This window comes from Polistes fuscatus, unplaced genomic scaffold (genome assembly GCF_010416935.1).
Source record: "Polistes fuscatus isolate 324 unplaced genomic scaffold, CU_Pfus_HIC Scaffold2, whole genome shotgun sequence".
NCBI classification, from domain to species: domain Eukaryota; kingdom Metazoa; phylum Arthropoda; class Insecta; order Hymenoptera; family Vespidae; genus Polistes; species Polistes fuscatus.
The window spans coordinates 16164113-16405626 of NW_025113096.1; the positions used below are offsets into that span (position 1 = coordinate 16164113).

Below are 241514 nucleotides of genomic sequence, written 5' to 3' on the forward strand. Positions count from 1 at the left end.
GGAGCCATCGTAGAACTTCTTATGCCGTGAGTTAAAATTTAAAGTCCCTCCGGTGCTCAATCATGTCGAGGATGAAAGGTCCTAATCGGCACGAGTTACTGGTTGTAATTATTAATAAATTAGTGACGAGCACATGAGTAATTCCTTTCTAGGAGTTACTCATGAAAATTGTATATTATATTGTATATTGTATTGTATATTTTATATTAGTTCAGGATAGGTTTTCTTGTCTCACCGGTTAAATTCATTTAATTAATAATGCAATTAATAAATGCACTTTCTTTTTATTACGTGTTTTGTTCGTGGTTAGTAGTGGTGAAATCGAGCATTTATTTACTCGTTTTTGTCCAGAAAAGCATGTAATAAATGTCTTACATGCATTGCTTCGTACTTAGTTTATCTAATCGCGATTAATTTTAATATATCGATACTTCGATATTATAAATAAATGAGCAAGAAGACAAACTCATTCGCGACGGATAGATTCTAGCAGTTAAGTGGTGGCTCAAAGCCCAGTTCTTTTATTAGAACAGCCAACTTAATGAAAGGAGTCGTCCGAGGTTGTTTATATATATTTATTTTTCTCTTTTAAAATTCTTAAATATTAAAAATTAAATTTAACAATTTTTGCATAATCAAAAAGTCAAATCCAAATGACTTGTAAAGTCTTAGCCCGCTTAAATGAAATAAAATGTTTTGATATATGTTATAAAATAAAATGTTTTTATGTGTTCATATATATATATATATATATATATATATATTTTAATCATGTTTTTTAGATCAGGATTTTCAGCTTCTAATATACTAATCTCCCGTTTCTCCCCCCTGTACTTTCTGCGTTCTCATCTATGCGTGTGCCCAGGTGTTACTCGTATGGGTGAGAAACGGTTAGTATAGGTTTAGTTTTAAGTTTTTCCCCTATTGGCGGCTGTCATTGTGCTAGTGATTGCACGATGTACTTTACACCTGTGTGTGCGTATTAGGTAAAGTGTTTTGTACATCGTTTCGCGATATTTTTTAATTAATACATCATTTAATACTGAGAACACTACTTCTACATATCACGTGTGATATGACAAATACGAGTGTTTCTATATTTTTATATTAATATTAAATTTTTCTACTTTTTTTTTGTAATAAAATCGTTTTGAATAGTAGAGTTACCGCATTTATTTGTGGAAACTATGATATACTCGTATATAACTAGTATGCAATATATACTAGTGTATACTTGTATTTTTGCATTAGTCATTTTTGCAATAATCACTAGCCTTACAGACGATTACAGCATTGGTACGTACTCCCATAATTTTAGAAAACACGCGTTTGAACTAGGGTGTCGGAGGTGCCCCGGGGCATGCTCTCTAGTTTAGGCTTTTGCACCCTGGTGGTATGTGAGAGAATCGTGGAGTGAGTGGGTGGGTATGTACGTATGTTTGATCTTTTTAGATATTACCAATATACAGGCAGGTAGCATACTTAGGTGTGAATGTTTATTTAATTTGTAAGTAGGTAGAGACCGGAGAAGTCGCGCGATTGTAATTTTCACTCAGGAGTGGAAAATTTCTTCTCCGGATATTATACAAAGTTTCAGCAACCTTTAGATTCATTTATCATTTAAATATTTCTTTTATTTTTTCCATATATTGCTGATACTCTGTACCACGAGATATAAATCAGTATCGAACGATTCAAAAGTCTTTGCGTTTTCTTAAAAATTAATTTTTTTTCGAATAAGTGAAGATAGCTGAATACGTTGGATACTTACTTAATATTAAGTATTAATTCTTTGCTCTTTAGTAATTCCTACTGAAAATACTTCATTTGTTATATATGTATAATAAATACAAAGTAGAATAAAGATAAAAGATAAAAGTGGTCGAGTAAAAATGCAAGACCATAAGATGTGTGACAAAGTTTCTGCTTTTGTTTGATATTATTTAATCTTTTAAATGCAAAGTGTTAATAATAGTTTCATCGATTAGATCAAATATCTGTTGAGGCATTCGAGTAAATGTAATTGTACGATTTGTGGATTTCTGTAAGCTGCGATTGTTCAGCAAATGCATTATAAAATGTACTTAGAAAAAGCCTCACAGCAGCGTTTAGGGCATGAAGAAAGAAGAGGCATTATGCCTCCATACCATACTTTTTGGAGCGAATGTAAAAATTTTAATTTTAAGTAGGTAGGATCCAGGAATGGCTCTAGGCTCGCGTCCACTCCGGAGTGGAAATTCCGCCTCCTGGTTTATACAGAATTGTTACAAATTATATCATTTCATTCTATTATGCTTGCTTTGTAAACTTATTTGTAAACTCTTCTGTAATCTTCATTATGTATCATGATTCAAAGGGATTTGCAACGATTTGAAAGATTCATTTCTATTTCGATTCTATCTCGAACAAGATAGAGTCGAACAAATTCGCAAATACTTTGATGAATTTGTTACTTAGTTTTAAGTATTATAACAAACACTTCGCACAATCGCGATTCTCTCCATTAGAAATATTTTCTATAATTCAATATAACGAATGAAATGAAAATATTGCAAGGAAATGCATAACATTTATTGCATTATTTATTTCAATTCTATTTTATTTTTTGACATTACAAGTGCGACGTGTCATTAGGTCATCGATAATTATCTGCTTGGACATCCGTTTAATTGTGCTCGTGTATATGTCAATGAACTCTAAGTTCATTGATACTTCACGAGCTTTACTATAATGAAGAGAGAATATAAATTAATTTTGTAATAATTGAGAATTAGAATCGTAACATAATACGGATTAATTTGCAAAAATAGTATGAAATATCTCTTATTGCTGGCACGTAGAAAATGTCCAATGCAGTTTTCAGGGAATGAAGAAAGAAGAGGCTAAATGCCGAAGAGGCTAATGCCGAAGAGGCCCCCACTTAATTGTGGCTGAAGAGGGCAACTACATAGACTATTGAGTTATTTTCAAAGGTTCAACAGCAAGTTCGAACTTTTCGAAAATAGCTCTCTAGTCATATTTTATATTTTATTATATATATTTTCTTGCTCGTCATTAATTTGTAGTTGTAGTTGGAGATGATGGACCATTCCATTTCCTTGGGACACCAAATTTGTGTCCATCAAAATCGTCAAAAGATGCATATGTGTTTAGTTAGAGTCAGAAATATTAAAATTTTCATAGTATTAAATTCGAAGCTTAAATAACGTTCGGTAAATATAACAGTAATTTCTCTTTTCTTGTTTCGTCTTTAAAATTTTCACTTTGATCGTATTTTATTAAATTTGTAATTTTTCTTTTCTTTATAATGCAGTTTAAAAGTATTTCATAATAATTAATAGATATTATTTTTTTTAGTAACTTAGTATTCTTATTTTTCATATTTCTTTATTTTTATTTATTTTATATAAATGTAAAATCACGCGTTTAAATTTAATTTTATTGGAACACGGTAATTAGAAATTTTATAAAAATAAATAGAGAATTCAATTGAAAAGTGCATCTGCGAATTGGACGATTTATATATCAGGCCATTGTATCACTTGATTGTATGATTAGTATAGTTTTCTTTTTGTTACAGGTGATCATCGTTTGATTTAACAACAAACCTCTGGGATTTTTTTCTATTTGAACGCCTTAAATGACTACTTTTTTAAATAAATGCATTTCTGAAGGCACACACGTGTTTATACATTAAAAATAAAATATAATTATTGAAAATTCTCTTACATTATAACTATACTATATATAATACCAAAGAATACAGTATTCTTTGATAGTATTGTGTTAAGTATCGCGTTAAGTATCTAGTTTCGCCTATTAGTGGTCCCGGTAATGACTAAGATGAATTTTGGTAGATAAAAAAGGGTGCTTATGACCTGTTACGTACCAACGTATTCTTTGGCAAATATATATATAAATTGTTACCTACCTACAATGGCAAGGAGACCTATTTTAAATATGGCTTACCTTCCGAATTTATGAGAAAATATTTTATAAAATTATTTACTTACCGAGTCTCTGCATGTATGCAATCACAAATTTTTTGTTACACACTGTAGATAGTTGCTTATCATCAGAGGCATTATTATTTTGTTCGAAAGAGTGAAAGTAAACAAACAAAGTTATAAACAAACGACCGATGTAATTGTGTTTACATCCAGTCACTGGAATGACATCATTTTTAATTTAAGAGAAGAAGAATATAACACACTGGACATTTAAAAAATAAATTAATTTGATGTTGTAATGTTCGTAATTATTTTATTCGTAGGTTGGTGAATTTTGAGAAATTCGTGAAAACATTGATATCGTACCGCTAAAGTGTCATACGGTCATACACCTCTCGGTCTCATTGATCGGCAGTATAAAGTATTAATGACTTGCTTTTATTTTTCTTCTCACTTCTCTTATTCTTTCTTTCTTTCTCATAGCTATTTACTTTAACAATAATGATAAAAAATAATATAACAATTATGAAATATAAGGGACATGCACTGTCTTCTTTACACGCCGTAGGTACAATTATTATTCTTTGGTACTCGTATTCTCTATTCGCGTACAAAAAATCCTACCTTAAATATTATTTGCAGAATTATCAATTAATTAATTATTCTTACTCTTTTACAGTTTAACAAACGTTTCGTTAGATAGGATTTGGCTAAATAAATTTTATCTGTTTCTCTTTTTGGTTTTTTTTCTTTTCAATCTTTCGAGTCGTATTTTGTATGCTTTGTTTTAATTTCGTGTCAACAAAATTTGTTTTTTAATTAAAAATAAAAAAAACTATAAGAATCAATTCCAACGTGAATTTTTTAATTTTCTTTGTAACTTTCGCTAACAGTATTCGTTTCGAAGACTTTAACGATTTCGTTAGACTAAACCCTTTAATTATCAAGATTCTGTTTCTTTATTTTACTTTCTATTTCTTTATTTTCTATCTATCACTTTTTCTCTCTCTCTCTCTCTTTCTCGCTCTTTCATCTAACCTTTCAAACTTTTAATTCGTCGAATAACAAAGTAAAACAAGAGCTAAAAATCTGCACAATATCCACAACGTGATTTAAACATTTTTCTCTTTTCATAAATCTCGCAAAAGTTTCGTAATTGGAATTACTCCTAAAATACACTATGATATGGTCTAATTAACGGGACGCCTATTTTTTTTTCTTGTTTTTCTTTTCTTTTTTCTTTTAAAGGCGCAATAATATCGTCAATGAGCGATTTTAATCAAATTATTTTTCTTATTTCTTTTTTTTTTTTCTTTTTTTTTATCTAAAACTTTCCTCGCGACAAATAGTGTCCTTTATGATCGACGTAATAATAAAAATTAAATATAATAATAATAATATTATAATAATAATAATAATCTTAATTATATAATAATAGCAATCATGTAATCGTAATATTAATATATTAATTATTATAATAATAATAGTAATTATCATCATCATCAACATCATCATCATCATCATCATCATCATCATCATCATTATAATAATAAGAGGAAGAAGAGAACGCCTAAGGCGTATTTATTTTAAATTAACGATCGGTAATCGTCGTTAAACGAATACACACGATCAACAATTCGAATTCATCTATCGTACATTCGAATCGTGAAATCTGATTTCACTTTTTTCCCCTTCTAAGTTTTTCTTTTTTCTACATTTCATCGAAACTTTCTGATGAGAAAAAAAAATAGCAACGATTCGCGTTTATCTAAAATTTCTACCCACTGAAAAAGAAATAAATTTTCCATGAAAATGAGAACGCTTTTAAAGGGGAAATAACATTCGAATATACGTGTGAAAATAAAGAAACTGACGATTTTTTTCTTTCTAACGGATCATATGGATACGTTATCATGAAAAAAATGTCGAATTTCCATTCGTCTACAATATACAGTACAATATACAGTACTTCTTTCTTTTGTGGTAATTTTTTTTTGTTCTTTTCTTACAACATGCCATCGCTGTTACAGACTCTGGCAGTTGGCTCAGAGAGGCAGCTTTTTATTTTATATTTTTTTGTTTTTTTTTTTGTATAAATGTTTAGCGTTTTCGAAAGACTTCGTGGTCCAGTAGCCATAGCCCAGCATCCACAATAAACGGGGTGGTGGTAGTGGTGTTGGTAGTGGTGGTAGTTGTGGTTTTTTGGTATTTTTTGTTTTATTTGTTAGGATCCAGAGGTCGCAAGGGATAATCATGGCGTACATACACACGGACATCTTTTTCCTTTTTTTTTTCCTTCTTTTTTCTTTCTTTCCTTCCTCAATCCTTTCTTCTTTGCTTTTCTTTGTTTTGCTTGCTCACTTTCTTTCGTTCGTTTCAATTCATTCGCATAACTCTTGCTCGTAATGTCCGTCATATATAAAATACGCTGATAAAAAACGATAGTGACCTCGCATTTGAGATGATTAATTCGTAAACCGGATTTATTCGCGGCCATCGAACACATTCAACTTCTGATGCAGCAGCCGCGTTGTTTCGGTAATCATGCTGCTAAAAGATTTTTTATATTTTTCGGTGTGTTCTCCTCGTTCAAATGTTTCGTCGTGTAACGCAACGCATTCAAAAGACCCTCACTTTTGTATGGCGGTTGATCCTTCAATAATTTTACACAACCCTTTACCTGTAATTTTAAACAAAACGTTTGTTAACACGATTATCGTTCACCGTCAAATGTATCAATGAATTTATTGAATAATTATCGATCAATTATAAAAATTCATTTGTTTTACGTTATTTTATTTCAATATTCTTATCAATAGAATAATTGTCAATCGTCATCGATATCCATCCATATGTGTAATTTCATTTAAACAATTTTTTATAAACTAATTATCAATCATTTTTCAAAAACATACGTCTACGTAATTTTGTGTAAAGAATTGTATTAAATAGAAAAATTAATCAATCATAAAATTATAAAATTTATTTTAGTAAATATATAATTATATTGAAATATAGTACTCACGTCAACGTTCGAACCTTTGACGAAAGCACCCTGTGGATGAACATGATCGTAAAGTATAACCAATCCTACCATAACTCTTAATACGAATAGTTGAGTCTCTTCTCGTTGAAACTGGGCCAACAGATTGCTAAGAAATAAATTAATGTTATATACATGTTCGGCAGAAAAAGAAAATAAGAGAAAGAGAAAGAGTATTATATAATATGTATATGATAAAAGTTTAAAAATGTTTTACAAAGTTATTTCACTTACGGATTTTCCAACATTCTCAAACAGACTTTAGCCATCGTCCCAAGAGTTTCAGTTATATTTTCCCTCGGTATATCTTGGTTCTAAAATTACAAACAAACAAATTTCTATCATTTTAAACGATTCATACAAAATTAAACAAATTTTCTTAACAATCTTACAACAGGATCGCATAAATCAGTTAATTGTATAGCTAAATTAAAAAATCGTATTCTTAACATATCAACAATAAAAAAAAAAACTAAAACAGAAAGAAAAAGATCTTATGAATTTGATTAACTAACGTAAATTTGTTTTTTTATTCAGAATGTAATAATTGTTGAGGATTTTGGAGTATTTTAAAATGATAAGTACGGTCCTGAGTTTAGATGAAATTGAATGTTTAGCAGGAATATCGTTCTTGGTAGACAGTGTATCGATTTTTGCCTGAAACTATATACCTAACGTTTACCTAACTGTCGCTACCTTCCATTATTCCGTATAATGGTTCAAAGTGAGTTCGTGTAATCTGAATTCCAACGTCCGATGCCTGTCAATTTTCTGCTCCACCAGAGCAAACAGTAGGATCGACCACTTTTAATTCTAGTTTTCTCTTTATCCTTTTATATTACAATAATCCTCCTACAATTCCTTTTATTAAACTCAAGCATAGTATCGTGTAAAAATACACAAATACATCGATATTAAAAATTATGTTCGTAATAATTTGAAAAAAATCAAAATGTCAATTAACGAGTTGCGAGTAAGAAGAAAAAGAAGTTCATTGTTTCCCCGATTGATAATGTTTTAATGGAATATCTAATAGCTGGAATTAACGTCTATAAAAATGAGAAAAAAGATATAAGATTTATAAAGAATCGAATATAAATTCACAAATATGGTCGTACAACAAACTGTAGTTTAATAGTAATTTTGAAAAAATCGAAATGTCATTTAATTTGTTGCAAATATAAAGAAGCCCGTTGTTCCTTGATCGTTGATGTTTGAATGGAAAGACTAATGGCCGGAAATAACGTCAATAAAAAAAGATAAAAACGAAAAGAAAGTATCTTCGATTTGGTAAAATGGAACAAAGTAAATAAGTTAGACCACTTAGATTCATCAAGAAAGTAATACTCGCGTGACTCAGCTATTATATACCCAACACACATAGATACATACACACACACACAAATTTTTAGTATATAAATTGGTATATATACGAATTTGTATGTGTGTGTACACATGATATATATAGGATAAATTTATGTACAACATAGGGACCCATATTTATGTACATGTATCGTGCAGATCATTATTCGTTCGTCTTTAATAAAGAGAAAATTGTTCTTGGTCTTGCATTACTTTGTTAATTATGTCTCTGTGATAGGCATTACTAACGAAAATTCATTACCAACAGGATTATCTTGCGTAAGTAGAAAGAATTAGTGCCTCGCATCATTACTTTCTCGCTAACTTTATTTCTCAACTTTCGATTTTATTTTATTTTATGGTTTGCACTTAGAAATAGAAGAGAGTAATATATAGAGAGAATAATTTATGTAAATTTATACGATGATTTTATATTAATATTTTACGTCATATTCAAAGAGAAATATTTTCATAAGAGCTTTAATTCTTAATTGGGATTATCAAATATTATTTTTTTCAAGATCTACACTACTACTCAAGTATACCTATTAAATTTATACTAATTAAAAAAAAAGTATATAATTTATTTAGATTTATATGATATTTTAACGTTTACTATTTTACAACATATTCCAAGAGAAATATTTTCGTAATAACTTTAATTCTTAATTGGGATTTTCAAATATTATTTTTTTTTAGATCTACACTACTTCTACTCGCTTACTTAATTTATACTAATTTAAAAAAAAGGGTTTCCAACGTATTCCAAGAATAATTTAAAATAATTTCAATCGCGTGTTAGAACATTTGCATAAGAATAACCTACTACTGTACTATAATAACTATAATAATCTATGTATTTAGGTCTATAGTTATATGTAGGAATGTCCTAGATATCGATAAAATCAAAGAGAAAAAAAAAGTAAAGGGGAGAGTTGAAGAAAGCACTTACGTCCATCAAGAAGGTAATGGTCGCGTTACTAAGAACACGTAGCATAGGGGTTGCGTGGGCGTAAAACAAGGACATTCGGTTAGCCAACTCATTCCCAACAATGAGGTCCTTCTCCGCATTGTCTTGTCGTGTCAACGATGCCCTCGTTAACGTTCTACGGTAATAACTAAAGTCATTTTGGATTGCTGGAGTTTTCATTTTGTGCTCGTCAAACTTCAATACAAATTCGAGGATCTCGGCGAGTTGTTTGACCAATGCTTGTTGGGTTTCCAAGTGTTGCGTTGGTGTTAAGTTACCGGAACATAATTGTCCCAATATTTTTGGTACCACGCTTTCTAAAAAAAAATTAAGTCAAAAATAAATTTGTGAAAATATTTTTAACTATTTATATTAAAAATACATTTAATCGTAATATTTTTTTCGAATACCATTTGGTGTATATCTTGTATTGTAACATGGAAAAAAATGAAAAGAGGAATAGAGAAACTACTTTTGATATCACGCTTTCAAAACAAAACCAATGCAAAATACATTTTTTTATATTAAAATATATTCTATAGACACACTTTTTAAAAGCAACTTTGATGGAATAAAAACATTTCTTTTAGATCTAATTATAGTGTCAAATTTATTTCATTTGAAAAAAAATATGGTAATTGACGAGGAAAAAAAATATTTCTACCTTTTTTAAAATAAAAAATAAAAAAAAAGAAAATACCTGACGTCAGGATATTTTTTTCCAACGACATTAAGGGTATTTTACTTTGTCGCAACGTGGAAGGAAATAAAAAATAAAAAAAAAATAAAAAAGAAAAAAGAAAAAAGAATTTAAGTAAAAAACGTACGTACCTAATTCCAAAGAAAATTCGTAGAATCTCTTGAGCTTTGCAACGAGGGGTGCTACGGTCAAATAAGCTTTTCGTTGGCACTCTTCCGTAGGGGCCGATATTGCTTCTCTTATTTCTTTTCCGGCTCCTTTGTAACATTGAATCTCTTCTAAAATAGATTCGGAATTTTTCAGGACCCTTTGAACGGCATCGAATGTCTTGCGCTCGATAACCGATGGTTGTGCGTCTAAACCATAAATTAACAAATAAATTTTACATATTATTTATATATACATATAAAATCAATTTTTAATTATTTATATTTAAAACGTAGCCAATTATTTTTTAAAATCTTGTTAAAATTGTCTTGTAAAACGTTACAAGTTCAAGAAAAAAGAAAAGATAAGAAGTATGAAAGAAGAAATACATTTTTTTGATATCAAACAGCAAAATAAACAAACAAATAAAAGCACAAAAAAAAGAAATTCCAACTTACTCTCGAAATCCAAAAAGACGTCGTACTTTTGAGGTGTGCAACAGGTAGACTCGTCCCGAGCCAGAAGACTCAAAAGCTTTCCCATCCTGAATCCCCAGTACTTTTTGGTCAGGATCGACTTACAACAGAAAGGGCATCTAAAATGATACAAATTAACAACTAGTTTATCCAATAATCTGTATTAGAAAAAAAAAAAAAGAAAAAAAAATAAACAAGAGAAAAATTACAAAAATCCTACAAAATAAATTTCAACGACCTAAACGAGTACTCGCGATATAAGTTAAAAATAGCAATAAGTATACTTTAAAATACACAATAAATCCAAAGAATTATTAAAGATTCAAGAACTTATACCAGACAGGAAAGAAAGTATAAAAAGCTCTTTTCTCGATAGACAGCTTGGCAGTTATGAAACGTTAATCTTGCATAGAGGCGATACGAACTGGCGCGTTACCTTCGAAAGGGGTGGGAGGGAAGGAGGAGAAAAAAGAAGAGGAGGAAGAGGAATAGAAGTAGGAGGGGGAGGAGGAGGAGGACAATGTATAAAAAAAGAAAAGAAAAAAGGAAAAAGAAGGAGAGGTTCTAGTTATCTGTATCGAAACGGCTGAATAAATGGATTCTGCGAACTCGTCGATGAGGGATGAACCTTCCGGTAATTCCGACAAATGAAACTCGTTGCTGACCTCACCTGAATGTAGTCTGATAATGGAAGGAAGAGGAAGAGGATTAAGTGTAGTCGGAGAAGGAGGTAAAGGAGAATGAGGAGGAGGGAAAAGGAGGGGGTGGTGATGGTACCTTCAAACGATCTTTCACGAACCTATTAGCTACGAAATAATCGACAAAAGGGGAGAAGAACCGATCCCCAAAGATAATTGCTAAATTTATGGTGGCACGTGAATCGATTAAAATTACAATCAATCCTGGTCTACCACACAGCCTATGAATTGCCGACACGTATCATTTCCATCTAAGTACTTATAGTTGAAATTGGTATACACGCGCATTGACATACACACATACACACACTTGAACGCGTACATGGACTTAATATATTCGTGTTAAAATTTGTTCAACGATTGACACGACACGATTTAACGTGTGGAGAATAATTAGATAATAATTATAATCTCTAGTAAATTTGAAAGTTTTATTTTAATCGATTGGATAAATGCTAAGCCACGTTTTTCCAGTTTTATTAGTGTTGTTATTATTATTACTGGAGAAATTGATGCAACCATCTGTCTTCTGTAACCATTTGCGTAGTCTCGCAGGTGTTATTATTACCATACGTTAATATCCACTCTAAAGAAAATTGTATTTACGTGCTGCTGCTGTACAGCATTTTGCTTTTATAAAATACTCGATCGATAATACTTTACGTGACTTTCTTATCTGAAAGTTCCCAGTCACGGTTAAATCTTCTCTCTTTCTCTCTCTCTCTTTTTCTTTTTCTTTCTTTCTTTCTTTCTTTCATACGCATGGTGAAAATAATTACATATGACACAACATAAAAGGGAACGAATTACGGTAGTTCTAACGGTGAATGATTTAAATACAGGATGTCCCAAAAGTCGCTTTACCCAAATAAGACTTAACAAAAGGGTAAATAATTAATTGCTTTAGTTTTTATTCATTTCATTATAAGATATTTAGCGTACTCGTTTCGAGATACGCGGTGTGTGTAAGAATAGATTATTTTTATTAAATAATTATAAATAATTATAGTTCATCTCCAAAATATGAATCTTTTAGTTACAATCTTTCTAAAAAAAAAAGTATGGCAATACTACAAATATTTGCTTAATAAAAAACGTCTAAGTTTTTAGGTTCGGTAAAATAAATTTTAGAACACACTACGCAGTAACAAAATATTTCATATTTTTTATATTATGCTATTCCAACAAGAATCTCTCCTAATATCTATTACAACGAAGAATTTTGCTCTCATAAGATAGAAAGAGAGAAAGAAAGAAAAAAGGAAAGAAATAAGTTCGTAGCTCGCAGGAGATCTAAAATTATACTCAGTGAAAATCTCGCCGAGAGAAATTTCGTCCTCCTCTCAATACTTATTTACACGTACACAAACACGTACACGTACATACCTCTATACACATATGCATGCATTTATGCATACACCGCGAGTGATTTCACAAGTGTATTGAATTATGCTTACTACGAGAAACGTAAGCACGTAAACAACGTTTGTTTACTAGACCTTTCATTCATAAATGTCTCTATAAATTTATTTAATTAATTAATTAATATAATAATACAAATTTAAAATAATATCTTAAATAATTTAATAAGTAAATAAATTAATTAACAGTATTCAAGAAAATATTGGAAGGGTATATGTATGGATTATTGGTAATTAGATTTCTATCGTGTTGTAGTTACGTTAGAACGAACTAAACTCCATCAACGTTTTCTTGATTAATCGCACGTTTATCGTACTCGAGATGCTCGATGCAAGTCTACTACTCGAAGGAATCGTGTTTGAAATTCTATCGACGATCGGTTATCGATCTTCCACGATTTATACGAACTCTCTTTCTATTTCTATGTACGTGTACGTGTGTGTGTGTTGTGAATAGCAACTTCAATTCGTTATCGAGATTAAGATTAATGGACCGATACGTAGGATTTTCGATCTGTCTTATTATCGATAATAACAACCAATCCGATAAAAAAAAATATATTAGAAAAGTATCAGAAGTCAACTAATAGTAACTTTTTTAACAATTATTTGTACGTTTAAGAATAAACTTTCAAAATTATTTTTTACATAAATGTATAGTTAAACACAACCGAAGTTAAAAATTGATCTCTTTGAAATAAGCAACCCATTATCGAATACTTCTAATCAATTTACACAAAGTGAGACTATCAATGGAATTAAAATAGGATAAATCGATGGAACTAGTACGTTGCTCTTTACGAACTGGTCTTCCAGGAACAATGAACTTTAGCGGTTATTTTCCGATCACATATGTCACTATCTGTGTCATCCGAAATTGAATTAAATTCAAATAAAAATGATATATTCAAATTTAGCAGCACCGAAAAAAAACAACAAGAATGATGAAAAAAAAAGAAATGCTTTTGGCAAATAACATATCAACATAGAATATAACTTTGATAGTAACAATAAATAAAACCAACAAAAAAGTATACGACGATTATGTACCCACCGTTTAATCGTCCTAAATATATTTACAAATATAAAAACAAACTCTACTATCCAATCGTAGTAGTAGTAAAAAAAAATATAACGACAATCCTCGAACAATAAATTAGATAAAAATAAAAATAAATGAAACAGAAACGACGTTTGTTTAACGAACTAACGAGACTCACCGTTGCGGAATCGCGTCGTAATTTGTAACGACGACGCATGATATTTATTGAATGAAAAATAATTTAAAAAAAAAAAAGAAATATTTCGTAGATAAAAATGTTGTTTCACCGGTCGAGAAAATAAATAGAATAAATATCACTAAGGAAGAAAAAATAAGGGAAGGTGGTACGCGTCGTTAGAAGTAAGAGCAACAACTGTCAGTCGATGCAAGCGGCCATGTTGCAGAACACAGCGTCGCGACGCCGGGGCCTTTGTAGTGGCGCGGGGTTCGAGTCCTCTTCCTTATTTGGTAAACGGCGCCGGTGGCGGTACGTTCGCGCGAAAAATCAATCGCGGGGGGTTGTTTCCCTTATTCAACGAGAAGATGGCGTACCATTTCCCTTAGCCCTTTCTCTCTCTCTCTCTCTTTCTCTCTCTCTCTGTCTACATATCCAACTATATGAACGCGCCCGAATTTCGAATTCCATTCCATTCCATTCCCGGTGGTGGATCAGTGTTCTTACCAACTCAATGTTTAAATTTAGTTTCTTGCTATCCAGGTCCTCTCTAACTCTCTCTCTTTCTCTTTCTCTCTTTCTATGTGACCTCGAGTGATCTCAAACAGGCCTGCTACCTCTCTCTTCTAGATTTAACAAAGTATTTTAGATATTTTTTAGGGAAAACTATTTGTCTACCCCTCTTTGGTCTTCAATTTTCTTTTTTCTTTTTCCTTCTCGTGTTAGTATGTTTTTTTGTTTTTTTTTTCTTTTTTCTTTTTTCTTTTTTTTCGTTAAACGGTTTCGAAGTTAATTCGGTGTTGCTTACTTTTAAGACTTTAACCGGTGTAAAAGAGAGTTTTTCGGATTGATTGGTGATATATTTTTAGTCTCGAGATGTTTATTTCCTTTTCTTTTTTTTGTTGAATAGTTTTTAAATCAATTTCGGTCTGGTGTAAAAGAATTTTTCAGATTTATTGAAGATATTTTTGTAGATGGTTTTAGGGAGTTAATATTTTTAGGCCTAATGTTTGTTTTTATTGTTAAATAGTTTTGAAATTAAATGTGGTTGCTTTTAACGCTTTAACTGTTCGGAGAGTTTTCGGCTAATTTATATAGTTTAAGATAATTTTAGGAAACTATGCGAATTAGTTTGATTTTACTTTATGTTTTAATTAGTTTAGGTAAAATCAATTTATTGGCTTTTAAAATGTCCTAGTAATTTTATATAAATCTTGTATTCTGTATTTTTTTTTTCTTTTATTTAAATAAAAATATAAAAAGAAAGTTTTCGAAATAGATGTCTGATCATCGACAAATTCTTGCGGCATCCAACTAGTTCCGAACCGATTGTTATTCGTTTTAACATAATAATGAGAAATTCGTATGCAATTATTGCATTTCTGTCAGAAAATATTTTTCAAAGTTACGACAAAATGTTGAACAATGATGGATAAATTTCCATGACTATTATTACATACGAACAAACATTCCTGTTGACCGAATCGTCGTGCCGAAAGAAAAAAAAATCGAGATAATCGATTAGTTCCATCAAAAACATTGCACTTATCGTTCGCTTTCCACGTCAACGATTATGCGCTATTGAAATGCAAAATTCAGTTTTGATAAGAGATAGATAATACCCAAACATTATTCATATATTCGATGATAATATAAACACTCGTAAAAATTTGCCTGATAACAATCCTGCAAATGAAAGGTGCTCACATTTTTTTTATTTCCTTTAATGTAAAAGAAAAAAGGAATTAAAAAAGGATCGTTGAAACGTCACACGTCAGATTTTTGCATACACCCAACAAACAATGTTACCATTAAAATATGTAAATGATTTTTCAAAATACTGAAAATCGCGAACAGAAAATTTATATTGAAAAAAAAATATTCATTGCAAATATTAAATTATAATAAAGCATTGAAATTACTAAACAAAATTAAATAATAATCATTCAAATGTAAAATATCGAATTTTTGCATTAATTTCTGTGCTAACTAGTTCTAGAAAAGTATTTGTTCGATATATAGAAAAGATAGAAACAAAAGGTGGTACAGAAAATAAGAAAAGAAAGGGAAAGAGAAGACGACGCAACGGATTCACTTTCACGACAGGTGGATCGAGGTGACCTTACTTACTTACGAGGTCTACACAACCACAAAAGAGCATGTCGATGTGAAGTGACGTAGATTGAGTCATGCTTCGTTGAAGTTCTATGTCACTGCGGAATGTCTTTTCCATACTGTTAATCCATACTTTTTATTCCAAACCTCTTCTTCCCACTGTCTTTTTCTCCGTCGTCCTATTTTATAAATAAATAAATAAATAAATAAATAAATAGATAAATTCACTCGATACGTTTATCTCTCGTAAGTAAGTCTAATATAAGATGAAGTAAATTATCTCGTAGATAGAAATAAATATTCAAAACGTATCGGTTATACGACAAATTTATTTATCTTCTATCCGCCTTTGCTATCTCACCCCACGCCCCTTTTTTTTTACTTAAGTAATTCATGCTACATTCTCGAAACCAGTTAATATACGAACATACGATTTATCGCCTAACTATCCAAATTATCTCTGAAAACCGTTAGATCCCGATTATCTTATCCTTGTTGGTTTTGATATAAAACAGTGTTCAGGCACCGTGAAATTTATTAAAGATCTATCCGTACTGACGTCATTCTTCTTCCATCTCTTTCTATCCCTATTCCTGCACGAGTTTTTTATTTTCTTTTTTTATTTTTGACGTCAATCACACACGTTGCCCCATAACACAAAGATAGATATTTTTACTAACTAATCCGAAGGAGCAGACCCTTTGACTACTAGGATTACGCAATCGAGCGTACAATACAAGTTCTCGTCCTACTTGAAGGAATATCGATGGTGTCTCGTTTACGTGTATGTTTATTATTTTATTTATAGACCTTCTGAAACATATTTTAAGGATCGTAGAACGATAATAGATTAAACGTAATTTTTTTTCTGGGTTTCTATTTTGAGTATATAATTATCATCGACTTTTTTTTTCCTTCTTTCTTCTTACTTTTTTTTAGTTCATCGTGAAACTTAAGAACACTTTTATCGGACTATTTGTATTTTCGTTTTGTTCTTTTCCTATCGATTTTCGGATAAAAAGCCGATGGATATCTCTTGCGTTCCATTTTATCGTCGAAACGGACCGCAGAGAATCGACCAATGAGAAAGAGAAAGAAATGTGTCGAGGTGCATCGCGCATATACGCGATCCATATACAAAAGCGATGCCCTAATTAATCCTTCATTAGGTACCAACCACTCCCTGACCGAAACCCTTTTTATCGATCTCGCAAAATCGCGTTTTGAACGATCCACGTTCCATTAGCACTCGTTACTTACAGAAATTTCCTTTTGCCATTAACATGACCGACTTTTCATCGTGTCATCAACATTATTACTTTATTACATTATTATGTCGCATATGTCTACTTTTATTAGAAAAAAGTTAATATATATAATAGTAAGAATAATTAATAATAATTACAGAAATATATGTATTATTATATATTCATAATAATAATAATAATAATAATAATAATAATGATGATGATAATAATTATTATTATTACATATTTTTATCATATGCTATAATAATAATAATTATTTAAAAATTCTATTTTTTAGAACGATCCAAGTTCCATTAACGTTCGTCAGATTAATAAAATTTCCTTTCACCATTAACACTACTGACTTTTCATCATGATACTAACAAACATATAAAATATTATGACTTTATTCCATTATCATTTTCGAATATCACGATATTCATTGTTTATGATTCGTCAGATTTATATGCTGTGAAAAAAATTCAACGAAAGAACCAATGAATGAAATCATAAAAAGAATAAGAACAAAGAGAAAATAGAAACGAAAATATTGAATTTTATTTTTTTGCCAATTGGTGGATCGAAGAAGGAAAAATTTGTTCCAGTCAAATCAAATCGAATCAAATCAAATCGAATCAAATTAAATCAAATCAAATCAAATCAAATCAGATCAGATCAAATCAAATGAAAATTCGTGAAATTTGTCCGTGCGTAAAATCATTTTCAATATCAAATCGAAAAGATTTTTGCAACGTTCTTTGAACGTTCGTAAAAAAAAAAAAGAAAACAAACTAGAAAAAAGAAAACAAAAAGAAATAGAGGAACAATTAATTGATTCCGATCGGTTGAATAAAAAAAATATTATGTAGAATTAGTTCAAATCAAATCAAATGTAGTTCGGCTTTGTGAAATCAACTAGAGGAACGAACAAAATCTTTTTAAATATCAACGATATTGTGATGAACAAATTTTTGCACCTCTCTTTGAACGTTTAGGATTGGATAATGGTCGGAAACCGTGGGCGAGGATAATTGACACCTATTAAAGGCCTTTTTGTGCATCAATTCCAGCAAATCAATTGAATCCTTCTCTCTCACTCTCACTCTCTCACTCTCTCTTTCTCTCTCTCTCATACTTTTTATCTATCTCTTTATTACCCTCTTCAAAGCGTTACAACGCAGATACTAAGTGGGATCGATCCAATTCAATTCTCTTCTCTTGTAGTACTCTATCAATATTCTCTTATTTCCCAATTAAAATATCAAATAAAGTACATAATTAACAATGATTAATAAACAAAAAAAAATTGTTTTTAGATTAAATAACATAGAAAAAAAATTTGGCTTACATTAGCTAATTAGAAAAAGTTTAAATTGGAATAAAAACATAATACACGCACATTAAATATCACACACAATATTCTCTTATTTTTTAATTTAATTATTTTATCTTTCAACTGTAATATCATATAAAGTACATTATTAAAAATGATTAAATAACAAAACTTATAAAGAAAAATAAATAAAAAAGAAAAAGGAATTTGATTTATCGAATTAGAAAAATCAAAATTCACACATACTATCAATATTCTCCTATTTTCTATTACCTTATTTTTCAACTATAATAATAGAAAATATATAATTAACAAGGACACGAAAATATTGTAAAAATATAAAATGAGCGAAAGAAAAATTTCATTTAACAAACAGGCGATAAAAATTCGTGTCAGAGTACAAGAAACAAAAAATATACGCTCACACATTTTTCAACTTTACTCTGTTTCAAAAAAAGAAAAAAGAAAAAGAGAAAAAGAGAGAATATGTCTATACTTTTTGCTCATCTCTCTATTTCCAGAGAAGCGAACCCGAACTCGTCCCATTGACTTTTCTCATCAACGTGTTCCGCGATAGAAACGTCGAAAGAAAGAAAAGCAACGAAGAAGCAGCATAAGTTTTTCGTGTGCAACACACCTGCCTTGTTTTCTTCCTCCTTTTTACTTCTTCTTCTTTTCCTTTTCCTTTTCCTTTTCCTTTTTGGACGAGACACGTCGTTAACAACCCTACGCTTGCTGTTATCCACAAAACATAACAAAATACACACGTCATGAGCTATAATATAACTACACATACCCACACATACATATAAGTGCATTCATCCAAAAATCATTCATCATCCATATACATAAATAACTATGCTCACATATGATAAGCAAATAATTATATATACCCCTACATATAAATACATTTACACATACATCCATACATTCATTCGTATAACAAACAAATAATTATAGAAATAAATACATTTATACACTTATACATACATTCATACACATGTCCATACATATATGACAAGCAAATAATAAAGTACATAAATAAATTCATACAAAATACATTCATACATATATATATTATGACAGACAAATAACTAAACCCATAAATATATTCATACATACATAGATACATACATTCATAGATATGTTAAGCAAATAACTATACATATCCATACACACACATACACATACATACATTCATACATTAATACATACATCCATCGATATGATAAGCAAATAACTATACATATCCATACACACACACACACACACACACACACACACACACACACACATTACACATACATACAAATATGGAACTTATATAATCAAATAAATTGAAAGAGCTGTGTATATTATAATATGTAGTAGGAATATAGTATATGTAAAACGTCTGGCAGTGTCACTTTAAAAAATACGAGCACCTCTCGTCAACGCCTCGCGAGTCTTACACGGGCAGGCAACGTGCGTGCTTAATAAGGCGAGCATATATGCGACTTAAATGTCACCGAAGCACGTAACCCGCTCATACTCTCTTCTGCGAGCTCGTTCGTTCGCTCCAGCACGCGCGATACGCTAACTCGCTCCTTTGTTGGACGATTTAAACGTGTCAATTCTTTTCCTCCTATGGCCCTGTCCTCTTTAACAACCGGGCAAATTAATTAACACGGATACGTAGAAAGAGAAAGAGAGAGAGAGAAAAAGGAAATCGTCAAAGTCACGTTTACGGTCGTTGAAAACGAACAAACTCGTTTATTCCTGTCTATCTTCCAAATTTTTAACATAGCATTCATTTCGATCAGACTTTGTATAATTTATAGTAGTATGTATGTTAGTGGGAATGTTTCGAGTTATACGACTTTATGTAGTATTTTAATAAGTTTTGTTTTAATTTACTTGGAATGATGATATGTTCAAAATTTCACACATTCATTTATTTGGAGCGTATTTTTTTAAACGTGTAGATATTTACGTGTACGTAATAATGATATTTTACATAATATAAATTTACGTCACATCTTATTGTAAGTTGGTTTATTGTAATATATGTGAAATGGTGCTGTTATGCTTAATATTTCGCACGTTCATTCATGTGGAAAATATTTTTGAAACATTTTATGCGTACGTTATAGTGATGTTTTGAGTAGTCAAATTCATGTCGCATTTTAGTAGGTTCATTGTAATATGTATGGAATAATGTTATGTTCAAAATTTCCCACGTTTATTCATTAAGACCATATTTTTGAAACGTCTCAGTAATTACTTGCATGTAGTAGTGATATTTAAATCATATCTTAGTCATTTGTTTTAATAAATATATTTTTCGTTAGCCGAAAAAATATTACCATTAATGCATAAGAAATGGATTTTACAAAAATACGAAAACTTGTATTATAAAAATTGTTCAAAGGTTTGATTAATTATCAATAGATTCTAAGAATCATTTAAATTGTGTTATTATTCTCTCGTAAAAATAAATAAATAATTTCTTAATATCAGAAATCGTTTTAAAATTTCAACAATATAATCATTGCTTTGCAAATCGTTGAAATATTGCAACTCGAAATTGCCCACGTTTAAATAAAAATAAACAATGAAATATAAAAAGGGAAATAGTATGCAGTAGCATAACAGAAGTCAAGTTCATCGATATCCAATTTTTGAGAATACCCAAAAGATTCATTCCATAACTCTCTCTTTTTCTCTTTCTAAACTATTTCAGCAACAAAACAGTTTCTTTATCCTCCGATCAAACGTTTGGAAAATGACTATTGGAATACCAGAAGCTACATACGTACTGTATTCTACTTTTCACCGAAAAGAACCTCGAAGAGAGTGCCGTTCTTTAGTTGCTTTGTTGTAAAAAAGAAATAGAGATAATAAAAGAGAGAGAGAGAGAGAGAGAGAGAGAGAAAAATAGAAAATCACGAAAAGGAGAAAAACATTCTTTTCGAGATAAGAACTACTCGTTACTCCTTCGATTTTCTTGATAAGTTTCTTGACGATAAAGAAAACGAAAATACGCTTAGTTCGGTGGTTATAAGGGATGTGGGGGATAAGGGATGAAGAGGTGAATTCGACGTAAAAAAAAAAGGGTAGAAAAAGGTTGCTCCCATTTTCTCATCGGACGAATCTCATTCGCCAATACCCATACTTCGAGCTTTCTATGAAAACATAGAAATAAACACACACATACACACACATTTATAATACGTAGAATATAAGAAGACCTTTCCAGAGAAGATTTGGTGATGGTTGGTTGCTTTTTTACCCGACATTTCTCAAGCGATCAATTTAACGAGCCTTCCTCCCTCTTTTCAACATAAAACTCTCCTAGACACATTAAACTCTCGAGTTACACTCCAAGGGGACCCCCCGAGTTCTTCTACTCTAGACAAGAAAAGTCTCTTTCTTTCTTACTTTCTTTTTTTCTATCTTTTCTTCTTTCTTTTTTCCTTTTTTTTACACAGCACACAGTTGCACAGTTACGTTGGACGGATAATCGCAAGGTAACACACGCTATTGTGCAACTTCCTCGTGAAGAATAAAATCTTACACGATTATATCTCGGGCTCGTTCATTTCTTTTTTTCTTTCTTTTTCTTTTTTTAATTGCATTTAATTGCATGGAATACGATATTGCAATCTTACTTCCGATCGTTTTATGGTCGTTTTCAATTAATTAAAATTGTCGTCACTTTATTTAAAATAGCTGTTATGTTTTTTTTTCTTTTATTGCTGTCGTTGATTTTTCTTGTTTTTGTTCGTTTTAAATGTCGGTGTATAAATTCGAAAGGATAAAAATAAAAATGAAAAGAAAATGGTAGGTACACGGATTCGAATGATCGATAAGACATCGTAAGAGAAAGTTGACTTTTTTTTCCTCATTGCCTACGCCACTGACCCAAGCAGGGGGGATATCGTCATATCCCGGACGAAGACAGGAAACCTCCGAGCAGAAGCCCCCTCTGCTTCATACGCACGTATATACGCGCTTTGTCGAACCTTCTTCTAGATTATACGTGTATTTATATGAATCTGTGTGTGTGTGTGTGTGTGTGTGGTGTGTGTGTGTGGGTGTGTGTGTGTGTGTGTGTGTGTGGTGTGTGTGTGTGTGTGTATAAGTATTTGTATACGATGTGTGTATATTCGATAACAAATTATAAAATAATAAGTATGTAAGAAAATAATTATTCAATATGATAAATATCTTGGGAAACATTTTTCACTAATTTAACTAATCGTGGTAATAGAATTTATACGTTTCGATATGGTATACCAAAAAATTATTTAAATATTTAAAATAAATTTGTTGTAAAAATGTAATAATATTACTAATGAAAAAGTATTACAATTATGTATTAATTAGGAAGAATATTTTTTAATAATTTGTTGTTGGCTATTTTTATTGATGGTAGTAATAAGAAAGAATTTCGATTAATTAATTATTTAAATTATTACAATTTTTGCTCATTCATTGACTTACTTAAATAGGAATGTAAAACAAATCTTTAACGAGGAAATCAATTTTATAGAATATTCTTTCATTTATCGTTATATACAAATACTTGAAAATCATGCTCTTACATACCGATTACATCTAACGTATATACCTACATCTCGATTAGGTTAAATCGTCGTTAGTCTGCAAAATAGAGCTACAAATGCACGCACTCTCGACCACAACATACATACACACATACACAAAGTCCTTGCAACTTAATTTCCCGGTCTCATAGAGCTCTTTAAAGTCGAGATTCCGTGACGTAAATACGTTATAGGAAAAAAAAAGAAAAGAAAAAGAAACAGGTAGTAATTTGAGATATACGTCAATGGTTTGTTCGAGCAAAATTGGATATGAACGATTACCACCTAAATATGACAAAAATATTTCTTAACGTAATATTGGTGAAGTACTCGGTTGACTCGTTAGTTACATCCAGCCATTTTATGAGATATAAGTTCCGGTTGACCTTGAACCACCGTACCGTAAGTCGTCACTTAAATTAGGCCAAACCCGCAACAAGGCACTACTACTATGCATAGTTACTTTCCTCTTCTTCTTCTTCTTCTACGCTTACATATTTGTCAACCGCATGAAATAAAGGAGATAACGTGTCCCCTTTTAATTTGACATAAGTGAGATTAAAATAATAAGTTTAAAATCTTGAAAAACACATTCAAATACAAAGAACATTATTTTTAATTTATTTTTGCTTTCTATCTTCACGTAATAAAACATACGAGTTGACATTTTTTTTATCTCGCGTATTAAACTACATACACGTAAATATTTTTGGATTGGGTTAAGAGAGGGCTGGAAAGAGTTTCGGACCCCTTTTTCTAAAACCTTTTCAAAGTATCCACATATTACACGTAATACTCGTACGTAGTGTGTCTCTTGTGGTTCACTTCGCAAAGAGAAAACTTTCGTGGAAACATTATCGTGAGAGAATTCCCTGAAGTCAATTATTTGTATACTTTACTTGGTAAACTTTGAAAGTGAGAAAGGTAAAATATAAGATAAAGTTATAAGAATAATCTTTGTTTGTTTGCAATAATGTGCATCCTTTTGTTTATCGTATGATTATAAACAAAATATAATTTTGTTTACCGATCAATAATTTAAACAATTTTTAATAGGTTTACAATTTAATATATTTGTTATTCAAAATTTTAATTCATATTTTTTATCTCAATAAATAAAAGTAAGTGTAATATGAAAGTGTAAAAAAAAAAAAATACAAAAATTATTTATTAATCAAATCCATCTTAGTTCGTGTTAGAAATCCAGATAAAGATAAGGTCATTAATTTATAATTAGAAAAGATAAATAAATATATACATATATTTTATGTAACGGTGAAAGAAAATCACTCCTCTATAGAATTTTATAGAAAAGGGCAAAACATATACATTGCGTGACTCTATAGAAACTTCTTCCTCTTGTATAGAATACATATATCGTTACTCTCGCATGAAACTCACGCAATCGGATTCGGAATTCGATGGAATTCGATTGGGACGGCTCGAATGGATGACCTACTTGTTAATCATAAAGCCACGAATATGTAGAATCCAGTGTGCTCTGATTGCAGAATATTATGCTCTAATAATTAAATCATTAAACAACAATCAGAAAAATTATACTTGTATTAAAAAAAAAAAAAGAAACAAATTAATTATTATCTTTTATATCGAAACAGGAACTTCGAAAACAACTTTGTTATTTTATTATTTAATAATTTAATTGCCTATTAAATTAATACAATTTGTTCTTTTCAAGGAACGTCCTTGGTAAGGTCTTGTCCTCGTTAGAAGGACTATCGAACTATCTACTAAGCCTCTGAGCTATTTCGATTCGAGAAACTGTCAAACTTTTAATAAAAGGATTTCAGTTTCTTAAGAATACATTTAATACCTTAGGAAACTACTTTCAAAAAGTAATTCGTACTTGTCTAATTCTTGAAGTATAGTTTTCCTTTCATTAGTAATAATTTAAAAACAGATCTTGAAGTATTTCTGCATTTATTTTTATCAGTTTTATCGTTATGATTAATCATTATTATTAATGATATAGGTGAATCAAAGTATCTGAAATCAAAGTTAAATAGAAAATAGATAATTCAATAATTAAAACACGATAAGACATATTTTTTTGTTCAGTAATATCAAGAAATAAAATAATAATAATAAGATATAATTGATGATAAAAATCTTCAAATATATTGAATTGTTTTTGCTAATCAAATTAATTCAAATTCAAGTAAAAAATAAAAAATATATAAATACTTACAATTCTAATTAAAACAAAAAAATATTGCGATTATGATTCCACGAGATATGAGACACCTAAAATAGATACCAAAAAAAAGATAGACAATAGTTTATCACGGTAGTCATATTCGCCGCGGTTACTTTCGCTTCCAGGACGCAAATTAATCGTTTAACAATAAAAGGAAAATTGACACTAGATTTAAAACCATGGGGTAACGTACCGACACATAAAATCCAACGCGGATGAAATCGAGCCGCAGCAATGGAAGAATTTTTGCGTTGCCTCGAGTTTCGCGGTTTCCTTTGTTGACCAATAATAATAATAATCAACGAAAAATATAAAAAAAAAAAAAGGAAAGAAATTATAGGAAAAGATAAAGAAAAAGTTTACCAATGTGAAAGTGATATCAGCATTTACCGTGCAATCTTCTCTTCTCTCGTCTTCAACGAGTCGATTATTCGGTTAAGTATACTTAAGTACTATGAGTACAATAAGTGAGAACGTTTTGAAAGTTGATCTCGAACGGTACTTACTCCCGTCAAATAATAAAACGTTCGTTTTAAATTGTCATGACAGGTGGAAGAGAGAGAAAAATAGACGAGTGATGAGAAAACCCATTTCATTTTATAGATTCCTTTTTTTTCTTTCTATTTTTATAATTGGATTCGTTCGATAAAATAAGATCGAGTACCAATGAAATGTTAGAAAGAGTAATTTGAAATATCCGATAGAAATGTTGTCAGAAAGTGTTCAAATATACTAATTGAAATGTCTTATAATAATTCGATGCTTTTAATGAAAGAAAATAATTCAATGAAGGAAAGAAAATTATTATAATAAAAAGTTTCTCCTTGCTTTATTTTATTCGTGATTCGCATTGAAATTATTAGTAAAAAAATGTTTGAATAAAATTGAAGCGTAGAGATAAAATAATTTAAATGATAAATCACGTTTTCCGCGTCAAATAATTTCCTCGTTTCTATCTTCATTTCTTACAATTTAAGTATCTTTCGCGTAGATTGTGAGAATGATTTACTATGAATTATTAATACAAAAATTTGTATAAAAATAAAATTAAGAAACAAATATTTTCTTATTTATATAAATTTTTTCTTAACAAAACAAAAAAAAACAAATTAATTTATCAATGCCTTCTGATTAATTAATATAATAAATTATTTTCCGTTAAAATAAAAAGAAAAGATTATAAAAAGAATGACTTCCTCGATGATAAAAATCGTTCGTTTAAAAAACTTTTAACGTATTTTAACTGACAGTGAAAGAAAGAAAAAGAGAGGGGAATGAAAATGAGAACGTTATCTCGATCTCCGAGTAAAGTAATCGGGCGTTCTGTAGAAAAACATTGAAAAACGTGAGAGATCGTGAGATAACATGGCACGGGATCGCATTAACGTGCAAGTTCCGCAAGGTGAGCGTCCCTGCGGAAACAACCAACGAGGAGGAGTCTTTCGTTCCGTATAGAAAAGACTTTTCGTTCTAATCGATTCGTGTCGTTGCACTCGGCTTTGTTTTTACCCTATATATATATATACGAATATCTATTAATCTGAACAATTTCCACGAGGATTTTTTTTCCGCGAGATCTCTTAAAAATCATTTTCTCGATCTTTTTTTTATGTCTTTGAAAAACAAAAGATAAAAAAAAAGGTACTTTCTTTCAATATTTTACATCGTTAAAACGATCCCCCAAGTCTTGTTTTTTTTTTTACACGAATAATATAAAGGAAATAATTATAATAAGATAGAAATAAGAATATTTTGTAGACAATTTTTGTTGTTGTAATTTTGCTTATATTTTCGAATAATCATATGACGTATTATTTATCAGGACTATTGGATTACTGTAAGAAGAATACTAATTGTAAGGAATATCAATTTGTTCTTTCATTTGAAGAAAAAAGTAAATACAATTGCAATATAATACCTGTTTGTATTCATTTCTTTTTCTTCTTATTCTTTTCCTTCATAACGATTGCATGTTACCTCTCATAATAGTTCATTGTATAATAACGATAATGTTCTCGGTATTATAACTATCACGACGATAATCGTGTGACAAATATTTACGAAACGAAGTCTTGACCATCGTAAAATAGCGGATATATGCAATGACGTAGGCATCGATGAAAGAAATCATTTAGAAATAGATCAAATATTATCTACGATATTTGTTGTCTAGTTTTTACATTTTCTTTTTTTATTAAACATCAGAAATACACGGTGTCGCAAAAAAATATTATCACACAATGTTTTAAGCGATTATTAGTGTTTTTTCAATGTTTCAAAGTGTTGCAAGGATTTTAAATTTTCAAAGTGTTATAACATTTTTTTGCGACACTCTGTTAAGATGAATCGTCGATATCATTGAAGAAAAAAAAAATAAAATAAATTACCGTAATTAAAAATCTCGGAATAAAAATCTTAATCGTTCGCCGAGTAATTACAGAACATCAATTATTATCGAACTAAGTAATAGTATTATTTTAAAATAAAAACAATAGAAAAGATAGGATTCCAATCCTGTATACGTGTTTACAGTATAACATGTTTATTTACCTTGTATCGAATCAAGAAGTCTCTCGGCATGATTCACAACGGTTCGGAAGATGAAATGTCGACTTGGAAGCGTAACTTTCAAAGAAACTCCTTCGACAAATCGTTTCAAGATAAATCGTTTGAAAACACTTTTGAAAGAAATACGAAACTACAATAACTCTTTAAACCAGAACAAAAATCGATATCCCGTAACAATTCAAATCAATATATCTCAAAAACCAAAAAACCAAAAAACACCTCTAAATCTAATCTTTTAAATATATTATACACAATACTAAATATAAACTTTTCTCTCTCGAACAATAACAAATTAACAATTTATAATAGAATTTCAATAAATAATCTCTGTTAAATATATTATTAAATAATATTAATAAATAAATATAGAAAAAAAATTAATAAAGTTCTGTCGGTTGTTTATCAAAATTCCATCAAATCTTTTTACACACTTTACACTTTGCATAAGTTGAATAAAAACGCGAACCCCTTTTTGAATGTAAGAAAAAAAGGAAAAAAAGTGACAAATTTTGGCGGGCTTTGTCAAACAAAATTTTCGAATCGAATCGAACCGATAGTACGTGTAATCCACGAAAGCTCAACGTTCTTCCACCGTCAAAGGCAAACTGCCTGAAACAGTTTCGCTCTGCGTCGTTCCCCTTCTGACAGTCAGCTGGCCCGTTCCTCCTCTCCCCCCTGTCCCTCCCTCTTCCTCGTCGACCTCTTCATCCTTCTCTTTCTATTTCACTCCCTCTCCTGATCCTCTCAAGCTCTACCCTTTCTCCGACAAACATGAACCTCTCTCTAGCTTCTTCCTCTGCTTTTCCTCGGCACGATTTTTCGATCCTCTTCGGGTGTCTGTCAGTATTTTTGATCTCTCTCTTCGCGAAAGAGAGCTTTCAACGTCAATCTCGCGATTCTCCTATCCAAAAGAGAAAAAGAGAGAGAGAGAGAGAGTTCGGGGTAAAAAGCGTTAGAAAAAAAGTATGGGGGAAAAATAAAAATAGGCGAAAAATAAAAAAAGTACAGGAAATCCTCTTTGAAAGGAACCTTGTCGATATTCCGGCAATCTACCAGTCTGACGCTGCTTTCGCGATTTATTTCTACTCTTTTTTTGTCCCTCCTTGTTTTTTATATATTTTTTCTTTTTTGTAGACGAGATTGAACCATTATCACGTTCGAAATATTCCCGTTTGGGATTCGGATTTGAGTGAAGGAAGGTGGAAGGCAAGGAGGGAGGGACTGAACGAGTGAGTGAGTTCTTCTCCTGTGTTTTTTCCTTTCTTTTCTTTTTCTTTTTTTCCTGGTTTTGTTTTTAAGGAAGATAGATTGCAGGTTTTTTGAAAGAAAAATATTAACTGAAGTTCGTGGATATATTGTTTCATTCATTTTAATTGTGATGATAATTTTATTCTGAACAATTGTTCTAATTTTGTATCGTCGATTAAGCAAGGATTTTGAAAATTGCAAATAATTTATGTGTGTGTGTGTTACGTGTGTATGTGCAGTGTTATTAATAAATTTTAGTATAAAGAATGTTTTAATTTTGTATTCGTCGATAATACGAAAAAAGAACTGTAAAAATTGCAAATATTTTTTATTTTTCCTACACGTATCATAATAAATTATAAATATAAATATTTAATATTTTTGTTATTTATGTGTGAATTATTTTAAAAAAGGAAAAGAAAAATGCACGCGTCTACGTATACATTTGATTAGTAATTTACAGCTGTCGCGATCATTGTTACAGAGAGACAGAGAAAGAAAAAGAGAGAAAGAAAAGATAGCAAGCGTATGATTCACCTGCCTTTCTGAATGATTTATCCTTCTCTTTGTGCTTACCTAGTCGTTTAAAAGTAAATGTGCTAATAAGTATGATGTTACATGTACTTATCCGATGAACGTGTAAGAGATGATTATTCTCCTGATCAAAAAACACGATATTATCCCCACTGTAATTTAAATAGAAAATTACATCAATTAGTATTGTAGATTCTAATCTGTATTACTAGTAACACACGAGCTCGTAAAACAAAATATTCAGATATCCATAAATAATTATTTGAAAACGAAACAGAAACACTTTTTCAAGTATAAAAAGTTCAGAATATATAAAAATATACTATCGTTAAAATAATTTTCTATGTATTTAATTTCCTATGTTCCTAATTTCTTCTCAAATCTTACATAATTAATTTCTTATAAGAATACTAACGAGTAAAAATTGGATAGAACATTCCTTTGAAATAACTTTCTATCAAATGATAGAAAAATTGTAATATGGTCAAATAATTTTAACTGGTAATGTATAAATGCATGCATCAGTTTGTTATAAAATGAGAGAAATTCGATCGATCGTATCGAGATATTGCTGAGTTGGAATAGAGTGGTAGGGATATCTGATTCGTTATCGAAAGAAACAACTCTCTCTCTTTCTTTCCCTTTTTTACTCATAAATGTATATATATATATATTATATATATATATATTTAAACATCTGCACAAAGAACTTTATCCACTTTTAATCACTTCGGCTTACTGGGCAGTTGAACAGCAACGTATCACATGACTCGTAAAGCCGAATAAACGTTTGTAGAAGAAGAAGAAGGAAAAAAAAGATCGATTTGAAATAATAATCGTTGCATTCGTTAGAAGCATGACGAGAAAATGATTCGTAATAACATATACATAAACATTTCTTCGAATAAACCGCATTATTCGAAGAAATTAACTACTTTTATCATAAGAGAAATGAGATCGAAGAAATAACGATAAATAAAAGAAATATTAATGTCATCGTAAAGATTATGAAAGTAATGATTTGCTTTCTATAAAGAATTACACATGATTCACAATTTGTTATCCATGTAATTGTCATTTCTTGTGTTAGTGATTTAAACACAAAGCGAGAGAAAGTTCGATGATTTGAATTTTAAACACATAACTTGCACGATGAATGTAAAATTATTTCTTCTTTTGTTTCTTAATTAGTAAAAAAACATGTGTTAAATTATAAATAAATTTAATTTTAGATCTATGAAATATATTGTGCACATAGTAAATATTTTAAATTCTGTATGAAATATTAAATAAGGAAAAATGAATATAAATATTAAGTACGTGTATATTATAGTCTAGCTAAAGATTACTCTCGGTTGACAAGGAAAACTAATTAGTCCGTGCACGAAGGCCTACGTATTGTCCTACGCTGTTGATTCGTCTCGTACGACAATGGATTCCAACGACAATGGCCACGATAATCGATTTAGACTGCATTCAAAGGTACGAACGGAAGTTAGCAAGACGCGCGTGAATCGCGGATTCGTGAACGAGTAGTGAACGATAAAAAAAAAGGAAAGGAGAGAATGAAAGAGAGAGATGGAAAATGTAAAAGAGAGATTAGAAAACGCTGATTCTCAAATATGCCTGGGGGCGACAACCATGAAGATCTCGATTTTACACAAAAAATTCGTTTCGAGTACCGCGTTATGTAAAAAGGGAATAAAAGAAAAAGTATCGGTATGTGTGTATATGCGTGTGTGAAAGAGGGAGAGAAAAAGAGAGAGAGGATCAATGAAAAGACGAATTTCATTAGACATCCCTCTTTCTCTCTCCCTCTCTCTCTTTCTCTTTCTCTATTTATCTATCTATCTACCTCTCTGTCTCTGTCTGTCCTTTTTTTTTAATTCTTTTTTTTTCCGAGCCCTTCCTCGATATGCATCAGCGACCTGTCTTAATGTAGCGTGCATATGTAATAACGATTAGCCTATGCCGGATACAATGACTGGATGAACAGCAAACAGCATGCACGTTCAACTTATATGTATCTACGTGTTTTTCATGTATGCATTGGTCAATGACCCGTTACTTGAAAATTCAAGTTTAATGATGATTATAATTATAACATTTTAAAAAACGTTGTAATATTTAAAGAATATCAAGTCGACATTACAATTTTTATGAATTATTTGTATACTATTTATCGTTTAATTATTTAATTTTATATCTTGTAAAAGTAAATCGAATAAGATTGAGGATTATTATGCTATTTGTGTTTCTGCATAGAAATATAATATTAATTATTTTTAAACATCTTTTATTTTAATATATTGAAATTAAAGTATCATTACTTATTCATATCTTTCATAACCACGTGGTTTCTTAGCGGTAAATAATAGACCAATCAAATCACACCTTCCACGACATTTTTATAATTCGCGGGACAAATCAGAGTACAGTTCTACTACGTGTAAGAATTTCGTATTAAAACGAGAAAGCTAAACTCAGTCGGTCAAGTCACTGCACTGTAATTTTTTTCAAAACTTCCTTCGATTTTAATATATATTAACTTGAAATTATTTTCTATAATTTTATGAAGAATATAGTCTTATTCTTTAACTTAATAATAAGTATTTTAAGTGTATTGGAGTTATTAGACTATATTATATACCGTGTTATTTTATTTGTTTACTTTTACTGAAAATGTACATACCAGCAGTTCCGTTATAAGCCAAACTAACTTATCTACAAAGCAGCCATTTAAGAGTTTTCAGTGTCTGCTGGTGTTGCTGAAATTAACCCCACCAAGCGTAGCTTGGGCGGAATTCGTATCGTAATACATTACAGTTTATAATGCATTTTCTAATACGGTGTACTATTAATATTTACATTATTCTTTTGAGAGTGTAATTCTAATTACAAAGGAGAAAGAAAATGTTGAGATTTCTTTCAAGACGACGGGGTCGTAGTGTTACTGGGCAAAACAACTCGTCCCAGATTAAAAATCAGAGGTTACTTAGCAATAAAAATGTTGTGCAATGTAGAGTTGTTTTATTAGATGGTACTGACTTGCCTATCGAATTATCGGTACTTTATTTATTTATATTTATATTTATATTTTTATATTTTTATATTTTTATATTTAAATAATTGAAATTATATTTACGTCTATATATATATACGTTTACATTTATTTGTACAGAAAAAAGCACTGGCAAGCGATTTGTACGAACAGGTTTTTTATAGTTTAGATTTGATTGAAAAAGATTACTTTGGATTACAATACACCGATAGCAATAATGTTCAACATTGGTTGGATCCAACTAAACCAATAAAAAAACAAGTCAAAAGTGAGTGCTGTTATTTGAAATTCTTTGATACATATTTTTATCAAATTGTATTATTGTCAACTGTATATTCTTTTTTGTTGTACAGTTGGACCACCATATACACTACGACTTAAAGTGAAGTTTTATTCCTCAGAGCCTAACACATTGCGTGAAGAATTAACTCGGTATCAATTCTTTTTACAATTAAAACAGGATGTATTGGAAGGTAAACTTCATTGTCCACATCAAGTAGCCATTCAATTAGCTGCTTTGGCTCTTCAATGTAAGAATTTCTAATGTAAAATTTGTAACATTTTGTAGTAGGAATATGCTTGCGTCTGATGGTAGACACATTTATTTTAGCTGAATTAGGTGATTATGATCCAACAATGCATAGCGCAGCAACCGTATCAGAATTCAGATTTGTCCCAGGGCAAACAGAACAAATGGAATTAGAAATACTAGAAGAATATGCCAAATGTTCAGGTCTCAGTCCAGCGCAAGCAGAATCAGCTTATCTCAGTAAAGCAAAGTGGTTGGACATGTATGGAGTTGACATGCACACGGTTCTTGGAAAAGATGCTTGTGAATATTCGTTAGGCTTAACACCAACTGGTATACTAGTTTTCGAAGGCATGCAGAAAATAGGTTTATTTTTTTGGCCTAAAATAGGTCGTTTGGATTTCAAAAAGAAAAAGTTAACTTTGGTAGTGGTAGAGGAAGATGACGAAGGAAGGGAACAGGAGCATACATTTGTTTTTAGACTAGTCAATGAGAAGGCATGTAAACATTTATGGAAATGTGCAGTTGAACATCATGCCTTTTTTCGTTTACGTGCTCCAGTCAAAGGTACAAGTGGGCGTCAAAATTTTTTTCGCATGGGTTCACGTTTCCGTTATAGTGGAAAAACAGAATTCCAAACTACTCAATTGAATCGTGCTCGTCGTACTGTTCAGTTTGAACGCCGACCGAGCCAAAGATATGCACGTCGACAAAGTCATGTTCTACGAGAACGTCAACGCCAACAAGTTGATCAGATACAGCCACCGCCTACTAGTCAGTAATTTTTTTTATTTATTATTATTGTTGAACTCTAGAATAGATAGTAATGATAAATTACAATTTGGTAGCCGAAGAAGAGCCTCTGCAACGTCAACCAAGTCACGCTAGTACAAAATCATCAGAGTCCAGTGTTCAAGGGGCGTCGTCACCTTTGGTAGATTCTTTATTAAAATCTCTTGCTAAGGATCAGCAACCTCTTGAACCAAGGAATCAAACGACAGTTGTTAATACTGAAAAAGAATCAGAACCTATGAAACCTATATTGCCTGTTGAAAATCAAATAGCTAATCAAGTGCAATTAGTGCCTAATAATCAGGTCGGTGGTACTCTATCGTTACCACCTCGTACTCCTATACCGCCAGAATCACTTAAATGTAACATATTAAAAGCAAAAGCCCTCGAACAGGGGAAAAATTCTAATTTAATATCTATCACATCTGTGGATGCATCTGCAATTACAGTCAAAAACAGTCAACATTCCGATGCAGCTACTATCGTTTCAGTGGTAAGCTATTTTTATTTTGCTATAAGATTTATCTTGCTTATGTATTTAACTGTATTGTGAATTTGTTTACTTATATTAAAAATTAAGTTTGCAAGTAAATACATAAATCAGTAAAGTACATATATATAACAATAAGTATACAAAAAAGTGATCAAGTCCTTCAAAATCATGTCCTACGTATTGTTTCGCATAATCAGCTTTCAGCTATAAAGTTGTTTGCTTTCTTCTGCTCTTCTTGACTATAGGGTGGAGACAAATTAACGCTTTCTGTAAGCGGAGCTGAAGTAAGCCCAGCAGCAGATTCCACTGTAACTGTAACACATTTCTCATTGGACAATTGGGGCCAAATAGAACAAACAACAACACCATTAAGTCCAAAATCAAATCAATCACAAAATCCATTCAATCCGTTTACCATCGATAGTAAGAATGAAGTAATGACTAATGAAGGCTCTGAAACTACTACTGACACAGTCAGTACAGAAGATGAAAGCAAAAAGAATACGAATCCTTTCATAGATTCTAATCCATTTTTGGGCTTATTAAACCCTTTTAAAGAATTACAACCAACAGTGGAAAAGAAAAATGAGCCAGATGCTACTATTACTACTACTCCTATTACTCCTACTTCTCCTACGACTACGACTACAACTACGACTACCGATAATAAAACAGCTCAAGCAAGAGTTGTTAAAACCGAAGAGATTCAAACAATAAGAACAACGATTACACACAAGGTTAGTTCAATCCCTCTGGTGCTTGCAAATATTACATTTAAGACTTATAATGCTAGCTGTGCGTTCGCTTCATTTTATACATTACGCAATATATACGCATAAATTTTTGTAATACTGTTTCTATGAAAAAGAAAATATGTTTTGACATCATACGATCTATTATTCTGTTTATTGTAAAGGATGATAGTCCAGCTGTTTCGGATATCAGTCCATGGTTAGTAGCAGATCCGTCGCAAGTTGCAACAATGGAACAATCACCAGGCAAACAAACAGTCATAACTAGAAAGACGGTAATAACAACACAACTATAAATCAATGATCATATTATTTTTGTTATCTTTTTATATTTTAACTCGCAACATTCCTATCATATATTCGATGCAACAACAGCAGCTAACTAATATGACTTTTATTTTCAGTCTATTTATTATCTTTTTTTACATGTCTTTTATTTTTTTATTATTATTTTTTCCCTATAAATAGATGACATAAATTTATAATCTTTGAATAAATAAAAAGACATATTTGTGATAAAGTATTCGACGGGAAAAAAACTATAAAAATTATTTTTTTATAGTAATAAGTATTCGTAGGTCGAACGACTTTAAATTAAAGTTTTGCATTTAAATATTATTATTATTTTTTTTAACAAATAAATGCATAACTGATTTACATTGCATATTACTTTAAATATGCTTTACGTTTCGTAAATATTACGATACTAAACTCTTACAGATCTTAAATAATATATTACGAATAAGTGTCCTTAAGGTTCAGTAATATGCGTTCAATATGCATTTATACCAGATATAAAAGCATGGTGCTTGTGTTCGATACAAAGACTATAAAGAACAAGAAGACAAATAAAGAAAAAAGCTTCAAGCATTTATATATAAGCATTTATATATATCGATGTGCCTTTGAATTAAAAAAAGTACATTTATTCTGGAGTATATATAATATATACTAGATTGATATAAGTAAATATGTACCTTCAAATATATATTTCCAAAAGAAAAAAATAATAATTTAGAGCCATATATACTGTTACTTATTAGAACACAACATATTTACTATACGTAACAGCCGTTTCATATATATATATTATATATATAAATATTATTTTACTATTAATTTAAGATATTGCCATCGTGTTATTGCATATTATATAAGGAAGAAAAGTTCTTACAGACAATATTTTTACAACTACGAACAATAATGATTCTAATCAGCCAAGATTTGAATGAAAAGACTCATCGTAGATTGTGCAATATTATAAACATAATCATTTTCAAGTATAATTAAATAATACTTGATTACAATGTCATAATGACACAGACCAATATAATAAAAATCGATTTAAAGTATATAAATATATAAAGTAAATTTTAACAAATCTGTATATCTTTTAAAAATATTTGGAATTATAAGTAAGACTGATAATTAAATTTTAAGAAGCTTTTATATACAAACATTTTTATATAAAATATTTATAAACAAATGTAATATAAGCAAATAATCATTAACCCTTTCGATACACTTCCATCATACAGATACATGCATCATAAATAAGATTCTACTATGCAGGCCAGTTACAATTTGAATGTACATTTGTTCACAAAGTAAATAAAAAATGGATTATTACAATGTAATGCATTTTAAAATATTCAGATTTTAAAAATTGTAAACCGAAGTATATCATTGAATTGCTATAATCAATAATAGTATTAAAAGGGTTAATAGTATTATAAATGAATTGAAATTCTAATACATTCTTTGTGACTTCGATCAGATTAATAAATTAAATAAATCAAATTGTAATATTATATAAGTAATACGTAAACATTTGAAAGATAATATTGCACAATCTGATTTATTAAATAAGTGCAGCTTAACAGTATTGCTTAATATTTTAAATTGTACACAATAAAATTGGAAAGGCTGTATTATATTCTTCGTATATTATATTAAAAATGTTTTGTAAAAAAGAGAATATAAATTATCGAAGAATATATATATATATATATTACTATGTTTTAAAAAAAACATCGACCAACGAGAATGGAAAGTAATACATTGTTTTGTTAATACAATGTATACTGCATTTATATATAGAGATTATAGTAATATAAATATATAGTATATATGTATAAATCTGTTAATTTTGAGATTTAACATATTCGCTACTGGTGTCACATATCTGCGACACATTGATTTTCATCGAGAGCCCAGCGTTATACATATGTCATTTTAATCAACATGAAAAATAAATTCTGGGCTATTGTTGGAAACACTTCTTCATTGTACGATAGCGAACATGTTAACAACTAAAGTAAATAATTTTTCAAATTATTATGCACTTTAATTTTATAAACAATAATCAATAGATCAAATTTATAAACCAGCACTCGTCACTATAGTTCATTGATAAAACTAAGAAATGATTTTTATTTTGAAATGAGAGAAAAAATAACGTTTTTATTTCCATAAAAATTAACTTATATAATTGATTATTCATACTATTAATTATTTAACTAAATTTTAAATATTTTAGCTTAAATTACATTTTCTTTTATTTTATTTTTCTTTATTAACAAATCATTTTTCTATCAGAAAACTTTGTATGTATGGACGGAAATGGCCAGAAAATATTTAAATTCAACTGATCAACTATAACAATATGTTTTATATTAATGAATATTAATGGAAGAAAGTTTTTGACCTTTCTATCAAATATACAGGATCAATACAAATAATATATGACACATGTATACACATATGACATATAGTTAATTCCTCTCTACTTTCTAATATAATTCCTTAGAACAATACGTACTTAATTTAATTTTAAAATCGAATAAAAATTAATTGAATGTATAAATATTTATTCTAACGGAACATGACGAATGACATTGTTTTAAAAATAAGAAAAAAAAAGATCTAATTATTTTATATATTTTACTGAGATGTACTTATTATATTAAATGTCAATAATTGCATATAAAGCATAACATAGAACTTTAAAATACACGATAAATAAATGTAAGTAATTGTTTATCATATATGTTATTATTATTATTATTAATAATATTATTATTGTAAAAGCTTATTTTTTTCACCAGTTATTTTCTATTTTTTTTATATATATTCTATAAATTTTACTTATTGTTATGCTTCTATATAACTATTGACAAACATTCATTAGATCATATTTACATATTATGCTTGTCATATAGTATACACAATGCAGAAAATTATTTTTACTATTTCTTTGCATTATATTTTATATTTTTTCATTTTAATTAATAATGCCATAAAGCAGGGATCCTCATACTTTTTTGCTTGGCAATCACCGCGTCGAACAAGTATTTGCTGACCCGAACAAATATTTTCTTTTACCATCTTTTCTTTCACTATCATAAACTCGCAGACATACTGCACGTATAGTGTGGTCAAACTGGCTTTGAATTAATTTTCAGTCGTTGCGCGTCCAGGTATTTTTTAGTTTTCCTCAAATTTCTGCGTCCCCAAAATTAATTAATCGCGACCCACATTTTTTGGAATCCTGCCATAAAGCATAATATGTAAATGTAAGCATTTTAAACGACACTATACACTTCATTAGAGTACCAATATATATATATATATATATATATAGATCTATCCATAACATTAATACAGGCAATTTATTAATTTTATTTTTGCTTATGTTTTTAGTCATCCATAATTTGTGTTATATATTTTGATATAAATATACATATGTGTATGTATGTGTGTACATTATATATACAACACATACATACATTCATATTTGTCATGTATTTATACACAATATTATTATTATTACTATTATTAATATTATTAATATTGATACCCTGATACAATCCGTCCTAATGTGTGTCATATGCTGTGTATTAAGTAATGTATCTACAAATTTTCTGCTTTTTAAATAAACACTGTATCATTGAAGTAAAGCATTGAATTTAGTTTGAAAAAAAATGTCTATAACATATGTGTAATCAATTAAAATTATTTATTAGTTTGCAGGCTTACACGTAACAAAAATAATTTGTAGTTGGTAAAAAATGTAATATCTTTTTTTCATTTCACTTTTACTTAATTATTATTTATTTAAAAAAGTTTTTTTTATTTATTTATTATTTTTTTATTTATTTATTATTTTTTTTAATCTAATCGTTAAACATAATAATTCGATAATTTAACATTACGCCTCAACATACAAACAAAACATACAAAAATCGCTAAAAACAGCGTTACAACAATTATTATTAATAGATATGCAAAAATAATCACTCGAAAAATGTCTTAGAAAATCCTTAATTTTTAAATCAGCGCATATTCAATTATATAGGCCAACGATCATATAGGTCTACGATCATTCATTTAAATATTAACTATACGATACTAAATATTAATTACATTAAAATAATAACGAACGATAGCATATTGTGACAATTGTTTAAGTAATTATTTTAGTTATATTATAAATGATCATTAAGTAGGCATCTTAGTTTTATTAAAATGATATATATATATATTTATAAAAAGGATTGCTTTTAAAAATTGAAATACTAATATTTAAATATCAATTCCGTATATGCGAAGCTAGCTATTATATACTGCACAGTAGGTCACTTCATTATAATCAAGGTTATTAGTTAATTAACAACACTTATTTTTTCTATGATATATAAATAATGAAACGATTAATTTAGTTTCTATGTCTAGTTATAAAAAGATTCATACACATTGGAACAGTTTGTTTTTGTAGTTTATCAGATATTTACACTATTAATTCTTTCAAACTTGATATTCAAATGAATGCTGCAATGGAAACGTTTACAATTAATATCTGATTAATTATTTCTATTTATAAACGTGCACGTGCGGAAAAGTATTTTTTATATTTATAATAGTCATATTATATTAATAGACTATTAAATATCAAGATTTTAAAATTTATAAATCTGGTCAATTCAAACTTGTAAAACTAACTAGGTTTAAGTAGATATTCCTTTTTTATTTTATTTTTTGTTTAAATCACTCGATCTGATTCTCTTCGAGGACATAAAACTAATCAAAGTAGAGCTTCATAAGAGAGGATTACCCATGATAAAAGTTTATGGAAATATTTTAGTTATCTATCAAAATTTATTATTCTTATCCTGTCTTAATTCATTCTACTTTAACGTATTTTATTAATCTATATCGTTAATTATCTGTTTCATAGGTAATCGTTCGCCACCATGCGATAGACCTTTATTCGAATCAGCTGAAATATCGCTAGTGTTATCTGGACTGAATTCATTTCTAAAGACACTGTCAGATTGAGAATGCGTTGGTGTTGATAATTCTGATACCAAAGGTGTAGATTCGTCGTCACTGTCGGCAGCTGTAGATGTCGTCGAAGTTGTTCCAATTAGACGGTCTTTTAATTTAGATAATTTTTCCAAACTAGAATGCGGAACAGAAATTGACACTGCTGGTGAACCACATATTGTTAGTATTGTATCGTCGCAAAGCGTTGATACAGAACGTCTTTTCTTTGTTGAAGAAGCTATAGAAGATGTTGGTTTTAAAGGTATAGTATTTCCCGTGTAGTATTCATCTGTGGATTTAGATCTAAAGGCAGGTAGAGGTGAAGGGGGAGGAGAAACGAAAAGAGAAGATGGTCTGCTTTTGGAATGACTTCCATTTCTTCTTAGACTTCTACTACGATTGTGAGAACAAGTCGATCTTGTACTTCGTTGGGAAGCTATGCTATGTTGAGAATTAGCACGATGTAGATGTATCGTTGAGTCGCACGAACTATCATCAGAACTTTCCTTTTCATTAACCGGTACCCAATGAAAAAGTGGATTGGTTTGTAGTAGAACGTAATCCATATCCGGAGTTGAAGAAGCAACTAGTCCTAAAAACAATAATCTAATGTCATGTCTTCTTCATTTTTCTCATGTGTTATTTTTACTTAAAAATAAGTATCGCTTTATAATTAATTATAATTTGTTGTTGATATTAACAAAAAACAAACAAAAAGCATATGAACACAAATAAACGTACAACAAATGGTGATAATACACAATATACAGTGATGCATATGTATAATAATACAACAATAGAACAAATTCCTATACAAGGAAACGAAAAGAAATCTTCCTGTTTTCTCTCTTTATTAGGTAAACATTTAATTTATTTTAATTATTGTACACAGCTTATTTTTAATTAAAGACACATCAGTCTTTTGTCTTACAAATGTAAGCTGCAATGAAGGTATATATATATATATATATTGTAATATTTCTAAGGACATAAGTTTATTGTTATAATTCTTATACATATAACACATTGCGTTTAAAGAAAGCGTACAAATTTAACACAAATGGATTATGCAACATGTATTAATTGTTTTTCATTTTATATGATATTTTACTTGTTTTAAAAGTTTATTTCTACAGATATATATTTTTCATAATAAATTAAAAAATTTCACTTCATAATAACTTTATACATATTATTTTTTACATATTTATAAATATATCAAATATTAACTGCCCCTTACTTACCACAATAGAAAATAAATTTTTTGAAAATATTTTTTAAATAATAATAAATAAGAATTGAATGATCTACAATTATTTACACCAACAATCACACTTTACGTAGAAAACTTGTTCATTTAAAATAGAATTAATATATGTTGCATGAAATATATTATTTTTGTACTTTATTTTTATTCCATTTTGTACTTGGAAGTTATTGAGTTATTTTTTTTCTTTTTCATATCATAACTATTACCAAGTAGATGAAATCACTGGTGAAAGATTAATAGTACAAATAAAAGTTCTTTTCATTTAATATTTTGTATGAAGTATTGTCAATAAAACGCAAAGTGATTTTCTTCACTACTCACTAAAAAACAACAATTAATGTAACATCGACAATCACAAGTTATACTTAAACATTTTCAAACGTAATAAGAGTAAACATTATATATCTACAGAAGTAATGTATTGCTAAGGCATTTGGAAGCATGAATGATTAATTAACAATATAATATGAGAAAATATAAAATTTTTCTTTGGAAATAAAACATATAACACAATTCTTTCAAATAATTTAACTTAACTATCTACATTACTTAATTATATATCAAATTTATGTATTTTAAATCTAACAAATGACGTACAGATAAAAATATTTTCATTGCATTTATAATAATTATTAAAGGAGTGATATATATTTTCTTTCATTTTCTCTTTTCTTTATCTTCTATTGATATGCATAATCACTCATTTATATTGCAAAATTACATGGCACATTTGTTTGAAATATATAAGAAAATAATAATTTCTAAATTAATTTATCATTTTCCTAAATACAAATCTATTTTTTTTTGCAGTAAATATTTATTATAGATTACATGTTTATTGTCTCTTTGTATCTATCGCACAAAAATAAGATCTGCTATACTGTCACGTTGTTATATATTTCTTCGAAAAAAATAACAAAACAAAACAAATTAAACCTCAAAAATAAATTCTATTATATTCTAAGTAACAATGTGCAGCGCATATACGTTTATGGATATGCGTTTATTTGTATCTTTAATGGAACTATAAGTTTCCATTATAATTGCTGACAGTATCGCAGTATCAGCAAGGTTGCTGTGGCTCTTGAATTACAACCAGGGGCAGTGAAAGTGGTAGAGTAGAGGGCTCACCTGAAAGTGAGTCTGTTGGTGCCGTTGCTGGATTTGGAATATCCAATACATCTTCGCACGCTTCTTCATTCAAGGTTTGTAAAGCACCACATATCATTTGTTCTTCCAAAGTTACCTGTAGTAAATCAATATTTGGTATTTTTGCTTTTTCAAAATGTATATAAATTTTCTTTAATAATTTCAAGTAAAAAACAAACTCTAAATTGTAAATTAAAATATTTCATAAATAAGAATATAAATATTAATATTAAAATCTCACCTGATACTAAAGCCAAGATACAAATGTAACGGACAATATTATAAAGTAATATATTAGTTGATTTATTTTTTTTTTCAAAAATGTATTTTTAAAGATATTTAAATAATTTCTTTACCTGTTTTTCCATAATTGATTGTTTAGCTTGATCTCGTCGAGGTGGTGCATCTGTTCTGGATATTCCCTTTTCTTTTTCAGTATGGACAGATACGCGAGCGGAACTAGTTTGTAAAGTGTGTTCTACAATAAAAAATAATTGTATAAATATTAAATTATTATATCTGATAAGATGATTCATAGGATGAAATATTATATTTACCTTTCCGTGCAATGGGCTCGAGTCCTACAGTAAATCGTACACTTCGTGAAGTTTCATCTTGATTGGTGAATGATGTTAGTTCTAATTCTCTTAGCGATACGATTATCATACGAAATAATTCCCAATCGCCAAACGACATTTTTAGAACCTAACAAAATATTTTATTTTTATTTTAGCTGCACTACTATTTAAAGAATTGTATATTAATTTGTATGCAAAATATATATATATATATATATATATATATATATATACATCATACCTTTTTTAGTTCTTGCAAATCGCAATGAAGCAAAACTCTTCCATTAATATTATTGTCCCTCATTACAATCTTATATTGGGGTGAATGATTAATATTAAAACCTTCGATTCGATCAAGAAGATCACAGACATCGCTCACACTCATAACGGACAATTTCATTTCAAGAATTTCTGGCTGTGTGAGAAAAAAAGAAACAGAAAATTTTTAATTTGAAAGTATAAAATTTACAAAAAGAAATAATTGCATTTCAATCAGATATAAAAACATACTGGTAATGTAGTAATTGCAGAAAGTGATCTTGGCGCAGGTTCAGCAGGTGGCATATGTGCCCAAGGTGAAACAGGCCAATCGAAACTTGGTTGAAAAGCCCACGATGGTCCAGGTTGAATACACTGTTGTCCCTGTAAGCTTGATGTTTTGTTAAGTTTAGCACTACGATTAGTAGCTACAGTTTTGTTTATATTGCTTGAATTGTAAATATTGCTTTGTTGAGACCACGGTGTGACTTGTTTATGATGAGACATATTCATCTCTTCATCTAATCCTTGTTGTTCTTCTTTTATTTTCTTCTTTATATAAGGATCAAGATTGATAGTAAATGGTAAAAATATTTTCATGTCGCTGATGTGTAAACTAGACCTGTGGAAAGTTAGAAAAACGTCTAGCTTGCGTTCATCTCTGTCCATCTCGAGAAGTGGTTGAGCATCCTTTAGCACCGGTATTTGTGGACGCACTCTAAAAATAAAATTATAAATTTTAATGAATATATAAAAAAAATATAAATATTATAAACTGTTTTATAGTTTTCACATACTTATCATAAAGACTTTTCAAAGACATGGAATCGTCCAAAGAATCCTCACACATATCATAATGTAATATTAACCAAGATGTTCTAAAAGGCCATTGCTCTGTAATGTTGATCCAACTGGCTAGATGATACCAATTAAAATCAATCTGGAATGCTTTCAATAACCTCCCAGTGACATAAACAACGTTCATTAATCTTCTCATACTGCGTGGATTTACATCGCTGAAGTAATCATCAGTGAGAAGCATTTTATTGAGATCTTGTGCGCCACCTAATCGATTTAGATTACTACCAATACTGCTAGCAATGGATTCGCTCATCCGTAATTTTCTGTTACCCTTCCTACTCTGTGGTTTTAATTTTTCATTGCTATTCATAACAGCAGATTCAGTACTTAATCTTCTATTGGAAACAGAGTGATGCATTGTACTGCTAGCAGCATAATTAACACTTTCCTCAGCTTCCGACCAAGTTGTCTTTTTAGTATGCATTGCTGTTTGTTGGGCAATATTAACTTTACGTAACCCGCTGTTTTGTAAATAAAATGGAAGATGAACCATATTTCTTAAATAATCGTGCCCACCGATATTGGACTCGGTAAATAATCTTCTACTGTTTACTTCGACTGCCTTTAAAAATGAAAAAAAATAAAATAGATATAAATAAATATTTGCATAATCATACAATAAATTTGATAACAAATCTAAAAAAATAATCTCACCTTAGAAATAATATGTGGATCAATGGCTAAGATCACCACAAATGGGTATCCATTATCGCTAAACAGAGCCTGTATAGCATCTAGAACAAGTAGAACTTTATCTTGTTCACAACTATCTAGGCCATCTACTATTAAAACTAGCCTACTTTGTTGAGACATGAAGCTATCTAAGCATTTTACCTATTTTTAATATTTTAAAAATATATGAATTATTAGAAAAGAAAATAAATTCATTGTATATAAATTATATATTTGCGTATACGCATACCATTTCAGTCATTAGATTAACTTCACTTCTTAATGTTTGTATAAAACCTTCGCTTTTTAATGTTTCTAATTTGGATATACTATGTTGCAGATGTCTTCTCTGCGAGAACACGAGCGCTTTTAATGTCTGACTCCATGTGTATAAATTTGCTATAATACTGATAGTTAATACTAAGCCAACAGTTATCATAATGATGTGCGCTGTAAACTTCTCAATAGTTGGTCTACAATAACAGTAATAATAATAATAATAATAATAATAATAATAATAATAATAATAATAATATATTTATTTAATAATATATTAATTATTAACTCTTTTGTTACGGCACACCATATAAATTTATTCGTACATACGTATCGTTGCATGCACATGACCTCTATATAAGTTGCTAGTAACGAAAGAATTAATATATTATAAATGAAAATTCTAATATTATATTAAATACTTACACATCACTAGATATATCTATGAGGTAGACTGTAAGTACTGATATACCAATAAGTAAACTGCAGAAGCAGAATTCAAATATAACAACGTATGGTAAACAACAAAGATGTCTCCATTTCCAAGTAGTGGTAGACTTATCGAATTTAGGTCTAAAAGCTCGGTATAATCTCGTAGACAAAGAACCAAAATCACTTTCTATCGAATCATAAAGAGATCCAACCATTTGCACAACCGCATTCTCACCAGCAGCCGTTGTACCGACTCTAGTTTGATCAGTGAAGTAAAATTTAATGGGCTGTACGGTAATATCGTCGTGAACACTTCCGCCAGGTGGATGACAAAATATTATTTGCAACAGTAGCTTCAACGAGTTTAATTTTGTTGTAAGTGCTATTGTAAAATTCGATGGCCAATACCAATCATATCTACAATGACGATAATAATAAAAATAGTGTAAATAAAGTAATTAGACCATAATAATTACAATTTTACATTGTTTGTAATAAATTACCTTTGATTGGCATACCAAACGAGCACCAAGAAAAGATAAACAATAAAAATAAGACTAATTCCACACGCAAGACCAATAATCCACGATTGTACAAGAAGACCAGTTGTAACACCAACTAATAATGACACGTGAGTAACTACTATGAACAATAAAGTAGAAAATTGGAATACTGGATCGATCCACTGTCGTGCAAAATTTTTCATTTCCTCTGTAAGAAAAATATTAATATTAGATAAACATAAAAACTTGTAAAATTTTAGATATACGAAGCATTATATCTCTACCTCTTAATTTATTTAATAAAAATGATTTCCCGGAACCCCATTTGGCATAAAGACCAACAGTAATTGGCGTTGAAAGTGAAGGTTCACTCAGTATGTCTGCTAACGCGCTACTGTATAAATCATATCCTAACATATTTTCATTATCCTCGTTAGTGTTAAGTCGACCTATAATAAATAAATTATTTGTCGTTTTGATCAAAACAAAAAAGAATATATATAAATATAATTTATTAACGTACGAGCACCAAATATTTGTCCTAGAATAGTCTTAGGATGATTAATATCTATGTTATACGGTGTCTCTCCTTGACGATTCGGCCGATACAACAATTGACTATTTTTTGGATTCCTTAGCAATATCTCAACTATGCCTTTAGATCTTGCACGCATAGCAATGTGTAACACAGTATCCCCTTTTTTATCAGTTGCGGAAACTTTAGCTTTCTTGTCTAATAATAATTGTACTATTTCGGCGTACCGCGATCTTACTGCTCGTAGTAATGGCGTATCACCGTCTTTTGTTGCGATTTCTAGATCTGGATTAGCGGTTAGTAATAATTTTAGTACTGCTATATTACCCTTTTCTACAGCTATATAAGTTGCAGTCTTTCTATCCTAAAACACATTAATAATATCTTTTATATTTAACACACTAAAGTTTCTATCAAAAGGATTTATTTTTATTTTTATTATATTTTTTAATTACTATACCTTGCCAGGTACATCAACATCAGCATATTTTTTAAGAAGTGATTCAACGACACCTCTGTGCCCACCCTTAACAGCATGTATCAAATTAGTATCACCAGATCTATCTTGAATATTGACATAAGCTCCAGCATTTAAAAGCGCATTAGCTATTTCGTGATGACCCTCTCGACAAGCTATCGCCAAGGCCGTACATCCATCTTTGTCAAGAGCATTTACATTCGGTTTATGTTCCAAAAGTAATAGAACTACGTCTATATGATTACCAAGTGTCGCCACAAGAAGAGCTGTCCATGAATACTATAACGTAGCAGATTTTCGTACCGGTCATTTATCTTAAAGAAAACCTATATTTTTCTTACTTTTTTCCTATTATTATATATACAAACAAATTTAAAGTTTTTTACCATGCCAGCCGTATCGACATTAGCACCAGCTTTTAACAATGTGTCGACTATCTCTACGTTTCCTTTTCTGGAACCCCATACTAAAGCCGTAGTACCATACTAAAAAATAAATAAAAAAATCAACAAAATTAGTATATTAATTTCTTAAAAAATTTTTCAATTTTTTTCTGATTAATTCTGACAATTTACCTTATCACCGACGTTGACTTTAGCACCATGACTAATTAAATCTTTAACTATTTCGGCATATCCTCTACCAGCAGCCCACAGCAAGGAGGATATGTGAAAGTTTCCATGAGCATTGACATCAGCACCACGTGCTATTAATAACTTCACCGTATCCGATCTACCTTTATAAGTTGCCCACATAAGTGGTGTCCATCCTCCCTAAAATCAATTACATTAATTTGTTTTTTAATTTTTTGTTGTATACGAAAATTATTTTCTCGTTTACGTTTGGTAATTTTCTTTACCATGTCACGATGTTCCAAATTGGCGCCATGATCCAATAATTCGGAACAGATCTCGGTATAACCCTCCTTAGCTGCGCAAAGTAACGCCGTCCAATTGTCCTAAAAGAAAAGAGAATTCATGATCAAATAAAAGTGAAATATTTGATGCGCGTCAAAAGTATAAATAAATAATTACCGCGTCTTCTGTATTAACGTCCGCGCCATAATTGATGAGTTCCCGAAGAAATTGGATCTTTCCTTTTGCTGCTGCAAGGATGAGTGCTGTGCTACCATTCTACAGGTAAACAAAAATAATAATAGTAATAAGAAGAAAAAGAAAAAATGCATTTTGCAATCCTGCATTTGCGAATACAGGATGCAACTTGTTGGTTCATAAAAATAATAATTTCTTCCTGTAAGGAATATAAATTAGATTGACTGATAAATTCGTGTGATTTTTACCGTGTTATTTACTAATTGGTAGAAAAAATTGCATCAAACTTTATTGATCAACCTAATACAAGGTTGGCAAGGCCTTTTTCCTTACCTCATCTCGATCATCAACCTGTGTTCTTCTATTTTCAAGAAAACTTTGCAAACCAGCGAGATTGTCATCCGTGATGTAGCTGGCAAGCGTTCGATAACAAAGCGATACCATCGAGTCAGTCCGATGCAAAGTCTGTAAAAAGTTTAATAATAGTATGTTAACAACTATTGCTTTTTGGTTATTTAAATAATATAAGATACTCAATGTATTATTTTAGTTTCTGTAACACACAAAGTTCAGGCAACTTTTCATCTCAATTTTTATTTCTTCTTACTGCAATTGAAATCATTTATTTTTATTTTTATTTTTCTATTTTTTCTAACGCCTCAACGATTATTACTTACTTAAAAACCTTGGTCCACAAGAAAAACAAAATCTTATTTATACAACCATCAAGCGTATGTATTTGCAAGCAAATATTAATTCAAAGCACACAATTTGAATCAGTCCCCTTATTTTTTTTTTAACGATAATTATAGATAGATCGTACGAAGATAGTAATATTTATTTTTACAACATTTCTCCATTATTTTCATATTGATTACATGTATTATGAATTTTTTATATTAAAAAAAAAAAAGAATCACATGTTCCATTGCACATGCACATTGTTACACGCACATTGTTAGAACTTGGCGCATATTATATGAAAATGTTCAAACTAACAAATCGTATGTTGGGTATTTATTACTAATATTATTGACAATCATTTATTCACAATCTAATCTAAAATAAATCAATGTTCTTTCTTGTGTTATTTATATTAGATTCCAAAAAAAACGTAGTCATGAAACATAGTTTATTATGTGTCTGTGTGTGTGTGTTTTTTTTAATAATTATGATTTTGACAATCAAATCGATCGGAATCGAACAAAGTTGTATAATTTAAATAGACTTTTAACACTCACCGTATAAAAATATGATTGTATTTTCGATATCATCGTTAATAAAATTTAGTGTAGTTTTCTTTGTAAAATTGGTTTTTGTTAAAAAAGACAAAAAAAGAAACAAAAAAAGATAATATTTTTGTTGTTCGTTCGTATTTAAAAGCGATCAAAAAAGTTGTTCACACTGGGCAGTGTCATTCCTTGTTACGTGAACGGCAATCATCAAACGTTAGCTCCCATAATCTCTCGACCACCATTCAATTCGTCCGTCTGTTCCTTCGTTCGTTCTTATGAAAGACGAGGAAGAAGTTTTATATGACACGACCAAATTTTGCGTCACGAGTTTTCTTCTTTTTTCTATTTTGTTTCTTTTACAATTTTTCTTCATCTCACAGGAAACGAGAAACAATCTAATTGTAAGACCGAAGAAAACGATTCAAAGTGATAACCATTTTTACGTTCCAATTTGTAAATTAGAAGGAAAGACGTAACGAAATTTGTACCTAAATTATAACAAAAAAAAAAGAAAATAAATAAATAAATAAATATAAAAAGAAAAAAGATGACAATGACAATAAATTGTTTTATCTTTAATGCGTTCGAAAAACAATACGAAACAAACGTGAATGATTTTATTTGCACGACTCATATCGATTCGGCTTTACTTCTAAATGGAAATATTAGTACTGGCATTAATTTCTATCTTAGACATTCGGTAATAAAAAAAGTTAAATTAAAATTATAGAAAAGAAATGAAATGTAAAATAAAACAAGGACGATAAATTAAGATTAAGGCTGATATTTACCGGGTCAGTATTTTTCAATATTTTTAAATCAATGATCAGCATTTAGAATAAAATATTAGTATGATGCACGATAAACAATATTTTAGATACAAAATACTTATAATTAATTAATAAAAATACTGACCAAATAAAACGAAACAAATAACAAATTGACCAAATAAAACGAAACAAATATGGAAAGATGATGAGAAAAAAAAACTAAAAGGCCAATGTCAAAGAATAAAAAGTTCAAACGTTCTCACTCACAATCAGCAAAACTTTACGCGAAACTTTTTTTTTTTTAACAAAATTATTAACAAGAAAAGAACAAATAAAAGGTATAAAATAATAATAATAATAATAATAATAACAATAATAATAAAACAAACCGTTAAAGGACGAAGAAAAATTGTTTTATCCAAAATCGTTTTAAGGGGTTATACGCTCGAAAAAGACGTATTTTCATGAATTTTTTCTAGAAACAGTTTTTATTTCTCAAACAAAAGGGATGGTAATTCAAATAGAGCCAACTTTTGAGAATACAATAGCGCGTCGATTATGTAAAAATATTAATCTGCACCGCTCCTGTAGATGATTTCCTGAACGTCCTCTAAAAAAAGACGTTTGGCGGTGATCTTCATTTTGGTGGATTGGATTATTGAAATTAAAAAATATGGTGGATTCTTTTAAAGGATAGATTAATGCAGGTATTAAAACCAAGGAATAATAAAAATTTTGATTTTTGACAAAATGGCGTCTATTTGAAAAAAAGTTGTTGTTTTTGATTAAAATTTTCGCTCTAAATTGTTACAAAAAAATAGTAATAAATTTTTAAAAAATTATTCCTTATACTTAATACCTGAGGAATATATCTAAGAAGATTGTGTAAAAATTCGAAACCGATCGGTTAAGCCGTTTTTGAAAAATCGAGATCACCGACTTTGAAAATACCGTTTTGAGAAAAACGCGTTTAAAGTTTCAAAGAGACGTTTACACATAGTTGAAAATTTTTGTTTGCAGCTTACATGAAGTAAAGAATATTTGTCGGATCGATTTGAAATTTTCAGAGAATATATTTAAATATATGTACATTCCGAAAATGAAAAAAAAAAAAAATCGATTTTTTTAAAATTCTAACTGCGTATAACCCCTTAAAACAATAATTACGAAACGAACATGCCGGGGGAAAAAGAAGACAAACAAACAAAAAAATCAAAATATAAGTAAGAGAGTGATGAATAAAGTTACGAAGAAAAAGAAAACTAAAAATAAAATAGAATAAAATAAAATAAAATAAAATAAAATAAAATAAAATAAAATAAAAAATATAGCGGGAATAAAAAGAAATAAAAACACGGGAATCGTGCTTTCGAAGATTGTTTTCGTCTACTAAAACTACTGACACTACTGACTAACCGTCTGTGAGTGTTTTCGTATGCCGAAGTTGAACTTGCGACCTGTTCCATCGGTCGCTGGGGCAGTGAACGTAATCACGGGTACGTGAATATGTGGAAATACGTGATGATGATGATAGTGGTGATGATGATGATAACCAAGTTCGAGATCCCAGCGAGCACCAGCAGCAGCAGCAACAGCAGCAGTGGTAGCAGCGCTTTCGGGTATATGAAGATGAAGGAAGGATAATTTTGATTTACGTTTACCATTATTTCCATCATCATTCCGATCTCTTTCCTTGTTAATCCTATCATCATTCTCTTCCTCCTTTTTCTTATCGATAACTTCTAATGTAGTATCATTGACGAATGACAAATTGGAGAGAGTAACACTTCTTTTTAAACCAAACGGACTGGTTTCTCGAGCCCTTGGTAAAAAATTACTCGGCACACCTGGAAACGCACCAGCCAAACTCGGTGCCAAACTCGAACAAATGGCTGCGCTAGCTATGCTAGATCTTCTTGTAGGATTTACACTAGTACCCGATAACACATCCCTGTATTTAGCTGTTGATTCTTCTTTTGATTCACTCGACATTGATCTGCTACGTTCGTTTATCCTAGATATCGACTCATTATCATTCTCATTTTCTAATTTATCGGAAAATTCATCGATAAACTTCGACCCCTCTTCCTCGTTATCCTCCATCACTTGATTTTCCCTGATCATCTCTTTCTCCTCCTTGGCATCACTCATTGTTACGTTATTTTTCTTTTCTAAATCGTTCATTACCAAGTAGTAAGATATCAAATGCTATCTTTATTACTTTATTTAATCTTTCTCTCCCTCTCTCTTTATTCCTTACTTTTTAATCCAATTTAAAGTCTTTTCTCTCTTTTGATTATCAATCGTAAGAGTGCGAGTATTAATTTTATCTCATAATGTTCTTAAAAATGTCCCTGCTTCTCTCTCTCTTCCTCTCTTTCTTTTCCAATTTATCTTCCTCTTCTTTTCTCAAGAATTGACAGATGAAAACACGTAGATGACATCGAAGTTTCCTTCTTCGATATATATATATATATATATACTTTTTCTCTTTTTCTTTTAATGTTTTGAATAATAGAAAAATTTCTCTGAAGAGAGATATGTATATGAATGTATGTATATATATATATATTCAATCATATCTTTTCGTTATTTGGTCACATAAATATATATATATATATATGAACCATTAACCATAAACGTAAGTAAAACATACACATACTATATCAATGACGAACAATGAACTTCCTTTTGATTGTTTCATATTTTGCCTTTCATAGCATCATATATGCGTGTCAAAGCGTATTATGCATTAGTTCGTAAATGTTAGCATCGATTAAGCAACTCTTGTATATATATAATAATACTAACCGTGCGTGTATTAGATTTATCTTAATACCTCTTAGGGTCTCTGTACGATAGTATAATTATTAAAAAAAAAGAAAAAAAAACCATTAATTCCAAATAAAAATATCATCAAATACGTGAACATCTAAATACTTGTGGTACATTAGTAAAAAAAACTTGATTATATTAGTATGACAAACATACTAATCGTTATAATATTTCTTTTTTTATATTAATAGGATAGAGAATTAAAAAAACAAAAATAATGAAATGCTAATTAATTAAATTGATACCGTGAAAAACGGACCCTCGACAAAGTGGTGAACCTGAGCATCTTTTCCAAATTGATTCCTTCGAGATCCACGTGTATTTTCTTTTTTATTTTACTTTCTCTCTCTTTTTTTTTTCTTTTTAAAGCAACTACTAATTAATAATTATTATTATTAATCTTGTTTTCCCTTGTTCACTTATTGTAGTTTTTATTTTTTTGTATTTCTTTTTTTTTTTTGCAATTATTAATACTTATTGAATTTTGTGGTATTTTTTCTGGAACGAGTTTTACTCGCGAACGATACGAAATAAAAGGAAAATGACGAATCACATGGCAGATATCTTAAACGCGGTGCGGACGGTAACGCCGGCAAATACCTTAAGAACATCGCGTAACATAACGTACGGCATTTATATATCGCTGTGGGATCTCTAAAGTCGTGTACACAGCGAATAAGAATCGTCTTTACGTGCGTAATAGCGCGCATTACAATCCAACAGTGCCGTGCATTTAACTACGAAGTACCATGAGTCCGTTTTAATATCTAACAACAATGGATTTTAAATCTTCTTAATTAAAGCTACCATTTTCATTTCGCCGACAAACGACAAATAAAATTGTCTAGTTGTTAGCTAATGACAATAATATAGTAATCAATTGAAATATTTAAATTAGCTTACGTCATCAATGTTAAGTATTATAATCTTTTATTATGATTATTATTATTGTATTCTTTTAAAAAGCATCGTACACATGTGCAGGTGATTATAAAAGTGGAATCAAAAATTAAAAAAATTTGAGAGAAATTTAAAGAATTTATTTTATTATATAAATAATTTTATTATTAAATAAATCAGACAATTAATGTTTTTTCTTATTTGACTTACATTAATACACAGTTATAATTACTAGCACATATGTACGTTTATTTTTTTTTTGTTCATAGATAAATATTGAATCGATCTGCAATATCTTCATTTTTAATTGCATTGCAATGTTTTCCACGCGTAATGCAAGAACAATTAAAATCGTTCGCCTGCAAAACACTTGTTTGACAAAATAATTGTTTAATGATATTGTTACATTTTGTAAAAATATTTGTTATTGTATAATACACACGAATCTATAATCTAAGTAAATGGATAAAGGATCCATTTGAAAAATTAGAGTTGTCATTAAAGTTTGTATAAATATTGAGAAAACGAGACCTAATTAGAAGTCACCAAATGTATTCTCGTGAAAATGTAAGAGCTGGGAAGATGTTAGTTAAATAAAAAATGTCGGTACTTTGCGATCTCGATAAGCGATCAAATAATAAGCATCGTAACTTGCTAATTGTACTCATAAGTGGTTTAGGTGTATGCGGTTTTGTGTTTCTGTATATATATGTGTGTATGTACACGTGAACTAGGTAAAGATGATTTCATCGTATAATTTATAATTCACCGCAAACACGATCTCGCTTTTGTAACGTTTATTTGCAACTCTTACTTTAAATTTACGTAATTAATTACACGATTATTGATAACGAGGTAAAATAATTATTATATATGTAAAGAAAAAAGAAAAAAATTGAATGATTTTCAATTATCAATTTTAGAATCGATTAAGTAATAATAGTCATTTTATTCGAAGTATTTCGCGGTGTAGAAAATATTTTTATAACAATATTTGGTTGATAAATAAATGAATAATGTCGAAGTTTTTTATTAATTTATATTTAAATAAATAAGACTCTCTCTCTCTCTCTCTCTCTCTCTCTCTCTAGATTTCTTTTTTTATTGATTGCATTTTATTTAATAATTGAATTTAATAAATGAAATAATAAATTTGTAACGAATAAAAAGAAGAATAAAAATAAATTGTTTATTAAAAAAAAAAAATGTTTATAAATTAATATCTAAATTGAATAGAAATTTTTTATATAGGATATTTTATATATTAAAATATTTATAAGTATTTAATATCTAAATGATTAAAATAGTGGTATTTGTTATATTAAAAATTCCGACCTAACTTATTAACCAAGCCAGTAATAAAAATATCTTTAAGAAGATGCGTCATTCTTGCGTCTCCCTCAAAGAATGAAAAATCTTGCAATACGATGCGCTCTTACGATAGCAGAAGAGTCACTTTGATCAATTAAAGCATTGGTCAAACCGATCAACGAAGAATTAGTTTGTCCTATTGAGAAATAACAGTTACGGAAGAGTTTTAACGATTTATTTTTAACACTCTTACTAAACTACTTAATACGAACTTACAAATAAATAACTTTTAAAATAAAAGTTTAAAAATAAATCTCAAATGTGCATATACACATGCTTGTGCATCCGTGCAAATTTACATGAAAAATAATTTTAATCTCTATTAATAACAAAAATAAATAATATATTTGTGATCGATGAATGCACAAAGGCAATGCACCGATAATAAACGATAATAAAACCTTCTCGATTATTTATAGTTAAGTTCAAGGTTCTGCATCTGCATGCATGAGAAATTGAATACAATTACATACGTTGCAATATTTTATCGTGAGATGTTACTAAAATAAAAATAAAAAATCATGCTCATTTTCTTTTTCTTGCAGAATTCGTAAGAACGAAAAATATTTCGTACGTTATTTATATAAAATATGTTTTTTATTGTTTATTTCATAATTTTTATTATCCCCTCAACGAAGAATCGAATATATTGCATATTCATGAGACGTGAAATGATAAAAACAAAATATTTAAAAAAGAACTGATTTCTTCAACTGCAACAATAATTTATCTCGTATTATCTCGCAACGAAGTATAATAATGAATCATTATTAAACGAAGCGAAACGGAAAAACACGGAATTGAAAAAAGCGAGATAAATTCTTTTCTAAAAGGGAACACACGAGAGCAACGTATAAAACGTTTATTGAAATAAATATTATTATATATTAATAATTGCGTATTGCACAAGTATTAGATTGTTCAAGAAGTAATTTCGTTTTTTTCAATTATCGTGATTTTTCGAATTTAATAAATTCGACTATTTTTTTTTCGTTGTCATACGACAACGAATGCATCCACCATTGCTTTCATTTTGTTCTTATTTTCTTCAACTAGATGACCCCCAAACGTGGTGCATCTTTCAAATCGTAATTTCGAGAACCAATGCTGATTTTGATTTTCCATTTTGGATGCGATAGCAAAAAAAAAGTAACGAGATTCTAAATGACGTCTGTTGTTAAAATGTAAAATGATTTGAAGATTTAGAAGAAAATTAAGTATCGGTTAGCACGACTAACGTAAGCTTTGTGAGAAAAATGAAATTACTTTCCGAACAACCCAATAAGCTATTGGATTGAGTCAATAGTTTCGTTCATATTCGAATATAAAACTTTTTTTTTTCATATTCTGTATCAAATCTTCTTCAAATAGTATTCAAAAATGTTTCATGAACGATGTATAGTTTCAAATCTATATTATGATTGCTAATGCACCAGTGTTACTCAATTTGTCCATAATTTTATTGACTATTCCAGCGATTGGTTGATCAAAGCATGATGCATCTTTGACATCAACATTTCCAGATTGAAAACGTTTAAACCAGTTTTATAGCAGATGCATTAATATTGCATCATGTTCATAAACGTCAAAAACTTATTTACTAACTTTTGAATCGCATTCTTTCTATTTTTTTAATAAAATTTCTAAATGTTGCGAATTTCTTTTTTATTTCCACTCATTTTTCAAGATGTTATAACTTTTGATTGAATAAACTGGTTTTTTAATTACTCTATGATTGGCTAATCCGATTGATATTATTAATGGTTATGCTAAAATATGTCTAAAACAATCTATTAGAAAAATACGAAAAAACTTTTGACTCGAATCCAATAAAAATGTATGTGTATATTAAGCAAAAATACCTGTTTGCTTCTGCTCCAAAAAGATTGGAAAATATTTTGACTTGACGTATGTGAGCCATAAATGCGACTAGTGTTCGGTGTACTGTGAAGTAAACTCGGTTTTTGTTGATTTGTTTTTAACAAATAAATTTTTTCGTCAGATTCCCACGACATTTTTTTTTCCAATTTGTTTAATAATATATATAATTTATATGTATATATATATATATATATATTTAATAGTAATTAAATATTAATTAATAATAAAAGGTTCTTTTTCTTTTGATTATTTCTTTTTCATAATAATCGATTTCTTCTTAAAATATTATTCAAAACACGTAGTTCATCTCGAACAGTATTCTTTTTCTTCGATAATCTTTTTTAATATTAATCAAAATATCCTCCGAGATAATTTCTTTTTTTTACTTTTCTTCCGTGAACGATGAATCATGCATATGTAAAAATATTCGAAATATCTTCAAGAGTCACAAATCATTCTTATCATAGAGTTCGACGATCGAATTAATATTCATTGGATTAATTCTTTGAAAATAAAAACACAAACAAAAAATCAAACACGAGCGTAAATGATTTATAGGAATTCCCCGTTGAAATTCTTTCGAATCAATATTTGAATTCTGAGAACTTTCATTAACACATTCTCGACCATTCGAGATCACAACAAATGTTATATAACATATTTATTTACTTTAATTGAAGTTAAACAATCAATTAAATAATTTTATAATAATCTTTTCACTATTTAACTTTATTATTATAGCAAAACGAAAACAGAGAAAAAGAAAAACCAAAATATAATTGCGTAATGTTAAAACACTTATGTTAATGAAGAAAATTCTTAAAGTTTTTGTTTTTTATAAAGAAAGGAAATGTAAATATAAATTGTTAAAATACTCGAATCAAAATTACACATCGAATCCATGCTTCTTTGAAGACACTAAACATTTAAACATAATCGATTTAATTATTTATTACTCGAGCACATATATCGGACGTTTACTCCCATAAATGCCATTTCCACGTTCATTTAAAAAAAAAATAAAAGGAAATGATATCTAACGTGAGCAGTTTAATCTCGTCATTTATCCCTCCAACAATGAATGATATTTATTTTATTTTAAAGAAACAATTTGTTCGATTTAATCCTTAACGATCTTCGAACGATCTAACCACGACCGAATAAATGTATTCGACTGAAGGTTAGTATGTTGGATCAACTTTCTATAGTAAGCTCAATGTACTTAAGAAAAACATTGTTTCTTCTTATTATTATTGTTATTTTTTTTGTCTTAATTATATTTTTTTTCCTTATAACAATTCACTCTCATATCGATGATTGATATTATAATTCGAATGATAATTTTGTAAAGTCACCAGCCACGTTATTTGCTGTAATCTACGACATTTGCCGAAAGAATATTGTTATCTTCTTCCACATGTGATTTCTACACATTAAGAAATCATTTAGAAAACGATAATTATATTTCTATAGAAATACCAATCCAATTTAATAGAAAATTTTTGTTCTTATCGAATCTAAACACTTTGTTATTTAAATTAACGAGAATAAGAATTCGAAATCAAAAGGAAAAAAAAAGATTGTAAGAAAGTATAACCGATTCTTGTCACGTTACGGAAGATACTTCCGATAAATGAGCCGACACTAAGTTATGATACTTGAGAAGATATCCTATCTTAACTGGGTAGAATATTTCAAAATGCATTTATTGATTATTATCATAAGTTACTTCCTATCGTTTCGAATATTCATTTTTATTTTATTAAAACAATAGTGCAACGAAAGGAAAAACTACGAAAGAAAAATGATTTGACCTTTTCAACGGACAGAGGACCATTTTGGAAAAAGTGTATCAAATGAAACAGAAAGTAAATAAATACATAAAATAAAGACAGAATTGATATAACATAAACAGTATATTATAATAATAATTAATAATTTATTATTAATATATTATTATTATTATTATTATTATATAATAAGGGAAAGTGAATTGACTATTTAACGAACAGTGGCCATTTTGAAAAAAGTGTATCAAATAAAACATAAAATAAATAAATACATGAATTGAAAACAGAATTGATATAACATAAAACAAACATAATAATAATAATTATTATTATTATTGTAAATTATTAGTATAAATTATTATTATTATTACTATTATTATTAAAATTATTTTAATTATTATTTATAATTTATAACTATTATTATTATTATTATTATTATTAAAAATAAAAAATTAAAGTTAACAATAGATTGTTATCTAAATCGATACACACATAAATATAATGATAGATAAACTTTTAATAGTAGTATAACATACTTTCAAGTGTATATATAAATGCAATATCGAAGTATACCTACTTCGATAAAGAAATAATCATCGATACTATATTATTGATTGATAATAACAAAAGATAACATCAAACTCGTGCTGGATTACCCCGATGAAATTTAAAATTATATTATATAAATTAGCATAAATCAATATTAATTCAAGTTAAAGAAATTTTTTAGAAAACTACATTAACTGGTCCAAATAATGGCAGTTGATTCAAGATAAGAAACACGTGTGTCAATGTTATTTCTATACAAGGACATTCTTATGAAAGATCTTTGAAAGATATTTTTTTTTCTTTAATATATACAATATTATTTCAGAAATATTTATTTTTTCTATCTTTTTTCTATGTTAAATGCTTATAAAATTCTATGCACGCCTATGTGTACGTCCGTGTGTGTGTTGTAATATACTATAAAACAATTTATAAATGACATAATCTTTTTATTTGAAATTATAAAAACTTATGCTAATTTGTTGATGCATCAAGATTTGAAAAACAATAACTCAGCAAATTTTAATCATCCACTGATATTTAAATATATTTAAATTTCTAAATACAATTTTTTAAACGATAGAAAATAATGTAGGTGTGTCAAAATGTTTGATAAACACAAAATACTCACCTGTAATATTTGATTAATCTCAATTAGTAGATTTCTAAACTAAAAACAAGCGAAGAACCTTTCTTATAACGATACGAAATTTTGATTGACATCATCGTGCAATGCTCGATGATTAATATTTATTTCTTTTTCTAAAAGAACGAATAAAACGAACGCAATTTTAAACGAACCAATCGGAGCGAAGTATTTTTCTAAAGGCGTTCGTTTATTCGTTTACAACTTGCGACTCGATTGGCATGTTCTCATTCGTAATGTAAATAATTATTAAAATATTTTTGGAATAAAAGAGATTGAAAGACGAAACAAATGTTTTTTCTTATAGGTAATCGATGATAATAATTATTATTAATAATAATAATAATAATAATTTCGTCGAAAGAAAGAAAAGTTGTCTCGTCCATACAGAATAAGTTTTTAAAAGTTGAATTTCATTGGTGCGCCACAAATAATGAAATTTTTAAATATTATCTATAATATGTGTATATAATTACAAAAATAAAATATATACTCTCTCTTTATTGTTGAATATTTGCTGCATAAAAAAAAAAAGATAAATTCTATAAAAAACACACGTATCTTAAATATACAATATCTTTCCCTAAATTATTATGATATATATGTTTTTTGTTGTTCGCACACTTATTAAGTTATTATAATAAAAACGATATTATAATAACTCCAAGATATTTTTCAAATCATAATTAGAAATAATGTATAAAAATGCGCAAACGTAACAAAGAAGTTCGTAAAATTAATGCTCTGTAAAAAACGGTCGGTAAGAAAGGAATTCCAAATATTTTCTGAGAATGAGTTAAGTGAAAGTTTCTTTGGAGTAAGAAGACAAAGGAGAATAAACAAATAATCTGATAACCCGACATTTAGCTGATCATTTGAATACGATGATGTATTGTGAACGAAGAAAAAATATATATTATTTTAAATATTTGAATTAAAAGAATGAATGAGAGAATCCTTACAATCTAACATTATCGATCAAACTGTCTATATATCTATATCAAGAGTTGGGTGTATGTCTCTACCACGCAGGATGTATTTTTTTTTGTTGATTCTTGCTTGCTATTAACAAATTCTAACCTCACCTGAAAACAAGACACCGATTATAATTCTTTCCTCTGGACAGTTATGAACGGTTTAATGAACATTACACGAATATTCCTCTGTTCCTTTTATCCAAACAATATCACATTTGGCGCGCACTAATGAAAAAACAAAACTAAACGTTTACAATGTATTCACGACAAACTGGCACGCTCTCTCACTCGAACTTCTGTTCGTGCAGTGAAACGAACAGAAGCGTCATTCACCAGGAGGCGCTTCACGCTTTACTATCAGCTGATTTTTACTTCCTAGTTTATTTCGGCTACACACCACGTGTATTATTCCTTTCATAATGCATAAAAATTGTTATGCGAGTTTGTCAATGATCGAGAATATTACTTTGTTATTGTTCGAATATATTATTTCTTTATTATAATATTTAGTTCCTTTTTCTTTTTATTCTCTTGTAAGAAAGATTAAATTCGTGGTAAATATTAAAATTAATACATACGTGTCAATATGTCAAAATCAGTTTCATTACCACAAAAAAAGCATTATAGACAACGTGCTCACTCCAATCCTATTGCAGATCATTGTTTAGAATAGTAAGGAATTCATTTTGTTAATTATCAATTATATTTAATTATTAGTTACTTAAAATCATTCTTTGTTTACATGTGTACAACAGCCCCTTAAAACCAGAGTTAATGGATTGGAGTCCTTATTATCCTAAATATTTTTCTAAAGATAATGATAATGAGAATACAGAGGATACTCCTAAAAAGTATGTAGAGTTCGCCGATATTGGTTGCGGTTATGGAGGACTTCTCGGTAAGTTTTATCATACGTTTTACATAACGGTATATAATCGTTTGAGTCCCAAACAATGTGCAATTGATACAACATGGTTGCACCACTTGACATTTGTCAACACGTTTTTTCTAAAGAATCCTGGGACTTAAACAATTAATTTATTACAAATTTACCGTCGAAGAAAACAAATTAATATATTTGTAAAATAGTTACTTTATCGCCAATGTTCCCTAATAATTTAATACTCGGTCTGGAAATCAGAGTTAAAGTATTAGATTATGTAAAAGATCGCATAGAAGCGTTGCGATCTCAAAACACAGGACAATATGAGAACATAGCTTGCTTAAGGACTAATGCTATGAAACATTTACCTAATTATTTTTTCAAAGGACAGGTATGATAATGAAATAATTCAAGATTCTTTATGTATCAAAAGAAGTAATAATAAACTTCAACTCTTACGATTTGTAGCTAAAGAAGATGTTTTTTCTATATCCAGACCCACACTTTAAAAAATCCAAATATAAATGGAGGATAATAAGCAAAACTCTTCTAGCTGAATATGCATACGTACTTGCCGAAGGTGTAAGTACTTATCATATCTCATTACAACATATTTGTATTGTAATAATAATAATAATAATAATAATAATAATAATAATAATAATTAAAAATAAATCTTGATTTAAAGGGTATCGTATACACAATAACTGACGTAAAAGCTTTAAATGAATGGATGGTACGTCATTTCGTAGAACATCCATTATTCGAAAGCGTACCTGAAGAACAATGGGTAAGCATCCTAATGAATAATCTTATCTTTCATCATCTCTATCGTAATTATAATTTAAAATATTCTGATGTATATTAAAGGCTGCGGATCCCATAGTTAAGAAACTTTATGAAAGTACAGAAGAAGGTCAAAAAGTGACAAGAAATAGCGGAAATAAATTTTTAGCTATATTTAAACGAATTCGAGATCCAATGTTAGAACAACAAAACAACATATGATGCATTATTATGTATTTGCTTGAATAAATATAATTTTTTTATTTATATTAAAACCTAAACAAGTGAGATTAATTAATCTATGAAAGAAATTCTAAATTCTGTGGCATGATGCTTTAAGTTATCATAAAAGCTACCCCTTTCATTTTCTTTGCACACTTTTAATGTGGGTAATATTTTTACATTACTTATATGTCTGATATCTTTTTCTTTAAATAAGTGTGCAGTATCCAATTGAAACTCTTCGTGTATTATAAGAAACAGCATCTAAAGATATTGCAAAATAAAATTAATATATTAAACATTGAACAATATATTATCTCACCTTTTCTAAAATAGATGCAATCAACTTTCGTGGTGTTGCTATGTACGATTTAGTTATTAATTTTTCACGATCTAACGGATTAGTTAAAAATTGAGTATAATACAAGTGCGATCCACTTAGCACATGTTCTTGAATCGTGTGTTTAAATGTTCTACTGTTAAGAATATCCCTAAAAAAATACATAAAAATATTTTAATTAGTTAATAAAATTTATAATATTAGAAATATATTACCATATCATTCCTTCTAAAATAAACGGTATCATTTTATTGTGTTCATGACTGTGGACAAATTTTCTATTTTGTTCTATTTGAAGTTCATCCATTGGAGTCATTTTCAATTCTTCTTTTAACGTAGTCCTTAAAAGAATATCTTCTGGATTGTAAATGTTACAGAGTATGAACAATGTTTTACAACATATTTCAAGCTTTCCTTCTGGTTTTGGTGGTAATTTCTACAATACAAGAAATATTTATTAAATATTTCTTTTTTATTTTTAATATTTTAGGAATAATTATTAAACTTATTATTCCTTACCGGAAAATGTTCACCTTTTTCAGTCAAAATAAATTCTGATTTCAATTGTTCGCATATATCATTGTATTTATAAATTTTTTTTTGAAGACCTCGTCTTTGAGTGATGTTAAGAAATTCACAAGTTATACTAACATCTATTTGACAATTAACACCTTTCGTAATAATTATTACGCGAACGCTTTGAAGCTTTCTCGGTTGTATCACACCTTCTTTTGGATAAACTTTTATATCACATAACTCTGATACATTTTCACTATAATTAATAAAAGATGATTCGTTTAACTTGGATATTAATTGTGTAAAATAAATTTAAATTAAAGTAATTACAAACTTTTTCCACGTGTAAGCGAATCTATCACTTTTTGTAGTATTGTACATCATAATCATTTTAATGACATGGCTATGCATACTTATGCATAGTTGAATATAGTCAGTTGAAAAGTATACTGGAAATTCTTCGGATTTGAAAGCGTCAAAATTAGGTAGAAGTTTTTTAGTTGTTTTAAGCGGATATTCAATAGAAGGTTCACAGTAAATTATTAACTCTGTTTGTTTATCGCCAAGAGTAATAGGAAGATATACCTGAATAAATTTAATTAATATTTATTTAAAAATAATATGTGCATTTTAAAAAACAATATCAAAACAGTCAGATATTTTGATACTTTAATCTCTTTAAATTGTTTAAGATGAAATTTTAAAATAAGAGGTGTAACAGATCGTGGCTGCGCAATACCATCTGGATTCAAACATGCGAGTATTTCTGAACGACAGATTTGATTTATTTTATTTAAATTAGTAATATCCAGAGTATAAGGTAAATAATTGTTTGTATAATTATAAATCCAACATATCTAAAAAAAATTCAATATTAATTTAAAAATATTTATAAGTAAGATAATACAGCGGGTGATCGATTAACGAATAGTTCAAACTGCGAACATGGTCTTTGAATGGATTATATTTGTTAACAAATCACCCACTATATTTAGAAAGTATTACTTTTAATAATTAACCTGATGTTGAGCTTTTTTATTACCAAAATAAGCATTCTCCAATTTTACAACTGGGCTGTAAAATAAATGAAGTATTTTTTCAGATCCGGATAAAGAATTCACTTGAATATATAAAATAATACGACGTTCATATCCAATATTTAAATCCCATTTTACTTGAGTTTTTCCCAATAATATATATCGTAATTCTATTTCAATCGCAACTATTTCTTTTGGCTTTGAAAGAAAATGCATTTAATTATATTAATTGATATATGTAACTAGTTTAGTCGATTGTTTGTTTACCTTTAAAAATCCCGATCGTGGATAAATAGAACATACTTTCTTGTGAATGCAATTAAAGTCTGTATATCGAAGTGAGAGACCGCGTGATTTACTTATCGGTTTACAGAAACATAAATTCTTTCTTTGAATATTCCATATAGTATTCACTGACGTAGGATTAGATATATATAATTTTAAACGTATTGGATTTTCATTTAATATCATTGGTGGAAAATATATGTATCGTGATTCTTCTTTATATGGCAATATATTTTTCAAAACAACATTCAATCTAGAAATAAAAATTAGTAGAGATAAATAACATAAAATTTCTTTTTTTTATAATATATAAATTAAATATAAATTTGATTCAACATACTTATTTACTTGTATTATTTTCCATAACATAACTTTGCTTATCGACGGACAAACTCCATAAAAATGTATATCTTCAATCTATCGTACAAAATAATAATTATTCCTAAATGAAATTTCTCAAAATAAAAGATTCGCTAACTATAATAAACTTCTCTAATATAAGTATATACCTTTAAAGTGGGTAATTCGCATTTACAATAAACTTTGCATATTTTTCGAGGTAATTGCATATAACTGATATCATCCGTCCAAGAATTAATTCTCACCAAATATTCGATTACCACTTCGTAAAATCCAGGCGTGTATGGAGTAATAGACACAGTAATTTTTTCTGATTTCCCTGGAAGAACAGTTTCGGAGAGCGGAAATATTTTTACATCGCGTGTGATAGATCCAATAGGCCAAGAACGATGGTAACATATTATTTTGAAAGGTATATTCACGAGACTGAAGTTATAAAGATAAAAACTCTTTATTTTTTCGTTCCCATATGATTGTATATCAAAATCTAATTCATTAGGTATTGCCTGAAAATATAAATCATATTAATATGATAAATTATTAAACAAATATATATTATATATATTACCACAAGTAAACCAGCTTCGCATTTTCCAGTAATGTGCAATGTTATGCTAACTTCTGTTCCAACAGGTATACCATTTTGTACGATCACCAGAATACATTTAATATCAAAATTATATTCGCCACATTCTTTAGGATGAAATATCCATTCTTGAGAAAGGATATCGTTAGCATAAATCTGGCCCTTTAAATATGGAATGATCAATTGCGATGGCACATCCAAGAACTGATACCTGTAAATTTTCTATTATTATACAAATTAATTATGTGTTCACATTGATGAAGTTCAATAACGCATTACATTATAGTGTGACGAGTAATATTTCTCATAAGTATTGGTTCTTTTTTCTGGGTATCTAAATGTACTGTAGCAAATGTTATTGTACTATTATTAAAACTAATATTTGCGTATTCAGCATATCCTTTAAAACTAATATAATCTTTGTTCTTTCCATTAAAACATATGGCCCATTGTTCCATGTATATATGCTCTCCCGTCATTTCAGGACATATTTGAACTACTACTACTTGATAATTCCTACAATATTAAAAAACAATTATTTGATGATCTTATGATTGTAATTAAGAATAATAGTCATTTTAGAATTTCTTACTCATAAATAATTCCTAACATTGGTTTTACTATGAAATGGCTATCCGCTGGAGGCAAAAACCGAAACATTAAAGGCAAATAGCCAAATTTTTTTATTACAAATGTCGTGTAAGCTGATAGCGGTGGAATACATGGTGGTAGTATAATAGTTGATGGTAATTCATACTGAGGAATCCATCCTGCAGAATTAGCAGGAAAAGAATGCCCTGTGAAAATAATAAATATAATTTTTAGATAATTAAAAATAAATTATTTTTCTCTTTTAAATAGACCTCACCTATTACTCGTAAACATGTAAAGAAAGGAACCGTAAAAAGTTTGTCTTGATTGTTTAAATCATCATCAAATAAATACCCGATAAATTGCTTCATATATAAATTGTTTTCCTCGTTAGGTTGAAAAATGATTTCAAACAAAGCAGAATAGTTTGGACATATTTTTGCTGTACACGGCTCTATTTTAAAGACTCCTGTATCATCTGAAATATTTTTATTTTTCACTAGTAATAGAATTATTTACTATTGAAATAAAATTACCTTGATCCCACCTGAGTAATAAATTCTTTTTGCTATGATTTGTAAAACAAACAGTTTCGTGACTTCTATTTATTTTATTTTTTATATCAATCTGATTAAAATCGAAATAATTGTTAGACAAAGATACCAATCCTAGATTTCCTTTCTTTATATTAATACTGTCGCTCATATATTCCTCAAAACCATTTAGTGCTTGTGAATTAAATTCATCCAAGTTTGATTTAATGTCGATTTCCTGATAAACTGATGTAGAAAATCCATATAATTTAATAATAATTGGATCCTGTAAATATTAAAATATAACATGTTATATTAATTTTATAAATAATACAAATGATGATCAATTAATTTACCTGATACAATATTAAACATGGTAAATGATATACATAAATTCCTTCTTTAATCGGCGTAAAAGTGATCGTTATGTATTTGTAGTCACCAGGATTAATTACATCCTCTTTGATATCTAATTTAAAATATTTATGTTTTATATCAATGTCGAATATAAATGAAGCTTTTACTTTCGAATGATTCCAAAACTTTATCTGTTTTTTTACTAGTGTATATTTGCTTGAGCACCTGAATACAATTTTATTTGCTGATGATGAAAGTGCAGGACCTAAATAATAAATAAATAAATGAATACATATAATCTTAATTATAAAAAAACATTATTTATTACATCCGATAAATATCATAGACAATTATTTAACACTTACCAATACAAGTTCCACGAACAATAATTTTGATATATGTAGAAACATTGCCAGTAATAATAAAATAATCCACATTTCTAGAAGATGGTACAAGAGGTCGATATTGTACTTCGCAAGAGAAACATTGTTCCTGCAACAAAGTCCAAGTATACGATTTCAAATTAAAAACATGATCCATAGGATTAGTTACAGGATCTCTTCGCGCTTCATAAAATTGTTCTTTCTGAAATAAATAGAAACTATTAGTTTAATTATCCAAGCTATGAGAGAGAGAATATAGAAAATTGATAAGAGAAATATTATTAAAAATTAGAAATAATAAATATTACTAACACAACTTTCATTATATATCTCAATTGATTTGACAATCGTTTTACCCATTTCAACTTCACCAAAATCAATTATTTTGATATCTTTAGTACTACAACAATATTGTGACATTGTTTGTTAAATTGAAATTATTCAACCTTTTCCTGTGTTAAAATTTAAGAAAATAAATTATTGACTTGTTTGAAATCTTTAAAAATTCGCTCCATTTATATATGCATATACTAGTGCTATCTACATTTATAGATAATGTGGCGAGAGCATAGGGACTTTGGGTAGGTTAATAGCGCATGTGGTATCAACTAGTGGCAAGAAAAACTACTATCTCAAGATATAGAATAAGAAACACCTCTTAGCCTTTGAATCTGTGTATAAATATACTGAATAAATATTAAGTATTATGTTTACTAACTCTGGATTCATTCATTGGCCCTTATACCCACGTGAAATAAACCGCGGCATTTATAGCGCGAAAAAAACATTAAAAAATTGATAAATCAATTGTTAGAAAAGAGTGTATATTTTAGTATTTCAAAATTATTAATTATTAAATAATAGAAAAATATCAGAAAAATGAAATTAATAGCGTACATATTATTATTAATTATTTATGAAAAAATGGATAATATCGTATTATCATCTGATATTGAAATAGATTTTACAAAAACAATAATTTGGGGTCCTGGCTTAAAACCTGACAAAATAATAATGCGGGCAAGATATTTTTTTTTACAGCTTGTAGACACAAATGGTCAAAAGTTAGTAAATATTTTTCTTCTATATAGCTTTTTAATGTTTAGTAAATTATATTAATTAAATAATTGTAAATTTATATATATTCTAACAAACTAACTTGAAAAATTACTATGCAATTTTTCTAACAAAATTAATCAATTATAATAAATGGATTAATTTAATTATTTGTATATTAAAATAATTAAATTGTTGAATAAAATAGTTAATAACCATATGCCGCAGCTTAACTGTTTCACCTGGTGCAGACATTGTTACCGCTAAAATACAAGGTCAAACTTGGAACAAACAATCATGTCATATATGGACGCAAGTTTTAGACCGTAAAGATGGTAGTTTTATTATCCGTTATAAACTTCATAACACTTGTATGAATATGACTTTAAATGTAAAAATAAACAAAAAAGATTTACTAGTACAACAATTAGAAATGATGGGTATGTTATTCGGATGAAATATAAAATTATTTTTGACTTAAATTATTAAAGATTTTTTTAGGTCCTGCGTATGAGGAAGAATGTTATTGTCCAAATATAAACTTTAACGACTGGTTGAATGATTATGATTGTCCAAATAATTACACACAAATTATTTCTGATCTTACTCCTTTTGTTAGTGTAGATTTTAACAAAATACGTAATTCTTTGATTAAGAAATATAACAAGCCTAACAGCGTTAGTCTTTGTCATTATGTTATCAAAAATAATAGAGTAAGCACTTATTCTTATTTGTAAACACTCTATCATTTTTGTTTGATTTTTAATTTAATTGTATTAGATTTATAGGCAATGCTACGGACAACACATAGGATTTAAAATATTTATGGATGCGATATTGCTTTCACTTGCACGCAAAGTAGTCCTTCCTGATGTTGAATTTTTCGTTAATTTGGGAGATTGGCCGCTTGTTCCAATTAAAGAACTCAACTATCCTATTTTTTCATGGTGTGGGTCTAATGATACAAAAGATATTATTATGCCAACATACGATATCACACAATCATCTTTGGAAGCTATGGGAAGGTAGAAAACAATTAATAATTAATTAATTATAATTTTATTCTATTTCCTTTAATGATACTTACTCGTTTAATTAATATTTCAAAGAAATAACTTAGTTCAGCATCATAATTCATACTATTACAAACGTTAATTAAAATTCTTTTTTATGTGATATGAATGCTGCATCACTAAAAGAGTAATGCTAGATATGCTATCTGTGCAAGGTAACATAGATACCCCATGGGAAAAGAAAATAGAAAAATTATTCTGGCGTGGTCGTGATTCCCGTAGAGAACGTCTTAATCTCATAGACATTTCCAGGAAGCATCCTGACTTATTCAATGTATCTCTTACTAATTTCTTTTTTTTTAAGAATGAGATTGACAAATACGGTCCTCCGCAAAGTTACATTTCATTTTTTCAATTTTTTAAGGTAAACATATTTATATATATATATATATATATATATATATATATATATATATAAAATTATTATAAAATTAATAAATGTGTGTTAACATAGAGATATTTACATATAAGAAAAATATGAATATGTTTATTTTATTTATAATTTCAATTCTATCTCTTTAGCACAAGTATCAGTTGAATATTGATGGTACAGTAGCAGCGTACAGATTTCCATATTTACTAGCAGGAGATTCTTTAATACTGAAACAAGAATCGAAATATTATGAATATTTTTATAATGATTTGGTACCTGAAACACACTATGTACCCGTAAAAAGAGATTTATCCGATTTAGTCGACAAAATTAAATGGGCCAAAGAAAATGATGAAATTGCTTTAAATATTTCTAAAACTGCTAGACAATATGCAAGAGATCATCTATTGCCGCTGAATGTTATTTGTTACCACAGCGTACTGCTTCAAGTACGAGTGAAGAGTCGTTTATTCCAATTATTTACTATATTTTTATTATCTTTAATAAAATAGCATGCTTTATTATTATTATTATTATTTTTTTTTATTATTATTATTTTTATTATTATTATTTTCTTTTTAGGAATGGAGTAAACGTCTTACTAATAAGATCAAGGTTTTAAATAACATGGAGGAAGTTTTACAACCGCAGCATTCCTGTCAATGTAATATTGATGATGTCAATTTAAAGGATGAACTTTAAAATTGTTTAATCAATGTGTTAAACATTTTAATATGAGCTATTCACATTTTGTGATAATTATTATGTTTTATGATGCTAAATATATTTCTTTTATTTTGGTTGTTTTTATAAACACTATTTTTTACTATATTACATTATATTTGATGATAAACTCTATATATATGCGCTCTTATTTTTTTTTTTTTAATTACATTATCATTTCTTTTATAATTTAAAGTTTAGAGAGAGAGAGAGGAATATACATTTGTTGTTTCTATTTGCAAATTCCTTTAAAAAGTATACTCTTTCTTTTGGTAATAGAATAAAAGCTTTAGTTAACTATACATGCATCCTTGAAAGAAACATTATCATTTCAATTCTGAAAACAAAATAATATTATGACGTTAACTCATAAGTTGAAATATTTAATTAAATGATGACAAGTACAAAATCTAAAATACATCTTAATTGAACTTACTTTTATATAAGATAATCAAGAGAGAAATAACTCAATAATGCAAAAAATCTACTAACACGAGATTAAAGAAAAAAAAATCCTAATTTTAATTTCCATTAAAACAAATTATCAATTATAACGTATAAAAAAAAATATTTAAAAAAGAAAACAGAAAAAGAAGAAAAGAAATTCTTAATTTTATATAGAATAATAATTAGAGAGTAATGTTTTCATTCAACAATAATACTCTGTATGCTCAATGCGGTAAAAATAAAATTTTACAAAAAATATTTCTCATATATAGAGATAAAAATAAAGATAGAGATAGAGACAGAGACAGAGATAGAGAGTAAAACATTCATGTTTGTTTTTTCTTTTCTTTTAACTATAGTTTGTTCTATTGTGGAGGAGGTTGATAGCCATATCCTCCATACTGATTAGGTGGTGGTGGTCCTTGTGGTCCTGGTGGAGGAGGCATGTGTCCACCGGGTGGTCGTGGTGGGTATTGTGGATAACCTTGTCCTGTTGGTGGAGGTGGATAACTTTGTGGAGGATATTGGGGATGCCCATAATGTTGACCTCCCTGTGGCGGATGTGGGGTGTAAACCTATAATTTATTATTGTTTATTTTAATATAATAATGAAACAAACCAAATCAAAATGTATGATATATATTATAAATTATTAGTTAAATAGTAATTACCTGTGGTTGGCCCCCAGGAGTTGGTGGGACATATGTTTGTGTTGTTGCAGGTCCATATCCTGGTTGCGGTTGGGGTCCCGGTGGTGGTGCAGGACCCTGGGGTGGACCGGATGATGGTTGAAATCCACTTGAAGCAGGACTTGGGGATTGTTGCTGCTGTGATTGTGGAGGATTTTGAGATTGTTGTTGAGACTGTGGAGGAGGTTGATGAGAGGGTTGATGAGACGGTGGTTGATGAGATGGTTGATGGGGAGGTTGGTGTGGAGTATGAGGAGGTTGATGAGGTGATTGATGAGAAGGTGGATGGTTCGGATGAGAGTTAGGATGAGGATTTTGATGAACTGGATAGACAGAAGATGTGGGTACAACAGGAGCATAATTCCCACCTTGAGATGTTGGTGGTGGACCACTACTTGGCGAATAAGTTTGTGTGGAAGCGGATGGCGTACTAGTTGGTTGACTACTTTGAACATATGTATTAGCGATTGGCGATTGATGTGAAGATGGATGTGATGGATGAGAGCTTGGATGAGGCGTTTGATGAACTGGATAAACAGAAGGCGTTGGAACAGGAGCATAGTTTCCACCTTGAGATGTAGGCGGTGGACCACTACTTGGTGAATAAGTTTGTGTGGAAGCAGATGGTGTACTAGTTGGTTGACTACTTTGAGCATATGTATTAGCTGCACTTGCTGCCGCAGTACTAAATGGAGGAGAGGTAGAAGCTGGACCATATTGTGTTGGACCAGGACCAGGACTTGATTGATTACCATAACTGGATTGAGGTCCAGAAGTTTGCTGTGAGCCTGGTTGTGGGGGTTGAGCTGTGCTAGATGTAGGAGGAGGTGGATAGTTTTGCGGAGATACATTATTGGCATAAGCTTGAGAGGAAGGTGGAGGATAAGTTCCTGGTTGACCAGCTCCGTATGCATTTTGTGGTGGGGGTTGTGATGGAGCTTGTTGATAGTTTGGTTGTGGACTTGGATTTCCATATTGTCCAGTTTGTTGTTGTTGACCACCAGATTGGAAGTTTTGTTGAGATGTATTAGAAGGAGGATAGCCTTGTTGGTTTGGTGGGGGAGGTCCATATCCAGCAGGTGGCTGAGTTGATCCTGGAGGAGGATAACCTGGTTGTGGACCATAGCTATTTACTGTTGTTGGAGGCCCATAATTTGGTTGTGAAGATGTGTTATATCCTTGTGGCTGAGATGCATTTGGTGGTCCATATTGATTTGGTTGACCAGGCGTATATGCAGCTCCTTGGGGTCCTTGATAATTAGACCCTGGATTTTGATTAGCATATTGAGCAGGATATGCTTGCTGTGTTGGTTGTTGTGAGTATTGAGGACCGCCTCTATATTGTTGAGGTCCAGGTGCAGCAGTAGGTCCTAGACAAACAACAGTACAATTAATAATTCAGAATTATTTAATATTTTAATACAAATACAAGGAACTTAACACTTAAAAACATACTGTTAATAGCAGGGCCTTGACCAGGCATTACAGGTCCTCGATAACCACCCTGCGTCATAGGTTGTCCTTGATTAAAATTAGACATTGGTAATGTCGGTTGCGTATTAGGAGGCATATCTGCTCCTGGACCGGCTGAATTTCCTGGACCACTTGGAAGCCCTTGTGGACTGATTATCGGATGTTGTGGTCCATTTGGAATTCCTTGTGGCGGCTTATTATGAACAAAATGTCTTCTTAATATTATACTTCTTTTGTAATTATATTAATATTATAACCAATTATAATAATTACATATATTACCGGAAGCAATGCTTGTATATTTTGATTAGCATCTGCAATAGATGCCAAATACACAAGGTTACGATGCAACAGTTGTTGATACCTACAAATAAATAAATTAAATGTTATCCAATTCATGTTTTTCTTAATCTATTTAAACATAAAGATTTAATAAAAGATTTACGCACTGTATGCATTCTTGCGGTTTGCCTTTACTTTGATACTCTTGAATAGTCTGTATTAGTTGACTGTTTTCATCGAGCATCTAACAAATAAATAATAGTAGAAATTAACATTTTCATATTTTTCTTGTACTGACATAAACTTCAATATAAACAAATATAATGTAAAAATAAAGTAAAACATTGTAAATTACCTTTTGTATCTGTGCTGGCGTTAGAGATGGTCTGCCGCGTTGAGCAAAGGTCACAGACATTTTACAAAATTACGTTTTAGCCTTGAATCGTCGTGAATATATAAAATTTTCCAACCCCTTTGTAGTATCGTTTAGTTCCCTTAGTAAATTTAAATACTAATAAACGATATTATTATTAACATGATCTTTCAGTATCATTATAATGATCGTAAAGATTCTCTCGTATATATATATATTTATATATACGTGTATATGTGTATACATGTGTGTGTACTGTGTAAAACTTTTTGCTATATTATATGATTCTAATAAAATTTAAGAAAAAAAAATCTTTTGCGATTGATGAGACGCTAAAGATTTTTCCTATTTTTATTTCTTTCATTCCAACATTATTGAACATTTCACTTACGTTTCATCAGATCGGACTTCTTTACCAATAATATATTTGGAATTTCTTAAAAGAGATTATTACCTACACAATTATACAATGGGTGCTTTCCATTTCGATGACTCTTATGTATATCGAATTGTATCGAGTTTTGTCGAGTTCACTCGAGTTTACTCGAACGCGATCGAAACGATTAACGAAAAGCACCCTGTTTGAGGTTGGTAAAATCATAAAAATCAGAAAGAGAGAGAAAGAGAGAGAAAGATTATCGATTATAAAACTGAACCTTATTATAAAACTTAACATACAAATATATTTTTAATTGAAAATTCGTTTTCTTTATCCTACTTTGACGTATTTTATCTTATTTCTTTGTTAACGTGCAATATAAATTTGTGTGTTAACTCGTGTTCCACGAGTCGATTATTAATTCGATTAATCGAACATATGATAAATCTAACGTGATTGGATTGATTTTATTTGCAAGAGGCTATCTTCTGACCAATAAGATTTTAAGACTCTAAATATTGTATTTTAAAATTAAAAATATCTAATATTTAATGGAAATTAAATATATGAATTTTTTAAATATATTTGTGAAGACTGCAATTAATTAATTGAATGAAAGTCTTCAATTCCGTGTTAATTAAAAATGAAAATATCTCCTTGGTACTTATGTTTGTTTTTTCTGTTATATTTATGTAAAAAAAAAACTAAATAAGATTAAATTAATTTAATTATGTTCTACTAAAGTACCATTTTTTAATTTTTTATATTTAAAAACTGCTCCTTTATGTCTTTCTGTCCAAAATTTAGTTTCTACTTTGGATAATATCCATTCTGGATTTACAGCTGCTTCCTGTAATTGTGATTTATCTGTTACTTTGTCTACATTTTTCTTTCTTCTTTTATAATTATTTAATTCCTCAACTTCATCTTCAGCTGTTAATAGAATTGTCGAAGAGTTCAAAAGTTTTATACCATTGTTCTTGTTCAATTTATCTTTATTATTATCTTGAATAGTGGTTCTTGAATTAGTTTTGCTATCCCACTGCACCGTCCTAAAAAAAAAATACAGTAATAAATGTTCGTGTACAAGATTTTCATTTACCTTTATTATTTACCTTTCCAATAAATCATCTAATTTTTTGGCAACGAAAGCTTTAAACGTCAAAGTCACTCCAAAATTACAAAAATTATCTTTTTTCTCTAAATCTTTTCTCAATGATTTTGCATTTATATTATTTAACCTTTCTTGATTTTCCTAAAATAAAGGAATATTACTAAAATATAACTAATATATAACCCCAATGAAAGTAAAATAGGTTAGAAATTTTATTAATTACAGAATCTTTTGTAATTTGAGCGTCGAATAAATTGGACTTCAAAAAACTAATGTCTGCTGCTTCTTCTAAAGCCTTTTTAATTATTTCATCCTCTGAACTTGAAGATTCACCATCACTTATATTCTTGTTTGACATTCTTAAATATGAACATTTGTCTTCCTTTAGAACGCTACTTCAGGTATAGTAATAATTAATGCCGGTTTTTAGGTTATGTTCTTTAGGTTCTTTATATGTATGAAACAAAAATGACATTAATTATTACTAGATAAATTTTTGTGTGTGGCATATGTAATAGAATTTATTTAATTGTTACAAAAATTGATATATTTCATGTGAATACATCTTTGCCATAAGATTTGATCCATGATACATAAAATTCTAATTTTTTCGTGCACGCAAATAACATTTTTCTTGATAAGTTATAATTTTGTATTTCATTATGTTGGGTAAATTTTTTTGAAAAATTTTTTTCTTCTATTGTTTTATGTTTATTAACTTTGATTTCCTTTCGTGCACTTGTTAACAATCGCCAAAGCTCGGAAAGAGCAGCACAAGTATGCGAAGTATCTTGTTCTTTTTCTGGATGTTTCATTATAAAAATACTAGCTTCTACAAAGTTTATTAACGTCTGATCGTCTTTGGGTAAATATTCTATTTTCATAATATTTTCTTTAACAGAGTAAAGTGCAGATAATTCATTATCAAATGTTTTGTTTATTCTCATGCTGTCGCAGATACTAAGAAAAATATTAGTAGCTTCTTCTGAAAGGCTTAAGTAGTCACCGTTGTAATAAAGTGCTACATACGCATAAGCGTAAATTACGTTAATGATAGTAGAACTTAATATTTTTGATGAAACCACCTGAATGTTGAAAAATACAAAATTTACATTATAAAATTATGAAAAGAAACAACGTCAAATAATTTATATATACATCGTAATATTACTTTCTGTTTGTTAAACGGTGGAACATCTATTATTTCTGGATATTTTGCTTTATGTTTATTACTTTCTTCATTTTCTTCTATCGCGTCCAAACTTTCTATCAATGACTTTCTGTAAGTTATCCACCATGGTATCCATGGTGGCAATAATGTAGAAGCTTCTCCGCTTTTGACTAAAGCTTTAAATTGTTGTTTCTCGTCGTTGTTTAATACCGCCCATATTTCATCCGGCATATCCAAATTAATGTTCTTTAATCTTTCTTCCAAATCAGGTAACTAAAAGAAACATCTATATAAATTTTATACATCTATCGACCTATAAATAATAACTTACATCTGTTTCATCATCTGAGTCTAGTTCATCATCCGAGTCTAGCTCATCATTCAAATCTAATTCTTTATCTTCACTATCAAACGTATCATTTTCTAAATCTTGTTCGTTCAATCTCTTAAAAATATCAAACATTTTTAGTTTAGTTTCAGGATCATTTTGCAAAGATTTAAGTTCTTCTTCGACACATTGCTTGTAAAAACTTTCTGTACAATCCAAATGTCTTTCAGATTTATAGCAATTTAAACTACAATAACCTATACCACATCTTGGACAATTATAATTTTTGATTTTTTCATTGCATCTGTAATTATCAAAGATTATTGCTAAATATGTAAATGTAAATATAAATAGGTTAAAAATTTTTCATTCATTTATATTAAACTAAAATAATTGTTTTTTTTAATATACTTACAATTTACAATATTTTGTGTTGTCATTTTCATTCATAGAATCCATGATTGTTTAATTATGTTATTTTAAATCTTCATCACTTTTAATTATAATTTTGTAATCACATAAATTAGATGAAAAACAATCCTTATTTATATTTATATGATAGAGGGTAGGTGATGATTTGATGCGTTCTAAGATGAACCAAAAAAGGGAGGCGCCACTGTGCTTTAAATAATAATACAAAATTAATTACGAAAGACAATATCCTAATTAATTTTGTATTATTATTTAAAACTAATTGTTAAAAAATCGAACAACGCAAAAACGTTGATTCAATAATTTTATTACAGAAAAAATATTTTAATAATAAGTAATGATCTTTCTGACGGTAAGGAAAGATAGAATAGAATACTATTGCATTGAAAATTGTGACGTAAAGCCGGTACAAGTAGCTGCAAACGATAGATCACTCCACGTGAGTGATTATTTATAACCTCAAAAAAAAGATTAGTTTGAAAGTATTTTCGAAAAATGAGTACGAGTGATAAAATGCAATTAGATGTGTGGAAAGGTGATTGGGGTTTGCCGTCAATTGATACAGAATGTTTGCAAGTTATGGTATATACACATACATGTATTATGTATTTTATATAATAGAAATATTTTAAACATTATAGAAATTAATATCAATTCCATACTTATGTCATTTTTAAAGATTTTTGCTTAAGATAACATTTATGCTTAATTAATTTATGCTAATTTTAATGTTGCTGATGCTATTACAAAATTGTTTATAATTTTTTATATTATGCTTATATTATACATTTAGGCATATGCAAGATTTAATGGGATACCGTTACAAGTAAAAGCGACAAATAATCCTTTCAAAACATCGAATGGTCGATTACCCGTATTAAGAACAAAACATACTAGTTTGGATAAAGTTAGCGAAATAATATTGTATCTTAGAAAAACAAATTTTGACTCGATGTCTGAAAACAGCTCTAAAGAATATGCTGAATTTATAGCTTATGATACTATGCTTAAAGATAAACTGTATCCTGCAATGCAGTTTATATGGTAAACATTTTTTTATTATAATATTAATTTTTTTTTCTTTTTTTCTCTTAGGACATACATTTATAATTTATAAATAATTTTTAATCTATTAATTTACTGTTACTCATAGGTGGCTAGATCAAGCAAACCTCAACGAATTAATAAGACCTTGGTATTGTAAAGCTGTGCCTTTTCCCTTTAATTATTATTATCCGAATAAATTTGAAAATCAAGCTAAAGCTGTGATAGAAACGTTGTATCCTACAGAGGATAATATGACTGTGATAGAAAATAAGGTAATTAGATGTATGCACAAAAATAATTATATGCTTTAACACGGAGGTGGGCACGGGATAAATGTATTCTGCGCCTATTTCCCCGCTCTCAACAATTGTACATAATTCTTGACATTCTTTTCTTCTTATATCAGTCCATTCTGATTATACATATATTTTATGATCGGCTTTGTATATATGCCCTAATTTAATATATTTTTATGATATATTTTTTATCTCTGTTAAACACATAGTCTAACTGGAGCAAGATAAGATGAATGAACAAAACTGACGGTACAGTCCTTTGTTAACCCTTCAAATAAAGAAAAATAGAAAGGGTTGGGGAAAGAATAAGGGTACTCCTAAAGTTATTGGTAAGCTACGTGCTCACCTCTGATTTTATACATTGAAAAATAATAATTAAGACGATCGAGGAACATTAAAATTCGAAAGAGATTAATATAACGATGTAAAATTTGTTATTTTATATATTTTTATATTAACTTATGGAGAAAGATTGTAATCTTATTTCGTTCGTGTTGTACGTGTTTGTATAATTAGATAGAAATATTTATTCTCTTAGGTATATTCAGAGGCTCAAAAATGTTTAACGTCGTTATCAACTAGACTTGGAAATTCAAAATATTTCCTTGGTCAATCCCATACTATGTTGGATGCAGTCGTGTATTCTATATTAGCGCCATTACTGAAAACACCGTTAGTTAACCCTCCTTTGCAGAATCATTTGAAAGCATGCACGAATTTGGTCAATTTTGTAACGCATATATCGCAGAAATATTTCAGAGACGAATATAATCAATACGAAAAACTTAAATCTGAAAATAATATAAAGAAAATGAGAAAAGATTCGTATTCGGAATTTCCTAACAAACGACGTGATCAAATATTAGCTGGAATATTTGCTGTAGTAGCTATGGTCGGTTATGCCTTGTTAACTGGAAAATTGGAGGTAAATTATTAAAAATTTCTGAACATTATATTTTCGATAAGTAAATCTGATTATTTTCAATGAAAAATATATATATATATTTTAGGTGCCAATAAAAGATAAGAAAATGATTAGCGAAGATGAAGGATATATATTAAATGAAGATGAAGATGAATAAGATTTATTTTCAGGTATTCAAATAGTAACAATAAAAATTTTGGATAACAGTGTCATAAATATATTATATATATATATATATATATATATATATATATATATATATATATATATATGATTTTATATTTGACAGTAATATGCGGTTTATCTCTTTGGAAATATAAGCTATTATTATTATTATTATTATTATTATTATTATTATTATTATTATTATTATTATTATTTTGCATTTTAAATGCATGATTTTTATGTATGGAATTAGATATTTAGTATTTACTTCTTTTACCATTAATTTTTTCTTGATCTGTGTCTTGGAAAAATTCCAGAAGTAGCGCACTTCATTTCTTCTATGAAACTTTCAAAATTATGGACCGTGGTACCACCTAAAATTATTTGTACACCTGGATTTTGTTTATTTAAATTATATATATTTAAACTTTCTTCGTACGTTGTCCCACCGATCATAAATACAATAATATCTTGTGGCCTATGAAGTAAACGAATAAAGGTATGTTTATAAATCGTTAAAGATGCATTAAATAGTTATAGAAAAGTCTTTATATCTACCGTTTAGACATAACTATGTTTCCCAAAAATGGATATGTTTGTGTATTTAATTTTCCTTTTATTAAGTCTTCGATAGTTTCATTTATTAGTGGTGTATGTTGCGTGTATACATTGTCCACTCCATTCAATTCTTTAAATAGTTTCTTCGTGATTTTTACAACTGACTCTTTGTCAAATAGATTATTTTGCCTATTATTAATGCCACTATACTCTAATACATTATGAACAAGCTGTTGAGTAAAAAGAAAATTTTTTATTAACTTTTCAACTTATGCACAATAAGAGTGTTGCAATATATGTGCTTAATTTACCATAGATATACACGTTAATAATTTATTACCTTAATATATCTCTCAGAAATATTTCTTTTCTTTAATAAGTCTAACAAAACTGAAATCTGATTATTTGCATGATTCTCATAATGAAGCGCATAAAGCATGACTAGTCGTACAGCATCAACTTCCCTTACCCTCTCATCGTTGATAAGTTTTTTTACTCTCTGGAGCTGTGAAAAGAAAAGAAATGTTAGTTTTATAAATAGACAACTTTGTATTCAAATATACAATATTAACAGATAAAATTAATATACCTGTGCTGAGTGATCATTTTGACAACTGAGTTCTTGTTCTAATTCTGATACTTCCAACAAGTTATGTTTTCCTACAAGCGAAGAAAGTTCTCCTACGACAGTTACGTGTTTAGCTACAGTTCCAGACATTTTTTTAAACAGCGGATACGTTTCTACAAAATTTTTCATATCCTCTATACTTTCTACTTTCTGTTGCTTCTTTGCCTTTCCTTGAAACACATCCATCAACTCTTTTATTGTCTGTCCAATTTCACCAAAATTTAGGTACAAGTTCTGTTCGAAAAAATAATATATTTGTAAATAAAAATGTTATAAATAATCCTTAATAATTATTATTTAGATTATTTTCTTACGTTGGCATAAAATTCATCGTGTTCAGCGCTAAGAACGACTTCTTTGAGCTCTTTAGAAATACCTTTGACATGAGATAAATTAACACGATTATTATTAATTGTTAAGAGTTCATGGACCATAGCTTGATACGTCCATTGATTTAATAATGGTGTAACCGGATCATCTCTTCTATCGACAATGAGTAATACAGGATTAGATTCCTGTCTGAATTCAAAAGAACTTGATTCCTTACTTAATACTTCACGAATTTTCTCGGCTAACTTTTTAGCCATTTCTGAACTATTTTGGTAACGTATGAATGGACATTTCTTAAGGGACAATAAAACTGACGTTATGCCTTGTACCGTTCTTTGCAAATGTTCCAGATTCCATGCCAAGCCTTAACAATAATTTAATCGCATTTTGATCTTTTTTTTTAAATTGATATTCATTGTTATATGAAAATATATTAAAGAAATATACTTGCTTGTAATATTATAATACCTTCAGAACATGCAGGAATCCCAAAGGAAAATAAATGTGGACTAATCGCTAAATAATCAGCATAATATTCGTGAACTTCTCTGACAACTTCATGTTCATCACTCTCAGCCAGAAGTTTGATATCAGCCTTTGCAATAATGTTACTAAAATCTATGCATTTAAATTATGTTTGTATTAATATTTTGATGAAATTTAACACATTATATAAGTACAATATTATGTTACTCACAAATATAATAAACACCGTATTTAGGGCACTTTAGTTCGTTACAAAGTAAATGAACATTTTCTTTAGTTGGTCTTATGAAAACGATGCACTTTAAATGCTTTAAACTATCAGTATGTAAACCAGAATCTATTCTTTCAAATAGGTAAACTTCTTTCATTAACATCTCCGATTGGCTATATAATAAACTAACTATACTTGTCTGTAAATAAAAACATTGAAATGTAAAGATTAAAGAAATAATAATAAATTTTATATAATTTTTACACATTACATCTAGCAGCTGGCAAAGCATCTTTAAAAGATTATTAAATAATCTCTAATTGGATAAATGTATATAAATTTGTTTATGTCACAAACTATTTGAAATAAAAGTTGATAATATTTGTTTAACAAAATTGGATGACTAATTTACCGTTTGCTTATCCATTAGAAGAACCTTCATACTCGGTCCAGTTTCATCAGTCATTTTTGTAATATAAAACTTTAAAGCTGTTACCACACTCATTTTGACGTATATTTAATTACTATTTTATACGTAATAAGTTATACTATATTCTTATCATTCGTCATATGATTTGTATTTATTCTTTTTTTATTATTTAATTTAATCAGCACCTTTTGAACACTTTTCAAGTATCATGAAATTAGGTTAGGTTCGATCGTAGCACCAAATTTTGACATTGGTCAACAAATGCGATGCTAGTTTCTAAGTGTTTTGCATTAGAAAATTCATTCCCAATTAATTCGTACATAATTCAACACACGCACATCATACATTCCATTTTTATATGATATAATTAGAAGAAAAAGTTCCATTAAAAATGTGTAAATTAATCATATTACAATAATTTAATATTTCAAAAATACATTATTAATTAAACAAAAATACACGTACTATATATTTATTAAAGATAACAAACTTCGTCGATTAATTTTCGATCTTTGACAAATAATAACAGATTTTTAAAGACTTATGTCAATACACAAATAATTATTGGAGTATGTTTTTATGAAATTTACTGTTACTTCGTGACGTTTAAAATGTCTTACTCATGGCGTGACATGATTGGTTAACAATTCGACGAATCACAATCGATCTTGTGTACTTGAAAGAAAAATGGCATGATTTTTAATAACATGTTTTCGTCACTAATTGATTGAGGTAATTAAAATATTCGTTAATTAATTAGTATAAATATTTTCGTTAAATTAAAAAACATCAAGTTATTTACATAAATACTTTTTTGTATATTTTATCTATAAGATAATTGTATAAGTATGGAATTATTAAACATGTTCGAAATACGATCAAAAAATTTAAACAAGACTCCTAACATTCCAGTATATATATAGATTAATGATAATTAATTTATTTTTTTTATAAATCAATGAACCATAAAAATAATTATGAAACAAGGTATATAAATAGGTAAATATTTCCTTTACCCTAAACACAATCTGCAACAAGTGTCTGATCGATTACACCACTTCATTCATCAAATAGTTTTTTAGCGTAGTGTAGTTTTTTTTAACATTAAACTTAACGTAAATATTTAATTTACAGGAACTCAATGAATGTATTAATTGCAACAATATAATTGGCCTTGGATAAACAAAAAATAAGAAAATTAATTAAATAAAAGAAGAAGCTCGTTTGAAATGTAAATGATAAATAATAGAAAAACAAACGACAACAATTAGAAAGCACAAATAAAAGGATATTATTAATAATGAATAATAATTTAAATAGTATAATCCAGCTACTGCTAAATTCTCAATTTAACAAAGAAAAAAATAAACGTATTATAGATAGATAATAGCGATCATATTACAGTGAAACAAAAGTAAAACAAGTCGGACAAGAGGAACACTTTAAAATAGTTCCAAGTATTATTGATATATATAAATGGTATAGTAAATGACACGATGTAACTTGATGAACAGTATTATCAAACGATCCTCTTTATTGTATCAACAGTATATCTCACTTTCATGTACATGCTTCCTATCCAGGAATGTTCTCCTCTCTCTCTCTCTCTTTTTCTCTTTCTATTTCTCTTTCCCTCTCTCTCTCTCTTTCTCTTTCCCTCTCTCTTACTTACTCTTACCCTCTTCGTTCTAGCAACGTAGCAATCGATTTGAAATCCAACGCATGCCCTCCTCGTTTATCGTACCAAGAGTTGTTCACTCAGTCAGTGGCATTAGAACTATCGCACCAGATACGTACTACTTAACAAAGGGTTATGATAGAAAAATTTAGCTTCCATTTGATGTCCAAGTGATTGTAAAGAAGACACACAAAAATTCTACTTAATTCAAGATGATATTAAAATTTTAATCGATAATAATATTTCTTTCCGTGTGTGCTGTCGAATTTTCAGGTGAGTCCAATAATCCTTCAATTAAATTCTTATAAACCGGAAAGAGTGGTGCCATCGCATGTATCACGCAGTTAGAAGATGAAAGGGGTGGTGGTGGAGCTGGTGAAGGTGGTAGTAATGGTAGTAGAGGGAAGGAGAGGGATGACAACCTGATGCTTCCGACCCTTTAAATGGTTTCTCTTATTGTCATAAGGATTCCACCGATTAAGTCTTTTTAAATTCGTGTCAAATTAAATCAAATTTCAGAGTCTATACATAAACACACAAACAAAATAAGTAAATGTTTATCCGATTAATTTCTTTTTTAATTACACGTTACATGCTTAACGCGCAATATGGAATTTTTCTTGGTTCTTTATTTCTTTTCCTTTTTCGCCGTGTTAATTTACAGTAAATTTGTATAGTCGGAAGGGTTGTTATGGGAATTATCGTAGAACAACAAACCATTGAAATTGCTGCCTCGTAAACTTCGTTTACTTTTCACAAAGAAAACAGCTGTCACACCTATACGATACGCGTCAATTCACTCTGATTGACAAATTCTCGAATCGATTTCATTCGCATCGAATTGTGTAAACAGAATTTTTGTCTGTTTTATTAATACTATTTTTAATCAAATGATAAACAAATTGTTATCGTTCTAAATGAACGAATATATAAATTATTGTATTTCATAAAAATTTCTTATATTCTGTTAATTTTTTTTTAAAAGTTTACATTTTCAAATAATAATAAACCAGGATAAACTTTTAATAGCAATTTCAATTTAATTTAAAAATTCTTATTTAATCAAACACGTACATTTTTTATTTTTTAATTTGAACATTGAGATTTTGTTCCTTATATTTTATTTGTATTAAAAAAAATATATGTATTAAATATATTTACTTAATCTTATGTATATTCGTATATATAAAATTATAACGACCTGTTGCAATTCTCCTTTTTTTCTTCTCCTTTTCTTTTTCTCCTTCCTCCCCTTCTCCCTCTCTCACTCTCTTTAATAAACATATTTTACATATTTAAAATATGAATAATATATTAATAAAATTTTTATTTGTAATATATTTCTTGATGTAAAAAATTTGTTGATAAATCTCCTAACGAACATTTTTAGCTCTCTAGACAACAACGGGTGATTACGTCTTAAGGATTGGATAAACTGACTTGATAATATTCGAAAGAATATTTATGGGTTGTAAACTTTTCTGGCATCGAGGATTAGAGCTATTATTGCTCTATATCCTCCACCATGGTATACTTGCTGATGGTGATGTCGGTGAGTACTCTAATTTACGATTATTTTATTATCTAATTCTTATGATAAACTATTAATTAATTTATATCTCGGGACACTGATTACTTTTACAGTTTCATTTATTTTTAATCTTAACTTTCAAGCTCGTAGGAAAAAAATTATTTCAATTAAAAGTTTATCTTAACTATGAATGTATGTTGAGGATATTAAAAAAGTCATTTATTGTCACATAAAGTGCAACTAAATCTGATAGGATTTTATTTTGATAAGTTACATTCATCGTTTTATATAACAAGAAAAAATGTTTTAGATAAAAAGTAATATGCAATCAATGTTGAAATTGTATCGTTGAAATAAAATACAAATTTGTTTGATTTGTTTGAAAATGAATATTGTAAAATATTATTTATTTTATAAATAAAGAAAAAATTTGTATGTTTGAATGCACTTCGTTTTTTGTTTTTTTTTTTTCTAAAATATAAATAAGTTATAAATCTTTAAAAACTCATTGATCCGCACGAAATATATGAAACATTATGTTTCGTTTCTTCTTAGGTCGCGTATATGATAAGTTGTATTATTGATCGACAAATTTAATAAAACGTGAGACCAACTACTTTTACGTGGGCGTTCGATGTTTCCCCTTTTTTTTACTTTTCATAGAAAACAAGTTCATTTCACAAAATCCTTTTCCTCTTTTTTTCTAATGTTTTATTAATTTTTCATCTTCCAACCCACGTGTATTTTCAACGAAATTTTATAAAAATGTACATCATGATTAGGTTCATTTCACCGAATAGAGAAGATAACTAACGAAGGAGTCTCAAAAGAAAAACCACACATTTGTATTTTTTTTATTCTTTTCTTACGGTCGTTTTTATATCGGCATAAGTTTGAAAGGTTTTTGAAAGAATTGTCATGAAAACTTAAACCACCTCATAAACGTAACTTCCATCCACTCAATAAGATGAAGTTTTCTTTTACCATTATTACCTCTCCTAGAACTCACGTCCATCCACCTTGACCTTTTTATTCTGATTTTTCAAACTTTCCATCGCACGTAAACATATATATTTATATGCACATTTATCACGCACTCATTATTTTCGTTGTTTACTCTATCACCTAATGGGACGAATAACCAATCGCATTAATATAAAATTAATTCCATCTATATTTTCAAATTATTTCTCATATAAACAAAACAAAACAAAACAAAAATTAATAAAACAACATTAATTTCAGAGAATTCATTATATTTTTTCACGTGATTCTACCGTTGCATGCAATTAATCTGATATGTGAGCCAATAAACTTCCAAGATTTTGATTATGAACCATGCTCACATTTTTTTGTCTTATAAAAATTAAATTATGATATGTATGTTATAAGAAACCTTATAGAAATTTATTGGAAAATTTCTAAAACCATAAACAAAAATGTTCATATCGAAAAGAAAAAATTGTTAAAAAACCGAATCAAATAATCATATTTTTTTATTTCAATTAATGTATGTAATAAATTTTTAAACGATTCTCAACAATTTAGAATAATTTGTACGTTCCACTAACTAAGTAAATGAATTAATAAATGTATGAATGTATGAATGGATGAATAAACAATCGGCCGAAAGAAACTTCAACCGTGATCGATATCGGTATCGGAAAATAATGAATGATAGCTCAGGGCCTAGGACTTTTGTTTAAATGCAACAATACGTGCTATCCATGCTACATAATAATGCATGCCATAAACGCTAACAATGTTTTTGTTTGACGTACGAGTTATAAGTAGTAGCAGATTGATATCGTAGTAGTTTGAGCTTGAAAATTCGTAAAATCTTTTGAATGGCAATGTTAAAATAGATGATGCGAATATCGGAGAGGAAAACAGAGCTCGAGTTCGATTTTCGCCCACGCAATTTTAGCAAAACGGTTATTGAGCCGTACATCCACAGCAGAGCCCAACAGCCAACACAGCCACCGCCTTCAATTTCCACTGTCTTTTTAGTTCGAGGCCATTTCCCACGCCCATTATTTTTTTTCTCTTTCTTTCTTTTTTCCATATTTTCCTATCTGCATTCCCTCCTATTTGTATTTTCATTATACTCGAAATATTCCATTAAAAATTTCTTTTATTATACGAGTTTTTTTTTAATTTTCTACCTACATTTTCATAAATACCATTATTCTTTGATATTTCTCATCATTGCGTTTGGTATTAAAACAATAAACAGCTTAACAATAATGCACGTGGGAAAAGATCTATCTTTTATGACGAGATAAACAAAATATCTTTTTTTAATCATTATTATTATTTCTATTCATTATTTTTATTCGTAGGATGTAGATTTAATATTAATCTTTGCGATTCCCAAACTGAAGTATGTTACGACGGTGAGTTTTTCAATAATTTTGTATTTGAAACAATTGTTATCTTTCCTTAATTATTATCTTTTATCTTATATTATTTTACAGACTTAGCATTTGGAAAGTGTATACCTTTATACTCTAATTTCGATGAAGAAGATCTCTATCAGTAAGTTTTTTAATCAATTTTAAAATTGATATTATGAAAAAAGAAATTTGATTGAAATAAAAGTAAAGTCTCTTACATTTTTAATTTACATTCTAAATTAGGTATAATTTAGATACTGAAAAATTGAACATATTACAATTACAATTGCAAAGATTAGAAACTGAAGGATACAAATGGTCTCATCCATATACCCAATGCATATTACGAACTTCTTTATATAATCTTCGACATCGGTATGATATTATCATTTATTTAATAATTTATTATCCAATTTCATTTTAATCTTGTTTAGATGAAATGAGATTATATGTCTGTTAATATTGATTATTATTATTATTATTAGATTGGAAAAAGATCTTCAGAATTGCCAATATTTCATGGAAAATAATAGATACCGTTTGAAAGATGAAGATATTGTCGATGGGAAGGATAAAGTAAGTAATTTATCAGTTGTATAATAGTACAAGGTGTTCGAAATTTTTCCTGGCCAAACCGTATTAGCGTATTCTATGCACGAATATAAGAAACAAATTTTATATAAAACATAGGTCATTATGTAAAGTACACTTAATTCTTTTAAAGCACGGTATTTCTATTAAAACACAGTTTAATAGAAATAAAATAATTAGGATAATCAAATTTTACTATCAAAATTTATTGAGTCGTGGTTTATAAAAATTGTGTTATAGGAAGATTATCTCAATCTTTATTAAAACAATCTTTATTTTTACAATTTACCGTGTTATAAAAGATTTTAGTGTTTTTATTGGTAATAATATAAATTAATTAATTTTTATTACAGGAAACAGTACCTTTCGCAATAGTGAAATTTTTGCCAAACGATGGTAATTCTTATGGAGAATTTGCTAATGAAATTTATTATCCACCTGGTAGTCGTGATGAGTCAACAAGATTATTAATGAATGATAAAGAATTTCTTGATCTACCATACAGTACGAAAAATGATCCTGAATCGGAACCGATGCATCAATTATATAAATTAACGTACTCCTCGGATCCTTATAACAAATACGATGATATTTATAAAAAAAAGTTACGTAAAAAATCTTTAAGTTTGGACGAAATCAAAGGACAACTTTATCAATCGGAACCCTATTCCGTGAATTCCAAAACACGCTACGATAAAGAAGATTTGAATTTATTTAAGGACGCATTGGACGATGATAATCTGATTAGGAAACTTAACGCTAATAGACATTTTCAAGATACTGCAATAAAGTCTACAAACAATTTAGATTTTTTGAACAAGGATAGATTTAAATTCGATGAATCATACGATGACAATTTTGAAACTGCTCCTGAAGAGGATTATGAAAAAACTTTTTCGAGGAAATATAAGCATCCGACAACGTCTTCCATCGAATTTTTAAATGAGGATCCACTGTGGAGGGATAATATCAAACGACATGTTAACATTTATCCAAATTTCGATTATCAAAATAAAAATCTTGCCGATATGGAAATGGATTTGCAGAGAAACGATGATTTTGATTTGCCTAGGGAAGATACATTGTTCACTGAAGGAGGAATGGTCCAATCTTTGAACCCGTCGACTGGCCCTTCGGATGTTGATGGTAAATTAAAAAAGAAAAAGAAACATATATGAATAGAAATTGTCATTGAAATTAATTTTCCTAGATGCACCATTTAGAATTTATCTCGACGATTTGGATGCAATTTTACTCAGACGCGAATTAGCAGGTTTTAAACGACGAGAAAGACTGGATGTTAAAAAACCAGGCCCACTGTTTTCAACAAATAATCATATATTTAAAATGCAAAACCCCATAACTCAAAAAGATTCTATTACTGAAACTACCACAGTACAAGAAGATAATAATGTAAGTTTACAATCTATAAACATGTTTGACGTAATATAAGATCACATATCCTGTTTTTAGAGCGATATTCCAATTTCATTACCGGTGAAAAAGGAATTAAAGAGTAGCGTTAAATCTTACGAAAGGTCTTATAAAAATGTTGACACCGATCATGTTTACATCGAATTTCAACAAGAATTTCACACTTGGTCTGAAGGCGAGCGTGTTGTTAACGAGGTACTTAAAAATCGCATGTTATTAATATTAATTTAATCTATAATTTAAATAAAATATTTGCAAAATTTTAATTGTTCACAGGTTGGTAGACTATTGAATTTAAATCCTGGAACTTTGAAAGACATTAGAGTTGGACGTGCAGAAGTAACATTCAAAGTTACAAAAAATAACATGAACTTTAACTCTACTGACGTTTTAAATAAAATCGGTTAGTATTTGTAATACATAAATATATGCATATGTATAAAAAATACAAGTAATAAGTTTATTTAATTTGCTAATTTATTTTTATTTTTTATTATTTTTTTTTAGATGACATACGAAACAATTTACGAAATACTCTAGGAGTAGATGTGATTCGTGCAGGCATTGGAGATAAGGTTTCATATTTTTCTTATATTATAAACCAAAAATACATGCTATACCTAGGATGTAACAAATTTCGTTTTATGAGCGTGGATAATTGAATATATTTGAATCAGATTAATTTCAATAATTTGATTTGATTCGAATTTTTAATTCCCGCACATATGTAATTGTTATTTATTTCTTTTTAAATAATTTCATTTAATTTAAGGCAAAATTACCTGCAACTTTGGAAGTACCAAACGATTTAGAAATAAGTTCGTCGTTATTTGGAGCAATAGTAGCTGCTGGAATAGCAGCTGCAATAACAGCAGCAGTAGTAACATTGATAATAGTACGACGTCATGCAAAATCACGAGAAAAACTCGCAGGACTGGCTACACCTGATCCCGAGGCTTCCAAAGATTATCAAGACCTTTGTAGAGTAAGAATGCAGGCTAAACAAACACCAGAAAAACAAGAACCATGGCGTCCCTCGTCTTCGCGTGAAAATGAAACAAATAATTTTATATGCGATCGTTCCAGCACATCTTCTTGGACCTTCGACGAACCTGCTTTTTCGAACATGGATATATCAACTGGACATATGGTTCTAGTAAATAAAAATAATTTTTAAAAATATATTACATATACAAGATGTCCCAAAAGTTGCTTTATTGACAAATGAAAAACAAAATAAATATTATATTAACAATATTATATGAATAGTTTGTAAAAATAATGATTTAATTATTGATATTCTTGATTGCAGAGTTATATGGAAGATCATCTGAAAAATAAAGATCGTTTAGATCAGGAATGGGTTGCATTGTGTTCTTATGGAACAACCGCGACCGATGTCGCAGAAAATGATACTAATTCGAAATATAATCGTCCCAATGCTTCACTTCCATACGATCATTCTAGAATTGTATTAAACGAACTCACAAACGCTAATAACTCTAACTACATAAATGCATCGACGATTGTAAGTATATTTGAATCGCATGAAAATGAATATTTTTTAATGTTTATAGACCGTCTTTTCTCATTATATTCTTACGAACATATTTGATTAAACGTGCACGACATTCGTGTCTTTTCTTTGTTCTTATCGGATGCCGCACATGAATACAAAGAAACCGGTAAGTCACACGATTAGCATGGAGAATCTTTTTAGAAAATTCGCTAACAATAAGTTATGCTGAATGAGCAATAAAAGAAACGATATCGTTAAAATATTTTGAATACAAAATTTCATAGACATTGAGTAGCATGAATATTAAAATACTAAATTGTTACATAAATTGTTTACACTCATTCATAAAACGATAGTTCGTTTGCTATTAATACATAGGCTTTTTACAAATACACACACATATCAAATATGTACAGTCACGATAAAGCTACAAGTGCCAACAAAAATATAAGGTAAGTAAAAATTATTTAGAAAAAGAAAAAATTATTAAAAATTATATACAAAATATTTTAGAGATTAGAAAAATACATTTTTATTTATACGGTTAGTATTTTGTAAAATTAATAATAGTTTATATTATTTAAAATATTGACCAACACAAATAACAGTAAACAGTCTATTAAAAATTATTCCTTATTATATGCACTGTAAAAAAAGCTTTCGTGTGACTTGCTTAAAATGAAAGAATATTAATGCTAAGAAAAGTTAAGAAAATATCTATCGATCATTAACTGATTTCTACTTTTTAGACGGATCATGATCCACGAAATCCAGCTTACATTGCAACGCAAGGACCCTTGCCAGAAACAACAGCAGATCTTTGGCAATTGATATGGGAACAGGGTAGCGTTGTCATTGTAGCATTAACTCGACTTACCGAAGATGGTCGGGCTATGTGTCATCGTTATTGGCCAGATCAAACTGAAGGATCCGAACGATATCATATTTATGAAGTACATTTGGTTTCGGAACATCCATGGTGTGACGATTATTTGGTCAGATCTTTTTATTTGAAAAATTTGCTAACTGGTGAAACACGTACTGTCACACAATTCCATTTCCTTTCTTGGCCAGAGAATGGTGTACCTCACTCAACCAAGGCATTACTGGAATTCCGTAGGTATGTTCTTTAAAAATTTTTGTTCTATCACTGTGAGAGAGAGACATATTAAATTAATTAAATTATTCATTAAATTATTAATTTTTTGAATTGTAGGAAAGTTAATAAATCCTATAGAGGTCGATCCTGTCCCATTGTTGTTCATTGCAGGTAAGTGTACTATAGTAATAGTTGTAAGTATAGTAATTTCCAGTAATATCTTATAATTAAATTGTAAGTATAGTATAATATAGTAAGTTTTTAAATAATTTTTAAAATAAAAATATACGTTGGTGGGTTGAAAAGTTTTGGAACTACGTCGCAAAATAAAAGTAAGGGTCTAAACTTTTCAATCTCTCCCCCTCGTATAATAATAATAACTTTGAACAATAAAACATAATGTAATAGTTTACTGTGATACTCATCATAGAAACACATCGCTATTCTCCATAGTTGAATTCCATAAGTCTATATAGATAAAAAGCAGAGAGGGTTCAAGGGTGAGTCTAGCAACCTACCCTCGGTAAAAACAATAAATCGCTCCTAGAAATAGCAATAAAAAAAGCTATTATAACAGGACAAAAAGTCCTAATAAAAAGAGGAAGGAGAAGAAGAAGTAATAGTTTGCAATAATATAATAATAATTATATAATTAATTTTTTTTTTTTAGCGATGGTGCTGGTCGTACTGGTACCTACTGTTTGATTGACATGGTCCTAAATCGTATAGCGAAGGGAACTAAGGAAATAGATATTGCTGCAACATTAGAACATATTAGAGATCAAAGGCCGAATATGGTTGCTACTAAACAACAATTTGAATTTGTATTAATGGCTGTCGCGGAAGAGGTACACGCAATCTTAAAGGCCTTATCCATTCCTTCAAATGAAAACGTACCAACTAAGGAAAATGTTTCCTCATCACCTACGAAATCTAATCAGTGGCTGTAACCTATTAACAACAATCTTCGTGGAAAAATCCGGACTGGCGATCACAGGGAAAGTACTACGTAATTAAGTCCAATGTACCTTGAAGAATGGCCAAATATCTAATAGTAAATGTATAATCATATTGATATATTCTATTGAAATAACTGCTAGTTTCTTCTATAAGTTTCTATCACTTTGCCTTTTAATCAATAATATTTTGAACATTGTATACACTATTTACGATGATTCCCTAATTGGTTTTAGAATTGGGCTATGTATAAATATATATATATATATATATATATATGAAAAAAGAACAAAAAAAAAATGAAAAAAATCAAATAAGCAATTTAAAAACAAATGGATTACACAATAACGAACCATTAGAGTGTTAACTAACTCTCAAAGCAATGCTTCTTATGATTAAATATTATCGAGCGTTCTAGTATATTAATCTAATTGCATTATTGCAATAAACTGATATACTATACACACACAAAATCTATTTCGTCCTATAGAGTAACAAATATTAACAAACAAACTATATAGTAAATATTTCTACCTCAATATGCGCTTCTGATTCTTCTTTTTCGTTTCTTTTTTTTTTCATTTACAAAGAATATTTATTTTTGAAACAAATAATAATTACGTGTTATATAATATATATTAAATATATACTGGGTGTCCTATAACTGGTGACATAAGCGAGCAAATGGTGATTCTACATGAAAAACTAACTTGAAAATGTAAAATCAAATTTGTTCAGACAAGGCTTTGTTTTCGAGAAAAAATTTTATTCTACATTTTCACCCTTTGCTTACTTACACTATTTTCCCACTGTTACAGGACACCCTATATATATTTGGATGTATCAGTCAGAGAGATACGGCCTATAGAGAAATATTATTGAAAATTATCTAATTTAAAAGAAAGAAAGGAAAGAAAAGAAAACCCTTACGAATAGCAGGCATACGTTTCACTCATATAAAAGCATATAGAACAAAGAAATTGTGTTATTAAATGGTATTTAAGAGATGCTTATGCATTAAGTATTTTTGTGTCCTGATATAAAAATATTTATAAATGATCGCGCATCGTATATGTCATAAGATGAATATCAAGATTAGAAGAAATATATATATATATATATTTTGATTTTTTTTATTTAATTCTAATCTATCGAGATTGTCTCGTACAATCAAAATGAAAATATCAAATTTCAATATTAATATTTTAAGATGTTATTTTATATTCCTTTGTTATAATTAACTTGTATTTTTCTATATTTTTTGTCGACTGATATTAGGAAATCTAATATCATAATATTTCTAACGAAAACTAAATCTAAATCTCATATCTGATAGTACGCATTTTATGGCAACTATAAAAAGGTGCTAAAAATTTGTATACATCGTATATTAGAAATTACGCGAAATATTCTAAGAAAATCTTTAAGAAATTTGTTAAACTTTCTTTTTTAATCAATAGAATTATTTGGTACTATGCAATTTTTTTGTTGCAATTACTTTTATTCACACACACACACACACACACACACACACACACACACACACCACGCGCGCGCACACACACGCACGCACGCACGCACGCGTATTAATTTATAAAAAAAAATGATTAGATCGTACGATTGTGTACACCCTATTTGTTGTTGAGTAACATTATCATTAAAAAATATGATAATAAACTCTGTTGATGTGGTAGAAATGGCATAGACTGTATAATGTATATGTTAATATTACCAATATTATAATATTCTGAAAACAAAACATCATCTATACTTGTCTAAAAAAAAAAAAATATTTTTATTATGTCAATGAGATTTAAACCTTTTGCTGTAATTTTTCTATCAAATACTTTATCTTACTGAAAATCAAAAAGAACTAGCAATTTTAGTTGCATTAAATATCATTTTATTACAAATTTAATATAAAAAAAGAGAAAATATTAGAAGAATAAAATTTTTTGACATAATTTTATTTTATTTTGTGTTTATATAAATATTCGAAATTTTATTCAATATATTTTTGTCGTTTTTTGTTTTTTAAATAATTATTTAGTATGTACAATTAAATTATGAATTGTAAGTAAAAATTGCAATGATCTTGATATTGTATCAATATATAAACAACATATAAATGTTTAATATTCTTGAATATATTGAAACCAAGAATACGTCCAATTGAAATATGTGAAATATATCTTTCTGGTATTGATTATCAATTTTAATCTCATTGTCAGTAATCATTCAAGTTTAAATAACGTTCATATTTTTATAAAATATTAATTGTATTTTCCTTGCCATTTTATTTACTAAATTATTTTGTAAATAGTCAATAAAGTGGCAAAACATATTTTTCATCATTATACATATCAGTAATAAATAAATAAATAATTAATTATATTTTTAACTATACAAACACACACATATACACATACATATTATATATACAGAAAATTTTTTAACTTATTTTAATTTGACATAAAGAATAAATATTCTGGAATATGATACAATTCTACATAAAAGGGAGAATACATTTTCAAATAATTAAGTACAAAAATAAAATTCTCCCTTTTTTGATTATGCTTTATGCACTTCATTTTTATGCGATCAAATTTTTTGCTCGAAATTCAAAGATGAAGATAATATCTCCTATATATAACTGTATTTTATTCAAAAGAACAAATAAATATTAAAAAAAAAAACACATCATAACTTAATTACAATTTCTAATAATTATATATGTAATGGTATCTTCCCATATTAATTCTATCCACAAAAAATTTATGTATATATTATTTAATTTTTCAATTCTTTTAATTATTATTGATACGCACTATCTGAGGCAGTATCAGGCAAAAAAGGATCCCAAAAACCTGTAAAAATAATATTTAATAAGTAATAATATTTTCGTGCAGTTTACATCAATATGTTTATAAAGATTAAAAATATCCACATAAATTACAATTTTACCTGGTGGCGTTGCATTTCTGGCAAAATATGCATTTTTGTGACGAGAACATTGATTTTTCCGCCTTTGCATTTGCGTATCGGAACTACCTGCTTCACTTTTATAATACTGTAATAAAATTATGCGTTTAAAAAAAATATTAAAATTGGATAATTTTATATTTATGTATACTTATACGTGACCAAATCTATTTAACTTTATATTAATTTTTATATTACCTCGTCACATTCCGAACAACTCCATTTTTTATTTTTCATTTCTATACCTTTTTTAGCTGATTTACTTATATTGTTACATTTAACAGGATTTATTCCAATATTTTCAAGTCTACAAATGAATAAATACTTAAAGTATTATACAACGTGAATGAATAATATTTCTCAAGATTATTTGAGTATATATATAGACTCAATAATATAGTTTACGTTATACCTAAGTGAATTTTTATTAATCACTTTATTTACACGAATAGTATTTTTTTCTGGAGTTTTTTCTTCAAAATATGTTTCGTTTCCGAATGTACACTGAAATTCATTTAATTCATTAGATTCCTTCTGTTTTATAGATGCAATTCTCTCAGAATTATTCTTATCTACAAGTTTTTTTTCCGATTCAATATCTTTGGAAAATATCAGACATTTTTTCTTTGTACTACCCTTAACCGTTTCTGAAGATAAAATACTATTATCATTAATAACAATATTTCGTTTTTTGGTTGGGTATACATTATTTTGCATTTGCATTGAATTATTAGTGGATGAAGCAGATGCTTTTATTGTGTTAGTCATTTTAGATTTTCGTTTAAGCTTCAACCGATTCTTATTTTGTAATTGTACTTTTTGGTAATCCGGACTACTTGCTATCACATCCTCAAATATTGTCTCATTTTTATCATTAGCATCGTCCAAACATATATCATTAATTTTTTCATCCATCGTAGTCTTTTCTTTTATGGTATCTTCTATAGAAAGTTCACGATTACATAAAGATTTTCTAAACCTAGTTATTGGTATGTTTTCATTAGTAAACGATACAGTAGCATTATTAACATTCTGTTTAGTATTATAAAATGAAAGTTTCGGTTGTCTTAATTTTTTATTATTTGGTGTTGAACAAGATTTATAAAATGTAGATTTGTTATTGTCAATCTTATTATTTGTTTGATCACCATTATTATGAATTAAATAAGTACTCAATGGATTAGCGATATTGTCTAACGCTTGTAATGGTATTTTACTCTTCTTGGTTCGCTTCTTTTTAGGACTAACTTCATTATTATTCGATTGTGGTTGACAAACTTGATCAAGTAATTTTTTTTTGTTCCTCTTATTAATTTTATTATTAATCACAGGTGTGCTCTGAATGATGAAAGGCGAAAGATTATCAAAAGATATATCATCTAAATTTTCTTCAGGTATTGTAATACAGAAGGTATTTTTACTAGTATTTTGTTTGTTACAATCTAATTTACTATCAGTCTCCGTTTTATCTAAAATGCTTTTATCCTTACTGTTCATAGAAATTTCATTTTCAAAATTACCAGATCTTTCATCCCTTCGCATAAATATTGGGCTTTCAGGTAAAATAGCATTCGTTGTTTTAGGTTGAAATTGATAAATAGTATCATTGACATCCATCATCAAATCAAATAAAGAAGTTTCCGAGATGTTATCGATTAAGTTTTGACTTTCTTTTCTATCTTGGATTTCTTTATTTATGGACAAATGATTTTCTTGATCTGCTGATTTATTTAAAAATTCATTATCCTCAGCAAACGCGTGTATATTTTTTAAACTGAAATAAATACCATAAAACATCATTATGTATCTCTAATCTTTGAACATTACAATGATTACGTATAATATAAATTAAGACAATGCATATACTTACACATTTTTTTCCTTCCATGCTTCTTGATTTTCATTACGTACAGAACTATCAACTTCGCATTTCTTAACTAAATCCAAATATTTATTCCACAATTCTACAAAAACAATAATGCAAAGTGAGATATTTTCATATATAATATTTTAATAATGAAATATTACTAATCAAGATATACATGATAATTCACACATATATACAATACACATATTTAATAAATATGTAATTAAATATTAACTATAATTAAAAATATTAAAAATCAATGATTAACCTTAATCTTAAATATATCATGAGTCAATATATCAAATAACAGATATTATTGTACGAATATAAATATAATAATCATTATTTAATTAATATAATAAATTAAAGAATATCCCTATACAGATAAGAAAAAGTTTATAGAAGTAAATCTTTTATAAATTATAGTAAAAAATATATATATATATATTTATACATTTACTTACTTCGATACTGCTCATACGCCTTTTGTAAGATTAATGCAAAGGACTTGGTGGCAGTCTCAGCTGTTTCATTTTCTACGGAATAATTAAGCCGTAGAACGTTTGACATCGTGGTTAACAATTATATTTTTTTTTCGAGGTTAGGTATTATTAGACAGTTCGAGATGCCTCGTTTTTATTATCTTTATCCACGTAAGACGATCGTTAATTGTACCGTTATAATTTTATTGCATACATCTGTGTATCGTGCTGAACATATAAATGAACAAATTCATCAAAGGAAACAAAAGATATTATATTATCTGGGTTTCCTCAAAATTCTTTTTTGATACGTCGGGAACGCCTCAGTTATCTCGACCACAGAGCGATCCGCCATCTTTCTTCTTCAATAAATAGGACATTACCGGCATTGGATGTCCTAACCTTATTTTTCTTTAGCTGACACACTATTGTAGGTTGTCTCTTCAATCTGAAACGTGTATAAATAATATTATTAATTATTGTACACATATTATTTCATATTTCAAGATTCGAGTTCAATTATTCAAAAATAATAATACATTAGGAATAAATTATAGTGAAAGTTTAAATATATGTATTTATATATGTAAGGATTATTCATTTGTATATGATTGGATTTGTCCAAGATTATATTTCTTCATACTTCACAAATATATTTGTAAATAATAAATATATTTAATTTATATACTGTTATTACTTATTGTATTTGAAAAATATCAATTAGCATATTTTATTAACTAATAAAAAAAAATTTTATCATTTGCATGTTTTTATTATGCACATTATATATATTTTATATCTTCTTATATACAATAGATTTTTTAATGTAAAATTGAAATTAAATAATTTCATTCGTATATTCAAAGAATGCTTATGTAATCAGTTCTCAGAGTGCATCCAACCATTCCAAATATTGTTTGTTTCAATAGTTGTTTACTAACGAAATAAGTAATTTCTAAAAGTAGACTTAATATACGTATACAAGTTTGTTGAGACTTTTTCTCAAAGTCATGTAATTCAATTAAATAATATAATTTTTTTTATAATAAAATTATAATACCAATAGCATATTGAAATGCAAATTTATGTAGAAAAATTGCTGCTTGTTAAATATCTATACTATAGTACTGTAGTACTATTATAGTATTATAAATTCTAATAACATTGAATACATATGAAATTATGTACGAACCCAATATCTATTAATAAAGACTTTATAGAATGACTTGATACCGCTGTGATTCTATTTCTATTTAATTAATTAAAATAGTAATTTTTTGTATACCTTTCTTTCCAATTTTATACAAAACATATTCTTGTTTTTTCAAAAATGTGCAACACTTTTTATATGTACAAGCAATTACGAGCTAAAGGCTGTTTGAGAGGAAGTTGAAGGTTGGAAGAGGTTATGTTCCAGGTTGACTGATAATTTACCTGGGGGTCGAGTGATAGAAGGGGAAGGATTACAAGTTTCCAAACCATAACATGACATAAGTGCAGAGAGTGCACTGCGAACGCCAACTGTTGCCAGTTGTGACCATCTACCAGAACTCACTGCATCATCACCTGCGTAAACCGCGTGTGCATCAAAACTTCCTACTGAGATCATCTTTGTATCTGTAAAAAATAACAATTATATTATTAATATTATAATTCAATGAATATAAATAATTAACTGACCTATAGGAGGTGGATTTAATATAGGAATGTGAGATTCCAGTTGGCCACTTGGTCTTGTATTTCCTGCAAGTCGTAGTTCGGCATGCAGATCTCCTAACAGTTGCACTACTTTTGGATCAGTCTATAGAATAATTATATAAATATTTGATAAAAAATTTTAATTATGAACAATTATATTAACTTATATTAGCATTTACCTCATTGTCTGATCGTAGTGACATAAGATCATCAACACGTATCGGCTTCCCTTGATTTAAGGCATTTGTGAGAATGCTCAATTTTCGTGCAAGAGTATCTTCTGTACTTCCTTCAACAGTATGCGAAGTAGCATCTCCCTTTAGATTGATCGATGATTTTATTGGTGGAGGACTATTATAGTAGTATGATGACGATGGAGATACCATAAAAGGGCCACTTTGATTAAATAATCCATCTCCCCCATAATGAGATTCTGAACTGAGACGATTTCTATGAGAATTATAGCCTGCTTCCATTTTTAACCGTTTAGAAGATCTGAAATCAAATCATAATAAAATCAGAATTTTATAATTAATTCAAAGACTATTAATGCAGAATTTTATGTAGATAATTTTTATGTTATTCAATATTTTTAACATAATATGTTAATATGATAGTATACAATTTTTATAAAACTTTAACAAAATAAATATTCTTGTTATAAGATATTAATTTTATTTAACAGCCAATCAATACTAAGACATTTTCTAAGCATTCATCAACTATATCATCTCTAAGTGAATATATTAGCTAAAACAAAGTTGCATATATAAGAAAGATAACAATATAATACTTTTAACTTAAAGTAAACAATCAAATAAATCTATTTGTAAATTCTGTGATGAATAAAATATTGTATAGAATAGAAACATAAATGAAATGGTATTACATGCATGCAGATAATAGTAATCATGCAAAGATGAAGAGCATCTGAAAATGTACATAATGAACAAGCTTATATAATACATATATATATGTATGTATGTATGTATGTATGTATATACATATATAATACATATATATATATATTTAAGTAAAACATACAATATAATACGAATGCTAAGAACAATTGTTTATTACTCTCGTATAAATGATATCTCTCCTTTTATTTTAAATAAATATTTTTACTAACTTCGTTATATTTTATATAAACGAATAATAAATGATTTTAATCAATTACCTTCGAAATATAAATGAAATATATATATGTAACAGTGAAAAATTGATAATAGAATTCAATTGAAATTGTTAACATGTATGATGAGTTGTGTATAAATGTGTATAATGATAAGAGACCTAAGCAAATTAGATTGTTATCAAAGTAATTGAATTATAAGCAGTTTACATATTTTAGTAAGATAAATGAAAGCATATATACTGTTACAGGATATGTATGTATATTCAGAAATAAATGATGAATTTGGATACCCTGGGTAGAAATATATATATATATATATATATATAGATATATTAACGAATTTGGAATATTTATTACCTATGTAAACTTTTATAAGTGTTACAAAATTTGTCCCTCTATCATTCAGCCATAATTACTTTTATTTCCTGAAACATAATTCGTTTTCGTTAGAATCCATTGTCAATTTTTGTTGTTGTATGTTGTGCTTATATATTTCATATATATATTTTTTTATTTTTTATTATTTTTAAAAATTATATTTTATTATATTTTAAAGTATACGTTAACGTCTGCTAATTCCACAAATAAATATATAAATCCTCATAATACTTTTATTTCGATACAATATACTAATGATTTATTTATTCATTTTTTCAAAACAAAACGTATCGTTTTAATTATCATATCAATCATATCTTGATTGATATGATTAACTAAAAAATTTTTAACAAATAAGCATAGCGGGTGTTCTTTCAATGATTTATCGTTTCAATAGATTTGTATTGTACAATTATTAATTATAAATATTAGTAATTTTAAATAATAAAATTTCAATATTAAATATAATAATTAAATTAGTATACTTTGATCACACACATATTTTATGAAGTTAAGTAAGAACGAGATATATATCCTACAAAAAGATATAAACAATTATTTTGTTTAAATAATTTTATTGTTTAATAGTGTAATATTAATTTTATCAGTTATTCTTTATCAAGTCAATAGATAAAAAATAATTAATCAGGTATTATTTATTTAAGTTTTTGATAAATTATAGCATGTACATGATTTTGAAAACATTGTTTTTAATTTACAAAAAAATAATGCAATACCTGATTTGATTTTTCTTTTTATAAAAATGACTTATAATATTAAATTTTTTTTTGCACCTAATAAATATAAGAATTGATTATAATAACAAATACTTAAATTTATTTCACTCTAGAAAAGAAAAATCTAACTTACATATAAATGCGTAAAATAATATAAACATTATGACAAAGCAATACAGATTATTCAATTGACGCTTTAATAATTTATTAACAAACTTTGATCCTTAATTTGAATTATAGAACAATGAATATGATTTTTTTTTTTAATTATTTACATTATCGGGGATCATTTTCATTTTTGGAACACCCCCAATGCTTAAATATAAGAATTAATGTAAATTTAAAAAACCTTTTTTTAGAAATATTAAACATGAATCATATTTATTTTAAACAAGCCAATTTAGAAAAATGCTTGCCTAAGAAATTTGTGGACATTTTGTTGTTGAATATTACTGTTAACTTCTCTCTGAAGAAATACATTATTTTATTATTATTAATTTTTGATACTCATTATATATAAATGTTTTATTATATATATATATATTGTGACTTTGGAAATAAGAGAAGTATAAGGAAACATACAGTCAAAACTTACTAGTTATCTTCAAAGAATACGATTCTCTTCTGTTACTTTTATTTTCTTATAATAATAATAATAATAATAATAATAATAATATAACACAATAATAATAGTAATAATAATAATAGTAGTAGTAATGATAATAATAATAATAATAATAATAATAATAATAATAATAATAATAATAATAATAGTAATAATAATAATAATAATAATAATAATAATAATAATAATGCATTTTTACGTGACATATATAACATTCAAAAAGATAGGAGATCCTTGGAAAATTATTTTAAAATTGTACCATGTATTTGAATCTGAAACTACACAGAAAAAGAGAGAGAATATTAAAACATTAGTTTTTTTTTAAATCAGATAAACGGTACGACGTAGACATTGTGGAATTGGTAGAGATAGTAACATATACTTTATTTTTTCACTTATGTTATTTAAAAAATGTCTATTTCCCAAGGTCCCAGAGTGTACCTTCAAATCATCGATGCTAATTCCTTAAAGATCATGATTTTGATAAAACAAAATTTTACAAAAATAAAAAAAATGAAGAAGAAACGTATTAGGAGACTAAAAATAATGAAACGATAAATTATTCTTAATATTATCATTAAATATTCAATTGTTTTCTATCAACATATTGCATAAAAACACCTTTGGGTATCTAATAAAAGTATATTACAACAATTTAATTATTATCTTACATTGTAATCACATACATTTGAAACTAACAAAAGGGATTCAAAGTTTCATTATAAGAATGGTGTACAACACTATAATAAAACACATGCAGCAGAGAAAATAAAAATATTAACGGATGTTATTTTCTTTTCTTCTTTCTTTTTTTTCCTAACCATTCATATATTGAAACTTATATTTTAATAATTTGCTTTATACATAGTACAAAGTAACCAACTGCGATACAGTTTTTTGTTTCTTATTTTCATTAAGAATGACCGATCAAAATTTACAGCAGATGTAAATGAATAAATTGACATAACATAAATAAAATAGTTTGTCAAAAATGTTAAGAGATTAACAACTTCCATTATACGTTTATACGTTTACCTACACATTATGCATTCTCTTTATGTCTGTCTGTCTCTCTCTCCCTGCTCTTGATCTTGAAATAAATTGTTCTGCATTCCTTCCGTTTGCTTTAAACTAAAAGGACTTTACATATATTTTTTTTCCAGCCATCGGCACAAACGTATATATGTGTGTGTACATATATACGTGCGTGCGTGCATATATATCTGTATATATATTTTTTCTTCCTATTTCGTACTTATTTCTTATTTAAATTTTAATTGATCCTTGGTGAAAAACAATAGTATGATATACATATATATACATATATGTATATATATATCATTTTAATATACCTTTTATATAATGTAATATTTGATCATCGTCGACTACTAAATTTTAACTTGATCATTTATATGATTTGAACTTGAATAATATTATATTTACAAAACATATTACTGAGACATATTTCAATTCTTAGCATATATACGCAAATTATTATGAATGGATATAATTAATATATATATACATATATTTCTAATGAAATAACAGCAGGGTGCGTAAATAATTATTTGAGCACTCTGCGTAGTTTTAAGAATATTCATTTATGTATATATGCATGCCCATACACGTATTAATTTATATATATGTACATATTTTTATTATATTTATTTGGTAATGAAAACAAATTAATTGAAAATGATATTTCCTTACTCTGTTTTTTTTTTTTAAATAAGAAACCTTTAGCGTGACCATTTGTAGTAATTGAAAAAATGGTAGTTTTGATCACAGTAAATTGGGGAGAGGTACAGCTTTTACATATATATATAAAGATAATAGCGACATAATAAATGAACTAGATATTTTCATTGAATTGGCGAGCACAAAAATCTTAGGATGTTTATTACGTGTGTATGTGTAGCAGTACCAACGCCATATTCCAAATGACTATATATATTATTAAATCAGTAATTTAATGCATAGCGACAAATATAAAAGTAGGTTGTATAAAAATGTACAACGTTTAATGAAAACGTTCATTGCAGTCCCCTGTGTATTCTAAATTACACAGATCTTAAATCATCTAAAAGTAATCTGGAAAATGAAGAATGCTGGCATCAAATCTCTGCAGCTCTGACCCATTACTTTTCTTTTCTTTTCTCTTTTTATTTATTCATTTATTTATGTATTCATTCATTTATTCATTTATTTATTTACCGTTTTCTTTTTCTTTCATTCCTTTATTCCTATCTAAAGGCGTCGACTTCTTTGGTCATTCGCCGAGTTCTGACCTTTAAATAGAAAGTAACGCCATGTATATGTTCACATATTTATTTTATATCGATCTTCGATAATATTTTTTTTTCATTTGTTATATAGTGGAATCTTTAATTAAATTGACTTTATCAAAAAAAAAAAAAAACTAAAAGGAATCTTATTTATTTACTAATTGAAACTGAGCATGCAAACGAGCGAAGCAAGAAAACGAGGTGGTACACTACACATTTATATATATATATATATATGATATATAATATATATATCATTCTTCAGAAGTAATACTAGTAACATAATAATTAGCTAAGAAAGAATAATAAATGCCAAGCATAACTGCGGTACACAGCCAGCTATGTGTGTATGTAAGCAATTAATTTCTGGTAAGTTCTGGAACATTAATTGTCTCTCGAGAATTACTCACCCTCCAACGTCTGATATATCTTCAATGGCTCTATGAGGACCTCCTCCTCTATTTGGAATATTTAAAAGAGGTATTCTTCCCGTAGAGCTCTCATTTTGATCCCTTAATTGACGTCTTCGTTTTTTGCTCCACAATTCATGACAATCCTGCCAAGTTGGCAGGTTAGGTACAGGCATCCTAATTATCATATATATTAATATATATATATATATATATATATATATCATATATATCATAATTAACTAAGTAGAAAATACTTTTACATTATGGGTTGAATGTATATGTAAAATTAAAAACGTACAGCTCAGGGTCGACATTTCTCAACCAATTACTTTTTAATGCGTCAGCTGCCGTTATACGTTTTTCAGGATCTAATTCTAACATTTTATCCAAAAGATCCAATGCTGGTGGCGGCATAAATGAAAACTCCTCTCTTAAACGTCGTCTATGTGACTTTCTTGGTCTAAGCGTATGCCATAAAGGTAAGTTTATAACGGATGGCCAAACGGCTGGAGTAGGTGTACCGCAAATTCTTGAAATCATTTCTAATTGTAGCATTTCTATATTTGCCTGTTTAACAAGTTCAAACAAATTATTTTAACATTAATAATACGTTTATCGAAGTATGTGCAATAATTTTGAAATTACCTGTACCTGGAATAAAGGTTTTTTATAAAACAGTTCTCCTAAAATACATCCGCAGCTCCAAACGTCAATGGCAGGCCCGTACCGTTCCTCACCCAATAAAAGTTCAGGTGGTCTATACCATAACGTAATAACTTTATTCGTATATGGTCTTTGACGATCTTCAGCATTGTAAAGCCTCGCTAATCCAAAATCTGCTAATTTTACTTCCCCTCTAAGAGATATGAAGATAATTAAATAACATCTGACTAAAGATGTTGATTCTAATATTCTGACTATTTTTAAAAATATATATAATATTTTTAAAAATTTTTACCTATTATTCATCAATATATTAGAACATTTAATATCTCTATGCAAGAAATTTTTACTATGACAGTAATTTAGTCCATCCAATAATTGTTTCATTATACTGGCGTTGTTCATTTCATTAAAATCAACCATGCCAGATTCTAAGAGTCCCATTAAATCGTGATCCATATATTCAAAGACAAGATAAAACGATCCTTTATCCTGTAATATAAACATACATGAATACTATACAATATTTCTTAAAATACTTTGAATTATTATTAAATCAATTTTTAACTTTATATCAATTTCTTGATATTTCTATTTTTATACCTTTCTAAAATCCAAAGCATCTTGCTTATCAGTCACGATTTCTCGAAGATTAACAATATTCTTGTGATTTAACTGTCTTAATATTTTAATCTCGCGGACCGCCGTTATAGGAAAACCTTCCTTCTCATTTTCTAAACGAACTTTTTTTAAGGCAACAAGTATACCCGCTCTCTTATCTTGAGCTTTGTATACTTGGCCATAAGTGCCTTCCCCAATCTGCGTAATAAATTCAAATACGTCAACGCAACGTTCGCCCCAATCCTTGCCACCAGAGGCTGACATAGGAAGATGACAATTCCGTGAACTTCTCCTTTTTAATATTTTTGGCCTCTTCAATTTTGGCTTTGGAGTGATACGTTCAACTACGTGTTGCGGTGGCGTCGCATTTGGATCTTCTTCTCCACTCAAATCTTCAGACCCAGGAACGACTAGAAATATAATTGTAATTTATTGTATTATTATTATATTTATCATTTAATAGATTTTATTTAACATATATGAAATAAAGACAAATAATACTAACCTGGTGGCATAGGCAAATCTTTAATGCTCTTTTTCTGCGGTGGTTTGGGAGTCGAAGATGGGAATTTCATTTGTGCTTTACTTGGCGGACTTGGCGAATGACTAGGAGGTGAATCTATACTCTCCAAATCGTTCTGATTAATACCAGGTGGTAATGGTAATTTTGATAAACTCTTAGTCTTAAATGCTACAATAGGTGGCTTTGGCGGATCCACTGATTTCAAAGGAACTAGGTTATTTGGTAAATTAAATTTGGACATAACTGTATTTGGTGCTGGAACTGGAATAGGAATAGGTGGCGGAGGAACTGATAAATTTGCAAGAACTGTTGGTAGTACTGGTACAGGAATAGGCACTGGTACAGGTACATGTGACAAGCCTGATGTATTTCTAGTTTCAGGTTGAGGCAGTGGCGGAGGCTGTGCACTCATGTTAGCTGGAATGCTCGGACTATTTGCAATAGTAGCATGACAATTGTTGGGTACGGATATTGTTGGTGATGTACGCACGACGGTATGAGATGGTGCATTTGTCCTTGGTATAACATTGGAAGATGCACTATGTGTCGAATGCATCGGTAAAGGTGGAGTTCTCCCTGCTATATTAATATCTTCTGTGACCGGAACTGGAATGTTAACAACATCAAGAGATTTCATAGTTTCGTTTGATGATTTCAATGGTTCTTTATGACTTAAAGGTTTGCTTTTGTTATCAAAGTTAGCCTTATTTTCAGTCGCTCCGGTACTTGAATCTTTCTCGTCTGTGCCTTCTATTATTTGAACCTCATCTTGATTGATAGCTTTCTCCTTCGCCGCTTGTAACTTTTTATATGCCAATTCTCTCATATTTCTATCCTTGACAAGTTCAGCAAACAAACTAGTTTCATTTATTTTAGCTTGCATCCGAAGATTTCTTGCAGTAATACTTGTTGGACTTCTAGCTCTTGACCTATGCGGAGACGGAGAAGGAATCCTCGAGGGACGCGGGCTTTTTGATTTATGCTTTCTCGACGATTTGTGTGATTTACTAGGTGAACGTGATTTTTTAGGACTTCGACTTCTTCTTCGCGAACGTGATCTCGAACGTGATTGCATTTTTCTAGTCCATCGCCCAGGACTACGAGATCGTGATCGTGAAAGTGGCATAGGCAACCTTAATAAATAAAAAGTAGTGAATTCATTATTATATCTATAATTATAAATAAAGAAAGTTTTGTTATTTTTTTTTTTTTTATTAAAGTTTTATTATTAAAGAATTATTATTACCTGCTGCTGGTAGGACTTCTAATTGATCTTGATTTTCTTTTATCCCTCCTATCTTTTTCATGATGTCTATACCTTCGATCAGATCCTACTTCCTTTCTTCTGCGTTTACTCGAAGAAGGAGATGTAGAAGGATCACCTCTTCTTCTGTGATTTACAGGGCTGGGACTAAATTCTCTTCGTCTCAATGTTGATGGACTAGGACTGTGTCTGGTTCTATGTAACATAGGACTAAAATCTCTTCTTCGTGGTGGACTATGATCTCTACGCCTTGCTGGGCTAGGACTATGAGGTCGCCTACGAGTTGAACTAGTTGTTGCATTGGGACTAGCAGGACTATGTCTTGTATGTATATTGGGACTATGTTTCTGTCTCTCTGGACTGTGTTTTCTTGTAGATGTGCTTGTTTTGTTACCTATTGGCGTTGTTGCCCTAGGTGGTAATAATGGAGTATGTGGTGACTCTGTTTGTCGAATGGGTGAATGAGGAGGTGGTGTAACGTTCCTAGGTTGCCTTATCAACTCAAGTTCTACGTCACTGAGACATCTTTGTTCTTGAGGAGTAGCAGGCGATATAGGAGAAGTACTATCCTTCAAAGGTAAAGGAGGGGATTCTGACCAATTTTCAATTGGCTTTTCGTGATCTGGACTGATTATAACTTCTTCAGTTATATGATGTGGACTAAGGCTACGAGAACATCGTTTAGATTTTCTCTTCTTCTTTTTACCTATACTAGATGATGGACTTAAACTTCTTTTCTTCTTTTTCTCTCGTTTATGTTTCTTCTCTTTCCTTCTAGGATAACGTCTAGATTCTTCTTCGTATTCTGGCGTACCACTGTGCATACTTGTTGCAGGTTGTTGCTCGTTTGACGAGTAATGTCTGTTAGAATGTCTGTGCTGTACTGGAGGAGAAGGTGAAAGACTAATTGGTGATGCTCCAAGAGTTCTTTGAGGACTATTTCTGTAATACGTCCTTTGCAGAACAGTTTCAGGTACATCTCCGTCCGTATAACTATTACCTCTGCTATCCTCTGACTGAATTTCTCCTGCTTCTGGTTCAGATAGATCTTCGCTACTTACATCGGAATATTCAACCAATGGTTTGACGATAGAGGAGGCTACAGTTGGTACGCTTTCTAAAGATTTGTCGCGTGACCTTTTCTTCTTTTTTTTACCAGAACTTTTACTCTTGCCATGCCGTCTGTGTCTGCTTTTATCAGAGCTCTCAAAACTATGACGATTTACATCACTGCCTGCACTACTTCTCCTCCGCGATCTAAATCTCCCATTACGTTCACCTCTTTCGATGTCACGACTGCTAGGCATGTCACCTTCTAAAATAAAAAATATCCTTACTTCAGAAGTAACCTAACATTGTTAATTTTCTCTATGCAGATGAAACTTACTTATCAATTATTTAATTAGTAAAAATATATTATGTATTAATAAGCTTAAAATAAAATATTATTATTTATAAACTATATATCTAATAATGAAAACAGATAAAGGTAGAAGATAGATATTTAAAGATATTTCATAAAGATCATACAGAATTTTGTTACAGTAACATTAAACATACTTTCTCCAATTTTTTTCTTTCGAACAAATCTAATGTTTGAGAAATATGTTTTGTTCGATGAATATACACATATCATTAACATTGTTTAATTCTAATTTTGAATACGTGTATTTAATTTTGTACAAGTTAAAATTGTTGAATGAAACAAATATTTACTCTTGAACATTACTTAAATGCAAAAATATAAATTACTTAATCAATTATTATTTATTAAATATAAATGATTAAAAAATAGATATTTTTGTTCCATGAAAAATCGAAGAGAAAAGTTATCTTTAAATTTATACTACATACTTTCTTCCCCCTTTTTTCTTTTTTTATTTTATTTCTAAGTCGATAGTCACGTATAAAGAAGCACTTACACGTTATATACACGCGAATGTATGAGAGCTATAAACACACAGGTGCGCGCGCGCGCAGTGCACTTCGACATCATGATATTGCGGAAGAAGATATCCATAGATCGAATCCATCGACTTATTAATGACGTTTTAATATTATACAAGAGTCATTGAATTAGTTGCAAAACATATTGTAACTCATTACACTAGTATATCCAGTTTTCAACAGTTACATCAAGAACACGGAATTTTTCAATCGACGAAGTACAGCCGCCATTGCGAAGAACTGAGTGGCACAAGGGAGTTGCCCGATTTTCACGATCAGGAAAGAAAATTCTTAAGACATAATTTTCAACAATGAATAATGCACAGATAACACACATCGATTGATAATATATACTCACGTGTGATATAAATCTTGTGATATCGTGCTGTAAGTTGAGATCCTTTTCATCGGACTGGTCCAACGTAGCGATGAATATAACGGTTACATTCGTTGATTCAGATAAAGAGTTTTACCACATATTACGTAGGCCCACAAGTTTGATCTTATAAGGATATATCTATCGCAACAATTTAATGTTTAGACAATCATATTTTTATGACTTTAATATCCGATGCATCATATCTCATGTATTTCAGTTTGGATTATATTTGGTTTTATCATAAATGTAGCTCGAATAAGCAGAAGCCATTAACCATTAGCATGTCCTTACCTGATGTAACAATGATAGTGCTGCCACTGCTTCAAAATTGCGGCAAAAATAAGAAGCTTATGTGGATCTTCTCTGATTGGCTAAAATCAAATTGCATCATAATAAACTATTACAAATTTAGAACGTGAATCTATGCTAAGATATCTTTTTTTCGCATAAATAAATCTGTTGTAATTTATTCAACGATATATATCTATACGTTTGGAGAAAACTCGAATTTTAAATATATAACAATAATATTTCAATATTTCTAGAGAAATCTATGCTAAGATATTAAAATTTTTTATCTGAATGATTACCTTTTGGTTTTACGTTTATTTAATTACACATCTTTTTTTTATTTGTTTTTATCTTTTTTCTTGTTAAAAGTGTTAACAATTTTATATTCGCACGAGTCTTATATTAATCTCACTTATATATATTACATATTTATCCATTAGGATAATCGATATATATCGATACGAATTGGCGTTGTATAAATGATAATCTACAAATTTATAATTAACTATTATGATTCAATATAAATTATTTTTCTTAAAATTGAAGAAAATAGTCTTTAACTACACAATTTTATAATTTTTTATTTTACATACGTATATTGATGACATAAAGAAATCTCAATACAAAATTATAAATAACCACATTTAGATACTGCATATACGAGACGTTTTATATATTTTTACATATATATAAACATATATATATAAAGTTCATTTTTTGTAGAAATTTAACGATTAAGTGCTTTTTTCACAGTACAACTAAATTTCCAATCAACGCGAAGCTATAGTAAAAGATTTAAGGCACTTTCACTATAATAAATTCCTATTCGTCAATGTAAATAACAAAATTCAATCGGCCAATGAATTTGAAGAACCCTTGTAAAGTTGCAAAATGTAGTGATCATTATTGGTTAATGCAAATAATACATAAAAATAAATTTGATTTGAGAGATACGATCTGGAAATATGTATTAGAGGAAGTATAGCGGATGTCGTTGCCCGAAAACTGTAGTAGCGTCCGTGGCGAGAAGATAGAATTTAACTTCTGGTAATCCATTGTGGTTCATTCGACGTGTTCGAGTTAGATTCTAATGCAGATGTCTCATATTTTTCAACATTATTTTTTTCTCTTTTTTATTTAAAGTGTTCAACGTTAAAATAAATATATATATACATATATATATATATATATATACATACATACATATATAAATATATATTCACATATTATTTTCAAATCGCGAAAAGGGATTAATTGCTCCATGAGCGTATGGTGATATACAGCCTGAAAAAATTACATCACGAGGAAAACAGCAGGTTGTTTGGCTACTATTATTTCTCATATTCAAGACAATTTATTATTTTTATCAAGAATAATAATAATAAATTAACGAGCAACGGAATAATTTTGTAACAGAGTTTATAATCTAACCTTCAACTTATATTTCAACTAACATTAAGATAGAAAGTTAAAAGTTTTGTTTAAGTATCTATATCGGAGGAACACACATGTTCGTTTAAATTAACATAATTAATTTATAAATTGTCTTATATATTATATATTTTTTACTTTATTCTATTTTATACATTGAACAAATTATAAATTCTTTATTATTTAGATATTATCTTTGAATTATTCATGTTTCATTGTTGCGCAGTATAATATTATTGCAAAAATAATAATTTTTTTCATGCATGTAATGAATATTATATAAATAAAATCAATTACTTTTAAATGTTGATATTTCCATATTATAATAGGTTTAATTGATTTTTCATTTCAGAATTAATTGAGGATATGGATTTGTTGATATGCGAATTTTAAACAGCTGCTTTTAAAAATGTTCATCTTTTATTTTATTCACGAATCATCCTATTAGGATATTTAATGTTATTATAGAGTAAGCTGTAAATAAAATATTTGGAAAATGTCAACCAATACTCAGTTCTCGAATCTTTCACCGGCAATAAGTTTGCCTAACATGTCAGTACCACCACCATCTGCGCCAAATTTATCAGCACCACCTCCTAATTTAACAACCATAAATACCTCTGGAAGTTATCAACATCGATATACCAATCATAGAGAGGCAAATCGCGGTTTTTTTAAACCGTTTAGACCGTATCATGCCCCTAAAGTAGTAGCGGGTGGTCAGGATACTTTACAAGATGAATTTGATGGAAAAAGACTTAGAAAATCTGTTATGCGAAAGACGGTTGATTATAATTCAGCTATTATTAAAAGTTTAGAGGTAATTCAGAATAATTTTAATAAAACATGATAATAATTGCTAATTTTTACAAAATTACTATATGTATTAATATGTATTGAATTGATTAATTATTACATATGTAATATACAATTATACATTTTTTTTTATGTATAGAACCGTGTATGGCAAAGAGATTACAGAGATAGACGTGCTCTTCAACCAGATGTCATATATTATCCCGATCTTCTTCCACCTCCAAGTTATGTTGATAATCCAATTAATGCTGTCACTACAAGATTTGTAAAGACTGCTACTAATAAAATGCGTTGTCCAATATTTTGTATGGCGTGGACACCGGAAGGTAGACGATTAGTTACTGGAGCATCTAGCGGCGAATTTACTTTGTGGAACGGTCTTACGTTTAATTTTGAAACTATTCTTCAGGTATGCTATAAGTAATGAAATTAAAATTTTATTTCTATAATGAATTGCATATATAAGATATGCACAATATTTTATTAGATTTTTGAAGATGAAAAAATTTATGAATATGTCAATTCATACTAATATTTATAATTAAACAAATAGTCAATTTCTGCATATCTTATATACATACTGGGATTAAATGTTTATTATACAAATTTTGACGTGTTTGTTCAGGCACACGACAGTCCTGTAAGAACAATGGTATGGTCGCACAACGAGAGCTGGATGGTGACAGGAGATCATGCGGGTTATGTTAAATATTGGCAGAGCAACATGAACAATGTCAAGATGTTTCAAGCACACAAAGAAGCAATTAGAGGACTCAGGTATAGCATCCACCTCATTAGTCCTTATGTCTCTTGCGCCACTGTTATCAATTCATTCATCTTTGCAGTAGGTAGGATATTATTGACTGTGACTATCATTCTCTTCTCCTTCTTGTTTTATATCATTTATAAACAAATAGTAATAATAATTATTATATGGGTACATAGGTGAATATTTTAACAAACCTTTCAATGGGAAATTTTCAAAGATAATTATCCAGTATTTTTGTCTTCATATTAGAATAAATCTAATGAGACAAAACAAGTCTATCATGCTATCAGATTTATTTTTGAATAAATTGTTCCTTAATGAAAAAATTATTTTGCAATACGAGTAAATACGAGATGTATAATATAATATTCTTTATTATATTCATTTCGTTACTTTCCAATTGTAATTTTTGTGAGCATGATGTTTTTAGTAAAAATTGTCAATTTTATTTACAAAAAGTACATTGTTTTTTGAAGATTTATGGTATTAGGCTGTTAGAATCATCTCCTTCCCCCACCCCCAAACAAAAAACATGAATAAAATCTTCAATGTCTGAAATAATATCAATTAGATGTGGTGCAGGTACGACATACAGTCACGACATATTAGTTCTTCACGTTTTTTCGATTTAAGGAGTTATATGGCTAGGTTATTATTGGGCAAAGATGTATATTTTACATTTATAAATAAAAAGAAAGACAAATATAAATATATATATGAACCATAGTACCTAGCTGAGATTCCCATTGAATAATAATAAAAATAAAGATCCTCTGTCCTTTACATCATCCAAGTTGCGATAAAAAACAAATTGAACAAAGATATTGCAGTAATGCATGGCTCTGTTAATAAAGTATCTTTTCTTTCATTTATATCACTTGTGCCCTTTTGCAAAGGTGTGTGTGAGTGTATAATTGCATTAGTGTGTATGTACAAATTAGGGAGAGGGTGACAGAGAGAGAGAGAGAGAGAGAGAGAGGGAGTAACAGAGAGATATAATGCAATTGATGTACATATCAGATATTTTTTTTGTACAATAAATGTTAAATTTTAAAACAATATCAAATTGAATCTATCGTCCGGCAGTCATGTGGCATAAGAGTTGAATTATTTCTTTTTACAGGATTAAAACGATTTAACCACTTTTCTTGGTGGTAGATCTTCGCTTGAATGCCAGATATGACTGTTGGAGATGGCTTTTTGTTTATTTACAATATTTATTACATACATTAAACATTCTATTTATCGATGATGTCTGTCTGTTCCTTAAAGTACGTTTGTAGTAGAAAATGCAAATTTGACCAAACTTTAAGCAACTGCCATATCTATAGAAACAAGAGCTTAAAAATAAAAAAATAAAAAAACATATTTAAAAAATACGTAGATTTTATTTTTGTTAGGAAGTACATTCTTGCCCATATCGTTTGAAAAACTTATTCATAAAATTTACTTTCAAATTTTAAATTCTCATAGCCAAATCAAAAAAATATATATCTAAAAGATTCAATTCATTTTAGCTTAGAGAAGTTTTATATATACGCCTATATTCGTGATCAGATTTAATTATTTCAAGTTATTAATTATTTGCAAAGATGTCTCATACGAGAAAATAAAATATTTAAATGTAGATTTCATGTGCATGTGTAGAAATATATACATATATATAATTGATATTTTCTCTCTACAGTGAAAACAATAAAAATTATAGTTTATAGTACTACTTATCTTATTTATTTCATCTATGGGAAGAGTATGCATGTAAAACATGGATTCAATGAAGAAATTAATAATACAATGTTTTCTATTATTTTTGATGACTGCTAATGAAAGTCGTAAGATATTTCTCTGAAATTTTACTCCTTTTCCTTCTTATTTTAAATACGTGTAAATAAACTGCAAATATGAAATTTTATACAAATACAAATTTTTTGATAATTATTGTATTACCTTTTAAAAATTATAATTGATATTTTTTTTCCATTACAATTTGTATGATATATGAATTTAGTTTTACAATGATATACATATATATATATTAAAAGAAGAAATATTCAGAATAATAATAATAATAATAATAATAATAATAATAATAATAATAATAATAATAGTAATAATAATAATAATATATTATTTAACAAATAAAAAAACTACTATTTTATATGCTTGGTAATTCATTGTCCATTTGTAATTTTTGTGTTTTGGGTGGGTAGTTTCAGTCCAACGGATCATAAACTGGCAACTTGTAGTGATGATGGTACTGTCAGGATTTGGGACTTCCTACGCTGCCACGAAGAACGAATTCTCAGGGGTATAATTTTAATACATTTTTTAAAACATCTTGTTTTTCTTAAATTAATTTGAAATAATTTCATACAAAAGCGCGATATTATTTATATTTGAAATTAATTATTTTAGATATTATAATGTTAATACAATGCGAGCCATTTTTTGTTCAGTAAAAATAGCATTAAAAGTAAATCATTGTTTTTTTCTTAATAACAGTAATAATTCACGATATTTTTCTCTACAGGTCATGGTGCAGATGTTAAATGTGTACATTGGCATCCACAAAAAAGTCTAGTCATCTCAGGAAGCAAAGATAATCAGCAACCTGTAAAGCTTTGGGATCCAAAAAGTGGACAATCACTTGCTACTCTACATGCACATAAATCAACCGTAATGGATATCAAGTGGAATGAGAATGGTAATTGGCTAGTGACTGCATCACGAGATCATTTGCTTAAATTATTTGATCTCAGAAACCTCAATCAAGAAGTCCAAACTTTTCGTGGTCATAAAAAAGAGGCATCTAGTGTTGCATGGCATCCAAGTCATGAAGGACTTTTTTGCAGTGGCGGCAGCGATGGTGCAATACTCTTTTGGCATGTCGGGTATGTAAACATATTCGGAATTATCTATTTTTCATATATATATTTATGATATTTCTTTTTTTTTAATACGTGTTATTTTTTTATTTAACATTAGAGCTGACAAAGAAGTTGGTGCAATAGAACAAGCTCATGATAGTATAGTATGGACATTGGCATGGCATCCATTGGGACACATTCTATGCTCTGGAAGTAATGATCATACTTCTAAATTTTGGACACGCAATAGACCTGGTGATCTTATGAGAGACAAATATAATCTTAATACATTACCCGCTGGAACAGCAGGAGTTGATGATCATGAAATAGGTAAGTTTATAATTAACATGATAAACGTGATTTCTCATATACTACGATTTCACATACTATAATTAAATATAGGAAATAAATAAATAAATGTAGATTTTTTATAAGCAAATGATATTATAAGTTTTCTATTATTTTTTACAGCCGATGAAGCAGCGGTAATACCTGGTATGGGACCAGAAGATAGAATTAATGCTGATGGTGAATTAGAAGATAAAAGTGGAGAAATTCCTGGATTAGATTTAGATCATGCAGTGGACGAAGGGAAGAAATTTACTAATAAAAAGGTCCCATATAGTAAGCCAATACCTAGAAATTTCCAAGCCCAGTGGAATGAAATGGAGGCAGAAGATATGGAGCAAGTAGAAGCCTTGAATGCTTTTGTAAATCAATTAATCGAAACAACGCCAGGAGCTGTACCATTAAGCGAACTTACTCCTACTGCTATTATATTATATGGCAAAATGATAACTGTTGAAGGTAAAAATATTATCTCAGATCAATTTTGTTGTATCTTATATATATATATATATATATATATATATATATATATATGGCTATTTTAAATTGAATTAATATTAATATTTAAATATGAATTTTTATTTGTTACAGCGGGATCAAAATTATCGGAAGCAATTGGTAAAGGAAACGAAGCTATAAATAAATTAGTATTTTCTGGTGAAATAGATGAATTGAGAGACGTCTTGGGTCCATTAAATAGCGTTGACGAGACGGAAGATTATTTACAAGACGAAGGAGAAATAGACTATTCTAAAGTTCCCGATATTGACCTACCTCCACCCTTACCTAGTTCGAAGTTTGCACAAAATCCAGAATTACTTAAAACTTTAAATCGTGGCGGAAAGCGAAAGTTTGACCAATTGATTGGTTGGAGTGATGGAGGAGCTAGTGATCGAACATCGAAAATTCATCAACCAGTATTTGGTGGTGTCATTACAGAAGATGTACAATCAAGTGATGGAGACACTAGATACAGTTCTGGTAAATCCAATGATAATGGTTCCTTCCAAGGTCAAGACGAAGATTTAAGAAGAGATTCAAGAAGTATGCAACGAACGGGTGATGAAGATTTAAGATATAACACATCCAGTGGACCTGGTAGACCAGGATCTCGATCGGAATACGATATAAGAAGCAATTATGGAGACAAAGATTTTAGGAGTATGAATTCACCGGGATTTATGTTAAAAAAATCATCTGAAAACGATTTGTATGACGATAAAGAACGAGATGGATCTCGATGGGAAGATGACAAGATTATGGGTAGTGGCTCTAGAAAAACAGATAATAACTTTCCGAACAGTAATTTTGATAAACGGGATAATATTCAATTAAATATTGGACCTGGAATGGGTAGTAATTTGTCTCATATAGGAAATAATATGTCCCATTTACCAAACCATCATAACATGCAAAATATTAATCCTAACATGCCACTACCAATTCCAAATCTCGTTCAACATCCAAACATGCCTCAGCATCCTGGTATGCAAAATAAAATGCCTCCTCAAGGAATGGATGGTCCAATGCCACCACACATGATGCATCATCCTGGTATGCATCCTGCTTTTGGTCCTAATGGACCACCGCCACCAGGAGGTTTCGGTCCCAATTTTAGACCTCCTAATGGAAATTTTGGACCAAACCAACATTTCAGGCCAAATCCTATGCCACCGTTTGGTCCAAATCAAGGACCACCACCTTTCAACAGTAATTTCCAAGGAACACCACCAAACTTTCGTGTACCTAATTCCGGACCACCCAACTTCGATCGTCCTGGTTTCGGCCCAAATTTTCGTGGACAAAATGTCGGCGGTCAAAATCCTCCAAACCATTTCAATTCTAATTTCGGTAATTTTGGTTGTAACAAAAGTGGACCTAATCGTGGAATTAATCGTGGACCTAATGACAATAATATGGGAAGAAACGGATATAACAATCGTGGAAGAGTACGTGATAGTGACCAATCAAGAGGTACGAGAGGAAGAGACAATTATTGAAAGGATTAAAATAATATGAAAAAAAGTGTTTAACATTGTCCAACAATTATCAATGAATTACATTCTACCTATGCGAACTGAAGGAACTTTACTGGTTGCATTGGTATTATTCAATATTATAATTTTGCCTAAATGGTGACGCGTCATAAGCAGTGCCGTGTAATATACTAATTCATGTTGGTTGCATTATAAAGCCTTTTACAGAGATAATTGAAGCATTAATTGCTAATTTATGAATATGACTTGTATGGCGAGGAGTGCATTTGTCTTTATAAATAAACTTTTGCTTTTTTTCTTTTAAATTCGAAGAATCACAGAATCGAAACTGTTGATTGAGTGAAAGTTTGTGGAAAAATTAAAAATTATTGTCGAAGGTGAATAAACTTATGTACAGGATTATTGGTATTAAAAAGCATAATGTACGTTTCACTTGATATATTATAATTATTATTAACTGATATATAAAGAATATAAATTTATATTCTTATATATATATAAATATTACGTAGTAGATATCAACAATAATATTATGCGATAAAATGACATATGAAACGTTGCTATGAAGACATTCACTTTGGATTATAAATATGAATTATTATCGAAATCACTATACAAATAATTATATATTTGTCTGTAAATGATTTATAATCGGCGAACATGTGAGACGGAAATGATTTATTCATTATTAATAATAAAATAGAGCAAGACACAAGAACTTTTATTTGAAGTGTTCCCATACTCATTTGTGCAAATAATGAGATGAGGATCTCAAACTTCACGATCATATAAAATAAAATAAAAGAAACAGTTTAATAACGAATATTACAATATTTAGCAAAAATATAATGATAATAAGCATTTAATTTTTTAAGTTTATTAAAAGCATCACTACAATCTAACAAATAATAACAGACTAATTAAAACAAGAACAACATTTTTCCGTACTTTGTTATAGATAGAAAAAAAAAGAAAGAACGAAAGAGAAAGAGAGAGAAGAAATAGAATGCAACTTACAAACTCGTAATTAAATTATTAGCATACATCACGAATAAATGATAAATTTAAGAGCTATTGAAGTAATAAAAATCTGAAACTATAATTTTTCCAAAATTATTGAAATTTTATATATCGATGATCCCTGCACATTTGGAAGTATCCCTTCTAATATATTTATGACATTACCGTATATAATTCTTGTATTTTATTATTGTTACTATTATTACTATTATATTTGAGCCTTATTCATAAATGGTTTGCTTTCTCTAAAAATGAAATGTACTAAGTTTTAGGGTAGTTTATTATTCTTATTTGAGGAAGGACCTTTATTATTATTATTTTTATTTTTAGTATTATATTAATTGCAATTATTTTATGACTAGCCTCCTCAAATGTTTTCCAATCTAAAAATTGGCATTAAAATGGAACATTTGCTAAGAGTGTTAGCGAGTTGGTAGATAGTAAGTAGTGTAGGAGAGATTTGATGGATTATTGGTAGGATTGCAGGTTAGGATATGATTTCTCTTGATTTTTGAAGATAGGAGAGAATCAAGGCTCACGTGGGCAGGGTTGCATCCCTGAAGTAGACCTGTCTCAATCAGGATTACCAAGAGTGTTTACCTACTAACCGTATTAATTGCAATATACAATCTAAAATTTCTTAATCTGTTAATTGTGATGTCACATATACATATGCGTATTTTTGAAGATTATTTTTTTGCATCTCATCTATATATATTATGTGTGTGTGTTGTAAAAAAATAATTGATTTTTAAAAATAACAAATATGTATATGCGACTTAAGCAGTTAACAGGTTAAATCATCGAATTTATATTTTTTTTTAAAGAAATAGAAGCTTACAAATAAGTTTACGATTCTTATTTCTAATTTAATCTATTTTTTAAAATATTATCTAGCACTAAACTGTAATTAATAAAACGTTATTTTCGAAAAAAAAGCTATTCACGAACAAATATTCAAGGAACTTCTTATATGATATTTCCAATAATAAAATTTATAAATTGGTTGTAAAGAAGTAACATAAGAAAAAAAAAGTATTTCATTATTTGAGATGACGTTACTAATAATTTTAAATATTATTAAATATTAAACGTGATTTGCCATCTTTCGTTCAAAGCGACCTCAGCGACAGGTGCGGACAAAATATGAATTACAAGTGCAACAGGGAAACACCCCCACTATGCATTTGTCATGCAGGTTATTCCCCCTACGATCACAATGGATGGGTAGTATACACGTGTTAAACTGAACTCACACTTTTCAATCTTTCATATTTGTTTTTTCTTGAGTGATTCGTGCTAGAAAAAAAGCATGGCGATACAATTTTAATTGATCTGTAAAAAACCAAAATTTTGTTCATTATTTTGTGTAACAATAAAATAATTATAATTAATACTTATACATTATAATATATTATTTTAATAAAAATCAACAAATATACATATACATGCGAGTTATTTCAATTCCACGTTAATTATGACGAGATAAAAATAATATTAATAATAATAATGTAAGATTTTTGATGATTTTATGACCCAGAGGTGAGCTTTTGGCAAATTACAATTAATGAATACTAAAAGAGCTTCTATATATTTTAATCTTTAAAACTTTTATCTACATATTATAGGCACAGGGTAAATAAATGATTATTGTAGATTAAATAATTGTTTGAATTCGTATTTCTTATTTGATTAACGTAGTCATGTTATGTAGTAGTAGAATAGAATATTTTAAATTGCGTTCCTCTGTGATTAAAATAATTCATTATAATTGATATTCAATAAGTTTACGGTTTTACATATTTTAGTTAAATTTACATAATATTACAGCTTATATGTTTAAAAATTTTTTACGTTTTAATGAAAGTATTAGAAAATTATACAAATTGCTTATTTTATATCAGACGGCGCATGCCTAGCAACGAAACGTAACTATTGCCATCTGTAACTTTAGGTATCGTGATCTTCAGTGGTATACGGTGTACACATTGAGTGAGTGCATTTTGAGTAGCATTAATTTTTTGTATGTATTAGAAGTGAATGGTATTATTTATATACAACCACGTTGACGATGTTTAATTTTAATGCGCGACAAATTTTGGGGTCAATATACGCACGTTGCATATTTTCTTTGCCGGCGTTTCACTTATCTAGAAATCAAAAGGTTAGTTGATATACTTTTTTTATAGGTTAGAATGATTGTATATTGGAAACCTAGAACATTATATAATAATGTTAATAAGTCAATAATCTTTAGTGTTTTATATTTGAAAATAATAATTAAGTATAGGTTAAGTTATAAAATTTTATGACAGTAAACTTTTTTATATATTTTTATAGATTTTTATCATTTGTTTGACTGGAGGTTCGTTGTTGCTCGGTGGTTTGGCACAATTTTTAAAAAGAAGACGAAGACATCCACTGCCTCCTTCGAAAAGATCTATAAGGGATCTAAAACAAAGATATGCCAATGCTAAATCCAATTTTGGTAATATTTACATCTTCATAATAAAACTTTATATAATTTATTTAGTTCTAATTTACAATCTAGATTTAATGTAATTAAGCTCTTTATTCGATGAAGAATAGATTTACATTTTACGATATTGTGTATACAATTTGAAGCACATCGGTTTTTTTTATCGTTGCAACATACTTCTAAATTAAATATTGTATCCATTTTGTTGTCATAGATGCACTATCTCAAGCATCATGGGCTAGAAGAAGCGAAGCGAGTAGTAGGAGTCACATTAGTGAACGAGCATCACTAATCTCTCCTTTACCAGAAGGTACCGAGGGTGATGTAAGATTAACTCCACAGCAGTATGGTGTTTTAGGTAAGTTGCTCATAACTAAAATTATAAAATTAACTCTAATCGTTACACATGAGTAAATTTTCTTAAAAAGTATATGCATAGAATTCAATGTGTCATGCACGCTATTATATTTTTAATATAACAAGTTATGTTCGGTTTATTTTATTTATGACATTTTACATATATTTTTAACACAAAATTTTAACTATGTTAAATTTTATTTAAATTAAAGATATAAACCAAATAAATAATAAAATCATTCAGAGAATAGGAGATAATCAACATGCATAAGTGTATCATTTTGTCAATACATTTGAAGGGAATATTAATATATTCAGATATTTATTTATACATATATTGCATTGCATTTATATTTACATGATGATGTACAATGCAGCAGCTTATTCACAAATAAAATATTCGCTAAACATCGAAGTTGTTAAACTTACAGATTAATTTTTGGCATTATTAAAACCTCTGCCTCGCGTTGGAATCATATTTATTCATATTAGTTCTAGTATTTTAACATAAAGATCCAGAGGTGTAGCTTCTTTGATAAATTAATTGTTTTTATGTCAAATATATATATATATGTATGTCACTTATGCATAGCTTTTAATTGCATGTTTTTTATTTAATCGTAATTTTTCAATTTTTCAACTTTTTTCAAGTTAAATTTTTACTGTTTATAATATGTTTTTATATTTCTTTTTTTTTATCTCAGACACAGAATTTTGTAAAGCTCACAATACTACACATTCACTTTGCAGCAAATTATTGCTTCCTATTGATTATTATTATTATTATAATTATTATTATTATTATTATTTTTATATTATTAGTATTATTATTATTATTATTATTATTATTATTATTATTATTATTATTATTATTACTATTAATATTTTTATTAATATTATTAACTCATGGAATGCATATTATATTCCTGTACATCTGTACAGATAATATCGCATGAATTCAGATGGAATTCACTGCGCTTCAGTGTTTATTTAACTTATAATATAATAATAATAATATTGTACTTTTTTTTTTTTTTTTTTTTAAAGCTATTATTCTTGATAGAAAAAACTGTAAACCGATAAATAAGCTGACTACAATAGTTTTCTTTTGCAACTATCGAGACATTATATATGAATGTTTATTAATTATATATATTAAATATCAATAAACATTTTGCGATTAATTTAGAATTCATATAAATAATCTCGTCTCTTTCCTGTATATCTTTTGTCGGTTTTTTTCTTCTTTTCAAAATTAACACACTGATTTAAATAATTCCATGAATTCTTTACACTTTTTCAAAGGAACATTTCAGCCTTATCAATTACAATTATGCTCGTATTAATGAAAGTTTAATATGCTTTTGTTATTATTATTGGTTTTTTTATCCCCTCTGACTTTTTAAATATATTTAAATATATATATAACATATTATATGTGTGTGTGTGTGTTTGTGTGTGTATAATATTTTAGAAATTCATTAAGGATTATCGCTTGAAAATTGTTTTTTTTTTAGCAGCTTATGCTTAGCAGTATCTCTTTTATCATCGAGTACTTATTTCACACATTACGTTTCTTTATAAATGATAATAATAAGTCTCATTTAATGAGAATAAAAAAGACGATTCGTCAGCTTGAAATACATAAGTTAGAATTAAAAGAGTAAACTGATCCCAATAGAAATAAATGTTAGTATCATACTGAAATATTCAAATCAAATCGAACGAATAAAAATATTTTTAGCCCTTCACCTCTACTCTACGTTTTCTTATACCACTATCATTTTTTATAAATATTACATTCTTCTAAAATTGTACCGTAATCTCAAAAATATATAATTAGCTTCATTAATTATTTGCGCATATCCATCCTCGAAAATTCAATTTATTCGTCATTCCGCATAAAGCGAGTTGTCCAAGATAGCGTTTGCATCAGCAATAGCTAACAAGATTTCATTGAACATCCCTCTCGATGGAGACATTTATTATCTCAAAGCTTTTTTTTTCTTTTCTTTTTTAAGTCTTCTATAATTGTCTAACGTTACTGTTCGCAAAGGCATGACATAGTCGGATAGAAGATCGTTTCACAGCTTAATTCAAAAGAACAACGTACGATATAGTTTGCATTTGGTACGACATAGTTTATGTTAACAATTTTTTAATGTTAACACATTGTATTTATGTATGCGATTGCTTGTACTTGAGACTTTTTTTTATTGTTGTGAAACTAGCTCATCAAACTATATTATTTTTCTTTCACTAGTCTTCGCGCGTGCGCGTATACACATATATATTCATACATATATATTTATATATATGTATATGTGTATAATCATATCAACTTGATATACAGATCAAGTTTTCATAAAGGCGAGCACATCTCATCCAATTTCTTGTCCTCCGGTCCATCCATCCATCGGGTGGAGTAGAGGCGCGAGAAAGGGACTTTGTTATTATTATTTTTCTTATATATATATATATATTTTCGTGCTATTATATTATAATCGCTATTATGTATATGAAATTACAGCAATAATCGTTTTTTTCTCTCGTATTATTATTTTCTTTTTTTGGTTTTTTTTCTTCGTTTTCTTCTTTACGTAATTATTTCATTTTTGTGTGTATGTGTATTTTTCTTCTCTCTGTTCTGTATTCTACATTTATAATATATTACTATCGTGTGTTAATTTTTATTAATTCTCGTTTAATGATTTAAAGGAGATTCTCATTCATATCTTATTTATATTCACGCGATCCTATTGATAACGATCGTCGTTAGAGATAAAATCAATGAACAAGACATTATTTTGAGGGAGGACACACCGGAATGTCCTGATTCGATTTTATTTTGAAGCGACAGAGGACCACCATCGTCGCTTTGCATGTTAGACGTGTCCGATGTTTTCGGTATGATAATTTTGTTCTCATCCAAACCAGGGTCTTCCATTTTAGGCTGTCTTGTTTCTTTTTTCTCGTTGTAAGTATATTTAATCGTAGTTGTAGTAGGTTCCGTTACGACAGGTGGTGGTGTAGTTGTAGGAACTAAGCTGTTATCTTTGAGGTAATAAATCGGTCCGAATTCTGGTGTAATATCGAGCAAGGTCTCTTCCCTGCGAATCCCATTGATCATTCTTGATGTTGTCCCCTTGTCCTCGTAATGCGAAACCAATTCTCCGGTATATGGAACTTCCATATCGGTGTAATTAGCTTTCAAGGTAACGTTTACCCCAGTACCTGGCTCCAAATAAATTTCTATCCTGTTTATTAAAACAATAACAAAAATATATAATTATCATCGCGTGTCCTATTTCTGTTATTAAAATATTAAAGAAAAGAAAAATAATACATACTTTTGGACTTCGGTACGATTCTCCCTTTCCTCGATACCCCAAATGATAAGAGGTAAATTAATTTTGTTGTACAACTGGATCGAAGTATTCAAACCCTTCAAAATAGCGTGACCCTGACCCCAGTACATCGAGTAGTTGTAGGAGTACGCAACGGCTTCTGCCAGCTTCGACCTTTTATCGCCATCGTTTTTCAACGTACCTTCCCAGATCAAACGAGGTGTACGTTTGACAATGCGTTTTTTAGACCAATTTAATCGGACGCCGCTAAGTTCGTAATAAATCGGTTCGGTCTCGACGAGAACTTCGCACGATTTAGCTGTATTTTCAATACCATTCTGAAAAAAAAAAACAACAACAATATTTCATATCTTGTTTCTACAATTGTAAAAATCAATAAGATATTACAATGAAAAATAATTTACCTCCTTAACGTAGAAAATAGTACCGAAATTGTCATTTGTGTCCATAGTTCCAATATAATGGGTGTAAGCATAGGGTAAGTTTGAGTTAGTTTCACCAATTGGTCTCTCGTACCTTGCCACAAACATTTTGTCCGTGGCTACTGCTCCCACAGGTAAAGTAGTATATATGTTCCAATGTCGCCAACTAATTCGTGCTGCATTGTCCACGTTTTCAAGGAGATCGTATTTTTCATACGAACGAACGTTACCGTGTATCGAAACTGTGCAACGTTTTTCATCTGCCAATTGAGTTCCGGATACCCACACGCTATTGTGCAATGCTCGGCACACGTGTAACGGCTTTTTGAACTGGTGTGGTTTATTCAGAGGCGCATCGTTCGGTGCCATTAGATCCTCTGAAATCATCGATCAGTTCATTTATTTATTTATTCTGATATGTTATTTCAACAGGATTCTTCTGAATTATTAGAATTTTTGATGTACCTTCGGTTTCTCGAAGAATCTGATATCCACCGACGACGATCTGCTGTGAAGAATCATAATGGGTACGTGGGAGCCAGTTGAGAGTACTAGAAGTAACGAGTTGACCGTACTTCGACGATATGTGTACGCTGTTGTCAGCGTTGATCAATAATAGAAGGACACCGATCAGTCCCACAGAAAGATAGTCTTTTTGCCAAGACATCTGTGAAGACAAATAGAACAAAAATCACGTATTATATAATTTTATGACTCTAAATAGATAAAGTATCAATGATCTATTCGTAGAATCAAAATTGACTGTTGAAATTAACGCTCGAAACGGTTACATTTCAAAGAAACGATGGAAGGGTTTGTTTATTCCGTGCGTAAATATAATCAAGAGTAAGTAAATATTAATCAAACCACTCGTTTATCTCTCTGGCGTTTATTTAGCGATAAAGGGATTGACATTTGATGCAATGTACCGACAAACGATCGAGAGGAGTGATTTTATCATTGAAATAACAGCATCACAAATGCTCTTGCACGCGCATGTGTGCGCAAAAGTGCTATATGCGCGTGTATGTGTGAGTGTACGTCTGTCCTGTGTTTATTCATTGACGAAGTGTCTACGTTCGTAAACACTTGTCAGGAAAGAGGAATAAGACAAAGAGTTGTTTCGAAATATTACAGTATGAAGATTTAATACGTAAGAAGATAGTGAATGAACCAAAAAAGAACAGTAATCCTTATACGAATGAGCAAGCGAGTAAGCTTGTTGGGTTGACTTTCTAGCTTGCTTGCCTGCTGGATAGCTGGTTGGTTGACTCGACACGCGATTATGAAACACGGTAAGGAAGTTCACGTAAAACGAGTCCGTAATCCGGAACCATTTTACCGCAAGGCACATCTCGTGGCTACATGTTCGTGACGATCGACTCGTTCACAGTGTAGTACAGTACACAATTTCCACTTACCGTAATGATTTCGCGGTGTATTCGTTTATGTAATAATTTATATCATATAAATATACACACACAAACATATATATATATATTATTAAAAAATAATAATTACAAAATAATATTGTCTATGTTCAGTTAAAAGTCATTAGCTATACCTTTGGTCCAAAATGACTTATGTAGCTTACATTGCTTAAAATTTTATAAACAATCCAATTTATCAGACATTACTCCATAAAAAGCATTAATAGTAGTGTGTGAAAGTATTAACAAAAAGTATACTGTTTATAAACCTAATTTTACCTATTAATAATTTCTTTGAGGAACAATAACTCACATCAGATTAGCATAAATGGTAGTTAATGACTTTTTACTGAACATGGACGATATAGGAAAATAATTAAAAAATATTTGTATAAGAAAATGTTGAAAATTATTCACGAAAAAAAGAAAAAATAAATAAATAAAAATATTAAATTTGAGATAAAAAGGAAGGAAAGAATTTCATTACCAGCGTATAATATATATTTCATCTGGATAATTTGATCTTTTTTCTTCTACATAAACTATTTCAAATATTTAATAATCATCTACCTATCGACACGCGTATAATTTTCTCAAGATTGATTGGTACACGTTCGAGTATATAGTATTTTACAAATTTTTTATTAGCCTCTTTCAAACGCCAGTAATTCAACTTGTTTTCTAATTACAAACTAAGTACCCTATCGAGAAAAAGGAGGTATAAACTGCATTCCAAACAATTAAGTGTCATTAAACTAATCACTCTTTCAATCGTTGTTGTTGTTGTTGTTGTATCCTTATTAAGTCTACCCGTTTAACACGTGCTTACTATACTTTGTTTTTTTTTTCATTACCTTAAGAAGATTCTTAGTTGTAAAAGGAATATCATATACTTTACATACATAGCTTGATTCGATTATACTTGCTTGTAAATTAGTCCAAGTATGACAAAGACAACTGAATATACTTTCTTTCTAGATAAATTACAATTATGATTCACTCTCTGAACAGGAACTGCTGACGCATCGTACAAACTCGATCGACTTGGGCAATAAAATTAATAAAATTATTTGAACTTATAGTAGTCGTTTTTAACAAAGCTAATCATAATTTTTATAGCCTATAAATCTCTATCTTTTTTTATTTTTTTCAATCTCTTAATGCACAATAATGGATGGTCTTTGAACAGATTTTCAAGGGAAGGATTTACACAGCTTTCAAATGACCTATCCCCTGTAATTTTTGTCGAAGGTGATTATTCAGATTAACTTGAGGGAAAGAGGGAAAGAAGAGGAGAGGTGAGGAGAGAGAAACGTAGAACATTTCCTGTTCGTAGTTCTACGGAAGCCATCATTGTGTCTGTATCATTGTCCCAACCCGTATCAAAGCACACGATAAAAGGTTCGCTTTACGGATTGTTTCTATTTGTACATTTGTTCAGAATAACGAAACGAGTATTCTGTTCGATCGAATAGTTGCAAGGACATGCATTATAATATATAACATATTTAATATTTAATGTACCATATGAATAGGTGTCTGGAAGAAGGGCGTATCTCACATGAAATAAATTGATAGACAAACGTAAAAATAATTAATCAGTTCGTTTTAAAACTTATTTCAAAATTAAAAATATGCAAATACATATATACAGCGAACACTAAAATGTTCTTTGACAATAAAATTGATATCCATTTGAAAGTTTAATAATCCTAAAAGATTTTTTTTTAAATTTGGAAACTTTGTATTTCAAGCAAATTCCAGTGATTTCAAATTGATGAAAAGTGAGAGTAAGTATTCTGAATAATCCTATGATTCATGTCAATGTATGTTATAAATATAAAATAAAAAATAATTCCATGTGGTCATTAATCATTTAGCTAATATAATTAACACCCTTATTCTATTTTGAACAATATATAATAATCTCCTAATAAAAAAGTTATTTGTCACGTAGCTTTAAACAGAAAAGATTTGTAAACTCAAGCTAGTGAAACGTAATACTTATTCCAGACATCCATTTATGTTTGTATTTGTGTAGAGAATTCGAACGAGGACGTTTATAAATTCTACAGGATGATAGTGAAATTGACAAGAATATCGACAGACTTCGATGATGAACGATGTACGATGGAATAATATTAGAAATTGATAAAACGTTTAAGCATCGATCAACATTTCTAAAGAATTTCACCCCTTCTAGTGTCAATATAACGATATACATTTTACTACAATTTTCGACAAATTTTGAAATTAATTTTGTCAATAATTTATTCCTTCATTTTTCAATTATCATTTTTTTATAAAATTTCTATACTTTCCTTTCTCATATTTTATAACATTATTTTTCGCATAAGTAAATATTCGATCGGCACTAAAAGGATTAATCTACCTTATTGACTTTCATTGAACGGAATTGATCGAATTAACTGAAGACGTTTCAAGATTGAAGTATTTAACGTGAAAAATTTTCAATAGACTATGAAAATAGCGATAGGACGTTTTCCTTCTTTCAACCTTCACCCTCCCCTTCTTCCATAAAATTTCAATTTATCCGTTAGACACCTTTCTAGCTGATGACAAAGCCAGAGAGAGAGAGAGAGAAAGAGAAAGAGAGAAGGAACTTTCAAACAAACTTTCCTTTCAATTCAACTATATAAAAGGGGGGATGTAGAAAAAGAAAAAGTAAAAGAAGGGGGAAAAAATCAAAAGCAATGAGAATAACCACGTGGAATATAACGCGAGAAGTAGCTATTGAAACATAAATGAAAAGAGAGAGAAGAGAAGAGACTCGAAGGGGGAGAGTGTGTTTGAAAGGCACTCACGTAATAACAATTTATTTATCAATTATGCGTAGTTATGATGCAATTTGCTCGATACATTCGACGACTAAACATGACGTTAGTATGCGATTCGATAAATCGAGAAGAATGCACGTGTATCTGGCACGGATATGCAATTTGCGTTAGCGAATTGGAAACACTTGTTACGAGTGTTTGCACGCGCTTAGATTACAACGTGAAAATCTTTTATTTCTTTTTTTTTCTCCCTCTTCCTCTCTCTCTCTCTCTCTTTCTCTCTCTCTCTCTCTCTCTGTCTGTCTCTTCTTTTCTTTTTTACAAATAATTCGAGTAAGAGGATTAATAAATATTATTGATATTTTTAAAAGGGAAGAATACAAAAGGAGCGATATTTATTGAGTCAATATTTTGTAATTATTTTTGTTAACTAATAGTCAGTATTTTTAATAAAACTATTAGTATATATTCTTTATCAATATTTGATATTAAAAAGAAAAAAAAAGAAAAGAAATTACAAATATATAAATATTATATAAAAGAAATATTCATATCATATATATAGATCATATATTTAACAAAATACTGATTAAATAAATAGAAGTAACGAAAATATAATAAAGAAAGTAATGTTCTTATTTAAAAAAAAAAAAAAAAAAAAATCCTGTATTTTTCGTCTTGCTTTCTTTTTCGATCTAACACGAAATTTAAAGCAGTTTAAACATTTTTCACCGTGATTGTACAGGGTGTTAACGCCAAGTGCAGACACATAGAGGGAAGAGGTGGTATTGATAGATCTCTCCTTTCCTCTTCACCTCCTCCTCCTTCTCCCCCTTTCGTTCTCTTTTTTTTTTATCATCATCACCACTAACACTACCACCCACTAACACTCTGTTTCATTGCCTGTCTCCCCCAGGCAGACGTTTAATCAAGGATATTTGTTCCACTTATAATAATATGCATCGCGATACATCTTGAATGCATACCCGCGCATTCTAACGATATGCGTAATGCAACGAGCTACTTATTGTCCTCCGGATGCGCGTCTAATAACATTTGTCGGGTTGATCGATCTCTCTTAAATTTGATACTTTCCCCCCCCCCTCACAGCTATTATTTAATAATAACAATAAAATATTATTATAATTATCGTTATGCAATATTGAATATATTTGTTAAGAAAAAAAAAAAATTAATATTCCTATGTGACAATATTAAAATAATAATTTAGCAAATAATATAATATATATAAGTTATATATAATAAAATAATATAAATTTTAAAAAATAATATAATTATATAAAAATAATAATTTTTGTATATTAACATGTTTATATTATATTACATTATTATAATATAAATTAAATGAGACGCTCTCATTTGCGTCAAAAGAAAAAATTAAAGAGAGTTTAGTGTTCATCCGCTAAACAAAAAGTAAAGAAAATTGAGTAAACTGTTATACAAATTTGTATTATTTAGTTGTGTTAAGAAATTTATTTTAATATATTAAAAATAAAGCATTCATCAAATGCTTTGGTATCTTAAAAAATATTAAAAATATTCTAAAAATGTTGTTTATCTTCTTTAACTTTCATAATAAATTATGTCCCTCGTATTTGGAATATATTTTTTTTTTATTATTATTAATTTCCTATCAAATATTTGAATATTGCATAACATCAAATGAACCTTGAATGAATCGTTAAGCATTTATTAATTTATTAGTCGTAGCATAAACAATTTGCATTCTCGTTATGAATATATTAGGAATATCCTCTTATGTTAGATCGTTAATGATATCCAGTACAGGAAACGAGCTTGAGAGAGGAAACTTACAGAAGAGTAACGTGCGAACTATCGAAGCGTGAATAGTAATTTTCGCAAAATGTTTCTTTCTCTCTTCTCGTTTCTTTCTTTTTTCATTTTTTGTTTTTTTTTCCCCTTCGTAACCTCTAGAAACGTAGTAGTTCCTGATAGGATCTCACAAAAAAAAACAGAACAGAACATTCCTTCTTCTACTACTCGTTTATCGACTAGTCAACCTGAAGCAGTACCAATGTTACGATTAATGAGTTCCCTCTTTCAACTATACCTACATAGAAATATATGTTTCACTTTGAATTCAAGATCGATTGATATTATACTGATTGTATGACCATGATAAAGTTGCTAGATTATTTTTCAAATGTTAACAATTTACTAGGTACGTCGATGGTAATAAATTAACGTTAAGAAAATCTAGTATGCTCATAAATATAATTATTAAATTGATTAATAAGTCATTTACAAATTTTTTGATATTATAATAGATTGTAATAATTCTTAAGCCTTTGGACAAGTAATGATTATTAATAAATAAATAATATTAAAATGAATTTTATATATAATTTAATAAATATTCGAATATTATTTATTTAAAACTATGTTTTTCAAATGTGGGTCACGCGAATCTATATGGGACCACGTAACTAAATTTGTGGGTAGCCAAGTGAAAAAGTTCGAGACGCCCTGATTTAAAATATAATATAAAATATAGAAAATTCAGGCATTAGTTATTGATTAACTTAGTAATAAATGAATGTATATGCCTATATATTAATTTATTAACATTGATATATTTTTTAAATAATTTATATTTCCAAAAAATGTATATACAATGATCATTGATGATAATTGATAAAAATATTAAACCATAGAATGCAATCGTTAGAATTAATCAGTAAAAGTGCAGTCGGACGAAAATAATCATGGCGTTATTTTATTATTACCAGGACAAGCAAGTATAATTCGGTCACAGAGCGTATCCATGCACCTCGTAGTTGATACGACGGTGACCTACTAACCTTAGCCCTCCTCCATCCCATCAACCGAAAGAATTTTATAAAACTCGTCCTACGTACACACATACCATACCATACCTACATACCTTAATACATTTATTTATATACCTACATTCATTTTCAAGATAGGCAATATTTCACTTGACAAAATGCGTTAATGACTTTTAAACGAGTTCAATTTTGCTAACGATCGATTAGAAATTTTCGTTTAAATTGGGAAGGACACATTCGCGATATACAACTTTTATCGATTTTTCAACATTCACAAATAAATGGAATTTCTATCTCGCAACTAGATCTCTTCTAACTCATCAAAATTTATTAGATATACACAGGCTGTTTCCAAATATGTGGAGGCATACTTTCGGAGCTAAATTAGATATGCTAAAATAAGACAAAAAATTCATACAACCGTATGATCCAAATTATAGTTGTTTTTCTATTACACGTGTTGTTACATGAATTTTCATTGAAATTGTTCGAAGTTGCCACCTTCGGTTTCGATGAAGTTATGCTCACATATTTTGAACACATCCTGTATGGTTGAGAGATTGTACGAGTAAAAGTTTCTTATTTTTAACGATAATATTTTCTTAAAGAAAAAGATAAAAAAATAAAAAGAAAAATGTTTGCAAGAAATACCTATTCATAAGTTAATCCTGGCAAGAAAATTAGACGATACGAACTTTCACGAAATTATCTTCGAGAGAGTGTACATATATATATATATATATATATATATAAAGTACAAGAGAAAACATAATCTCTTTCACGTGGGCTACGTGCATAGGCGTAGATCACGACAAAATATTTAACTTCACCTTTCTTGCTTCGAGTTGTCCCAGGGAAACCTTATTTCGACGTTCAGAAGGTAGACAATCGCGTTATTACGTTGAAAGTAAATATCGAGGGGAAGAACGAATCTAATTTATCTTTCTCTTTACAAACTAAATAAATAAACATAATCATTCATTATGATATGCATACATGCATACAAATGTGGATTAAAAAATCTTGAGCTTCAAAATGAATTGTTATTTTTAAAAAATAAAAATGAATTTTACAAACGAATTATTTTTATATTAGACTTGTCAACTCACCTACGTATCTTTTTTGCGCAGGTGTATGGCGTGAAACGAATAAAATGAAAATAATGTTCTCGTTAAGTTAATTAAATTTTCTATTGAAGTGTCGATAGTGAAGTGTTATGGGGAAAGATATACGTTAAATAGATTAGATTACTTCATCTAATTTTGTCGATATCATCGCGTGCATATATGAATAAATGTACATACGATCTAGAAGTCGTGATGTCTTCTCCTTAGAGAAAGTGAGATGAATAATAATATAGCAAATTTGGATGCACGTAATAGAAGTTGTTTGTATGACTCAATGATAAACGGCCTATTGCCGTTTGCCGGATATTTGAAACCAACATGCTTGAGAAACGTCAGCCACCCTGACGCTGCTCAGACACAGCTTCATATAAATGTGTATAACATACATGATATGATTGCTAGATCGTAAAATGTACTACGTATCCATTTCTGAGTAGAATGGTCACAATATATGCTCGTATACGTTACGTGTAGACTCATAAAACAGATTTTCACTGTATATACAAGAGAGTTGTAGGAACGTGTCGTGAGGCAAACAGCAACTTGATATACTCTCGCGAATAAAATAAGAAAAGAAAAAATATAAGTAAAATTAAAAAGAGAAAAAAGTAGAGGAAAGAGAGGGAAAGAGAGAGCAGATAATTAAATGCTGTGCAAATTTAATGATAGCGAGTATATCTCAGTCTATGCTCAGCTAAATGTCATTAACTAACATTTATGCTAATCCGAGCTATAGTTCGTAAAAGAAAATTTTAATGGAAAAAGTATGCTTTTGGTTAATACTTTCACACACTTTCATTATTGATATTTTCTTATAAAGTTATTAATAATAAGTTCAAAAAAGTAATTTTCTCGTACAGAAAAAAAAAAAGGTGAAAATGTGATTAATGATTTTTCGATGAACATAGACGATATGTCGCACAGAGATAACAAGACTACGAAATAGGACACTAAAGATCACGAGTTAACCTTCGAGTCTAATGTTTTATGAAGCCATCATTTTCTTCTTGGAGGTTTATACCTGCATAGGATCGATCGATCGGTGTTCGTGGAATGTAATATTTTGTCGACATTAAAAGAACTTACGTTATATGATCAATTTTATATCTATCGAAAGTGACGTTAGACAGAGTCGTTGTTTATGCAAGGATATTAAAAAAAATAAAAATAAACGATCGTATAAATCTTGATCTACATATCATAGGTATACTAACGCGGAATGAATACTAATCATGGTATATGACCTCAGTAATGGTATTTCGTGTTTCGTGATGGAATACGTGCGTGTTTCTTGAAAAGATCCGCGACCTATACCTTTTCCTTGTTCGTCGTAGCTTATCATTCTCACGAATTGGAGACAGTAGTGCGGTCGAATAAAAGGAAAGTGTGCTTCGTTAGAAGTAACACACGTGTACACACACAGACGGACAGACAGACAGGGGTTTGTCCTCCGTGCAGCATATCGAATGAAGGGAATATCGATTTTCTACGGTTGTACTGTCAGTGGGCAGCAGCGTTACCATGATAACCCTCCTAAACCCCTCTTTCCCATCCAGTTGGAAGTATAAGAAGAAGAAGAAGAAGAAAAAGAAGCAGATGAAGAAGAAGAAGAAGATGAAGAAGAAGAAGAAGAAATAGAAGAAGAACAACAACAACGACTCGAGAGGAGCACTTCTTTTGCAGTTACACTTAGCACGTGCATCCAAGCATGGCGCGACAAATTTCTTAGTAGACGTAGTGGCCACTTCACAATAAAAGAGAAATAGAGAATCTACTTCCGCTTTTGCCAGTCTTCTACGCAAAAAGGGGGATCCTCATCGTCTTATGTTAGATTCGAGACTAATCAACGGAACATGCATGCACGTTTCGAGTGGTGGGTTCTTCTTCTTTCAGTTGCATCGAATTTCTAAGATTCGCATTTAATTGGAAGCGAGAGAGGGAAATAATTTCCACGATTTATTTCCAAATGTCATTCGTAAGTTTTGTTTGTTGGGGGGGGGGTCGAAGTTTAAAGTAGATTTTAGGTCAATGTTCGTAATAGAAGTCTATAACTGTGCATCATCGATTTGAATTCGAAAACGAACGCGTAGAGTGTGTAGGTCCTTTAGGTCGAGAGCTTTGCTTTCTTTTCTTTCTTTTTTTTTCGTTTTTTTTTCGTTTTTTTTTTTTATTTTTTATTTCTGTGGGTTCAAAGCAAACGTCAGAGAAAAAGGAGAAAGCAGCAAGGAAAGAACGTGAGTATTATAGGCAACGTTTTCAACGACGCATACCACGGCTAACAATGGAACAAAGGGTGCCCGTTAAAAAGCCGTGCGATTGTTTGGCTACATCCCCCGCGGTGTTACTCGGAGTACGATAAAAATGAGGTGTAAAAGAGAAAAAGAATGAGAGAGAGAGAGAGAGAGAGAGAGAGAAAGAAGTGAATGCAACATCTTATGCAATCTGCCAAACGAATTTGCCAAATGTTTCACTAAACTGAAACGTCAAGATTTACCATTGGCAAAAGTTTCAAGAAAAAGACAAATAATTTGAACGGAAACAAAGTGTTTTTTTTATTGATTTGGAAAAACCTAATCTTTTATTACGATCGCATATTCGTAATATATTACGAGCTTAGAATGTTTAGTAAGTGTGTCGTGAGAAGGTCGGTCATAAAGAAAAGAAAACCTTCAAGGATCCCATCTAGGATCTCGTATATCCTGGCAAGTTAGGGCTAGAATTAATATCACGTCGTCTTTTAACCATGACCTGACAACTTGGAAGGACACTCGTGTTAAAGAGAGAATAAAGACGAATATACTACTCGTCTTACGGACTGACTCGTCTTTAATGTCAGAGTACGATTTCGAGATACCACTACGTATGATGAGTCAAAGTAAAGAGACTGACGAAGAAGAATCTCGGTCTCCTCACATAATTCTGAGTACAGATCGTCGTAACACACAGGGCCATGCCTGGCATGCATACATGTTACAAGACGACGGTAGTGTACTATTCTGTTGTAAAGTTAGGTTAGCTTGTCCTTCATAAAACATCACACTCGGAGTTGTCCATAACGTCATCTCTAATTTCTTGTTCTCATCTTAACGTCATACAACAAGCCCGAGGGTATTTACCTTCTTGTAAGACGCAACACTCCTCGTTTCTTCATTGAGATCCTAATTGTATTAAATATTCGAAAGAAACTATACTATCCGAACATTAACTCGAGAGAAAGTAGGAATAATTATGGTATTTAAAAAAAATAATAGTTTTTATATATTTTTCATCAGTATTTTGTTAAATAAATAATCAGTATATATAATTGGAATAAAGTGGCATCAATTTTACACAATGATTTTTTATTATAAATACTGGCCAATAATGTATAAATAAATATATTGTTCGCGGTATTTATAATAGGAACAGAGTTGCATTAATGTTACACAATGATATTTGATTAAAAATACTGGTAAAAAACGTTCGAAAACACTGTTCCAATAAATAAGCAACCATTTGGAATCCGCCATTTAACTCGACACTACCATTTCCATACCAAATCGTTGATGTCACCGAACCTTTCGACACATGCAATACATGTTACTTTCTTTCTTTTTATTCGATCGAATGTGAACGATGAAATAACGTAAGTACTTTTTCCTTTGGCAACTTGAAAGAATTTCGGTAGGACGATAAAGACGTCTAGTCTCGTAATAAATTCTTCTCTTTCTTTCTCACATACACACACACACACGTATGGAGATATAAGCTTCGATACATCTTTCTCAACGATATGCTCAACGAAAGATGCCTTTAATCACGTTACACGCCCAAGACCGCCTTGCTACTGCAATTAAGACAATTTACAATTTAACAGTACGAATTAGACGAAGTTACCGCTGCCCTTTTATGAAAGTATGAGACCAAGAGATTGTTTCTTTTCTCTTTTCCCGTTTTTCTCGATCTTTTCTTTCTAACCATGAAAATAATAATAAAGTGCGAGAAAATTTGACGGATTAACAAAAGTGCAGCGAATAGTTGAAAATTGCCGTAATTGGAGGAACACGCGATCACGCGAGAAACTAACGCCATAAAAAAAATATATATACATATATATATTTCTTCTCCAGTCTTCCGTATTCTTGAAATCCTTGAAAAAAGGCAAGAAAATGAGAGAAGAAACTTGTAAACGGATATTACAACGGTACAAATCATAAAATGGATGCCAACTACAATCTTCTCGAGTCTCCTTTTTCTTTTCTTTAATCTTTTTTCTTCGTTTTTTGCTTTGTTATATCCGTGCGGTAACTTTACGCGTTACGTTGAAACAAAGTATTATTTCCATTAATATAGTAACCCAGTGCACACGAGAAAGAGTGTACTGCTATGAATTACTGTCAAGGGCAGCTATACGACTTGACCTATACATTGAGAAACTTTATTAAACTCGTTTCCGTTCGGTGGATAGCTCCGAGGCACACGATTGAAAATTCAAGCACCACTTTAATACCTAACAGTAGCTACTCTTCTTTTATCCATCATCCATCGTCACGCTTCACGATACCCTGTTCATGCGTTCTACAAACATTTTTTACAGTTCTACTTCCTACTTTATTACAATCATTACTTGTCTATTACCGTTTTATCATCCCCCTTCCCTTTCCCCACGTCCGCGATGATCTTATTTTTCTTGTTCTTGTCTCTAAGAAATTATAGAATTTTTCTCTACAGTTTAATGATTCCTTTTTTTTTACTTTATCATTTATTAGGACAATTTACCGTTAATTATCATAAATGTGTACATCGGTTGTTATTAGGTTGATCATTTTCCACAAAATTACACATTCTTCTTCAACTTAAACCCCTTAATCATAAAATGCATTTTGATTGGCCAACGATTTACTTAGAAAAATCTGCACAAATTTATTGGCCAATCTAATCAGATTGATCAAACGAGATTTGAATACATCGAGTTGGTCACAAAATTCGTATCGATTTTTAAATAAAAATTCAAAAACAACAATAGACTTTTATGTCTCGAAATACAAATTAAAAAAAAAAAAAAGTATAGATATACAGATCGGCAGGAGGAAGTTTAGTGGGCATGAAAGTAATGAGTGCATAGATGCAACAAAGATTCCCTGATGTTTACTGGTTAGGAAAAGGACCGTTAGACTAAGGAACCAGAAGAGCAAAAGCGATCGTGCTGGAAAACGTCGGATATCGTTCGTACTCCTTTGCCTTCTCTCCTATCCGAGATACGGAAGATCTTTCCGCCTGACGTGGCACGTAGTTGGGCAGTGTACGATGCCCCCTTCTCCCCCTCTTTTCCCCTCTATCTCTTCTCTCCTCAGCGTCGGTCTACTTTATGATTCTGGTGGAATGGGTGGATGAGGAGGAGTTAAGGAGGGAACGGGGTTTGGGAGGAGAAATGAGAGAATAAGAAAGAGAGAGGGGGGAGAGGGAGAGGGCGCCACAAACATTTTACCCTTTCGCCAGGATATTCAATCCGAGTTCTATGTACGTTTCTTGTGTCTGCCCGAAAGACGATAGAAAGAAATACTAAAGATCTTTCTTGGCACGATTCACCTAGATTCTACATTGACGCGATTTAACGCTACTCCGCATACCTCAAATTTATATAGGGGAACGTGGTAGGAAAGCAAAACATGTGTCATTTTTATGTACGATTATATAAATATTTTCTAACGGGGATAAATTATTTTTTATGTTATGTATGTGTCGATAATAATGACAGTAGAGAGTAAGTAACAAAATTGAAAAATATTAATTTTGTAATTTATTTTATATTGGGTTGATCAATAAACCTTGTACGGTTTTATTCGTGTTAATTACTTAAGGAAAATTGCACGGACTTGTCGACCAACCTAATGTTATAAAATATATGTTATTATTTTTTTTAATTACTCTAATAACACAATAACTATCACATCTAGATATGTGCGAATGATAATTAATTAAAATATCTGTGTTATATATCAAATAAGAATTCTGTCAAAGAGCAGATGGTAAAGAAATACCGTCTCCTGTGTAGACTACAGAACAAGTTATATACCGATGTCAGCTTATCACGTTTTAAATCAGAATGTGTGTGTGTGCAGCTGTTTCGAAAAGAAAATATAAAAAGCATAATGCATGATCTTTTATTCTTGCTTATATCTTCAACGATGCAACAGATATTTTTGCTGCTCTTCCCGATGCATGCCGATACGTGGCCTACATTACTCGATTTCCTTGGTTAAAAAGAAATATTTAGGGGGGTCGAATAATCGAACGAATAAATGAACGAATTAATGAAAGGGGTAACGGAGAATCGACTATGCGAACTCGGTTATGGAAATCGGAGCAGATCTCTCAGGTTAACAGCTCGTTAAGTTGAGATATGAACATGTCACTTTTATTAATCCTATCAGGGTCGAACATCCTCGACGATGACGATGACGACGACGATGACTATGACTACGACGACGATGGTGATGATGATGATATGATGATGATGGGGAGGGCATGGTGTGTTACCTAATGATCGACCTAATTGCGTGTCACCTATGCATGCTATTCGAACGCTTTGGAATCTCCTAACCGCATGAGCTTGCGAAAATAGTCCCTCCCCCTTGTTTGACCTGACCCCGGCTATTTCGAAATTTCCAAAATGTTGCTTCGAAACTTCTTACACGGTGTATCTAAACTTTGCCCAACATCTACTGTAACCGAGGTTGGATTCTTTGGATAATTTGTCAAATCTATTTTAAGTTTGTCCTGTTGCCCTTCATTTTATTTTACTTCGTTTTTTTTAATTCTTTCCCTTCTCCTCTTGATCTCTACTTTTATTTTATTTAGATTACTTGTAAGATATTCTGAATCATCATGTTGACGTAAAGCAAATGATGACGAAGGAGGAAAATAATAAAAAAAATTAAACAAAAAATATAACGGCATCGTGTTTATCGTATTACACGGTTGAACCATTGCGTCAGCTTTGATGTAGTCTAACGAAATAACTGCTCGCAAATTTATCATCTCTCGTCGAATTTAAATGCACACCGTAGTTGTCTCGTCGTCATCGTAATATTTGTCATTCGTGAGAGTTCGCGTCCTTCATCTTGGATCCTATCAAACGAAGAAGAATTTATCATTCTCGTCCTTATTCAAGTAACGCGTATTAAATACATGAGATTCCTTCGAAAGGAGTAAATTTATTCCCTCGGAATACTAGATTGCTTATAATGGATCGCAAACAACGTTTACGCGTAGTTTTATTTGTATATTTAATAATGCAACGATTGTACGCTAGAAAATTGTTAGAATGATTAAATAATCATTAGGCTACTCACGAACGAACGAACGAATGAACGAACGAACGTACAAATATTCGTTCATCTTAGGATTTAACGATTTATTCTTTTATACCACCCGCCACCTTCCTGTTAAAGTCTAGGATATACTCGTTCCGCATGTTTCCCACGCATGTCCTTAATCTTGATCACGGAAACTTGCAACTAGAAACGTTGTAGTTTGTGTGTTGGAAGAAAAGAGAAAGAAAACGTCTACGATAGAGAGTTGAAACGTTGCCAAGATCGAATGCATTAGGGTCAAAATTCTCATATCTCTTGGTAAAGAAAAAGGTTAGTTCGGTGACAATAGTGCTGTGATGCTTCTTTTATTGGGAAAAAATTTTGTTCGAAAAAGAAAATTCGTTATAAAGTTACAAAATATAAAATATAATAAAAATACCAAAAACAATTTTTAATCATCGTTATAAATTTGTCCAAACACGTTAGAGGGGATGCATTTCAGACACAATATTTAGAAACTGAACAAAATGTATTCAAGTATATAATGATAAAAAATATATGACAGAATGAACTTGTAAATATAAAATGGATCGTTATAAGAAAAATTAGCAAACACGTCGGAGGGATGTATTTTGGGTGGAAAATTTAGAAAGTAAAAACAAGAAAATAAGGGGATGATTTTCTAAATATAAAAATATAAAAAGGATCGTTATAAAAAAAATGATGCAAACACGTTAGAGGGATGATAATACGTCTGGGAAAGGGATCAAGAAACATGAGTTTTGTTCCGGCTGGCTGGTAGGCTGACAACTTGTTGAATCGTTCACGCCCAAGGTAGGAACCGCGCAGGATTAAGTTTTCAAGGGGATTCGCTAAAGAAGACAGTGACGTCAATTACGCTAATGGCGAAACGATAATAACCGCGACGCGGGGTTGGTTTTTCTTTTGTTGTCTGATAGAAAAATCCCATCCCTAGGTATACGGGTAAACATTTATGCGTTAGGTTTGTTGTTGTCGACATGGTGTTATGTCGCTTTCTTTTACTTGAAAACACAACCAACATTCATTTACTATCGTCGTGGCTATCTTTTCCCTCAAATGTGCAGGCTATTATTCACACCTGCCTGCTCACCGTCACGCTTCGCGAAAATAACACTTTTCTAGCCTCGTACACGTAACCGGACAATACGATTCGAGATACAGAAAGAGATAGAGATAGAGATAGAAACAGAAAAATAGAAAGAGAAAGAAAGAGAGAGAGAAAGAAGAACAAGCACGGCTGAAAGTAACTTTGTGCGTCAGCGACTGGGGCTTTGGTTCTCTCATTCTTTTTCTCTTATTCTTTTTTTCCTCTTTCTAATCTTTATGCACTATTCGTGAAAGGAGTATAATGGAATTCGTTTCCGCGTCTGACGGAAAAGAAAGGAAAAAATCGTCTGTTTTTCTATTTTTGGGTTTAAAAGATTTTTTTTCTAGACTATAATCCGATATTATTATATAAACGAATTTTGTCGTTTGTCGTGAAAAATAAAATATAAATATATATATTTAGAAAATATAATTCATCAAAGATAAATACCATAGGATAGTGAGTGGCTTTGAATCTCTTTCTTGTAGAAAAATAACTTTTAAAAATAGTGTGGAATAGAAGGAATAGAAAGAAAATAGAGAAACGATAGGTTTTGTTGCGATCCGCATTAAAGTAAACAACGGTAGAAGAGAAGAATGAATGTATCAGCCGGTAGGAAGGATATTGCGCGTGTGCTAGGAAAATTTCCAAGTTCACCGGCATACCAGGCACCTCTCCTCCATCGATCTGTCGGATAAGGGTGAAACCGTGTTCCTATATTTACTATATATATGTACCATAGCGTAGAACCACTCGCATATTCCCTATTCTCTGAGATTCTCTCCTCTTGTGCCTATACGACGAGGTATTGACCTCTGAACTTGACCTAAAGGGTAAGTCTATCGGAAGGGCCAGCCTCGATGTGGCACGTTGGATTATGACGGACTATCGTTTCACGATTGAACGAACGTTTTTGAACGTTAAAATAAGCTCAGGAGTCGCGCGGGTTATTCGGTGACCGTTTCAAGGTTAGATGATGGTCGATTGTATTCCTCCTCCTCTTCCCCCTCTTCCTTCTCCTGCTGATGCTGCTGCTACTGCGCTTTCGAAATCGAGCGCGAATTCGTTTGCCCTTTTCATCCCCCGAATTATATTTTCAAATTTAACATCTGATATTAAGAGAAAATATTGTACACTCGTATAAAGCAATATTCACATGGAAAAATGCACACACACACACACACACACACACACACAAGAATGTACGTATACACATATTACGCAATTGCACACACGCGAACAGTCCTTTATATCCTGATCTGTTACGCGGATTACGATTAAATACGAATAAAAGCTGAGTAATGGATATGATAAATTAACATGCAGGGTTTTGGTAGTATTAAAATAAATGGCGGATTATATATATCACGATTAATACGAGAATACTGAATATTAAAAGTAAAGTTAGTTCCCGGAAAACATGAAGATCTCTGTCGTACGTGTCGAGCGAACGTATTTCCGAGGAAGGTCGAGGAAAAATCCATAATCGACGTATATATACGGAGAGAGAAAGAAAGAGAGAGAGGAGAGAGACCCATCAGGACGAAACCAGGACGCGTCCTCTTCTCGTAAAACGCACGACCTTCCCTTTTTCCTTCGATCAAAGAAGAAAAGGAACAGGGAGAATAGGATCGTCTCTCCATTGAAATACTCGTTTGAAATCAAATAAGTTGGGATAGACGTTCAGATGTTCAGACCCACAAAAGAAATAAAAAACGTTCGAACGTACTTACGCTCGTCCTATGCCCTCGCTCTCATAGAACGTTCTTTAATCCAAATATCCTCGAACGGGATGCGTGTGTCTGTCTGTGTGTCTCTCTGAGTATTTTTCGTATCGCGTAGCACGCGATTAGCGAATCTCTCTGTCTTTCGGAGAAAGTTTTGACGATGACGAAGACGTCGGTAGTAGTCGTAGTAGTAGTAGTAGTAGTAGTAGTAGTAGAAGTCGTAGAAGTGTGGAGAAGAACGATGATTATTATCTAGTAAATGAATTTTCTCCCTTTCACGCTTATTGTCTCCTCTCACTTAAACTCTCAGCCCTTTTTTATTTTATATTTCTCTCTTTTCTATTTTCTACCTGTCACAAATACACGCGATATCTCTCATTATATATAAATATATTTATGCATATATATATATGTATATATATATATATACTTTCTTATAGATGAACGCGCGAACTTGTCCTCCGTCTCTCGATACAACCTCGTCTCGTGCGCGTTAAACACAATCTCTCTCCTCTCCTCGAATGTCGAGGATACTCAAGTATTTTACACCGATAGCGAGATTAACGCTAAATAGTGTATATACGTGTATAATAATAATCAACAATAAGAGAGAGAAGGATAGAGAAAAAGAGAGAGAGAGAGAGCGAGAGAGCGAGCGAGAGAAAGAGAGAGAGAGAGAGAGAGAGAAAACAAGATCAAGAGAGTTTAGCGAGTAAATGAGCGAAAAAGAGAGCGAGAAAATTATTAGACAGTTAAAAAGGGGTAGAGAGAGAGAACAAGTACACCGTACGACGATCGGTAATCCGAATAACTGACGCCACTGCGAGGAACGGGTCTCTCGCGCTCCCCCCACCCTTACGAACCCTCACTTTACCAACCCCCGCCCTCCTGTTCCTACCATATCCTCGTCGTGCGCAGTATGCACCTTCGATATCCTTTTCTCTCTCGCTCCCTTTCTTTCTCTCTCTCTTCTTCCTCTCTCTCTCTCTCTTTCTCTCTCTCTCTCTCTCTCTTTCTCTTTCTTTCTCTTTCACTCTCTTTCACTCTCGCACACACTCGTGCGCACATATGTACGAGTATCCATCCCCACCCTTGACGTCCTCGCGGCGTTGTTCGACGCCAGTGCGCCTAGCCTGCCAGGAGACGTGAGAGAGGGCGCGCGGTGGTGGGGGGTGGCTTTTACGGGCGCGTTACAGCGGCGACCCGTACAGTCGCGCGGCGCGCTTTTACGCGCTTACGTGGTGCGTCGCGACATTGCGATAACGTATAGGGTGAATCACCTAATGTCCGTACTTTAAATATCTCTTTTTCTTTTCTTGTAATTTTATTATTGGTCATTTCCTTTTCCATTTTCATATTTTTTTTTTTTAATTATGTATATATATATGGCTAAAATTACTTTTATTACTTTTATTTACTTGTTTATATCACGAAACATATATATATATATATTTATATTAGGACATAAGTTAGTTGGGAATTTCTATTATCTTGGAACATGATATTTCAATGTATACGGACGTTAGTTAAACTCACCCTGTATAGAGTAGCTCGCGATGTAGCACGAACTAGCACGAAGAGAGTGAGAGCGAGCACACGGGGATGAACGTGCGCTTTCTCTCTTTCTCTTTCTCTCTCTCTTTCACTTCCTCTCTCTTTCTCTCTTTCTCTCTCTTTCTCTCTCTCTCTCTCTTTCTCGCTCCACCAACAGTATCGACCCTTACCCATTGGACGCCAACTCGTCCAATGCCGTGCCGCCGAAAACATTACGTCACCTCTCGGTATTATTGATGCCGACCATCCGGCAGCATCGCGGAGCCGAACGGTCGAGGGTAGCCTTCCTTGCTGCTGCTTTAAAGTGGCAAGGCTTCGAAGCTGCTGCAAGGGGGGAGGGCAGGAGGAGAAGGGTGACTGATAGGAAGAGGGATTTGGAAGGGATCGAGGGAGGGAGGGAGGGGAGATTTGATAATGTCAGGGTTATATTGGCGGTAGGGGAAACTACTCTGTGAGAGACACGAGGAAGAAGAGGACACCACGTTACGGGAAACGTCACAGAATTCCATGGCAAAGCTTTCAGGATCGTCGTTATACTCGAACGTGTTTCTCGCGCTAATTTTGTCTCCAAAGCCAAATGCATACACTTCTTTGATCCTCCAACCATACTTTTCATCTCGATTGTCTTTCTTACACTCGTGTATTTTTTTCTGCCAATGCTCCTACTTACTCTTACCTACCCCTTTTTCATTTACCTCCTTCACTTCTGTCAAAGGGCTTAACGAGACTGAAAATTTGTTTTTAATCACCTTTTCCCATTTCCCTTTTTTTGATATCCTTCTACTATCCTATTGCGAACGTTAAATCTGCTCTTTGGATCTTGTCTGTCTCTGACACGAGATGAGAACGAGAAATAAATTTGTTCTTTTCTTCTTCTTCTTCTTCTTCGTCTTCTTTTATTAAACTAGTTGAAATCGAAACGAGACCTGATATCCGATAACAACAAACCGTCCAATTAAAATCGAACTATCCAATAAAATATCCAACGAGGAGTTGACGAATGGTTTTATTGAGAAAAAGAAGAAGATTGCGAGGAAACAAATATATGTTTCGAGTTATATTTACGTCGATTGAAACGGATACGTTATTGGAAATATATTTTTGAATATCAACTTGTTATCGATGTTTGTTTAATTTCTTTTTTTTTTGTTTTTATTATTATCTCTTTTTCCAACACATCCGTCATCCCTTTATTTTTATTTTTAAGCTGACAAGCGAATAATAGAGATACAAAACTTGTATTATTTTCGTTTACCGTTTGATCTACTTTCGCAAATGTACGTGTCTCTGTCGATTATTCTGTTCTTTTATTTTTGTTATTTGTTTTTTTTATTATAAACCTTCAGGTTTATGTAAATGTTACGTAATAACGGAGTTTAAGTTCGCTTTAACACGGAATATGGATAGTTCCTAAAACAAAAATGGCCGCCTGGCGCCGAGTTTCTCTCTTTTTCTCTGTTAGTTTCTCTTAAGATATACCGCTTGAACGTGAACGATACGTATTACCTAGTCGCGTTATGTGTTGGCTTCTATTACGCAATATTATAGTATATGGATACAATTCTTCTATATATGTACAGGGTGTCTGAGATTTTACAAGCCAAAGGGTGTCAACGTATTTTATGCATGAAAACAAAAATAAAATGTTCCATAAACATAAGCCATTTAAAGCGTTATCAAAAAGTTATGACACAAATTATAAATCACCTAATTTCTTGTTCAAAGAACCAACCAATTACGCGAATTCAAGTTTAACACCGCTGTTGGACCAAACGAACATGTTTCACATAATTGCGAATGCACAATCGAAAAAACTGAACGATGCTTGACTATTCTAGCAGGAAATCTGCATTACTACTCTCTTGCAAGCAGCCCCGAGTTATTATCGTCGCACAAACGCTACACGTAACCGAATGTCCGACATATTCTCGGTTTGAAAATACTTTTAAAATTTCGATCGATAGTATTCCGCGAGGAAATTTAAAGATGACCGATATCGATTAGGGTTAGCTAAATCGTTTCGAAAAAGCAAAACGTCATAGATAAGCGTAAGAAAATGTTCAAATAAATTGACTGGAAATTTATGGACAATCATTGTGTCGAGTAAACACGAACATTTATAATTGAAATTATAACTTTTGAATAAAATATTTTTTAAATGATTTATATTTATGTAATATTTTGCTGTTTTATTTTTGTACAAGGAATACGATGACATAGTTTAGCCGAAAAACCTTCAAACACCCTATACATAGATGTTACTTTTATGATTAAACCTCCTCCAATTACAGATATGTATGTATATGTATAAACCAATATCTACTGCATATAATAGTGCAGTTTCTGTGACGCATGCATGCGAGTCCTTGCAAAAGTATAAAGTCAAAGGGTTTACTTTTACCTTACAATTAAATAACCATTGATGGACGTCTAACGGGTGGAATCTAAAAAAAGTAAACCTGTTGCTGCTAAGTTTATTTAAAGCATCCCATGCACTAACACGTTAAACATAAATAACATGATTTTATCGTTACATCATATTAGTTTAATAGATCTTAATGATAATGTAGAGAATAAAATTATCTTTAACCTTTGACCCTCGATCGATTAAGTATTTTTTTTTCTTTCTAACCAAAAAATGTAAAAAAATAAAAGGTACGTTTATTGTTTCTCGATGAATTTTTTAGAAAAAGAGAGAGAGAGCCATTAGGATACTAAACTCGGTAACGAGTTTATCGAAGAGTCAATTATTTCCGGAAGATCAATTAACTCTAATTTCAGAGGACTGATTAAAAGCAGAGGAAAATGGATCGACCTATAACGCGATCGATTATTGCGTCAAGGTATAGGAATTTTTAAAGTATTTTTAGATACCTTTTATCATTTATAATAATGTTCGTAGGTCATATATTTCGCAAATAATTAATATCTCTTACTTTCTTTCTTTTTTTTCTCTCTCTTTCTCTCTCGCTCTCTTGTGTTGGTCAAGAAATTTATCGACCTGAGAGAGAGGGAGGGAGAGAAAGAGAGAGAGAGAGAGAAAATGGAAGAATAAACGTTCGTCGTTAGAATCGAATAGCCACAATAGATAACTTGCTGCTTCGGGGTAGAAAATATTTTATCTGGACCCCAGTCGAATCGAAAGCAATCTCAACCGTTGAAGGGTGCAACCTCCCTTGTATACAGCTGCACTCATGAATTGCACATTGCTACTCCTTGGACAAATATTATTACAACGGGTGAATTTTCTAGTATACGCACACACACACGCACACGCATATATATGCACGTACATGTATATATATGAGGTAAATAAAAATAATCGAAAATATAGAAATTTTAATTAAACATTCATATACAGGTATATATATACTAGGATAGGTTGAAAAATTTTAAACCTAACACAGAAACAATTCGTTTCGATTAAACACTCTTTTATTTAAAATGAAAAAATAAGTTTTGTTTTTTGTCAAGACTCAAAACTCGTCGTCGATTCATCTATATAAATATTTATAAATATATGGTGGACCATAGGATAGTTTAAAAATATAATAAATCAGATTGTAATTGCTATCATAAATCACACGCACACACACATCTAATTGATTTACAATACGTATCCGAAGTGTGATCTATTATCAAGATTACTTTCGAAATAACACCTAACGTCTAATACATAAAAGATTTTCGAAAGATTGACGATTTTATTACAGAAAAAAGAATCAAAATAATCGAGGTAAGTTTACCAGGTCACAAGACGCTTCGTTGACAATACAAAATACTTGGACAGTTTTTCTTCGACAATTTCTCGTTCATTAATGAAATATACAAAGGAGGTTTCTTCGAATATAGCACGAATAGTCCTCTGTGGATCTCGTTGACATTCTCGAATCGAAGGAATGCTTGTTCTTCCATATTACTTCACATTCATTTCTAATGAATATTAATAAACTCGAAAATCTTATCTTTATTTTATTACACGATGCGAAAGTTTCCGATCAGAGAACGGAGATCGTCATTACGAAATTTATTATAAGAAAGTTTACGCATAATTTCTCATTTGGTAACAGGTAAACACGCCTTTTCACTTTCAAAAATAATAATCATAGTAATCGAATAAAATTCATTTCAATAATAAATTACAATTCGATAAATAGCATATTTTTAAATGTAAATAATAAGCTGTTTTATAAAACTAGAAACTAAACGACATTCTCTTTGTATTTATTTTCCTTTGAATCAAAGATTACTTTTATCGGAATTTTAAACAACTACATTTATACTACTACTACTACTTTAATAAAAAAGATAAAGAGAGAGATAGAGAGAGAGAGAAAGAGTTAAAAAATAAATCTAGCATACAATGAGATATCCGGTAATTTAAATTTTAAATAAAGACGGTCGTAGAGAGATAGGTTAAAAAGGGAGATACTTGAGAGGGATGGCGGGAGGGAGGGAGGGAGGATGACTAATTCGATGCAAAAAGCTTGCTTGCTCCCGTTTGAAAGGATTATTAGGTTGCCAGATAATCTCGATACTATTAATATTAAATATATTTATCCCTTTTCTTATTTCAATAAAAAATATTAAACATTTCTTTTCAGTTAAATTATACTCTATAACAAGAAGATTTTAAAAATTTATTTAATAAAGAATATTGTTGTTATTAATTTAAAAGCAAACTAATAAACATTTAGAAATTAGTTATTGGGCAACCCATATGTAAATATGGCTAACACAATAGAAATTAATGGCAATGACAATATTGATGATGATGATGATGATGATGATGATGATATTATAATGACAATGACGATGATAATGATACATAGGTTTGGAAGCACTACAGAAAGCACTAATTTACTGGGAGGATGCACTCTCAGCATTCAGTTCAACTTTGAGCAACGATGCCCTTGCCCTGCCATCAAAAGCGGACGCAGCGTTTACGCAGGACGTTCAAGATCTCCTCGACATGGGTTATGAAATTCAGAATCACGCGGAGCTTCTATTTATCGATCAGGTATTGTCCAACTGTCCATCCCTCACCCCTCGTTATAATTGCTCGTTTCGTTTGAATACCATGTTGACACTGGCGACATATAAAAAAATGCTATTATTCTCTCGTCCAGTGTCACTTCAAATACGTCACTACTGTCCTTTCTCTTGCAATCTATTTTCTTTTTTTTCTTTTTACCACACACTAGCGAAACAATTTTTACACGTGCGTGTAGGAACGTGTATGTATTATATGAACATGTTCTATTTTTCTTTTTTTGTATATAGCACTCAGTGCTGTTTCGTGACGATAGCCAGGAAAGCTTAGAGGATCGCCATCCATCCAACCTAGGAATGCGAATATCGGGAAAGGAAAAAGCTGATGCCGCATCTTCGCCAGAATCATTTGAATCAGCACGAGACGGGGTAAATTTCATACTACCCTTTCAAACATTAGTTTTTATCATCTACCATCGGGATAATCACGTTCTACCAACGAACATAACTCGTTAGAATAATTTATGCATCGGGGTCGTCTTGTTTTTAATGTTACGTTTCGATTTCTTTTTGTCTTTTTTCAAATACGACAACAACAATGAAAAGTAAAATCGTAAAGATGCATAAAAATAAAAGGGATACGATAAGACGTTGATACGACGAGTAAAGCGAAGAAGGAGAAAGGAAATAAATTAAAAGAAGTATAATAAAAGGTGGAAAGAAAGGAGAAGAGGAAGAAGATCAGAAAAAAGTGCAAGACTCGCGCGAACGCTTATTATTCTATTTTTAATATTCTTTGTTTAATCTCTGATTAATTGTTAAATTCATATTTCGCGAGTATTCACGTTGATTTTGTTCCGGGAAATCCATCGGGGTAAATTTCATACTACCTTTTCAAACATTATTATTTATCATCTAACATCGGGATAATTACGTTCTACCAACGAACATAACTCGATAGAATAATTTATGCATCGGGGTCGTCTTGTTTTTATTTGAATTAAATTAATTTATTTTAATTAATTTAAATTACCGAATTCCAACCTTCAATAGAAATGAACTTTAAAGAAACCCCTTCCATCTTTTTTATCAGTAATTTTATTAGAAAATAAAATATTGTACGACTGAATTGGATCAAAGATTATACATTGATACAGCACGTTCATATTATTTTATTATAAATACTGATCAAAAATGTTGAAAAGTACTAACCCAATAAATAGAAATTTCAAAGAAATACAACGAAATGCGAATACCAAAATAAAAAGTTTTGTTTCCCGATAGTTCAATTGCGAATAATTTAATAACAGTTAATAAAAATAGTAGGTGCTATCTTAGTACTCGTAAGAGAGAGTTTATTACAGACGAGAGGCGTTCTATGAATTTCATGTTTGGAATGCGGAAGATACAGAGTGCTCTCTCGTCCATGGATGTCGTCCGTTCCCCCTTTTCTGTGTGCGCCAGCCCTCATCTCCTAAGCCTTTTCCGAGAGCATCACCGCGCTTCTTCTTCTTCTCCAATTCTTCCACCTACGCTTGGGGACTTGTTTGGTACGTTGTCGTTGGCTTTTACGCGTAGAATACCAACGAATGACGACGATGACGAAGGGGAAACTCACGACCACTACGATGGGTGAGAACGCGAGTGAGAAAATCGCTTTAAGTTCCTTCTTTCCTCGTCGTAAAAGACCAGATTCATTCAAATCTTAATTCGGAAATCAAACCGATTATTTCATATACATCTTTCTATTTTCTTCTTCTTCTTCTTCTTCTTCATTATCGAACTTTTTGTTTATTGGTTTACTCAAAAAGTTCGTGCCAATTTTTAAGGAAAATTTAAAAGCAACGCAATGTAAACTTTCCAGGCAACATCATAGAATCGAAGGATACAGGTACAAAACAAGGAATGTTATTTTAAATTAAAAAATACGTTCAATGTATATTGGTCGTGTAATTTTACTTGCATTTTTCTTCTTTATTGCAGTCATGAATACCTTTCGTTCGCCGGAAAAATTCGTGCCGATTTTTATATGTTAAAATTTTTGTATAAATCGTTATGAACATTTAAGGCAATTTAATTTAATTTCTTTGCAGGTAGCTGATCTACGTGAATTCGAAGAATTTTCCGAACTTTTTCCTCATTTTGAAAGGCAGAAATTATATCATGCTGCACTCAAGCAACATGAAGATAAAGGGATTCCTTGCAGGTATATAAATATTACAAATATACAGGGTATAACAGAATAAATGGGAAGTATTATAAGGATGGCAGTGCATTAAATCAAAAAAATAAGTTCATATAAACGTATGTCCTATTTGACCTTGTTTCGGAGTTATAGCAAATTGGAGTTTTGATGAACTGAATGCACTTACATTTACAAGAGGTGTTCAAAATGACCTCCTTGTATCTGCACAAAGGCTTGCAGTTGTCTTACAAGCAATTGCCTCACTCTTTTCATATTTCCAACCATTGCTCGGATATGGTGGAAGCTTTGTACAATCCTTTCACGAAGTATTTTCTCAATGTTTATGAACTTTTTATAGACAATGTATTTTAAATAACCCCACAAGTGAAAATCCAGTAAATTCAAATCGGGTGAGCGAGCAGGCCAGGCAATAGGACCACCATGACTTACCCACTTGTTTGGAAATCATTCGAAAAATTGTCTAGCTAGTTGATAAAAATGCGACATTGTGCATATATAATCGTGTGTATATCGTGCAACTATATGCGGTGTCTGATTTCCAGTGGAACATCTTATTTCCGTTTATCAAAATAATCATTGCGGTAGAAACACTATACGTATAATTCGCTATAATTCCGAAACAAGGTCAAATAGAACATATGTTTATAGAAACATTTTTTCTCGTTTTGATGTGCTAAAGCCACCCCTATAATATTTCTCCACTTATTCTGCAATATCTTTATATTTCTCTTAACACATTGTTAATCGATTATTAAATAAAACAAACCAATAGGTTTCACAATAACTATATTAATATTTAAATTAAAGTAATAAAAATTCTAAAAAATTATTAAAAGCTTATACAATCTGTAAAACTTACATAAGTTTTCTGCATGTGCAACATGCATCACGAGTATACTCGTGATTGGCCAATGAATGTGTTAAGATCTTCTTGATTTCTTGGATCTTTTTTTTCTTTTCTTTTCTTACACGTTAACAAGGAAATATATCGTATTTCACCTAATATGAACACTGCATTGCAGACGATTGCATACAGAGCTGGTTAAATGTGGCTCCGATGTTGAGTACTTGGCTAAAGTATACTGTCTTCGTCAAGCATACACAAAACTGTTCAGTATAGAATCATCCTCCGTTTGGATAGCTGATATTGGACGTCAAATAATTAGCGATTTAATTATTTTTGCCGATAAAGTATGTATTTTCAATCTGTATTGGAGGGTTAAAAAATTTTGAGTCTCAACATAAACAAAATTTTATTTTTTCGTTTAAATAAAAGTGACAGAAAAGAAATGATTTCTTTCTTAGTCTGAAAACTTTTCAACCCATCCACGTATTTAATATAATTTAAAAACTATAATGTATCCTTGTCAAAATTATTGAGAATAATTTTGCTTATCTTTTGTTCCTTTTTTTCAGGATCCGAAAGATTATTTGATACATTACGAACGCATGCTAGAGTTTTTGAACGAGCCACGAAACAGTGAAATGATCGAGGAGGAGTTATTTAACCGGGGTGTTAAATGTATTAATTTTTATGACGTACTAATTGACTTTATACTATTAGATGCCTTCGAAGAAGTCGAAAAGCCGCCATCTTCCATCAAGGCCATACTTCAAAACAGATGGATATCTGCGAGTTTCAGAGAAACGGTCAGTTACAAATAATCAAAACAAATTAATATTAATTAACAAATACTTAATAAACATTAACGTTTATTTAAAATCATTTAAATGCCGAATCTTTTTGTTGAAGGCTGTGGGAACAGCGGTATGGTCGATGCTGATGGGTAAAAGACAAATGTTGAAATATGACAAAGGTTTTTTGGCTCATTTTTATTCCATTTCGGAACAAATAACCCCGGTACTTGTTTGGGGATTTTTAGGTCCCGAGGGAAGCCTACGATCCACCTGCCAATTTTTTAAGGATCAGGTCATAGAATTTCTCATAGATATATTTAATTTCTTCAAAGTTAGATACACAACTGTCGATAATCTTGCAGAGGATATTATCAGGGAAATGAAAGTAAGGGTTGAGAATATTAATCAAAGACTTTCCTTGGAAGGTGCTAGCCAAATTTAAAGACAAATTATTCATAGTAATTTAGATGCACATACACAAAAATATATATACATAATCTATAAAAAATCTCAGAATGGTATAAAATTTATTATGTAATATTTGATAGTTATATTTGCTTTGTTTGTTAGAAAATTTAACAATCATGAATATCGCTATTAGATTATATTGTAAACGTGTAATATATATTTTTTTCTTTTTTTATATGAAATATTTTATATTAATTATTATTTGATATTTCCTTTTAATTTAAATATTTGTAATTATACTTAATATATTGAAATAACTCATTTCTCATCTCGTAAAATTTAATATCAAAAAAAAATAATATACATATTAGTTTAGTTTCATTTATGCCGTTATAATACTATGAAAATGTTTGAAAAGACATTTAAATAGTGTTATCATTTCGTTAAATTAATTTCAAATACCAAAGACAATTTATTATGTTAGTGTTAAATAGAAAATATTAAGGCATACGTCGTTCGAATTATTTTTATATATTTCAATTGCTAATACATTCTTTTTTATATATAAACATTTACTACACAATAATATTGAATATATTTCATTGAAATGAATAATGATTATTAATGATAAATTGTTTTAAGTAGCTATTAAAAATTGGTAAAAAATAATGCAATGTGTCTCAAGTGTGTTTTCTATTAATAGAAAGTGATTTGTTCTTATCGTTACTGTTATCATTCTCATTAATGTGTGTATTATTTATATGTTTATAACGATTGCTTGTAAAAATGATGTATGTATATATATTACCAGAATTATGTGCTACGCTAGCAAAAAAGATTTTAGTAAATTTTAGAGTACGCATTTTACCGGGATAAGTAGTTTATTTAACTTTACTTTATATAATACGTCTGACATAAGAAAGCATATTCCATTAAGTTATAAGCAGTCGTATGCAATATTGTACAACGCGATGAATGTACGAACAAATCTGTAGCATTTATATTGAATATTAGTGTTCTAATAGTTCCTCAATGCTAATTAAATAAGATAATATTAAAAGATTGTTTTTATTGACAATCGCATAAGTATTATCACTATTATAATATTTTATTATCTCGCATGAGTGTGCATATATGTATATATATATGCATTCTACAGAGTTACTTTCCATGACTAATTTCTAACACTTAATACTTATATTATCAAGACAAAACTTTGGGAGCATTTTTACATCCATAACTGTAACATATTTTTATGTTAGTTACTTATATTACTCGTTAAAAAATAATATACAGTTTTTTTAAAGAACGTTCTTTTAATTTCATACGATATATATGCTCGATCTTAAGTAATAAAATTATTTATTACAAAAATTCATACTGTTATTTTTCAGAGATTCTTTTATTATTATTATATAATTATTACCCCATATAAAGATTTCATAAAAATGTCAACAGCCTAGACACATCGAAATACTAGTTCCTATCAGATCACTAAAGTCAAGGCACAATCTGCATAGTTAATACATTGATACATAACTCGTATATAGGTAATGAAAAAATTGTGTGCTATTAGCTCGCACTGTAACTTACACAAATATGGATTATATGTAAGAAGATTTTTGTAGAAAAATGACTTAAAACTATAAAAAGGAAAGTAATAAAGAAAACATTCTATAAGATAAAAATAAAAAAACAAGAAAGAGCATTTCTTACTTGTAGAAATATTACTTAATTGTTCTAATCAAATTGTAGATCAAGAAATTAAGATTCTACTTTATAAATAATTTTCTAATATAAAGTGATTAATGTTATATTAAAAAATAATAGTTAAAAACTTGTTATAACTAGCAATAAATGTGTTATAAAAATATATCATCCATCCATTCATTAGAAGAGTCACTATCATCATCAACTATCTCAGGTAGAATATTTTCCTTGCGTAAACTTTCAGCTAACTTTGGGCTCTCTGCATTGCAATAAAAAATTATAATATAATAATAAACTTTAAACGTATACAAAATTTTTAGAAGGTGATTTAATTATTAGAAATTTATAATAGTAAGAAAAAATGACATAATTACTATCAATCATTATAAGCCTATTTTCATCCATATTATAATTAGTTTCATATAAATGTTCTGTATCGAGAATAATATAAGGACATTTTTCTTTATTAATTTGTAATCTCAACCAAGGTAACCCTGCAACATAAAATAATACTTTTTTTTAATATTTATATACACAGCATACATATATATATATATATATATAGTGTAAATACTAAATATACATATAATATACTAAAAATAATTTAATAATTATTATAAAAATTACATTTAAATGCTTTGATGAGATTGATTTTAATTTCTCTTTCCAAATTAACGTGAGTCGTTTTTTCTGGTACCACGCTGCCAAATAGATACAAATTGACATAATATTCTTTGTCGTTTAATATGGTGCTAAAAATACATTCTTTTTTTAATGTTTTATTCTTTTTTTATTTAATATTTTAAAGTTGCTATCATCATAAATAAGTTTTAATAATCCTCATTTTATTACAAAGTGTTTGTACCTAAACTGTAAATGATCAACTTCGACTCTAAGAAAATAATTCTTAACATCTTGTAACATAATACGAATAACAATCGTAATATCCGTTTGATACCATATTATTTTAGGATTATTAAATAAATTCACAAGTGGCGGGCAATCCATAATGTTCCACTAAATTAAAAAAGCAATTAAAAAACAAAACCACACGTACAAATTTAAACATAACAGAAAACTTGTTTTGTTTTTGTCTTTTTAATCATAAAATATGTATTATAATAGAGATTCGATAAACAATTGATCAGAATTATCATTAATATTTTTTGCAGAATTCTATATTACCGACATGAATTATATGGTGGCGCTTCAATCGTTTTTTTGTTTCAAACGAACATAAGTAGTTGTCGCTTTCGTAGCTACGATGGCCACGGTTTATAGAATATATTCTTTGTGTCATGGCATGGCAATAAGCCGGGCGTGATCAGGCGTGATCCTTGAAAAGTTTGCGGTGGTAGATAATAATAGATATGTCGAGAAACGACGGTAAAAAGGATACGTCGGCGTCAGCGTTCCGAAAAATAGATGTTGATCAATACAGTGATAATAATTTCAAGGAAGAGGATGCCGATGCTGGCTCGACGGGACCAACTGGTCCCGACGAAAACGAAATTCTGACACTTCTTAGCCAATATCCTTTCACGCATAATTTCACATATATATTTATCTTTCTATATATATTTATCTGTGCAATTTGAATATAGTTTAATTAGTAAGTTAACCGAATAATTTCCTTAACATATTTTTAAGGGTAAGAATGCAGAAGCATTGATATCCGTTTTAAAATCAGCACCACTAGGATGTAAGAACCAACAGATAAAGGTAACCTCAACAAAATCTTCATTCTTTCGTTTTAAATTTTTCCTTATCTATTAATTTTTCTTGTTTTTTATTGATTAGAATCGAATAAAGTTGTTATATAATTTGATTATTGCTCCTCTTTTTTTTCTACTAATATTTTCTAACAATAAAATGTAATTAAAATATTCTTTATTAACACTGACACTAACGTTTCAGGACAATGCTAGGAATTTAACGCAGAAGGTTCTTCTAAGCATAAAATCAAATCAAATGGATGAATGTCTAGCGCAGTTAGACGCAGTAGATCATGACTTAATGGATGTATTAATGAAATATATTTATAGAGGATTTGAAATTCCAACAGAAGGTAGCAGTAATCACTTATTAGTATGGCACGAGAAGGTATATAATATTAGCGGAGTAGGTAGTATCGTACGTGCATTTTCAGATAGTAAACGTGCTTGAAGTATCTCTACTTTTTATTTCTTTTTTTTTAACAAAACTTTTAAAATTATTATTATTGTTAAGCTTTATTATTCTTCCTCTTCCTCTTCACTGTTATTAATATGACACAAAGAAGAAAGCACGAGAAAATAGTCTTAACGAATTCTTATTTTTCTTATAAAGAGATACATCTATTTGCATTGTACGAGCATTGTTTTATAAAATAACTTTTTTATTCCTTTCCTTTGTAATCAATTAAATAAGATATTTTTTCTTATACATTTTTTCCTTCGCAAATATTTCATTGTTATTTGTTAACGAGTAAAAGCATTTACAATTTTTGTTTGTTTGACATAAAAAGAAAAAGAAAATGAAAAAGAAAAAGAATTAACTCCGACTAATGTAATATAAATAGTTGTAATATTAATAATAAGACAACAGTTTCTTTTTATTTAACATGTATATGTATGATAATTATACGCCGCTATTAGAAGCAGCCACTGTGGATAAAATAGTGGTAATCTATTTATCACGTTATACATATTATTTAAATATAATCTTCAAACAAATAGATTCTACATTAATAGAATATTATATTACATACATATATATATATATATATATATATATATATACATATCAATTATTTTATTGTTATGGTATCACACCGACCAACGATCCCCGAAGAGCCATATGAATTTTTTATTCACATTTATCCTTAACAGTGAGCATTATCATGTTTGTTTGATGTATCAAATATAATGCGCTCACAAATACTGCATTTGCTCTGAAATAATGTCACAAATAGTGTCAAAGTCATTATACATTCTTATTTTAAATAATGTATTATCATTTCTAAGCGTAAAAGCAAATTTAACAAAAAAACAAAAGATTACATGCATAAATTATTTTTGTTAGTGAATATTATTATCTACCACGACAATTTAATTTTTAATATAAAAGTTTCCTGTAATTTTGTTGAAATATATTTTTCAAAATGTCAACTAAAAATGCGAGTTGTACAGAAAGAAAAGAAAAAAAAGACAAGTATTAAATAAGAGGTGCTACTACCTATAAAAATAAAGAAAAGTGTATGTGATAGAATATGATAAATGTGTTCAAAATGTTCATCATACTTAAGTTAAGAGATTTGAATTATTGCACAATATTTATACAATATTTTATAAGAATTCTTATACCAAAAAAAAACTGATGTCCTAAATGTTTTAATGATTATATATATATATTATATATACACATACACGTACACTCGAAAGTTCTTATAAATGAGAAAATTTATAAGTATAAAAATTGTATCTATCTACTTACTGTCCTTCCTTGAAGTATTCCTTCAATGTGTTACTAAACCTTTTACTATATTTTACAAACTCTTTCTTACGTTGCTCTAATGCTTGTTTTCTTGTCGAACTTGGTATAAATGCGGCAACCTCATTTACAGCATCTAATAACTTTTTTATCGCACTTGCTATTTCTCTGCAAGAATTAAATCAAAATATAATTTTTAAACTATGTAACATCAAGAAAAAACATAGAAATATAAAATTATTTACTTAATCGTTTCAAGAAACGTTTTACGGTCTGTTATTTCATCTGGAATACGACTCAATATTCTTTTCAGTGACATAGATTTACGATTTAATTCTTGGAAAGCATCTTCAGATCTAGCAGTCCGATATTCAACAACTGTAACAAAGATCTTAATTAAAAAATTTTCTATCTTAATAGATTATTTTTAAATATATAATTGTTAACACTTTTATTTATAAATAATTGTTTAATTCGAAATAGGATTTTACCGTCGTAATCAGAAGCAGCGCCTTGCAAGCGTAAAACGCTTTCGTTCATATCGAGATTTAATTCAGCCCTTTGTATAATTCCAAGAATGAGGTCGTGCATTATACCAGGATATGAATTTTCTGCTTTTGAAAGTGCAGTGCATAATGTTTGAGCTGCTATAACATTTTGTCTCTCCAACTAAATTAAGGAAAAAGTATGACATACATTGAAAAAAGTACTATACTAAAGTCAAAAAAATTTTATTGAAAATCTTTAAAATTCATATTGATTTTTTAATGAATATTTTTTTGTAAATATAACTATAAATGTAATAATAATTATTTAAAGATATCAGATCAGGTGATACCTTAGTTAAAATTGGCCGTAATATAACGGGAAGTACAAGAGATGTAATTGGAGTCTCATCGCCCATTGTCATCTTTCACTGAATTTATTTTCTTAATATGACAGTTCTAATAACGTCTTACACGTGCATATGGTTTAATAATTTAATTTTAATAGGTCACGATATTACACGAATAGAATATAATACTGTTAGAATTATTCGACTATGTAACAGGATATTATATTTTTTTTCTATTAGTCCTTTTTATTTTGTTTATAACTGGTAAGAGAAAATACCAAAGGTTATAATATTTCTTCTTTTTATCGTTTATGTCTTCTGATGATGGCTTCAATTCAAGACAGCGTTGCCAAACGTCAAAAGTGAAAGTATTCTGAACATTTAGATTCGTATAGCCAACGACGTAACAACAATTTCTATCGTTTATAATTATGGAAAATTTAATATTTAAAATATTTATTTATTATTTTAAATAGCGTATTTAGGTTAGTTTTTGAAGATCTTTATTTTTTTTTAAATTCATTTATTTATTATATATAATATATTAATTATAGTTTTTAGGTTAGCAATCCAGTTTCTAACAATGTGTGTTTGTGTTCAACTTTATTATTAAAAAGTCTTAATATAATATAATAATATGCTTAATTATTTATGTTTATTATTATAAATATAAATAAATAGTTATATTGATAAGAGTTTTTAAGTTAGAAACCTAGTTTTTAACAATTGTGTGTGTGCGTGTATGTGCTTAAATTTATTATTGAAAAGTTTTAATAGAATATAATACTATACTTTATTATTTGTATTTAATATTATAAATGAAGTTATTATTTATTTAAATAAATATATTTATAAAGTTAATGCATTAGTTTTGTTAATAATATTATAATTAATTAATGGTTTGCCCTGTTGAAAGTAGTTTCTATTGAATCACAAAAATGAAATAATGAGCATGATTAATACTTGGATGGGTGACTACCTATAAACACCGTGTGCTATTGACTCTAGGGGATGAAAAGGTATTTTCAAGAGTCCTCAAACCTATAAAAGGGGGAGAGTAATGGAGACACTAATATAATAATTATATTTTTTAATTTCCATGTGTTAGCTGTTTTTATACAGTACGTATAAAGTTAATGATAAAAGTACATAAACTGTATATAAGTAAATACAATTTTTGTTTTCCTATTACTAAATTTATATACGCATATGATAAATACCTAGAATATTATTTAAAATATTTCTATAAATTAATAAGAGTTCAATAGATATTTCAGACTTTTTTATATAAAAAGAAAATATTAAAATCGATGAGAGTTTTATATGGTGCACAATGCTAATTTTCAATGTGACGTATTACGCTTGTTTTCATATGTTAATCCAATTAGCAGCCAGCTGCTTGTTTAAAGCGAGCGTTGACATCTTTCCAATTAACGATATCAAAAATCGCTTTTACATAATCCGGTCGTACATTTTTGTACTGAAGATAATAAGCATGTTCCCAAACGTCGATACCAAAGAGTGGTATGAGACCAGTTGTAGCTTGAAGAGGATCTTGATTTGCACAAGTTGCAATTCTGAGAGACTTTGATTTCTGATCATATCCAAGCCATCCCCAACCAGAACCTTGAATGGCTATGGTACTTTCTGATAAACGCTTCTTCATCTCTTCGAGAGAACCAAAATCTTTTTCTATCTGTTTGATAAGGGTACCTGTCAAAACATTCGTTCATATTAAAATTGTTTTCTAAAATTAGTCAATTTAAGTATCTTATCGTGAAAAAAAATTGAAAGGTCAAAATTGCATAAATAAAGAAAGTATGATAATATTATAATCAATTATTTTTTTTTTCTTTTCGTATTAAATTCATAAAATTCTACTGAATTTCTTCAATATTTTAAAAGATAGATAAGACAAGTGGTAGATTATTTTTGAGCTAATTAACCCTTTGCACTATAACAACATTTGAGACTTGTGATACACTTTAAATGTAACAAACATGGGTCCTATTTGGTAGAATTTATCAGAACATAAACATAATATTGATTAATCGCTAAAAATGATTATAAACTCTGAAAAGAACTTTTGTAATGCATTTATTATACCTAAATAATATATTCTTTAAACGTACCATCTGGATTTCCACCATGGGGTGATAGATTAGCCCAAAAGATACTATGATTGAGATGACCACCTCCGTTAAATTTTATAGCAGGAGCAAGCGCAATTTGTGTATTTACATCACCTTTGGCGACAGCTTCTTTCATCTTTTCTTCGGCAACATTTAAATTATTAACATAAGTCGCATGATGCTTAGAATGATGTAGTTGCATAATTTCTGCGCTTATTATTGGTTCCAATGCTTTGTAATCGTAAGGTAAATCTGGTACAGTATGTTTTAATCTCGCACATTGATCTTTACTGTGAAAATATTATAAATTAAATAATTACAGAATTAATTATATAATATTTAATTATTTTAACTAATAATGAAACTAAATATTTTATATCATAGTAACTTAATGGAATCAATAAATAATCAATAAATAAGAGTATGACATTTTTAACAAAAATGTTTTGTACTGGTACTTTAGTACTATAATATTCGCACATTTTTTATTTAATTTAATTTTCCATTTAAAAAATTAATGTAAATATAATGCAAAAATGATATCAAGCATTTAAATGGAATGTAGCTGATGGTAAAAAGGGTTAGAAATTATGTAATGCTTAATGCACAAATGAACAAATTCGTTTACGAAGCAAAATGTATAAAAACATACGTGATATTAGCTGTCACAATTCTCCGAATGACGTACATTGTTGTTATTGTATAAGAAAAGAAGACTTTTTTGTAATTATTCTGTTTCGAGTTTAAACAAAGTAGAACCGGTTCTCGTTGACGTCTCGCGAAGCAGAATGAGCTCTGCAACGAGAGCGAATGAAACTAATAAAGTCAATGTGTGAGTAAACGTAATTTCCGAATGATAAATTTCCTCTTAAATCTAATTGTTGATTTTATTAACGGGATTTCCCTGTTACGAAATTAACAATGAGTGCATTTAGTATTTGGATCATAAAAAAATACCGACGATCTGGGGAAAAGTCAATTTATAATTTAACAGGAAACGCTAATAATTATTAAATTGTCAATACATTTTCATTCGTTTAGGATCAAATAAAAATAATAATCTTTTAATGAATTCATTAGTCATTTATTTTCTTTTCGTATTTAATTATTTAATTATTCTGTTTTATTTTTTAATAAGTTTTCAGCATGGTTGTCAAAAATATTAGAAAAAATACTTTTTTCTAGTGTTAATTAAATTAAAATTAATTGAAAAAGATTTTCTTAGCTAATAATTTTGTATCTACATTTCTAAAATTTTTTGGAAAAACGCGCCTAAAAGAAGCTTTTATGTTTTTACTTCGTTGGTAATAACGATTGAAAGTGTCATCTATCAGTAAAGAAGAGAAACTTCTTTATCGGTGGTTATCGACTTATCAATTTTTGCAATTTTTTCAAATTTTTAGCATTAAAAAGTTGGCATAAAATCTCAACAGTTGAAAAAAATTAATAAATGCATTTAATTGCTAGCTATTTGCTAATTCAAAATCCATAATTGTTAACTTTATTAATTAATTATTTAATTAGTTATTAATAATTACAAATGTGAAAACGTAATGAGTGGGAGATTTTTTTCAAAGTGCGCTTGCGCTTGAATTTGTGGTTGCGCATGCGTATAACATATTTTTAACAACTTTTTAATGCTAGACAGAAGTACATAGAAGCTCACAAATCCACTTTTCGCGTAACCACATTCATCTTAGTTACTAACTTGACCATCAATGGAGAAAGGGAGAAGAATAAATAGATTAAAATTATACATTTAATTATACAAATAATATTATCTTACTCTATACTACATTATAACTAAGTCCTCGTGCTGTCCTGGTGTGGTCCTCGGCTGGTCCTCTTCTGGTCCTCATGTGGTCCTCCTCCTATGTAATCTGCAACAAAAAAAAACAAAAGGATAGGGAAGAAGAGGAAAAGTAGGCTTTTTAAGGTGGAACTTCTCACGATTTTTGTTTTAGGTGGTTTCTCTCCGATCGGACTAATCCACTGACTCTAATTTTTTTTACGAGAAACCTAGGCTTCACGCAACGATCGACCATTACTCTAACAGCAGACGGTTGAGGCCTGACTAACGGATAGTGACCGAATTGCCAACGCGTGTCGCTTCGGTCCCTATGCTAAATGCATATTTTATGCATATCAAATCGCGAATAAAAAAGAAATCTAAAAGCTGTTCCACCTCAAAAGTTAAGTAAACTCACCTGAATGCATGCTACTTCATGTGAGCATACTTGATATAAAGGAAAAGAAAGAAAGTAGGGAAGGTATGATGGTTGATGGAGGAAATTATAGGTAAGGACTCCTTGTAAATGTATAAAAGTTATTAAAAAACATTATAAAGTAATTAGTTTCTTTATATTTAATGGATAAAAGGAACCAAGGAAAGGAATAAAAGAATATGGTATTAATTAGAAAGTTAAAAGAAACTAATTATCATTATAATGTTTATGGCAAGCGGTCTTTGGCTAGATTTTACTTGCAATGGAATGCATAACATATAAAATATGTTAAACATTATACTGAAAGTAAAATACCATTGCCCAGGTCTAACCACGAGGAGGTAACCGCTTCTGAAGACCCGGGATGAGTATCCTGAAGATGTCCCCATCCGAATTAAATTGAAACCAAAGAAAATGGAAACATTTAGAACGTTTTATAATGAGCCAAACTCTTAGGCCCCACCCTAAGAGTTTTATTCGGAAAATCCTTGCAATTATTATCGAGAATTAAGAGAAAAGTTTTAATATCATATAACAAAATGATAAACGGGGTGTTAAACATCAATAGAATCAAAATAACATAGTACCTATGTACAAATAAAATACATTAAAAATATAATAAAAATACATTAAAAATAATTATCACACGAGTGCGATGCTAAAGGGAGAAGAATTAACAAATTAAAATTAAACATTAAATTTTACATTAATATTTTATTCTAAGTTCTAGTCTGGTCCTCCTCTGGTCCTTCTCCTATTGAACCTGCAACAAAAAAAAACAAAGGGATACGGAATAAGAAGAAAAGTGGGCCTAGAAACGAACCTGGAAAAGAAAAAGAAAAGATTATTTTAGATTTGCAAAAATGCAATGAGTGATCCATGGTATCTATAAAAATTTGGACTAATCCATGGTACATGTAAAAATAAGGAAGTGCATTAACAATGATTTTTCTCACACCAACATAAAACTAGGTATGCATCTGAAAAGAATTTAAGTAACATCGATGATTTTACTGAATAGTAACACACTGTAGTATAATTACAATATATACATATACGGAGATTACAAATTATGAATATTTTCAATTTAATAATTTTGCAATCTATCTAAAATATAGTACAATAAAAATAAATTTATATAATTGTAGGTTGATCCATGGTATCTGTAAAAAAAGAAAATGCATTAAAAATAACTATCATACATGTGGAATGCTACGAGGAAAACAATAAACGAATTAAAATACTTCGAATTCTTTCTGAAATAATTATCTTCTATTACCGTGTTTACCATTACTTAGTCTTTTTTTAGTCCATTTCCTCCTCCTCTTGAACGGAATTTTGCATCGTTTCCATGGTTTTTATTGCTAAAGAAAACTAGAGAAAAAATAAGACTTTTAAGATAGAACGTGATTTTGTACTGTTCCATGGTATCTGTAAAAATAATTATGCCATACTACCATTTACCATAACTCAGTCCTCTTTTGATTCGTTTCTCCTTTCTTTTGGACGGAGTGTTGCATTGTCTCCGTAATTCATCCTGCCAACAAAATATTGAAAAAAGGATCGTTTGGTGTGGGTGGAATTTTAGGTAAAGACATGATTCTATCTTTGGAGGTAAGATAGAATCAAGGCTCGCGTGGGCAGCGTCGCATCCCTGAAGTAGACCTTTCTTCGCAAAGAAAGAATCTACCCGCTACCCATTGAAAAAAATACTGGAAACGAACCTGAAAAAGAAAAAAGAAAGATTAGTTTGGATTTGCAAAGATCCAATGAATGCATTGGAATTAATCATATCCTGAAACAAACTAAAATGAAAATTAATTAAATATATAATATAATAATTGATTAAATCATAATACCTAAAAATATAAAAGAGTCATTAAAAAACATTATAAGATAATTAGTTTCTACGAATGAAATGAAGAATAAAAAGTGGGGAAACTGTGCGTAATAGGAAATTAGAAAATGATATGATATTGGAGCAGGAATTCGGGAATGGTATTGTACTCTATCATGATTTTAAAGTATTTTCTATCTTTTAAATGAAATATCATTTATAAAATCAAATTTTCTTAATACTCGATTTATTTTTAGGAAAAATTATGTTTGGTGTTTGGTGGGTGGCAAGGCAAATCCAACGATGGTCACCTGTAACAAAAAGGAAACTATTTTAATTATTACCATTCTTAATAACCATTATAAATTATTGACGAGCAAAATAAAAAATAAAACAATAAAAATATCAAATGACCAACGAGCTATTTTCAAAAAATTCAACCATGCTGTTGAATTTGAAAATAACTCATTAAGTCTGTAGTTGCCCTCTTGAGCCACAATTAAGTGGGAGCCTCTTCGGCTTTTAGCCTCTTTTCTTATTCAAGTCTACTGTCGGACATTCCCTATGTGCGAGCACGAAAAGAATCTTTGACCAAAAACGTCAATCGTTCCAAAAAGTATTCGCATAATTTGGAATATTACAACGATTAATGATATAGAATTAGAATTGTCCCTGATTCTATATAATAAAAAAACCTAACCGACCCTAACACAACCCTGAAAAAAAAAATGTTATTAGTAAAACATCCTGAGCTTTTTACATAGAAAATAATTATTACCTTTTGGTCGAGAGATATCTCATCGCCGAAAGGAATATTATTAACTATGTAAAGTATTGATTCTATTCTAATACCAAACCGTTATAATATGCCAAATTATGGTCGTACAATTTAGAAACGACTTCAAGACATTTTCACCCAATTATTCTCAACTGCCTATAAAACTAATATAAATGAAATACATTTCACATTACAATATATATATGTAGGATTCGTGAAAAAAATTGGGCCGTTGGACTGACTGGACCGGGACTCGAACCCGGGTCTTCCGCTTTCCGGGCGACTGCTCTTAACCATTGAGCTATCCAGGGCCCACCGTCCAATTTCCTCACGAATGCCTATTTAAGTGTTTGGCTTGGAGGTGCTCGCATCCCACATTCCACCCCCCCCCGCAACCACATTCGACCCCGAATGTCCGTCATTGGAAAACCCCTTCCTTTAACCATCTAATCCTTCTTCGTCGTACAACGTCTTACTTTACGTCTTTTTACTTTACGTCTTACTTTACGTCTTTAATCCTGAACGCATTGCTGTCTAAAGGCCGTCTCTTGCCTAGTTCCCCAGCCAACCGTTCACGTCGCCACTATACGTCTTTACGTCGGCCTAACCTCTCTATGATAGATGTTCAACTTTAATTATTTTTCCCTAATTATTGCGCGGTCGTAGAAGTGTGACACAAAGCAAACCTCCATCCCGGACGAGCCCCCATATGTAGGATTCGTGAAAAAAATTGGGCCGTTGGACTGACTGGACCGGGACTCGAACCCGGGTCTTCCGCTTTCCGGGCGACTGCTCTTAACCATTGAGCTATCCAGGGCCCACCGTCCAATCTCCTCACGAATGCCTATTTAAGTGTTTGGCTTGGAGGTGCTCGCATCCCACATATATATGAAATAATTCCATTTATTTTCTTTCATCATACATCTTTTGCAAATAATTCCGATGTTCGTTAAGGGGTGACTCTATTTATTAATTATTACAAAATTCATTCGTGTTTCCCGTTAGCTATCCTAGCTCGTGGACAATCAACGAACTTAAAAGTTCATCGATTGTGCACATATTACACGAGCACATTTAATCGAATGTCCGAGCAGTTAATTATGCTAATCGATGACCTATTAACACTTCGCACTTTTACAATCGAGTAATATAATCGAATTGAAATACAAATAATACTAAAAATGCAATGTGCATTTCTTTGCAATATTTTTATTTTATTTATTCTTTATATTAAATTATATGAAACATTTCAAAGACTAAATAATCGCGATAGTGCGAAGTGCTAGTTATAATACTTAAAACTAAGTATCAATTCATCAAAGGTTTTGCGGATTTGATTTCGACTCTATCTCGTTCGAGATAGAATCGAAATAGAAATGAATTTCTTAAATGGTTGCAAATCCCTTTGAATCATGATACATAATACATATTACAGAATTGTCACAAAAAAGATTTAGCAAGTCAAGCAAGATAGAATAAAAAGATAGAATTTTGTGACAATTCCGTATAAAACCCGGAGGTGGGGACTCGCACTGAAAAGTGCAAGTATGCCACGTGCCATTCCGGGGTCCTACCTACTTATAATTAAAGTTTCACATTCGCTCAAAAAAATACACATGCATACCCACCCACACATCCACGGTTCTCACACATACCACCAGGGTGCAAAAGCCTAAACTAGAGAGCATGCCCCGGGCACCTCCGACACCCTAGTTCAAACGCGTTTTCTAAATTTATGGGAGTACGTACCAATTGCTGTAATCGTCTGTCAAGGCTAGTGATTATTGCATAAATGACTAATGCAAAAATACAAGTATAAACTAGTATATATTGCATACTAGTTATATACGAGTATATCATAGTTTCCGCAAATAAATGCGGTAACTCTACTATGCAAAACGATTGTTAAAAAAAAAAATTTCGTATCGTACGCGTGACTCTACAAGTTATTTTTATTCAATAACTTTAAAAAATAATAAGCGCGGTATTACGTACGCGAAACGATGTACAATGCACATTCCTAACCGCACACACATGTGCAATGTACACCGTGCAATCACTAGCACAATGACAGACGCCAAATGGGGGGGAAAAACTTAAAACTAAACCCATACTAACCGTTTCTCACCCATACGTGTAACACCTGGGCACACGCATAAATGAGAACGCAGAAAGTATAGGGGAGAAACGGGGATTAGTATATTAGTTGCTGAAAATCCTAATCTAAGATTTGATTATATATAAAAATGTTCTCTCATAATCTAAGCGGGCTATGACTCTACAAGTCATTTATAATGACTTTCAAAAGATTTTAAGAATTAAAAAAATAAAAAAATCTCGGACGACTCTTTCGTTAAATGGCTGTTCTAATAAAGAACTGGGCTTTGAGCCACCATATAACAGCCAGAGTCTATCCGTCGCGAATGGGTTTGTCTTCTTGCTCATTTTGATTATATCGAAAAATAAAATCGCGATTAAATAAACTAAGTACGAAGCAATGCATGTAAGACATTTATTACATGCTTTATTGGACGAAATCGAGTAAATTAATACTCGATTTCACCACTACTAAACGCGAACGAAACACGTAATAAAAAAGAAAAGTGCATTAATTAATTGCACTGTTAATTAAATGAATTTAACCGATGAGACAAGAAGACCTATCCTGAACTAATAATATAACATACAATAAAATATACAATTTTCATGAGCAATTTCAAAAAAGGACTAATCCTTTTTTGGAATCACTCATGTGCTCGTCAATAATTTTTTGGAATAATTACAACCAGTAACTCGTGCCGATTGGGACCTTTCATCCTCGGCATGATTGAGCACCGGAGGGACTTTAAATTTTACTCACGACCTGCTAAATGTTATATTACATATATGTGGCATTTTAAAATAAAATGACGCATGTATGCAATATGAACAATAGCATTAGAAGTTCTGCGGTGGCTCCAAAACACTCCTACTTCGTAGCAAATGGTCCAGCTGCATCCCTCGTCCATCAGACCCATGGGAGAATTCCTCGATGCACTTTTCCTCGCACTCCCGTGACTCTAATATCGCGGTAAACGAATATAAGAAACTATAAAAGAGTTTCTTATCGCGAAACCGAAATTTTTCTTAAACGGCGAACAACACTGAATCTACATACGCGATACGATTTGAATTTAATTTACGCCCGGTCACTGACTCTACTTCGCGATTAAAATGTTACTTTAATTATTCGTACAAACACTGATTCTACAATCTAATTCAAAGACTGCATTGCACGCAGTCAATGCAAACACAAAAATTTCACTCCCGATAGGCGGTCACTTCACTGATGCACTTCACTGACTCTACTTCGCGAACAGTCTGTACGACTGTTTTCAAATTAAAAAACTATAATTTTATACGAACAAACTCTAATGCAATTAACTGCATTGCTCGCAGTTAATTGAATATATAAATCTCAAAAATAACGCGAACACGAACGCGAAACGCGACCGAATTTATTATTAACGAACGATCGTGCTTCTAATCCGTGATTTTAATTATATTAAAACGATCAAACACTCCCGTTACATTGCTTCGCGCACGAATTGCAATGACGTTCTGAAACAGAAAATGAAAAATAACGATTAATATCGTCGTCGTAATCAAAAACTATTGAAAATTTATCATAGAAAATGTTTCATAGAAAAATATACTTACTTCTAATCTTCATTGATGAATGCACGATGGGTCTCCTACCCTTAGGGTGACGATGACCGAATGCACTGACTCTACTCCGCGATAAAAATTGTATTTTAATTATTCGAACAAACATGACTCTACTTCGCGATAAGAATCTTATTTTAATTATCGTACGAACATGACTCTACTTCGCGATAAGAATTGTATTTTAATTATTCGAACAAACATGACTCTACTTCGCGATAAAAATTGTATTTTAATTATTCGAACAAACATGACTCTACTTTGCGATAAAAATTGTATTTTTTAATTATTCGCACAAACACTGACTCTAATTTTTTGCAACTGCATTGCGCGCAGTTCAAAAATCAAACACCAACACTTGCTTACCTTTCTGTAAAGAAAGAAAATAAGAAAACTATTAGTATCATTGTTACCATTTAAAAATTACAAGTAATTATTAAAGAAATGTTTAATAGAAAAATGAATTTACCTTCTATCTTGATTGATGAATGCCCGATGGGTCTCCTACCCTTAGATGACGATGCCGTAGACGGTTCCAACGAAAATCAGAAACTTACGTGTTTCTTATCGCGACCACGACACTGATTCTAATTTTTACAACTGCATTGCACGCAGTTCAAATATCAAACACTAGCACTAACACTTAGCCTTCTGAAAAGAGAGAAAAGAACAAAACGATTAGAATCATTGTTATAGTTTAAAAATTATAAGTAATTATTAAGGAAATATATTTAATATAAAAATTAATTTACCTTTTATCTTCAGTGATGAATGCCCGATGGGTCTCCTACCCTTAGGATGACGATGGCACACGTATAAACCGAATAAAAGAAACTTTCGGAGTTTCTTTACCCGAAAAATTTCCGATTTTTGTTTAACGATGCAAACACTCGAGTACCTCATTGCCTACGCGCTCGATTGCAATGATGTTCTGAAACAGAAAATGAAAAAGAACGATTAATATCTTCGTCGTAATCGAAAACTATTGAAAATTTATCATAGAAAATGTTTCATAGAAAAATTATACTTACTTTTAATCTTCAGTGATGAATGCCCGATGGGTCTCCTACCCTTAGGATGACGATGGGTGGACGGTAACGAAAATAAAAAACTATAAAAAAGTTTTTTATCCCGAACGCGAACGCGAACGCGAACGCGAACGCGACCGAGACGTGCTTTACCGAACGCACTACAAAAACGTCTGAAAGAATGCACAAGATTAGTGTTCCTAGGAAATAAATCGAGTATTTTAATGTGGGATATAATATGAAGGTAGTATTAAAGGGAAAACAATGTAATGAATTGTAATATGATATTAATTAGGAAAATGAAAGAAACTAATTATCATTATAATGTTAATGGTAAGCGGTCTTTAGCTGGATTTTACTTGCAATGGAATGTATAACATATAAAATATGTTAAACATTATACTGAAAGTAAAATACCATTGCCCGGGTCTAACCACGAGGAGGTAACCGCTTCCGAAGACCCAAAAATTGATTAAAAAACAAAATAAGTAATCGGTAAATTTTATGTTTATGTATTGGCTCAGTAACGAAATTAAATTTAAAAAAATCATCTAAAGAAACATAAAATAAAAATATATTAAAATTATTTCTATTGAAAATACGTTAATATGTATGTAATGTTAAACCAGTAGATATGTAGTTAAAAAATCTGAAACATAAAGAGAGTGCATTAAAATATTAAAATAATTGTTAATTAATCGATAGAAGCGTCTATTGTTGTTAAAAAGTTCGTAATATATGTTCGGAGCGCCGTCCTCTTCGAAATTCCCCTTCAGACTGGGCCCTTGTCCACTATGTAAATTACTTTTATTGAAAGTTGTTTATATGACTTTCCGAACGTTGCGCATGTGTATAAAAGGAATCATACAACTAATCAATAAAATTTAAGATTAAAACGCTTCGATTGTAGCATTTTTTCATTTTCATGTAATTGTTTAAACAAATGTACATTTTATTATAACGTTCCTGTGCAACGCAATGAATGAATCGAATGCAATCTGTTTTATACATCGCAACTATAATTTTAATAATTTTCGACTACTCGTGCATCTGAATAAAATTCAAGTAACATCGGTGATTTTATTTGGAAACTAATATACTTTAATATAATTTCGATAAATACGCATACGAAGATTACAATTAATGAATATTTTATACATAATAATTGTCAATCTACTTAAAATATAGTGTTATAAAAATAAATGCATATAATTTTTGGTTGATCCATGGCATCTGTAAAAATAAAGAAAATACATTAAAAATAACTATCATACATGTGCAATGCTACGAGGAAAACAATAAATGGATTAAAATACTTCATTTACATTGAGAAATAATTAATTTATATTACCGTTTACCATTACTCTGTCCTCTTCTAGTCATCTTCTAATCCACTTTCCTCTCCTCTTGGACGGAATGGTTATATGAAACAATAAACTGATTAAAAATATTCATTTACTTATAGAAATAATTATTTTTTACTACCATTTACCATAACTTAGTCCACTTCTGGTCCATCTTCTAATCCACATCCTCTTCCTCTTGGTCAGAATTGTTATCTGAAACAATAAACGAATTAAAAAAGTTCATTTACTTATAGAAATAATTATATTCTACTACCATTTACCATAACTCAGTCCTCCTAAGGTTCGTTTCCTTCTTCTCTTAGACGGAATTTGGCATCATAGTTTATTCTGCAAAGAAAATATTAAAAGGAATAGGAAAAGAATAGGGAAAAGTAGGCTTTTAAGGTGGAACTTCTCACGATTTTTGTTTTAGGTGGTTTCTCTCCGATCGGACTAATCCACTGACTCTAATTTTTTTTACGAGAAACCTAGGCTTCACGCAACGATCGACCATTACTCTAACAGCAGACGGTTGAGGCCTGACTAACGGATAGTGACCGAATCGCCAACGCGTGTCGCTTCGGTCCCTATGTTAAATGCATACTTTATGCATATCAAATCGCGAATAAAAAAACAACGCATTTTAATATTATATATTACGAGGAACCTCGGCTTCACAAGACGACCGACCATCGTGCTAACGGCAGGACCGGTGAGGTCTGACTAACGGATAGCGACCGAATCGACTTGGTGTCGCTTCGGTGACTATGCTAAATGCATATTTTATGCATATCAAATCGCGAAAAAAAAGGAAATCTAAAAGTTTTTCCATCTCAAAAGTTACGTAAACTCACTTGAATGCATGCTAATTCATGTGAGCATACTTGAAATAAAAGAAAAGAAAGAAAGTGAAAAAAGTAGGGAAGGTATGATAGTTGGTGGGGGAAATTACAGGTAAGGACTACCTGTAAATGTAGAAAAGTTATTAAAAAACATTATAAAGTAATTAGTTTCTGTATAATGAATGGATAGAAGGAATTAAAGAAAAGGAGTAAAGGAATATGATGTCAATTGGAAAGTTAAAAGAAACTAATTACAATTATAATGTTTATTGTAAGCGGTCTTTGGCTAGATTTTACTTGCAATGGAATGTTTAACATATAAAATATGTTAAACATTATACTGAAAGTAAAATACCATTGCCCAGGTCTAACCACGAGGAGGTAACTGCTTCTGAAGACCCAGGATGTGCATCCTGAAAATGTCCCCATCCGAATTAAATTGAAACCAAAGAAAATGAAATGAAAATGATCACCCTGTGAATGATTTTTAATGAGCCCCACTCTAAGAGTTTTATTTAGAAAATCTTTACAATTACTATCGATAATGAAGAGAAAAATGGAAAACCAAATAAAAAAATGATAAAAGAGTAGTAAAACATGAATGGAATCGAAGTAACATGTAATCCGTGAACAAATAAAATACATTAAATATAGAGAAGAATAAATAGATTAAAATTATACATGTAATTATAAATTAAATTATACATTTAATTATACTAATAATTATCTTACCCTATCCTTTATTATAACTAAGTCATCGTGCTGTCCTGGTGTGGTCCTCGTGCTGTCCTGGTTTGGTCCTCGCGCTGTCCTGGTATGGTCCTCGCGCTGTCCTGGTGTGGTTCTCCTCTAATGTAACCTGCAACAAAAAATGCAAAGGGATAGGGAAGAAGTTGAAAAGTATGCTTTTTAAAGTGAAACTTTTTACGTTTTTTTTTAAGTGGTATCCCACCGGTTGGACTAATCCACTGACTCTAATCTATATTACGAGGAACTTACGCTGCACGTACAGTTTGCCCACCGGTACTATATTTACTGCAAGCTTGAGGAACTGAATTCCTGGGCCCGTCTTACTAATAGCGCTGGTAGACATCCCTTCTAATGCAGTTTCAGTTCCTATGCTACGTGCACATCTATGCTTGCAAAATCGCGAGTTAAAAAAAGCAAAGTAAAATAAAAAAAAATAAAAAAAAAAGGATAGGGTGTTTCACTTTAAAAAGCTGAGGGAAGGACATGATTCTATCCTTGGGAGAAAGATAGAATCAAGGCTCGCGTGGGCAGGGTCGCATCCCTGAAGTAAATTCCTTCTTAACAAATGGCGCCCTTTGCGAAGAAGAAATCCACCCGCTACCCATTGAATTGTTTCTAAAAAAATAATAAAATTTTAATAAACGTTTGATATTAAATTTTATGTAACAATGATTGAAAAACAATCTAAGTAATTGGAGAAGTTTTTAATTATGTTACAATTCAAGAACGCAACCAAGCTGAAGACACAGTCATCTAAAATCATAAAAATAAATTCATATTAAAATTATTTTCTATTAGAAATACGGTAATAGGCAAGTATGTAATATTTAAAATAATGTATGTATATGTTTAAACAATTACAAGTATTAATACAGAACAATACGTAGTTCAATACAACTTAAATAATTGTTAATTAATCGATAGAAATGTATATTGTAATCTAAAAATATGAATGTATCTTTTGATGAACCTTCCTCTTCGAAATCTACTGTAAGACTGAAACGTTGTTATATAAAAAAGTTTTTCTATCGAAAGTTATTTACATGCCATTCAGAAAGTTTCTTATGTATGTAACGAGAAAATTAATTGTAATAAATAGAAATAAAAATTATATAAAGTTCTGATTTTAACATTATTTCAATTTTTATGTAATTGTTTAATCAAATGTACATTTGTTGTAATTTTTTTACGCAGTGATGACTTCGGTGGGAAGGGGTAAAATTTTCATCTATTAAAACATAAAATCGCAATTAATTAATATTCAAAGTACATCAAAAGTTAGGTAATATTTAAATAAATATATATGCGTTTAAACAATATTAATTATAATAAGATTTCATTAAAATATTAAAATAATTGTTAATTAATCAATGCAAGCGTCTATTGTTGTCTAAAAACTCGGAGTATATGTTCTGTGATCCCTCCTCCTCGAAATCCACGGTTGATCTGAGTCATTATCCTCTGTTAAAGTTCTTTTGGTGAAAGTTGTTTACAGGACCTTCCGAACGTTGAGCATGTGTATAAAAAGAATAATAAATCTATTTAATAAAATTTAAGATTAAAACGTTATGATTTTCGTATTTTTATCTATTCTATGTAATTATTTTAATGCTCCTGCGCAGTAAGGACTTTGAGGGTAAAATTCTGCTGTAACATAAAGAGAGTGCATTAATGCATTATAATAATTGTTAATTAATCGTTGCAAGAGTCTATTGTTGTCTAAAAGATCGGAATATATGATCTATGTACCTTCCCCTTCGAAATCCATCGTTGAAATGAGACGTTGTCCTCTATGAAATTACTTTTATTAAATGTTGTTTATATGACTTTCCGAACGTTGCGCATGTGTATAAATTGAATAATCCACCTAATCAATAAAATTTAAGATTATAACGTTCTCATTTTAGTATTCTTTTAATTTTTATGTAATTATTTTAATGCTTCTGCTCAGTGATGACTTCGAAGGTAAAATTTTGCTGCAATATAAGAAAAGTGCATTTGTGCATTAAAATAATTGTTAATGTATACGTAATGTACACGTATATGGAAATGAAAAATGAGATTACATTTCTTTAAACAATTATACAACCAATATATTAAAACAATTAATAAACAATATACTAATGGAAAATGTGAATTATTAAAGTTTACCATTATGATAGAAGAAAGCTGAGGTGTTTGCTCGTTTAAATATCAAAAAATATTTCCTGGATTCATTTTAAAATCTTGTAAGTTCTTCATTTATGTATGTACTTGATACATAAAACAAGGAGAAATCCTAATTGATGCTGTGCAATTTCAAATCTTCAAATACTTGCAAATCTGCAAATCATAAGATTGTATTAGTAAAGTATCAGTAAACTAAAGAGTCTATATATGTATATGTATGATATGAAATAATATGAATATGAAAAAGATAAAAATGTAAATATAATTATAAGATTATGTATATGTAATCATGCTGTTATCTCTCAATGTTTGGAAACTTAAAGACAGTAATGTAAAAGTAAAGTAAAAGTTAAGTAAAAGTAATGTAAAAAAGTATTGTAAAAGTAAAGTAAAGTCTGACATGTATATAAGATGTCACTCTCTCTCTTTCTCTCTTTCCCCTTCTCATACTTTTTATATTACTCTTCTTTATGTTATAAAAGAAAAGAGATAAACCTACCACAACACATATCAAGATAGAAAAGTAAAAACAGTTATTATACTGACAATGAGTATATGTATTCATGCTGTATTCTACTATTTTTTGGAAACCTAAAAAAAGTATAAAGTAACATAGCATTGGTATAATATAAAGAAAATTAAATATATGAGTGTTGTGTATACGTGTAACACGTTCCTTGTGATATTTAAAGAATAACGTGTAGAATAAAGACAATATACACTTAAAACTTTGTCACATTGCATAGAAAAACACAATTATATAGAATAGAAACCACGTTGTAGATATTTTTAAAACAATTGACATCGCATGCCAGAGGAAAACATAATCGTATAGAAATGAAACATCGTTATAGAAATCTTTAAAACAAATGACATAAAGCACTATAGCCATCCTTAAAGAATTAAAATAAATTGAAAGAAAACAATTGACATCTCTCATGCCAACTATGAAAGTATAAATTCCCATACTCTTTATCGATATGGAAAGATTCTTGTTATTTTAATTCTTTAAGAATGGTTACAGTGCTATATATCAATTGTTTTAAAAATATCTGCAACGAGGTTTCTTTTCTATACGATTGTGTTTTTCTATGCAATGTGATAAAGTTTTTAGTCTATGTTGTCTTTATTTTACTAGTTATTTTTTAAATATTAACAAGATACGTGTACATTAAATAGTAAAATAGAATAAATTTTTTATTTATTTAATAAATAAATTATCATATCAAGCTTGACTAGCGTGGTCATAAAGAAATCCGAATTACGTACGTGTGACGGGGCAAGCTTGTGTGCGTGAAATACATTTCTATATGGTAATTAAGAATTTCTGATTGGTTACTTATCTTTTATAATAATTATCAGCCAATCAGGGCTCTTTGAAGATCATTCTTCTTTCTTTTTTACGGCGTCGGTTTGGAGATCGCACGGATACTTCGTCGTTCCGTTAATCTCAGGTAATTAAAAAATATTGTACACCTTCCTATTATATATCAAACGATAGCTACACACAAGATTTTCATACGTGAGTGTTTTCAAAAGGAAATATTAAAAAGTTCGAAAGATATCTGTGAAAATATAACATCGATGTATCTCGGCTTCCTGCCAATTTCACCAATGTTACTTAGCAATAGTTTTTTCTAATTTCCAGCTTTTTCTTACGATATCCGTACTTACTACCATCTCTAATGATTTTCTAATTAATCATTTTTCATAATTATGTTTTCAAAGATCACGTATTTCGTATTAAATTCGATTTCTGTCCCATACACACACATACAGGCATATATGCATAAGTATAGGTATCTCATACACATACACTCATATATTTAATTTTTTTTATATTGTTCTAATGTAATTTTATTTTTTATTTCTATTAAGTTTCTGAGCATTGGAGAGTCCAGAACGAATACATATACCCCGTCCAATATAATTGTGTTTACTCTTTTTTATCTTCAAATTCATCGAGGTAAGCGTTATTCTTTTTTTAAGCTATGTGACATATAAAAATTTATAGAAAGAGTGAGAACGAGAGTGACAGAGGGAGAGAGAATAGAAAACAAAACATTCACCTACAAGCAACTATGAATGTGTATGTATATTTGTAGGAATTTCTCGAGGTGAAAACAGAAGAAAGACAGCCGAAAAGAAAATGTAAACAGCCAAGCACCGAACGTTAGACACTCTCAAGGATAAGCAGTATGAGATCATCATTCCTCTTCCGTCCTTCGACAAGTAAAGATCTAACGAACGTGACGTATTATATATATAAACAATTTAATTAATTTATTTCTAATCTTATCATTATTGAATTAATCGTTTAAAAAGTTTATTATAGCATTGGACAGCATAATAATTAATACACTTGTTAGGTTATTCTTTATTGAGTTTACTACTACGTTATTGTCTTCTTAAGACTTCTTTAAAGATTTTTATTATCAGTTATTAATAATATTTTATATTTTATATGCAATTTTATGCAAATAATGAGATTTAGGCAACTGATATTGCTTGGATTTGTATATAAAAATACAAAGCAAGCACTACTAAAAAAATAGTTGCATACTTTGATAAATTCCATACATATCGTTTAACTTTTATTTTTAATAATTTTAATTCTTTATGATAGAATATTTTTTTAAGTGTGCTATACCTTCAGAAATGATTCACAGAGAATATTGTATTATAAAATAATCTTTAGTATGTTTCAGGTTTTCAGATTTTTATTTAATTTTATTTTATTCATCGTCATCCTAAGGGTAGGATACCCATCCTGCAGTCATCAATGAAGACTAAAAGTAAATATATTTTTCTATTAAACACTTCTATGATAACTTCAATGGTTTTTTATTACGATGATGACATTAATTGTTCTTTTTCTTTTTCTGTTTCAGAACATCATTGCAATCGTGCGCGTAGGCAATGAAGTACTCGTGTGTTGCATCGATAAAATAAAATATAAAAGAATCGGAAAGTAGAGTTAGTGTTGTACGTCGTATGTAAAAGTTTCGTTTCTTCGTGTAAAGAAACTTCGTAAGTTTCTTTTATTCGGTTTAAACGTGTGCTCATCGTCATCCTAAGGGTAGGATACCCATCGTGCATTCATCAATGAAGAATAAACGTAAGTCAATTTTTATTTTAAACACTTTCTCAATAATTATAATAATTTTTTTTAACAACAATGATATTTATAATTTTGTTTTTATTTCTGTTTCAGATCATCATGGGAATATTGCAATTTTGGAAGTGTTTGTGAATTGTGTTTGTGAAGTGTTGCAAGTGTTAGTGCATTGCAATCGTGCGCGAAGCAATATACGGGAGTGTTGTATCGTTTAAATATAACTAAAATCACGGATTAGAAGCCCGTTCGTTCGTTTTCATTTCAATTCCGTCGTGTTCGCGAACTATTTTTGAAATGTATATATTAAATTAACTGCGACCAATGCAGTAATTGCATTAGAGTTTGTTCGAGTAAAGTTGTATTTTTATCTTTAAACAGTCGCACAAACTGTTCACGTATTAGAGCCAGTGCATCAATGAAGATTTTTCTACTTGCACTGACTGTGTGCAAAGCAGTCTTTGAATTAGTTATGTAAAGTCAGTGATCGGGCGTAAAACAAATTAAAATCAAACGCGAATTAGAATCAGTGTTGTTCGCTGTATAATAAAATTTCGGTTTCGCGATAAGAAACTCATCTATAGTTTCTTATTTTCGTTTCTACCGCGTTTTTAGATTCACGCGAGATGCATCGATATTATAAATAAATGAGCAAGAAGACAAACTCATTCGCGACGGATAGATTCTAGCAGTTAAGTGGTGGCTCAAAGCCCAGTTCATGTATTAGAACGGCCAACTTAATGAAAGGAGTCGTCCGAGGTTTTGAAATATATTACAATATATTAAAAGATATTCAAAGTCATTATTTATTAAATAAATTGTAGAGTCCTTAGCCGCTTAGATGAATTTTTATAAAAATGTATTTATGTCTTATGTATATATGTGTTTTTAATCATATTTTTTAGATCAGGATTTTCAGCTTCTAATGTACTAATCTCCCGTTTCTCTCCTCTATACTTTCTGCGTTCTCATCTATACGTGTGCCCAGGTGCTACTCGTATGGGTGAGAAACGGTTAGTATAGGTTTAGGTTTAAGTTTTTCCCCTATTGGCGGCTGTCATTGTGCTAGTGACTGCACGATGTACTTTACACCTGTGTGTGCGTATTAGGTAGTGTTTTGTACATCGTTTCGCGATAGTTTTTAATTAATGCATTATTTATCTCTTAGAATACTATTTAGTATAGCACATCTAGAGTTAGGTGTGATATGAAAAATACACATGGTTGTATTTTTCTATTTATATTAAATTTTTCTCATTTTTTTTTGTAATATATAAAAGATTTTTTTTGTAATATATAGTAGAGTTACCGCATTTATTTGTGGAAACTTTGATATACTTATATATTACTAGTATGCATATATACTAGTATGTACCAGTATTTTTGTTTTAGTCTTTTATGCAATAATCATTAGCCTTGGCAGTCGATTACAGCAATTGGTACGTAGTCCCATAAGTTTAGAAAACGTGGTTGAACTAGGGTGTCGGAGGTGTCCCGGGGCATGCTTTTTTGTTTAGGCTTTTGCACCCTGGTGGTATGTGTGAGAATCGTGGAGTGAGTGGGTGGGTATGTATCATGTGTTTGCTCTTTTTAAATATGGGTAATTAATAGGCAGGTAGCATACTTAGGTGTGAATGTTTATTTAATTTGTAAGTAGGTAGAGACCGGAGAAGTCACGCGATTGTTATTTCTTTTCCGGATATTATACAAAGTTTCAGCAACATTTAGATTCATTTATCTCTCTTTTAAATATTTTTTTTATTTTTTCCATATATTGCTGATGCTCTGTACCGCGAAATTTAAATCAGTATCGCACGATTCAAATATCTTTGCGTTTTCTTAAAAATTTATTTTTATTCGAAAAAGGGAAGATAGCTGAATACGTTGGATACTTACTTAATATTAAGTATATTAACGCTTTGCTCTTTAATAATTCTTACTGAATACTTCATTTGTTATACATATATAGTAAATACAAAGTAGAGTAAAGATAAAAGATAAAAACGGTCGAGTAAAAGAGTAAGACCATAAGATGTATGACAAAGTTTCTGCTTTTGTTTGATATTATTTAATTTTTTAAATGCAAAGTGTTAATAATAGGTTCATCGATTAGATCAAATATCACACAGCAGCGTTTAGGGCGTGAAGAAAGAAGAGGCATTATGCCGAAGAGGCCCCCACTTAATTGTGGCTGAAGAGAGCAACTACATAGACTATTAAGTTATTTTCAAAGGTTCAACAATAAGTTCAAACTTTTCGAAAATAGCTCTTTAGTCATATTTTATATATTATTGTATTATTTATTTGCTCGTCATTAATTTGTAATTCTAATTGGAGATGATGGACCATTCCATCTCCTTGGCACATCAAATCTGTGTGCCATATCGTCCAAAAGATGCATATGTGTTTAGTTAGAGTCAGAAATATTAAAATTTTTGTATTATTAAATTTTGAAGCTTTAATAACGTTCGGTAAATATTACAGTAATTTCTCTTTTCTTGTTTCGTCTTTAAAATTTTTCACTTTGATCGTATTTTATTAAATTTGCAATTTTTCTTTTCTATATAATGCAGTTTAAAAGTATCTCATAATAATTAATAAATATTATTTTTTTTAGTAACTTAGTATTCTTATTTTTCCTATTTCTTTATTTTTATTTATTTTATATAAATGTAAAATCACGCATTTAAATTTAATTTTATTGCAACGGTAATTAGAGATTTTATAAAAAGTAAATAAAGGATTCAATTGAAAAGTGCATCTGCGAATTGGACCATTTATAAGTCAGGCTATTGTATCACTTGATTGTTTGATTAATATAGTTTTCTTCTTGTTACAGGTGATCATCGTTGGATTTATCATCAAACCTTCTGGATTTTTTTCTATTTGAGTGTCTTAAATTGCTTCATTTTAAAATACATATATATGTATATATATATAAATGCATTTCTGAAGGTACACACATGTTTATATATTAATAATTAAATATAATTATATAAAATTCTATAATACAATATAACTATACTATATATACTATCAAAGTATATGTCATATACTATTATATACTTTCATATACTAACAAAGAATATTGCATTCTTTTATAGTTTGTACCGTCATCGCATTAAGTATCTACTATCGCCCATTGATGGTCAGGTTAGTAACTAAGATGAATGTGGTTACGTGAAATGGGGACTTGTGAGCTACTATGTATTTCTGTCTAGCATTAAAAAGTTGTTAAAAATATGTTATACGCATGCGCAACTACAAATTCAAGGCGCAAGCGCACTTTGAAAAAAATCTCCCACTCATTACGTTTCCACATTTGTAATTATTAATAACTAATTAAATAATTATTTAATAGAGTTAGCAATTATGGATTTTAAATAAGCATTTTGTCAGCAATTTAGCGCACTTATTCATTTTTTTCTGCTGTAGCAAACTAAGTTGCTTTACTTAGAAATAAAAAAAAAGTTTTCACATTTTCAATTATCACTAACTAATTAAATAATTAATTAAAAAAGTTTGCAATTATGGATTTTAAATAAGCATTTTGTTAGCAGTTTAGCGCACTTATTCATTTTTTTCAGCTATTGAGGTTCTATGCCAACTTTTTAATGCTCAAATTTTTTTTTTATTACCGATATGATACTTATTGAAATTATAAAATGTAATTAATTCATCATTGCACAGAAGTAAAAGTATTTGTTTATTTCTCTTTTTTTTTTAAATATTTAGGTACAATCCACACAAATATATACAAACAGTACTGGTCACATATACAACGATATTTTTTCAATCTTTTTAGCTCACATTTTAAATAGATATTCGCAAGCGAATATTACGATGATGACATAACGATATTGCGATCTATCGTTAGTCGATATTATGTAAAATATAAATCAGATCAAATATTACTGATCTGACTAATTCCCATATACATATACATGACTATTCCACGCCAGATCTGAAATAAATGGATCTTTCAAAATTCAAATTGATTAGGTAAACAAGAAAGCATGAAAATTTTTAACATTTTTCAAATCGTCACGATTTCATATCGATATACAGGTTTTGCATTGCAAATTCAACTATTCTCAAATCAAATTCATCTTTCTGCAAATCAAATTAAGCTTGATTTTCAAAAGGATGAATTTGATTTGCAAAAAGTTGAATTTGGAACGCAAGAGCTGTAAATTTACGAACAATACACTTTCAGTACATCTCTTGTGTACTTTCTTTTTTTAATTAAATTAAATTAAATTAACAAATAGAAATAGATAGAGAAATTGTTCGAAGAAACATTATCAAATGATTTCCTATATAATAAATATTAAATTATAAATATTATATCTACAAAAATATCATTTACAATCACACACATATTTATGTCCGATGAATAAATTATTTATATTTATATATTATATTATATATATATCTATATATGTTTAGTAATAAGAAGCAGAACACATGGAAAGTAGAGTAATCTGTTTATAATCGTCAATAAGGATTCTCAATGTATCGATATATAAAAAACGTTATCTTTGTCAGCACACATAATTATGTGCACGATTATTAAATACATGTCACATTTGTCATTGTCAATTAAATATAACTAATTACAGAAATATTTATTTAATCAATAAAAGTCTTTTTTTACGCTTCAAATTAATTAATCAAGCGATGCAAATGCATTCGCGGTATCTATATAAATAGATAAATAGATAAATATTCGATACAAGAGATTACATATATTGCACTATTTAAAAAATTCTGATTTTACTTATGTAGAATAAAAATATCAAAGTATAGTTGTATACAATTTCATTTTTAGCTATTATTTTAGTTTTTTATTTTTCCAAGGAAATTTTATAGTTTTTGTATTTTCACACATACACGATGCAGTCGGTGGTATTTGTTTATATTTATTTTTCTTTTCCTTTTAGTGCTTTTTTTATATTCTCTTTTATAATTTGTTTTAATACTTTTCTAACGAAACACACGCATCATTTGAACTTTCTACAAAATTTAATATGGAGTGTTTAGTCAACATCAATAGAATTGTATAATATCATTGTCAGTGAAAATTATTTTCAACGTTAGGAAAAATGTAATTAGTATTAAAAAAATATTTGTCTTCGAAAAGAAATACGCGGATGAGCTGAACAAAAGTTTTTGAGCCTAACGTGGAAACAAATTTTGTCATTTTTGTCTTTTCTAGATAAGAATAGGCTCGAAACTTTTCAACCCAACCTCGTATGTTCGTATAAATGAAATTTTATAAGGACAAACGCAATTATCTATCGGCAGTTATTTCTTTCTTTCATTTTTTTTAAGTAATTTCTTATTTTTTCTTTTTTTTAATCGTACAGGGAATCATAATTGAACCCAATTATTTATCGTGGTCTTAAATGTGTCGATTATATGTATAATATATATCTCTGTATAACTTGTTTATATTATTATTATTATTATTATTATTATTATTATTATTATTATTATTATTATTGTTGTTGTTGTTATTTTTATTATTATTATTGTTGTTGTTGTTATTTTTATTATTATTATTGTTATTGTTATTATTATTATTATATATGACACTCTCGTATTTTCAAACTTTTCGCTAAATATCAGCTAAATATTTACCTATGATTGTGTTTTTTTTTTTAGTAATTATGACTCGAATCAAAGAACTACCTGGGTGAGTTGAAAAGTCTTGAGCCTAGTATAGAAACTATTGTTTTCCAGTCAAACTTAATTTTTTTTTTATTTTTCGACGTAGTCTGAAAACTGTTTTAAAAAAGAATAGGCTCAAAATTGTTCAATCGATCCTTTGTAACGTCGTCCAAATTATATTCGTAATAACACACGATGAAAGCTACAATGGAATGTAATCGAAATACAATGCGATTATGCACTCGTAAGTGTATTTTTATGCATTTAAGTAAATATTATAATCGTAATTATTAAAAAATACGCATTGTTAATACTTAATGTTCGATAAACATAAGAAATAGAAACACACATAAGTAAGTCACCAATATCATTGAATCTCATTTCTTCAAAATTTACATTTTTCATTTCTTAAAAATTATTTCACGACATTTTTTCCTCCATTTGATAATATATTGTCATATTTCCATCTTACGTTTATAATTGTAAGTTTTTTCATCCACTATACCATATACATTTACCTTTCATTGTCCTTTGTTATAATTTTTTTTTCATAGTGGCCCCTATTTTTTTATTTCTTCTTTTTTTTGTTTCCTTTTCTCTTATTTTTGTGCTTGATACGCAATGGATAATTAAAAGCTATTTATTTATTTATTTTTTCTTTATTATTATTATTATTATTATTATTATTATTATTATTATTATTTATTATTATTATTATTATTACTTTTGTTTCTCATCTCTCCCCCTTCATAAAAACAGCTTTCAAGGAGCATCAATCATTTAAGTGGGTGGATTGAAAAGTTTTGAGCCCAACATGGAAATAATTCTGTTCTTTTTTGTTTTTCGGTCGGTTTACTTTTATTTCTTAGTTTTGTTTTTTTTACATCGAGGCTGAAAACTTTTCAAATTAATTCTCTCGTTAATTGGAATAGTGGAATACTGATACAACAAGGCAGTACAATCGTTACAATATTTTTTTGTTCTTTTAATTCCTGTGATATGATATTTTTTATCATAGATTATACACATCTTATTTCCCCCCTACTCTCCCTTTTTCACCCTCCTTTCTTCTCTGTTTTCTTTCGTCGTATTTAATATATTCATTCAAAACCCACTTTTTATTAGTAAGCCACTTAGCTAATTATGCTTTAGAACATGAATTCAGTAATCTTACTCTGTGCATTTCTATCAGATTAGAGCAACAAGGATATTATTTATCTCTTACACGAGACACATACACACTTGAATACAATTTCCTTTTTCTTTGTTTGTTTTAAATATATATGTATATGCATATGTATAATTTTCAGAGTATGTGTGCGTTTGGGATTAGTTATAATTTCGTTAAGAATGAATTTGTTGTTCCCCGAAATTATTTATCATTAATATGTTGATTGACACGCAAGTTTGACACGTTTTATCTTAGAAGCCACGATTCTAAGATTAAATACAAAACAACATAGCAACGCCGGTCACCCATGACTCCCGTGGCCCTCTCCCCCGATCGATAGAACAAACGCTGGTCTCTGGTGACCGACGTGACAATCAACATGTTCATTTCATCATCATCATCATTATCATCATCATTATCATCATATCTATTATTATTTATTATTATTATTATATATTATTATTATTATATTAATGTTTTTAAATAGTTTACGAACACAAAAATTGGAGAGGAAGCACAAACAAATAAATGAAAGAACGAAAACGCGAAATAATATTCATGGTTTTTTTCTTTAATAATAATTAGTAATAAAAGTATTCGAATATTTGTATAACTCGACGACGTGTTGTTGATTATTATATTAAACCTAACTACAGTTAATATTACTAACGATTATTACCCAATCAATTAATTGAAACGTAATCTAACCAAAACGCGTTTTTGTTTTTCTTTCATTTAATTACACAATAGCAACATTTACGATTAGTTTTACATCAAATGGGAGATGCAGCAGATTATAAATGGGAACCTCTCTTTTCTTAGAATATTTGAAATATTTTGTTCTTATTTCTATTCATCATTTTCATATTATTGTGCTTTTTTATTTTTTTCTTTAACGTCATTCAGGTTTTTTTGTTATAGATATGCACTTTACAAAACTAATTTTGTTTTGTTCTTCTTCTTCTTCCTGTTTATAATTTATTTTTTAAGCTAATTCTAAATCATTTGAATCATTTGCCTGGTTTTTCTAATTCTAAGATTAAATGAGTGTTCTATCATTTAATTAGAGAGACAATTTTTTCGTTTTCTTATTGTTATATACACTCAATGATCCGATTATTTATATTAAATATGAACAATAAATGAAGACAATTATTTTTATATTTGTCAAGGTAATTATGATAGTGACCTAAGTCAATAAATTATACAAATTTATTAGATGATTTATTTTATAATATAAATCACTTCAATATCAAATTAATCATAAAATTCATTTTTCTAATCTTTTTTACTTAGCTCGCTGTCATATTTAACGACACAATTATGCGTTTATGTATATGATGCGTTTATTATCATATTATTATCATATTAATTGTATCTGTTATGTGGCAGGTATATATAATAGAATTAGTACCGGTAGAACATAAAAAACATAGATCATCTTGTTTGTATGATGCGAAATATTGAATTTCGTTGTTCAATGCGATTATCATTCATTTCATCAATACTGTAGGGGATGAATTTTAAGTTAAATGAATCACAGATATTCATTTCATTTTTTTTTAAATATAGTATGATGAGGATTTATAGGCCAGTTGTTGTTTTTGAAAAATAAAAACAATTTCTCAGTAATTGTTGTAAGCCAGTGGTTGTAAAAAGTTCGTTCTTGTGCGAATTATGGATTATCTATCTTTATCTTTTTTTAATAAAATTAAATTCGTTAGATTTTCGTAATAAGATTTTACTTTTTGACTAATTGTAAAACAAAACCTAGGTTTATGAGAGATAGAAAAAAATGAACCCAGTTAAAACTCACAATCAGATTTTTTCTCGAGTAATTTGAATAGAGGGATATTCTAAAAAGTTCTTTACCAAGAAAAGAAATCAAAAATCAATATTGATTAACTAATAAAATGAGACAGTGTTTAGTTTAACACTCTAAGATATGAACTTTCAGTTAGGTGTTGTTGAAAAATGAAGGGTCTACCATGTCACCCTTTTACAAAAAAAGAAGTAATCCAACTTTTGCAATTCAGTAAATCTCAACTACACCCAAGATTCATATTAGATCGGCCAATAAATATTTTTAGAAATACTGAATCCATGCAATTTTATAATTGTGTTATATATATTTAAAGAAAATAATTGACCAATCTAATAATAAATTAAGAAGAAAAACGGAAATTTATTCGAGATAAGTTCGTTGATTCTTCTTCTTGATATTGTTGTCTTCCTTAGTGGAAGATTGCCAAGTTTCTTCGGCTAGGCTACCATACCTTTGTACACCGGGAAATGGTTGGCCTATGCTTTGCGGGGAATAAGAGCTGCTTTGTAATTGATAATAATTACCAGCGGATATTGATTCGCATTGATATTGATCGTCGGCAAGTACGTTGCTGTAACCGGAGAATGAGCTACATTGGGACGACGAATATGACGAGGAATAACCACGTTCGCTTAAACTTCTATAAGGCCCCGGATGGTGGAGCCTGTCCTCTTGTCAGACTGCTGTGTTTACTGCAACGTTAGTTATGTATTCGATGTCACCAATACTCTTAACTCGACGATGTTTCTTTCCAACGGTGATTTCGGGTGCCGGTGAATTACTTCTCACACTGTTCATGTATTGACATTGACTAGCTAGACTTCCGGTATCCGATGAGGAAGATGGCGATGCCTTTTCACTTTTCGGCCGCAGACCAAACGCTCGACTCAACGAACCCTGCGATAAACAATTGTAAAACAAGATATTACTTTCTTTTTCATTCGTTTATTTTTATATATATATTTTATCCGATTGGATAATTTATTATTTTTTTTTTTTAATAATATTTTTTCCTTTTTTTTTCATATACTTCTATTCATTTGGATAGTATTTTTTTAATACTTTTTGTCCGGGAGTCAGTATTTTTGGAAATAAATAATTAATGGATGTGACTGTTGTTTTTTAATATGAATAATTATTTGTCAGTATTTATAATAGGTTTAAAGTTGTTTTTAAGATAAAATTTTGATACAGGGTAGGCATTGATATTTTATAAATACTGATTATCTATTTAAAATTAATTAATTGATCTATAATATCGACTACTTCTATTTGCATACTGATATTTTTATTATAAATACTGACTATTTATTTAAAATACTGATCCATTAAATAGCATGATTTTGTTTTAATTATCTTCTCACGATAGACGAAGAAGCTACGAGTAAACACAAGCACTTTACATACTGATTGGATTAATTATCCAAATTAGAAACTAAGGACAGAGACAGAGGATTGTTTAAGGAAATTATTAACACTATTAGATGTTTCCTTTACATATGAAAATGAAAATTCATTAGAATGAATGTTGATGATTTCATGTTAATAAGGATGATAAACAAAATTTGATTAATATCTTTTTTTATATGATAGAAGTTAGTAAAGAATTATTTTCAGAAATACAATTAAGTTCTAAGTTAGTAAGTCACGACGATAAATTAAACAAATTAAAAAGCAAAAGCACGTGCGATGATGCAGCGAAGAAAAATCAAAATATATTTTATTCTTTCCTTTTTTTATTTTAAAGTCACACATATTAATCTTAGACCAACAAATTTACGTTCAACCAAATTTTTAGACAGAGAGAAAGAGAGAGAGAGAGAGTAAGAGATAGAGAAAGAATTACAAGTACACGAGAGAAAGAATGATAGAAATAAATTAATGGATAATAAAATAAATACACGTAAGATAAAGGATGGGAAAAAAAAAGAATAGAAAGATATAATAAAAATACTGATTTATATGATTAAAAAAAAAAGAAGAAGAAAAGTTGATTAATCTATTGTATTTTTCCTTATTTTTTTATTGCCCATACCTGTGAGTTCATCCACGATAACTAGTAAAAAAAGGCGAAAGAAGGTCGATTAAGAACCCACACACGTTTTTATTCCACATTGAAATTATAGTTTATATTTACATAATCGTGGTGTATCAGGATGATTAAGGCTAATGGAACACCTTCCGTCATTATATATTCCAAAGTGATTAAATAATTATTGATTTCGGTAATGCGTATGCAATAATAATTTTATAATTCGAACATATATATATTTATATATATATTTCAATATCTACAGGGTGTCTGAAATTTTTCCGATCAAACGACGTAAGCGTATTCCTTGCACAAAAATAAGATAGCTAAATATTACATAAGTATAAATCATATAAAACTTCATTCAAAAGTTATGATTTAAATTATAAATGTTCGTGTTAACTCGACACCATGATTGTCCATAAATTTCTAAGTCGATTATTTTAACCTTTTCTTACGTTTATCTATGACGTTTTACTTTTTCGAAGCGATTTAGCTAACCCTAATCGATATCTGTCATCTTTCAATTTCCTCGCGGAATACTATCGATCGAAATGTCAAAAGTATTTTCAAACCAAGAATATGTCAGACATTCGGTTACGCGTATGATTTGTGGGACGGTAATACTCGAGGTTGCTGCAAGAGAGTATCAATGCAGATTTCCTGCCAGAGTAATCAAACATCGTTCAGATTTTTCGATTGTGCATTCACAATTATGCGAAATAGGTTCGTTTGGACCAACAGCGATGTCGGACTTGAATTCGCGTAGGTTTTCGGTTTTTCGAACGAGAGATTAGATGATTTACTATTTATGTCATAATTTGTTCATAATGTTTTAATTGATCTATGTTTATGTAACATTTTGTTCCTATTTTCGTGCATAAAATATGCTCACACTGTTTGGTAGGAAAAATCTCGGACACCTTGTATATACCGTGTTATTATTATTATTATATTATTATTATTATATTATTATTATTAATATTATTATTATTATTATCACGTTAGCTCGCTATAATCTAAACTTTTTGAAGGATGCTGTATTTTTAATTAATCTCGTACAAGGCAGGGTCCAATCAGATACACAAGGACGACACACGTATATTCCTACACGTATATGTATATATACAGAGTTTACAGAGTTTCTCGTCCGATGATGGTGCATTAAGATGCCAGAGTTACACGCACACGATTAGACCATTTAACGGTGTGACGGTGGCTTACAGACGTTTTATTTACGATTAATTATTTTAATTAAATAGTTCGTTATAGTGTGTAAGGAAAATGCTTATTCTTTTTTTCCTTTTTTTTTGTTTTTTTTTTTTTTTTAATTCTTCATTTTTCTTCAATCGAGAGTATTTTCTTTTAGTTATAATAATAATAGTAATTATTATGTGTTGTTGTTATTTGTTAGTGTTATTTTTAGTATTTTGTTTATTTCATTTGTTTGTTTGTTTGTTAACTATTTTTATTTTTACGTATTAGCATGAGCGCGAACATAGGCCCATAAGTTCGATCAGTCTTCTTCTATTTGAAAAATTTCATTCGTAGCTTTTAAAAAGCGAATTTACAATTAAAATGATAAGAATATAAGTATACGAGCAAGTATACTCGTGCCAATAATTGGGACAGTAGTTTAATTACAAATTAAAATATTAAAATAATATGTTTTATAACTTTTATTTTAAAGAAATATTAAATTTTAATATCAAATAAATGAAAAAATATTGAACCTATGATTTATCTTTAAACAAATTTTAAATTGTAATAAAAAATAAATTATCGAACGAATTGTTTTCCTATTTTTTCTTTTTCATTTAATCGGCACACTTTACGATTGTTTTATTTTAAATATTTTTTTTTGTATATTTGTGCGGATCGATAGAGACATTTTTTAGGATAATTCTATAAACCTACAATCACCCTCTATAAAAAATCGGAGATCCGACGAACAACGAGTTCATTTTCAAAATTCTATTCTTCGAGGATTTAACCGAGGATTTTTGTTTAACTTCGAATTTTTTAACGTTCGTTAAACGACATCTAAACATCCTTTACGTTTAACTTTCTAGATTAAATGTCATTTTTTGTCTTTTTTATTATTTTTCTTCTTTGATTGACTGGTTGATTGTTTAGCAAAGATAATGAACGAACGAAGCAAAGAAGAATGAATGTAAAATTATCTGATTTTATTTATGATAGAAGACTCACGGAACGCAGTGATAGAAATCGATTAGAAATGAATTCGAGCTCATAGCTCACAGCACAAAGACGATTGAAATAAAATTAAGAAAAAAAAAAGTAGAAAAATATTTAAAAAGATATATTTAGAAAAATATATAATTTATTTGTGTTTATTGGAAATAGATTTTTGATCATATATCTCCGTGCATTGAATTTGAAAATGATTAATTAAGCGTTGTGTTATGCGATATAATACCAAAATGGAGGAAGTGTGACAGCGAAAGGGTGAGTAAGATAGACAAAAATTAAATAAAAATTTATAAAACTTTGTACAAGCTATATTAAAAAATCTATGAACATGCTTATTAAAATATAATAAATTAGACTAGGTGAATTATGAAGCGAAGAATGAACGAATATTTCGATCTTTTTATCTGTAACATGCACTTTTATATTATCCGTTGAACATGCGTGTGAAAATGAACAATATATTACCGCTATTTAATCGAAAAGCCTAATTTGTTATACTGTTATGTGTTCCGAATAACTAAATCAATCAACGGGACAAGTTACGTGAAATTATGAATGCATTCTAAATTCAAATTTTATGATACGAACTTTGAATTATTGTAATTGTGATAAAAATATTTTTTCTTTCATAGGATAACACTTGTCATCAATGATTTATAATAAAATTTTAATCAATAGGACAAGTTATAACAGACATTCGATTAACTGTAAATTTCAAATGTGTAAGATAAACCAAAAATTATAATTAACAAATGTTTAACATAAGTATTTATCTCTTACCTAATAAAATCTCACCCCCCCTCCCCAAAAGGAAAAAGATATTTTATATTAATTACAACTTGTCATCAATGATTGAAATAGAATAATAAACAACGTACAAAACACATTTGGTTTATAATACAAATAATAGTAGTATAAACAAGACAATAAACAATTCAAATATACTGTAATAATCCTGGTAATCCTAATACAGTTGTTAACGGACGAGACTCTTGTATCATTATTATAATACATTACCCTAAGACTGGATCTCCGTCTATCAACAGTGCCAACATGATTAGCCGTCATATGAAGAGCCGAAAGTGATGTTTGATGGTGTTGATGTAGTGCTCTGCTTCCACGATTTAGACTACCTCCAGCGCTCATGGTACTCATTTGACGACCTCTGACAGTGCTGCCCTTGGGGACCACGTCCAGTTGACTTCTACACATATGCACACCACGCTTCATGCACACCTCTGCGTACACGCTTTCTATTTCGCTTTAATATGCACACACTTTGGCGTCTCAGCGGGCACACATACACGTTCGAATACATACTGCAGCAGACCGTTCTATTTTTCCCTTTTTTTCTTTTTCTTTTTTTTTCTTTTCCCTTTCTTTCTTCTTTTATTTTTCTTTTTTATCTTCATTTCATTTAGGTTACTTGGTGATTATTTATTTAAGTCGATCGAATTGATTGTATTGAAATTTAAATGGGAAATGATTGGTCATAATTTTTTTGTCATGAATTGAAATTAATTTTTGATAAGAAAATATTCCATTGGTTGCTGCAGCTGCTCGAGAATAAAGAGAGAGAGAGAGAGATAGAGAGAGAGAGAAAGAAAGAAAAAGAAAAAAAGAAACATAATTGATATTTTCAAATGAATATCTAGTTACAACATAAATATACATACACAAGAGAGTGTTCTGTGCACCATCGATAATATATATGAATAAAAATGATAATATATAATATATATATATATAGAATTGATTAAACTCGATACTAATGATCGTTCTTTGGGTTTGTATGTTTTTTATTCTTTTTCTCTTCTTTCTTCTTTTTTTTTTTAATTACGAAACGATCATAGCAGCATCGGAGTATTTAATAATCAATCGGATTTCAATTTGACGAAAACATCGAACAGCAAAAAAAGATGTATATAGATATATATATGTATATATATTTATATATATATATATATATATAGAGAGAGAGAGAGAGTGTGAGAGGGAAATATTAAAATTAGCTAATCAGGAAAAAAGATAATAGGAGCTAGAAATGCACAGTGATGTTATCCATGGCTAGTCATGGGTTGTTAATTCATTAATTATAATCCTATAAATATGAATCATCATCAATATTGCCATTTGAATTTTTTAATGGAATTTTAAATGGAATTGAGAAATGGAAGTAAAAAATTAAAGAGGGGGGAAAGAAAAGAAAAGAAAAGAAAAAGGAAGAAGAAAATTTTTGATGAAAATATAAAAAAACATGTCCGTCCAAGGATTACACCACGATCACTAGTATTAGCATGTGCTGTACATAGCGCAGTGCAGTGCAGGCAGCAGCTGTGGGCTACGGCTCAGCTATAATAGAAACATTTAAAATAGAATTTCGCGATAGAGGGGACTGTAGACTTCTGTTATGTTTTGTTCTGTTCATGGTGCCAAGAATATAATATTATATATACCATATATATGTATATATAGAATATTATAATAATAATAATGTACCGTGAGGGACACTTTCTCCGAGTGTTTAGGATGTTTTGTATATGTACATTATGTCGACTGCATTGTATTGTATTTACGTGTGTGTATACCCGATATTACCCCAAAATATGGCATGTGTGAAAACGATCAAAGATATTTATGCCTACTTTGTACCCCAATTGACTAACGATTATTATTATTGTTATTATTATTTTTACTATTATTATTCTCTCTCTGGAAATTTTTTAATCCTTTTCCTCGCACATCTATTTCATTTCCATACGTTTCCCCTTTCTTAATTTTTTTTTGATGTTTTTTGTTTTAATTTTTTCTAAATCTTGTTTTTTTTTCTTTTATTTTTTTTTAACCGTGTAAAAGCTCGATTTGTCAATGATAGTCGAAGCGAAAAAATTTGCCATTTACTACTCGTTTAATTTCTTAGGCCTATTACTATTATATTTCATTACTGACAATGAGTCATATCGTGAGTTAGATTTTCTTCCTTCCTTCCTTGCTTGTTTTATTTTTTTTAACTACAAATTGTAATTTTTATGAATTGTTCTTTTTTATATATATATGTATAAATAAATATTTAAATATTTATCGTTGAAGAGACAAGCTTTGATGAATATGATGTGTAAACAAAAAATGTTTATTACGAAAATAGAGACATTAAAAAAAATAAAAAAAAATAAAAATGATTTAAATCGCTAATTTTGCTATCAATGAATTACGTTAATTAGTCAGATTGAACATTTGCTCTCGAAGCTAATTTTTTGCGTTGTAGTTTAAACTCGTCGATAAATTGTGCGTTCATTAAATATGAATTTATAAAGTGTGCACTGTCCGCTCATTCGTATATACGTATTTATTTATTTGTATTTATATTTATATATGTTCTTTCGAAGTTTTTGATATTTGACAAGCATTTTATATTCTATTTTTTTTTCCATTTCTTTTTTTTCTTCATCGACAAACGAATGATTTTTATTTGCGCGACGCGATCATTCCTTTTTTAGTTTTTTTTTAGAAATACGATATCACATGAACGAGCACTTCTATTATATAAATAAATGAGATTATGTGTTTTTATAGTATATTAGCAAAAAAATCTTTTTTTTTTTCCTTTAAGTTGCTATTTTCATCGTTTCCTTTTTTTCTAATCATTCATCAAAACTCGACCTTACGATGAAACATTTTGGTTTTTAAATAATTTTCTTCTTTTTTTTTACCGACTATGTTTTAGCACAACGATAATGCTTGTATGCATAATTTTTTTGCTGTGTAATTTTTTTTTCATTAATAATAATATACGGACAATGGAGCGGCACTAATTTCAATTGCATAAATTTAATAATTTGACTATTATATACCGGCGCGTCTATTATTATTATTATTAGTATTATTATTATATTTATTTTTAATATACTGGAGAAAATGTGTGTTTTTTTCATTCTTTTTTTTCCGTATGCTTCTATTTTTTTTTCCCGTTTTTTTTTCTTTATATCTCTCACATATGCCTGAGAAATTTCATATTCGAACGCTAACCACCGTTGTTAATATTATTATTATTATTATTATTATTATTATTATTATTATTATTATTTATATTAATGTTATTAATATATTATTAATATTATTATTATTATTAGATACACGTGTTTTTAGTTTTTATAGTTTATCGAGTTACGATTTGACGTTATCAATTTTGTCAAGAATACACTTGCACTGATTGACGAACGTTTCAGATTAATTCAAAGTACATTACCATGTATTTATGTACATAAATACTTTTTCTTTTTTCTATATCGATTATGTTATATCAACGATAATAATTGAAATAATTTAGCTTTAACTAGGGTGCGAATTTTTAATCTCAAAAAAAAAAAAAATAAATAAAAATGATCAAAGCGTTTCAAAAGTTTAACGAGTTAGGCACGAACTCGGTTCTTTTTTTTTTTTTTTAAAGAAATTTAGACGATTGCAACGATAAGATACGTTCGAATGAATTCTTGTCGATGGGCAAGAAGACGTTAACACTGTGTAATTCGTTGATCGCCTAAGCAGTTGTCCGAATTTCTGCAATTGAAAAACTCGATAAATGATTTAGGAAATTGTGAATATACGATTTTTGTGTGTTGAAAAGCCTCAAACTCTTACAACATTGATTGATTATTTTTTGAGCTGCACTTTTGTGAAATTCAATATCCCAAAGTTTGAAAATTGTATCGAAAAATAAAAAGAATTATCGTAGTTAGCAGAATTATTTGTTTGTAAATATGCAGCTCAAAACGTCTGATATGATAGTGATCGCAATTATCACGTTGTTCCGAGTTATATTATTTTCATTAGATATTTAAATTTGTTGTTAAAAAATCGATTACTTGAAATCAATTTCTTTTTAAATATATTCTTGAACCTTGATAAAATCGTATCTCAGAACAACGTCACTATAATTAATTTCTTCATTCGATATTATCTCACGTTGATTATTTACCAGAGATTGTTGTTAATAGTAGAAGAAAAATATTGCAATTTCGTGTTACTTGGAAGAAATTGAGTTAGAGAAACGTATCTTCGAATAATTGTTTTCCTAATTCCGAGATTGTTGATCATTGAAATGTTTTCTTTTTTTCTTTAATAATAAAATAATATTGATAGAATTTTTTAATGAGCGTTGTCCAATGTGGTCTCCGGTTGACAGTAGACAGAGTACCTTGCTGGTAAAACGAGGGCTTCGAGTTCGGCAGAAAGATGTCTCCTGATCATGTGTTTGGCAGGTGGTATACCCAATGCAGTAGCCATAGTGTCGCCTGAGAAGGATTGTTCCAATACTACGATAGCACCATGTACACCTGAATCTAGAATTGAATTAATTGCACCTTATGCTTAGGCGGATTAAGTCGGTTTGACCTTGAAAGAAAGGAAATCGATTTACTTCGTAAATAGATTATAGATTTGATCTAGAGGATTCGATCGAATGGTCAACAGTTGATCTTACCTTTCAAATTTTCAGCATATTCGGTCAAATCTATGTTGCGAGCCCATCGTATAAACCTTTGATTGGTCCACACCAAAGGATCCGTGTCCACTTGCTCGCATTGATGTCTCCTAACAGCGAGTGCCTATAATTTAGAATTTAATTGAAATGATTAGGACTATTGATTAGTCGAATTCGAATCAATATTGTTCATAATTTTAGATCGTCTACATTTACCTGACGATCGTAGTTTAACATTCTCAACAAATGTATCCCGTGTACGATACTAGCTTGATGAAACTTCCTCGAAACGCCGAGAAGTTTTTCTAATTCTTTTTTATTTAAATGATCGAGCATACGCGCGTCGACCATGTTAGTAGCAAAACTTTCCGAGTATTGTGCTAACCCAAGATCAGGTAACCACTCGGAGCTAACCCAGGTGTGACCAAGTTGTGCTATGCAAGGATACCTAACCAGATTAGGATGTCGGTGTTCTTCGATAGCTAACCGCAATTTTTTTCTATGAAGAGGATGAGTCACACCTAATCCTGCTTCTAACTCTGCATCGCTTAGCTCAAGAAGTACCTGAGAACACGATGTTATGTAATACATAATAAGATATCTAATAATAAGGAAAGATTATTTGAAAGTTATAATCGATGTTGTTACCTTGCCAGATTTAATATTTTCTGCACACCTCGGACCATATTGCGGCATACCAAGTGCAACTTCGAGCCATGCCAAAACAGTTGGTGCTCTCCATCGTTCCATTGGTACTGAAGCAGCTTCTCTCAACAAACGAAGCTTCTCGGCATAACTTTCTTCGGTTAATGGCGACGACCATGCTCTATAAGGATCGAACCCTTCCGAGGATTCGTTAGCTCCACTTCCACCGCTGGAAGTGTTCGCACTTTTTCGATTTCGTGACCGTGCGAAAACCCTACGCGAAAAAGATACAACATTTCTTTGTACAGTATTCCAATGTTAAATGTTAAACTATAGTTCACACACAACCAGTTATAGTATATTTAAAGAAAGACTTTACCTTGATATGGAACCCCATGTACCACCTCGAGTGGCGGAAGAGCGTGAATGTGTTGTTGGTGCTGCTACTGTTGGTACTTGTTTGCTTCTTCTTGGTTCGGGTTCTAAAGGACTCGACAATTGTTCCACCGATCGCGATAACGAAGTGTTGTCTGTAGATCTTGAAAATGCATTCAGTGGTGACAGCGTAGGACTACAATCCTTTGGTGTCGTCGCTGCTGAAAGACAAAGTCTATTTTAACTGAATTGTATTTAGTATTGTCATTTGTGTATATATATATATATATTTATGTAAGATATTTGATAAGGTGTATGTTGTGTATGTGTTAATCTACTTTTCTTTTTTTTTATTTCACTGAACGTGTTTTCTTTTTTAATACTATCAATTTTTTTATACGACTCTGTTATGTCACTCTTTACTACCAGCAGCACACACACACACACATATTCAAACGCATTGTTGCATAAGTTAGTCGACTATTCTTCGAATTACTATAAGACTCTGAAATAATTAATTGATCGTTGAGCTCAATGTAAGAGGGGGCTTACAATTCGTGCAATATTTCCTTTCTATTATATAACCTACGAGTTTGTTATTATTTTTCTTTTTTTTTTTATAATTTATTATTATTAACTTATACCTCAGGAATAGAAGCATGCGCATGCAATTGGTTTTTGAACGATTATCAAAGATCTCCTGGCATCTCCTTTAAAAAAAAGAAGCAAATACGATTTGGATAATCGAACTCCTTTGCTCTCGTAATTAATATCCAGGGAAATCGATAAGAGATAAAATCAGATCACGGAAATATTATATACGATGACGGAAAAATGCTGACAAGTATTTCGATAAGATGGAGCATGTTGAAAATAAACGACGAGTACCGATTATACTTTGTCACTTACACTGATACATGTGGGAAGGTGCTACGGAGGATACCACTGAGATGTTGTCCATGTCGGGACCGCTTCCTTCGATCGTAATAGTTGGTGTTCCTGCGCGTAAAATAGTATAACGAACATAAATTAAGCAATAAACAATAATTCATGTAATAACACGAATTTCAACATTCCTGTTGCATGTCGAGACGTAGAAATATGAAAATTAAAAGACATCTTTCATTAATGAACAATGAAGAAACAAATACAGAACCCTATTTATATATTTCATGGAACCTTGTACGAAATGGAAAAGCGGGGTCCCTGATAGTTCGCAACATTTATGAAAATTTTAATTGGAAGAATATCTGATTGATTAATTTAATAATTAAAACAATAAATCAATTGATTTTCTATTATCCACATTGTTGGGTTTTGCAGCACCCTGTACCACTGAGTAGTTAGTACAATTATGGATACGGCCTTGAGAGAAAAAACGTATACACATATGAACAATAAAATAATAGAAAATAGAGGAAACGTTAATAAACTAATCAGGAAATTTCATTAATCGATCGAACCTATAATTCTAATCGTTTTCTATAAATAATTGTAACAATGACGAATCTTGTAGTTCTTCTCTTATCGATTTTATCATAGTTCGATAAAATAACTGTTACAAATCCAAGTTGGAACGCCAACATTATCTCAATACGGCTTTCTAATTCCACCAAATGAATAGGTCAGAGAAATCTTAGAAGAGCTGTTGCTAATCCTTACGAAAAAGTAACCGACGAACTAACATCAAGTTGGAAATCATTTTCATGAATGGACAATAAACGATGGATAAGGATAAGGATGAGTGACGTAGCTCGGTAGATTTTTACAACGATCAGTGCAAACCGATAATTCTGCTCCTTTCGAGCACACCTAACTTATTATTAACGGATGAGTTACGAGTTTGAACGAAGACGTGGGCTGAAAAGAGATATGACTTACAAGAGGAGAGATGGTCGTCAAGCGAACCAATCACTAGAACACACTCGAGCGTGTCATTTTACTAATAATTATAATAATAATAATAATAATAATAATAATAATAATAATAATAATAATAAGAGAGTGGACATCAGCGTGCTTTGATAATAACGTTGACGAACAATATTAAATGACAGATTATTATACTATCCGATGTTCAACAAAAGCTACGTCAACTAAATCAATGAATAATGCGTTTAAAAGTGCGTATACGTGCGCTAATTTAAGATATTTTCTTTACCTCGTGTTAGTATTTAGTATGTGTGCAAAAGATGTGTATCGTATTTGTGTGTGTGTCGAATAAAAAATTGAAGAAAACTTACCGTCGGTCGTAGAATCTGAAAGATTTCCACCGATACTGGTCGCACCACCACTTTCTCGATCGCTGGATCCACGCACACCACTATCCGCACTACAGCTACCACGATCTCCGGCTTGTCCACCCGAGGAAATTGCACCTGTACCACCACCACTCATATTACTGGCCACCCCCAACTCCGTAGTCCCTAAGGGTGGCTGAGAATTGATATGAGGGATGATACCACTACCACCACCAACACCAACACCAACGCCACTGTTACTTCCAGCACCTGGAGTTGCGACCCCATTAACTGTGCCACGTGGGAAGGACACTAAAGACTCCTGATCGCTCAAACACCCACCACCGCCACCGCCCATCAATTGTCGTTGAAGCTGTCGATCGAAGATAATCGTTTAGTAAACAGTACGTCTATACGTATGTGTACTGCGTTGTAGCATAAATTCGTCTCGTTGTTTAAATTAGGATTTTAACAAGAAAAATAAGTGATTAACCTCTGACGTTTTCAAATTGGCACAAACATTCCGAACAACCGAATATTTTTCTAAACGGATAAAATGAGACGAATCTATGATTACAATCCCAATAGATATGGTTAAGATTCAATTAAATTTTTGTACCTCTTTGATAGTAGCACGTGCATGCGATAATGCTACTTCTTTGTCAGCCAAACTCGCAGCAAGACTTAGACTTCGATCCGCCTCATCTCTCGCTGCTCTTAGAAGACTCCAACGTTCCCTCTCTCGTTCTCTTTCGCGCTCCTCCGAGGATATGCCACCATCCTGCTGTTGAAAACGTCCCAACGTAGCTTCGTTTTCTCGCATACGCTATAATCCAAATGAATTAAGAACCAAATACTAAGAACCAAAAAGCAAACCATCCAAACGAAAAAACTTGAACGGCAATCAACGGTCTAAAATCAATCTAATCAATCTAATCGATAATAGATCACCTGTTCGTAATTACGTATAAAATCACGCAGTTCTCGTTCCTTATCGTCAAGGGTACTGTACAAAGCTTTCATCTGATTGAGCAGATCAAACTTTTCAGCCTTCAATCGTTTACGATCGGCTTTAAGAGCCTGCAAGGCTTCCTTCGTATGTTGCAATTCCATTTCGAGGGCGACAAAGCGTGCCTCTTCCTCCAATGCCGTATCTTCCGCTCCGACCTCGCCACGAGCAGCCCCGCTGAGTAACAATCTCCTCAACCTTGCAACTTCAGCCACTAATCTTTCGTTTTCCAATCGTAGTCTTCTAGCGCTGGCCAATTCCACGGCACCACCGCTACTTCCGCTGCCGTGAAGAATCGTCAATCTTGTATCGGGCACGCTCTCGTTGCAAATTCCTATAACACAAGAAAACAGATAAATATATGAATATATAAGTACAGGTAATCATTTCAAACAAAAAACTATACCCAAAGAATTAGTAGGCGAAGCAGGTCTACTTCCAGGTGCTGGATCGGGTGGTTCATTATCTTCTTCCGGTCTAACGTCATTATCGACAATATCCTTACGAACATCAGTCTCCGGATCGGTCGTAACTCTATAAAATCTCCTCGATCTTAAAGAATCCGGATTGGTTGAGATTCGAAGCCTTTCCACGCCGGAAAGATCGCTACAACCACGGTGTAGGAAGGAGGTCCTGTTAGATGAACCTCTATCCGGGCTGGCACTTCTAGATCGTGAATCTAGATTTCTCCCGGATTCACCGAGTCGTGTCTTATCGCGATTCAACGCGTATGACCTTCGAGTTTTCTCGCTTGGACTTCGGCAGGGCGAACTGTTTCGAGTTTCTGAACAAATATCGAAACGTTATTGGGATCGGCTCAATACTGAGATTGCTTTAGAATAAAATTAGGACTGTTTGATACCAACCTACGGGACTACTTTTTCGATCTATTGGACTGGACCTGTCCTTCCTATCGATGGGACTATTTTTCTTATCGATCGGACTAACGGATTTATCACTTGCCGAACTTCTCTTCTCAATAGGGCTGCTATTCGCACTGAGCCTTTTACCATCTTCCTGCGTGTGTGCTTGGGATTCGCTTGCCTCTTGACAGAGATTCGGATTACCGATACCACTGGAGGCTGCTGCTGCTGCTGGTGATGATGCATTGTTGTTACTGCTTATACCACCAATGTTAGCCAGATTGCTGTTACTCGTAGTACCACCGTTATTGTTCAATGCTGCTGCTGCTGCTACTACTGCTGCTGTTACCGTTCCTGATGATGACGATGTACTAACTACAACGTCCCGTGATTCTCCACGTAAGATTGCGTTCTCTCCTCTTCCACGTTGCAACTCCCCATCCAGTCGTGCTCCCGTCCCTGCGTTCTCCTCCACCATGACGAACAGTTTTGTCTGCATTAAGAACAAACGGGTCACGTTAGGGATCGGCTAAAACGATGAATCTTTTGTCTCCGTAAAAAAAAGGATAAAAGAGTTTTTAGAGAAATTATGGTTAAACGTTTATCAGTATGTTTGCATATACCTGTGCATCTGCGAGGATGCGTTCGATTAAATCCAAGGTGGGCTAGTTTGTAAGCTCATGTTTGTGGATTTTTGTCCGTTAGTTTTCAATACTAAAACAAATAATTTGTATTTTTTGATTACTATTATTACCGTTTTGAAATTTCGCGTTCGAAATTTGGAAGTTTGAAAATAAGGAACCAAAGAAAATGATTAACAAAACTAAAGGATCACTTTCGTAGGATTGTACTCTCTCTCTTTTGTAAGACCCAGTACTACACACGTTTCACCCTACCGTCAGATATTGATTTAGTATTACGAGTGAGAAAGCTTTATTCTACGACAGAGAGCTCGTTCTGTTGCTTTCATATTTTTTTTTCCCCATTTAATCAATGTGCGTTCGATTTCTTTTTTTTTTTTATTTTATCCTCTGGAATATGTAACAGACATAATATACGTCTGCGATTGAATAATACTTTCGCACCACAGCGAAACAATCGGCTTATACAATTATCTCGAGAAAACTTAAGAAAACAAAAAAAGGAAAAAAATAAAAATGTATTTACATATTTTACTCGTTCATTATAAAAGAAAATGAGACAAGGGAGTTTCGTCCCTAATATTCATAATTCTTGAAAAGTAATTAATATAAATAATACGCAACACACACACACACACACACATATATATATTTCGTTTAAACGCTTAACAAGTTTTAAAATCCTTTTGGTATATTATATCTGAGCAAACAAACGCGCACATACTCGTACTTTTTCGTGTAATGAAACGAAAATATAAAGTAACGTTCGTAAATGTCGTTTGAAAATTAACTTGATTAAATTCACTTTAGGACATACGAATAGTAAGTGTGTGTGTGTGTATCTGTGTGTGAGTGTACGTGTACGTTCCAGTGAGAAAAAATCTCATGCCACTCAAATAAGGTGAAATTAAAAACGTTATGATCCCTAGTACTGTTCGAGTTCGTTGGTTGGTTCGTTGGTTGGATGGTTGGTTTGGTTTGGTTGAATGCGGGATAGTTAAAAGAGAGTACCTATGTATTTCAGCTTTCATTTTTTCGCATCGCGTTTCATTAACACGATATTTGCGTTTGACTTCGTATAAAAACACGAACGATTTATCATCATAGCATAGATATATACGTGAAAATTGTACAAGAGAAATCTCTCATGTCATTTTTTTGGACGGAGGAGGGGGCTTACATTTGAAATTCCAACCGAATCTGAAAAATTCGTTTATTCTTCAAAAGGATTTGTAATTGACATAGATAACATAAAGTAACATAAAGCGTAACGTTCGTTAATAACGAATATTCTATATTAAATAAAAATATTAACGCAAGATTAAATAAATTTTTCTTTTTTGCAGGAAGTACACATTTTCCCCTTGTTCTTTCCCTTTCTTTTAAAAAATATTAATAAAAAATAACGATTCATTAATAAAAAAAAATAATAATAGAAAAGGAATAAAATATGTTCGAGATTACGAATTAAAAAAAGAAAGAAAATAAATAGATAAGAAGAATAATAGCTAATTGGTGTAATGTAAAGGACATAAGTACAAATGTATGTAAGTGCTTAACAAATAGAGGAGTTTCGTGTTCCGTAACGACAAAGGACGATATGAAAAGGGTTATTAAAAGGAGTGTAACGAGCCAGATCGTTTTCGTCGATATGCAAACCGATAAAATATCGTTAAAGGGTACTCAATCTTTTTCATCATTATAAATGATTCCCATTAAACGTTAATATTAATAATTAACTAACTTAAGTATTGCATTATGAAACGATCATTATAGCATTAGATATTTATTATAGGTATATTAAACGATAATTAGCAATTAATGTTGAATAAATTTCATTGATACGAGATTAGGTTATTTTTCTTTGAGTTCATTCGAAGTCGAACCATTTGAGTCGTTTTAATCACGCATGTAAATGTTACTTTTCATCGGATTGGAATTATAGTTGGTTTAGTGGGCAGCCAGAAATACATTCCTTGCTTCCTCTCTCCCCTCACCACCTCTTCATATCTTTTCTACCTTTATCCCTTTTTTCCTTCTCGTACAAACGCTTAACTCCGCACCCTCGGGATCGCGAGTTCATTCCGCTTGCTATCCAATAAGTAAAGACTCGAGTGTCGCAGGTTATATCAAAGGAAGATAGAGGGTTTAACATTTAAAACTAAATACAAGTCTTCAGGTTATTCACAAAATTTGTTGAAAATTAACAAATTTGTGATATACAGTTATTGTAAAGTTAAATTATTTTGAACAATTTAAAATAAATATTAATTAATTCGTTACTAATTTAAATATTAAATAATTAAATATTTATAATTTCAATATTGTTAAGTAAAAAATCAAATGAAAATATAATAATATTTAAAACTAAATCGAAATCCCCATATTATTTAAAACATTGCGGAGAATTCGAAAATGTTTTGTATAGTCGGAGGACCAATTTGTACAAAAGGAGTCAGATATTATTAAATTTTAAATAGATAATAATTAATTTAGTACTGTGATATAAATAACAAATAAAAACAATATAAATAAAGTTAAACTACGGTAGAAACAAATATAATATAGAATGCAGGATTTTAATTAAAACTTTAAACGGCAGGTTTAGTGACGTTATCCTTATCCATGGAGATTAACTTGATCTTCAATAAAAACAAACAAAATAAAAAACACATAAACTAATTAAATAACCACGTTTTACCGTATTTAACCAAAAAAAATTATCGAAATTTATTCATATTTCTTTCTTTTTTTTTTTTTACTATACACCTACTTGATCTCCTCGGTTTACAATAAAACTTTAAATTCTCATAAGTTTAATCATATTCGTTATGTTACATTGAATTCGAAAAGATGATAATAAAAAAGAATTAAATAATAATAATAATAATAATAATAAAATCTCTTTCGTTGTCACAATCGAATGATTTTGATTTGCATCTCTCTCTCTCTCTCTCTCTCCCTCTCTCTCTCTCTCTCACTTTTTCTTTCTTTCTTTCTCATTCTCAAGTGACGTCACGTCACAGTGCCTATACGCAAGTTTCGCAACTTCAACTTTAATTGGATGACATCCCTACGGGAGATGGAGTTCCACATTTCAGTCGGCATCTCCGTTCGAACATGATACGTGACGCAGATAAAACGTAATTCCTTTGCGTCGAACGAATTAGAAAAGATATCCAATTAAAAAATTCCACGGTTATATCTACTTGTTCTCCTTTTTTTTTCTACTACCCCCCTTCTCCACCTCTTTATCTTTATATTTTATTGTTTCTGTCCTCCCTTTGTCTCTTCAAACGGGGGATGAACACACCCGCATTAAAGTTTTTCCACCGACTATGCTCTTCTCGCGAAAACAAACAAACCAAAAAAAAAAAAAGAAAAACAAATATAAAAGGAAAATATAAAAATGACGATAAGAGATAGGTTCTTTCTTTTTTTTATATATATATATATATATATGTATATATGTATAGTAAATGGACGTATATGCGTACACGTGTGTGTGTATCCTTTTAGGTTCCAGGAAGGCAAAACTTTTCACGTATTTTAAAGTCCACATCTCCCTCGCGCTGTGCTTTTATGCAAAGTATCAAGCTACTCTTCACGGAGGGGGCGTAAGCCCTATTGAAAATGGGCGTCCGCCTGTTCGTACTACTTCTACATTGACGTTACCCACCACATGTTTGTAGTCATTATCTTTCAAATTGCTTGTCTCTAATCGCGAGGGTAACCGCGTTTGGCCGTTGCCTTTACAAATGAATTCCTTTTCCGATTCAACACCGATAATACGAGAAAGGAAGGAAGGAAGGAAGGAAGGAAGAAATGAAGGAAGGTAGGAAGCCAATTGTATAATCATCTTAATTCATGTATTCCCTCTCCCCTCTCCCTTAAAACAACCAAATTTCTTTATTATTTTCTTTCCCTCTTGTACATTATTTTTTCTTTTTCAACACACATGTTTCATTAGTATTGTATACCCGTCTATTCAAAAGAAAAAAGAAAGGAAAAGAAAAGAAAAGAAAAGGAAAGGAAAAGAAAATATCAATGAGTAAGTTCGAATGTGTTGCCATTATTTGAAAATCCGTCGATGCGGCATCATATTTTAGCATGAGTGAACGCATAGTGTGTGCTTGGATAACACAGAACTCGAGTAGGAAGAATAGGTAACGTGCGTGCACTTCTCTTGCAAACGTTATACGAGGGAGTGAATTCGAGAAATGAAATGGAATGGTAGTCGAAAAAGAAAAGGAAAGAGAAAGAGAAAAAGAAAAAAAGGTGAACGAAGACAGTGAAGAGAGTATACCGCGTGGATGGTTCAGTTTGGATTGTGGGTAGGCGTTCCGGCATGGGTTCGGGCCCTTTTTTTTCTCCGCATTACCACAACCGGCACACCACCAACCTATACCCCCCCAAACATCCCTTACTCCACCCCCACCCCTAACCTACGTTCTCACCAACTAAACTCTAAAACAGGGATCTTCAACCATTTTTCGATTCATCACTGGGAAATACTTTATGACATTTATATCCCTGTGTGTGTGTGTGTGTGTGTGTGTGTGTGTGTGTGTGTGTATGTATGTGTGTATGACTACGTAACGATAGAAGGGATTACGGCTTTTATCGTCCGTTTAGCATTTTAGGGATGATGATAAAAGACAATGAGAGTGATAGGAATATATGTATGTATATTTAAAATATGATAGGGGAAGTCATCGTTCGAGAAGCACGTACACTTCTACGTGGATGAATGGGAAGGACGAAGAGGACTATTTCAGTAAGCAAGGAAGCAAACAAGCAAGCAAGCCAGCAAGCTAGCAGGCATAGGAAAGCTGGCAGGAATTAGAGAGAGGGGTAGCTGGGTTGACAATCCCTGTCGTTGGGTGAGCAAGAGGAATGGGAGTGGGAGGGAGCGCTCATGGATCAATACCACCACGGTGGGATGCAGGGCAAGCAGGAGCATGCCCCGGTGGCACGCGCATACGCCGTTTGTTCAAAGCGCAAACGAGACGGACAGAGAGAGAGAGAGAGAGAGAGAGAGAGAGAAAGAAAGAGAGAGAGAAAGAGAAAGGAACAGAAAGAGAGAGAGAGAGACATGGTCGCTAGTGAGATCGACGAGGAAGCAAGAAAGGCAGCATCTATGTAGAAAAAGGGGACAAGAGAGAAACTAGGGAGGCATGAAAGAGCAAGTTAGGAATGGCCTATAGGATGACAGGGTGAGGGTCGTACGTCTGGGAAACCTGTGGCTCCGTGCGACCATTATCGCGATGCTTTTTTCCACCCCCTTTTTCATCCCACACCCAACTACCACCACCACCACCACCCCACCCCTTGTTCTTGTTCTTGTCCTTCTTCTTTTTCTTTTTTTTTTTTTTCTTTCTTTTTCTTCTTCTACTTCTCCTAGTTTCTTTCACCGCTAGCACCAGCACCACCACCATCATCATCTCCTCTCTTCCTGTCCCAACTCTTTTCTCCTTTTTCTTCTTTCTTCCTTCCTTCCTTCCTTCCTTTCTCTTTCTTCTCTTCTACTACTCTACGTCATACTACTACCCGACATAGGACATTATCGTGACTCAGATTTTGTTATCCCACGATGGCAGAATTTTCTAGCAAGTTCAAAGTGATGTTGCATCTTCTTTACGATAAAACGTTCCTCTTCGTGAGAAGCTATTACCGAAGACGGGGCTTACTTGCATTAAGAAGAGAGAGAGAGAGAGAGAGAGAGAAAGAGGAAGAAGATGAATACGAGGGAAAAGGTAAGAGGTATGAGGGAAAATAATAACATAACTTTCTTGGTCTACTCTCCTCCTCTCTTTCTTTTCACGAACGTCAAGAAAATTTACCAAGAAAATACCTAACAATAACGATCACGACAATACCAAACTTACAACCTACTTACAAACCTAAAATATTCTAGTCTCATTTTTTCTTCAAAATATCATAACAATCTTCCACGATACAGATCTCTCACTCCTACAGAAAGCGTCCAATTCCGTACGGAAATCGTTCACGACAGTTACGTTTCGCTACTCTCTTTGTCTTTTAAACAGTAGTTTGAGGGTGCATGCAACGAACCCTTAATTCATTATATGTATGTGTATGTGTTACACGTGTCCAAAACTTCAAACAACGATGGAAGAAGTGCAAGGGGAAGACACCTTTTGCCAGGGAATAGGGAATTGTGTTATATGTATAAATCGTTTCTATATAGACGTAAACATACAACACACATACACACGCATACACATATCCATAGATAGGATCCTAGAAGTAGGGGATGAGGGATGGTAACATGTGGTTGAAGAGATGAACGTAGCGCTGACGTAGTATAGTTAGACAGAGAGAGACGACGACACATGAGAGAATGGCTGGACGAATGAGGGGGTTGGGGAAGAAGAAGAAGAGGAGGAGGAGGAGGAGGAGGTGGTGGTGAAAAGAGGGATATGGTATGAGGAGGAAAAAGAAGGAGGAGGGGGAATGGGGATGGGGGTGCCCAAGTTCGCGTGTTATAAATGGGACGCAATCTTTAGTGCCATCTATTAGTTTCAGGGGCGAAACTTTATGTGTATACGTGTAAATATATATATTTATATATATATGTGTGTGCGCGTGTGCGTTCGTGTGTGTGAAGTATGTGTGCGTGTGTGTACATATACTATTTTACTTGGGTACACGAGTCCAAGCTTACGTATATGACGGCTTTGTAATAGTACTTTACGCGACACAGCGTAAAACGAAATGACGAATTAGTGAACTGCTCGTCTACGCGTGCAACCGTGAAACGTTCTCTTGTAATAAGAAAAAAAAAGAATGAGAATGAGAGAATGTTTATATATGTTCAATGTATTTCAACTGGTTCTTTTTTTTTATTTGTAACTTTAACGTAGCCTCAGATGTCTAGTTGTGTGGGGAATAGGAAAAGTTTTGTATTATTTTGTTTCAATATTGAACAAATAGTTTTAAGTAATTTGAATAGGCTTGAAATGTGGGAGTTGTATAAACGTTTTCTGGGAATTTGTTTCAAAGTTTAATCCTTTTTTTCTTGTTTTTTCTTAAAGAGGGCATCTATTTGGGAGAAGATTATCAATGACGCATGGTTCGGAATAAATGTGGAAATAAAAGGAAAGAAAGTTGGTTACTTTTTCCTCGATCTTTTCTACTTAAATGCGATACCGTGAAGTTGTTAGAAAAGAAATAGCATGAAACTGGTTGCCATTAGAGTACCAACGAGAAAAACTTTTTTCTTCACGATAAAGTGTTAATATCCGAAAAAGTGTATGCATTCATATGTGTGTATGTGTATGAATGTAGATAGGTACGTATATGTATATGTTTTAAGAGTGCAAAGTCGTTCCGAAAATAAATGTACTTCTCTATCTCTGGTTTTCAAACATTAAAGCCATTAAACGTAGACATAGTTGGTATTATAAAAAGATATGAGAGGAAAAGAGAGACACGAGAAAGAGAGAGAGAGAGAGAGAGAGAGAAAGAAAATATGGCTGGATAAAATATTTGTCCTAACGTATGATGAACTTAGTTTATTTCTTTCTTTTGATCGACATAAACTCTGTTACCATTTACTAGGAGAATACTCTTTTTATTAGTCTCTTTCTGAATCGGTGCCAAAATAAGCAGATATCAGCAACAGGCAACAGGGGATCAATTGAAGAATCTTTGAGATATACATCTCTCTTTCTCCCTCCCCCCTTCCCTCTCTTTCTTTCTCACTCTCTCTTTTTAATAGCAACAGAAAAGAAATAGATGAATAATTATCAGTAAAAAATTAAATTGTAATTGACAATTAGTAATAATTTCTGATATATTTTTTTCTTTTATTTATTCTAAATAAATTTAAATTCGACGTTTATACAAATTTTATCCTACGAATATTTCTTCCGACAACCATGATTTAAAATTTCGAAAATATATTTAGATACATCGATGCGTTTTGTTTATAAATAAGACAGAAAAAAGAAAATACAGATAAACATTTTTATATAGCAAAACTGAATTTTAAGTGAACGATAATTTGTGTCAATACTTGTCAGATATTTGATATTTTTTTTTCTTTTTATATGATCGCGAAATATTTATATTTGACGTTTAGAAATTTTTTCCAGTGAAAATCTCTTCTAATAACCCTGATCTGAAATTTTGGAGAATATATTTAGAAATCTCGATGCGATGTTTTTTAATAGAAGGTATATGTACTAACGTTGATGTAGTTAGTCTCTTACATTACGAATGTATATCATAACGATCATAGTTGGACATAGGAATAAGAGTTAAGGGACACCATTGACAAAGTACGCTGTACATGACTCGAACCATATAGCAAAGAAGATTCGTGTTGCCACGACAGGAAACATAGATTTTCCCCTTCTCCCATGAGACATCTAAATTTGGATTCGGTGATTCATCCGAATATGTGTTGACAAATCTCAGTTATATTTCTTTTATTCTATATGAGCAATATTTGATCATCATTTATTTTTTTTTCTTACCTATATTATTTAATCCTATTATTGTCTAATTTCCTTATCAATTTTCATTTAACAATTTTTTGATGAGTCTTTTTTTTTAAATAAATGTTCGGTATTTGTAATAATGGCAAGGTTTCGTCATGATATGGATTAAAATTCATTTATTTCTAATACTAACTCAATAAATACGAACCCTCTTAACCATACATTTCCTTTTTTTCAATCGTATAAATACAGAAACTATCTAATGACGTATCTAATTTAACACTTTCCAATTTCTAATACATTTCTATTTATTTGATCAATATTGTTAAAATTATTGGTCAATTATTTTCTAAGTAAAATGTTTCAATATTTATAATAATGACAAGGTTTACAGGGGTCGACTGAATTACGTCAAGATTAATATATTTCTAATACCGATCCAATGAATATGAACCCTTATAATCATAAATTTCCTTCATCAGTCACATAAATACACAGACAAACTATTGAAATGATAAAACGAATTTAATGAGATTTGAAATTCCGGTTGAAAGTCCAGAAACGTTTCCCGAAGTAATTAATTTTCGAATGAAATTTCCCAGCGGAGATTGATAATAATAATAACAATAATAATAATAATAATAGTTTCTTTCCAAATGTGAAAATAATGTAACGACATCGGAAATGATATGAGAACGACGTATCGAAATGTCGAATATATTTTTACTATGTAGATAAATGAAATTGATATACATTTCCTATTTCCCGAGATAGAAGTTCGATGTGAACGATTGGTTATTGCTCATTCCCTTTTGCCTATGCTAAAGTTCAACGATGCAAGCTTTGTAAGCTCCCTGTCTATTGTTGGTAGTAAGCGGTAGCGATGATCAGCATAAGTCGTTAGTCCGCATAAAGTGGTACATCAAAAGAAAACTTTAGTGGTAGTGGTTGCTGTAAACATGCCTTTCGACCTGCCTTTTGTCATCCAATTCAACTTGGAATGGCCACTTGTGATCCAAGACAAAAATATATGTCGCATTCCTCCTTTACTGTTCTCTTGCTTTCTTTCTTTCTTTCTATCTATCTTTCTATCATTCTCTTTCTGTATCCGTCTCTGTTGTCTTTATCTATATTAATGTTTCTTTTTCTCAAAAAGCTCGTTGATAGTAATAATGAAAGACGGAAAAGAAGTAGAAAAGAAAAGAAGAAAAAAAGAACTACGTAACAATATCGAGGAACGATTTCACGCTACTCTTATTTCTCGATTAAAATGAAAAATATAATAGGTTCTTCTGCAAATACATTTACGAGAGAAGAAAAATTGAAGAAAAGAAAGAGATCGAGTGAATTATTTTATTCGAATACTTTTTTTTTTCATAAGGGATACCGAGAACGATAGAAAGAAATTAAAAAACAAAAAGAATTATGATTTTATGCTCCGTAATGTTGCTCTCGATTGAAAGTATAATATAGTGGAACGTTTTGCAATTACATTGGGAATGAAGATAAATAAGAAAAAAAAACGAGAGAAAATATATTATTTAAATATTTTTGATAAACGGTACCAACATAATATCAAGAACGATAGATAGGAATAAAAAAATAATAGAATCAATTTCATGCTCGTTTTATTTTTCGATCAAAAGAGAAAAAATATTTAAACGTTGTGCGTATCCATCGGGAGAAAAAACAATTAGAAATTAAAAAAATATATTGTTTCAATATTTTGTAAAAGAAACACCGACCTGTACTACCAAGAACCAACGGGAAAAGAAATCAAAATGAAACTAGATAAAAAATAATGGAAGATCAATTTTACATTCGTGTTCCACTTCAATTAAAATTAAAATAAATAAAGAAAACGTAGTGCAACACTGTGGAAATAAATATATATAAAACCAATGTGGAACAAACAAAGTTATTATTTCAACGTTTTCGAGAAAGAATAACAGCAAAAGAACAAAAAAAAATCATATTACAAAATGGAGGATCAATTTTATACTCGTGTTCTTTTTCAATTAAAATGAAAATAAATACAGGAAGAATAATGGAACAATATAAAATATCGTTTCAATAATTTTGAAAAAAAATACAAACCTATATAATGAAAAAAAAAAACAAAAATTACTTCACAATGTCAAGGATCAATTTTATGTTCCCGTTATTTCACGATTACAAGAGAAATACAGAATTAAAACAGCGTGAAAATATATTGAGCAAAAGAGAGGAAATATATTATTTTAATATTTTTGAAAAAGGATACTAACGCATAGTACGAAGATGCTGGGGGCTTCTTATTAAAATACCGTGCTTCCTACAAATGCAAAGATCTGTATTCAGAGCACGCTTTTCACACCACAAGAAGTAGTATTAGTATTACCTTTTCATATTTCTTTTTCTCTCTCTCTTTCTCTCTCTCTCTCTCCCTCTCTCCCTCTCTCTCTCTCGTTTAACAGCGTATTCGAATCACGTGCAACTTGCGAAGCTTGCAAATAATTTCGAGCTAAAACAAAGCGATTAACGATTCGTGTTGAGTAATTCGTTGAGTAATTAAACATTTCGATTAGAACGATTTGTAGTAATAGGATTGAAAATGGTTCTTTGTTTGATGAATTCTTATAATCGTGTTATTAAAAGTTCGATTAAAAATTGACTATGTAATCGATTATCGAATGTACATAGTTGAATAATCTCACATTCAGACAAAGTACCAATTTTATTGTGTGACGTGTAATAATTGATGAGTAATCCATGATGGTTCTAATCAAAAGTAATAAAATCGAAATGTATACATTTTTAACGAATAAAATGCGATTCGATTTCTCTATCTATCCAACTATCTTTCCATCTATTGGTATGAATAATTTGATAGACACAGTCGAAGCTATTTGGAAATTTAACGACGCGCAAATTACATTGCGGTTTATCTCGTGTTCGCGTATTACTATGCATTACGGTTTAATAAATTATATTTCTCTTTGCATTTGTCATATGTAGAGAAAGAAAGAGAGAGAGAGAGAGACATGTATGAGATATGCATGAGATATGCATGAATGTATATGTGTGTGTGCATTATATTTGATGATGGTAGAACCAGAGTGAATTTCAACAGGTGTCAAAGTTATGGAACATGTAAATTATTGGTGATAACGATCTAGCAAGTAACAAAAAGAAGAACAGGAAGGAAGATGATAAGGAAGAGGATTTAAAAAAAGAAAATAAAATAAAGAGAGAAAAGAAACAAAAATTAATAAAACAATAAAGAAGAAGAACAAGAAGAAAACTTAAGAGAAAGGAACGGAAATGATCCGTAAGAAAAGGAAGAAAAATTTTGTAGAATTGGATCTCGAAGATTTCTTTCACGCCTCGAGAAAGAAAAACTTTTCTTCCGCGAAGTATGAAAAAGTTTGACCATAAGAAAAAGAACAAATTCTGACGTGACGACAATGAGAGAAGTAGTGGTGAACAGAAAGAAGTAGTGTAGAGGAGAGAAAAAAGGATAGAAGAAGTTGTTACTTTCTTCTTGTCGATGAAGAACAAGTATCTCCTTGAATATTTTTACCTCAAAATATTCTTCGAGATATTCTAACATGACATGCATATACATATTTAAAATTCTATCTACAAAGTTGAATACTTTAAACCACTTTCCATCTAACTTTACGTTTAATAGGTTAGCCCTCATGAGAAATGGTAGTAGGTAAGCCTCTTCACGTTACCAAAGTACTTACTTACCCTCACTATACCTACAACACCTATGTCAATTATATTCATTCGTTACTGCTGATCGTTCCTAACAAGTAGAATTTACAACTAGAATTCACAGTGAAATCCTCTATAGATATTGTACTGCAAACAACCTTATTGATCCTTGTAATCAGGCTTTGAACGTTATCACAACAGACCAATACCACAGCATCTATCAATATTTTTACAATACAACCTGAACGTTTAATTATTGAAAAACCTGGCAGACTGAAGTTACTATATTTTATTTTTAGATGTACTTGTTGGTACGGATTATAAAATAATAAGAAAATTCTACCAGAACTTTCTTACAAATCTTTTAAAAATGAATTAATTACCGCGTAGGAACTCAATACATTTGTCCGTAATTTTTCACAATAATCCAAACATTTTAAGTATGATATTAAATAATTAAAAACTCGATACAATTAAGTCATTGTGTATTATTTTAAAATATAGTTTAAAAACTGCGGATTAAGAATTGGAAAGAAAATTGTGCTAGAACTTTCTTACAAAATCTCTTAAAAATTAATTACTTTTCTTGCTGCGGTTGAAGAAATATCATTTCATAGAATATTACAAATTTAAACTCGACCTAGTATTGGCCTTAAGAAGCCTAGGTTGAGTAACGCTGCAATAATATATTCAATCTCTCTCATTTACTTCCTCTCTCTCTCTCTCTCTCTTTGTTCATCGAATTGTTAATCACACAATGGTAACAATCTGTTAGTTGGAAATTCAAGTCCTTGGTAATGGTTAACAGCAATGGCACCAAATCCACCTCAGAGCTTATTCCCTTGGGCTGTCACCCATTTCGTGCTTTGATGAAAGCTTCGAGGAGTCGACTACATCATCTTCTCAAGCCTCGTCAATGAAACAGAGAGAGAGAGAGAGAGAGAGAGAGAGGAATAGTGTCGAGTATACAAAAAAAGTGTACTGATTCGAGAAAGGGAAAAATTTTTCATTCGACTTGTCTCGGGAATATCGAAAAGCTTTCTACAAATTCATGCCACCAAACTGTTATACTTTATCTTATTGTTAGGTTTATAGAAATATTTGTGATCTCAGGTATTCAATATTTACTTTGTTTTTAATATTCCTGACACACTAAATGTATGCACGGTAAAGACATATATATTATATATCGTCATATATCAAGTATGTTTGTCAAGGATAATCTTTAGAAAAAAATAAATGGAGTATGAAAAGTTACCTCAGCAAGGTGTAATCTCTCTCCATCTCTCTCTTTCTTTCTGAACAAAGAACATGTAACATATATATACATGCATGGCCTCGAACTGGGACGACATCGTGAAACCACAATCGGAACAAACCGACGCAACAAGCGATTTTCTAAGACTCGACATTCTAGATTTCTAGATTTTAATACGATGACAATGGTATTGTTAGAATAAAATTGATTGTAAGTACTTACACATATATATATATATATATATATACAAACACACATAAATACACCTGTATGGAATACAATTGAGATGAAAAACATTTTGTAGGTTAAATAATGAATGATTTTGAGTAGCATGATTATTAGTGGTACACTGTTGAAGTATATATTACCTTGAGAGTAACCGAACACTGTACACCCTCCTACTACTCGTCGGAACAATATTGCTCTTCGCGTACTGTAGCTGAATAAGCAGATCAAATATTTGATGGGGTGGCAGAGAGGAAAAAGAGAGAACGAAAGAGAGAAAGAGAGATGGAAAGAAAGATCATTTAAAATGTATGTATACTTGCATTAGTTGTTACATTTACAATGTTCCAGTTTAAATTAAAACATTCATCTTTCTTTTTCAGTACACGTATATACACGATAGTCCGTAAATTAATTGACAAAAGGGTATTGTTAATATATATCAGTTTAATTTATAAATATTGAGTCATGCAAACAAAATTCCTTTTTGTCTTTCAATATCAAAGTTTACAAAAGCTTTCTAAATAGAAATAAAAAAACTAAATAATGGGTAGTATCAATTGACTTATGTTTAATCCGGTAAATGTTATTTTATATGTAAAATGAAATTAATATTGTTTAAATTTGATAATTTCTAAAGCAAAACTGACGTAACCCTAAAGAAAATCCTGACGCAATCCTGTATGTGTATTTATTAAACAAAAAAGTTAATAAATATTTTTTAAATTCGATAACTTTTAACGCAACCGTGATACAACTCTAACGATACCCTGTATATGTATAATATTTATTCTGCATAAACAAAATAAATATCATTTATATTCGATAATTTCTAAAAGAACGTAAGGAAAACGCCGATCGGTTTGGTTAACGAAAATAAAACTCGAGTTCGTGGAATCGATCGGTAAAAGTTATTTAAAGAATCCTCAAGTGTGTCAGAGACACACGCGATGCTTTTTAATTTTATCGAAGGAACCACCGAAATAATCCATTTCAAAAGATGAAGAAATACTGAAAACATAATACAATAAAATAAAAAATTCAAAAAAATCTCTTCATCATCAACGAATATGCATATCTAGTTAGAAGAGATACTTATACACATACACACACGCACGCACACGCACACACGTGTACTTACAAGTTAGGTATAGAAATACAAAGATATGTAATACACGAGAAAGGCACAAATTCATGTATAGAAACTAACGAAAACCCGAACACACATACACATACATAGTATGTTATACTACATCTCTCAAAGTTAATTCAACGCGAACCGACTGTAACGTTGTATCGTATTGTATAATAGCTGCGGCTCCAATGAATGGAACTGAAATGAATCTTTATGATCTTTTTATTGTCGATATACGAAACACACATACAAACATAAAGATACACATATATATGTACAGTAATGTACATACGTGCAGAGTGACAAACCACGTAAGTATGCCTAATAAGGAACAACAGTAATCATGACGGTAGTAGTTATGGTTATGACGATAATGGTGGGTGGTAGGATAGAGGGGATAGAGTGGGGGGGTTGAAAAGAGCACGTTTTATATAAATTTCGTTTAACGATTTTGTAAGTGAACCATGACTTTCTGGGCTCCTCGACTCGCATAGTACATCACCTCTTCTCATCCTCCTTTCTTTTCTCCCTCCCTCCCCCTCCTCTCTCACTCACTCTCTCTCTCTCTCTTTCTGTTCGTTCGTTCGTTCGTTCTCATCCAACCTTTTGCTGCGCTCGTTCCGGTAAGTTCGTCAGGGCTCGTGTTCGCTGGCACTCCCACTCGTCCAGAGACAAGTAGCAAAAAGCATCGCTTTTTGCATTAAGTATGACCCCGGCACGCTACTCACTCGTACCCACTTCTTCTTTCACTCCTCCCTCATCCCGCTACTTTCCCGCTCCCCCCTCCCGCCACTCCCACCACCACCACCTCCTCCTCCTCCTCCTCCTCCTCCTCCCCATTGCTGCTGCTGCTTTCCCTACCCATCCCTCTTCACATCTTCGACATGGACTCCCATTTATTTGCACTCTCCACAGGAAATACGTCATTACTTAATATTTTGTTTCATTTTCAATATCGGACGATATGCTGCTTTATTTATTACAAATCATTCGAGAAATTATATTTCATAATTTTGTTTGTGATATCAAATTGTACGTTTCGATTTATGGAAATTGTAATACTGGAATATTTTATTTCATTTTCAATATAGGATCGAAATACTTCATTTAATTATTTGAAAAATTCTTTTTTTTTTCATTTTGTTTATCGTATGAAATTGTATGATTTTTGGATGGAATTTATTATGAAAGATACTCATTGTGGCAACAAAAAATTACGTTGCCATTTAATACTAATTATCATTTTTCATTTAGATCATCCCCATCCCTTTTGTTGTTCGAAAAATAATTTTAACATATTATATTAAGAATATGAAATTTTTTAAATTATCCAAATCAGTTTATGGAAACAATCGTAAAAGATATTCACATTGTAAGCGAGATAGCATTATCATTTAATATTAATTTTCATTTTGGATCCCATGTAAACTGGGATTACATGGAATCCATTTAGTTATTTGAGAAATAATTTGAATAAATTAAATGTTGTAAATTGTTCGAATCAGTTAATGGGAACAATCATAAAAAATATCCACAATGCAAAAGAATTTCGTTGTCATTTATATTATTATATAAAAAATGTTCAAATATAATTTAAATATATTTATTATATATTAAATATTAAATTTATAAAATTGTCTCTGAATCAGTTTATGAGAAAAATCATAAAAAAGAAACTCACATTATAAGAAAATGATGTTATCGCATAATACTAATTTTCATTAGGCATATCGACAACACCCCATTTAATGAATCAAGAAATAATTTGAATACAAGTACCGTCTATCTAGACCATGTGTCTAATTTTTCATCGTGCGAATCAGTTTATGGGAACACTTACGAAATACACTCACACAGCATGAGAGAGTTACGATCATACTTAATACTTATTTTCACTTTTCTTATCGACCATGCTCCCCATTAAAGTCATCCGAGAAATAATGATCATTTATGCATTTAAATATTGTAATTTTTCATCGCGCGAATTATTTCACGAGAATTATTCGTAATTCACGATGTGAGAATATTACGTAGTCGGTTAAATTTTCATTTTAATTTATCATTTACATTCGAGAGATCACATTTATAATAAATCATTAAAATACAAACTACGTGTGGATAATTTTTGATCGTGCGAATGGATTTATGTGAACGTTCGCAAAAGCTGTTCACAATATAAGAGTTTCTTTTTATGTAAATATATATGTATGTGTATAAAATATATGTGCGTGTATAGGATTGAATGATTTCATTCATATGTACGTGCCCGGAAGATTAGAATTTTGTAGAGGCCTCGGCTAGCAGCTGTTCCGATGTTATCCATGAGCCAGCAACCAGTCAACCACCACCGGTCGCTGCTGTTGCTATGGTTTATCGAATCATTTTCATTCCTTGCCAAATTTAAACATTCGACAAATAAATTCGAAAGATATATAACGTATCCCGTCATTCAATATTCAAAATAATAATATTAATAATAATATTAATAATAATAATAATAATAATTATAATGATAACGATGGATATTTGATTACGAATAAATTTCATTTAGTTAAATACTAGCACGTATTCGTTACGTGCATTCGTAAGTGTGTGCGTACAACATTTAAACTGTCCTGGCACATCGTTAATTGCGATTTCGTGACAATTTCGAAAAATGCTGGAAGCGTTCCGCGCGCATTCATTGTAAAACGCGGAGAGTGCTCTTTTTTTTCCTCCTCCCTTTTTTTACCTCCTTTTTCTTTCTTTTTATTTTCTTTTTTTCTTTTTTTTTTTGAAGTGTTAATGCATACTTCAGTGCCGTCTACCCGGAGAGTGTAGTTATCTCGAGTAAGCCGAAAGTTTATCCAATTTCTCGAGCAATTCTTTTTCTCTCTCTCTGTCTCTCTCTTTCTTTATTGTAGTACGAGTAGCAACAAAAATTAAAAAAAAAAAAGAAAGAAGGAGAAAATAACGATGCAACGATAAATAAAAAAGAAAACTTCTTTTTCCCCCATACAAATGAAAATTATCGAGAATGGGAAGAAAGTGCAACTTTAAGTGGAATAAAAATTAGAATGAACGAAAAAAAAAAAATTTAATTGCAAATCAATTTTCATTCAGGATTTTTACGAAACGATTAAATACGTCGCACGAAAAACAAATAGAAAAATTCATGATAAATCTAATATACGATAAATCGTAGAATCTCATTTTTTGAACGCGAAATGATTAAAGAAAATTCGTCGGAGTTTTTTCTTATTATAGGATAAAAAATGAATTATTAGAACAAATGTAATCTAGATAACTATGTATGTGGATACATACCAATGGAAGGGGAAAGTACCAATAAAGTATTGCCAAGGGTTACGAAGCACACACCTGTCCGGATCTCACAAAACGAGGAAAACCCACAAATTACACTCGCCATTCGTGAACGTTGCGAAGTAATAAGCTTTCCTTCATCCTCTATTTCAATACGATTTCGATGTAGCGTAATAAAAAAGAGAAGAGAAGATAAGACAAAGAAAGGAAAAGACCAATTTTTTCTTATACAAAAGTAAGAATGAAAGAGAAAAGATAGATAGAAATAGTCAAAGATGAATAGATTAGACAGATAAATTGATTGATAAATAAAATTAAAGATAGAAAAGGAGGAGCCCTCCTTTACTTCTTCGCAACACTACGACACGTCATAGTTTTGTCGATGATTACCGGCTTGCTCGTGTGCGTGCGCGCGAGAAAGAGATAGAAAGAGAGAGAAAGATAGAAAGAGAAAGATAGAAAGAGAAAGAGAGAGAGAGAGAGAGAGAAGTTCGATATCGATTTTTAAAGATTTTCCTACGGAAGAAAACTTGTTAATATATTTATATACACGTGTATATATATATATATATATATGCATACACGTATGCATAAAAAATACAGGGATAATCGTGATTAAGAAAAGAAAAAATATATGAATTACTTTGAAATAGAAGAAGAAGAAGTAGAAGAAGAAGAAAGTAGTAGAAGTTAAAGTCGACGATCTCTCTCTTTCTGAAACGCGAACGGAGCGAGAATAAGAGAAACGGTATCAACGAGGTTGTCACGACGACTGACCGAACTGACGGCAGAGTGCGACATAACAGCCCTTTGCCGGGTCGACGCATGCGTCCCCGCCACCCCGTGCCCAACCCTATTTTCCCACAGCCACCGTCCTTCCTATGACCGTGTCCATCTTTTTCCCCTCTCGTGTGTTTCTCATTGTTGCACCACTGCCAAATGCAACCGGTGCCGTACAACAACTCGCTCTCCTCTTCCTCTTCCTCTTCCTCTTCCTCTTTCTCTTTCTCTTCCTCTTCCTCTTCCTCCTCTTCTTCTTCTTCTTCTTTTTCCATTATTCGTTCTTACTCTTCATACTCTTATTCTTATTTTGCTATATTCCTTCCCGTTTACTCTTTGAGGAATTTAGGTATAAATACAGGTAGGTTGTATGAAAAAGGGAGAAATACCGAGGGGTTCTCTTTTCCACTCGTCTACCACCTGCGTTACCTTTGGGATCGTTTTTATATAGCTTTCTCTTTCTTTTTTTTTTCTTTTCATCATCCATCTCACCTTAGCCTTTTACCACTTCCCCGTTTATCCACATATCATCCTTTTCCCTTTTCTTTCTTTCTTTCTTTCATTCTTTCTCTTCCTTCTTTTGACTCTCACGTTTCTTTCATCTCGTTCTTTGTTCCAGCTATTTCCGCGTTTATTTGACTTGTACGATTGTTTAAAACTATACACATATTTATATATATACATATATAATAAATATATAATACACATTTATATATATATATATATATATATATATATATATATATATATATATAATATATATGTATTATGTATGTATATTTATGCGTATATGTTGTCGAGGACACTAAGCGTGTTACAGGTGACACTTAAAGTACCAAAGTAATTGAAACGTGAATGGGTAATATAATACCAACGTTGAAGGATAGTCATCATGCTTATTATAAACATGTTATTAGATACATTAAAAAAATTATTTATTAGAATATAATCATCATTTTCACGATCAATGAATGACCCAACCCAATCAATAAATATCTTAATACAATCACGATCACTATTCATACATTTCATAGTATTTTTCATTTATTTTATTTTATAATTTTTTGTTTTTTTATTCGTATCGTATATGTTAAAATAAATTTATTTCCATTTTGAAATTAAAATAACTTTCGTGAAATATATTTTGTTATTTGTCTAAATATTGTTTTGTTTCTATTGTATTTTATTTTTTTCATTTTATTTGTCTAGGTCATAATAAATTATTTACTTATGTTTATACGACGATTGTAATTACATACCACAGAGATTTGTTTTCCATGCATATTTTCTTTCACCTTTTGAATCGGTTTTAATTCGCCCCGTCAATTACTTCGATAAATCGATAAAAGTCGGTAGATATATTCACTGCGTGTCTCGATTCATGATAAAGATCAATCGTGGCGCCATCTCCCTAGTAAATTTTCAAACAATCACGTTTATTATTTAATGTACACGAGTGTCTAATGTTGTGCAATATTTATAGAAAAATATTCTTAAAAAATAATTGAAATGGGAAAGAAAAATAAAGTTCAGAATTTAGGAAAATCATTGATCAGAGATCGTTTTGGTTCTTCCACCGCTAGAAAATTTCGTGGAGATTTTTCCAAGGTAATAACGTAGTAGAAAATATGTTTACATTTGTATCAATTATATTTATAAAATTCATATGATAGTGTATTTTAAATATATTTACGATATATTAAAATATGTATTATAGTTTCGTATAAAATATTTAATATTAATTATGTTGCGTGGTTCTAATAATTATAAAAAATTTTGAGATTATTTCAACAAAAATGTTAACAATATTTTTTTTGAGATTATCTCAATAGCAACGTGATACTCAGACTATTTGTTTAATTCAATTTTCGTTTTATACTTTAAAGCTACATTCAGAAAACGTAAATGATGGATACGATTGGGCATGTTTGAATCTTCAATCGGTTACCGAGCAAAGTTCTTTTGAAGAATTTCTATCTACTGCAGATCTTGCCGGAACAGAATTCAATGCAGAAAAGTTAAACATTAAGTTTGTTAATTTACAAGATTTGCCTGGGTTATTGAGTAAGGATGAGAAAAAGAAAGTTTTGGAAGAACACGAGAAGCGTAAAGGGTTTCTTAAAATACCAAGAAGACCGAAGTGGGATAGTTCTACCACAGCACAAGATTTACAGGCTAAAGAGAAAGAAGAGTTTTTAGAATGGAGACGTAACTTATCAGTTTTGCAAGAATCCGAAGGCCTTATTCTTACACCTTATGAAAAGAACTTAGAATTTTGGAGACAATTATGGAGAGTAGTTGAACGTAGCGATGTTGTCATTCAAATTGTCGATGCACGTAATCCTTTATTGTTCCGTTGTGAAGATTTGGAAAACTATGTTAAAGAGATTGATCCTAAGAAAATGAATTTAATTCTTATCAATAAGGCAGACTTTTTAACCGATAATCAAAGACAATTGTGGGCAGAATACTTTACGAGTATTAATATGAGAGTTGCATTCTTTTCTGCTAAATTAGCTACGGAAAGTGAAAAAATTGAAGAAGAATCCGAGGAGGATGTTGAAGATTCTGTTGATGCAGAAAATGATGATAGTAGTGATGAGAGTAATGAAATTAATGAAAAAAGTGGTGAAAGTAATGAAAATAAGGAAGAATTATTGCATGATGTAACAAAAAATATAGAAAAACAAGATAAAGACAAAAAAGAGTCATTAAATAATTTAACGAAGAATACAGAAATACAAGATAAAGATGATAAAGTGTTAGAGCTCGTAGAAAATGAATCATTGATTAAAAATTCTTCAGAATTATTAACCAGAGATGAATTGATTTTATTATTTAGATCTATATATAAAGAAAAAACATATATGGAAGGAGTTACAACGATCGGTATGGTAGGGTATCCTAATGTTGGAAAAAGTTCAACAATTAACGCATTATTACAATATAAAAAAGTTTCTGTATCAGCTACTCCAGGCAAAACGAAACATTTCCAAACTTTATTTCTAGATAAAGATTTACTTTTATGTGATTGTCCTGGCTTAGTAATGCCATCGTTTGTTTGTACTAAAGCTGACATGATTTTGAATGGCATATTGCCAATCGATCAAATGAGAGATCACGTTCCACCGGTAACATTACTTGCTACATTGATACCGAAATATGTAATTGAAGATATGTATGGAATTATGCTACCTATACCAGCAGAAGGGGAAGATCAAGATCGACCATCAACTGCGGAAGAAATTTTAAATGCTTATGGATGTAAGTTGTTATTAAAAATTCAATTGAATTTTATTTTTTAGTTACTCATCTAACAATTTATTTTTAGATTTTAGAAGGAAAATTATATTTAAATTAATAAATATTATTATATGGATTCGTTTTCAGATAGTAGAGGTTTTATGACACAGAATGGTCAACCAGATAATCCACGAACTGCTCGTTACGTTTTAAAAGATTTTGTAAATGGAAGACTTTTATATTGCGTTGCTCCGCCAACGCAAAATCAAAATGAATTTCACCAATTTCCTCCTCCACGGAGAATTAAAACAGAAAATACTCATATAACGCCTAGAATGGCTCGTATAATTGGAGGGAAGAGAACTACGTCTGAAGAATTAGATAAAAAATTTTTATCACAACAATCTATTGGTGTTCACGCTAGAGGTGTTCATGGAAAAGCACATGGTTTACCACAGAATGCTAGAAATAAGTAAGTATTTTTAAATAATATAAATTATATAAAATCATTTGTGTGTGTGTGTGTGTATGTGTGTGAGAAAGACGTTATGAAATATTTGTTAATTTTAGTGGCATAGCTGGTTCTGCAGCTAGTTCAGTTGCTGGTTCAATGCAAAATCTTTGTATTGAGGAGAAGCCATGGAAAAAAATTAACAAACATTGCAATAAAAAAAAACGGGAAAAAGCTAGGAGACTATATAGTCATCTCGATCAACATTAATATAAAAAAAAGTATAACACATAAATTGTGATCTTCCTAAGTTTAGGTATTTGCTAAGTTTGAATATATCGATTAAATAACAAAAATTACTACTGAATTTTAAGGAAATTAAAATTCTTTTTATATAAAATAATATAAAAAATGAATAAATCATCTGTATAAAATAAATATTATAAAATACAATAGACGGCTCTTATCGAATTTTTTAAGATTACGCAATAGCAGTGGATAAAAGGATCTTATGATCTTTTGGCTTAAGAACATACGTCATGTCTTTATTTTATGAAACACATTAATTTTCGCTCCTCATGCCTCATCCTTGAAAGTCTACCAATTTGGTGTGGAATGTTTCATATACAAGTGATTATAATAAAGTTAAAATATTTTACATTTTTGTAACTTTTCTGTTTATTTAGACTAATATTTAGTCGAGATATATACATAAATGTATAAATCGACATCCTATTCCTCAATACAATTTGATAAACTTTGGCGCAGATATTCGCTATAAATTCTATACATATCATATATAAATATGTTAGATTTATAAAATTTCTTTAACCGAAAATGATTTAATTATTTAAATAGGAAGCACTTATCATTCTTCATTATTATTATCCTTAGATATCCAGATCAATAAATTCGGAAAAGGATAATTAAATTACATACATACTTGAGTTATTTTTATATAAATTAGGTTCGAAGAACATTGAAGTTCCTTTCAATTTGATAATAGCATTGTTCATTTTTAGTAGAAAAGTACCGTGTGTAAAATTGTTCTAACGAATTTCGATTCAAATTCATGCAGCAATTCGTCTATGTCATTGTCTAAGTCTTCACTGTTAGCCAACTGAAAGGATAAAAAAAAGTTTTGTTATTATTTATATGTACAATACACTTTCTTTAACTATTTTAAAGGTAAATAATAATTAATATATTAACACGTTTGCTATTATGCCACAAAGAAGAAATTCCAATTATTGCCCAGAACTTATTTATCACATTGGTTATCATTGTAAATATGTGATGCAGGTTTTCGATGGAAATCGATGTCATGGAAATGTGACACTGGTAATAAACGTGTTAATGTATCTTTTAATATGTTAAACATTAAGTTTTTTATTGAGTTTTCTGTTCAGGCAACAATGATCTATCAGTCATAAAAAAACATAATGTTGGCTATTGGTGACTGACACAACCTGGACTGAAAATCTAAGACTGGTTCGTAGAGACTGGCATATGTGGGATTTAACATGTTAAATAATATATCATATAATAATAATAACATCAAACGAGATAGATATACATATAATAAATACAGTGAGTCAGATGAGTATTCGTACCCCATCATAGCTTTAAACGAATGATATTTGTTTATAAAGGGCAAGTTTTTAAATTTTTATGGGAATGAATGATAACTAAACTTTCAAACTCATATAAATTCTATCACAAAAGAACATTTCAATATGTCATAAATATAATTCTATGTAAACAGTAACAAAGTGGATATTACAGGAGTGTATCAACAGTCTAGCCACGTTGGATTACTACTAGTTCCCGGTTGATCAACCAACGTGAACACAGTTAGTAACGTGGATGAGTGACCCATCCATGAATCCAAAAATAACAGACAATAATCGTGTACTGTTGATTCCAGAAAGCCGATAAAAAGACGCTCGGCCTTTGGTATATTGAATAAATGTGAGAAGATGGTTAGTAGAAAAGAGTTACTCGAATTCGTAAAAGAAGAGTAAAAAAACAAAAATAAAAAACAAGAATTGTAAATACCACAGTGACTAATTCACAGATGAGAAATGATCCAACTGTAGCCTCTTCGTGATTATCCTGAATATCAATATTGATAAGATGTACAGGCTGATTGTCTTCTTGAGTTCTTGATTCCATGCATTCGATTACTTGATCATACACACGCTCCTCACACGTGATTAAAATATCAAATTTGTCTTTTGACAATTGAAATCTTTCAGGTTTAGGTTTTATCCGACGATTTCTATCCAGCATGTGTAGCAGTCCGTTTTGTGTATAACTAAATCATTGTAGGTTAATGTATTTTATTACAAAACTATTAACTTCCACAATTAAAAATTTTAGGATACAGGAATACTGAATTATTACGTTTTTAATTGTAAAACAATATAATTAAAGTATAAAATTAGAGATTAAGTTTCTATGAATGCATATAAATAAAAATCTTTTATCGACAAATAACAAAACATAGCATAGATAAATATATTACTATTGTTTATCCTTGTTTAACAAATCATTATAGATCTCTTCATAGGACGTTCCAAAATCATAAATGTTAGGACGATCTGGAGCATTTCCTGGTAATTTGACTTTATCTCCAGTACCAAAAGATTTAACGTTAAAGCCTTTTTTACTGAAAAAAGTAGATAACGGTTGTTAGTCTGTTGGAAATAGATTAATCTAATTAAAAATTTAATACTTTTTTTTATTAATTATTATTGTTTTACTATTATTATCGAAATTTCCCCAAGTGGTTGACATAACCTTTTACCTTAGGAAAGCATGTGCTTCCATACTCCTATTCATATTACTGGAGCAAATAACGGCTACGCTAAGTAAATTTGGGGCCGGCATTATATTTTAGATCAAATTTTTAATAAAAAATAATCCTGAAATTAATCTTAATTATTAGCTAATATAAAAATTAAAATTTGTTTTTCAACGTCAATTTCGATACGTCATACACATCGATTATTATTAATAATATTATTATAAATTTTATATAACAAAGAAATATATTTATTTATATTTATATAATTAAACCAAATAGTTTAACAATATTAATTATTATTTTATTCAGGTTATCGTTTCTTCATTGTACTATTATGCTACTTTCGAATCAGCGTTGCTGTAACTCGTATTAATATTTTCAATACCAGATGGCATTGCTGATAATCTTTCAAAACAAGTTCTGCGTAAACAAAGCATCTGATTGGTTGAATTGGAACCTTGCACACACACCACATACATTCTGTACGAAGTCTTATTGTATTAAATCAAACGCAATTAGGTGATTGGTCGAGAATAAAATAAAATATAATAGCGGGTGTTTAAAATGCCAATGGTGAAAGTAATCAATTAATTGATTCATCAGATCAATACAGCGGCATCGAATAATAAAATTTCGTTAAAGTTCAGGTACGTTTATATATATAAAATAAAAGATAATAATTATATATATATATAAATATAATTAAAAGTTGAAATGATATTTAAATACGTAAATATATATAAATATTATTGCGAGTATCGAAAAGTAAAAAAAAAGAAAATTAACGAATTTGGGGTTGGATGTTGGATTTAGTTGAGGGTGTGTAGATGGCAGGGATGGATTGTACATTGGATATTTGTAATGTGTAAGAAGTTCGTCTAAAGTAGAAAAAAAGCACTCTAACACGTGGTTTTGACAATCGATCGGGACATAAGCTAGCTGACCCGCCGAGTAGGAGACTCACTTTGCAAAGCGTGCACGTCGATGTGTTCGAAGGAACGTAGCGGAACCAGAAACAGTATGGCTGGAGGATTTCAGCTGTTTCATGTCAGTGTGTGAGTGCCGATGAGTGAGAGAAGAAAAGGATCATTGCTGCTCATTCTTTTCACTGTGAATTTCTAATTAATGTAAGTATGTATATAAATCAATACCTTTTTTCTGTTTGCAAATTTAAGTTCAATGTGTGTAGATTAGTTTCTATATTTCATATTTGATTTTGATCGTTCACTATTTCATCCATTCCCTATTAATCACTTTTTTATTAATGTTGTCAATATAAATTTAAAGTCGGATTAGTATCAAATATTCTTATTGAGCTTCTTATCATTTACTGATGAAATGATAACATTTTTTGGTATTAAGATGTTCTTTTTTATCGATTTTCGGGGATTATATTCTCAAATGCAATATTGTTATATATAGAATGATGGTTGTTATTTATTTTTAATACTATAATGGCGGAATACGTGAGATTTAATTAAATTTTAAAATAATATAAATAAAATAACAGATTTATTATATATGAAAATTAATATTAATAATTGATAATAAAATATTAAGAAGGCTATATGAATTTACTGTTCGTATGAAAAAATTTTTTTATTAGCAATTTCAGAAAAATGATGGCTAATTTCATACAATAGCGGCTTTTTAATTGAAGGACGTTCAGTGGCCTCGCATTTTTATTCTATAATTTAATATAATTTTAATTATGAAAAATTAAATTTTTATATTCATATGTGACCTACATTTTTGTAATATTTTCATTACAAAATTCGTTTTGAAATATCTCAAAATTATGAAATGAAATAAATTTAAAAATTCAAATCCTTAGTTGCATCAGCGCCATTTTTCAAATTGAAACTTACTTCCGGATCCAAAGAAGGTTAAAGCGGTTTGCTATCATGTTTTTTAAATCTCTAAGGTGCTTTTATATTTAATCGTCGCATCATACGTAAAAAGTATGATTGGATATGAAAAGTGAGTCAGAAGATTGGTCAATGCTCGAGTTTGAAATTAGTTTTAGTTTTATGTCGATAAAAGTTTAAATGTCACATTAGTCATTAAGAATTATTTTTATTTAAAAAAAATAATATGAACGTTTTAAAAAAGTTTGTGTTTGTTGATCAAGTCCTGCCAACGTAAGTTAACACTTATTAAAGAATTTGCAGGGTTTTCATAATTTTCATGAATATAAGCAAAAATTCATTGTCAATTATCTTCCTTTGTAAGATAAGAAAGAAAACATTGATGAGTCAATAGTGAAACAATTGAAAGTAAATCTTATAAAATCTTAAACAAGTGTTTTTGAACATGCTATATTTGAAAGTAGATTGTCTTTTGTTAATGTTTGACAAATATTTGAATTCTATTCACAATTATTTTCTATAAATGATCTATGAGATCTTAACAAGGGGGTTTACCTAACCTAGAAATTATTAGACATTTCCCAATGTCAAATCTGTGGTTAACATTATGATTAGAACAATGACACATACATGTTAGAAGATTTTAATCCGTGATTAGCATTTTATTAACTTGTAAGAATATTTATTTAATTTATTCTACTTTAATTATATACTTTAAAAAACATTCATCGCTTTCTTACTTTCAATACAATGAAGTCGATAGATATACAGTATTTAATCAATATTGAATTGTGTTAACCGATACATTGTATTAAAGTTTTCATCGACAGAAAATGAACTAAAGTATGTGCGATTTTAAATGAGTTACTTTAAACATCATATTTTGCTGCTTCTACGGTCTTCTTAGTACGCATTGATTTCATACAAATATTTTCCTATTTTTATTAGGACACAGTGTTGTCTAGGAATATCAGATTAGAGTTAATAGATTCAATTAATAGTCTATTTATGAAATTGATAAATTAGCACTTATTGCATAAATAAAAAAAAAAGCTTAGAAATATAAACTGAAATTGTTTATGACATAAAAATTCATATAATTGCACAAAAACTTTATTCGTTGAATTTTATGTTACTTAAATGTTCTTATCAATATTTCATAAAATTATTAACATTATTCTTGCATTATTTAAAAGTATTTAAATCTCCAATATAAACATTAATCATTATTTTGAATCAGTTAGTAAATTTGTGTTTTACAAATTTTAATTTTTTTGATTGATTGTGAGATTTAAAAAAAATTATTAATATTATTAATAAAAATCAACAACTACGTATATTGTTTATTATGACGTAGTTTAAAAATAAAAAGAAAACAATATAGAAGTCTTATAGTTAAAGTAAGTGTCAGTAAATATAATATGGTAGTGTCGTCTGTCGAAATTCTGACGTCACTGGTCAATGCCATGACGTCATTGGGGTCTTTGCGTTAGACCATTTATTCATTATAATCCTCGAAGAATTATATGAATAAATCTGACGAACGGTTCTGACTGGTAGATTCCTAATTAAGAAGATTTTCTTCAACAATTTATCTACTTCATATTAAATAAAAGGACTTTTCAACGAAGTAATTTAATTGGTCAGACTTGTTGTACAAGACAAAACTTATCTCGGTTGTTCATCTCGTCGAGCAAAATTGAACGATAGCTCAGATATATTGCGAAAATTTATCTACAATTAATAAAAATAATAATAAAAAACGTAAAGATTCTTATCGGCCGATTTTATTAAGATCGAGTTGCAATAATAATTGTATGCATTGTAGGTTAACTTGAAGGGAATAATAAAAAGAAGGAAATAAAAAAATAGAAGTTTCTTCCATTTTCTACAAAACTCTCAACATTTTACTTTTCGGTGTCACAGACACATACACACACACACATTCATTAAAATATTACTAAACATACCCTAACGCAACCTTACACATATAGTATTTCTATATGTATTTGCATACCTTATGTGTTCTCGTTTTATTACCGATTTTTTATTTTGCAAAAATGTCGCACGTTAATTGAAAGGTGCAAAAGAAAAGAATTTTTTCTTTTTTTTATTCATTTTCTAAAAATCCATCATTTCGCGCGTGCTACTCATTAAAATAACATGCCCGCTTATATTTTTTTAATTTCTTTTTTTAATTCTTTTTTTATTTTGTTCCCAACAATTTTTCCTTTTATATATTTTCATTTTTCCCCGTTTTGTGGTTTTCTGTCTTCGATGAGAACAGGTCAACCATTTTTTTATTCATGCTTTCTTCTCGTGATCTTTCGTACTTAGGAAGAGGTTTAAGTATGAATGTTCTGCGAATAAAGTTATTGTTAGAAATACAAAGAAGATAGATAGAAATGGTGCAAGTTGAAATAATGAATAGAAATATGTTTTTACATAATTGGTATCTTAAAAAATGTATAAGAGAATTTTTCAATATTTATTTATTAAATCAAAGATTAATATTTTTTATCATTTTCTATTAAAATCAGTAGTTTTATTATTTATTAATAAGTGTTGTAACAAAGTAAGTAGTTAGTATATTTTGTCGGATATAAATAAATAACCATAGACATTATATTATTTATTTGATTGGTATAATTGTGAAGAATTATATTAACAAATATTTTAATTGAAATATTGACTCTTAATTTAAAATACTGATGAATAATATTTAAAAATACTACAATGATAAATACCACCTTAATATTTTTTTCTATACGTTAGTAACTTGTTAAGAAAATTATAGATCATTTTCTAACATTGTAATTATTACTCATAATTACTATTAAATCTTTAATATGGTTTTTCTTAAGTAATAAAGTATGTAATAAAGCATGGCGCGTGTCTCAAGGTTGAAAATAAGTTCAAATAAAAACGATGGTGGGGTTTGCGATTCGTCACATTTAGCACACTATCGAACGCGAAATGTTGTACACAATGTTGCATCAATCCTGTTCAAAAGAGTCATTCAAAATGTAGCACATCGATTGGGTATAAAAATGTCTCCCTTCATTCTTTTTTTCCTCTTTTCTCTCTCTTTTGTATATTTTTGCTAGTTCGTTTGTTTGTATTTTAATTTTCAATAATAGTCTGATGAAAAGAGGCGACACTCTCGATTACCAAGATTTACGAGATATTGCAAATTATCGACGTTTCCAACGATTCCTACTTGGAATAGTTACAAGAGAATCGATATTCGAGTAATTGGGACTATGCTATATATGTATATATAGCTGTTGAAAGCTACTACTGATAATCGAACCATTCTCTACCGGCATAACGATTATACACACATATATACATATTAATATACATACATACATATATACAAGCACGACAATGCTACAAGTGTTGCTATTGTTTTAATTTATTATTATTTTATCAATCGATTTGTATTATTCTTTTATTAATAATCATTGTCCTTTCTAATCTCTAAATTGAAAATTTAATTTTTCACTAATCAAATCAATTACACACTTATTTAATAAAATTCATAAAAATGTTTGTACGTGCAATAGATAATAATCATGTACTACAAAATTTATTATCATCATTTTTACATTAGATTTTATTCTTATTAGAAAGTATACTTTTTCATTTATTCTTTTTGATATATTCTTTTCAATTCAAAAATTTAATAACTTTTACAGTAGTAAATATTAATAATACAAATTTTTGATATAATGTAATGTAACAAATGAAAAATATTAGATTACGCTCTAAAAAATTAAAATAAAATCTCTCAAAATAATTGTATAAAATTTATTTGATTGTTCTTATCGTGTCACTCGCTTATAAATCTTCGTGCTTGAAATTATCGATTGGATAGAACAATTCTAACCAACGTAAGTACGTATATACACACATGTTTACTTTGTGAAAGGATTGTAAGAAAAAAGAAATCCTAAAGTATCATTATTATTATACGTATAATAATATCTACTTCATAATACGCATTACATATTTAATATAATACGAAGGGACATCAAACAAATCGGTGATTCGAAGTTACGATTAGAAATGTTATCTTTCCTTTCTTCTCTCGATAAATAAGAATAAAATGATACATATTATTCATAAAGTGAATAAAATAATAATATCGTATCAGCAAATTTTTCCTATTTCATTATATATCTTTTTTTCTCTTTAATTATCTCATTAAAATATTGAATAAGGGTTTTCACGTAAAGCTTTTGTACGTTTTCGATTAATTCCATAGATAGACAAGGATAACGAGCTATTTGATAGGAATTAAGAACTGTCTGCCTTTTCAAACTCCTCCATATATTCATTTTCACGTATATATGCGTGTGTGTGGAGAGGGGTGGTATGAGTGAATTCATATATGCGTGTATGTGTCAAGCAAAATGTGATAGAGTAAATCCGTCAGTAAAAAAATGCGCCAACATTTCTAACACTTGGAATGTGTATGTGTTTATGTGTATATGTTTGAATATGTGTATGTGTTTATGTATGAGAAAGGGGAGAGGTGCGTTTCTCGTATCAGACATTGCGGATACGTCCCATTCTTCACTTGGACACCCTTTGTTGGGATTATCGTTGGTGAATGCAAGAAGGGGTCATCGAATGGTGTGGGAGATTAACAAAGGTTAAACGTTTCGATTATGACGGAAAATAATATTCAACTTTCGAATTAAACATGTCAAAGTATATTAATATATGTGTTTATACATAAATCTTGTGTAAGAAACAAATATTAGTGGTCTTAATCCGTATTTTGAAAAAGAAACAAATTGGAGAACTTTAGTTTCATCTCTTTCGTTTGTGGGGTCACGTAAATGGTAGCAGGCACTCGATCAAACGGAATATGAGAACTTTCAAAGGATTAAATAGTCAAGTGTTGACGATAAATTAATTTTTTTGTTAGATTGGTAAATACCAATAACGAAAAGGTGACTAATAGATTAGTCATATTATAATGGATTATCTCTTATATCATTTAGAAAAAATAGGTCACGGATTTGATATTATTTTGTAATATTTGTCACGAAAGATTGGGAGTAATTTAGTTATAATAATTAATTTACTTATTATATTTCAAATATATATATAATATAATACTTTATAAATATATAATAAAATATAATATATATATATATATATATATATATATATATATATATATATATATATACAATATACATATAAAGTATACTATGCGTATGTAAAATGGAAACAAAAATCGAGGAGCAGTTGTGTATATATTTATATATAAGGTTGATGTAAAATTAAGGAGAAAGATTTTGTATTATATATTAAAATTATTTATTTCATACTACATATAATATATACTCTCATAGTATATACTTTATAAATATATAATAGAATATATATATAGTATAGATGGTATATATCTATAGTATAGAAAGAAAAATAGGAGAACTGTTGGTAGGGATGGTGTAAAGTGTAAGAGGAAGCAAAGATGATTAAGAAAGAAAAAGATAAAGATATAGAATAGGAGGGAAAAGTAAATATACGAAGGCAGCGTGTGTCTCATCGGCGACAATGTGGGCAGCACGGTGGCTTATTGATTGCTCCATAGAAATTGGCCGGCGCCGCCCGTGTCGCATCGGTCGATCGTGGTTCTCTTCGCACATGTTGACGTCACTCGCGTCTATGCTATTGATTTTCCTTACAATTGAGCCACCCTATTGGCTACCCGACTCAAACTGCGCGCGCATCTTTTACTAATGGCGTCTCACTTCTCTTTCTCTTTCTCTTTCTCCCTTTCTTGAGTTCTATCTTTCGTTCTTTTTCTAATCTCGAACGGAAGCCGCCGCCATCTTTATTCGGAGTTCGATATACCCTTTCGGCCTTGTTTGTAGTGCCAGTCGCGGTACCACTCGTCGTGGTGGGCCCCGTCTTGGTAGGGATTCCTATTTCTTTTAGGGTAGGGACGATTCACAGATCAG

The 241514-nt window shown here is 30.0% G+C and overlaps 25 protein-coding genes and 8 long non-coding RNA genes across 74 annotated transcripts; 14 read left to right on the forward strand and 19 right to left on the reverse strand.

Moving 5' to 3' along the window:
* Window positions 1–6293: 6293 nt before the first annotated feature.
* Window positions 6294–28324, reverse strand: LOC122516199 (CYFIP-related Rac1 interactor B). Of its 6 annotated transcripts, none has more exons than XM_043633818.1 (8): window positions 28034–28324; window positions 16119–16278; window positions 10631–10767; window positions 10157–10381; window positions 9308–9642; window positions 7228–7307; window positions 6976–7102; window positions 6294–6630 (listed from the first exon to the last, which is right to left on the reverse strand). In XM_043633818.1, exons 3-8 carry the CDS (start codon window positions 10713–10715, stop codon window positions 6493–6495), a joined length of 990 nt encoding a protein of 329 aa, XP_043489753.1. In that variant the 5' UTR covers window positions 10716–10767; window positions 16119–16278; window positions 28034–28324; the 3' UTR covers window positions 6294–6492. The 6 variants fall into 6 exon arrangements, with proteins under 6 accessions (XP_043489753.1, XP_043489752.1, XP_043489749.1 ...); XM_043633817.1 differs by having other exon boundaries at window positions 16115–16278; XM_043633814.1 differs by lacking the exon at window positions 16119–16278 and having other exon boundaries at window positions 10631–10748.
* LOC122516200 lies at window positions 19353–21013 on the reverse strand. The gene is made up of 2 exons (XR_006303507.1): window positions 20104–21013; window positions 19353–19414 (listed from the first exon to the last, which is right to left on the reverse strand). It is a non-coding gene; the product is annotated as an uncharacterized LOC122516200 (long non-coding RNA).
* Window positions 28325–32560: 4236 nt separating the features above from the next.
* LOC122516162 (band 4.1-like protein 5) lies at window positions 32561–35772 on the forward strand. Its single transcript, XM_043633753.1, has 7 exons — window positions 32561–32899; window positions 33015–33162; window positions 33248–33424; window positions 33505–34197; window positions 34272–34708; window positions 34954–35445; window positions 35625–35772. Exons 1-7 carry the CDS (start codon window positions 32747–32749, stop codon window positions 35754–35756), a joined length of 2232 nt encoding a protein of 743 aa, XP_043489688.1. The 5' UTR covers window positions 32561–32746; the 3' UTR covers window positions 35757–35772.
* A 4868-nt stretch (window positions 35773–40640) lies between these two features.
* Window positions 40641–61999, reverse strand: LOC122516161 (kinase D-interacting substrate of 220 kDa). Of its 5 annotated transcripts, none has more exons than XM_043633750.1 (21): window positions 61912–61999; window positions 49183–49314; window positions 48832–48930; window positions 48657–48755; window positions 48373–48570; window positions 48184–48282; window positions 47780–48076; window positions 47308–47683; window positions 47069–47233; window positions 46785–46992; window positions 46276–46698; window positions 45824–46046; window positions 45556–45735; window positions 44838–45463; window positions 44293–44758; window positions 44024–44197; window positions 43762–43909; window positions 43561–43682; window positions 43446–43451; window positions 43187–43301; window positions 40641–41377 (listed from the first exon to the last, which is right to left on the reverse strand). In XM_043633750.1, exons 2-21 carry the CDS (start codon window positions 49291–49293, stop codon window positions 40665–40667), a joined length of 4848 nt encoding a protein of 1615 aa, XP_043489685.1. In that variant the 5' UTR covers window positions 49294–49314; window positions 61912–61999; the 3' UTR covers window positions 40641–40664. The 5 variants fall into 5 exon arrangements, with proteins under 5 accessions (XP_043489685.1, XP_043489686.1, XP_043489687.1 ...); XM_043633751.1 differs by lacking the exon at window positions 61912–61999 and adding an exon at window positions 60812–61029; XM_043633752.1 differs by lacking the exon at window positions 61912–61999 and adding an exon at window positions 57823–57844.
* On the reverse strand, window positions 50435–53310 carry LOC122516163. Of its 2 annotated transcripts, XM_043633755.1 has the most exons (2): window positions 52516–53310; window positions 50435–50572 (listed from the first exon to the last, which is right to left on the reverse strand). In XM_043633755.1, the coding sequence occupies exons 1-2, from the start codon at window positions 53036–53038 to the stop codon at window positions 50454–50456; spliced, it is 642 nt and encodes a 213-aa protein (XP_043489690.1). In that variant the 5' UTR covers window positions 53039–53310; the 3' UTR covers window positions 50435–50453. The 2 variants fall into 2 exon arrangements, with proteins under 2 accessions (XP_043489690.1, XP_043489689.1); XM_043633754.1 differs by lacking the exon at window positions 50435–50572 and having other exon boundaries at window positions 52204–53310.
* A 351-nt stretch (window positions 62000–62350) lies between the features above and the next one.
* On the forward strand, window positions 62351–63753 carry LOC122516165 (tRNA (guanine-N(7)-)-methyltransferase). Its single transcript, XM_043633756.1, has 6 exons — window positions 62351–62475; window positions 62559–62701; window positions 62893–63077; window positions 63155–63268; window positions 63375–63476; window positions 63557–63753. Exons 1-6 carry the CDS (start codon window positions 62390–62392, stop codon window positions 63692–63694), a joined length of 768 nt encoding a protein of 255 aa, XP_043489691.1. The 5' UTR covers window positions 62351–62389; the 3' UTR covers window positions 63695–63753.
* Window positions 63622–69128, reverse strand: LOC122516106 (cilia- and flagella-associated protein 65). The gene is made up of 19 exons (XM_043633677.1): window positions 68995–69128; window positions 68665–68884; window positions 68299–68564; window positions 67946–68228; window positions 67687–67887; window positions 67411–67615; window positions 67098–67334; window positions 66801–67029; window positions 66382–66738; window positions 66213–66289; window positions 66095–66125; window positions 65855–66061; window positions 65570–65785; window positions 65219–65407; window positions 64885–65135; window positions 64554–64806; window positions 64250–64470; window positions 64017–64185; window positions 63622–63958 (listed from the first exon to the last, which is right to left on the reverse strand). Exons 1-19 carry the CDS (start codon window positions 69100–69102, stop codon window positions 63767–63769), a joined length of 3912 nt encoding a protein of 1303 aa, XP_043489612.1. The 5' UTR covers window positions 69103–69128; the 3' UTR covers window positions 63622–63766.
* Window positions 69129–69244: 116 nt separating this feature from the next.
* Window positions 69245–71891, forward strand: LOC122516032 (protein O-glucosyltransferase 2-like). The gene is made up of 7 exons (XM_043633546.1): window positions 69245–69746; window positions 69967–70178; window positions 70240–70451; window positions 70519–70763; window positions 70938–71175; window positions 71334–71633; window positions 71767–71891. The coding sequence occupies exons 1-7, from the start codon at window positions 69562–69564 to the stop codon at window positions 71884–71886; spliced, it is 1512 nt and encodes a 503-aa protein (XP_043489481.1). The 5' UTR covers window positions 69245–69561; the 3' UTR covers window positions 71887–71891.
* Window positions 71892–72269: 378 nt separating this feature from the next.
* Window positions 72270–76124, reverse strand: LOC122516033 (extensin). Of its 2 annotated transcripts, XM_043633547.1 has the most exons (7): window positions 75563–76124; window positions 75154–75309; window positions 74966–75042; window positions 74790–74880; window positions 74499–74709; window positions 73026–74413; window positions 72270–72929 (listed from the first exon to the last, which is right to left on the reverse strand). In XM_043633547.1, exons 2-7 carry the CDS (start codon window positions 75211–75213, stop codon window positions 72720–72722), a joined length of 2037 nt encoding a protein of 678 aa, XP_043489482.1. In that variant the 5' UTR covers window positions 75214–75309; window positions 75563–76124; the 3' UTR covers window positions 72270–72719. The 2 variants fall into 2 exon arrangements, with proteins under 2 accessions (XP_043489482.1, XP_043489483.1); XM_043633548.1 differs by having other exon boundaries at window positions 74799–74880; window positions 75154–76123.
* On the reverse strand, window positions 75205–77110 carry LOC122516035. 2 transcript variants are annotated; one of them, XM_043633552.1, is made up of 4 exons: window positions 76888–77110; window positions 76666–76805; window positions 76298–76602; window positions 75205–75292 (listed from the first exon to the last, which is right to left on the reverse strand). In XM_043633552.1, exons 1-4 carry the CDS (start codon window positions 77020–77022, stop codon window positions 75285–75287), a joined length of 588 nt encoding a protein of 195 aa, XP_043489487.1. In that variant the 5' UTR covers window positions 77023–77110; the 3' UTR covers window positions 75205–75284. The 2 variants fall into 2 exon arrangements, with proteins under 2 accessions (XP_043489487.1, XP_043489486.1); XM_043633551.1 differs by lacking the exon at window positions 75205–75292 and having other exon boundaries at window positions 76275–76602.
* Window positions 77111–77157: 47 nt separating this feature from the next.
* Window positions 77158–78703, reverse strand: LOC122516034 (zinc finger HIT domain-containing protein 2). The gene is made up of 4 exons (XM_043633549.1): window positions 78579–78703; window positions 78167–78467; window positions 77836–78108; window positions 77158–77749 (listed from the first exon to the last, which is right to left on the reverse strand). The coding sequence occupies exons 1-4, from the start codon at window positions 78620–78622 to the stop codon at window positions 77216–77218; spliced, it is 1152 nt and encodes a 383-aa protein (XP_043489484.1). The 5' UTR covers window positions 78623–78703; the 3' UTR covers window positions 77158–77215.
* A 128-nt stretch (window positions 78704–78831) lies between these two features.
* LOC122516107 (metaxin-1) lies at window positions 78832–80990 on the forward strand (the record flags this gene model as incomplete). The annotated part of the gene is made up of 5 exons (XM_043633678.1): window positions 78832–79177; window positions 79389–79639; window positions 79749–79914; window positions 80477–80863; window positions 80949–80990. Coding segments are annotated over exons 1-5 (933 nt in total), but the record flags the coding sequence as incomplete, so codon positions are not given.
* On the forward strand, window positions 80991–81548 carry LOC122516039. Its single transcript, XR_006303482.1, has 2 exons — window positions 80991–81033; window positions 81346–81548. It is a non-coding gene; the product is annotated as an uncharacterized LOC122516039 (long non-coding RNA).
* LOC122516037 (vacuolar protein sorting-associated protein 45) lies at window positions 81241–84300 on the reverse strand. The gene is made up of 8 exons (XM_043633557.1): window positions 83654–84300; window positions 83242–83440; window positions 83013–83162; window positions 82529–82908; window positions 82176–82448; window positions 81927–82091; window positions 81587–81816; window positions 81241–81506 (listed from the first exon to the last, which is right to left on the reverse strand). The coding sequence occupies exons 1-8, from the start codon at window positions 83744–83746 to the stop codon at window positions 81308–81310; spliced, it is 1689 nt and encodes a 562-aa protein (XP_043489492.1). The 5' UTR covers window positions 83747–84300; the 3' UTR covers window positions 81241–81307.
* Window positions 84240–85212, forward strand: LOC122516038. The gene is made up of 2 exons (XR_006303481.1): window positions 84240–84403; window positions 84806–85212. It is a non-coding gene; the product is annotated as an uncharacterized LOC122516038 (long non-coding RNA).
* A 199-nt stretch (window positions 85213–85411) lies between these two features.
* Window positions 85412–95883, forward strand: LOC122516036 (receptor-type tyrosine-protein phosphatase-like N). Of its 4 annotated transcripts, none has more exons than XM_043633553.1 (17): window positions 85412–85622; window positions 86740–86901; window positions 89223–89276; window positions 89358–89418; window positions 89520–89651; window positions 89762–89852; window positions 90221–91013; window positions 91078–91280; window positions 91341–91496; window positions 91578–91704; window positions 91809–91876; window positions 92074–92457; window positions 92614–92829; window positions 92981–92986; window positions 93570–93940; window positions 94037–94090; window positions 94590–95883. In XM_043633553.1, the coding sequence occupies exons 2-17, from the start codon at window positions 86814–86816 to the stop codon at window positions 94867–94869; spliced, it is 3084 nt and encodes a 1027-aa protein (XP_043489488.1). In that variant the 5' UTR covers window positions 85412–85622; window positions 86740–86813; the 3' UTR covers window positions 94870–95883. The 4 variants fall into 4 exon arrangements, with proteins under 4 accessions (XP_043489488.1, XP_043489490.1, XP_043489491.1 ...); XM_043633554.1 differs by lacking the exon at window positions 85412–85622 and adding an exon at window positions 85739–85898; XM_043633555.1 differs by lacking the exon at window positions 92981–92986.
* Window positions 95884–97681: 1798 nt separating this feature from the next.
* On the reverse strand, window positions 97682–100295 carry LOC122516108. Its single transcript, XM_043633679.1, has 6 exons — window positions 100190–100295; window positions 99729–99822; window positions 98271–99632; window positions 98057–98165; window positions 97841–97946; window positions 97682–97743 (listed from the first exon to the last, which is right to left on the reverse strand). Exons 1-6 carry the CDS (start codon window positions 100293–100295, stop codon window positions 97691–97693), a joined length of 1830 nt encoding a protein of 609 aa, XP_043489614.1. The 3' UTR covers window positions 97682–97690.
* A 95-nt stretch (window positions 100296–100390) lies between these two features.
* LOC122517233 (cyclin-dependent kinase 12) lies at window positions 100391–113188 on the reverse strand. Of its 7 annotated transcripts, XM_043635680.1 has the most exons (13): window positions 112858–113188; window positions 112475–112789; window positions 110535–111867; window positions 109271–110421; window positions 108748–109175; window positions 108440–108636; window positions 108127–108337; window positions 107780–108048; window positions 107479–107655; window positions 102085–102400; window positions 101888–102008; window positions 101642–101824; window positions 100391–100655 (listed from the first exon to the last, which is right to left on the reverse strand). In XM_043635680.1, the coding sequence occupies exons 3-13, from the start codon at window positions 111857–111859 to the stop codon at window positions 100651–100653; spliced, it is 4383 nt and encodes a 1460-aa protein (XP_043491615.1). In that variant the 5' UTR covers window positions 111860–111867; window positions 112475–112789; window positions 112858–113188; the 3' UTR covers window positions 100391–100650. The 7 variants fall into 7 exon arrangements, 6 of the variants coding, with proteins under 6 accessions (XP_043491615.1, XP_043491613.1, XP_043491614.1 ...); XM_043635678.1 differs by lacking the exon at window positions 100391–100655 and having other exon boundaries at window positions 101121–101824; window positions 112475–112739; XM_043635679.1 differs by lacking the exon at window positions 100391–100655 and having other exon boundaries at window positions 101121–101824; window positions 108133–108337.
* Window positions 113189–113905: 717 nt separating this feature from the next.
* On the forward strand, window positions 113906–122112 carry LOC122517234 (pre-mRNA 3' end processing protein WDR33). 2 transcript variants are annotated; one of them, XM_043635682.1, is made up of 10 exons: window positions 113906–114216; window positions 114417–114485; window positions 114953–115420; window positions 115556–115825; window positions 116042–116193; window positions 118396–118493; window positions 118716–119076; window positions 119171–119382; window positions 119524–119859; window positions 119992–122112. In XM_043635682.1, exons 3-10 carry the CDS (start codon window positions 115097–115099, stop codon window positions 121398–121400), a joined length of 3162 nt encoding a protein of 1053 aa, XP_043491617.1. In that variant the 5' UTR covers window positions 113906–114216; window positions 114417–114485; window positions 114953–115096; the 3' UTR covers window positions 121401–122112. The 2 variants fall into 2 exon arrangements, with proteins under 2 accessions (XP_043491617.1, XP_043491618.1); XM_043635683.1 differs by lacking the exon at window positions 114417–114485.
* Window positions 122113–124363: 2251 nt separating this feature from the next.
* LOC122517028 (mitoguardin) lies at window positions 124364–158403 on the forward strand. Its single transcript, XM_043635317.1, has 9 exons — window positions 124364–124581; window positions 124758–124905; window positions 125111–125254; window positions 153767–153954; window positions 154218–154355; window positions 156020–156132; window positions 157155–157323; window positions 157549–157782; window positions 157886–158403. Exons 1-9 carry the CDS (start codon window positions 124489–124491, stop codon window positions 158210–158212), a joined length of 1554 nt encoding a protein of 517 aa, XP_043491252.1. The 5' UTR covers window positions 124364–124488; the 3' UTR covers window positions 158213–158403.
* On the reverse strand, window positions 127902–148231 carry LOC122517029 (protein unzipped). 3 transcript variants are annotated; one of them, XM_043635320.1, is made up of 6 exons: window positions 148164–148231; window positions 147383–147632; window positions 129509–129710; window positions 129026–129420; window positions 128604–128938; window positions 127902–128510 (listed from the first exon to the last, which is right to left on the reverse strand). In XM_043635320.1, the coding sequence occupies exons 3-6, from the start codon at window positions 129708–129710 to the stop codon at window positions 128000–128002; spliced, it is 1443 nt and encodes a 480-aa protein (XP_043491255.1). In that variant the 5' UTR covers window positions 147383–147632; window positions 148164–148231; the 3' UTR covers window positions 127902–127999. The 3 variants fall into 3 exon arrangements, with proteins under 3 accessions (XP_043491255.1, XP_043491254.1, XP_043491253.1); XM_043635319.1 differs by having other exon boundaries at window positions 147387–147730; window positions 147811–148188; XM_043635318.1 differs by having other exon boundaries at window positions 147383–147730; window positions 147811–148188.
* Window positions 158404–159040: 637 nt separating the features above from the next.
* On the reverse strand, window positions 159041–161157 carry LOC122517030. 2 transcript variants are annotated; one of them, XM_043635322.1, is made up of 5 exons: window positions 161074–161157; window positions 160754–160905; window positions 160516–160589; window positions 160263–160382; window positions 159041–160147 (listed from the first exon to the last, which is right to left on the reverse strand). In XM_043635322.1, exons 1-5 carry the CDS (start codon window positions 161077–161079, stop codon window positions 160041–160043), a joined length of 459 nt encoding a protein of 152 aa, XP_043491257.1. In that variant the 5' UTR covers window positions 161080–161157; the 3' UTR covers window positions 159041–160040. The 2 variants fall into 2 exon arrangements, with proteins under 2 accessions (XP_043491257.1, XP_043491256.1); XM_043635321.1 differs by having other exon boundaries at window positions 160516–160640.
* Window positions 161158–161166: 9 nt separating this feature from the next.
* On the forward strand, window positions 161167–162238 carry LOC122517031 (actin-related protein 2/3 complex subunit 5-C). Its single transcript, XM_043635323.1, has 3 exons — window positions 161167–161419; window positions 161538–161610; window positions 161806–162238. Exons 1-3 carry the CDS (start codon window positions 161259–161261, stop codon window positions 162052–162054), a joined length of 483 nt encoding a protein of 160 aa, XP_043491258.1. The 5' UTR covers window positions 161167–161258; the 3' UTR covers window positions 162055–162238.
* Window positions 162239–162456: 218 nt separating this feature from the next.
* LOC122517032 (programmed cell death protein 10) lies at window positions 162457–164660 on the reverse strand. The gene is made up of 5 exons (XM_043635326.1): window positions 164198–164660; window positions 163851–164028; window positions 163605–163737; window positions 163363–163527; window positions 162457–162820 (listed from the first exon to the last, which is right to left on the reverse strand). Exons 1-5 carry the CDS (start codon window positions 164267–164269, stop codon window positions 162736–162738), a joined length of 633 nt encoding a protein of 210 aa, XP_043491261.1. The 5' UTR covers window positions 164270–164660; the 3' UTR covers window positions 162457–162735.
* Window positions 164661–165269: 609 nt separating this feature from the next.
* On the reverse strand, window positions 165270–167141 carry LOC122516594 (superoxide dismutase [Mn], mitochondrial). Its single transcript, XM_043634530.1, has 3 exons — window positions 166979–167141; window positions 166327–166616; window positions 165270–165907 (listed from the first exon to the last, which is right to left on the reverse strand). Exons 1-3 carry the CDS (start codon window positions 167014–167016, stop codon window positions 165579–165581), a joined length of 657 nt encoding a protein of 218 aa, XP_043490465.1. The 5' UTR covers window positions 167017–167141; the 3' UTR covers window positions 165270–165578.
* Window positions 167097–169813, forward strand: LOC122516595. Its single transcript, XR_006303616.1, has 3 exons — window positions 167097–167158; window positions 169276–169523; window positions 169700–169813. It is a non-coding gene; the product is annotated as an uncharacterized LOC122516595 (long non-coding RNA).
* On the reverse strand, window positions 167945–168699 carry LOC122516596. Its single transcript, XR_006303617.1, has 2 exons — window positions 168534–168699; window positions 167945–168206 (listed from the first exon to the last, which is right to left on the reverse strand). It is a non-coding gene; the product is annotated as an uncharacterized LOC122516596 (long non-coding RNA).
* A 7280-nt stretch (window positions 169814–177093) lies between the features above and the next one.
* Window positions 177094–177629, reverse strand: LOC122516455. Of its 2 annotated transcripts, none has more exons than XR_006303568.1 (3): window positions 177527–177629; window positions 177251–177458; window positions 177094–177132 (listed from the first exon to the last, which is right to left on the reverse strand). It is a non-coding gene; the product is annotated as an uncharacterized LOC122516455 (long non-coding RNA). The 2 variants fall into 2 exon arrangements; XR_006303569.1 differs by having other exon boundaries at window positions 177520–177629.
* Window positions 177630–191057: 13428 nt separating this feature from the next.
* Window positions 191058–227060, reverse strand: LOC122516317 (kazrin). 16 transcript variants are annotated; one of them, XM_043634030.1, is made up of 18 exons: window positions 226770–226867; window positions 226383–226523; window positions 208271–208361; window positions 207651–208140; window positions 207191–207568; window positions 206727–207118; window positions 206395–206601; window positions 205998–206148; window positions 205779–205913; window positions 204445–204534; window positions 203540–203756; window positions 203164–203434; window positions 202732–203079; window positions 202516–202639; window positions 202231–202375; window positions 198054–198240; window positions 194826–194846; window positions 191058–193687 (listed from the first exon to the last, which is right to left on the reverse strand). In XM_043634030.1, exons 4-18 carry the CDS (start codon window positions 208123–208125, stop codon window positions 193466–193468), a joined length of 3363 nt encoding a protein of 1120 aa, XP_043489965.1. In that variant the 5' UTR covers window positions 208126–208140; window positions 208271–208361; window positions 226383–226523; window positions 226770–226867; the 3' UTR covers window positions 191058–193465. The 16 variants fall into 16 exon arrangements, with proteins under 16 accessions (XP_043489965.1, XP_043489955.1, XP_043489956.1 ...); XM_043634020.1 differs by lacking the exon at window positions 226770–226867 and adding an exon at window positions 227023–227060 and having other exon boundaries at window positions 205779–206148; XM_043634021.1 differs by having other exon boundaries at window positions 205779–206148; window positions 226437–226523.
* LOC122516322 lies at window positions 221282–222672 on the forward strand. Its single transcript, XR_006303538.1, has 3 exons — window positions 221282–221926; window positions 222021–222250; window positions 222325–222672. It is a non-coding gene; the product is annotated as an uncharacterized LOC122516322 (long non-coding RNA).
* A 1499-nt stretch (window positions 227061–228559) lies between the features above and the next one.
* Window positions 228560–231193, forward strand: LOC122516319 (large subunit GTPase 1 homolog). The gene is made up of 4 exons (XM_043634036.1): window positions 228560–228767; window positions 229046–230423; window positions 230550–230874; window positions 230973–231193. The coding sequence occupies exons 1-4, from the start codon at window positions 228669–228671 to the stop codon at window positions 231121–231123; spliced, it is 1953 nt and encodes a 650-aa protein (XP_043489971.1). The 5' UTR covers window positions 228560–228668; the 3' UTR covers window positions 231124–231193.
* A 320-nt stretch (window positions 231194–231513) lies between these two features.
* On the reverse strand, window positions 231514–233854 carry LOC122516320 (RNA polymerase II subunit A C-terminal domain phosphatase SSU72). The gene is made up of 4 exons (XM_043634037.1): window positions 233663–233854; window positions 233381–233524; window positions 232912–233170; window positions 231514–231973 (listed from the first exon to the last, which is right to left on the reverse strand). Exons 1-4 carry the CDS (start codon window positions 233743–233745, stop codon window positions 231872–231874), a joined length of 588 nt encoding a protein of 195 aa, XP_043489972.1. The 5' UTR covers window positions 233746–233854; the 3' UTR covers window positions 231514–231871.
* A 169-nt stretch (window positions 233855–234023) lies between these two features.
* LOC122516321 lies at window positions 234024–234728 on the forward strand. The gene is made up of 2 exons (XR_006303537.1): window positions 234024–234309; window positions 234476–234728. It is a non-coding gene; the product is annotated as an uncharacterized LOC122516321 (long non-coding RNA).
* The last annotated feature ends 6786 nt before the right edge of the window (window positions 234729–241514 follow it).

Coding starts and splice junctions, on each gene's coding strand:
- LOC122517029 (XM_043635320.1), bottom strand. CDS start 129,710: ATGTCTTGGCAAAAAGACTATCTTTCTGTGGGACTGATCGGTGTCCTT. Junction 128,939..129,025: donor CTATTTTCTACGTTAAGGAG/GTAAATTATTTT, acceptor TTTTTTTTTCAG/AATGGTATTGAAAATACAGC. Junction 128,511..128,603: donor AATCGTACCGAAGTCCAAAA/GTATGTATTATT, acceptor TTTAATAAACAG/GATAGAAATTTATTTGGAGC.
- LOC122516036 (XM_043633553.1), top strand. CDS start 86,814: ATGGGTTGTAAACTTTTCTGGCATCGAGGATTAGAGCTATTATTGCTC. Junction 89,652..89,761: donor TTATATAATCTTCGACATCG/GTATGATATTAT, acceptor TATTATTATTAG/ATTGGAAAAAGATCTTCAGA. Junction 89,853..90,220: donor TTGTCGATGGGAAGGATAAA/GTAAGTAATTTA, acceptor TTTTTATTACAG/GAAACAGTACCTTTCGCAAT.
- LOC122516162 (XM_043633753.1), top strand. CDS start 32,747: ATGTTGAGATTTCTTTCAAGACGACGGGGTCGTAGTGTTACTGGGCAA. Junction 33,163..33,247: donor AATAAAAAAACAAGTCAAAA/GTGAGTGCTGTT, acceptor TTTGTTGTACAG/TTGGACCACCATATACACTA. Junction 34,709..34,953: donor CAGCTACTATCGTTTCAGTG/GTAAGCTATTTT, acceptor TCTTGACTATAG/GGTGGAGACAAATTAACGCT.
- LOC122516035 (XM_043633551.1), bottom strand. CDS start 77,022: ATGTCAAACAAGAATATAAGTGATGGTGAATCTTCAAGTTCAGAGGAT. Junction 76,806..76,887: donor CTCAAATTACAAAAGATTCT/GTAATTAATAAA, acceptor CCTTTATTTTAG/GAAAATCAAGAAAGGTTAAA. Junction 76,603..76,665: donor TTAGATGATTTATTGGAAAG/GTAAATAATAAA, acceptor TTTTTTTTTTAG/GACGGTGCAGTGGGATAGCA.
- LOC122516317 (XM_043634020.1), bottom strand. CDS start 208,125: ATGGTGGAGGAGAACGCAGGGACGGGAGCACGACTGGATGGGGAGTTG. Junction 203,080..203,163: donor AAAATATTAAATCTGGCAAG/GTAACAACATCG, acceptor TCGTGTTCTCAG/GTACTTCTTGAGCTAAGCGA. Junction 202,376..202,515: donor ATATGCTGAAAATTTGAAAG/GTAAGATCAACT, acceptor ATTCAATTCTAG/ATTCAGGTGTACATGGTGCT.
- LOC122516108 (XM_043633679.1), bottom strand. CDS start 100,295: ATGTCAAACGTTCTACGGCTTAATTATTCCGTAGAAAATGAAACAGCT. Junction 99,633..99,728: donor GCATGGAAGGAAAAAAATGT/GTAAGTATATGC, acceptor TATTTATTTCAG/TTTAAAAAATATACACGCGT. Junction 97,744..97,840: donor CAGAAATGCAACGCCACCAG/GTAAAATTGTAA, acceptor TTATTTTTACAG/GTTTTTGGGATCCTTTTTTG.
- LOC122516037 (XM_043633557.1), bottom strand. CDS start 83,746: ATGAGTGTGGTAACAGCTTTAAAGTTTTATATTACAAAAATGACTGAT. Junction 82,449..82,528: donor ACGATGAATTTTATGCCAAC/GTAAGAAAATAA, acceptor TTTTTCGAACAG/AACTTGTACCTAAATTTTGG. Junction 81,507..81,586: donor AACATAGTTATGTCTAAACG/GTAGATATAAAG, acceptor TTTACTTCATAG/GCCACAAGATATTATTGTAT.
- LOC122516106 (XM_043633677.1), bottom strand. CDS start 69,102: ATGTCACAATATTGTTGTAGTACTAAAGATATCAAAATAATTGATTTT. Junction 66,739..66,800: donor GCGAAGCTGGTTTACTTGTG/GTAATATATATA, acceptor TTATATTTTCAG/GCAATACCTAATGAATTAGA. Junction 66,062..66,094: donor TTTTGAAAAATATATTGCCA/TATAAAGAAGAA, acceptor ATATATTTTCCA/CCAATGATATTAAATGAAAA.
- LOC122516320 (XM_043634037.1), bottom strand. CDS start 233,745: ATGCCGGCCCCAAATTTACTTAGCGTAGCCGTTATTTGCTCCAGTAAT. Junction 233,525..233,662: donor GAAGCACATGCTTTCCTAAG/GTAAAAGGTTAT, acceptor TACTTTTTTCAG/TAAAAAAGGCTTTAACGTTA. Junction 231,974..232,911: donor TCTGTGAATTAGTCACTGTG/GTATTTACAATT, acceptor TTATCCTTTCAG/TTGGCTAACAGTGAAGACTT.
- LOC122517028 (XM_043635317.1), top strand. CDS start 124,489: ATGTTTAATTTTAATGCGCGACAAATTTTGGGGTCAATATACGCACGT. Junction 153,955..154,217: donor AGCTTCTATTTATCGATCAG/GTATTGTCCAAC, acceptor TTTTGTATATAG/CACTCAGTGCTGTTTCGTGA. Junction 154,356..156,019: donor TTGAATCAGCACGAGACGGG/GTAAATTTCATA, acceptor ATTTCTTTGCAG/GTAGCTGATCTACGTGAATT.
- LOC122516161 (XM_043633748.1), bottom strand. CDS start 53,975: ATGCTCAGGTTCACCACTTTGTCGAGG. Junction 48,283..48,372: donor AAGTCAACGTCGGTGATAAG/GTAAATTGTCAG, acceptor TTTATTTTTTAG/TATGGTACTACGGCTTTAGT. Junction 45,464..45,555: donor ATCCACATATTATTTCTAAG/GTGAGATTATTT, acceptor TCATTTTTAAAG/GCAGTCGAAGTAAACAGTAG.
- LOC122516199 (XM_043633814.1), bottom strand. CDS start 28,063: ATGCCGAGAGACTTCTTGATTCGATACAAG. Junction 7,103..7,227: donor TTGAGAATGTTGGAAAATCC/GTAAGTGAAATA, acceptor TTTATTTCTTAG/CAATCTGTTGGCCCAGTTTC. Junction 6,631..6,975: donor TCAAAGGTTCGAACGTTGAC/GTGAGTACTATA, acceptor TTAAAATTACAG/GTAAAGGGTTGTGTAAAATT.
- LOC122516163 (XM_043633754.1), bottom strand. CDS start 53,038: ATGAACGATTTAGAAAAGAAAAATAACGTAACAATGAGTGATGCCAAG.
- LOC122516319 (XM_043634036.1), top strand. CDS start 228,669: ATGGGAAAGAAAAATAAAGTTCAGAATTTAGGAAAATCATTGATCAGA. Junction 228,768..229,045: donor TTCGTGGAGATTTTTCCAAG/GTAATAACGTAG, acceptor TATACTTTAAAG/CTACATTCAGAAAACGTAAA. Junction 230,424..230,549: donor AATTTTAAATGCTTATGGAT/GTAAGTTGTTAT, acceptor ATTCGTTTTCAG/ATAGTAGAGGTTTTATGACA.
- LOC122516034 (XM_043633549.1), bottom strand. CDS start 78,622: ATGGATTCTATGAATGAAAATGACAACACAAAATATTGTAAATT. Junction 78,109..78,166: donor ACTCAGATGATGAAACAGAT/GTAAGTTATTAT, acceptor TGTTTCTTTTAG/TTACCTGATTTGGAAGAAAG. Junction 77,750..77,835: donor CACCGTTTAACAAACAGAAA/GTAATATTACGA, acceptor TTCAACATTCAG/GTGGTTTCATCAAAAATATT.
- LOC122516165 (XM_043633756.1), top strand. CDS start 62,390: ATGTCAAAATCAGTTTCATTACCACAAAAAAAGCATTATAGACAACGT. Junction 62,476..62,558: donor GCAGATCATTGTTTAGAATA/GTAAGGAATTCA, acceptor TGTGTACAACAG/CCCCTTAAAACCAGAGTTAA. Junction 62,702..62,892: donor CGGTTATGGAGGACTTCTCG/GTAAGTTTTATC, acceptor TTTGTAAAATAG/TTACTTTATCGCCAATGTTC.
- LOC122517233 (XM_043635677.1), bottom strand. CDS start 111,859: ATGCCTAGCAGTCGTGACATCGAAAGAGGTGAACGTAATGGGAGATTT. Junction 109,176..109,270: donor AGATTTGCCTATGCCACCAG/GTTAGTATTATT, acceptor TTATATTTCTAG/TCGTTCCTGGGTCTGAAGAT. Junction 108,049..108,126: donor AACCTTTATTCCAGGTACAG/GTAATTTCAAAA, acceptor CTTGTTAAACAG/GCAAATATAGAAATGCTACA.
- LOC122516033 (XM_043633547.1), bottom strand. CDS start 75,213: ATGTCTGTGACCTTTGCTCAACGCGGCAGACCATCTCTAACGCCAGCA. Junction 74,710..74,789: donor CATTGCTTCCGGTAATATAT/GTAATTATTATA, acceptor GTTCATAATAAG/CCGCCACAAGGAATTCCAAA. Junction 72,930..73,025: donor CTCCTGGGGGCCAACCACAG/GTAATTACTATT, acceptor AATAAATTATAG/GTTTACACCCCACATCCGCC.
- LOC122517032 (XM_043635326.1), bottom strand. CDS start 164,269: ATGACAATGGGCGATGAGACTCCAATTACATCTCTTGTACTTCCCGTT. Junction 164,029..164,197: donor TACGGCCAATTTTAACTAAG/GTATCACCTGAT, acceptor TCCTTAATTTAG/TTGGAGAGACAAAATGTTAT. Junction 162,821..163,362: donor GAATACTTCAAGGAAGGACA/GTAAGTAGATAG, acceptor ACATTATTTCAG/AGCAAATGCAGTATTTGTGA.
- LOC122516594 (XM_043634530.1), bottom strand. CDS start 167,016: ATGTACGTCATTCGGAGAATTGTGACAGCTAATATCAC. Junction 166,617..166,978: donor ATTGTGACAGCTAATATCAC/GTATGTTTTTAT, acceptor ATATTTTCACAG/TAAAGATCAATGTGCGAGAT. Junction 165,908..166,326: donor CCATGGTGGAAATCCAGATG/GTACGTTTAAAG, acceptor ATGTTTTGACAG/GTACCCTTATCAAACAGATA.
- LOC122516032 (XM_043633546.1), top strand. CDS start 69,562: ATGAAATTAATAGCGTACATATTATTATTAATTATTTATGAAAAAATG. Junction 70,179..70,239: donor ACAACAATTAGAAATGATGG/GTATGTTATTCG, acceptor AGATTTTTTTAG/GTCCTGCGTATGAGGAAGAA. Junction 70,452..70,518: donor ATGTTATCAAAAATAATAGA/GTAAGCACTTAT, acceptor TAATTGTATTAG/ATTTATAGGCAATGCTACGG.
- LOC122517031 (XM_043635323.1), top strand. CDS start 161,259: ATGTCGAGAAACGACGGTAAAAAGGATACGTCGGCGTCAGCGTTCCGA. Junction 161,420..161,537: donor ATTCTGACACTTCTTAGCCA/ATATCCTTTCAC, acceptor ACATATTTTTAA/GGGTAAGAATGCAGAAGCAT. Junction 161,611..161,805: donor GTAAGAACCAACAGATAAAG/GTAACCTCAACA, acceptor CTAACGTTTCAG/GACAATGCTAGGAATTTAAC.
- LOC122517234 (XM_043635682.1), top strand. CDS start 115,097: ATGTCAACCAATACTCAGTTCTCGAATCTTTCACCGGCAATAAGTTTG. Junction 116,194..118,395: donor GAAGCAATTAGAGGACTCAG/GTATAGCATCCA, acceptor TTGGGTGGGTAG/TTTCAGTCCAACGGATCATA. Junction 119,077..119,170: donor ATACTCTTTTGGCATGTCGG/GTATGTAAACAT, acceptor ATTTAACATTAG/AGCTGACAAAGAAGTTGGTG.
- LOC122517030 (XM_043635321.1), bottom strand. Junction 160,641..160,753: donor GTTGATCATTTACAGTTTAG/GTACAAACACTT, acceptor ATGTATTTTTAG/CACCATATTAAACGACAAAG. Junction 160,383..160,515: donor TCTCATCAAAGCATTTAAAT/GTAATTTTTATA, acceptor TTTATGTTGCAG/GGTTACCTTGGTTGAGATTA.